At 42.9% G+C, this 211,024-nt stretch overlaps 3 protein-coding genes and 2 long non-coding RNA genes across 12 annotated transcripts; 3 read left to right on the top strand and 2 right to left on the bottom strand.

The window, feature by feature from the left end:
• Positions 1–7,928: 7,928 nt before the first annotated feature.
• LOC129709281 (uncharacterized) lies at positions 7,929–10,291 on the top strand. The gene is made up of 2 exons (XM_055655549.1): positions 7,929–8,467; positions 10,076–10,291. The coding sequence occupies exons 1-2, from the start codon at positions 7,999–8,001 to the stop codon at positions 10,249–10,251; spliced, it is 645 nt and encodes a 214-aa protein (XP_055511524.1). The 5' UTR covers positions 7,929–7,998; the 3' UTR covers positions 10,252–10,291.
• Positions 10,292–12,849: 2,558 nt separating this feature from the next.
• Positions 12,850–35,346, bottom strand: LOC129709527 (uncharacterized). The gene is made up of 2 exons (XR_008725519.1): positions 35,131–35,346; positions 12,850–13,132 (listed from the first exon to the last, which is right to left on the bottom strand). It is a non-coding gene; the product is annotated as an uncharacterized LOC129709527 (long non-coding RNA).
• A 12,305-nt stretch (positions 35,347–47,651) lies between these two features.
• On the top strand, positions 47,652–113,003 carry pisd (phosphatidylserine decarboxylase). Of its 6 annotated transcripts, none has more exons than XM_055655983.1 (7): positions 47,652–47,747; positions 95,589–95,754; positions 102,838–103,074; positions 104,252–104,390; positions 106,400–106,549; positions 109,453–109,613; positions 111,309–113,003. In XM_055655983.1, exons 2-7 carry the CDS (start codon positions 95,641–95,643, stop codon positions 111,531–111,533), a joined length of 1,026 nt encoding a protein of 341 aa, XP_055511958.1. In that variant the 5' UTR covers positions 47,652–47,747; positions 95,589–95,640; the 3' UTR covers positions 111,534–113,003. The 6 variants fall into 6 exon arrangements, with proteins under 6 accessions (XP_055511958.1, XP_055511957.1, XP_055511954.1 ...); XM_055655982.1 differs by lacking the exon at positions 47,652–47,747 and adding an exon at positions 65,913–66,069; XM_055655979.1 differs by lacking the exon at positions 47,652–47,747 and adding an exon at positions 89,239–89,333 and having other exon boundaries at positions 106,403–106,549.
• Positions 66,076–67,662, top strand: LOC129709526 (uncharacterized). Its single transcript, XR_008725518.1, has 2 exons — positions 66,076–66,266; positions 67,493–67,662. It is a non-coding gene; the product is annotated as an uncharacterized LOC129709526 (long non-coding RNA).
• sfi1 (SFI1 centrin binding protein) lies at positions 112,665–210,740 on the bottom strand. 3 transcript variants are annotated; one of them, XM_055655970.1, is made up of 33 exons: positions 210,216–210,740; positions 208,984–209,428; positions 207,364–207,534; positions 203,232–203,303; positions 202,115–202,225; positions 200,093–200,187; positions 197,363–197,480; positions 195,476–195,578; positions 192,684–192,840; positions 191,784–191,945; positions 190,195–190,265; positions 188,610–188,702; positions 185,983–186,080; positions 184,369–184,435; positions 178,530–178,660; positions 177,089–177,170; positions 176,309–176,487; positions 174,614–174,689; positions 173,146–173,241; positions 170,492–170,568; positions 169,657–169,759; positions 168,626–168,722; positions 165,796–165,956; positions 164,458–164,532; positions 162,223–162,297; positions 139,186–139,362; positions 137,215–137,504; positions 135,254–135,349; positions 129,224–129,317; positions 126,519–126,672; positions 122,175–122,277; positions 117,466–117,562; positions 112,665–113,847 (listed from the first exon to the last, which is right to left on the bottom strand). In XM_055655970.1, the coding sequence occupies exons 2-33, from the start codon at positions 209,082–209,084 to the stop codon at positions 113,740–113,742; spliced, it is 3,690 nt and encodes a 1,229-aa protein (XP_055511945.1). In that variant the 5' UTR covers positions 209,085–209,428; positions 210,216–210,740; the 3' UTR covers positions 112,665–113,739. The 3 variants fall into 3 exon arrangements, with proteins under 3 accessions (XP_055511945.1, XP_055511943.1, XP_055511944.1); XM_055655968.1 differs by having other exon boundaries at positions 128,993–129,317; positions 210,216–210,733; XM_055655969.1 differs by lacking the exon at positions 208,984–209,428 and having other exon boundaries at positions 128,993–129,317; positions 210,216–210,733.
• Between the last annotated feature and the right edge of the window lie 284 nt (positions 210,741–211,024).

The raw sequence follows: 211,024 nt of genomic DNA, 5'->3' as shown, positions 1-211,024 counted from the left end.
CTGGAGAGCGTGGACAAGTAAAGTTTTGAGTCACGATGAGCCCGTCAGTTGACCTGCTCGTCTTTCCTTTGAAACTTACTAATCATCATTCAGTATTCGGTGTTCAGTATTTCCTTTATTATCATTTCACTGAGTACTGAGTTGGATGATCAGCCATGATCATATTGAATGGCGGTGCAGGCTCGAAGGGCCGAATGGCCTACTCCTGCACCTAATTTCTGTGTTTTTTTCTATGTCTATGTTTTCTACTTACATGCACAGAAGAAACGAAAAAATGTTTCTCATCAGTTCCTGTCAGTGCAGTTAATAAAAACAGAATAAATACATACAACTTTAAAATTAACATATCTAAAATAGACCTAAAATTTAGCTAAAAACAGACATTCAGACCGAACCGTGACTTTACCTAGACAGGTGTCTAGCTGTCAAAGTTTGGGCGAGGTTAGATGTGTTAGTGTATGTTGTATGGGGAGGGGACACAGTCTGTTAACCAGTCTTATTGCCCGTGGGAAGAAGCTATGTAGCATCCTGCTGGTTCTGCAACAGATACTCCTGTACCTCTTCCCAGATGGCAGAATGGAGAAGATGTGGTGTGATGGGTGATAAGGGTCCTTAATGATGGAGTATGCTCTCAATGGTGCCCCTGTAGAAGGTCATTAGGTGAACAGTAGGGGGACCTGCTTTTCTTAGTCTCTGGAAGGAGTGGAGCCGCTGCTGTGCTCTTTTGATGACTGCTGCGGTGTTGGTCGTTGAGGTCAGGTCGTCCGCCAGGTGAAGTCCCAGGAACTTCACACTGCTGACCCTCTCCACAGCAGCACCATCAATATGCAGCGGTGTGTGATGGTGTTTTGCCAGTCCTCCTGAAATCGATCACCATCTCCTTTTCCACGTTGAGGGTGAGATTGTGAGATCTGCACCATTCTGTAAGCAGCTCCACCTCCATCCTGTATGCCGACTCATTGTTGTCACTGATGAGACCCACCACTGTTGTGTCATCAACTTGCCTGGCAGTCCATTTGCTGACTTGCTGCTCTGCTTCCAATCCCCCTGCCCCCACTGTCAAACCCTCCTGAGTAGCACCAGCAAAACGCCCTGCAGGGATATTTGTTCCTCTCCAGATCAGGTGCAACTCATCCTCCTTTTACACGCCTCACCAACCCTGGAAGAGAACCCAATGATATCCGAGTCTCTCCCTCTTGCACCAGCTTCTTTAGCTACTTAAATTTACATTTAAATTGAATGAAGGGATTTGATCTGCAGTCTGAGAATTGAAAGCCCAAGCCTCTAATTATTTGTCTAGTGATTTAATTGTTTTACTAAAGTAGCCTGTATTGTTAATATTGACAACATCTCTCAACCACAGATTGATATGAATGCATTCCCTGTGACACAAACTGACACAGACACCAAGTCTGTGCTAGCGTCCTGCCAAACTCTGACGATAGATAAAAAAAACATTGTTGGCTTGACAAACATTTGGTCCATATTTACAACGAGAGGGAGTTAAAAACTCAGTTAACTTTAACAGGGTCACAGAACATTGCATGTTGTTAGATTACTTCCTCCAATACAAATCTCACACAAATCAAAATGTAAAGCAATATTGTTATCAGTCCCACCTAACCCAAGTAACAGGGGGACAGAGCGATAAGGAGAGGGGGAATGGGATGGATGGGACTGGACTCCAAGACCGATTGAGCTTCTGTGTTGTACCAAATACGGCTTCTACCGCCCTTTGAAGAAAATAATCCAAGACTCAGAATCCTTTGAAAGAAAAGATACTCACTTCATCTCTGTCTTAAATAAGCAACCCTCATTTTTAAACTGTGGTTCCCTGTTCCTACCACAAGCTGAAATATCCTCTCCAAATCCAACCGATGAAGATGCCTCAGGATTTTGTAGCATTACAAACATTGGTTCCATTTTGTTACTGGTTGGTGTAGATACATATACTCCTCTTGCATCTCACGCTTCAAGCATAGGTGTGATTTTTGGTCCCTACATTGTCTTTTTATACCACCTTTCTATGATTATATATACTATACACATGTATATGCTCTGCTGCTTTCAATCAGCTCTGCGCCCCCTCTGCGTCCACTCCTCTTGATATGGAGGAGATTAGTTCGTGGTTTCATTCCTCCTGCAGAACTATACTGGACTCTGTGGCTCCGTTAAGATCGTTGAAGCCGAGGGCTAAACCCGAACCCTGGTTCAGTGACGTAACTCCCCAATTCAATTCAATTCAATTTAATTTAATTGTCATTTTGACAAAATCTCTCAACCACAGATTAATATGAATGCATTCCCTGTGACATAAACTAACACAGACACCAAGTCTGTGCTAGCGTCCTTATTGTCATTATTGCTCATACAGCTCGACGGGAGTGTCGTAGAGCTGAGCGAAAGTGGAGGAAGGACAGGCTACAGGTTTCACTTCAAATTCTAAGGGACTGTTGGCGTCACTACCAGAACATTGTTAAAAAGGTCAAAAGAGAATACCTGTCTAAAATTATTGTGTCTAAGTGTCACGACCCACGTGTGCTATTTGAAATCATTGACTCTGTTCTAAATGCCCCGCAGCCTGTCTGTCTGGAAGCTTCACCTGAAATGTGTAATGACTTCCTGCACTTTTTTATTAATAAGGTTGTTTCCTTAAGGGCTCTCATTTCAGCTCCTGCCTCTGACCCTTCTGTTTCGGTCCCTTGCCTGGTGGTATTCAACAAGTTTGAGCCTGTGACAATATCGTATTTTAAGGATGTGGTTTCCCATATTAAGCCATCGGGTTCTCCTTGTGATGCGGTCCCTCCTCATCTTTTTAAAGAGGTTTTCCCTAGTATAGGGCAGTCGGTTCTTTCCATTATTAACAGCAGCTTGTGTTCTGGGGTTGTCCCCGTGAGTTTTAAACATGCATTAGTGCAACGACTACTTAAGAAACCTGGCCTGGATCAATCTGTTCTGGCCAATTTTAGACCCATCTCGAAATTGCCTTTTATTTCAAAATTACTGGAGAAAGTTGTTTATGCTCAGCTAAAACTATTCCTGGAGAAGCATGATATTCGGGAGGTCTTCCAGTCTGGATTTAAAACTATGCACAGCACGGAGTCAGCATTGCTAAGGGTTTTTAATGACATCCTCCTAGCTAATGATTCTGGAGATTGTGTGGTTCTTGTCCTGCTGGACTTATCTGCCGCCTTTGATACAGTGGACCATAATATCTTGTTATCTCGGCTACAGCAGTTAGTGGGCATCTGCGGCAGTGCCCTGGGATGGTTCAGGTCCTATCTGGCAGACAGAACCATGTGTGTTAGCCTTGCTGGTTTTGAATCCTCTTCCGCTCCCCTGTCATATGGGGTTCCACAGGGTTCGATTCTGGGGCCCCTGCTTTTCTCGCTGTACATACTTCCTCTGGGTTCCATCCTTAGAAAGCATGGCATCTCTTTCCATTGTTATGCAGATGATACCCAGCTTTATTTGCCGCTGAGGAAGGGAGACGCCTTTTCTGTAAAATCACTTCTGTCTTGTCTTGATGACATTAAGTCCTGGATGGCCCTAAACTTTCTAGGATTTAATGAAAAGAAGACAGAGGTGATTTTATTTGATCCCAATGGCTGCCGTGAACCTCCATTTGTTGATTTAGGTCCATTGTCAAGGTACGTGAAGCCAACAGTTGTGAACCTGGGTTTTAGGATGGACAGTGACTTTAAATTAGATCGCCAAAAATATGCGCGGTGGTTAAGTACACCTTCTTTCACCTAAGGAAGCTGGCGAAGGTGAAGCCCATTCTCGAGCGGCAGCATTTTGAAACAGTAATCCATGCCTTTATTACATCTAGGCTGGATTACTGTAACGCGTTCTATTTTGGAGTTGCTCGTTCTTCACTGGCTCGTCTCCAGTTGGTTCAGAATGCTGCTGCTCGCCTTTTAACAGGGACTCGAAAGAGGGAGCAAATATCGCCAATTCTGGCCTCCCTCCACTGGCTCCCGGTGCACTTTCGAGTTCATTTTAAGATCCTGTTATTTGTTTTCAAATCTCTGAATGGGCTCGCCCCGCCTTACCTCTCTGAGCTGTTCCACCCATACGCTCCTGCCCGGTCCCTCAGGTCAGCTGGTCAGCTGCTCCTGGAGGTACCGAGGTCTAGTCGGAAGCTCAGAGGGGATAGAGCCTTCTCTGTTGCTGCTCCAGCACTCTGGAACACCCTGCCGTTGCACATCAGACAGGCCCCCTCACTGTCCATCTTCAAATCCAGTGTTAAAACACATTTGTACTCCCTGGCTTTTGACCATGCCTGAGACTTTGCTTCTGTTTTTATTGTTTTTAATGTTTCTTTATTTTACATATCTTTTCCTACTATTTCTTTTGATTGTTATTATTGGTGTGTATTAACTATTTTGTCAATGATTAGTGATGTACAGCACTTTGTTGCAACTATGATTGTTTTTAAAGTGCTCTATATAAATAAATTATTATTATTATTATTATTATATACTTTGTTGCAGAAACAAGGAACTGCAGATGCTGGTTTACAAAAATAACAAAGTGCTGAAGTGTCTCAGTGGGTCAGGCAGGATCCATGGAGAACATGGATAAGTGACATTTCTAGTTGAGACCTTTCTTCAGAATAATGGTGGGGGGTGGGGGGGAGGGGCATGAACGAGTATACAGGTATGAGAGGCAGAAATAGGGTAGAGAGTGAGGAAGTTTTGTTCCTTAGTAATGTCTGAAATGAGAGGACCTGGATGTAAAGTAAAGGACAGGAGCTTTGAAGAAGAATTTTTACACCCAGATGTTGGTTGGGATCTGGAATAGACTGCCTGAGGGAGTGATGGAGACGAGTACTCTCACAACATTTAAGGAATGCACAAGCACTGGACTGTTGTACTGAACAGCCAGATTCAGATTCAGATTCAGCCAGCTTCTATGCTGGAAGTTTGTGGCAATTGTATACTGTATTTTTGGGTACTATTCATGGCACCCAAAACAAACTTCACCAAAGGGTCTGGTGAGAGAGTCAAGGCCTTGACCAAACCATTAATTCCTCTGGATCCAAATCTACAAGCAAAATGAATGCGGGTGATCAAATGAAGTCCTTGGTAAAACATTAGGTTTAGTTGGGTACAAAATCTGCAGACTGTGTGGCAATCATTGACTTTAATCCTTCCTTAACTCGCTCTCTCCCTCTCTTCTTCTTCTTCTTCTCGCAAATTAAACATATATAAACCAAAGGAATAGTTAGATCTCAAGCCAGGTGTTGAGCAGCCAAGTTGTTCACATCCCTCGCTGTCAAAACTTGTAATCACCACAAGCTTTAGCACCTGAGTACCCGTGTGCTGGTGTATCATGTGTCTTTTGGTCGATCTGTTGGTCTGACTGTTTGTTTCTTGGTGCTCCTCTGTGCATCCACTTCCAAATCTTTGCAAGCAGACACTGACCCATGGAATCATAAAATATATTGCATGCACAGAAGCTATCATATCTATACCGTTAGTAAAGAACCACCCAGCCCAATCTCATCTTCCAACACCAGGTCCGTAGCTCTTCAGGTCATAATTCTTTGAGTCAACATCCAAGTACTGTTATTTCACTTGGGCAGCTTACAGCCCAGTGGTATGAATATTGATTTCTCTAACTTCAAGTGACCCTGGCATCCCCTCTCTCTCTATCCCTCCCCCACCCAATTCGCACCAGCTTCTTGTTTTCATCCAACAAGCAGCCAACAATGGTCTGTTTCCTTTATCATCGGTACTTTTTTGCATATCTCTCATTTCATTGTTCTTTATCTCTCTACATCATCGACTATATCTCTCATTTCCCTTTTCCCTCACCAGTCTGAAGACGGATCTCGACCCAAAACCTCACCCGTTCCTTCTCTCCAGAGATGCTGCCTGTCCCGCTGAGTTACTCCAGCTTTTTGTGTCTATTACTCTTTAACTGTGATGACGAGGCTTTCTGCCTCTCCCACCCAACTCAGACAGGGGTCACAGGAGCCCCACCATCTAGGCGAAAATATGTTTTTCTCTCTCTCTCTCTTCTAATTTTTCAACCAATTTAAAAATTTAAAAATAGGCCCTTCATGATTGAAATACCCAGACTTACACTAACTCCCATTATTTTATTCATGTTAGTTTGTTCTCCTGCAGCCATGTCTACTTCAAGCCCGAATGAACCAATCTTGACTCACAGCTACAATTTCCCACCCCCGGCAACATTCTCAAATGCATTACTTTGCAAATCTCCGGAGTAAATGCCATGTACTTCCTTTCAACACATCCGATTAGGCGATCTGTATCTTCTTCTGAATTCTAAAGCTTTCCTTCTGTCAACCTCTCAGTCAATTTGTGTATCATCTGCAAACCTCTTTATCAAGTTCCATACATTTAAATCCACATTATTAGCCTATATTACCAAAAGCAAGGGGTCTGAATGGTGACTCTTGAACCCCTGTGGAAACAATTTCCAGTCATAACACCCATTGGCATAACCTCTTGTTCCTTCACTGAGCTAATTTGCCACTCTCTCTTGGTCCCGTGGGTTTGTTTTTAATCAGTCTCTCAGGTGGAACTTTATCAAAAGCCCCGATAAAATCTAAGTACTACATCAATCACCTCAATACTTCCTACTTTGCACTCCTTATCCCACCCATTATTCCACATTCTTCCCTCTTAATGACAATAGAAACAGCACAGGAATAGGCCCTTCAGCCCACTATGTCTGTGCTGACAGACACTATCCCACTCTGTTGTCAAGACAGCTGCAAAATGTCTATTAAGAAACTTGCCCACATCTCTGGTTCCTAACAAGGACCAACGTTTTCTCATTTGCTCTCATAACCCCTCTTCTGAAAAATCCTTGCACTTTACATGATTTTACTCGCCAGTATATCACATCCCCTTTGCTTTAATTATGTCTATTTCAATTCCACTGCTCACTTGCACACATAGACTCTCACCAAACAAGGCTCTCTGGTTAGGAGCTCTGACATTTGTATAGACCCTGACCCTATACGTGTTGTTATGAGGTGAGCTCCAGCCTCCAGGTTAACACGGTGCTGTGAAAGAGAAGCGACTCGCACATCAGTTTCACTCAACCTCAGTGTCTGTCAGAGGTTGTGGGGAGAAGGCAGGAGAATGGGGTTAGGAGGAAGAGATATATCAGCCATAATTGAATGGCAGAGTAGACTTGATGGGCCGAACGGCCTAATTCTGCTATTACTTATGATCTTATGAACCTGACGTTGTGTGGTCTTGGGCTCGAACTCCAATGACAATAGTTGGGTTTTTTTTAGCCCAACATGTCATTCTTCACCACCAATATAAACTGTGGCCAATGGCGCAGCGGGTAAGAGTCGTACTTCGCGGTGCCAGTGAACCGGGGGCGACCCTGACCTCTGGGTGGAGTTTGAACGTTCACCCGGGTGCTTCACCTTCCTACTAAATCCGGAAGCACTTGAAAACATCTGCTGTTCCTGCACAATCCTGCCCATGAATGATCATCCACCCGGACACCACGCAGCCTCGGCTGACTCTGCGTTGCGCCTTCTGCTCAACTTTAGGTGGCTCAGCGTTGCCTTACATCGCCAGAGACCCGGGTTCGATCCCGAACACGGGTGCTGTCGTAACGGAGTTTGTACGTTCTCCCCGTCACCTGCATGGGCTTTCTCCGGGCGCTCCGGTTTCCACCCATGCTCCAAAGACGTACAGGTTTGTAGGTCAATTGGCTTCGGTGAAATTGTAAATTGTCCCCAAGTGTGTGTGACAGTGTTAGTGTGCGGGGATCGCTGGTCAGCGTGGACTCGGTGGGCCGAAGGACCTGTTTCTATGTCCCTTTAAATACCCGGGAGCAATGCAAAGCGCATTCACCACACTGGGGGGACACTCCATGGTCGGGACTGAGAGATGATGTCCAGCGCGTTGTTTCCCTCCTGACATTCGCTGGGCACCGACGCTGGCTCAGCTATCACTGAACATAGAAAATGCAGAGGTTGGAAATCAAAGCTGGAACATGCTGGAAAGACTCAGCGGGACAGGTGCTGGCCGTGTGGAGTTTGCACCTTCTCCCTGTGCCGGCTTTGGTTTTCTCCGAGTGCTCATGTTTCCTCCCCCATCCCAGTTGGTGAGTGAATCGGCTGCTTTAAAAACAATCCAGCATTCAGATTCATGTTTCCGCCATTCAGATTCCAGCTGCAAGGGTTATCATGCAAGAGGCTTCCTTCACCCCTGTACAAGTGCTGCCGATGCCGGGCAGTGTACTGGAGATGGTACAAGAAGCGACCCCTATCACCCAGAACATCTCCGGAGAGCAGCGTCACACCTGCGCCGAGGACATATAAATGCGGCGGTGCCAGCGGAACGCGGACCATTGCCCCGCCGAGCGTCTCCGGAGGAGATGAGGAACGCGCTGTTCATGGCTTTTGGGATATCGATGATCTGCGCGCAAATCCAAAGGAAAACCGATATGGATTTCGCCTCAGGTGCTCGGCGCTGGTCTCAGTCCGGGGGCTGAGCAGGGGCGGGTGTTTGACTCATCAGCGGGTAGCGCGGCGGCGGTAGAGTTGCTGTCTTAAAATGCCAGAGACCCAGGTTTGATCCTGACCGCAGGTGCTGTTTGTACGGAGTTTGCACGTTCTCCCTGCGACCTGCGTGGGTTTTCTCCGGGTTCTTGGGTTTCCTTCCACACTCCCAACACCTACAGGTTTGTCGATTAATTGGCTTCGTTAAAACATCGTAGATTGTCCCTGTGTGTGGGAATGCGCAGATACTGGTTTAAACCCAAGATAGACATAAAAACCTGGAGTAACTCAGCGGGTGAGACAGCGTCTCTGGAGAAAAGGGACTAGGTGACGTTTCGGGTCCCCTTAAAATGCCCCCAGTGTGTGTAGGATAGTCGGACTTTGTGTGCGGACTCATTGGGCCGCTGTTTCGACGCTGAATATCTAAACTAAGCTAAAACTCCAAGCTAGTGGCCGGCTGTGGGACAGGGCGGGATCGCGAACCGACCGATGCGTCAGTGTAACCATCGCGGTGGATGGTGGAACTGGAGCTTCCCGCTCTCTACCACTGTCCGGCCTGAACCACACAAGGAATGATCTCCTCAGGCTGAAGACACCGCAAGGCTCGGCTACCAGCAGCGCCGGAGGGCTGGAAACACTCAGCAGGTCGGGCTGCATCCGCAGAGAGAGACAACTGGTGTTTCAATTAGACGGTCGTGGTGGTTACCTTTGATTCTCTCTCCACGAGTGCTGGCCGACCCGCTGGGTCCTCCCTGTGACATGTCTTTGGTTCTAAAAGGTCAGGTTGTTGTGGATGATCCTTAAAGGAGATGGGACCCACATAGGATTTGTCATCGGAGAGCTGAAGCAACAGCTCGATGTGCGCCTTCCTCTATTCCGCTGCAAGTTTAGTTTGGTTTAGAGATACAGCGCGGAAACAGGCCCTTCGGCCCACGAGTCCGTGCCGACCAGCGATCCCCGCACATTTACGATGCGATATACCTTTGTTTATCCCAGGAGGGAAATTGATCCGCCAACAGTCATAAAAACACAAAATACACGAAACATGAAATTAAGGCGACGAATGGAACGGATTGGGGGATTAGGCAAAGATTGGAGAGGGAAGGGAGTCTGTCTCAGTCCACCCCATGACAGAAGGGGGGGGGGGAGTTGCACAGTTTGATAGCCACAAGGAAGAAGGATCTCCTGTGGCGGTCTGTCCTGCATCTTGGTGGAACCAGTCTGTTGCTGAAGGTGCTCCTCAGGCTGACCAATGGGTCATGGAGGGGGTGAGCTGTATTGTCCAGGAGGCTCCCCAGTTTGAGGAGCATCCTCCCCTCCAAGACTACCTCATATAGACACAATCCTACACACACTAGAGACAATTTACATCTATGCCAAGCCAATTAGCCCACATACCTGCACGTCTTTGGAATGTGGGAGAAACCTGGAGCTTCCCGGAGAAAACCCACGCGGTCACGGGGAAAAGGAACAAACTCCGTAGGGTGGAAAGAGGAGGGGGGTGTGGGGTTGCGGTGCCGGGCAGCTTGCTTCCACATCGACCTGAGCTCCGCTTGTCTCCCCGCACAGACCTGAAGTATACCTGCAGTTGGAACCGCGGAGCCTGCCGTGAATATCAATGCAAGCAACACGAGTTCGCCACGCCAGACTCCTGCCCCCAGGGCATCTTGTGCTGCAGGCGGCGGCAGTGGAAGAACGCGGCAGCCGGTCCCAGCCGGCCTCGCCATAAGCTAAACGTCGGCTGAACCGGTCGTACCCCACGCTCGCAATAAAGCCCGTGCATTGACCGCTCGCTGCGTCCTCTCTTATTTCCCGTGCGGGATCTGTCGGGTTCCGAGACCGAGAGGCTGTGAGCGCCCCGTGGAGAACATCTCGCGTTCTGGGAAGGGAAGCGGGCCCGGCCAATCTCCCCTCAACCTTGTTGCAAAGTATACTATCATGTCTTCCTCTCCTCGTTCTCCGATATTCTCTCTATATCCCTTAATATCCAGAAATCTAACCGGCAGTGTTCTATACGACTGAGGCTCCACAGACGTCTCGGTCGTAGAATTACAGACTCTCACTGCCCGGCGAGTGAAGAAATCACTCCTTACTGCAAAACAAAAAATAGACACAAAATGTTGGAGTAACTCGGCGGGACAGGCAGCATCTATGCAGAGAAGGAATGGGTGACGTTTCGGAACGAGACCCTTTTCAGACGCTGAGTTAGTTACTCCAGCTTTTTGTGTCTATCTTCGGTGTAAACCAGGATCCGCACAGTTTCTTCCGACACATTCCGCCCTCTCCTCGCCACACATCCCACTGGGGTTCCCAGCCTGGGGAATCGCCCTCCCTGGACCCAACCTCTCCACTCCTCTCACAATGTCGGAAGAGTTTCCTTCGAATAAACGCCAGAAAATACAACCCCAGTCTCTCCATATTACGCAAACCCACAACCCTTCTTATCAGACCCGGAGCCTAAATACAGGGTGTTTAAGAAGGAACTGCAGATGCTGGAAAATCGAAGGTACACAAAAATGCTGGAGAAACTCAGCGGGTGCAGCAGCATCTATGGAGCGAAGGAAATAGGCAACGAAACGTTGCCTATTTCCTTCGCTCCATAGATGCTGCTGCACCCGCTGAGTTTCTCCAGCATTTTTGTGTGCCTAAATACAGGGTAATCTTATATCTTCACCTTGTTGTGGGTGAATTCTTATGGAGTTCAAACGACCAAAGATTGTATTTGAGTTTAAGAGAAAAGATCTCAGTCGCCCCGAGGAACTTGCTAATGCCCCTGTCCCACTTAGGAAACCTGATGGGGAAACCTCTGGAGACTTTGCGCCCCACGCAAGGTTTCCATGCGGTTCCCGGAGGTTGCAGGTAGGGAGACTGACAAAAACCTCCGGGAACCGCACGGACACCTTGGGTGGGGCGCAAAGTCTCCAGAGGTTTCCGTTCAGGTTTCCTAAGTGGGACAGGGGCATTAGGTACACACTCTGCAATATCCGTTTACAGCTCTCTCACCTAGCATTATAATAATGCACGGCAGACTCTATACAACCAAACTGTGTAATCCAGATGGGGGTGACCTCAACGCCCCCTTTACTTCCACAGTAACTCAACCAACCTCTGAAACCTTCACCTCCCCCTTGAGAACTAATGAAATAGGCAACATTTGTGGTGGTTGAGCTTCATTCCAGCAAGTATCTGAACGAGCCTCATCGTGGCCATTTTAAGACATTTTAGCCCTAGATATGTGTAGGAAGGAACTGCAGATGCTGGTTTAAACCGATGATAGACACAAAAGGCTGGAATAACTCATCGGGTCAGGCAGCATCTACACTTCTACAGCATCTTAGATTTGTCCCAGTGGCTCAGTCTTCCTTCAACCTGTGACTGGGGAACACAGTTAGCACGGAGGCCCTCCAATTTATCTCCATTCCGCTTTATCTATTTTTTTCTTCCATCCTCTCTTTCGCTTCTGCTTCTTCTCTCACCTTCTCCTTTCTCTCTTCTGCTTCTCTCCTCTGTATGGAATGCTTGCATTTTATAAGGATTAGGCTGACGAGGTTCTGGTGGCTATTTGATGTCAGCTAAAAACGATTATCAGATATATTATCATAGTATGTTTGCGACAATGGTGTCTACATTTTATGGTAAATCCTTTATGCAGTTGTTTATCTGAGGCAATACACTTCTTATTGTTAATTTATGCTATTTTAACATCCCCATGGGGATAGTAATATTGCAACATAATTGAGGTAATGTATTTAAATAAGATAACAGATTACATCTGTCAGTGCAAATTGGAGGAACAGCACTTAGGCAGCTTAGGTATGAATATTAACGTCTCTAACTTCAAGTAACCCTTGCTTTCCCTCTTTCTCCATCCCTCCCTCTTCTTAGTTCTCTGAGCACTCTGACTATCCCCCGATTAAATGTTCTCTCTGCATTCTTATTTTCACCTTCTCCTAGCTAACAATCTATTCTACATTTTCCTTGACTCTCATTTCCTTTGATGTCTTATTTTCACACCTAACCCTTCCTTATCTCTGTGTCTCCCCCTCCCCTAACGCTCAGTCTGAAGGTCTCGACCTGAAACATCACCCATTCTTTCTATCCAGAGATGCTGCATGTCCCACTGAGTTACTCCAGCATTTTGTGACTATCTTTGGTGTAAACTAGCATCTGCAGCTCCTTCCCACACAAGCTGCTCCTTAACTTGGATATTACAGTTCTCAGACTCCTATACCTCCTCAATGGCAGAAGAGGCATGAGAGCATGGCCAGGGTGGGGTGGATGATGCTAGTTGTTTTTTTGAGGCAGAACCTCCCATAGATCTCTTCAATGATGGGGACCTGAGTACCGAGCAAATGTGATGGACCAGGCAGTGTTCACCACTCTTTATAATCTCCTTCATTCCTATATGTTCCAATTGCTGAACCAGACATCAAGCAACCAGTCAATATGCTCTCTGCTGTACAATGTAGATGTTCAAGAGCATATTCGTTGATAATCTTCTTAGGAAGTAGAGGCATTGATGGGCTTTCTTTGTTGATTGCATCAATGTGTGAGTTCCAGGACCGATCTTCAAATATATGCATGCCCAGGAACTTGAAGATTCTCTACCACAAAGACAGGTTTTTTCTGTTAAAAATAAATTCAAATAGTATCAATGATAGAATAATGATTTGCCCTTTATCTAATACAGACCCACTTGTAAAACATTAAATGCTCATTGGCCTGGCAAGAAATAAACCTTCCATAACCTTTATTTTATAGCACATGTCCAATGTGAATTCATATATTTAGCATTGTCGTAATTATCCTAAATTGCTTCAGCAAAGGGCATTTTACTGGAAACAGCAAACATAAACTATCAAGATATGAAGCTGTCAGTTATGTGAACATAACTTTGATCTCTTCTCCACTGCATATCTGGGTCACAATTCAAGGGTGTCTGCAACTCACTGCCCAGAGGTATGAAAGAACCAGAAACTCTTACCGCATTTCAACAAACATGGATTTTGACTTGAAGAGCGGTAAGCTGCAGGGCCTTGGGTCTGGTGTTGATTCAACAGTGAAATTTGTTTTTGAGCAGCACGGATTCTAAGAGGCAAATGTCCTCTTTCTGCGTCACAGATTGATTTATCGCAAATTTAAAGTCCCAATTTTCTTGCTGCAATACTTTGTACTGTTTTAAGGATCGCACTGATTTGAAATGCTGTATTAATTCGAGCCTTTTTACTAAAAAGGTTTCCCTGGTTACATGGGCTTGTGGGAGCTGCGTCTGATAACACTGTATTTAATTTCAACTTGTTTCATTTATTATTAGTTTGAGGTATTTCACAAATCTGTATCAATTACAGCTGCTCTAAAACCACTAATGGTTTAACGTGCTGTAATAATTTGACAGCTTTATTAATTTAGTTCCTAACTCCATCGGGACAATCATACCTCTTCATTAATTAGTTGAACAGCCGCAAATTAGAAAAGACTATTACTTCCCAATGTCCACCAGTCCAGCCCTGAGTTATCACACTAGCGTTAACACAGCACGGGTATTTCCAAAACAAGGCAAGATTATTTGAAGGATTCTATCCTGCTCAAAGGAACAGGGCCATCGTTGGAAGAATATACTTTCTAATTTTCATGAGATCAGAATTGGCCCGTCCATGGAACTTTACAAATCAACATCAGAAATGAAAATTGTCTGTTTTTGTAGGAATTTCTGATGTAATCTGTTTCCTTATTTAAAGACACAACCTCAATTATGTTGCAACCTTAATGCCCCCATGGAGATCTTAAAAGAGTATAAATTAAAAATAGGAAGTGTATTGCCTCAGATTAACAACTGCATAAAAGGTTAACCAGAAAATACAGACACCGCTGTAGCAAAAATCCCTTGGTTAATTATTAGGTAGACAAAAATGCTGGAGAAACTCAGCGGGCGAGGCAGCATCTATGGAGTGAAGGAAATAGGCAATGTTTCGGGTCGAGACCCTTCTTCAGACCTTGGTTAAATACCTTGTTAATTATTGCACAAGGTAAGTGACACTTGCTTTTTTTTAAATTGTTAAAATCAGTATACAAAATAATCTTTAGTTATAGTCTCAGACAGATAATATTACTGATACGGTTCTGGTGGTGACCAAGTGTATTTGATCCATAATTTAAAGATTCTTGCTCAGTTTCTTTGCTTGCAGTTAATTTAATGGTGATTGTGATCTTGTCCTGGGTGGGCTCTTCACCATATCTCTTTTGTTATTGGTGACAGCAGTAGATTTATTAGCCAGTGTCTCTGTGTTCATAACGATATCTATGGGTTATTATTAGTTTTCCGGGTCAGTCCTCCAATCCGCCCCATAAGCTGCCGTCTCTATCATTTTCTATCAACTTGGCTGAATACAAAGTGTTGCAATAAGAAATCTGTGACTTTGTGTGATTTGTGATGAATCAAATTGTGGCGCAGAAGGAAATCATTTGCCCCATAGCACACGTGCTGGTCAAAAACAAGCCATGCAGTCTAATCAGCATCAGATCCGTGGGCCTGCAGGTCATGGCTCTTCAAGTAGACAAGTTCTGTTAAAATGTGCAGAGAGTTTTTTGGTTCTCTCCTCCATCTGAGCAGTGAGTTCAGAGAGATGGGAGAACCAATTCCATCACCATCACCCTTTAGGTAAACAAAAAATCCTCATCTCCCCTCTAATCCATCCTCCAATTACTTTAAAGGTAGACACAAAATGCTGGAGTAACTTAGCGCGTGAGGCATCTTCTCTGGAGAGAAGGAATGGGCGGCGTTTCGGGTCGAGACCCCTCTGCAGACTGATGTCAGGGGAGGGGGCACGCCAAAGATAGAATGTAGGTGGAGTCAGTAAGACTAGTGGGAGAACTGGGAAAGGGAAGGGAATGGAGAGAAAATGGAAGGGCTATCTGAAATCAATGTTCATATCGCTGGGGTGTAAACAACCCAAGCGAAATATGAAGTGCTGCTCCTCCAATTTGTGCTTGGCGTCACTCTGACAATGGAGGAGGCCTAGGACAGAAAAGTCAGATTGGGAATGGGAGGGGGAATTGAAGTGCTGAATCCTGAATGTTGACAAAACAAAGGAGGTCATCGTTGACTTCAGGAGCAACCGGCACAGTCACACACCACTACACATTAATGACATTGATGTGGAGTTGGTCAATAACACTAAGTTCCTGGGGGTGCAGATCACGAACAGTCTGACCTGGTCACAAAACATCACATCACTAGTTAAGAGTGCGCAGCAGCGTTTGCACTTTCTGTGCCGGATGAGAAGAGCTCACCTCCCCCATCCAGTCCTCACCACTTTCTATAGGGGCACCATAGAGAGCATTTTGACCAGCTGCATCTCTGTCTGGTTTGGGGACTGCAAAACCTCCGACTGGAAGTCCGTGCAGAGAGTGGTGAGGACGGCTGAAAATATAATCGGGACTTCTCTTCCATCAATCCGGGACATTGCGTGCAAGCGTTGCTTGTCCAAGGCCAACAGCATTATAAAAGACCCCACACATCTCCATCATGGACTGTTCACTCTGCTGCCCTCGGGCAAAAGGCACTGCAGACGAGAGACGGAGAGAGAAAACACTTTTTCTCACAGATTGTGGTGAGCCTGTGGAATTCTCTGCCTCAGAGGGCAGTGGAGGCGGGTTCTCTGGATGCTTTCAAGGGAGAGCTAGATAGGGCTCTTAAAAATAGCGGAGTCAGGGGATATGGGGAGAAGGCAGGAATGGGGTACTGATTGGGGATGATCAACCATGATCACATTGAATGGGCCGAATGGCCTACTCCTGCACCTATTGTCTATTGTCTATTGTATATGGAGCAGAACAGCCAGGTTTTGCAACAGCTTCTTCCCCCGAGTCATCAGACTCTTGAATTCCATATCATGTGCTGCCACTATTATCTATTTTATCTATTTTATCTTTTTATCTATTTTATCTATTTATCCATTTTATCCTTTTGTTGTTTTATGTTGCACGGTGAGCCGGATACAACAAAATTTCGTTCAGACTTGCATTTGTTGGTGTATTTTTGAATGACAATAAAGTCGTTGATTGATTGAGGAAGAGGATGAAGATGAAGATGACGATGAAGATGACAATGAAGATGAGAAAAAGAGGTGTGCCTCCCTACTATCTGTTTTCCCCTTTCGCAGGTTTCACGAACATTGAGCCACTTGAATAAACCAAAAACCACCAGCGCCACCAGGTGGTCATGAGCAAAGATACTAGAGGAGCTCCTCTAGTATCTTTGGTCATGGGTGAGCTGCCTGGAAGAAGATCAGTTCAGTTTTATTTGTTACTAGACCAAGTGCAGACCCGTTGGGGCTGCTCCCCCAATGCAGCCGTTCCCTACCCGTAGCCTCTATGGGAGACGTGGTCCTCGAACTCAAGCGGCTCAGGAATCAGCAGTGCGGCTGTTTTTAAATTACGTCTTTGAGGCGAGATGCGGGCGGCAGCAGCCGTTATGGTCGCTGGCCAGCAGGAGGCGACAAAATGAGTGAGTTGGTGGGGGGGGGGGGGAGAAGGATTTTATTAAAAATGTGTACATAAACACGACGAAATTTAATGAGGAGTGGATACTTGGAATGAAAAGTGAAATCTCTACCGAAATTGAAAAAATCTCTGCGTTTCTGCGTGTGGTGTTGGCATAGCAACGAATCAAAGGCTAGCACCCACAAGACAGGCAGAAACACACACACTCACACACACATCCAGCCACAGAGTTTTAATATATAGATAGATATAGAAAGATAGATAGATAGATAGATAGATATGTAGGTTAACACAGGTTCAATGGTACAATGAAATGTGTTTGACAAGACAACGGGTCACCTCAGCAATGATATTACAAGGATAAAATACAGAGGCAGCGCGACTCTCGTCAGCAGCGGCCTCTGAAGCCCGTCCGCGTTTTTATTATTTTTTGTCTGTGTTTCTATGTAGTTTTTTGTTATTTTTTGTTGGGGTATGTGTGTGCGTGGGGTGGGGGGGTGGGAGGGAGGGGGTAACTTTTAAATCTCTTCCTGCACGGGAGACCCGACCTTTTCTTGTCGGGTCTCCGTTGTCGTTGGGGCTGCAACGAGGAGCGGCCTCCAACAGGAGAAGACCGGAGACTCTGGTGCCGACGACTCACCTCACCGTCGCGGAGCTGGCCGAGTCCGGAGCGGGTGGAGCGGTGGTGGAGCGCTGCTGCTGCTGCGGCCCGACCTCCGGAGATTCGGAGGCTGCAACTGCGGGTCTGGCGGACGGCGGCACCGGGAGCCCGCGGGTCCCTGGAGGGAGACCGCTTTTCAGGGCTCTCGCAACGGCGACTTCTCCCGCCCGAGTTGCGGGGTCGAAGAGCTCCTGGAGCGGGGCCTGACATCACCGCCCCGGGCGGCTTGGAATGGCCGCGGGACTCTGCGAGCGCACGCCAGGGGCTCTAGCACCAAGACCCGGTGTGCGACCTCGCATAACCCGGCGTGGCTTTAATGGCCGCGGGACAATCGCCATCGCCAGCCGGGGGCTTTGGCTTTGACTCTGACATCGGGGGGGGGGGGGGGGGGGGTAGAGTGCAGTGGAGAGATAAGTTTTTTTGGCCTTCCATCACAGTGATGTGATGGATGTTTATGTAAATTATGTTGTGTCTTGGGTCTATTTGTTTGTAATGTATGGCTGCAGAAACGGCATTTCGTTTGGACCTCAAGGGGTCCAAATGACAATTAAATTGAATCTTGAATCTTGAATCTTGAAAATAAGATACAAAAAGATAAGATAAAAGTGACATTGGGTCTGAAGAAAGGGTTTCGGCCTGAAACGTTGCCTATGTCCTTCGCTCCATAGATGCTGCTGCACCCGCTGAGTTTCTCCAGCATTTTTGTGTACTTGCCAGAAGAGGTAGTTGAGGCAGATATTTCCCAAAGCACAATAAAATAAAAACAGAAAAGTGCAAAATGCTCATCAGTCAGGTGTCAACCGTGGGGAGAGAAATATTACTGATGCCTTGTATGTAAGTCTGTATGTGTGTGCGGTGGGATAAGGGGGGAGATAATGAAGGTAATGTCTGGGCTAGGGTGCAAACTCAACTTTCTGAGAAAGCCTAATGGTTGTTTTTTAAATATAGCTGATGTTACTGGAGGAGGTATAGGTATGGGGAGATAAATAAGGACAGGGGAGGGGGAAAGAGTGCAGGAAATGTGAGGTGCAACACAGCAGTTAGAGAAAATCCTCAGTGAAAGAGAACATTTAAAAACGTTTGTAAGATCTCATCCTCACATTGAACAAATTCTCTTTTAACACCATTTATTGTCTCCAAATGAAAGGGAACAGTCATGGATCCAAGCTCTGCTGTCTCTGTGTGATATGTGAACAGTACTGTTAGTTTGACTGAGACCCTTCCTCAATGTTATTTTCTGTGCCACTGATGACTGTGTTTTGGTATTGCTTCCTGCTTCTGTACAGAACTCGAGTTTCATCGTTGTCGTTGCCAATTCCCACGCTGCCATCGTTTCCATCTGGCCCTCTCCAATCAAACCCCATTATAAGCCCATTGACTTCCACGACAATCTCCACTATACCTCCTTCTCTTTTCTCCATCTTTGTCACATCAGTGGGTTTCCTGTTGTCCTTTCTCCTGCACTCTGCTCTCATCCTCCCTCCTCCCAGCCAGAGCAAGAATAGGGTTTATCTTTTCATCATCTTACACCATGCTGTTGTTCACATTTCCATCTTCTGTAACGTCTGGCGCCTTCAACATGATACCACCAACAACTTTCTTTCTCTTCCTTTCACAATAATCTGAAGGGACCTTTCATTCCACAATTTACCCTTCCTTCACCACCAACATCTACTCTCCTCCAGAACTTGAGCGTTTCCTCAATATTACTGCCAATCTCGCTTCCATTTGGTCACCTCCAACTCTACCCTTACTCGGTATTTCGATCTCCCTCATGGAATAAGAAACATATAACATGAGCAACACCTTCCCATCCCACCACCTGAAAACGTCTTGCAGATAAAGGAGTGGTTTATCTGTACTTCTTCCAAGTTAGTGCATTGCATTCAATATGGTCTTCCCTACAGTGGAGGAATTGAATGCAGATGAGTGATCTCTGGTGAAACACCTCTGTTCAGTCTGCAAGGATGCCCTGAGTTTCTCGTCACATCAATTTAATTTTCCATCCCACTCTCACCCTGACCTCTCCGTCTTTGGCTTCCACTATTCTAACATAGATCGGTGTGACCTTGACGAACGGCACCTCGTCTTTTGCTTATGCACATCGCTGCCCTGGACCCATCATTGATGATCAGTCTTTCCAGACTGTGATGGTACCATCACCCGGTGCCTCCTTCCTTCATGCCAGATTTCTTGGAGATTTCGGGAATGGAACCTGGGTAAGTTCTCTCTTCTCCTGGGAGATTTTCTATACCACATAAACAATCTCTTATGCAACCTGGACTTTGTCGAGTAATGAAGGAGTAGCTGGATATCCGATCCTTGCTGCTCCTCAGTCACTGAAGCAATTGACATACTGGATGGTGGTGGATTGGACAGGGAGTAGGTCTTGCAGGTGGGTTTGTGATACGATGTGGAAAACAGTTGGACTACTTTGGAATGTCTGCGGCAGCCGAGTCCAAGTGTATAGGGTGATTTCACCAAATGTCAAATGAGCGTAGATCCCCCCTCACGTGACCAAAAAATTTAACTGGAGGACATATGTCACTTCGGTACATGTTAGTGAATGGGGAAACACGCACTTTCACACCCGTTAAAACATGGAAAACCGCCGATTTTTGAGCTGAAATTTTCTGTGCTAGTCGGGGTGACCGTGAAGCACAGTGACCTAAATTTTCAGGCAAAAAAAAGATAGAAAGTAAGGTAATTACAAGAGGGAACTGAAGGTGGAAAAACAGCGGAAGTGAACAGCAGACATTTGCCGTGGAGATTTAAAGGTCCAAAATATCGGGAATTATCGCGTTTGATCGCTGAATTTCATCAAAAGTAAGGCATTGTTAACTTACTTTTGATGAAATTCAGCCAGCAAACGCGATAATTCCCGATATTTTGGACCTTTAATTCTCCACGGCAAATGTTTGCTGTTCACTTCCGCTGTTTTTCCACCTTCAGTTCCCTCTTGTAATTACCTTGCTTTCTATCTTTTTTTTTGCCTGAAAATTTAGGTCGCTGTGCTTCACGGTCACCCCGACTAGCACAGATAATTTCAGCTCAAAAATCGGCCGTTTTCCATGTATTTAACGGGTGTGAAAGTGCGTGTTTCCCCATTCACTAACATGTACCGAAGTGACATATGTCCTCCAGTTAAGCTCATTTGACATTTGGTGAAATCACCCTATTGCTGTTCATTTACGTTTTTTCCCAAACAAAAAATACACAAAACAAAAACTGTGGAAAAACTCTTTGGATGTTCTAAACGTGTACACATTCATTAGTCATACTCAGTAGTGTTCGCACCTATATTTCAGCAAAACACCATAATAATAATAATAATAATAATAATAATAATATATTTTATTGCCATGGCACATAAGCGCAACGAGATTTGGTATGCAGCTTCCATCCGATGTCATAACATAAATAACTAATTAAATTTAGATTTAGATACCCCGAGAACATGGTTTGTAAAAGAACAGTGAAATAGTCAAAACCTTGACGCCCATGCGATCCTTGGGGCGATATACCTTCCCTTGTTTAAGGGGATTCCCACCGGACTCTGCCCTTTAATGTCCAGCAGTGGAAGGACCCTACACTGTGTTCCTCCCCCACACAGAACCTTGGTGTTGGCTGCAATAACTTTGCGGATTGACTGTGAAGGCGAACCATGGCTGAAGCTCGGGGACCAATGGCACCAACGGAAATCCATTGTCTGTGTCAATCACTGAGAACTACCGATGTTCAGGCATAAGTGCAGAATAAATTGTGGTGGAATCCACATTTAACGGAGCCTTCTGGTCAATACACTGATTTGTTTTCTGGTAGTCAATGGTCAATTTGCCAGGTGGCATTTGGATTCCGAACTGCCCATACTGGACGGACTTGTTAGAGGAAACATGTATTTTAACAAGAACACGTCTTTCTTCCAACTGCTATACTACAGGCAAGAGGCATGCGATGGCCACAGCACGAATGGATTCTGTATTGTGCTCAAAAGAGGTCTTCCAGGAAACGTTGCTGTTTTCATTTGCAGTAAGTAGTCCTCACTCATTTTTGTCACCAGCCCAAATGGGATGGTCTCGTAATTCCTCCTGCTTTAGCCTCTGGATAGACCAAATCATTTGCCAGTTCTCAAAATACAGGGAGGAATTTAACTGTGAGGAGGTCCATTCTGAGGAGGGGTTGTTGTGCAGGTCCCACTCAAAGTGATGTTAACAATCCACGAGGGCCGAGGCACACGGATACAAGCTTAGTTATAACTAGTCTATTATGTCAGCCCCACGAGAATGTCGACAGTCCTGGTAATAGAGTAAAGCATTTCTATAGTTTAGAGGTAAACATGTTGGGGCGGTACAATGGCAGAGTTGCTTCCTTTACAGTGCCAAAGACCTGGGTTCGACCCTGACTCCAGGTGCTGTCTATACGGAGTTTGTACGTTCTCCACATGAGCGCATGGATTTCGCCAGGGTGCTCCGGTTCCCCCCCCCCCCCCCCCCCCCCACACTCCAAAGTCTTGATCCCCTTGTTTAAGAACGAATATACCAGAGTTGGAAGTAGTGATTAAGAAATAATCAAGCTAATTCTTAAAATTAGTGTATAATTCTATAATGACCACCTAAAAATATTTAACCTGTATTCCTGGGAGCTGAAAAAAATGAGGTATGTTATTTTTGAAAGAGAGAAGATTCCAAGTGGGGATTTCAAGGAACTCTGCACATAGCAACTGACTTGTAAATGGAGCCAAAACATGGCGATTCTTGTTTACTGTCACACTATACTATTCCTATACATTTGTAATTAATCTAAGATTGTACATATGTATGGTAATATCTTTACTAAACTGCATGCAAAAAAAATGAATTTCACTGTACCTTGGTACATGTGACAATTCTTCACCCAGAAGGTTCCAACCTTTTGAATTCTCTGACTTGTTGAAGACATTTGTAGGTTCAGTCACTGAGTAAATAGAAATGGATGGAGTTTCTGAACATTTGGGGCTTGTAACTGGGGCAGGGCACTGGCGCTGACGATAAGATCAGCCATGATCCTGTTGCATGGTGAGCAAACTTGGACTCTAAATGGAGTACAACATCTACCTCTCGTGCCCTGTAGTACCCACTCGGCATCGAGAACATACTGTATATTTATTTAAGATCGCATCATTACATTGTAAATAAAAAAGTTGAGGCATTTAATTAAAGTACAACGACTTGTTGCTTCATTTTTTAAAATGTGACCTGACTTTTTTTTAAAAGAAGCAATTATGTTTTTTAAACTCAATGGGCGTTTTGGAATATCCAGTGCGGCGCATCGCCGAAGTGTTGAGATGGAAAGATTGACCTGTTGGTGACTGAAACACTAACCCAATGCTGGAAAATTGGGCTTTCAGTTTTTACGACCTGCTATGATCGACATTCTTAGTCGTTCGGGTGTCCCACTTTAACCTTGGGACCAAATGTAATCTATCAGCAGGGATTTTCCTCAAATGTCGTAATCCCTTTGTTTGAAGAACAATACAATTGAAGGATATTGCGAGCACATTGTCCCGGTGGAGAGCAGGCAGTATATAAATGGCAAGTAGTGGAAGCGTTTCATCAAAGAGTTTCATTGACAGAATAAACGTGCATCACGAACAGGCAAGTCATCTCGGACAGAAAATGCTTGAAATGTTCAATAGTATCAACGAACAATATCATTTAATTCTTGCCGTACTTGGTGTCCCCGGTAAGTGGCTATACCACTCAAATTGAGTAAATATGTGCTAGTTTATGAAGCTGACTGGTTTTCCCTGGGACTGGCAACATGATGTAAACCGGTACACGGGGGACGAATGTCATAATTGTAAGATCTTACATTGCCTCTAAAGGTTTCACAATTTAAATTACATTCGCATCTTGCAGACTCGCTGGATTATCATTCCTAATGCACATGGCAGAATATCAGGAGCTGCTCAATTAGACTGGATTCAGGAAAGTTCCTGATAGAGCCCTGGTAGCGTCACGGCCAGCACACGGCGTACCACTTCGAAGGAGCTCCTGATGAATTGCAGTGCGTGCTGTTTACTACCAGGATTGGACCGGATGACCCCGGTGTCTATGAATTAAATGGTGTATCTATCTATCACCAACTGGGGTGTATTATTTCAGTTCCACTTGGAAATGATTTTAGGGCACGGGGCATGAACCTACCCTCGTGTTCTGTGTTGGATTAGAAAAGAAGGCTCAAGGAACTTCAATTGCTGGAAGCTTGAGCAAAATACAAAGTGCTGGTGGAACCCGACGGGTCAGGAAGCATGTGTGGGGGAAATGGAAACTCTGTTTCGGGTCGGGACCCTTCTTCGGATTTTAGAAAGGGGCCGGATGTTTTGTAATGGGGTTATAAAGTAAAATGGCTTGAAATTGTTTCGTTGAAAGTCGCCGCTGTGCTTTGGGATGAGGGGACCCAGTCCACTGGGAGATGTCACCTTGTACAACTCGCTGTATTCTGTGCTTACTTACATCAGCCCTCTATCATTCCCTCCCTCAACAACTTACTGGTAATCGAGGGGTCTTAAATGCCGGCCTTCGTATAGCGCAGGATAAATATCGGACCGGATAGTCTAAATCTGAAATTAAATACATTTGGAGGAACCGGGTTTTCTCCACAATCGTAACCTGCGCGGATCCTCGCTTTCAAACCAAGGTCCCAGGCGCGTAAAATTAAAGGCAAACACATTGAGTTTTCAGAATAAGGATCTGCAGATATACGTAGCATTAATAACTTGTTTATGAAGACATCATTGTTCGGTATTTTGATTACGATATTTTTTTGACTGAAATATGGAGGGCAGAATTATATCGAAAACTCACGCGGCTTATAATGGAAGCTCTAAATTGCCAATAAAAATGGAAAGTGCTGGAAACAGGGAGGGTCTGCGGGAAAATAATCCAGTTGCCATTTCAGGTTGACGGTATGACCTGCCGTCAATTTCCAGATTTAATTTCTGTTTTCCCGCTCGTACAGTATTTTAATTTCCATCAGAATCAGAATCAGAATCAGAATGCTTTATTGTCATTGCATGTGTCACATACAAGTTATGAATTAGTTTTTTTTTTACCATCATTAGTCTTTGTGCATTTCATCTCCGCTTTCAGAGAGCGGATGGCCAGTCCACTCACTGGTTACGTTTTCTGACCTTGTTAATCGGCACTTCTACTTTGTGATGAGGGAATTTGAATCTCAAAATATCTCTCAGATTGTAGCGTATTTGCGTCATGTGCAATACACATATGGTTTATCGAAGAGCTCGGTGGTTGGGGAGCGCGTGTGTGTGGTTACATGGAGTAAAGGGTGGGTGGGTGGCGAGAAGCGGGGGTGGGGGGAAGGAATAAACAATACTGCCCCGACACTATTCACTTTGGCCAAACTAATTCAATTAATTACCAAAGGTTCTCCAAAACGTGATTTGTTTGTTCCATTTGTATTACACATTGGAAGCGAGAATGTAGTACTTTGCAGAGCGCCAGCATTACAGCTCCACGGTCTGTATTGCCTCTGTTGGAGGCACGGGGGGGACACTCTCCTCTGCCGTTCATTTTCCGAAATTAATTGTATGGATACTTACTATTCCCCAGATGTATTTTACTCATTTAAAATACTTATATTCCGTGGTTCCAATTAGTAGATAAATTAATACATCTTAATTTTCACCATAAATGTCAGGAAGACATTGTTCAATGTATCCATTGGTTTGCCTGTCCTCTAGACACTTCAAGTTACCTTACCAGATTTTTTATAATTGGATTTCTGCATCAACTATCTATCAATCGCAGAATAAGATGCGAGTCAGACAGCATCTCTGGATAAAGGGAATATTCGACTTTTCGGGTCGAGGCCCTTCTTCAAACTCCTCTCCGCCGGCAGATTTGAATTTATTTTAATGTATTCGGTCAGGATTTGCCATTTATATTTCTCCCCTGTGCAGAACGTTCTTCTACCCGCAAGCCCCCACTCGCTGTACGTTGAACGACAAGGAGCCCATTTGGTCGTTGCAGAGCAACCCCAGTTAACCCAGTTAACTCATTATCCTGCTCCCCACGAGAACTCTGAATATATTTTCCTCAATTGCCTATGCAACATCCTTTCGAAATGTTCCATCTTATCCGCGTCCATTGCCCTTTCAAGTCATTATCACCAGCGGTGCAGAAGGCATGCCGAGCAACCCCTAGTATCAGCAGCTGATGGGATCATCTTTTGTCTCTCTGCCTTGTCAAAACCTATAATGATCCTATAATGATCGGGTTCATCCCTAGCAAAGCTGATGTCAATTCCAGGAAGAACAACGTCAGTTTCGCCAATCTAACCTTGTAGTAAAATCCCTCATCCCTGGAACCATTCTGACAAATTCCCTCGCCACCATCTGAAGGTCCTTCACACCCTTCCTGAACTTAACAAATCCTCGGCATACTTTTTCCAGTCTGGTACCCGGTCTTTGTATTAGTGAAGCATAAGATGTTAGGGCTGCGTGTATTCCCGTACATTCTCTACAGTGTCTTGAAATGTTATTGTTTTCCCTTAACCACTGTGGTTTGCGGACCCGCCTCTGTGTCAATCCTATTCTCCATTCCAAGTTGCCGTATCCACGGGCTTTCCTGCAGAGGCGAAGTGAAAGTTCCATTTGCCTACAGCTTCCACTTTACGAACTACACATTCAATGCCACTGTTTCAGTCCCATCAAGCGAAGAGTTCCTCCAAACTCAGACTCCGCTCCCCTTAAACAATGCTCATCGCTGTTCACTCTTCTTCACGTTTCCGATGCCATCAAGATGATCCCTCGGGGCTCCTGACACTCTTCCGCAGAAAGTCAAACCTTGTTTGACAAATACCAAAAGCGTGCACACGGCGCAAATTATTTACCCGCAAGTCTTGTTTTGGCCTAATTTACTTGAATTATACATTCAATTGTCACACTGTTTTTTGTTTTCGCTCAAACAACCGCCCGCCCCCCATCTCCTTCTCCTGAAATATAAACCAATTAAACAACTGTGTTAAAAAGATGAATAGCTGCTCCCCCCCCCCCCCCCCCCCCCATTCCCATTCATTTGCCGATTGACCCCAAACGGCGTGGGTTGGGTGCGGGTTGAGTTGTGTTTGTAGTGACGGCGATTTTGGTTCAACCCTTTCCCCAACAACAGGACCTGGGCCTCGGGTAATGTTTAATAAATAATTCCCAGTCTCTTTTCCAATGTCTTTCCTTTATTCCAGTTAATTTAGCGGCGATTGTGATCCTTTGCCGGGGCAAGTGCGGCCTCTCCACCTGCACCACTCGCTACCTGGTGGCCATGGCGGCGGCGGACCTCCTGCTCATTATCAGCGAGGTCTTATTGAGACAGATCAGTTATCACTACTTCCCCGAGAGTTTCCTGCACATTACCCCCGTGTGTAGAATCATCTTTGTCCTGGTCCGCACGTCCACGGACTACTCTGTTTGGTTTACTGTCATGTTTACCTTTGACCGGTTTGTCGCCATTTGCTTGCAGAACCTGAGGACAAAGTATTGCACCGAGCAAACTGCAGCCGTGGTTCTGGCCACAACTGGCATTCTGTTGGGTTTAAAAAACATTCCCCACTACTTTACAATTGAACCGTGGGAGATTATTAACAACGTGCCGTGGGACTGTAATACAAAGGCGACAATTTTTACTGATCCCGGGTGGGTGGGGTATGACTGGCTTGATTCAGTTTTAACGCCCTTGATCCCTTTCGCCATAATTCTGTTGCTCAACGTTCTGACAATCAGATACATTTTAGTGGCGAGTCGGATCCGGAAGGCACTGAGGGGCGCTAACAGCGGCGATAACACCAGTGACCCGGAGATGGAAAGCAGAAGGAAGTCGGTGATCCTACTCTTTGCCCTGTCCGCCAACTTCATCTTGCTGTGGACCGTGGCTCTTGCACACTTCCTGTACTATACCATCGCAGGAAAGATTCCCACCCAATACACTGATTCTGAACACAACTTCCACCAGGTCGGATTCATGCTGATAAATTTGAGTTGCTGTACAAACACCTTCATTTATGGGGTGACACAGTCGAAGTTCAGGGAGCAGCTCTTGTACATGGCGAGATATCCCGTGTTGCCGATTATTCTGTTAATTCGTAATTGTCGCAAGTGAGCAGACCGTCTCAATTCCATCAGGCGTCTCGCGGCATTGAATGTAAGGTCAGGAAGTGGCATCGCACGGATTGTACAGTGAATAAATATCACTGAAAGCGGTGCCCAAATAAACAGGCCATTTCTGCAGATTAAACGTACGTTGTCGATGCACGTCCACGATACAAGTGTGCCATATAACTCATGCTGAGTTGGTATAAATCTCACGTTTAAGAAAGAACTGCAGATGCTGGAAAAAATCCAAGGTTGACAAAAATGCTGGAGAAACTCAGTGGATGAGGCAGCATCTATGGAACTCGTGCTGAGTTAAAATAAATGAGTAATAAAACTCTCCAAGTGATACTGAGAGTATTATAGTTTGTTCAACTAGCACTTTCAATTTATCTGATTAATCCTAAACGTCTTAATCCAAATCCATTAACCTTCTACTAATTCAGCATCTTAACGCAATGTAGTGTTTCAACCCAACCTCTACGTAAAAACAAGGAACCGCAGATGCCGGTTTACAAAAAAAAAGACACAAAGTGCTGGAGAAACTCGGCGGGTCCGGCAGTATCTCTTTGGAGATCATGGATTGGGTCGGGACCCCTTTTCAACCTTCGTGTTACGCAGGATCTCAAAACATTACAAACTCTCCGAAAATACCAGCCCTTGAACCATCACATATCATCAGATATAACTAAATAACGCCGGTGTTTCCCTCGAAATATAACCGCGCCAACTACTGCCGACCTTCCATTTAATAAATTCTGTTTATTAAATGAAACCTCTCCTTCAAAATACCTCGGGTTGTAAGCGGTGCTCACTTCTGGGAGCAATGGGCTCGGCTTAAAAACTTCAGCTGTTTCATCAATCGCCTTCCATGCATGAGAAGGTCCCAGGATGTTACCAGGAATGGAGGGTTTCACTTTATAAGAGGGGTTGTAAGGGCTGGGCTTCTTCTCAGTGGAATGCAGAAGGCTAAGGGATTGACCTCATAGAACGTTATAAAACAAGAAGAAATAGATTGGGTATATAGCCAGAATCATAGTCTTAGGGTTAAGGTGGTTAGGGTGGTTGTTTAGAATAAAAGGATGAGGCAGGGGAAGAAATGAAAATATATCTGTGGGGCATGTTTTTCAGGAAGAGTGGTATGGTCATATGTATCAAGTGGGAGAGGCTGCTGCAGTCATAATGTTTCAAAAGGCATTTGGGCAGGTACTTGGATTGGAAAGGAGTAGAGGCATAGGGACCTAATGCAGCCAAATAGGATCTGAGTGGATAGGCATCCTGGTATAGGTGGACTGAAGGGCCCTTTTCTGTGAAATACAACTCTATGACGAGGTTCCATTTGCAACTCCTCAATGCATGAAGCAGCCCATACCAGCATACAGCAAGACCGAGACAACATTCTTGCATGGACTAATGAATGGCAAGTAATATTCACTCTTTAGAAGTGCCAGCTGATTATCTTAGAGCTACAGCTTCATGAAAAGGCAAGCCATTCAGCACATCATGTCCATTCTGGCCACCAAATACCTATTCATTCTGATCCTATTTTTCAGGATCAGGTCCTCTAACCTTTGTCATGGCATTACAACTGCTCATCTAAATATTACTTAAAATTGGTGAAGGTACCTACCTCCACCAATGAACTGCATTCCAGATCCCAACCACCCTCTTCTAGATCTCTTCCCCAAATCCCCTCAAAACCTCTTTCTTCTTGCCTCAAACTTATGCTGTCCATCTCTAACTACAGATAGTTGAACCAGTTACCTTTGACTTTCAACATCATACAGGTCAGAGGATGATGGGAAACTCTCCATTAGACAACTAAACTCGGGAAAGTCACCACCTTCCTGAACAAAGTAGCTGCTTGAATGGCACCATATAAACCTTCATTCATTCATTCCTCCCACCATTGCTGGACAGTGACTGCAGCATGTACCATCCACAGAATGTGTTGCAATTACTCTACCAAACCTACAGCTCTACCACAAGTAGGACAAGGGAAATAAATGTTGGGGAACACCCTGTTAGTAAGTTTCCCTTCTAATCACACACCACCCTGACTTCATCGTCATCATACATACAGGTTATTGATGAAATTGAAATACTTCACTTCTGATTATTTTGTCTAGTTCATTTAATAGAGCATCTCAAATTAATTCACCCAATTCAGCATTTCCATTAAATATGTGCTCTCCAACTACCTCAGCATCTCCTAATGCAATATTAAGTACAACATATATGCCAAAATATCACAGTTTAAGGATAAGAGGAAAGTCTTTTAGGACCGAGATGAGAAAATCATTTTGGTGAATCTGTGGAATTCTCTGCCACAGAAGGTAGTTGAGGCCAGTTCATTGGCTATATTTAAGAGGGAGTTAGATGTGGCCCTTGTGGCTAAAGGGATCAGGGGGTATGGAGAGGAGGCAGGGATGGGATACTGAGTTGGATGATCAGCCATGATCATATCGAATGGCGGTGCAGGCTCGAAGGGCCGAATGGCCTACTCCTGCACCTATTTTCTATGTTTCTATCACCTGCAAATATATTACACCCTCCTTCTAACATAGTACAGGTAGTTTCAACTACTCACCTGGTCTTTCTATAACAACAACTATTGATTTACATTTTCCATCTAAAATAAAAAATATTCCTTCTCGTACAGTACCTTCAAATAATTCCCTCCAATGTAACAACTCGAACTAAAGCACCAACAGCATTTCACTATCTAATACAACTTCAAATAATACACCACATATAAATGAATACACTCACTCTATATGATAACTTCCAACTAATAAACCCAATGTACCTTATACTTAATTCTATATAACAAACACATTTTACCCAGAACAGAACCACTACTTATATGTCTTCTCCTTAAATCCACTGTATCCATCTAGAACAGCACATTCAAATAATACATCCATTTCATCTTAAATACCTTGTTCAACTAATACGCTTACTCAGTCTAACACATCACTTCAAATAATGTAGCTGCCATACAAATAAAACGTTGCAAATATTACATTCCAAGCCAGCTAATGAAGTGCCTCCAAATAATATTCTCATCCATTTAATAAAAACTCCATGCAATTTCACCTCCTCCAACTAATGCAACCATTACATCTCACTCAGCTCTACCCACTACACTTAGCATAACTACTTGAGCTATTACATCCATTGCATTTTACACAGCTTCTTCATATAATACACCCACTTCATACAATACAACACAACTAACACAAACATACTCAATTATTTAACACTTTATTTGGTATACCACCTGAAATTCCTTGTATGTTGCAAAACATACTTGGCTAATAAAGTATGATTATGATTATGATGAATACATCTGCTCTATATAATGCAGCACCTTAACTTGTACACCCAGTCCAACAAATAAAGCTGCTTCTATGAATGTACATATAAAATAGCAGATTCAAATAACACACCAAATAAAAAGGCTCATGGCTTATTGGCCTTTTTGCTAATAGCTTAGAAGTAGGGAAATATTCTTCTTATGGTACAGGGCATTGGCGAGGCCATATCTGGAGTATTCCTAATATATTCATGCAAGCATTATGTGAACATCAAACTTTATTTTTATATTACTTTCCAGCTCTCTCTTATAATCAATTTTCTCCCTCCTCATTACCCTTTTAGTCTCTCGCTGCTGGTTATAAAATAAGCAGTCCTCTGGCCTACCTATAGCTCTTGTCACTTTCTGTGCTCTAGTCGCTGATATAATATTTTCTTTGACCTCCTTTGTTAAGTATCCTGAGTATCCTTTTCTTAATTGGGATGAATTTCAGCTGAGTGCTACGAATCATCTATTTAATTATTTGCCATTGCTCATCCATTGACCTATCCCTTAGCATACTTGACAGTTCACTTCAGGTAACTCTGCCTTCATACAATCGTAATTGCTCTTGTTTAAGTTGATGATATTGGTTATGGACCTCAAGTGTTCACCTTCAATTCATATTAGGAATTCTACTTCACTTGAGATCGCTTGTTCCTAGCAGATTCTTAATTGTAATATTACTAATCCTATCTCATCACAAATCAAATTGTCCAACGCATTCGCCAGAGATTTCCCAGACAACAACACCCAGGAATCTTGGAAAGCATTAAAGTGGAGAATCCCCAGGACATGACGGGATCTATCCAGGATTTCTAAAGAGGCAAGAGAGGAGATTGCAGGGGCCTTGACGAAGATCTCTGTATCCTCTCTAGCCACATGCAAGATCCTGGAGGACTGGAGAGTAGCCAATGTTATTCCTTTGTTTAAGAAGCTAATTAGAGATAATCCAGGGAACTATAGGCCTCAGCCACGCGTCAGTGGTAGGGAAGCTATTGGAGATGATTCTTCGGGATTCGATTTCCTCACATAGATCACAGAACAATATGCACAGGAACGAGCCCTTTGGCCCAGAATGTTTGTGCCAAACATAATGCCAAGTTAAATTCAATTGGAATCATCCTTCATGATAATCCTCAATACTGGTGCCCCACAAGGATGTATTCTCAGCTCCCTACTATAGTCCTGAAATACTCATGACTGTGCAGTTAAGTACCAATACAACTCAATTTACAAGTTCGCAGAAGACACCACCTTAGTGGGACAGATATCAAATAATGACAAGATGGAGTACAGGAAAGATATTGAGAGCCTCAAAACCTGGTGGCAAGACAACAACCTCCTCCCTCAATGTCAGCAAGACAAAGAAGATTACGATTGACCATGAGATGAACAGTACAATCACCCCGGTATACAATGATGGCACCGAAGTGGAGATGTCAAAAACTTCAAGTTCTTAGGAATAAATATCACCAGCAATTTGTCCTGGACCAGCTCTTGTCAAAGCTATGGACAAGAAAGCACATTAACGCCTCTACTTCCTTAGTAGGATGTTCGGCATTCCCCCACAACCCTTATCAACAAGGTGGACAATGGTAGAGTTGCTGCTTACAGCACCAGAGACCCAGGTTTGGCCCTGACCACCGGTGCTGTGTGGACGGAGTTTGTACATTCTCCCTGTGTTTGGGTTTTCTCCGGATGCTCCGGTTTCCACCCACACTCCAATGATGTACAAATATGTAGGTTAATTGTCTTCTGTAAAATTGTAAATTGTCCCTAGTGTGTCGGATATTACTAATATACGGGTGACGTGGACCTGGTGGGCTGAAGGGCCTGTCTTTTCTTTATATATTATAATCAGGTATAATCATTTCTTTGACTGGATAGCACACAACAAAAGCTTTTCGCTGTACCTTGGTACATGTTGACAATAATAAACTAAACTAATCTCAGATGCTTGTACATGATCCATATTCCTCCATTCTCCATACTTTCATGTGCCTATCTACCAGCCTCTTAAATGCCACTAACATATCTGTCTCCACAACCAACCCTGGCAATACGTTCCAGGTCCCCCACTACACTCTTTGTAAAAAACCTGCCCCATACATCTCCATTAAACTTTACCCCTCTTACCTTTTTGCTACAGTATGCCCTCTGGTGTTGGATATTTCCACCCAGGGAAAAAAGGTTCCAATTGTCAATCCTATCTATATACCTCTCAAAATGTTATATTCTTCTCTGATGTTTCCTTCAACCTCCAACTTTCTAGAGAAAACAATCTGAGTTTATGTAACCTCTCCTTGTAGCTGAAACCCTCCAAGCCAGGCAGCAGACTGCTAAAGCTCCTCTGCACCCGCTCCAAAGCCTCTGCATATTTCCTATAACGGGGGGGGCCATAACTGCATGCAATACTCCAAATGCAGCCTATCAAAGTCCTATAGAGCTGCATCATGACTTCCTGACTTTATATTCAATGCCCCGAGCAATAACGGTGAGCATACCTTACGCCTTCTTTACCACCCTATCTATCTGCTGCCACCTTAAATGAGCTATGAACTTGGACTCCAAGATCCCTCTGCTAATCAATGCTGTCACGGGTTTTGATATTAACTTTATACATTCCTCTTACATTCAACCCCCCAAAGTGCAACACCTCACACTTGCTTGGGTTAAACGCCATCTGCCATTTCTCCGCTCATTTCTGCAGCTGACTAATGGCCTTTGTCAATGTCTGCAACTCCTTAACAGCAGAGATCCCAGTACAGTTTCTTGAGGAACTCCACTGGACACAGACCTCTGAAACCTAATATCTAAAACCAGAGGGCAGATTTAAGGTAATGGGTAAGATTTTTAGAGGATCTGAGGAAGAATTGTTTTCACCTAGGCAATGACTGGAATTTGGAACACAATTTGGCGGAGTGTTTCAGTTTCAGTTTAGTTTGTTGTCCTGTGTACTGAGGTACAGTGAAAAGCTTTTGTTGCTTGCTAACCAGTCAGCTGGACAAAATATGATTACAATCAAGCCATTTACAGTGTATAAATACATGATAAGGGAATAACTTTTAGTGCAAAATAAAGTCAATAAAGCCTGATTAAGGAAAGTCCAAGGGCCACCAATAAGGTAGATGGTAGTTCAGCGCTGCTCTCTGGTTATGGTAGGATGAAGGGTGGGTATTGTGAAGAAATCTCATAACATTTAAGATTTAGACAAGCAGTTGAAACACCATGGCATGGAGAGTATGGATTAAGTGCTGTGGTAAATGGGAATAGTGTATATGATTAGTATATCGGATTAAAAAGCCTTGCTGCATGTCTCATTGACTAGAGTCATACAGCATAGAAACACATTCTTCAGCACAACTTGCCCACACCGATCAACATGTCCCATCTACACTGCTACCACCTGTTTGTGTTTGGCCCATGTCCCTCTACCTGTCCTATCCATGTACCAGTCTAAATGTTTCTTAAAAGTTGTGGTACCTGAAGACTAGATCACAAACTCTGCCAGGTAATGTTAATGATTTTGTTTTAAAGTTGTAACCCCTAGAGACTTAGAGAACTTTCTCTGACCTTATAACACCTTGTGATCATCCAACATCCACTTTAATGTTCATCTGGGAAGGACGATGGGGATTCTCCTCTCCGTAAGAAAGTGGGACATTTTCTCAGCAAGGCGCAGAGTCATACAGTGTGGAAACAGGCCCTTTGGCCCAACTTGCCCACATCAACCAACACGTCCAAAACATATTAGTTCCACTTGCCTACGTTTGGACTCACTATATCCCTCTAAACCTGTCCTGTCCATTTGCCTATCTAACTGTTTCTTAAACGTTGCGATACTCCCTGCCTAAACTACCTCCTCTGGCAGCTCGTTCCATACACCGACCACCCTTTGTGTGAAATAATTACCTCTAAAGATTCCTATAAAATCTCTCCCCTTTCCCTCCCTCACTCACCTTAAACCTGTGTCCTCTGGTTCTCGATTTCCCTACTCCTCTGGGCAAGAAACTCTGTGTGTCTACCCGGTCTATTTCTCCCATGATGATGTCGAAAGCTCTCCCCACCTAAGATCATAGAAGGCTTGCTCCAGTATCTTTGCTCCCCACTTATAATATTTGCTCCCCACTGCCAGCGACCACGGGGCCTGCGGTTGTCATGGCGACGCAACGCCAGCGCCCGCGGCTTCCTGGGAAGGTTTTTGGAGCGGAAACTGATTGGTTGACGTCCTGTCGGGCTGCGTAATGGCGGCTTCCAGAGTGTCTGTCATGTCGGCGCGGTTGCGGCTGCGGCTGTCGCCGCCTCGCTCAGGTAGGGCGCGCCATGCGTTCATGGTGATCTAGTGACAGATGGGTTCATGCTGGGCTGAGGTAACTTAAGCGTCGCCCTAATCACGCAATGCTCGGTCAAGGGCCGTTGTCAGGCCACCTTGAATAGAGAGCAAAGGTGGGCGATGGTCTGTTGGACAAATTGATGTGTCTATTTTGTGTTCAAGAAGGAACTGCAGATGCTGGAAAATCGAAGGTGCACAAAAATGCTGGAGAAACTCAGCGGGTGCAGCAGCATCTATGGAGCGAAGGATGCTGCTGCACCCGCTGAGTTACTCCAGCATTTTTGTGTACCTTTGATGTGTCTGTTGTTGGGTTGATATCACTGGCATTTGCAGAAATATTCAACCAAACGAGTGGCTAACTTGTCGGTTGTATATATTTGTGACGGGTGACTTTCTGCGTGTTGGCATTCGTAAATTGCAGGTAGACACATAAAGCTGGAGTAACTCAGCGGGACAGGCAGCATCTTTGGAGAGAAGGAATGGGTGACGCTTCGGGTGGAGACTCTTCTTCAGACTGGTTAAGGATGAGGAATATAGAGGGTGATGTGGAGAGATACAGAACAATGAATGAAAGGTGCAAAAATGGAACGATGTTAAAGGAAACAGGCTATTTGTAGGGTGAAAATGAGAAGGCAGTGGGACTTGGGTGGGGGAGGCATAGGGAGGGAGGGAGAGAGAGAGAGAGAGAGAGGGGTGGGGAGAGAGAGAGAGAGAGGGGGGGGGGGGAGAGAGGGGTGAAACGAAATATGAGATGCTGTTCCTCCAATTGAGATTAGCCTCATTCTGACAATGGAGGAGACCGACGGCAGAAAGGGAAGGAGAATTAAATGTATGGCCGAGTATTGGGAGATGGGCCAACTTTTAATTATCAGAGCAGTCGTTTCCCTTTCCCTAGTTGCCCCCACAGAAACGCCACTTTTCTTTACTTCAGAATGTCTTAAAAGCCTTTATAGTCATAGAGTTTAGATGCCAAATGAAGCGGGCGATTTTAGGACTATGTCTCACAAACAACACTGAATCGTGGAATGCTGCTAAAGCAATTTTAGCTACGCACGTAGCGTGAGACGAGCTGCGCTTTAAATAGGATGCAATAATCTTTAGATAGAAGCTTCCAGAAAGTGTCTCTGGAGTGACTGGGTGCCTATTTTGTAGCAGAGGGAGGATGCATGACACTTGTTTTTATTGAATTAAGTGGATAAAGTAACTTCCCTATTTCCTATTCTTTGATATCGTAGAGTGCTTTTTGATGCAGGACGTCAGGTGTATTTTTTTCTGCAGTGTAGATTCTTGTGCCTTTAAAGTAACACATTGTGTGCTGAGACATGGGGTCATGGATGTCAAGGGAAATATGGCACAGAATAAAGAAACATGGGTTGCTGGATTTCCATCAACTAATCTATCTGAAGAATTGAGAGGCAGATTCTTAATTATATACATTTATGCTGCAGATTGTGCTGGCTATGTAAAATAAACCAGAACACATAAAAATAAAGTTGTTGATATAAGGGCAGATTATTATATAAAATCTGAACATTTCAAAATGAAACCCTGGCAAACACACTAGAATCAGTTCAAGCACATTGCAACCTGCATAAAATAATAAACCTGTCAGTTCCATGCTCACAATCAAGAAAAATGAATAATTTAATACTTTTAGACAAGAGTTTTAGCGATTATACAACTTTGCAGGACTGTCTTGATGGAGATAGAATTCTTTGTGGAATGAGAGAGTTCAGCCAGAAGGAATGGTTATAAATTGCAAAAGAATTCTGCAGGACCGAATGGCCTACTCCTGCACCTATTGTCTATTGTCTATAATTAACTCTGGAAAAATGCAGGCAGACCTGCACAGCTGAATTGTGGAATGCTGTCCAGAGCCAGGCTAGAAATGTGTGTGGTGAAACATGAGACAAAAGGTGGAACAGAAAATAACACCTAAGAGTTACTTAGATTTTGCAAATATTGTGGACAACAACATGAATAATTTAAACAGTATTTAATATGGAAAGGAAAAGCATTTTTATAAAGAGTGCACAATGAAGAGGATGTCAAGTTGGTAGCGAGTTGGATGAACTCAGATTTGGAGTATTAGCTGAATATAATTGACACCAGATGCCGGGCAATGTCATCCTGGTACACCTGCTTGACATCTGTGCCAAGATATTAGGACACAGAAAACCAGTGACATTTTAGTTTAAGTAACGTGCTCCTGAAATAAGCCAGAGTTTCCTGAGGTGATGCAGTTGAATCTAGTGAGTCATATGCTATTGATGTGCAACAACATTGAGCCAGCTGGGAGTTGTTGTTGGATGGTGGTAAACCCTAAGGATTATGGTAAAAACAAGGTGGAGTTTGATGTAGACAGACAAATGCATTCTGAAGTGGTTTACACCTGCAGCTAGTATCGATAAAGATACAGCCCATCAGGATCCTTGAAGTGTCTGAAAAGATATGCAAAATATTACAGTAAGAATGTCCAAGACTTGGAAATTGTGAGGCGTGGATCCCTATTAAGGACAGTAGCATATGACCGGCCACCTTATACATGTTGCAACCAAGGTTGGAGGGGAGCTTCCAGAGGAAGTCTCCAAAGAGCAGCAGAGAAAGGATGTTTTTTCTCTGTTTTGTGTAATAATGCATTTTGTTATCCTGCAGCATAATGGAGAATGATATTGATACTCCTGAGGTTACAGTCTCTGGTTTGAGACCGTGCAGATCCTAAGGCTCTACTGACACAAACAGCCACAGTTACACTGAAGATTTTAGAGAGTTGCAGATGGTGGGGAGGAAGTCCCCATCTACTGTCTGTACTGACATCATGACCTTCTGTTGCTGAAAGACCTCCCTTTCCAATTAAACAAAAACAAATAAGTAAATAATAAATGTTAGCCATATCAAACTGCTGCTAATTAAAAATATAAAACACTCATTGCTGGAGTAACTCAGCGGGTCAGGCAGCATGGAGGACATGGATAGGTGACATTTTGGGTTGGGTCCCTTCGCCAGTGAAATAAAGCAAAATAGACTTTTAAATGGAAGTTGGCAATCCCATTTTAATAAATAGTGCAGTTGAAGGTGCCGGTTATTGCTGGTGAAAACTGAGGTGCCAGATACAAAGTAGATAGCCTTTTAGTGCAGTATATTGGAGAACCACTGGACTTAGGGGGTCTTGAAACAGAAAAAGAAGTCAGATGCATGAGCGCCTGACCTCCAGCATGTTCCCATACATTGCAATGTGGAGGTCTGGAATGTGCTGCCGCGTGGAACACGGCTAACCAGGAGTCCTCTAGAGAATAGCTGATGTCAGTTGTTTGTTCCTGCCCAGTGTTTAGGTTGATTCACTGATATTAGTTGGGAGATACTATTGGTTGCCAGCCATTCTTTGAAATAATGTGATGGGAGATTTTATGCCCATTTGAGAGGATATTCATGGGTCTTGGTTATTGGATCTTTGGGATACAATTTATCCCGAAAATTGTAGCTCCTCCAGTATTTCTTAGATAATTTCAAGTACGTCAGACACAAACAGGAGTATTACTAACTGAGGCTGAGCAAACCAAAGTACATTTAATCCATTGTATTTTGCTTCCAAGGTGGTTGATGCTCATGGTTAGGTTGGGGTGACCTTGGGTATACATCTAGTCAATTGCACCCTTCAGCTTATACTGCATGAGGAAGCCATGAGGAAAGGATGCTTGAATGTTGCTAACGCCCCATTAAGTTTAGAAAGCTTATCTAACCGAGGAATTTAAAATTATAAAGTATTAAATAGTTTCACTGCAAATGTCCAATTTCCACCGCAGGCATTTCAGCCAAAACCAGAGCCAGCTTATTAAAAATACATTTTATTCTTAATTGTATTAATTATTAGTAATTGTTTATTATTGTATTATTATAATAATATAAATTATAAATAATAATTAATTTATTATTATTAATTGTATTATTAAATAATGTATACAATTAAATACATAAACATTATATCACATGCAAATTTAGTAGAAATCTGAAAATCTGTTAGTAGATGGAGCATTCGATGGAAAATTATACACGGGCTCAATTCGTTATAATGCGATTTCGAAAAAGAAACCAAAGGATTGCTTAAATGTTACACTGAAATTTGACAAGGAGAAAAAAAGTTGCCTTGAAATTAAACAATGTAAGACACAGGAAACTTTGTTTCCATGTAACCCCACCCGACAGCTAGAAGTGTCCTGCTGGCATTAAACTTTCGCATAATCACAGCCCAAGGATTTGTTTTTTTCCACTCCAGGAGGTAAAAAATAATTCACAGGTTAGCATGATATCCTCAGACGTGCCTTATGCACAGGTCGATAATCAATTTGAAATCTTAATGTTCAGCACTCCACTCGTTATTGTAATGTTCTTCCTCCCAGGTTGGAGGGAAATCACTAGCAATCTGTGCAGCTGGTCTGAAATGAATGTTAAAACAAGTTTTTTGCAAGTTTGATTTCAGTAAAATGCTTTTTGTGGTGCCCATTGGCTAGGGATGTTTCACAAAGCGTCATTGTCTAATTCAAGTCACCCATGACCAAGAGTAGTCCCAGAGGCAGCTTTGTAAATATTGAATTCCATCAGGGAAACGTTTCATATGGATGATATGGTCTCTTTGCAGCAGGTTTTTCTCTTTGGCTCCAATGTGGTACTAGGCGAACAAGGGATCGTAACAAAACTGAAAAGTAAAGTTTTGCCTCAGTAATAAGGGCTACATTTTTTTTCATTCATGCTATAGCAGATGCTGGGTCTATCATGTAAGCTTCCAACTTGGTTGATTGCTCTGGCTATTTTGGACAAAGTAATGGATTCTGCTACATTTTAACAGTGAACTCTCTTTCTCCCTCCTTCCTAGTTTAAGGCCAATATGGTGTGCGCTTCATTCCTCGCTTGCTCCATGCTGTTTAAGAGTCCCCATTCGAAGATTTTCAAACTGTAAGTATGCAATTGTCTTGGGTATTTTTTTAAGCTGTTTTTTTCAGTGAAGGCCTTAAAAAGCTGAGTGATTTTTAAGTTATGGTTATTGAGGCAATTACTCAAAAACATGGGTGATGGGATTTTAAAATCTATCAAAGCAGCCAATTTTCCCACCACATAATTCCCTTTAAATCAAATTTAAGCAAATGGACAGATAATCCATGTAATACTAATTTCTGAAGGTAGAGCAGGGAGGGAAGGTGGGAGGGAAGTGTTGCTCAAGGCACAGGAAAGGAAAGCACAGGAAAGCTCAAGGCACAAGAAAGCACATACCTTTTATAATAATAACCGGATCTTATGCGCTCAATGAGAAGATGTAGGGGACGATTTAAAGTTGCTTCTCTTTTTCTTCCTTTTTCTGTGCAGCACACTCTCTCTACCCTCTATCAATCTGAGTTGTGTGTTCAAGTTGCGATAGTAGATCTTGCATCTGCAACATTCTCATTGAAAGCTGAAGGTGCTTTCTGCTGATCTTTGGTAGATGCAATCTTTAATTCAAAGTTGCTCTGCTGCAGGGTGTAAAGTGCTCAACCCCCATCAATGTTTGCAACATCAAGGACATATTTTGTGCTGTTGGGGAAGGTTCAGAGGAATTGCTAAAGAACCAGTGGTTGACATGCATGTAGTTACCCAGACAGTTTCGATCCTGCTGAAGAGACTTGAGGAGCAGAGAAACAGTTTTCTCGTTTTTAGATCAAATCTCAAGATTAAGAGCCTCTGACCACTGTCTGAAGATCACCAACAGTGGTGTACTAAATTATAACCATTCAGAATTAGTGCTGCTAGTAGTTTGGATAGTCTGATACCTCTGTAGCAAGGAGTACCTACCAATATTTATTTTCTAGGAAGATATAGGGGTATTTGATTTCCCAACGTAATACAGGGCTGCCAACATTGGGTGAGAGTTGGGAGTGAGAAATTGCGAGAGACCAAGCCCGAGGGAGCATAGCGACCGGGGGAGGAGGAGGGGAGCAGGGTGTCCCCCTCCCATTGGTACGGAACATTTGCATTTTTCAGCTTGAAATTGTGTAATATGGTGCATACTGTAGCGAGTCTTTTAACTTACACTTGAATGCAATATACATGCTTTAAATTGGATTGGAGTGTTTTTGAAAGGGGGGAGGCTGTGCGATCACTGATCACTGGCCTTGGGGGTACCCGGTGAGGGAGTGGAGCAACCGAATGGGGAGAGGGACAGGTTTGGAGGTATGGACCAAAAGCAGGTGGTGTAGCTGGGGGACATGTTGGCGGGTGTGGGCAAGTTGCGCCGAAGGGCCTGTTTTCACACTGTATTGCTCTATGACTACATTATACCTCCACCATGCACGAATACTTCAAAATTAAGTGCTCGAGTTTTATTGCCATATACTCAAGCATAGAAACATAGAAAATAGGTGCAGGAATAGGCCATCGGCCCATCGAGCCAGCACTGCCATTCAATATGATCATGGCTATTCATTTAAAATCAGTACCTCTTTCCTGTTTTTTTCCCCATATCCCTTGATGTCGTTAGCCCCAAGAACTGAATGTAACTCTCTCTTGAAAACATCCAGTGAATTGGCCTGCACTGCCTTCTGTGGCAGAGAATTCCACAGATTCACAACTCTCTGCGTGAAGAAAGTTTGTTCTCATCTCAGTCCTAACTGCCCCCCCCTTTATTCTTAAACTGTGACCCATGGTTCTGAACGCCCCCAACATCGGGAACATTTTTCCTGCAGTTACAGTAAGTGAAAATCTAGCAGGCAAGCAGGATGCTTTCACCAACCACCCCCATTTGAAGTCTACTTTCTTCCACCGTATCTACCCAGTGCTTGGTACTTACTTCCAGCATCCACTGGTTGTCCTCCAGGATGAACCCAGCCGCAGCCTGATCCATGCCGGTCACCTGGGCAAATTCGGCACAGAGACTCACGGCAGCGGCGCAACGCTTCAACGCCTCCGACGGCCCGGGACTCTTGCACTGAGGCTGCTCCATGGCCGGAGCTGCAGTGAGCGACTCGCCAGCCCGGCAAACACTCTCCAGCCCCGCTCCACGTCCGCATCTGTCCCCGCTGCTGCTTCTGCTTCCAACAACCGCAGCCCATGCAGTTTATATGAGTTTTGACATTTTCGTTGATCACAGAATTTCTCACAACAGAGCGAGAGAAATTTGTGATCAGCATGAGAATTTGGTGAAATGCGTGCTTCTCACACTCAATGCATGGGAGTTGGCAGCCCTGCCTCTCTATCCTCTCTCTCCCTCTCCCCATCTCTCCTCTCCCTCTCCCCCCCTCTCTCTCTCTCCTCCCCTCTCTCTCTCCCTCTCTCCTCTCCACCTCTCTTCTCTCCCTCCCCCTCTCCTCCCCTCTCTCTCTCTCTCCCCTCCCCTGTCTCTCCCCCCCTCTCTCTCTCTCTCCCTCCCCTCTCTCTCTCTCCCCTCCTCTCTCTCTCTCCCCTCTCTCCCTCTCTCTCCCTCTCTCTCCCCCTCTCTCTCTCCCTCTCTCTCCCTCTCTCTCTCTCTCTCTCCCTCCTCCCCTCTCTCTCCTTCTCTCTCTCTCCTCTCTCTCTCCCCTTCTCTCTCCCCTTCTCCCTCTCCCCTTCTCTCTCTCCCCTCCCCTTCTCTCTCTCCCCTCCCCTTCTCTCTCTCCCCTCCCCTTCTATCTCTCCCCTCAACTTCTCTCTCTCCCCTCCCCTCTCTCTTTCTCTCCCCTCCTCCTCTCTCCCCTGACCTCTCACCCTCTCTCTCTCCTCCCCTTCCTTCTCTCTCCCCTCTCTCTCCCCCTCGCCCCTCCTCTCTCTCCCCCCTCTCTCTCTCTCTCAAGTACCTTCTAAGTTCCCCCTCTCTCTCCTCTCTCCCTCCTCTCTCCCCCCCCTCTCCCCCTCTCCCCTCTCTCCCCCTCTCCCCCTCTCCCTCTCTTCCCCCCCCTCTCCCCCCCCTCTCTCCCCCCCCTCTCTCTCTCCCCCCCCCTCCCTCTCTCCCCCCCCCTCTCTCGCCCCCCCCCCCCCTCTCTCCCCCCCCCTCTCCCCCCCCCCCTCTCTCTCCCCCCCTCTCTCCCCCCCCCCCTCCCCCCTCTCCCCCCCTCCCTCCCCCTCCCCCCCTCTCTCCTCCCCCCCTCTCTCTCTCTCTCTCCCCCTCCCTCTCTCCCCCCCCCTCTCTCTCCCCCCCTCTCTCTCCCCCCTCCCTCTCCCCCCCTCTCTTCCCCCCCCTCTCTCTCCCTCCCCCCTCTCTCTCCCCCTCTCTCTCCCCCCCTCCCTCTCCCCCCTTCTCTCTCCCTCTCTCTCCCCCCCTCTCCCCCTCCCTCCCCCTCCCTCTCCCTCCTTCCCTCTCCTCTCTCTCCCTCCCTCTCTCTCTCTCCCTCTCTCTCCCTCTCTCTCCCTCCCCTCTCTCCTCTCTCCCTCTCCTCTCTCTCTCTCCTCCTCTCTCTCTCTCTCTCCCCTCTCCCCTCTCCCTCCCTCTCTCTCGCTCTCTCTCTCTCTCCCCCCTCCCTCTCTCCTCCCCCCCCCCCCTCCCTCCTCCCCCTCCTCTCTCTCCCCTCTCCCCCTGATTCCCTCTCCCTCTCCCCCCCTCTCTTCTCCTCTCTCCCTCTCTCTCTTCCCCCCCTCCCTCTCTCTTCCCTCTCTTCCCCTCTCTCCTCCCCCTCTCTCCTCTCTCTTTCGCCCCCTCCTTCCCTCCCTCCCCCTCTCTCTCTCCCTCTCTCTTTCTCCCTCTCTCTCCCTCCCTCTCTCCCTCCCTCCCTCCTCCCTCTCTCTTTCCCCCCCCCTCTCTCCCCCCTCTCTCCCCTCCTCCCTCCCTTCCCCTCCTCCCTCTCCCTCTCTCCTCTCTTGTCTCCTCCTCTTTCTCTCCTCCCACCTCCCCTCCTCCCTCCCCTCTCTCCTCTTCTTCTCTCCTCCCTCCCCCCTCCCTCTTTTCTCTCCCCCCCCTCTCCCCCTCCTCCCGTCTCTCCCCCTTCTCCTCTCTCTCCTCCCTCCCTCTCTCTTTCTCCCTCTCCCTCTCTCCTCTCTCTTCCTCTTCCTCCTCTCCCTCCTCTCCCCCCTTCTCCCTCTCTCCCTTTCCCCCTCTCCCCTCTCTCTTTCTTCCTCTCTCCCTCCCTCCCCTCTTTCCCTCCTTTCTCTCTCTCCTCCCCCTCCCCTCCTCCTCTCTCCCCTCTCTCCCCTCCTCTCTCCCCCTCCCTCTCTCTCTCTTCCCCTCCCTCTTCTCTTCCCCACAGAGACTCTCGCGGCAGCGGCGCAACGCCTCCGACGGCTCCGCGGCCCGGGACACTCGCACTGTCCGGAGTGCTCCATGGCCAGAGCTGCAGCATCACCCGCATTGAAATAAAAGGAAAACACTGGAAGCATTCAGCAGATTGGTACCTTAATTTGTGTGAATGAATTTAATTTGTGAGTTTTTTTTTTTGCTTAAGACTTCATTATATGCAGTCTCTTGCGTTTTCTTTTGTTTCAAAATCTCTTGTGAGTTATTCCTTGATCAGAAGTACCGCAATTATGGGATTAACTATCTGTCACATTGAAAGTACAATACAGCCATACAATTTGTTTTTAAAACAAGACAGTTCCTCTTGAGGGAGCTGTTTGTTGACATGGAATATTAGATGAAGCATGGGTTGGTCATGTGCACCCTAGTGGTGATACTGCACCTTACCCGCAATACCTTTCTCACTGAAGCGGAACTAGTCTTGGTGACAGATGGGAAACAGTTCAATTTATCTCGCCTCCATTCCAGGATCAAGATCACACCACATTTTAAACATCAAGCTGCATTACGCAGGCAGAGTTTGAGCATCTGCATATTTGGAGACCAATTCCAAGTTGTTGATTTGTTCACTGAAGCATTTCAGAGAATAGGCCTTGCATTTAACAGCCCTATTGCATCTGCCATCTGAAAATAAAGATCAATTATGATACCTTGGAAAATATAGACTGCTTACTATATCTTGGAAAGCACCTGTCGATGATAAAATTAATAATTCAGTGGATCAGCATGACTTTGATCATCGAGGGGAAAAAGTGCTTGAATGTCAAAACCTCAAACCTAGTACAATGTTCATGATGTATTAGACAGCAGAATTGCTGTTCTCCTGTATGTTTTGGGGGCATGTACTGGATGGGTACTTCCAATGCTAATTCAGTAAAATCCACAAATCTATGGACGGGATTAATAAAGGAACTCTCCCTGTGCAGCGCCCTCAGCACTGAAGCTCTCATTACATTCAGTTGATACAGTTAGGATTACATTGTTTGCATGGTTGACACCAAACACCATAAATGGACACTATGGAAAAGGTTTGAGGGTGTTGACTTGAAAAATGTGTAACACTGCCACTGATCCCTGAATGTGCTCGGCCCATGAGCGTTCAAAATGGAGAGCAAGCATTTATTGAGAATGTCCATGCATTCAATAGCACACATACACCCCTTGTAAGTGCTGAAAGAGCCCCCTCTTCCCCACCTGTGACAATATCTGCGAGTCCCAACCCTGGCCACAAGGATATAAAGGGATCAATCCGACTATTGGAAACACTTTATTAGCAGAAGTGGAAACAACGTGTAGCATATAATCACCAGAGATTTAAAATAGCCCCAAATAAACTAGTAAAATGAGTCAGGGAAGCGGGGGAAAAGGAATGGGAGTTCACTCATGCAGTGCACAAGAAATTCAAGCAGAGTATCACTGCTGGATTTAGTAATAGAAGTGAACCTTTACCAAGAAATGAAGCAAGTACTGATCGTGTCTGGGAAAAAGTGATTGGAGACTAAAGTTTAAATTAATAATTGAGCAACGTATTAGAGACAGCAAAGTGATGTATTGGTAATATTGTGTCAGCATTGTAGCCAACCTTTGCTCTGCTCGATCTTACGACATTCTACATGTGACTAGCATAGTCATCTTATTATTTTGGCCCCAAGTTCCTCATTCCTATTTTCGCTGGTATTCAAAGATTGAATCATTTCCTCTAACAAAGATATTTTCTGGAAGTAAGTACATAACATGTCATCGTTAAAAACAGTCTATTCTCCTTCCTGAAGCATCTCATCTTGTTTAAGGAACTACCGTATGTAGTCGTCAATGAAATTTGATGAGCAAGAGCAAATTGTGCTTCTCAGCAGAAATAAATATGTGGTCATCTGTCTCTTCACTGGTGCTTTGCAATTCAATGTACTCTACCCAGACCCAATCCAAGTTGGGAAGGTCAAAACTATAATTATTTTGTTGATGGATTTTGTGGGATAGAAGAAACGATGCAAGAGAGTAGCTGCTGCACGGCTGGTAGGTCATTGGTAACTGGGCATTATTAATGTCATTTTTCAGCGGTGTCGTTTGTTTTAATACATTGGGGCACAAAGTTTTGTGCCATTGTGTATCGTGTAACATGTTATGGTAGATGTGCCAGACAGATTAACCACTTCCAACCATATACCTACATCCAATACTTCACAACAAGAGACAAGGCAAGATTCCAGGCACACGGATGTCCTGGACAAACGTCCCCAGCAAACATCAGGTGGGCAGGACATGTCAGAAGAATGTTGGATGACAGAATATCAAAACAACTACTTTCTGAAATATGAACTGAGGACAGAAAATGAGATTGAATGATCCTCTTACAACATTCCCGAAGAGTTTAAACATTGAAACATTGAAAATAACCAACATTGCATTGTCCTTTTTGATGTGCATGCATAAAAAGTGGTGTTTGTTCATCTGAAGCTGAAATTAAAAATAAAAGAGTAAAGAGTCTTGAAACAAGAACTATTGATGTGACAGAATCCTTACATTTACGTGAAAAAAAACGTTCCAGATCAGTCTGATCAGCCATCTCTGTACATATCGCAACAATTTATACCAGACGTCATGGCAACAAGTGGTGGACAAAAATAACGTTCTTTGTATTAGTGATAAAATTGGCTGTAGATCGATTAGACTTAGACTTAGATCCTTTATTTGTCATTCAGACCTTTCGGTCTGAACGAAATGCCGCTGCCTGCAGCCATACATATAATAATAAACAACAAAACACACAATAAACACAAATTAACACAAATTAAGTCTTCCCAACATCCTGCTTATTTTTGTTTTTGATCTACACAGATCACCGGATTTTGCAGACTATCTCTTTTGGAGCCAGGACGCGTATCCGTCCTTTGCACCTGATAGTAGCCACGGGCAGTGGCTATGTGGGATACTGGCAGTACGACAAATACAGGCAACAAGAACTCGAACGTCTTGGGAAAGATGGGCTGAGGCAACAGAGCACAGCTGCTGCGTGGCAGGTAGGTCTGAAATAACTGAGCATCAATGATATTATGTTTTCATCAGCAGTGTCATTTGTTTTAGTACATTACTGAAAGGCATGGGACATTCTACCAATCAGATTCAAATCATGAGGGCACCATGTCATTCTTTATAACACTACTGTGGCAATGCTGGTGTAATGCTGTTGTGAAACTGCTTGCCCCATAGCTGTTGTTCTCTAATAACATTTCTTAGAACTTTCTCATAATTGTTCTTTAGCCTTCAATTTGTTAATGCTGCCCAATAAGATTAGATGAAGTGGGAAGAATGTATTTATTTGTCAAATGTCATTTGACCTTTCCTCTATGTTATCAGTTTAGAAAATGGACTGAAGTAAAACCATAAAGGGCAGGTTGTATTTGCCAATATTAAAATGCATGAGTTTGTGCAGAGCCAGTGATTGTGGTCCATGTGGTAGAGACTGATATAGAAAAGAAACTGAGCTGGTTAAAAAAATTGCCAGTATCCCTATAGAAAAAAGAACAAGAACGTGTGTAGAGCTGGGGTCTGGTAAAGGTAGATTGAAGTAGAGTTATGGAAGTAAATGCACGGTGCAATTCATAGAGCCAGAGTTGTGCAGCACAGAAACAGACCCTTTGGTCCAACTCATTCATGCTGCCAAATGTCTATCTGAACTAGTCCAATTTGCCTGTGTTTGGGCAAACTTACCTGTCCTTTTACACCTTTAAAAAACAAACATCCATATACCCATCCAAATGTCTTTTACACATAGCAATTGTACCCGCTTTGACAGCTTCCTCAGGCAGCTCATCCCATATTCACCCTCTGTGAAAATGTTACCCCTCTAGTCCCTTTTAAATCTTTCCCTCTCCTTAAATCTGTGTCCTTCAGTATTAGACTTCCCTGCCAAGGGAAAAATACTACAGCCAACCACCTTGCTGCTGCTCCTTTTGATTTTGTATACCTCTACAAGATCACCCATCAACCTCCTATGCTCTAAGGAAGCAGCTTCAGGCTATCCAGCCCCTTGTGACTCAAGTCCTCTTGTCGCAGTAACATCTTTGACATCCTCCTTATAGCTGGTGAACTAGAAGTGCACACAATCTTCCAGTAATGCATAGATGCAACATGATGTCCCGACTCCTGCATTTATAGCCCCGATGGATGAAGGCAAGGACCAAACAATTTCTTCACCACCCTGTCCACCTGTATTGACACTTTCAAGGAATAAGACACCTGCACTGCTGCGTTTCTGTTCTTTAATGCTCTCCAGGGCTCTCCCATTTTTGCTGCCCAAGTCCTGTCCTGGTTTAAGTTACTGAAATGCAACACTTCACTCTTGCCCAAATTAAACTCCATTTGCTATTCCTTGGCCCACTTCCCCAGTTCATCTAGATCCCTACTGTTCAATTAAATGGTCTTTTTATAAAATAACAGACTCTTTTTGTATTAACCAAATCCTTACAGGAGATATTTATTACATTATGACAGCAAAGTTAGAGATGCTGACTAACAAAAATTAAACTGAGACTAAAACTGAGGATGATAGAATAAATAATTTGTTTCATTCACTAAAGACCTTGGATCTGTGAGTTAGGAAAAGGGAGGAATGGTTTCTTTCGAAGAATTAAAACATTGGAAGGATTCAATGGGAGTGTGATGTTATAAAGGAATGGGTTTATCCATCTGTGGGTTTTTAATTTCAGGGAAACGTGCTTTAGCGAAAGAGTGAAGACATTGGAAGGCAAACAAACATATTGGTGCAGTACTGGTAGTGAGGTGTAGATTTCTTATCTTTGATATTATGCGTTTGAATGCTGTTCAGACAATTATAGAAATCAAAGCCTGAAGGTTCTGGTTTTCAAAGACCCATCTGGCCTTTTGAAAGAAACAATTCTTGTTAATCCCATGTGTCTGCTTTTTGTCCATAATCTGCAAACTTCTCATCTTGTCCTACACCCTTTCTAAATACGACACGGTAACAGTCTACAGCATACTTGCTTACAGCGTGTTACAGGTACTGTGAACTCCAAGGGGGAATAATCTGTTCATCTCTCACCTCGAGCTTCACCAATAATTTTAACTCTGTCACCTCTCGTGATTAAAATTCCCACTTCCAACAGGTGTAGTTATTTTTTGTCTATGTGCCATTACTTTTTGTTGGTACTAATAAGCCAATATAAAACATAATTGAGTGGGGTTCAAATCATTACTAATTAACTAATTGTGACTAAGATCTAAATTTATCTGGGATCTGTAGTTAATTAACCTACCAGTGCAACCTTTGTGATCATAGCCAACACCATTTCTGACTTGCAGGAAAGGTTACTGACGGTTCTCAGAACCCTTGTGTGACAAGAGGAGTATCGATATTTAACAAGAATAGCTTACTTGCTTGAGGAAAGTGATGGGAGAATATCTGTGGTTCAGATTTTTTTGTGGTCCAGCACCAGTCAGATTGTAAAGGTGCCATTTCAACGTTTAGTAAGATATAAAGCTTTCAAAGGTCGTTTATTGTCACATGTACCAATTAAGGTACAGTGATATGCGAATGAACATACAGCAAAACCAAAAAAAAGCACAGAGACACACAACTACATAACAGTTAACATAAACATCCACCACAGCGGATTCCCCACATTCCTCACTGTGATGGAATGCAATAAAGTCCAATCTTCTTCCCACATTCTTCTCCTGCGGTCGGGACAGTCGAGCCATCCGTCGAGGTGATCGAAGCTCCCACATCGGGGCAGTCGAAGCTCCTGCGGCTTGGAGTTCCCAAAGTCGGTCTCTAACCAGAGACCGCAGGCTCCACGATGTTAAAGTCAGCAGGCTCCCGCGGTAGAGCTCAGAGGTCGATCCCTGTCAAAGGGATCGCGGGCTCCACGATGTTAAGTCCGCCTGCACCCGCAGTGGAGATCTAGAAATCGGTCTTCAGCAGAGGCCGCCAACTCCTTGATGTTAGGCTGCAGTGCAGATGGAGATACGATACCAAAAAAAAAAAATCGCATTTCAGTCGAGGTAAGAGATTAGAGAAAGCTTCCCCCAACCCCCTCCCCCACCCCCACCCCCCCACACAAAACAAGCTAAAGAATACTAAAAACATACATTTAACACATGCTAAAAAAAAGCAGAAGAAAGGGACAGACGGACAATTAAGGAGGCAGCCAATAAGAATGTGGCGACAATTTAATTGTTGAATGTTGGGATTGTTTCATCTATTCAAACTAGAGATAAGCTTTTATTTTTCTCTCCCATTATTTCCTGTCATCTCTGCACTTTGACTTGGAAATCAATAAGTTGTAAACCTTAGCTTCTCTTCTTTTGAGCCTGGGATGCCAATTCTACATCTTACATGCAATTTTCTAACTCTTCAAAGGCATTTAGGCCTGCTTACTTTGATATTACAGCAAGCTGTGCTTTTCCCCTCTGGGCTATTAGTGAGTAAGGTTTAGGAAGATGTATAGGTATCAGGTCAGTGTTTGCAAGTGAAAGATCTTGCTCCTGTCAACACAGAACTGATGGATAAACATTAGACACATGATGTGAGTTTTGTAGGAGTGGAAGGTCATGTTTCAATGTGTGGATTGAGTTTGGAATGAATTACTATGTTGCTGCACCAATTGTTTTCCAACTTCTCCATGTTCTCCAAAGCGCTCTGTCCTGTACATAGAAACATAGAAAATAGGTGCAGGAGGAGGCCATTCGGCCCTTCGAGCCTGCACCGCCATTCAATATAATCATGGCTGATCATCCAACTCCTGTACCTGCCTTCTCTCCATACCCGTACGTATGGCAATACTTTACTGAACTGTATGCAAAAAGAATTTCATTGTATGTCTGCACATGTGATAATAAAGAACCATTGCGCAGTTTTTTTAGTTTAGTGACCCAGCATGGAAACATGCCCTTTGGCCCATTGAGCCCATGCCGACCTTTGATCACCCATTCACATTAGTTTCATGCTTTCCAACTTTCGCATCTACTCCCTACACATTAGGTGGAATTTACAGAGGCCAATTAACCTACAAGTCCATACGCCTTTGGAGGTTGCACCAAATGTTCTGACTGCTCATCGAAAAATCTCAATTTTCAATCTTGCTCAGCATTATGTAACCCAATCTTGTATTCATTATATGTTTGTGTATTGTGATTTGCTTCATTCCGTGAAGGCTTTCCATACTAATTCTGGAATCAAAAGATAGTATTTGATTTGTGTTCCACTGTGCCCTGTAAGACAGTTTAGCCACTAGATATTGGGGTTGCTTAGTGTGTTCAAGCTGAGGATAGATTTTGTTGCCTGGAGCTTGTAAATTAGTTCCAGTCTTTAGGTGCTCCGCTTCACTGACGTTATCACCTAGACCAGGATACATTGAGCATGGGCAACAATGCTGTATAATCATTGTGTTCATTTGGTTCTGAGCCTCTTTAAGGTTATTTTGTTGAAAACTTTCATTCCACACGATCTGACATTAGATAGAAATAAGAGATTTCTGCACGGTTAGAGGTTTACAGACTCCCAATCAGCGTGTTTTTGCAATGAATATATATATATGTGTGTGTGTGTGTGTGTGTGTTGTATCTTATCCATTCCTTCCCTACCATTGTCCGTTCAAGGCGGGTTTTGTACTTTCTCCCATTAGTCTTTCATGTCTCTTATTTGTTCACAAGCAGGTTTACCCGCTACCACAATAAAAGTGTTGAATACAGATGGTCTGGAACTCTTCCCACCTTTGTGTGTGTGTGATACTTATTTGATTAGCTTAGAACAGAGTTGTTGATCTTCACACATTGTGAGCTTCTGAATTAATTACCTGATAATGCTGTAATGGTACTGAGTTGTCCAGTGACTCTATAATTACCTATTTCAAACCTCAAACTGCTTTGACACGTACATTTTTTATGTCATTTTGAACAAAGCTTTGGAATGTACTGTACATGTTCACAGGAAATCTGTCGAAAATCGCCCAGTGGTGAATTTGTGTGAACCTTTGAAGATAATTATCTGTGCCATCAATCGAACTTTGGAATTGATGAGTGTGATGAGAATCTGTGGACGTAATGACCACTGTGCTAGGAGCTGAACGGTACTTTGCTCTTCCTGGAACTTTTGCTTTTCTTCAATATCTCACAGGAAAGAAGCTGTATTTTGCCGTCAAATCTCCGCTGGCTCACAAAGCACATTCATTGCCCTCCTAAATTTCTGCATAGCCTGGAATCCTATCAACTCATCCAAGATTCGGCCACTCACCTATGCCAGGAATAATTTCATCAGGCCAATTAAGCAACTCGCACATTTTTGAGTTTGGGATGAAACTGGAATAACCTATAGATGCTGATAGTCATTGGAAGAACATGCAAACTTCACACAAACCATATTGGAGGACAGGAGGTAGACAAAAATGCTGGAGAAATTCAACGGGTGCGGCAGCATCTATGAAGCGAAGGAAATAGGCCATGTTTCGGGCAGGAACCCTTCCTCAGATCATTTTATACATCAATGCTGTTAAAGGTCTTGCCATTACCCCTTGCATTCAACCTCCCAAAGTGCAAAATCTCACACTTGCTCAGATGAAACTCCACCTGCCATTTGTTTGCCCATTTCTGTAGCTGATCTATATCTCGCTCTATTCTTTGACAACCTTCCTGGTCGCTGGCAACTCCACCAATTTTGGTGTAATCTGCAAACTTATTAACCAACCCATCTAAAGTTACACCAGGTATATATCACACAACAGAGATCCCAACACAGATCCCTCTAGTCAGAAATAACGCCCTTTGTCTTCTATGAATCAGCCACTTCCGAATCCAAATGATTGTCACCAAGGACTCCGTGCATTTTAATTTTCCCTATATGAGGGACTTTATCAAATGCCTTGCTGAAATCCATGTAGACAACACCTTTCCGGAGTTTCCGGAAGTGGTGACGCTGCCCAAGCAGCTGCGGCTCCCCTGCAGTCCGTCCGTCTGTCTCTGTCTTTTTGGACATATGTTTTAGTATATTATTAGTTGTATATGTGTGGGGGGCGGGGAAAACTTGTTTTAGTCTCTTCCTTCTAGGGGATGCAACCTTTTCTTTGTCGTATCTCGGTCTCCGTCTCCATCTGCGCTGAGGCCTAATCGCGGAGGGGCCGACCTCGAGGCTCCGGAGGCAGAGCCAGGACTCACCATCGAGAAGCTGGCCGACTTTGGGGCTGTGGTGGTGGTGCTGCGGCGGCGGCCCGACTTCAGGGCCTCGGAGGCTTCGGCCGCGGGCCCAGTGGACGACAGCATCGGGAGCTCGCAGGTCCTAGGTTGGTGACCGATTCTCCGGAGCTCCCGCAACAACGGCTTCGTCTGTTGGACTGGAGACTGGCAGCTTCGTCCACCCCGGGCTGCGGAGTTTGAACCAGCCCGTTCGCGGAACTCGGATTCGGCTGCGGGACTTACCATCACCCGGCGGGGGGCCCAACATCGAAAGCCTGGATTGCCTCAACGCAAAGGGAGAACGAGGAAGGAAGAGACAAGGACTTTAAGACTTTTGCCTTCCATCACAGTGAGGAGATGCCTGGTAGACTCACTGTGGTCGACGTTAAACTGTGTTCATTGTGTGTTCTGTTATTTTATTCTCTGTCATGACTGCAAGGCATGTAATTTTGTTCAAACCTAAAGTTTGAATGACAATAAAGAATACTTTATACTTTGTCTCCTCCTTAAACTCAATCGAGTTTGCAATAATAATAATAATAATAAATTTTATTTATGGGCGCCTTTCAAGAGTCTCAAGGGCACCTTACAAGAATTTAGCAAGTAGAGGAAAAACATGTAAGTGTATTGAAATAAATAGTAGAGACATGACTAGTACACAAATTAAAGACAGAATTCAATTCAAAACACATTATGAGGCAATTCAAGCACAGATAAAAAGGTAGGGGGACGTGGGGCTAAGGATAGGCAGAAGTGAAGAGATGGGTCTTGAGGCTGGACTGGAAGATGGTGAGGGACACTGAATTGCGGATCAGTTGGGGGAGGGAGTTCCAGAGCCTGGGAGCTGCCCTGGAGAAGGCCCTGTCCCCAAAACTGCAGAGGTTGGATTTGTGGATGGAGAGGAGACCGGCTGGTGTGGATCTGAGGGACCGTGAGGGTTGGTAGGGGGAGAGGAGGTCAGTGAGATATGAGGGGGGGGGGGCAGATGGTGGACGGCTTTGTAGGTGAGGACCAGGATTTTGTAGGTGATCCGGTGGGAGATGGGAAGCCAGTGAAGTTTTTTGAGGACTGGAGTGATTTGGTGCCGAGGTAGATCTGGGTGTCATTGGCGTAACAGTGGACATCTAGGTTGAAGTGGCAGAGTATCTGACCAAGGGGGAGGATGTAGATGATGAAGAGGAGGGGGCCGAGTACGGAGCCTTGGGGAACGCCTTGAGTGACTGTGGCTGTAGCAGAGGTGTGGTTATGGAGATGTGACTTGCCACAGATAAAGCGGAGGTAGATGTGGCCCTTGTGGCTAAAGGGATCAGGGGGTATTGAAAGAAGGCAGGTACAGGATACTGAGTTGGATGATCAGCCATGATTATATTGAATGGCGGTGCAGGCTCGAAGGGCCGAATGGCCTACTCCTGCACCTATTTTCTGTTTCGATGTTTCTAAGTCATGCTGACTGTCTCGAATTAGCCCATTCTGTTTGAAATAGGAGTAAATACTATCTCGAAGAAATCTCTCCAACTGTTTCCCTACCACAGACATGAGGCTCACCGGCCTATAATTTCCTGGATTGTCTCTACTTCCCTACTACAAAGGAATAACATTAGCTGTTCTCCAGTTCTCTGGGACCTCGTCCTGGCTAGAGAAGATACAAAGATCTTCATCAATGTCTCTGCAAACTCCTCTCTTCTGTCACTATCTTGTAATAAATCCCATCAGGCCCTAGGAATGTATCCACCTTAACTTTGCCAATGACGTTCCGTGGCCCCTTTTGGCCCTTCTAATTGCCTGCTTCTATCTTCTATCTAAGTTCTATCTTGGTTGCTTTATATTCCTCAAGGGCCTTGTCTGATTCCACCTTTCTAAACTTTGCATACACTTCCTTTCTCTTTTATTTTTACCAAATTTACAACCTCTTTGATCATCCATGGTTCTCTTAACTTCCCATCCTTATCCTTCCTCTTAGCTGTATCATGCTGGACCCTGATCAGCTGGCCTGATAAAATACATTGGATAATAATTCATTCTATCTGGGCTCAAATTCTGTTATTCCATATTGTATCCACATAAAAGCATCCTTATTTTGCTTAACTTTAAGTCCTTTTGTCCCTATTTTGAATTGCTGTTGGTCAACACTTCCATTTTAACTTCACTGCAATTTTCTTATTTTGCATTCCCTGGATGTGGGTGAAAATAGTCTGACTATATTGGTTTTACTCGGGTAAATAATGCTGGGTCCATTACATGAAATGTGGCTTGTGGCTGTTTGTGATGGCATTGGACAAAGAATCCCGGTATACCAATTTAGTAATAATGAAAGAATGCTAATTTATATCCAGATTGGGTGGTGATTTGGAGATACATTCCTAACAACCATTAGGGAAAGAGTAGCACTTCAACTCCACGGATATCTGTTCCATCTGTTTTACTGTGTTCTTGCACATGGAAAGCAGTAAGCTTGTCTTGGTGTACAAGAATGTGTTAATGTCAGCGTATAAATATGTAACCCAGGTGATCTGCAGTCATACGGTGGATTCTGAAACTTTATGTGGTGTTTTTCTGTAGATTTAAGTTATCATGTGCTCCTGGCAAGCCACCAGATTGGATCAATTCTGCTTGGTGTGGTGGAACTAGCTCCTTTGCGCTGGTGACTTTTGGATTATATGAAAATGTAGCAGTATGACCATTGTGAGAGTCTTTTATTCTGTTCCCACACTGCCACTGGTTTTTGTAAGAGGAATAACTTTATTGCAGCCCTCACTGTGCTTTGCAGAGCTAATGTGATCCGATAGACACAAAATGCTGGAGTAACTCAGCGGGTCAGGCAGCATCTCTGCAGAAAAAGGATTGGTGACGTTTTGGGTCGGAACTCTTCTTCAGACTTCTTCTTCTTCTTCTTGCGTATGGCGTTCACAGCCTAAAGATGTAGGACAACTTGTTCTATTTGATCTTATTTGATTGTGCACGACGGGTTGATTGCATTTGTCGAACCAGGGCGGACCACATGAAGGTTGCAATCTCCCACCCCTTCTTCAGACTGAAAGTCATTTTATCTTATGTCTAATTATGGTTTTGGGACCTTAGCTGGGATAGCTAGTGACTGAAAATAATCTCACCAGGTAAGCAATTTGTGTTTCATAATTGATGTACAGCAGCTGTAATTAAATACTGTAATGAACATTATATTTTCTTAAAAAGATAGATTCAGTCCATAAAGTTAGATTGTCATTCTGCAAACTTCAAGCTGCCTTCTGTTTAAAAAGTACATTACGACATAGTGCCTCTTCAACAGTATACTCTTTGGTCTACTTTTCTGTAATACCTAAAATTGTATTAGCTTGTTGAGATTGTAAGCCTAGTCTTCAATGTTTTTATAATTCCTGATGCTATGTTTAGAATGGTTCTACTGAACATATTCTCTTGATCTAATTGATTTAAAAATGAGTTACCTATTCCAGTCCAGAGGGGTAATACATTTTGGATATGACTTTTGTGGTATTGGGAAACTATAATGAGGTAAATAACTATATGTTCTAGAATCTTAAGCTAAAAGAAAGCCAGTTGTCAGCTAAAGCCCATTGTGGAAGATGTGATTAGTTGCTGTTTAAATCCGAGTCTCTGTTAGGCCGTTCATCACTTCAAGATTCGCAGAATGTTGCAAGTTGGAGAATTTGCTGCAGGCTACAATTCACAGCATGCAATTTAAATCTCTCACAGTGCAGACGTTTTCTGAGCAGCCATTTTAAGTTGTTTAAATACATCTTTGTTTAAAGTTACTAGCTTTTGGGCATATGGATTGGTAACAAATTATTACATGTGATTCAAGGAATACAGGAACACTTTATAAACACACAAGTGCATATTCCTCTGATGTTTAGGCCAGAGTAATTAAAATAAAATCGGTTGTTGACTTTATCTTGTATAAATATAACTGGATCATGCTACCTAGATGCTATAAGATCTACTAGATTGGTTTCCTTGTGAGCATCTACTAGATTGGGGCCCCTTGTGACGGTATAGCTTTTTGAAAGCTATCAATTAGCCTCTGTGCCTCTGGGCTTGCATTTTTCCTTTGTTACATAAATTCACTATAACAAATTGACAGTTTTCCTTCTTTCATTTTGCTCTTGAAGATGACATTTGATACATTCACTGGATTTTGAAGCCCTCCAGGCATTGTACATAAGTAGCTCCACTTGGTGTGTCAGCCACATGATCCATTCTCATTCCTTCTCTTCCAGCGCCTGCTCTTTGATTTACTTTTTAGTCTGTGCATCAGTAATGAAGATCAGCAAAGCAGTCTTTCTGGTTCGTGATTCCTCACACAATGAGTTTGCACCTTTACCTTTATTTGAGTAATGTTGGAGCCAAGTGTCAACTGGACACTGCAAAAGCTCTTTTCATTTAAGTGCATAAAAGCCCTGTCTCATGGTAGGAGCTGACCCATGAGGTACCCCAAGTGAAAGACTCATGGTTGTGTACGAGATCCCAAGTTTATGATCAAGAGTTTAACCGAGTTCCCACGGGTATGACAAGTTTGCCGTTTTCTACGATGTTCCAAGTTCCTCTCCCGAGTTATTCTTGAGTAACTACCAGGGTAGTGGGAGATGGTGGTGGAAATATTGAATGGAACACAAGCCTTGCTGTACTGTAGACTCTGCAGAAACCTGGTGGGTATGAGAGGTTTAGAGGGATAGAGGCCAAATGGGAGACAGGAGTTGCGGGCCAGGCAGCAGCTCTGGAGAGAAGAAGTAGGTGATGTTTTGGGTCGAGACCCTTCTTGTCCTTTTCTCCAGAGATGCTGTCTGTCCCGCTGAGTTACTCCAGCTTTTTCTCTCGCCTCGTGTGTTTAAAACAGCATCTGCAGTTCCTTCCCACACGCTTCAACACTACAGGAGAGCCCGGTGTGGGGACTCGGCCCAGTCGAGGGACGGCCACTTCTTGCTCAGGCTTCAGGAAGCCGGTACAATGGAGAGGTACGAGGCTGCCATGGTCCTTGGAGCACTCGGGAATGCCATGGGCTATTATAACGTTACGGGTCACGGGTGCAACAAAGCTGGATTCAATTGTTTATGTATGACTCCAGTTTGTCCCATGGTATTGTTATCCATCTTGCTTGCCTTTTACACACTGCCCGCCCACCAACACGCTTCATTCACACGAATACATGACACACATAATCCTCGCATGTTGTGAACTTAATCCTGCCTGCCCGCTGAGTTAAAGAGTTCCCACAGTAGACTCACGATACACTAAGGTAAACGTACGGGCCACTACGTTCTTACAACGAGTTAAAATGTTTCAATTCTTAACCACAAGAGTAAATTTGACTTGTGGAAAACTTTAAACATGTTTGATTTTTTTCAAGAGTTGACAAGTTTCACGGGTACCTGCCGTTAGCGCCACGAGTCTCTAAGTTGCGTCCACGAGTTCCGACGTTACAGCTACGTTAATCGTACGTTATTACCACAAGTTTTAACTCGGGGTACCTCGTGTGTCAACTCGCACCATGAGACAGGGGTTTTATAGCTAACAGTGTTGGCTGATTGGCATACTTACATTACAATGTAAATAGAGGAAGGCATACAGGACAATTACCCATTTAAAAAAAAATCTACTTCTTCATTCAATAAGATCGTCTGAACGTTTATCAATGCCACTTTCCGGTAGTAACTCTATATCCCCTGATTATGTCAATATTTTAATATGTATTAATTCCTGGTGTCATTTAGTTTTAGAGATACAGCGTGGATACAGGCCCTTCGGCCCACCGAATCCACATGGACTAGCAATCCCCGCACACTAATGCTACACACACCAGGGACACTTTACGTTTATGCCAAGCCAATTAACCTACAAACCTGTACGTCTTTGGAGTGTGGGAGGAATCCGAAGATCTCAGAGAAAACCTTAATTGGTACACGTTGCAAGAACAGGGAGGCAGATTATTATCTCAATGGTTTCAAGTTAGGAAAAGGGGAAGTACAATGAGAGCTGGGTGTCCTTGTACATCAGTCACTGAAAGTAATTATGCAGGTACTGCAGGCAGTGAAGAAAGTTAATGGCATGTTGGCCTTCATAACAAGAGGAATTGAGTAAAGGAGCAAAGAGGTCATTTTGAAGTTGTACAGGGCCCTGGTGAAATCACACCTGGAGTATTGTGTGCAGTTTTGGTGTCCAGATTTGAGGAAGGACATTCTTGCTATTGAGGGAGTACAGCAAAGGTTCACGAGGTTCATTCCCAGGATGGCGGGACTGTCATATGTTGAAAGAATGGAGCAACTGGGCTTGTATACACTGGAATTTAGAAGGATGAGAGGGAATATTATTGAAACATATAAGATTATTAAGGGATTGGACACACTAGAGGCAGGAAACATGTTCCTGATGTTGGGGGAATGCAGAAACAGGGTCCACAGTTAGAAAATAAGGGGTAGGCCATTTAGAACAGAGATGAGGAAAAACATTTTCACCCAGAGAATTGTGAATCTGTGGAATTCTCTGCCTCAGAAGGCAGTGGAGGCCGATTCTCTGGATGCCTTCAAGAGAGAGTTAGATAGAGCTCTTAAAGATAGCGGAGTCAAGGGATATGGGGAGAAGGCAGGAACGGGGTACTGATTGTGGATGATCAGCCATGATCACGGTGAATGGCGGTGCTGGCTCGAAGGGCCTACTCCTGCACCTATTGTCTATTGTGACAATAAAATACCATTGAACCTTTGAAAACCCCCGCGATCACGGAGAGAACATACAAACTCCGTACAGGCAGCACCTGTTGTCGGGATCGAACTCGGGTCTCTGGTGCTGCTGCGCCCTATTTTCTCACTAAAATGCTTAATCTCTGACCGCATCTAGGTTAATATCCTCTGAACCCTCTCCAATGCAGTCACATCCTTCTGATAGTGTAGCAACTAGAACTCCATACTTCAACTGCGGCCTAATCAATGGTTTATAAAATTATGCTAAGATCTCCTCCCTCTGATATTCTATGCCCAGCTAATGAAGGCAAGCATCCTGTGTAGCTCTTTTGCCACCCGTTCTACTAGTGCTGCTACCCTTGGGAATGTCTGGACATACACCAAGATCTTTTTGTTACACAATCCTCCCTAGAGTCCTACCATTTATAATGTATGTTCTACCCTTATTAGGCCACCAAAACGACCACGTATATTTTATTCAGGTTTAAATTTCATTTGCCATTGCTCTGCCCAACTTGCACACTGATTTAATATTTAATATACTAACTAACCTCACTATCAACTATGCCATAATTTTTTGTCTTCTGTCAAATTTACGAACCATATCTCTTGCATTCATATTTTGGTATGAGTATAATGATCAGCATGGACCTGGTGATCAAAGGGTCTATTTTTGTGCAAGATTATTCTAGATTGTTAATGTATATAATAGAATGGGTCCCAGCAATGCTGACCACATGCTTTCATTTACAAAAGCAACCCTCCATCACCCGCTGTCTCTCCCCACCAGGCTAATTTTGGATCAATTTTGCCAACTGCATCCCTCTGTCTCCCACTTCCCTTTATGCTCCCCCTTTTTCTATTCACCACTTTCCCTCTTTTTAAATCAAAAATATTTATTCAAATATTAAAATAATATATACAGTAAAAAACAAAACAGAACCCACCACCATGGGCTAATAAAAAAAAACAGAACACCACCACCATAATACGCGACAGCAGGACGATTTAAACTGTTATACAAACTGTCTATAATACGATCCTTGTCAAGGATCCATTGGTAGTCCCCCCCGGAGTTTAATGTTATAATAGAGCGATTGTTTCTACTTTCTCCTTCTTTTCTTTCTAGGGTCTATTTTCTCACTTTACTTCCTTCTCTAACTTCTTTCCTTGGTGCCCAGCGGTCCCGGTACTTCTAATAAAAAAAAAAAAAAAAAAAAAAAAAAAAAAGAACCCACCACCATAATACACGACAGAAATCCCACGGAAACCCACAGGGCGCGCCTGTGGACAGCGCGTACTCCCTCTCTAATGCCACCCGGGCAAGGACGTAACCCTGGAAAAGAGACAGGCAGCCGGCTCAGGCAGAGCCCTCTTCTGGATGGCCAGCTTGGCCAGGCCCAGGAACAACCCAACCAGGACATCTTCGGTCCCACATTCCCTCTTAGCATCTTCCCCTTCCTTTCCTTCACAATTCTCCCACTCTTTTCTTCCCCCCAACCCCCAACATGACTCCCTCCACTCTCCAGCAACCAGTTCCTTGCTCTGTGTAGAGCTGCCCAGCAACTACTATCACGTCCTCTTCAGGGTCACACCCTAATTGTCATTAACCCTTCTGCAGTCTTAGTTCCCATGCCACCCTTGAGCTGCAGCCTGCAACCTTGCCCAGAATAACTTTAAAAGCATCAGCTACTGTGCTGGTCGATGTTGGCAGGTTTCGGTCTCCCAGTGTTCTGCGGGTGAGTTGTTGAGTAGGTGATGACTTCACTTTTCAGGAGCAGGCATCTCTCACTTCACCGCCACCGTCATTATTTGATGTATACAGTGATCCTAACCTCTGTCTCCCAGCCACACTTTCTCATTAGCTACTCTTAAATGAAGTGGTTGAACTAATGAGCAAAAGCAGGTTAATCAGATTACTGTGAGCGTCACAGTCCCACATAAAGATAATGTACATTTAAACCCTAATGGAACAATGCAGGACTTTTAAATAGGTGCTTGGGGTGCACACAGGGAAGATAAAATCATAAGAAAAGAGGAGTAGGTGTAGACTACTCTGCCCTGCCATTCAACATAATCATGACTTTTCTACCCTAAGCCTCATCTCATCTCCCTATCCGACTTCCACATAGCCCATTGTTTTCTCTTTACACAACCTCAGTGATCGAGCCTTCACAACCTTTCGCTGTACAGAATTCATCATCCTGTGCAGGAAGTACAGAAAGAGGGTGTTGGCCCATTATGACAGAGCCAGCGTTTGATAGGTGCTTTCCAATTCCACTTTGATACTAATTTATATATTAAAACGTGCTAATGCTGGAAATTTAAAATACAAAGAGAACTTGCTGGAGTTGCTTGAGGGGGAAAAAAATAAAGGAATGACAAAGGGTAAAAAATGGAACAAAAAGCAGTCTCATGTCTGTCAGGTCCATAATTCAGTTGTAGACCAAGTTTAAATATAGGATGCTGAGAAGCTGAAAAGGAAAATGAGATAGGGAGACAGTGTTGGAAGAGGATGTCAGCTAATCTATTATTATTCTCGAAATGGTCAGTCGAAAGAGTGTCACTTTGGGATAAAGAAGGCAATTTATACACAACTCACCTTACTAAGTCTGAAGTCTCGACCAGAAACGTCAACTATTCCTTCGCTCCATAAATGCTGCATCACCCGCTGAGTTTCTCCAGCATTTTTGTCTATCTTCACTCCTTTTCAAGGATAGTTTGCCAAGTTCATTGTATTGGTGCAAGTGGGTTAAAGTGGATTGCAGACTGGACATCACATAGAAGACAGTGTTGGAACAGAATGTTTGCATGCAGTGCAGTAAATAAATACAAGATAAATGTCATATTGGCATTTATTGCAAAGTAGTTGGGGTTTGGAAATTGAAAAAAAAAAAGGTATATTTGAACACTGTTGGTGTGGCCTCATCCTGCAGTATAGTGTACAGTTTTGGTCCCCTTGCATAAGAAATCAACTTTGGATGCAACCCAGAAGAGGTGAACTGGGATAATCCCTGGGATGATAGATGTTTCCACCCAGAGAGTTGTGAATTTGTGGAATTCAATAGACAATAGACATTAGGTGCAGGAGTAGGCCATTTGGCCCTTAGAGCCAGCACCGCCATTCAATGTGATCATGGCTGATCATTCCCAACCAGTACCCCGTTCCTGTCTTCTTCCCATATCCCCTGAATCCGTTATTTTTAAGAGCCCTATCTAGCTCTCTCTTGAAAGCTCCAGAGAACCTGCCTCCACAGGCAGAGAATTCCACAGACTCACCACTGTCTGTGAGAAAAAATGTTTCATCGTCTCCGTTCTAAATGTCTTACTCCTTATTCTTAAACTCTGGCCCCTGGTTCTGGACTCCCCCAACATCGGGAACATGTTACCTGCCTCTAGCGTGTCCAAGCCCTTAACAATCTTATATGTTTCAATGAGATACCCTCTCATCCTTCTAAACTCCAGAGTGTACAAGTCCAGCTGCTCCATTCTCCCAGCATATGACAGTCCCGCCATCCCGGGAATTAACCTTGTAAACCTACTCTGCACTCCCTCAATAGCAAGAATATCCTTCCTCAAATTAGGGAACCAAAACTGCACACAATACTCCAGGTGTGGTCTCACTAGGGCTCTGTACAACTACAGAAGGGCCTCTTTGCTCCTATATTCGATTTCTCTTGTTATAAATGCCATTCGCTCATGACATTCACCCAGAGAGTTGTGAATTTGTGGAATCGCCCAGAGTTGTGAATTTGTCTAATTCAGCCAGTGAGTTGTGAATTTGTGGAATTCTCTGCCACATAGGGCAGTGGAGGCCAAATCACTGGATGGATTTAGATAGAGAGAGTTAGATAGAGCTCTAGGGACTAGTGGAATCAAGGGATATGGGGAGAAGCCAGGCACGGATTATTGATTGGGGACGATCAGCCATGATCACAATGAATGGCAGTGCTGGTTCGAAGAACCGAATGGCTTCCTCCTGGACCTATTTTCTATGTTTCTCCTATCATGAATGATTTTTTTTTTTAAAAGGTAGATCTGTACTCTTTGGAGTTTAGAACATTCAAGGGTGATCTTATGGGATCATATGTGATGTTTCCACTAGTGGGGGAGTATCAAACCAGGAGACCATTTTACAAGAAAGGGATAAAATCATTTGAAGTTGAAGGACAAGGGAATCCCTTTTTGCGGAGGGTGATGAATCTCTGGAATTCTCTACCCATAGAGGGCTGTCGAGGTTATATTGCAGGAGGTTATTTAAAGAGGGTGGTGATGGTCTCAATAGACTCCCGCAGGGAATTTAAGCCAGGAAGTGGCTCGAAGCAGCCCATGATTTGTTTTGAATGGTGGAGCAGGTTGGGGAGGTGACCTCTTCCTGTTGCCTAGGCTCTTGTGACTGGCAATAAATTCAGGCTTTATCAGCAGTGTCCACATGTCCGAGATGAATGTGAGGATTTGCTTTGTGTGAAGGGTGTGAAGGAAAGATCCTATAGAGATCCTATAGCAAGCACCGCTATAGGATCTTTGGTTCGTAGTTCACAAGTGTATGACAACATAATGGGTCTCCATTGAAAAATGCAGTGCAGGAGGAAGCAATGATGGAACCCATTACAGCTGTGAATTAGCTCTCCAATTAAATTTTAATACGAATCTAAAATAAGAAAAACGGAAGTTTTTCAGCACAGAAATCTGAAATGAAAGCAAAATATGGACGAACTGAGGAGGCGAGACAGCAGCTGTGTTGAGAGAAAAAGCGAAACTAAAGATGTTTTTATTCCACTTCGAAACAATTGAAAAGATCATTTTATTTGGTAATGGTCACACAGTAGATGCAATTAATGGGCGCTGGGATCGGTGTTGGGTTGATCTTTCGTGCTGAATTAACATGTTTTAACAGCTCAATAGTTCTCAGTGCGCCGGCTTGGCATGGTGGGTGCAAGGTGGGGGAAAGCGAAACAGACTGGTTCTTTGTGCACGAAGAATGGACGGCTGATGAACACAGCCTGTGGAAGCAAAACCGCACGAATCGTGACTCCACTCCAGAACAGTTATTCAAAAAAACAAAACAAAATGGATACACCGGGCACTTTCCCCCTCGATTTTATTTTACAATCTATAACGACCACTTGGAGTGGACGGCATGGCTGTGATGGGCGGGGGCACTTTAAGAATTCTCCCCAGCTGAAGGATAGGTCAAGATAGGTCCATTGTATAAAAAACGAGGGGTTTCTGACTACCGGCGAAAAAATAAAAAATAAAGGGTTGGCGGTCCGCGCAAGGTACTGTTTTTTTAAACGTGGTCTGCTTTATTGGCGTTTCCTGGACAAAGCCGCGATAGTTTAGATGAGGAGAGGGCTGTGTCTGTTGGAGAGGAGGAGGAGGAAGAGCCTTTGGACTCCTTGCAAGGAGTCTCCCTCTGGTGTTAGCGCTGCACTCGGCTCCCCGGACGCTGCGGAATGAGGTGAGATGAGAACAGCCATCTCTCTTCGGAACATAAAGCCGCGGATCTGTTCGGAATGTAAAGCCGCGGGTGTGATTACTGTGGGTTTATGAATTCCGTTGTGTCTGAATAAGGATTTGAGAAGAAAAGAGTCGGTTACATTGACGAAAACAAAAGGGCGAGCGCTTTCCCGCACGCCTTGAAATATTTTGTTTCACGTGGGTTAGAATCTATTTGTAAAATCACGATTAAACAGCATGATTTTAGTAGCTTTTAATGCTGAATGATGTTTGAAAAAAAAAAAGATTTTAAATGTTGGCAGATAAGGCATCTTATTGTGTTGATCAGTTTACAGTGAACAAAGGGATTTTTTTTTTTAATGATTCATAGTTGAGACCAGGGAGCGATGATGATTCAGAATACCGATTTATTTGGTGGCCTCTTGCACATTTCATTGAAATCGTATTTTCCACATAAAGCGTGTATGGATTATTAGTGGTGAAAAAACGAAGGTTTCTGGACCTGCATTGCCGTGTCCCTTTGTGTAGTAATGTCCCCTCCCCAAAACTCGCTTTATACTGGGATAATTTGGAGTTCATCTTTCCAGAATGCCAACTCGGGGGCTACTTGTTAGTGGTGTGATAGGATGGGGGCAGTGGGTAGGGTTGTGAGATGGTGCACCCCTTTAACCGTTTAAACGGGCTTCCGTGTACCCCCGATATGTAGCCTTGAAATACTGATCTCCCAACTGCTGCTTCTCCATTTTGATCAAGGGCCAGGGATTCCCAGGAATACACCTTGTTCAACATATTTTGAGAACGTCTAGAAGCTTTTCCCATTTCTATTTGGTCATCTCTTGCCACGGCAGGACTTGGATTGAGTGTCTACTTTGCGAGTTCAATGTGAACACCGTGGCCTGCATATTGGAGTCGACTGAATGCGTTTTGTTAAATGTTAAAGATGTTGGACTGTGCTGTGAAGAAAAGTGATGTTGGTTTGCTAGGCTTAACTTGCCAATGGATTTGGAGCATTTGCAAAGATGGTATTCACTGAAAGTGATAATTAATTTGATCGTGGACAGTGCCTTTGTGAGGTGGATCCAGAAATATGGGGAATGGTCCTAAAATTTCAGGTTCCCCCATGAACCCTTTCCCTCCCCCCCCATTCCCGTCTCCTTTCATCCATATCCCTCCACAGGGTTTCACATTTCACTCCTTTTCCTTCCTAATCTGGCATCCTTTAGGGTTTAAACAACCGTGATAATGACATCAATGAAGGAATGAAGCCAACTGAAGACACGCAGGAGCCCAGAAATGGAGGGACTCAATTAATTAGGATCACAAACCCATAAGTGTATCATTCTGGTCACATCACAACAAAATGGGCTGCAATTCAAACAGTTCACTTTGCACCCTGAACATTGACCATTCCTTTCCATCCACAGATGCTGAGTTCCTCCAGCAGATTGTTTGCTGCACCTTTGCTTGTCGACTTTTGGACAAAAAGGTTAAAACGGCTATTGTAAAAGAAACCTGATGCGATGGAAGAATTGTCCCTGTTTTCGTGGCAATTATTTTTTATTCTCAAACCAAAACTAATTAAAATATTTCATCATTATGTTACTCTATGTGGATTCTTGCTACATACAAATTGGTTCTCATCTTTCATGCGGTCAGTCTAAAGAAGGGTCGTGACCGGAAATATCTCCTATCCATGTGCTTCAGGGAAGTTGCCTGACCTGATGAGTTAATCCAGTACTTTGTGTCCTTTCATGCACTGCTGCTGCATTGATTATACCTTGGAAGTCTTTAATTGACTGTAAAGTGCTTTAGGATTTTCTGTACATACAGGATGCTAAAGAATTGAAAGCGAAATATGTTTAGCGCAAAGTTATTGTTGTAAAAACTCCCTTTACCGCAGAATGGTACAGTGGAATCAGTGGTTGGGATGGTCCTGAAGTAGCCACATTGAAAGAAATGATTGCGGCCTTAGTGTTGGTTAGTACTGGGAAACATAAAACCATCGAAAATATGTGCAGGAGTAGGCCATTCGACCCTTTGAGCCAGCACTGCCATTCAATATGATCATGGCTGATCTTCTAAAATCAGTATCCCGTTCCTGCTTGTTCCCCATATCCCTTGATTCCTTTAGCCCTAAGAGCTAAATATAATTATCTCTTGAAAACATCCAGTGAATTGGCCTCAACTACTTTCTGTGACAGAGAATTCCACAGATTCACAACTATCTGGGTGAAGAAGTTTTTCCTCATCTCAGTCCTAAAGGGCCTACCCCTTATTTGTAAGCTGATTGGAAAATCTTTCTGGAGGCAGAGCTCTTATTTTAACCGTCAATTGAAGTATTTTGTTTATTTTGGGTAATTAAGTTGGGAATACTGTTTATTTCAGCTTTTCTTGGCTAGTTCAGTTCACTATCATGGGAACTGTCAGTTGAGACCCGCCTATAATAATGCTCCTATGAATTCTCACCAAGGTGTTGTTCATGAATGAGTTCAATTGTTCACAAATAGAATATTCATGGGTTAGGTGGCAATTTCTGGAACTGGATAACCTGGATGGTCTTCGCATGGTTAGGTCAAGGATATCTCCTGTGGCAGAAAACTCTGTGTTAAAGATTGCTGGATTTCTATTTGTACAAATTACCTTGGATGATCAGATTAGAAATGGCTGTTAGAGGTGAGAATCTCTAACCATAAGGTGCTTGTGCCTGTCCTGGGTAAAGTGATTAGTTGAATTTGGATTTATTTGACCTAAATAGGACTGGGGTCTTTAATTTTGCAAATCAAATAACTAATATGATAGGCAGTAGCTTACACTATAGCATGAGTGAGATAGTTTAGAACAGGGTAAAATGTTCAAAGTAAAGCTGCTTGTAGAACAAGTAGAGAAAGTAAAGCACGTTGTTTAAGGCCAAATTTAAATATTTGAGATGATTCTTGGGGAGTCACTTCTTTCACATTGTGATTAAGTTTTGAAATGTACAGTGCCCTCCATAATGTTTGGGACAAAGACCCATCATTTATTTATTTGCCTCCGTACTCCACAGTTTGAGATTTGTAATTTGCAAGAACCAACTATTTGACTTTGACGCCTGTATGGTCGTGAGTAGTGGCCCAAAGAGTCGTACCTTTCTCTGGTCGCGCTGGATTTTCACCATTTTGAAAAATTTCGGGAACCTGCTGCGACTGACGGGTGCCGGCAAGTCGCCGAAAAACATCGCGTAAGTGGGACAGGGCCTTTAGACTACTGAATGGTCCTCCCAGAAGCTAGTGTTTTGTCCCGGTCTTCCAATCTACCTCATTGCAGACCTTGCAGTTTTCTTTATATCTTCTTTATATCTGCTGTTTCTATGTAACTAATGCTATAATGTTGGACAATGTTTTCTGCACTCTGTTATAATTCTGTTTGCACTACCTGTCATACTTGTGTATGGCTCGATTGTACTCGTGTATAGTATGACTTGACTGAATATCTGCAAACAGAGCCTTTCACTGTATCATTGGATCAAACAAAGTATTTCACATCTCGTGTATATATACACACACGCACACACACACATATATATACACACACACACACACACACACACACACACACACACATATATATATATATATACATATACATTTACATTTACATATACGTGTGTGGCAACAATAAAAAAAAAACAATATCAGTACCAAAGAGCTTCGTACTGAAGGTTAAATACTCAGCCATTAAGGGTGAAATTATTAAAATCACAACACGTGTATATCTTGTCCCTTGCACTAATTTAAATTGTAGCCATTATCGTGGATATCAGTGCTGCAGACAGTGTGCGCCTCAAGGTTCCCCGAAAGGTATTAAGGTAAATGAGAAGACATCTGATCTTGTCTGACGGAGAAATAGTGAGCAATACAAGAGGAGGTCTCTGATTTTCTGCAAATAATACGTATTCAAATGAGTGGCTAAGTGCCGCCTTGGTTTAATGTATAATCCCAGTCAGTATCGCAGCAGTCAATCAACGTCTCTCCATGACACACTATTGGAATGTTCACTGAAGCCGCTTGAAACTGCAATTTTGTGTTGATCTAGTGTGCTAATAATGAACCTCCTGCACATCACCATATCCAAAGCTGCCCCTGCCAGTCATCCTTATTTAGCGTTTACTTATCAATGCTGCATTTGTATTGAGGCCAATCTAAATTCTCCCACGACAAACTTCACATACATAGCACATTTGTAATCTCATCACATTGTAAGTTTCCATTAACTTGGACAAAAGCAGCCTTATTCCTATTCTGCCCATCCAACTCTTCCCTTCTGAGTATTGACACAGTACTTTGCTCATTTTGGAGCATGGCAATAGGAGACCTTGATACCTGTTTATTTTGTGACTAATTATATTTTGACTCGATTTATCCACATTTATTCCATAATCATAAATTTCCTTGTTCAACAAATTTGTAGGTCTCAGTCATGCAATTTTCATTTATGTATCTCCCACTTTCTTCAGTCTTGGGCAGTTAGAGATTTTCACCCAAGTGTTTTCTGATGCCAACCCGACCCCCTGCCACCGTGATCCACCGCAAATAAATGAAAAGTAAAAATAAAATGTTAGAAATGCATTGCAGGTCGGGCAACATTGAAGGGGAGAAACATGCACTCAGTAATACTGAAAGTCTGCTCTGAACTTGCCATGTCCCCAACCAAGCTGTTAGAGTACTGGCAAACTGCCCATGTAAATCTTCATAAGCACAATGCAAGACAAACACAATCCAGCTAGTTCCTGACCAATCAGTCTAATCTCGATCATCAGCAGAGCCACAAGATGTTCTGCATGACCAGTTGGGGTTTGTCAGGATCACTCGAATCCAGGCCTCGTCACAGCCTCAGCCATGTATGGACTAATAAGAGTTAAATTAAAGAGGTGAGGTGAGAGCAAATTCCCTTGACATCAAGAGTAAAACTCTCTGGTCATACTTAGTACAAATGGAGATGATTGTGGTGGTTGGTATTCGGAAATTGCAGTCTCAATATATCACTGTGAGAGTTTCTTATAACATTCTGCTGAACCCAACAACTGCTTCAATATCTGACCTTCCATTGTGTCAGAAGCAAAACTCAGCATGTAGCAAGAATAGGCAATGTTCAGGAAAATCATAAATCATATATATATATAGAGTAAGAGCAAGAGGGCAACCAGGAAAAGAGTGGGTCCATTAGGAAACAAAGGAACTATCTGAACATGAAGGAAATAGTTTAGATCATGTTGGTTTTGCTGTCTACTCCAAAGAAGCAAATGCCTTCATACAAATGTTCAATTTCAATGGACGATGTCTTAAATTAATACTTTTCATGTGTATTCACCAAGGAGAAAGGCATTGTAGTTGGAGATTTATAAGTGATCATAAGGTCATAAGTGATAGGAGCCATTCGGCCCATCAAGTCTACTCTGCCATTCAATCATGGCTGATCTATCTGTTCCTCCTTGCCCCATTCTCCTGCTAGACTTAACACTAGCACTTCCTAATGTTGATGCACCACAGTTACTTGCTTTGGCTATTCCAATAGTAACTTTGAATCTCTACCATTAGGAAGGTTACAGGCAGTAGGTGCAATAGGAACCTTCAGGTTCCACACCAAGCCACACACCATCCTAGGTTAATATATCACTGTTTCTTCACCATCATTGGGTTTAAATTCTGGATCTCTCTATAGACGTGGCACAGTGGTAGAGTTGCTGCCTTACAGCATGAGAGACCCAGGTCGATCCTGACTACGGGCGCTGTCTGTACGGAGTTTGTATATTCTCCCTGTGACTGCATGGTTTTTCTCCGGTTGCTTTGGTTTCCTCCCACATTCCAAAGACGCACAGGATTGTAGGTTAATTGGCTTCGGTAAAGATTGTAAATTGTCCTTAATGTGTAGGATAGTGCTGGTGTACAGGGATCGCTGGTCGGCCCAGACCTGTTTGGACCGAAGGGCCTGTTTCTGCGCTGTATCTCAAAAACCATAAAAGAGCATACTGGAGTATTCAACCCATTTGTAGTAGTTCAAGGAGACAGCTCATTATCCACCATCCATAGGTAATAAATGCTCTCCTTAGTAATAATGCCCAGATGCCAAAAATTGAATAAATAATTGTGTTAAATTCCTATATCCTGAGTACAATACAGTAGAAACTGCTATCACAGTGCAGGATTGCAAACAAATTTGTGAGCTATTGGCCAGCACTTTCCAACAGGACCATCATGAAAGGAGTTTTAGTTTAAACATTTGTATGTAGAAAGTACTTCATTATTTCTCCCTCCCTTTTATTGAGGCCTGAAGTGCTGACCTTATCCATATTACTTTTCTGTGCTGCTATCTTGCATGTAAGAGATCAAATAAAAGAGAATCATCTATCTATACATAACTAAAACTCTGATCTTGTTATCTTCTGGTTTGGCGGTCTTTCTATTTGCGCAAAAACTGCGTGATAGCGCTACGATTTTTTGCTCAGTTCTTGTGCTGCGAGTGCGTCAAGTTTCGTTCTGATCGGTTGAATGTCGTAAAAGTCAGCGAGATTTAGAAATCTTAAAAATCGTGCGTGCGCAGGTCGATCTCTTCTCCTGCCAGTCGGCGCCGTGCGGATTAATCTCTTCCCCTGTCGGTCCGCCCCTTCCTGCGCCATCGCGTCTTTCCTGGAGCTGAGGGTGGCGGAGGTTTCCAACTGGACTTTCGGAGGGACCCGAAGCAGCCCTGCCCCGTCCCAAGCAGTAGCCCAGCCCCAAGCAGCAGCCTAGCGTTGGAGACCCGACCAAGCCCAGCCCAGCATCGGAGACAGAGCCCAGCCCAGAGTCGGGAATGTCGCCAAACGGAGAGCGGAGACTCAGATCCCACTGGAGGAGAACGACCAGCGACCAGCACCTGCTGTGAGTCCCCATCACACCGCCAATTCCAGCCACTATCCCTCTGGTCCCCCTCTCTGGCTCCTCCCCCTCCCCCGTGATGCACCCCTCTCCCCCATGGCTTTTCCCCGTCTTTTCTCTGAGCTCACTCCCGCATGCCCACACACCCCTCTCCCCCCGTTTTGGCTCTAATCCCTTCTTCAGACTGGTTAGGGATAAGGGAAACGAGATCCCGAAACGTCAACCATTCCTTCTCTCCATAGATGCTGCCTGTCCCGCTGAGTTACTCTAGCTTTTTGTCTTTATCTTTGGTTTAAACCAGCATCTGCAGTTCCATCTTACACAATCTTATTGCCATCTTGGTTAGAGATTACAGAAATGTGGAGAGGAAACCCAAAGCCTAGAAACCAGAATGGTTTCAAAACCAGAAGGATAACATTTGTTCAGATAAAATGTTCGGGGAACCATATGAAAATTGATTCCAAATGTGTCAAGTCAGAAACTGAAGTAATTTCAAGAATGCACGCACGGCAACTTTTAGTAGAAAACTGGGAGGACAGATTGTTCCATGTCCTTCGCATGATCAGAAATAAAATTCAAGCCTGGTAACTTGCAGTAGCGATCACGCCTGCTTATCACGTACCTGGGACAGTTTCCAGCTAGAAATGATCATCTCACAGCATCAACCAAAGTAATGCGTGCTACTGTAGTAAAGCACGTTGGAAATAGTGGGCCATAGTTAAACAAATTAGTGCTACACTTGTGATACCAGTGGGCGTCTGAAGCTCAGACCTGTTCATTAGTCCTGTTCAGGCCTGCCATTAGTGTGAAGAATCTCTGCCTAATTTCCAGGAGATACTAGACTAAGTGGGACCCGTTGGGTCCCAGCATCACACGGGAGGGCTGGTCACCAACGCAATATTCCACGTCTCCACCAATTCCAATATTGCTCACCAGTGGGGGTGGGGGGTGGGGTTGTTCTGTTGCATTAGTATTGATGTTGCGGGCTGAAGGTACTGGTTTCCAGAGGGCTGGTATAGACATTGTGGGCCAAATGGATTCTTGGGCTGGCAGCCAACTGTTGCAGCGATTTTAAAAGCCAAGCCAAGGCAAACAATTGGGCAGCAGCCACCTGACAACCAAAATTCATTTTGTGAACACAAACCTTTTAAAAAGGCGAGGCAAACAATTGGGCTGCAGTCCCTTTACAGCCGCATCGAGGGGACTCACCATGGAGTAGACGTGCGTTCAGTGTTATTCGCAGCTCAGAGAGCCGTGACCCTCTCACTTCCTGGGTCTGGCAGAGACTGAGTGAGGCACTACACGTCTGGGTTTTATAGTCCCTCCCCCTGCCGCCAGTGGGGGGCAGCAGAGAGAATGGGGATTTTTTTTTAAAACATTAATATCTCTCTGATTTTTCATCGATGGGAAAAATCCTCCCGTCCCGGAAGGCGGAGGGGGGGCTCTGAGCGAGGTGGCCAATGATGACGGCCGTAGGTGGCGGTGTTCTCTCGGAAATCGCAGCACAGTGGGCCATAAGCGGTCAAGATCAGACTTTTAGTATGGTAGTATTCATTGTAGTGACATTTTTGTGAGGATACTGTAGTGTTTTTAGAATATTTTAAATAAATGTGTTCCGGATGTTATTTAATTGAGGTACTTAGTTTCGTATTTTCAGAATTAGCAAGCAAAAATAGAGTTTTTCAGCTACAAAGTTTTTAGGAATTAAACTGAGTGAGGGTAGACAAATCGTTTCATATAGAATGTTTTACCTTGACAGACTGATCCATTTTTAAAAGCCTTTTAAAATGTTTTGATGTTGGGAATCTAGTACCTGAGATGGCTGCGGCAGAGGAAAGATTTAACTTTTGCAGGCAAAAGTTAATGAAGAATTTTAATGAAGAATGAATGCAGGTTGCACCTAAGGGAAGTTTATTGTGGGGAAAAAATATATGAAAAGTTATAGATTGAATGAATAAAATGGAATACTGCCCAGAAAGGGAGTAAGAAAAATGGATTAACAGAGACATTGGAAAGCAGTTGGAAGACTTTCATGATTAGGCCTCTGAAAAGTAAGGTTCTGAGAGAGTAATGGTGGAGACAGATTGGCGAGGCAAGCTGAGAAACAAATAGTTTGCCCTCTTTCGCCCTCCCCGACTACTGAATGTGCCAACTCATTTTCTGAAATCACCGAAGATTTAGAGAGTTGGTATCTAGCAAATTTCTCAACGAGTATAAGAAGTGTTGGAGTACACTCGAGCAATCAATCAGGGGGGCAAAAAGAGGACATGAAATGGTTCTGGCAGGTAAGGTAAAGGAAAATCCCAATACATTCTACAAGTATATTAAAAGGATTGCAAAGGAAAGAATAGGTCTCCTTAAAGATCAGCATGTCAGTCTTTGTGTAGAGCAATGAAAGATGGGGAGGTATTAAATTAATATTTATCATCTATTTTTACTGTGAAGATCGTGGAAGCTAAGGAATTGAGACATGAGTTGTGATGCCTTAGATCGTATACGAATGACAAAATGGGAGGTATTAACGGTTATAAAGTGCATTAAGATGGATAAATACCCAGGACCGGCCTCTTGCAGAATTTGTGTAAAAAGTTGAGATATGGAATACAATTTGTTCACATTGAATCTGTGGGGGGGGGGGGGGGGAAGATATGTAAATCAATCAACATACATGTTCTCAATGCGGAGATGACATGATGTTTTGAAAAATTGCAATATGGACCGTTTTGTGGGGACTCGACCCCGCCCGTATGCAGGGACTGCCTGTAGCATGTAAAGTTAAAATATTTGATCATTAGTATGTTGCTGTCTCCAGTGCTTGCTGTGCACAGATTTGCTGACCAACAGTGGCTGCATTGCATAAGTAGTTAATTGGCAGTGAAACGGCATGATACAACACAAGATCATGAAAGGTGCTCTGTAAACTGTTCATCATATAAGCTCGACTTCCTCATCAGCAGGTCTCAACCTGTACATATTGGCAAGAACACTTCCTCAATTATAATCAGCATGGGCAACTCAAGAGTCAAGTCAAGAGTGTTTTATTGTCATATGTCCCAGATAGAACAATGAAATTTACTTACTTGCTGCAGCACAACAGAATATGTAATCATAATAAATAATATAACAGAAGCTCAAGGCTGTGTGCACTGTAATTGCTCTACTCTGTATACACATAGCTGTGTAACCATCGCAGCTCCAACACCATCTTTAAATTTCTGGCCATACTGCCATTGTTGGACAAATAATGGGTGAAGAGTCGGAGTATATGAGGGAGATCGATTATTATGATTCAATGGTGCCAGAACAACAATCTAGCTCTTAAGATGGACACAAAATGTTGGGTCTATCTTTGGTATAAACCAGCATCTGCAGTTCCTTTTTAATACGTTTAATCTTGCTCTTAATGTTAGCAAGACGAAGGAGCTGATTGTTGACTTCAGGAAGGGAAAGCAAAGAATCGATGAACCTGTCTTCATCAGTGGAATGATGCTGGAGAAATTCAACAGCCTCAAGTTCCTGCTCATTCGCATCTCTGCAGATCTGTCCTAGGCCCAGCACATTGACGCAATCATAAACAAAACCCCAACTTCCTCAGAGGTTTGAGGTGATTCAGCATATGGCTGAATGTTGAATTCTACAGGAGTACAGTGAGAACATGCTGACAGGTTACATCATGGCCTGGTTTGATGAACATCCAAGAACAAAGGAGACTGGAGAAAGTTGGCTGATCGATCATTGAATGGATCTACAAGAACCGCTGCCTCAAAAAGATAGTTAATATCATTAAGAAGCTCACTAATGCAAGATATAAGTATGCTGTTCGCTTCAACTGTAAAAATGAGCACGCTATGAGGGCTGATTCCATGACTAAAAAGCTGCTAAGTGACAATGATACTGATTTTTGGAAAGAAGTGAGCGCTCATAACAGTTGTAAAACATCTCTACCGTGCACTGTAGATGGAATCTCCAGAACAGCTAATATCGCGGAGTTATGGCGACAACATTAGAGTACTTTATTCAACTGTGTCCAAGGTGATTTGTATAAGGAGGACAATATTGAGAGTAATGACCTAATGGTGATTATGTCACATGAGATGTATCATGCCATGAACAAGCTGTCCAACACCAAAGCAAGTGGCTTGGATCATATTTCTCCTGAACATCTAAAGTATGCGAGTATGAGGATAGCTCCTCTCCTTGCTGTTTGTTTTACTGGCTTTATGATTCATGGCTTGTTACCAGACTCAATGTTGTCTGTTCTGCTAGTGCCTGTCAATAAGGACAACGCTGGTAAAGTAGGCAGCCTAAATAATTACTTTAGCCAGCATATTGTCAAAAGTCCAAGAAAGAATTCTGCTGGATAGAGTAAATGTTAACTCCACAGATAAACAGTTTGGTTTTAAAGCTAAACATGGCACTGACTCGTGTGTGTATATGCCCTAAAGGAGATTGTAAACATATATAGAGGTAAAAACTCTTCAATTCTTATGTGGTTTATTGATGCTTCCAATGCCTTTGATCGTGTTAATCACAAAACGTTGTTTGTTAAATTGAGTCAAAGAGGGGTGCGTAACAAAAATTGTGAGAATTCCAGCTTACTGGTATGCCCACCAGACTATGCAAGTAAAATGGGGCAATAGGGTCCCAGCCACATTTTAGGTTAGCAATGGTGTTAGACAAGGGGGAATTTGATCCCCAGTCCTTTTTAATCTTTATATTAATGATCTGTCCAAGCAATTGAAAGCCTGTAAGACTGGGTGCATGATTGGTAATATTTTAGTGAACTATATTATGTATCCAGATGATCTTGTGGTCTTTAGTCCATCTAGCGCTGGTCTCCAGCAGCTCCTTACTTCATGTTCTGTGTATGGTGTGGAACATGATATTACATATAATGCTTGTAAGACTGCTGTTATGATCTGTAGAACCAAAGAGGATAAACGTCTAAAATGTCATGATTATAAATTGTCTGACAATCTTACTGTCTGTAATAATAAGGTAAAACATCTTGGGCATTTTATTTCAAAAGAAATGACAGATGATGAGGATATTTATAGGCAACGACGTATACTGTATGTACAGGCAAATATTCTCTTGTGTAAGTTTAGTGTGTGTACAGATGTGGTGAAGATGTCTCTGTTTAGAGCATATTGCACACCTGAAAACCCGTGGTCAAACTACGGAAAGACAAGTTTACAGAGACTAAAGGTGGCCTATAATGATGCCATGAGAACACTGCCAAGGAAACCTAGATGGTGTAGTGCTAGTAAAATGTTTGTGGCTGCAGGAGTCAGTACTTTAGAAGCTATTCTAAGAAATCATATGTGTAAATTCATTTGCAGGATAAATGACTCTAAAAATGTAATTATCGTGGCTTTGTCAAACATAAGGTTTAGCACTACAGGCTACGATTCCCAGTTGTGGAGACATTGGTATTGTTGTCTCGTTGTAGGACACTGATCTTTCTTTTTATTCTTGATTTTAAATCCAATATTCTGTATATTCTGTATTGTGTTTTTGTGTATAATTTATGATGCTCTTATAAGTAATATACTAAGCTTTTATATGTATTTTTATGATGTTTTTATATGCAATGTATTATGTAATGTCATCTCTTGTCTGGACCTTGAGTCTGAAATAAAGTTTAATAATAATAATAATTAAAAAAATACCCACACCACCCTGGCCACGCTCTCATCTCGCTGCTACCCTGAGGAATATGGAACAGCAGAATGAGAACTGTTACCTCCAGGTTCAGGAACAGCTTCCCATCAAACATCAGAATATTGAACCACACTATACACCCTTAACCACGGCCCTACCTCAGCAACGGCCTACTATGGACTTTCTGTGTAGGTTGCTTTGGCTTGCACTATTGTGGTCTGGTTACCTACTATAACCGATAATTAGTGACTTTTGTATATTTATTAGTTGTGTTGTTGCGGTAATGTGCCTGTAAAAGCAAGTAAGAATTTTATTGTTCCATTCCTGACGCATGTGACAATTTTCTACTTCCTTGATCAGATGTAAGTGCCTCTGTTTCCCCATATCACGTAAAATTTCTAGTTGTGACAAGAATGCTATAAATGCTTTTGTCATTCTTGAGAGTGTAGATGGTTCCAATAAAGGAAATGGATCTCAGTTTGAATGATTTGACATTTGCTACACTGTAACCCCAAGCAGGCATTAAATAATGTTGCCACTTCCTGGAACTGGCTAATTGTAGTATTTGTCTGCTTTTAACCCATTACCTTCTAGAATTTGAAACAATATAATACTAGTTTCTAAAGAGTCCAAATGGGATTTTGCAAGTGTGAATAAGCGAGTTCGGTATTTTGACCAAAGATTATAGAGGAGCTATAATCTTTGATTTTGACTACACATGCCCAGGTCAAAGGTCACTATGCATAAATATTGCTGGAAAGCAGTGGAGCGCTGTACATATACGCCTTAATTTCTTCTGTTTTTTCCAGCTTTGATTCTTCTATGTAAGAGAATACTGCTTTCCAACGATGAATTAGTTGTATTTTTTGTTCCTTTGATAAAAGCTAAGATTATTTTGTCGTTTTTATTGCTTGATGCTTCGGTGAGTGAGCGCGATCGTACTCGTCCCGGGTCGGGCCGGGATCTCCGGCGCTGTGGGCGCTGTTGAGTTGTTGCTGGGCCGTTCCCATTCCCTCCCGGGTGTCCCATCCCTGTCAGGGGGCGGCAGGCAGCTGAGTTGCTGCAGCGCTTCTCCAGCACCGGGGGGGGGGGGGTTGGCCGGCAGCCGCTAGTCGTCCCTGGCCCACTGGGGAGGAGATTCCTTGGGAGTTGGAGCGGGGTTGGGCTGGAGATGGGGCCACTGGTGTCGTCGGTCCGGTGCTGTCGGTTGGCCCGGTGGGAGAAGCGGATTTGAGCTGGGGTTGGCACTTCTTCTCTGTGCTGGCTGTGGGCCTGGGGCCACGGGTGTCGTCGGTCCAGGACCACCCTGGACGTCTCCGGCCACCCCTGGGCAGGGATGGGACACTCGAGGGGGGGTGGAGGTGGGCCATTGGCGGTTCGGCAGCGCTTGTGGCGCCGGGGACCCGGGTTCGACCCTGGCTGCGGATGAGGCGAGGGTCTGTGTGCATGCTCTCCCATCTCCCACTCGCATCTGCCCCCTCTCTCGCTCTTACACCCCGCTCTCCCGTTACCTGGTCCTTTGGGGGGGGAGGAGTTGACCATTTATAGCGGTCTCTCTGGAATCGAGAATTTCATTGCTCATTCGTATTCATAGATGAGGCTGAAGAATTCCATTGCCTTGAGATTAGCAGACTAGTGAAATTCGACTCGGAAACTATCATCGTTGTGTTCCAGTCTGGAATACATTAATTTTCCTATAATGTGACCACACGGCACACCCGTCTCTCCAATTAAATATATTTTTACACATAAATAATGAATAAAGATAAGAATTTATACACAGTTTCTTCAGCCAGCACTTTGTCTGCTTTTTCTTTATGGTGAATGATCTTTAACAAATCCCATGATTCCTTGCGTTTTTCAGAATACCAAACTCTCTTATGCAGTTTGAAAATGTAGTGTAATGGGGACTTGTCCTGAAATCGTCTAATGAATATCCATCCTTCCGAGTAAAGTTGTAACTGAATGTGCAAAAATTCAAGTAAAATACTGAAGATGCTAACTTAATTTGAAGGAAAATTCAGCAAGTGTTTGGTAGACTTTGACTAATTTGAAAAGTCTTGCCCTTATATTTTGAAAGCGGTTCTTTTCTGCGATATTAATTGTTAGTGAGCAGAATGAAGATACAGGGCCAAGACTGTATATGCTGTCAGGATTATCGGTAAGTTTCCTTTCTGCAGAAGTTATTCAGAAATAGGAAACAAATTCCAGTTGGCAGTAAACTGCAGTTTAATTGGCTGAAATTGATGATTAGTCAATAAAGATTTAATGACAATTCAGGAAAATTTCTAGTTATGTTAAAAATAGTATGTACAAATTAAATACTCCCTATGTAAACACTCTTGTATTTAATTAGACAAGTGTTAGCAAGTGGATGGAGAAGGAGGATTGCAAGTACATAGTAGGGTGAGGGTTGGTTGTGGTGTCTGAAGGGTATACTACACAGTTTCTAAACAAAGCTGAGAAGCCATCTTGTTGGGTTGTGCATTGATAAACATGCAGAATAGATTAGTAAAGGATAATATATTTGCTGGGACTCATGAGACTGCCTTGGGAAAATGTGACTGAATAAAGCAGAGGGCACAAGTATAAAGAAATACTGCCTACATATATAGCAAACTTGACAAGAAATGCAATGATAAATATATGGTTGCATGGTTTAATTAAACTTGAAGTCCAGGGTCGCCTCCTGGTCCCCGCTAAAGGCAATAAGAGACTCTGGATCAAATGTAAAAATATTAGCCGAACTGAGAATTTAGATCCAAGAGGAAATGTTGAGCAGATGGACACATAACATTTTTTGTTTTTTTATAAAGGAAATTATGCAGTAAACTTATATAAGATTTAAAAGAGCGTAAAAAGAGTTTCCTCTATTAGTATAACCTGAGGCCAGAAGATCATATTTAGAACATGGAACTGACCATGGCGACACTTTAAAATAGCCTGCACATGGTCAGTACTCTATTATCCTGCCTCTTCATATGTCTGTTTAAATACCTCTTAAATGCTGCTCTTATATCTACATCTGCTTCCCTTGGTGACGCATTTCAGGCACCTTTCATTCTCGGTTTTAATTAAAACTTGCCTCAAACCTCCTTTAAACATTCCCCCTCTCACTTTAAATTAGTGACATAATTAATAAATCCAATGGAGAATTCAGGAGAAGCTTCAATTGGTGGTAAAGAACACTCGATTCACAACGTTGGGAGTGATTGAGACAAATAACAGTTAAAGGTCTGAAGAAGGGTCTCAACCCAAAATGTCACCCATTCCTTCTCTCCAGAGATGTTGCCTGTCCCGCTGAGTTACTCCAGCATTTTGTCTACCTTTGGTTTAAACCAGCATCTGCAGTTCTTTCCTACACAAACAGATAAAGCTCAATCAATATAAGCGCGAAAGGAAGTTCAAATCAAATTTATTGGTTTATGCACAAGGAGATTGAGTGGTAAAAAAGGTATATTCTTGCCTTCATTGGTCCGAACACTGTATATAAATTCAGAAAGTCATTATGCAGCTTCATAGGAATATCGCATATAATTCTGCTTCCCCAATTACAGGTGGGTTGTGAAAACTTTGAAAAGAGTGCAGAGGAGGTTTCCCATAATTGTGCCTGCATTTAGTGGGTATTAGCTACATAGAGGTTGGACAGACTTGGATTGTTTTCTTTGGGGAGATCTAAAGAAGTGTATAAAATTATGAGAGGCACAGATAGGGTAGATGGTCAGAGCCTTTTTCCCAGGATGGAAATATCCAATACCAGAGGGCATAGCTTTAAGGTGAGAGGGGCAAAGTTTAAAGGAAGATGTATAGGGCAGGTTTTTTACACAGAGGGTCGTATGTCCCAGGAACACACTGCTGGAGGTGCTGGTGGACGCTGATAAGATAGTGGCATTGTGACTTTTGGATAGGTGCATGGATATGCATAGAATGAAGGCATATTGATTATGTGCATGCAGATAAGAGTTGGTCTTGGCATCACGCTTGGCACAGACATTGTGGGCTGAAGGGCCTGTTTCTTTGCTGTACCATTCTATGTTCTAATACAGTGAAGATCAGGTACAATGAATATCTTAATAGCAGCAGCATCACAGGTACAGAGCCAACACACAGAACCGATTCTATAAGACAATGAAAAGGAAAAACCTGTGCAAAAACAGAACATCAGGCTCGCAGTGGCCTTTAGGTGGTAGTGCCTGAACATTTTATGACTCTGGATTGCCAATCCAAAATGCCACAGATCTAACAGATTAAGAACTTTCTGGTTCATCCAACTCTTCTGAGGGAAAGCACAGAATCTTTTAGTTGATAAACACTTGTCCACGCATTCCTTTGTGAATTCGGTGACGACAGTGGCATATTTATTCATGTCCGCTGATAAATTCTGGAACGTGGCCCAGTCCAACGATTCAAAGTAGTCCTGTAACCCTCTTCCGCTTTCCCTGAACAGCTCTGTCTGTAGGCAATAAGAAGGAGCGCGGCCAGGTGGTCAAATTTTCCAATGTGCGGGCGAGAGATGGAGCAGGTAGGCATTCCTGATCGAGTATGTGGCGGTATAGGCTGCAGATACTTCAAGCTGCTGGCACTGTGATGAGAGAGTGATCATGTTGTTTTGTGTTTGTTTGCAGTGAGTGCTCGGACTTCTGCCTGAGCGGGATATAGAGAGAGACGAAGGAAAATGGAAGAATAAGGTTATGCGGCTCATTTGGAGTTGCATAACCTTCCCAATCCATCCGCTCATGAACATCAGCGCCTGTGCGTTAGACTAATCTTGCTGTAAGTGGGGTACCTCCGACCGGCAAATTGCTCCCTCCATTTTGAGATGAGTTCGGGGGAGAGGTGCACAAAATTGAAGCATAAAAAGCAGATGTGAGGAGTCTAAGAAGATCACTAATGGTTGGGATGGGATCAGGGTAGGGTGTTTGCTACCAAGTGCTGAGAAAGAAGGTGTCATGATCATATGCCTGAGTTTGTGTTGATACGTTTGTGTGCTAACTTTGCACGGCAGTCTGGTCTCCAACATGTCAGACCTCATTTGCCGTTAGACCAGGACTGTGCTCTGTCAAAACTGTGTGGGAGTTCAGTTGATGCTCAATAACCATCCGACATTGAAATAATTTATTGAAATAATTTACGTAGAGGCATCTCAAGTCCTCTGCACAATGGAAACGGGTCATCCATTATCCTGAGGGACAGCTTAAATGGTGCTTTATGACACTGCAAACTGCAAAGTGCAAATAGGAATGTGATTTGCAGCTGAGGAAACATTCCTTTCCCTGTAATAATTATCCTTTGAGTTTCTAGCGAAAACACCTTTATATGTTGCTGACTTAATTCAGTATTTATATTTCTACATCTGTTCCCACTGTTTCCTATTTTAAAGTGTTTACTATTTTAAAGTGTGTTTAATAGGCAGAGTAGTCGAGTACGCAGAGGTGAACCAAAGTTTTCATCCATTGTCATTAGGTGAAACGACCATCTTATACCACCAAATCTAAGAATCAAATTCCTTGCAGAAAACATGCCCTCTAAGTATACAGTAACAGAAATACAGTTTGATTAAATATACTTCATGCAAATAAGTTTTGGCTTGATTACAGGGCACAGATAAAGACAGTCAGAAATCACAACCTCTGAATCAATGCGTCTGCCATTTGCAGTCTGGAATACAAGGTCTAAAGTACTGTTTAGTCTGGACCGTGATTTGAAGTGTATGGTATGTGCATTGTCAAACACTAATGAGTACCTTTATGTTGCTCGGAATCCACTGAACATATCTGGAAGTAATTTTTGCTAGTTTTAAAGGGGAGTGAATTGCCCAGTGCACACTAGCCACATCATGAAGCTAAGTCTTACATTTGATTATGGAGTATAACTGGGGCTCTGTAATGAGTGCTGAATTACTCTCTATTTGACCCTACACATGATACTCCTAAGGAGAAATCATTGTTTAATTTGTTGTGCTACACACTGACTTTGGTGAACATGTGTAAGAAGGAACTGCAGATGCTGGTTTAAACCAAAGATAGACACAAAAGCTGTAGTAACTCAGCGGGACAGGCAGCATCTCTGGAGAGAAGGAATTGGTGACGTTGGTGACGTTGAGACCTTTCTTCAACATGTACACAATCGTTGCATCGTGGCTACCCCTCGAGGTTGAGGATGATGGTCTACGTTCTGTTGGTTTTATGGAATCACCACTGCCTTGTACACTAATATTTTGGTGTCTGTTCGGATGTCACGATTTTGAAAGACTATGTAACAAGGCATTCAAAATTTATTCTTCGCAACCCTTGGTTAATCACTCATGAGATTAGGAATGGGAAAATATTTTACGTTTCATACTCCTGGGTTTGGGAAGGATCTTTAACCTAGTCTGATATTTTAGCACACTATTACTGTGTTGCTGCACAGTCTTTTAGATGTAAGTTGAAATGAAACCATCTGAAGACTCCATCTATGATTCGGAGCGGGGCAGTTCTCCTTGTTCTGACTAATATTTATCCTCTGCCAACATCACTGAAACATATTACTGTCTGTAGGACCTTGCACCTTCTTTGCTGAGTGCCTCCACTTCTTATGTTTATAAAAAAAAGACGTTTTATACCTGTATCAAATAGTTCAAAGCTGGAAACTCAGTCATTGATGTAAAGGTGTAAATGTTATTGATAAATAATGAATTTGAATGCCCTGCTATTGCGAAGGTTTCTCTAATGTGCAGTTGAGAGATTGTCACATGGCTATTTGACCATAGCAAAATAATCTGCTGGCCTTCCCACTCAAAAGGAGAGGAAGGAAATGATGGAATGAGCCCAACTAGGGGAAATCTTTCATAACAGGAAATGCACTGAGTGGTGTAATATCGAAACACAAACAAGAAGGTTCAAGCCTGGTGTGTGTGGAATCACTCACTCATTCTCACCAAGCATCAGGGGGTCAATAAGGCTGGATGTTCTTGAGCCATGCGAGAAGCTGTGTTGTGTCTTTTGATCAGACAAGGCCATCTCTGCTGATCAGTGGGATCGACAGTGAAATCGCAGCTCTGATGTATCTCTTGATGGCTACCCGATAATTTGACTACCATTGTTTGCCGCCCATGTCAAAGGGTGCCACTCATGCCAAAGGGTTGTGCTGTGTTGATAGCCACTTCTCGTGTCCCTTGTGCCAACACCCACTCCTCATTTTTATATGTTGTCTGTGCATAATTAACTGTCCAAAGAAACTTTACCAAACAAAATATAATGTTGCAGCTTGTTAAATCAGGCAACCAAAAGCATGGCTCAATAGTATCTTAAATTAGAAAAGACAAATAGAGAGACTGAGGATGTTGGGAGGAAATTCCAGAGCTTCAAGTCTTAGTGGTCATTGGTGGAGTATTTAAAATCATGAATGCTCACGGCCTCATTTAGAGGATTAGATGTCTTGAGGTTGTTCGGCTGAGAAGAACTGGGGAGGTGTCCATAGAGGGATTTGACAGTGGAGATGACGATTCTAAAATCAATGTGGCTTGACCAAGAGACGAGTGAGCACAGGTGTAATGGTTGATAAGCATTGTTTGGATGTTGCATAAACTTAAATTCATTGGAGATATTTGTATTTGGCAATGTATGGAATTAGTTCTATCCAATCCAATTGGAATAATTATCCAGATATAGCAACATCATGCATGACGTATTAAGCAGCAAGTGCTAAGGTAGTTGTACTGAAGAGGTGCGCTTAGTGTGTGGTTTGACACCTCTCCGAGTCAAAAGTGACATCAAGGTTGCAAATATCATGTTCAGTCTAATACATTTGCCAGTGGAATCGATGCCTTGTGAACAAATATTGTGACAGAGACCAGAGAAAATCCCTTTTTTTGGTTCATTTTAATGTCTCGAGTTATATTTTGAATGCTTCCCTGACTGACAGGATGTAGAAGATTGGTGACAATCTTTTAACTGGCCAAAGTGGACATAGTTGAGTAGTTCCCCAGCCAATCATGCCAAGTGCTGCAAATAACATAAATTAATTTGTTGCAAAAATTAATCTATGCTTTGTGTCCTCCATTTCCTTTTTGGAGAAATTACCGCTTTGCGTTGAGAAAGTTGTGATGGTTCAGTCTGCTCTTCAAAAATAATTTATTGGGTCATTTAAACTTGCTTTAATGTATGCCTTGATGTGGCTCCTGTGGTATGTTCCATCTATTGACATGGCATTTGTGGTGAAAAAAGAGTAGTGATGTTCTCTCTGTTATCCTGGCTAATACTTTTTCATCAACATTTCAAAAACAGATAATCGGTTCATTTTCTCGGTGCTACTTGTCTTGGTGCTACTTGCTGCAGGCAAAGTAGCATCTTGAGACATCTTGGAATGCAAGGACCAGTTGGGTTGAAGGGCTTGTTTGTGTGTTGCAGTACTGTGACTATGTTCTGTGCTACTATGGTGATATTATATTCTGATACTATTTCTGATACTGTTGTTCTTTGGTAAATCAAATCGAAATTTTATTGAAAATTACTGAGATTTTTGAAATAAAAACAAAAAATGTTGTATTTATTCAGCAGGTCAGGCCCCATTTGAGGGTTGATACTGTTAAGCTCTGGAACAAATTTACAGTATCTCATTGATTTTTAAGGGGTTTATGATGTATTGCAAGAAATGTGAAGGTGCTGTATAAATGCAAGTCATTCATTTCCCTAATACGGAGTGTTCTGCTATAATGTGGTTGATGCGTCCTGAGAAACCTTGTTATATAGAAAATTGTGTTTTAAGAACAATTGCATCAATGGGGAAGAGAGTTGGAGGGGCAAGAAAGTTTCAGACTTGCAATAACAAAGTTATTTTTCATGCATGATTTTCAAAAACAACGGTCTTTTTATTAGCTATAATTTTATTTTTGTTACTGCAAGCTAAAAATAAAGGCTGTATGTTACATTGCTTAATAGGTTATCATTGCACAAGTGTCAATAGAAGTGTTTCCCTGCAGTGAAACTGTTGGACTTTTTCAATTCAATTCAACTTTAATGTCATCGCACAAATACAAGTATGAGTACAACGAAATGCAGTTTTGCATCAGTCCGTAGTAGTTGTGCATAAAGAAATTAAAAAAAAAAAATAGAAAGAGAGAAGATACAGAATAATCAAAAAATACAGAATAATTAAACAATGGGGACGGAGGGACCGGAGAAATCTATCGGCGGGACTCCGAGTTCAGCAACGTGATTGTATTGTTGTAGAAGCTGTTCCTCATCCTACTAGTACGTGACCTTTTTCATTTTAGCCCCAAGACTGTGCTCTTAAGAGACAATGGTGTTAGGATGTTTAAGAAGGAACTGCAGATGCTAGAAAATCGAAGGTAGACAAAAATGCTGGAGAAACTCAGCGGGTGAAGCAGCATCTATGGAGCGAAGGAAATAGGCAGCATTTCGGGTCGAGACCCTTCTTCAGTCTGATGTGAGGGTGAGTGGGGCGGGAAGAAGAAAGGAAGAGGTAGAGCCAGTGGGCTGAGGGAGAGCTGAGAATGGGAGGTGAAAGTAGGGACTACCTGAAATTAGAGAAGTCGATGTTCATAACGCTCGGGTGCAGACTGCCCAAGCGAAATGTGAGGTGCTGCTCCTCCAATTTACGGTGGTCCTCACTCTGGCCATGGAGGAGGCCCAGGACAGAAAGGTCGGATTCGGAATGGGAGGGGTAGTTGAAGTGCTGAGCCACCGGGAGATCGGGTTGGTTATTGCGAGCCGAGCGGAGGTGTTCGGCGAAGCGATTGCCAAGCCTACGCTTGGTCTCACTGATGTAGAGCAGCTGACATCTATAGCAGCGGATTGGGTATTAGGCAGCAGTATTAGGATTACTGCAGGAAACAACATTTTTCCCCCAAGACTCTTTTTTTCATGGATTCCTTTATCATTTTTCCCATTTTTTCCAAAAAAAAACAATTAAGAATAAATAAAACATTTAGAAAACCAAAAATCTTGAGACCTTCTGAGCATCTACATATTCAGTCGTGTCATACACGATAGTGTTTGCATTCGTCTTTAAACAACACCCTTGCCACTCGTGCTCCCCTGGTGTGATATCTATTCCCTTGCATGAGGGATGTCCGAGCCAGACTCTGCCCCTCCATGTTCAGCAGTGGAGGCCCCTCCCCCACCCTAGTCATCCTGCCAGTTCCACTGTTCGCATCCATATATCCCCTCGTTATCACCACTTCCACAGCTGGACCATCGACCATGGTGGTCTACTCCTTTCCTTGGTCATTGGTGCGGCTCTGATTTGTTCTGAACCTCAAGTAGCCCGAAGGGTTTTGTCCTGAAACGGACCTATTCTTTTTCTCCAGATACGCTGAAGGACTCCAGACTGTTGTCCTCCCCAAGGGATTCACGTCTATCCCTGCAGCCTGTATTTGATCTGTCATTTGTGCTTCCTCTTTCCTCACCAGATCTTCAATATCTCTTTTCAGTCAGGGTTTGCTAATTCTGCCAGCTTTGCCCTTCACTCTAACAGGACTTGGCCTTGAACGCTCGCTGTCTCCATTGTAAAAGCATACTCTGTGCCAGCAGTCCCGTTACCTGCTATTATCATTGCTGCTGCCAGGCGGTGGGAGGAGGGGAGGGGAGGGGCCAGGCGGTGCTTTAGGGGGAGAGCGGGGGCGGGGATCCGGGCTGCTGTCGCCGGTCATGTGCCTGTCGAGCCCGCTGCTGCAGGGGCGGCCTGCGGCGCAGAAGGGAGGGAAATGGTGAGATGTCGCAAACCTTTACCGAATACTGCTGCCTGTTATAACCTGCACGGGGTTGACAAACGCGTCCGGAGGGCCCACCGCACCGATGCAAGGCCGGCAGATCAGCAGCAGGCCGGCGGCTCGCTGGCGTCTAACGGGGCCGCCGCTAGCAGGCAGGCTCGCTTCAGGTACTCGGGAGCAAACCTCCTCATCTCTCTCCCGTCCGCTGATCGGTGGGGCCGGCCCGAGGGACAGTAATCAGCCGGGGATGGGGTGGTGGGAGGCGGAGGCAGAGGCCCAGAGCGGATTATCCGAGCAGGAGGGACGGCCCGCCCCGCGGGGAGAGTTTAGGAAACACCGCGGGCTGCCCGGCGTCCGTGGGGGTCAACTGGGCCAGGCCGGAGGAGGGAGGAGAGGTCAGCCGGGCCGGACAAGGCCGTGGGGGGCTGGTCGTAGTCTAGTGACACCCGGGCAAGAGACAGGGAAGTGGAGGCTGTCGTATGGGTTATCTGGGCAGGAGAGGTGAGCACTCCAGCATCAGCTTAAGTTACTTAGAAGACGGGGTGTGTCTTCGCAGGAGTTGTGAAGGGCAGGTTCCTCTTCGAAGTGGGGGGGGGGGGGGGGGGGGGGGGGGGGGGGGGGGGGGGGGGGGGGGGGGGGGGGGGGGGGGGGGGGGGGGGGGGGGGGGGGGGGGGGGGGGGGGGGAGAGAGATGAGAGGAGGGGGGAAGGAAGAGACTGGCATTGGCAGGAGGCATCTGTGATAGAGGTTGAGCACATTAACCGCAGCTCAGGCCGCTGGGACAAGAGAAGATGCTAGAGGGGTTGGTTACAAGTGACCCAGTTGAAGAAGGGTGAGTTTGGAGAACTTAGTGGAGAATCCTGGAAAGGGAGAGGTACCTACAAGATATTCTGTTTATCTGTGGTGTGAAATGGGGCAAAGTGGGAAGGCAAGATAGCAGCTTTTAATCAATGTTCGAGGTGGGAGGGAGATCCATATTCAGGTATCTCAAAAGGGGAGGGAGGAATGGGGGGGGGGGGGGGGGGGTTGCCATTTGATTGCTGAGGGCGAAGTGCTCTTAGGTTGTTTGGGGGTTGGAGGTGAGGGGGTTAAGGGAGGAAAGGGGAGGGTCTATCAGGTATTGCTGGGATGATGGTGCCGGCAGGAGAGCTGTGATTCATTGCTTGTAAAGCTGTGAGTTTGGATGCTGAGGAGATGCAGGAGCGGGTGATTGGTGTTTTTATGCAGTGATGCTACTTGCTGATGATTGGCCGGGTACTCTCTGCAGTGGAGAGGGGAGGGAGGGAGATGGCTCATGTTTGGGGAAGCGCGGCTAAATCAGAGTGCACGGCAAATGCGCAGTGTGCCAGCCAGGCACAGAGATGGTGCGTTTCTGGTGAGTGATGTTGGCTTTCCTCTCAGTAGTTGAGCAAGGTGTTACAAAGATGGCAGCAGTAATGCAGATGAAGGAAGTTTTATTTTTTTAATTTTTAAATAATTCAGAACAATGTTACTGTATGTACTAATCAAAAATAGGGGAGGAGTAAATACACCCCATCTGTCATGGAAATGTACAGGATGTCACAAAGAAGAATACAGAATTAAATGGGAGAATTAAAGAGCCTGGCTATTGTGTGGGCTAATCAGGGAGATCTGCATACATTTCGCACTCGCGATTCTGGCATGAATGCATCAACATTCTGTTTGAAGAACAATCTTGGTTCCTCTCATTGAGATGCCGTACCCTCCCTGACAAGAAAATCCTCTAAGATGGAGAGTGTGCACTGCCACTGCCCGTTGGTCTGTCCTACAGGTTGTTAGATATTTAAAATGTTCAGACGTTAGACCCAACATGTTACCCCAACTGTGGTTCTTTCATGAAACTTGGCTCCTCAATCAAACTGCATTGCCCCGAGTTCATTTCCCTGGCCACTTCATAATTTAACCATTTGAGGACAAGGCAGGGCATCTCAAACAAAATGCATTCTTCAGATGATGCTTGCAGCTTTTGATTTGGGTGTCCTGGGTTGTACAACACCTAATTTCCTTCCAATCCTCAAGATATTTGATTGAGAGTTGCGTGATATCAGTGCTATGAGTATACAATATCACATGTTTGATACGAAATTATTTGTGATTATTGACCTGTTGTGCACTAGGAAAGATATTCTTGTCTGCAGTTGTGTTTGACACTGGATTTAAAAAATAAATTGTTGAATTGAAACTGAGACAAATTTAACTAAATTGACTTGACTAAAAACTTGGCTATTTCACCCCCCCCCCCCCCCCCTCTTGCTGCATGCCTTGCTCATTTATTCCTGCCCCACCTGTAAAGTTCACACATAAAGTTTGTTCATGCATTTCGTATCCTATAGCACACTGAAGTATATAAAATTTGACTATCTGTCGAGACATCCTGTCCCCCTCTAGCAATGAACATCGTCCAGCTTCCTTTGGGCAATTCTGTTATCATACGGTCAAAATCCTTTTTAGCCTAGCCCAATGTTTCCCTTTCTGGGCTTGTGGATAAGCCTATCTGCTTGTCCAGTGTTTCTCACCATTACTGCTGGTGTCACACCATGCAACATTTACAAACTGCATGCCTTAAATTGACTTAATTATTAAAGTTCCTGCATATTGCAAATGGGACTGCTGTTTCCAAGTGATGTGTGTTGCATTGTTTTTCCCCACTGTCGACCACCTGCTTTCATACAGCAGGAATTCATAGTCTTTAGCCTTTGCTTAAGACATGAGAACATAAGAAGTCACAAAGTGCTGGAGTAACTCATCAGGTCAGGCAGCATCTCTGGAGAACATGGATAGATGAGATTTTGGGTCTGAAGAAGGATCCCGACCCAAAACTAGGAGCAGCAGTCAGCCGCATGGGTAGACTTGAGTCTATTATGATATTCAATAAGATCATGGCTGATATGATTTGGCCTCTGCTCTCCTTCCAGGCCTGATCCCATAAGCCTTTATTTTCCCACTAGTGCAAAAAAAAATCTTTCATCCCTCTACTTAATGACTTGGGGTTAGAGAAGCCTAAAAACTCCCAACTTTCTGAAGGAAGATGTCTCTCCTCATCTCTTCTTTATTCTGTCACTATGGCCCTTTAATTCTAGATCTATTGCACGAGGAATATGTGCCCCTAGCAATCACGTGCTGCCATGTGTTCACCTTTCTCCAGTACCAACACGCAAGCTGCTCTTCATGCACTGACACGCTAGCAGAGATAAGGTCATCCCATTACTTCTCCTGGTAAAAATGTACCTTTAACAACAACAGAGATCAGTTCCGTACTGGGTAGCAATTGGGATGGTACTCCCATAGTTCCTATTCCAATCACCAATGTGCTTCACTGCCAGTCTGCCTGCTAGGTGCTGATTTGTTCCACCTTTTGTGAAGGATTAACCAACCGCTTCTAATTTATCTATGGGCATAGTGTGTTAGTCATTGTAGCCTGAAGGGATCTTACTTGAATTAACACATTGACTACACTAAAGTCTCTGTTTATACAATGGACACATACCACAGAACTCACGAGCTTTGCAATGGATCTAAAATGGCCTGGGGTAAAACTCCTTTCCCCTTTATAATTGGTCATGCCTTTCTAGGCAAGTGGAGGAAGTGTGTTAGGGATCCCAGTCCAAAATGTGTTCCAGTAACGTTTGCTAGAATTTGTAATCATGTGAATGTCATCAAAGATGACTTGGGCTAGGTGGCCAAATGCCTTGCCAAATTTCACTTTCAAGGTTCATGTGGAATTGGGTGGTACTGAAATCTGTAGGACAGCATGGTTATTACCTTCAGTAGAGGAGAAACTGTTTAGGCACCAGTGTTGGTTCTATGAATCTATTTTGTTAATGCTGTTAATTCTGTGGGTCTGGCATCCATTCAGCATTTTCTCTCCACCCCATGGACAGCGTCTGAGACTGGCAACTCTCCACATCCCTTGATAAGCCATTCTCTCATGAGATGTTCGAATTAGCCCAAACTGTTGCCAGCAATGTTAGATAAATTAAATCAACAAATTGGGTGAAGATAGTGACACGCAAAACCAGAAATTAAACAATAACAGTTAGAAAGATGCATCAATCTGAGCAGAATTTCAGGCAAGAGAAAGGTTTAATCTTTCAGATCAAAGACTCTGGGAAGAAATAAATAAACCTTAACTTTAACATAGTGATCGGGGGAAAGAGTTGGAGCAAAGGGACCACTGTGACTGACTTGTAATTAAATATAAAATGGTGTACTACTGAGACTGCTTCACAATACAAAGTGCTTTGGCAACTGTGTAGTACAGCTCCTCTCTGTCCTTTTTCCTGAGTCACTTTAAAAATGTTTTGTTCTATTTGGACAAGATAACTTTTATTGCCAAGTATTTTGCTGCACTTACCAGTGTTGTTGGCATTGCCACATTCTAATTACCTATTTAAAAAATAGAATTAATTTCTCTCAACTCTTCCCTTCATTTTTTTCTAATCGTGAATTTGTCCACTTGCATCTAACTTGTTAACAAGAGAAAAACTGCCTCTTGTGCACTTTAAAATGAACTCTTAACATTCATTGTTCAGAGGTAACGACTCACATTTCCTGGTGAATGTTTCTCAGAAACCCTTAACTGAGGTCAGCCTTTGACATTGCTGAGTATAGTTGGGCACAGTCTCACTCTTTCCATGCTATTGTCGATGGAGGATTTGCTTCAGACCACATGCTGACCTAAATGCGGAAATGCCATTTTGCTGTGTCATTTATAGGGCTGCCTGCTATTTAACAGAGAAAATAGCTCCACATTTTTAATAACTAAACTTAGCTGAAAATTCTGAATAACCCAACTTAGCTCCCACAAAATTGGTTCAAATAGATTAATTTGGGGGTTATTTTTATGGATGCCTGTTTGATTTGTGCTTCTGCTCAATTACCTGATGAAGCGTTCAGCCAGAAATAAACTTATTTTAGTTTAATTGTCCAACCGTGCTGTCTTTAAGAGAATAGAGGCAATATTGTGGAATGGAATCTGTATACAATCTCTGGAATTTCTATTATATTGTAGAGTAAATCTTTTTGAGAACATGATTCACAAAGTTGGCAAGAAGCATTGTGAGCAAAGTCATACATGCTTAGAGTGGAACTAGTTTTGCAAACTCATCCTTTTTTGTTCCAGAGTATAGAAGAATTAGATGAGATCACAAAGATGATTGGGGAAAACAAAATGGACAGTTTAAATGCAGGGAGGAGCGTTCCCCTAACTGAGGATCTGGGACCAGAGGGCACAGTTTCAGAATGAGGGGTGGTTTGTTGAGCAACCAGCAGTTTATTGGAACAACTCAGCAGTTTGGAGGGAAATGGAAAGTCGATGTTTCTGTGGGGGACATATTCATCTGCAATGAGAGTGTAGGGGGGGGAATAGCCAATATAAAGAGGTGAGGAGGGTGGTAAGTGAGAAGAGTTTGGTTGAAGATGGGGTCAGGTGGGGAAGCAACAGGTGGAGATAGTAACAGAGGCTGGGAGATGTTAAGTGGAGGCAACAAAGAGCTGCCGATGATGGAATAGGACAAGGAAAGGAGTAGCATGGAATCAAATAAGGGAGGTAGGCTGAGCAGATGGGACCAACAGGGGAAGGGGGCACAATGGAAGGAAGATCTGGTTGATGGACAAATGTAGATGGGGGGGGGGGGGGGGGGTAAATGTGATCTGGAAGTGAGGATTAAAAAGTAGGATGTGCATGAGATTAGAAGGAGAGAGAGAGGTGGGGATTGGAGTCGCGGCTTAGCTGAAACTAAAGATTTAATTGTTCATGCCGTTGGCTTGTAGATGAGGAGAAATATCTTTACTTGTGGTAATTGTGCTAAGTTTGTGAAAACTAAGCCAGGTTGCTCAAAATTGGGAACACGCTCCTCTGATTAAAAGAAACATGGTTGTAAATATGAACCTCGAAGATCAATAGATGGGTTTTTAGAAGCATCACGATAAGCAATTTTAAACTTTACTGATTTGCAGATCAGTAGGGAGGTTCAGCTGTCACCCTCCTTCATGGCTTCATCAACTGAAGTTCCCCGAGTTGCACATGGTTTTTTTTTTTAATAAGATAAAGTATAGTTGGGTGAAGTGATGACAAGAAACTTCAAAAACATTGTATTTGTCTCACCACTAAAGCAATTGAGTATGAACAAGCTGTGTAGCAGTGTGGTTTGTGTGTGAGGTTCTGTTTAGGCTATAATTTGTGTTTGGGATATCCCCATGCCTGATCAGCTGTGTATGTATGATTCCACAGGTTGCATTTCCCCCAGCTGGCTTTGCGGCGCAGGTTAGGCCAGCTGAGCTGTATGTCCAAGCCCGCACTCAAGCTCCGTACCTGGCCTCTGTCTTTTCTCTATTTCTTCCTGCCATTTAGTGTCCTTAAGCCTCTTGCAAAGGTAGGATGGCGGCCAACAAGCAGGGTAAGTGTGCGTTATTTCTAGGTTTGTGACGGGATGGGGAGTGGGGTTGATGAGAGGGTAAATCCAGCATCCATAGGTTGCTTGGTGATTAAATTAATGTATGCTTCTGCTGTATATTGATGTGCTGTGATACTTGCCATCTTTCTCTGTGCCTAGTGGTGGCATGTAGGTAACAACATGTTAAGATTTGTTTTGATAAAGTGAGCAACTGTCTGTATTTCTACTCTGTTTTTCAATTGTGCATTTATTCAACTCATTGGGTCCCAGTACTGGCCAACACAGGTTGGTGCCTCTGATTTGGCTGGGTTTCAAATAGTAGAAATGCAGTCATTAAAATCTACCTCTGTATTGACCATTTCATATACAGACTTGTTTAATTTTTATCTGATTACACAACTGAGAAACAAGTTGGTAAATTTTACCCATTGGAGGTGCTATATAAATGTGGGTCATTATTATAATTGAGGTTGAAAATCAGCAAACTGCAGATGATGGAAATCTGAAATAAAAACAAAAAATGCTGGAATATTCTAAAGCCGGGCAGCATCTGCGGACAGAAAACGGAGTTGGTGTTTCCCATGTTTGTTGAAAGTTCCTTCATCGAAATCCTAACTATTTCTCTTACTGTAGGTACTGAGCATTTTTAGAGCAGATAACTAAGATGGAAAGGAAAGGTTTGAAGGAATGTGGGATTAGGTTGGTTAGGCAACCTGGCTGGTATGGACCATAGGGCCTGTTTCAATGCTGCATATCTAGCTCTATGATGTAGTCAGCCTGCTATGTTGAAAGGCACTGACATCAAATTGTAGCTGTGGAATTGTGTTCATTAGAAATATACACACAGTAGCATTGGAAGCTTTGTTGGTATTCAGCAGGTAGGACAGTGGGAGGCCAGCTCTGTGGCTACTCAGCAGTTGCGTTGTTCACTTTCACGATACAGATCTATAGAGTTGAGTACAATAATGGCCCAAATAACAAGACTGAGATCATTTGTCAGTGCAGTGGGTGGCTGTAAATTAAGATCAGACCATCTTCTCTTTTCATAGAAACACAAGGTATGGCCCAGAGTGTTGCAATGTGCGGGCATTATGATGCCAGCATTAAAACATTCTTGGCTCAGCTCTACCTTCAAGCACCTACTGCTGTCAGTACTAACAACATAAGCTTGACTAAAATTTAAAAACAGGTCACTGGCCTCCATCCAGTTCTGTTGCTGGGGTATTGCATTTGATTCAAAATATGACCTACGGTGTTTTCCTCTTCTGGAACATCTAAATTTGTATCTGGATCGTTGCATTTGACATTGCAAGAGTGATTGATCATCTAATTTATATATGGTCTTTGTGTTCATTTGATGAAAGATTGCCTGAGAATTTGTGGTATGTAACTGATTGGTTCATGTACCATGTCCTGGATATCATTGTTAGTTTAGGGATCTGGGAATTAAACTTTGATAAACTCTCAACCTCAGAACCTATTGCATTGACTAAGCTCTGGTCATTCTTCCCAATATATCTTCTGGCTCGCTGCTGTGTTCCATTGATTCGAGTCTAAGCATTGAATTGTCCTGAGGTCTTTTCCAAACCTAACGGCTCTAGCAAGCTTTTTGTAATTAAGTGTTTAAGAACTCTGTTTTAAGATATTTTATCAGAGGGATTAACAGCACTGTTTATTGATGATTTAAAAAGAAGCCTCATTCCCCTGTCATTAAAGAAAACAGCACTCAAATCCAATTCTGATGAATAGAGGGCAACATTGTACAGAATGTGACTTGAAATGAAAGCATACGCAGGATTGAGAGACTGGCTTCAGAAGGTAGATTGACGGGTCTTGAGGTAAACCACAGACCCCAGTCTGGAAATTCCCAATTTAGGAACATGGATAGTAATATGAATCTTCCGCATCCCAATATTGGGCATTCCTCTCAAACCTTGAATACTTTCTTGATTCTTGATTAGATACTGTTGTTCCGAGAACTCCATGCCTGAATCGCTCTAATCAGGTTGAATGCTAGACAAATTGCTGTCGTCCATTTTTGAAGAAGTGGTAGATAGAACACTTGTGTAAATCCTAAAAAGATGAAGCAGAATCCAAGTGGTTTGCAAAAGGACAATCATGTTTGACAAATGTAATAGATTTTTGATGATGTAACTAGCAGTGTGGGCAATGAGGAACCAGGGTGCAGTTTATTTGGATTTTTAAAGCAAAGCCTTACACCCTGACCCAAGCTTCTGTTGTGGTTGCCTGAGGCATCAAAATAATATCTCTCGGGTCACAGGATGAGCAGACTGCAAGAACACTCTCATCTTAACAACAGCAGGAGTGCTCGAGATAACTCTGAAGCATTTGTTGATCCAGAAGTAGGTATTCTAGGCATCCTCCCGAGAATCGTACTATCGCAGAACCCAGTCCTCGGCCGATTCTATTCACCACGTTACAACAAGAAACAGTGGAGAGCAATGGACATGCAAAGACGACTGATCTGGTTGTGTTACTGAAACCTGTGCTCTTGAATTGGCCCATTCTCAATCATCAGCCAAGTGATATCATCATCATCAACAAATGCATCATCAACAGCTTACCAAGTTATACTTAATTCCTGCTCATTGATAACCCAGTTTGAGGTTTGGACCAGTTGTCTCCAAAGCTCATGACATGGACCAAAGAGCTGAATTAAGAAGTGAGGCGAGAGTGACTGCCCTTGACATCAAGAAGGCAGTTGGCTGAAAGTGGCATCAGAGATCCCTGGTAAAACTGAAGTAACCAATGGGTAAACACTCTGGTGGGGTCCATTGAGGGATTATTCCTAGGCCCAACCATCTTCAACTGTTTCAGCAAAGACTTTCCTTCCACTTTAAGGTCAGAAGAGATGTTGGCTAAAGATTAAAGTGGTCATTTCCATTCACAACTCTTCAATTAAAGCAACACCTAAATATGATACGGGCATTGTCTAGGAAATGGCAGTAGCATGAGTCGGGCAATGACTACCTTTGGCAAGAGTAACAACCTATCCAATACTTTGTGGTATTATTGTTGCCAAATTACCTCTGCGCTAATTAACTGGACCAGTGCCTTCCCAAGCAGGTCAGAATCTGGGTGTGTTGCAGCAAATAATTCTTCTCTTGACATCCTAAAGCCTTTCATCGTCTACAAGCAGTGCGGTGGAATAGTCTTCACATGTCTGAATGAGTGGATTTCCAACAATACCGAGGAAGCTCTGCACCATCTGGCACAAAGCAGCCCGAGTCAATGAAACCCCAGTTATCACCAGAAATGTTCCTTCCTTTCACAACCAAGGCACAGTGCCTACAGTGTGTACCATATATAAAGTGCACTTATGGAAGTTACTTGCCCTGGCTACTCTGACAGCACCAGTGTGCTGGGCATTCTAAAATCAGCATTCTTTGCCAGCAAGAGGGATAAACATCAGATGCATGAGCTCGCCACCACTTGCAGGTTCCCTCCAAGTCGCGCACCATCCTGCTTTGCAAATCTATCGCCGGCCCTTCATTGTTAAATCCATCCCTGGCCAGCAGCAATGTGTGAGTAACTTCACCAGGGGGAACTGTGGTTAAAGAGTGGTGTTGGAGTACTTAGTGTGGTGCATGCATTCTGATTGTCACACTATAGGAAGGATGTGGTTGCACTGGAGATTCACGGGATATTGCCTGGATTGGAGGACTTTAGACATGGGAGAAATTGGGTAGGCTGGGCTTGTTTTCCCTCATGAAGGAGATGGGGAGAGGGGAGTCGAGGCATATCAAATTATAAGAGATGTAGATAGTGACGATGGTTAGAATATTTTTCTCATTGTGTGGTGTCAAAAGCAAGAGTGTGTGGGTCTACAGTGGGAGGTAGGAGTTTTAAAGGAGATTTGACGAGAGTTTTTTTACACAGTGGTTGACATCTGGAATTTGCTGAGGTCGTGGAGTCGGATCCAATGACTACTTTTCAGACACCGACAGGCATTTAAATAGACATGGCATAAATGATTCGGGATTAGTGTAGATGGGCAAAAAAGTCAGCATGGACGTGTTGTGTTGAAGTACCTGGTACTATGCTGTACACACCTATAACTAATATGGCTCACCATAAATGCTGCAGATCCTGAAAAAGATTCAGGCTGGTTGTGGTCAGGCTGGATTTAGATTGGGTTTTAAACTTTACATCTGAGCAAATCTCTACTTGGATAGAGATCTGGTTTGCTGACAGAAAGCCAAGAAGAGGGAGAATCTCTTTGAGGAAGGACCACAAGTTAGGACCTGGCTATTGCACATAAATTATTTAAAATTTTGCATTAAAACACCATTAAACATTTATGATGTGATGTATTAATGTTGAATAATGGAATAACGTTAGTTGTGAGAATGTAATGTTCTGTACTAATATGTTTTAGAATTTTCTTATGAATTAAATATATTTTCACACTTAAAACGGGTAATTTTAGGCTGGTGAACTTTAATGACTGATGCCGCAGAAATTGCCATTTACAATCTAAATAAAAGTTGTAGACAAAGGCACTGGGTGATGATGGTGTTCAGCTGGGTGGAAAAGCGAGGAGAATGCAGAGTGTGTAAAGGGCTATAAATGGACTGTGTAGATAACGTGCAGAAATACAAAATCATCTACTAGGTGCAGGAGCAGGCCATTTGGCCCTTCGAGCCAGCACCGCCATTCAATATGATCATGGCTAATCATCCAAAATCAGTACCCCGTTCCTACTTATTTCCCCATATCCCTTGTTTCCGTTAACCCCAAGTACAATATCTAACTATCTCTTGCAGGGAATTGGCCTCCTGCCTTCTGTGGCACAGAATTCCAAAGATTCACAACTCTGGCTGAAAAAGTTTTTCCTCATCTCGGTCCTAAATGGCCTGGGAGATATAGAAAAGCAGATTATTTAAATGCAGCGAGACTGTTTAATGCTGGTGTCACCTTGTTACCTTAGAGCCATAAGATTAAATTGGAGGTACAGCATATGAATTGAAAGGCAGATTGGATAAGTAAGAGTTAGATTTAGCTCTCGGGGCTAAAGGAATTAAGGGATATGGAGGGAAAGCAGGAATGGGGTACTGATTTTAAATGATTAGCTATGATCATATTGAATGGTGGTGTTGGCTCGAAGGGCCGAATGGCCTATTCCTGCACCGTTTTCTGCACTTTTTTTCCCATGTTTCTGTCGGCCCTCTGACCTGAAAGGCCCTCAAGATACATCTTTCTTATGTACGTGCAGATAGATAGTTATCAGGTGCACCTTGATAACATCAATCTCACTGTCACTAAGATCTCTCCAAGCGTCCCCCTACCTCCCGAGACTGAATCAACGTGGTAGCAGCATTGGGGTGAACAGATTGGTTCTCCCTGACTATTACTGCTTTGTTCTCCCTTTGTCTCATCACCTCCATCCAGGTTTATTAGCTCCTCAGAAACTTCATTCATGCTTCACTTACATCCAAGATTTCTATGACTGTCCTGGATAGCATGCTTCCTCTGAGCACATCTGCAGCCACTTCCAGCTTGGACCAGGCATTGTCCCATCACCCTAAGCTCCCTGGCTAATGTTGGCTCCTCCCATTCAAATTTCAAAATTTATATCCATGTTTTCAAATTCTTCTGTGGCTTCCCCACTTCCAATCTGCAGCCTCCCACGGCCCGACAAACCTGCAGAACCCAATCTTTCTTTCCAACACTGGCATCTTGTGTGTGGCTTAATTTGTTTGCTTCACCATTCCGGTGTCTGGGTCCCACGCTCTATAATTCTCCCTTTAAACTGGTCTGTCTTTGAGGTACTCCTTGAAACCCATCCAATTCACTGTGCCTTTGTCTAATATCTTATGAGATTAATGAATCTTCTTTAATTACATTTTTGTACAGCAATTTGGGACAGTTTATATTTTAAACGGAACTTTACAAATGAGAAATGTAAATTAATATATCGTGATTGATGAAAGTTTAATTAAAATAAAACTTAAGTATTCAGCAGATCAAGCAGCATCTGTGGAGACCAAATATTTAACTTTCCAGATATCTCTCTCTCTTCCCCCCCCCCTCTTGCCACCCTCGCTTCTCTGCATTGTCTCTGTTCACACTACTGCCTCTACCCCCACCCCCTGCCATAATTAAGCAAAAGGAAAGTTCCAGAACTGCACAGGAGGTCACTTTTTGATGCTGGAAAAGATAAGACAATTCTCCAGTACACCGATTATCCTTGTTCTGGCAATATTCTTCAGATGGAACATTAACTCTACAGATGCTGAATGTCCCCTGTATGTTTCATGTTTTGGATTTATAATGACTGATGTTTGTACACTAAACAGATGCTAACTGAGGCTGCGCTCTGTCAAAGGTGAAGCAAGCAGACAGGGCAGTGCGGCTCCTCTCCCAACCCAGCACATATACACAGGTCCCTGTAGTTGCCATCACTGGAGCATCCAGTAATATTTCCTGTTATTTTTGCACCCATTTGAGAATCACTCAATCAGTTCAGATAAACTGTGTAAAAGCGAGGAATCTCCCTGGGTGCTGCCCATCTCATCCAGGTCCCTGGGAGCACATGACGAAAATGATTTGGTGTGAACTATCAGGGGCAGCCTTGTAACATTTCTGCAGGGGTAGTGCTTTAGAGTTCATATGTGATAGGAGCAGAATTAGTCCATTTGGCCCATCGTCTAATCTGCCATTCAATCATCTATCTTTCCCACTCAACCACGTTCTCCTACTGTCTCCCCTTAACCCATGACACCCTTAATAAATTAATTTTCAAATGCAAAATACCACAGCTGCAGGTAACAACCTTCACTCATTGCTTCAATGCTTGGAAGTACTTCCAAATAAGGAAGATACGATGTACACATTTGGATTTGAAAATTTTCCTCTGGTAGCTTGTGAATCAGTCTCGTATGTAAACCCATTCTCCTAAATGTATGTTTTTACATTTGCTGTCCTCTACAACATAAGAATAGGTGCTGTTTCTCCATGTATGGTGGTGCTGCCTGAGACCTCAGCCATTGCTCACTCTCCCATAGCCAGTGCATCAGTCCCGCTGGTGTCAGGACTTTAATGATACTCGTCTGAATCTTGCAGGTTGGTTTGTATAAAACGATTCCCACCCGGCTGCTGTCTCGGGCGTGGGGCCGGCTCAACCAGGTGGAGTTACCCACCTGGATGCGAAAGCCAGTCTATAATTTGTACATATGGACGTTCGGGGTCAATATGAAGGAAGCTGCAGTAGAAGATTTGCAGCACTACCGAAACCTCAGCGAATTCTTCCGCAGAAAGCTGAAGCCACAGGCACGTCCTGTTTGCGACTCTCACTGTGTGGTAAGTTGCATTAAATCCTTCCAGGTATAACAATGAAATCCTGAAGAAAGTACCAAAACTAAATACAAGGTCACCGGGCCCCCTCTCACATTCTGATTCTACTTCAGATTTATTTCCTTCCAGTGCTTGAATTTTGATTGGGTTGTAATTCCCCGTGTCCATTGGGTTGTAATCCCCCCTGTCCATTGGGATGACTACCTGGGTTTTAGGTATATTCTGTGTGGCATGCCAGAGGAGCTAGTTTCTGGTCTAAAGTGGAGATGGGGGGGAGAAATCAGAAGAGGTTCCTGTTCCCACTTGTTTAGTGACTAGACACGGATAGGTACCCACCCCAACCCCTCTGCGGCCCATGTTCATGGCTGTTGCAGGCAGAGAAGTTGGACTGTCCATGGACAGGAGAATTACAGCCCAGTCTATCCAAACTGCACCAAGATCTTGCACTTGGCGTGAAAGACTTCCAGATGATATCTGATAGCAGTGGAAAGACCTCGGGTCCCCCACTTGGTGAAATCCTGGTTTTATTCTGCCACATTTAGGGAGCACAGTGTTAAAGTTCATTAATCACCTTGCAACAGGAGTAAATCACTTCAACGTGTCCGCAATGCATTTGTTACAAACATCAGAATATGTTTATCACATCAATTTGGTAATTTCTATTCAAGCTGGTTCACTGATTAGAGAGAGATGAGGATAAAGCTCTTTTTGGTTTTTTTTGAATATTATTTATATAGCTTCAGTCACCTCAGGCTATCCAGAACCACTAAATGGCCAATGAAGAATTTTGGACAATGTAGTCACTATTGTAAGGAAACATAGTAAAATATAAAATGTACATAGTGAAGCATTAAAGACTAAGAATAAAGAACCCCTTTTTTCAGCAAAGAGGAAAGCATGTGAATTAATGGGACAACCCCTACAGCACCAAACCATAATCTCTTTAATGTTCAGTGGGATAATTGGGTGATGTGGTATTAGCATGTGGGTGCATTAGATACAGCCCAGGATATCCTCCATATCCAGCCTGTGTCCTAAATCTGAGCACTTGCTTATGTTTTGTCCCGTGCGATGGATGAGAAATTTAACATTAGTTTTGTCGTGGAGAGGTTTCTTGACTATTTTAACTCAACGACGATCGGGTTGTGTGTTGTTGGTCACTGTTCTCATTGTCTTTTCCTAGATCAGTCCTTCTGATGGAAAAATCCTGCACTTTGGGAGGGTGAAGAACTGTCAGGTGGAGCAAGTGAAAGGTGTGACTTACTCATTGGAGACTTTCCTAGGCCCTCAGACCTGGTCAGAGAACCTGGAGATTAGCAACAGTAAGTTCATTTCTCAATACTGGGTTGCACATCTTCTTGGATATTTCCGAATTTTAAGTTATCTCACGAAGCTCTCATTTAGGGGGAAATCCTTTAAAACCGAGATGAGAAGAACTTTTTTCACACAGAGAGTGGTGAATCTCTGGAACTCTCTGCCACAGAGGATAGTTGAGGCCAGTTCATTGGCTATATTTAAGAGGGAGTTAGATGTGGCCCTTGTGGCTAAGGGGATCAGAGGGTATGGAGAGAAGGCCGGTGCGGGATACTGAGTTGGATGATCAGCCATGATCATATTGAATGGCGGTGCAGGCTCGAAGGGCCGAATGGCCTACTCCTGCACCTAATTTCTATGTTTCTATTTACCTTCTCACTTCTATCTCTATCTATCTATCTATTTATCTATTTATCTATCTATCTATCTATCTATCTATCTATCTATCTATCTATCTATCTATCTATCTATCTATCTATCTATCTATCTATCTATCTAAAGGATTGATCTATCTACTTGGTCCAGAAATATATCCTTGAAATCCATTGTGTAGTGTAAAATTGGGCAATGTTTCACTGCAGCTGAATATGGAAGGCAGATGAGGAGGCATTTTTATAGGGCCTTCATAATCTATGTTTGCGAGTGTGATACTGTGATGCAAAATGGAACTAACGATGGATTGACATAAACACTAGTTGAGTGTCAGTGTTACATTGGTGTGCTGAAGGGCTGGTAGCCATACTGCGTCTTTCTACAATTCTCTGCAGTGGGACAAATGTTATTCTCCACACGTGACAGCACAGAGTGAGGGATGTGTGGCAAAAATTGGGAATGCTTTTCAAAGTCATTTGTAAAATGTAATGTCTTTTTGTTTAGAGGTGTTTTCACAGGCAGGTTTCTGCAAGGATTGTATGTTAATGACGGGAAAAATACTGGCATGCTTTTTTTGGCAGTGGCAGTGAGATTGGGAGAGGGAGGCGATTGAGTGTGTTTACCCACACTGAAACGCCAGGTTTAATATAAAGTGTCTCTTTCCAAGGCCCTGTAGTTCGAAGGCTTCTTCAACTAGGCTTAGAAACAGAAGGCAAACCTGCAAAGGATATTTCAGAGAACAACCAATATTTCAGTCAAAGTAATGATTTTTGATAGTGCAGATGGCTAAAAGCTTTACCGCTGAATGGTACCGTTGAAAATGATCGAGTGTGCACCAGAGGCAATCGTTTTTGAAGGGAGGGGTATGTAATGCTGTGTGAGATTGAACAGATAAGATAATGAGGCCATGGTTGGTTTGAGGAAAAAGGGTTTAATTGCTCAGATCTTGGACTGATTTGATAATACCAAGTGGACCTGAAAATGCCTAGGTGTCTTGCAGCTCATGAGGCTATCAGAGACCATGACTTTGATCTTGCCAATAGAGTTGGTGGAATTTTGAAATCCAAGACCCCTGTCAAAATGATTGGGAATGCTAGAGATGTACGGTTCTCATATCTATGTGTGGAGTTGAGTCATGTCAGTGGTTCAGTGTGTCTGAATGGGGTGATCAAAAGAGGAAGAATCTAGTGCATAACATATGGGGTGCTGAGATCTTCAAACCACCTTGTTGAATTTAGGATTGTGTTACCTAAGAATATAGATTGCAAGTAAAATGCAGTCGATTCACTTCCTCCAACCTATTATCAAAAATCATACTCGCTGCACGGTTGCTAGGTTTATGCTGCTGATGTTCTTGTTGGGCAACACTGATTTAGTATAAAGTACAAAACAACGGTGATTTGTAGAATGTGTAAGGAACTGCAGATGCTGGTTTAAACCGAAGATATACACAAAAAGCTTGAGTAACTCAGCGGGACGGGCAGCATCTTTAGAGAGAAGGAATGGGTGACGCTTCTTCACCCATTCTTTCTCTCCAGAGATGCTGCCTGTCCCGTGAGTTACTCCAGCTTTTTGTGTATATCTTCGGTGATTTGTGGAATCCTATTTTGATCTACTGTTTGCTGCATAATTTGTTGTAATCCAGCAGATAACACAGAGACAACGTTCCAGGAGCACCTGGTTACAAAGGAAGGAAATGATCTCTATCACTGTGTTATTTACTTGGCTCCCGGAGATTATCACTGTTTTCATTCACCTACTGATTGGCGAGTCTCACACAGGCGGCATTTTCCAGGTAAGAAGTTTATTGTTTGTTTGGGTTTTACTCTGGAATTGAATTGATATTGTTAAAAGTGACCTTTATCAGATTTGCCCATTAGCAACAGTTAGTTGAAAATCAAGCCAATTCTTTGTATCCTGTTAATGAAAATTAGTGAGAATAAAAAAAATATCAAACAAGAATCAAATTCAGACAATTTGGAAGGCAGAAAAAAGGCAGATGTTGGTATGAAATTAAACAAAGTGCTGGAGATACTTGGGCAGTATATAACCATATAACATAACCATATAACAATTACAGCACGGAAACAGGCCATCTCGGCCCTACAAGTCCGTGCCGAACAACTTTTTTCCCTTAGTCCCACCTGCCTGCACTCATACCATAACCCTCCATTCCCTTCTCATCCATATGCCTATCCAATTTATTTTTAAATGATACCAATGAACCTGCCAACACCACTTCCACTGGAAGCTCATTCCACACCGCTACCACTCTCTGAGTAAAGAAGTTCCCCCTCGTGTTACCCCTAAACTTCTGTCCCTTCATTCTGAAGTCATGTCCTCTTGTTTGAATCTTCCCTATTCTCAAAGGGAAAAGCTTGTCCACATCAACTCTGTCTATCCCTCTCATCAATTTAAAGACCTCTATCAAGTCCCCCCTTAACCTTCTGCGCTCCAGAGAATAAAGACCTAAATATGTCGAGAGAGAAGCAGTTCACAGCCTGACCTGCAAAATGCTCCAAGCCATTCAACCTTGCAAGATCCTCTGTAAACATAAGGACACTGGTGTTTAAATAGGGAGAGGTTCCACAGCTGTTCAGGCAAACTGTGGAGTTAACTTTTAGATTGATGATAAAAGGCTGTCAACCTTAAATGTCCATTCTTCTATCACCATAGCTGCTACATGGAATGTTGAGAATTTCCCGTGCTTTCTGGCGGCGTTTGTTAAGATTTCAAGCATCCACTGCATTTTTCCCTTTTAGTCAGGAAAGTCAGAGGCTGTTAATGATGTGGTGGTAGCTTAGTAGTTGAGTCACTGGACAAGCATCCAATGGGACAGGTGAGTGAATACGGGAATTTGAATCCACCTACAGCAGATAGAAAACTTCAATTAATTAAAATATTCAATTAATTAAATATGGAATGAAAAGTAAGTACAAGTAATAGTGACCTTGGATTGTGTTGAAACCTCCGTCCAGTTAATTTCCTTTGGAACTGAAATATACCCTTGTGACTTACTTTTGACCCACATTAGTGTGGGTTGACCCTAAGCTGCTCACTGAAGGCCACAGAAAGCCAATCAGTTCATCAATACTGGTCACAGCAGCGCTTCTCATGTTCCAGTTGCATCACATATTAACAAAAACAAGCACATTGAGCACCATGGTTGTATAATGGAATGGATATGGAGGCATTGGAGAGAATGCAGAGAAGATTTGCGGGATGGTACATAAATGTGGGTACACATCAATAAAGGACCTGACTTAGTTACTCTGCGTGAGAAGAGAAGCTAGAGGGGTGACATAATGGTATTGGCAGAATGAATACAGATGTTTTCAGTTATGGAGAAGAGGTGAAGAAAGACCGTAAGTATATGACACCAAATGTCCAACAAGGAACTGAAAGGGGACCTCGTGTCCGAAGGAGGTGAGAATGTGTAACTCTGCCACAGAGTGGTTGGAGACAATATTACGACTATTTAAGGGAAGACAGGGCAAGCAGATGAGGGAGAAGGGAATGGATCATTAGTCCATAGACCCTGCGTTCAGTGCCTTTCCACTCGCGGGCAGTTCCACTCTGAGAGGGAAGCAATGGCTGGACTAGACCATGCAGCTACCCTGTGGAAAGTAGCATGTTTGAAACTTTCCCAGCAGCCAGCTCTCGTGTTGTGGGTCAGATACTCTTCACCCAGCTCAATGCTTTGCTGTCAGGTAACATCCAGTGACAGGTAATGGATATAGATGAGCTCTCTGATCTAACATGCTAGTTTCCACGACACAGCCTAGAATCCAGCTACGTGTGCTAGCTTAGTCTGGAAGGGTATGAATGAGATGGATCTAAAAATGACATCAACCAGAGATCACTTTAATATTAATGCCATCTCCTTGACGGTCAAAAGAGATGCATAAATACAACCTCTTTCCCTGAAGATTGACAGCAGGATGGGTCTGTAGGTTAATCTCTAAATGAGATTAATGGAGCCATTGGTAATCAGCTGGGTCCTATATTTAAATCTCATACAGTAAAAGGTGGAAGAGACTATCTTGAATAAAAATGATTTTCAACATTATTCTTGTACAAAAATCAAAAACTCAGCTAAAAATGGAAGGTTTCTTGCTTATCAATTGTAGGATCCATCAACGTGATGCGAGTGAAGAAGTGGATCATACTTCTTGGAGCATAGTGGGTTAAAATGAGCTTTAAAGATCTAACTGATACGGGATTTTGATAAGAGAAAAACCTCTTTCCACGAGCAGGGTATCGGTCACCAAAGAAGACGGTTTTACGATAATTAAAGACAGGATCAATAAGAGGAGGGAATTAGATTTTTTTTTAACACTCTGAGCAACGATCAGGAATTCACTGCCAGAAAGTTGAAAAAAGATTCAATAAACTTTCAAGGAAATCGTCTGATTTTTAAAAAAAATGCTCAGGGAAAAAACAAGGGTGTGATATTAATTTACATCTATTTTAGGATACAGTCCTTCAGATTAAAAATTCTGCAATTACAAAAGATAACAGCGTTGGGCCATTTTGATTTCTACCCAAGCAGGAATCAGGATGACATGCAGTTAGACAAGGGTGTTGAATCATGGTTGGTATTGGCACGTTGCGTTAGCTAACAGTGGTCGTGTATTGGCAGCTGGGAGGATAAACCCAGATTGCATTTTTGAATGGATTGTTCTTGTCTTCCCTCAGGCTCCCTGATGTCGGTTAATCCAGGAGTAGCTCGTTGGATTAAGGAGCTTTTCTGCCACAACGAGCGGGTTGTCCTGGCTGGAGATTGGACTCACGGCTTCTTTTCACTCACAGCCGTTGGTGCCACAAATGTTGGATCCATTCGCATTTACTTTGACAATGTGAGTAGGGTGGATGCCTATGGGAAGGAAACCATGTTTTTTTTATTTTGGATTGTGGTTTCTTGCCTGCAGCTCACCATTTAGGACGAATGGTAATCAAAGAAAGTTGCCTGAAATAAAATCAGAAAATTATGGAAACTTAGCGGATCAATCAGGATCTGTGGAGCCAAAATGAGTTAACATTTCAGGTCATCTATTATGTAGGAGTTTTTTTAGCAATGTGGGTATAGCACTTGATACTGGTAGATGGTAGAGAAGGGCAGAATATACATTTATGCCCTTGATCGAGGGTTATCAGTGAATTAGCAACCAATGGATTGGAAATTCATCTCTCTAAAATTACTGGGTGGACGTTTGTTGTCAGTCTGTTGTTGTACGTATTTCATATCCTGGGAAGCGGGCCAGAGGTTCTCACTCTTACTGTGCCCACTTACATGAATGGACATTTTGTACAAAAATGAAATAGAAATGCCTGAATCACTGTATATCTACAGGTATAATCCTCACAATTGATGTGATAAAGGAACCTGCAGCGTTTCATCAAACTCTTATGAGAAGTGGGGTGGGGAAAGTACTTGCAAGGTATCTGTGGGCACCAGTGATCTTATGGCAGATTGTGGTTTGATGGTTTGAACCGTGAATGGGCAAAGCTTGATGAAGAGCATTACCCGATTCAACATATTTTCTGCGCCTAAGGGGCTGAGCAAGGCTTGGGACAATTTGGCACAGGCTAAAATTCCCCTTTTCACCCAGAAAACCACTGGCACGAAGGCTGGGACATCTACCCTGTGGACCTGCGCTAGGTTAGACCTGGCACTAGGATGGTGGTTCCATCAAAAGCAATGGGAAGAAACAGACTGTTGACAGCATTGCAAAACACTGTCGATATTGGAAATACTGAGCAGGTCCGGCCGGCAGCACCAGTGGAAAGAGAAACAGACTATGGTTCTGGTTGGTAACCAGTTATCAGATTGTGAAAAACAAATTGTTGTTCTGCAGGTCCCTGACTCATCAGTGCAGTGTTACTCTTAGTTTTGGTGCAGCAGCTGTGATATGTGTAAATGACTCAATGATATCTGTGTGGATACGGGTCAAGTCCCTGTGGGAAATAGATTACCGGAAAATCCTTGGCACATGCTTGTTCTCATTTCTGGGCTTTCTGCTTTTCATGTTTTATTATTAATGTTTTATGTGTCATTCCTCACTGTCATTGTATGTCATGTTGTCACTTGTGGGCGAAGCACCAAGGCAAATTCCTTGTATGTGAATACTTGGCCAATAAACTTATTAATTCATTCATAATCTTACATCCATTTTGACGGATTCCCAGATCCTCCTCTTTCCCTTGTTGCATGTTAGGCTATTTCCATTTCCCAATTCACTTACTTTGACCTACTGTTAAAATAAGCAACTCAATTTCCTTTATTGTTTTTCGCATTTCATTTCTTGTTACCATTAAGCTTATTGTGGGACAGGCATCTTATTTTTATTGTTCAATTGGAAGTGAAAGCTGAAGAGCTACGGTACACAATTGCTCCTCAATGGCAGCTTCGTGCTTAGTTGATGAATACCAATGTTAAGCCCTTAAGACTGTCAAATTGTTGAAGCCATTATCCATCAAGACTTTGGTTGACTATGGAATGGGATGGTACTGCAGGAACACGGCATTTTACTGTATTATTTTATTTTGCACAGGATCTGCACACCAACAGCCCTCGCTACATGAAGGGCTCATACAATGACTTCAGTTTTATCACAAACAACAACAAGGGAGGGGTTACGATGCAGAAAGGAGAGCACCTAGGCGAGTTCAACTTGGGCTCCACCATCGTTCTCATCTTCGAGGCACCAAAAGACTTCACCTTTAACCTTAAACCTGGACAGAAGATCAGGTTTGGAGAGGCGCTGGGGTCCATCTAGTAGAATCACTGTCAAAACATCTCAAATTGGAATGGAGTAACGAGGAGGAAGTTCAGACTGGGAAATATGAGAAATTGCCATAACGAAATATGGTTTAAGTTCTGGCTGCTCCTCCTCTCGTTCTAACTGCAGAAGCATTTCCCACAGCCTCCATCTAAGGGAGCAGCTGGACCATGACTGGCGCAACGGTTTCCTTTGAAACATGTACTGACCCTACCCAGTTACTCCTTTAAATAGGAAGCTGATGGGAGGATAGGGTTTGGAACATGTGCAGTGCCATACTTTCCGTGCAAAGAAGAAACCTGGCAGGTCACCAGGATTAAAAGAACTTTGAGAGATGAACTGAGATTTTAGGCCCCAAGTCAAAATGGGCTTAGCAAGGGGATCCCATAGAACATTGCAGGAGTTGGTGATGCAAGAATGTTTGCTGAATAGCTCCATGCAGGTGAACAAGTGGGTCATTCTAACTTAGTTCATGCAGTATTTTTATATCCTTAAGAAAAAAAATTCTCATCCAACTACATTTCAGAGAAAATAAAATAACGACTGTACCAAAACCTACAGCTGCTGAACTCCTTTTGTTTTCTAACGCTGAGGGCAGCAATGCTAAAACTTGAGTGCTGTCTTGTGTTGTAAGTGTTTATTGAGACATCAGTTTTGCGGGTGGGCAGTGAACAAATGAGGGTAGGGTGGAAAAAAAGCAAAATCAGGTGCAATGTGTGAAACAAGTCACAGATTAGGATTTAATATCTAAATAATGGAGATGAATTTATATTTTTATAAATTCATAATTTGGCTTCAGCCGTTTAAGCTGCTGCGTTGGTGATCCATCCTCTATACTGTATCTCAGTCTGAGCCAAGGGGAATGACCAGAGTGACTGACCTTGTTTTGTAGACCTCGATGACAGCATGTAAGAAATAGTGTAACATTGAAGACAATACAACTGGCGTTGTAGGGTCCCAACAATATCCAAGAGACAATTATTTATTGCTCTCTCTCTTACTTTAAATGCATAATCATGTAATTAAACGAGGTTTCAAAACATGGAGGCAAACCACAGGTTGTTGAATTTTCCCAGAGTGTCAGCATGCTTTTATATCAAACCACCACCAAAGAGGTTACGGGCAAGCCCTTGGTTAACAGTGTTGCTAAATTCTGCTAGTACTGGTGAAATCTGCATGTTCTGAAAATCACTATTTCAGTTATTAGCTTCAGCACTAAACAAATGCTATTTTGAAGCTAGAAACACTTCCCTTAGATTCTCTTCCACAGTTTGGTAGCAAACATCTTACCTGCAGCATTAGAAGGAACAGGAGATTTAAGACAATTGTTGGTTAACAGTATTTTTTGTGATGTTTTTATAATTCAGGAGTGTCTGGTTCAAACCTGCTGCTATTGACTGCAGGATTATTTTCATGTGGAATGGTGAACAGTGACCAAGGAATAAAATGAATTAGTATTTCACAAGATTTATTTATTTATTTGAGAATTGCTTTCAATATTCCTTCTTGCTTTGGTATGAAATCTTGAATGCCTGATTGGATTTTGTGCGTGCGTCATTGTCCATCATTTGAGATTGCTGGTGAAAGTTTGGAAATGTCAACGTTCCCTTGGGCAGTTTCTCCATTTGAGCCCTTGTCTTACGCTCATTGGGGATTGAGAATTAATCTTGGTTCGTGTAGTTGCTTCACCACAGGGATCCTCTAGTGAAAGCAAGCAAGAGGGGGGGTTTGGAAACAACGGTGTTATACGCTTTATATTAAAAGTCTTTTATAAATTATAGTAATCAATTTGAGAATTTGGTTAAGTATTATCACTGAAATGCTGCACTGGGCCACTGCAAAAGATGCAGTTGTCACAGCTATGTATTTTGGAGTCCACACAGTTAGACATTTACATGTGCTTTATATTTTTACATGTTATTTTGACATAAACTACAGGCTTTGAAAAAACCCCAACTCCTGCACTCTCGTTCCTTAGATGTCTCATGACCTCACGTAGTCCAGATGATAGACGTAAATCTGTTCATTGCACGATGAAGATTCCAGAAACATTTCACATCATTTGCTGCTTCCACAATTGCATCCCCAAAAACAGGCCCTGAGGTGGGAGGAATTCAAGATGCAAGCAATCTGCTTGTGATTGAAGAGTCAAGTTTCCTTATGCACCAATAAAGATTGCAATTTGCTATGGTGATAGATACCATCACACAGTCAGGATCTCCCGAATCTCCTGCACTCTGGCAACCTGGTGCTGTATATGGGGCGTGTCTCTTTTCAGCTTCATCGAAAGCGTTTTGATGTCTATCTCCAGCTTGAAGTGAACATAAGAATAAAGTGAAAGCCTCTCACCACATCAAGAATCAAAGTTAAGCCCACATGATTACATATCCAGTATTTGAATAGTATTTCTTGGAATAAACATGACATACATGCAAAGATACGGTGCTGAGTGTAATTTAAGCAAATTATGTAAAGTTGAGGCATTATATCAGTGATGCTTTTCCAAGCAATATCAAATAGCAGGAAACAAATAACCTCAGCCAAGGTTCATGCAGGAGGACATGCATGAACAATTCTGTAAACTTAGCAATCAAGTTGGATCCATCTCCAATACCATGCAGGTGTCCGCCGTCAATTTACTATGTGCATATTTTTCCAATATTAGACATCATGCTGAATATAAATTCTAATTAAAAACCATACCAAAGGGCTTTCTCACTGGGGCCGTGTCAGATGCAAGGTGTTCTGTTACACTATGTAATGACACAACCCTCACAGTAACATGACTGCTGAAGTACGCTTGTAATGTTTGGAGCAGTCCATTATGGAAGAGGAAGTAGATGATGCATTATGTACAGTTGTTAGGTCATCTTATGTAAAAGTAGGACTTGCTTGCATTGGAGGCAGTTCAGGAAAAGTCTCCAAGCTTTGTGGTAAAGCAAAAATCAAACTGCGGGTGCTACAAACGTTTAGTTGCTGCATTCCATTTTCTCTCTTCTATTCTTATTGATCTCCCTCTATTTACATCTCCACACAGATCAGCTGTCCCTGACAAGTCTTCACCACCCTCTCTAAACCAGCAACACCACCACTTAAATGTCATTCAATCCCGCCTGGTCTTGACCTTGTCAAACCTTCTGGTCTGTTCTTTCTACCCACCCAATCTATGCTGTTCCTTCACCATTGTTGTGCCAAAATCCAACACTGTGGGTATACCCCACAGCTCCAGTTCTGCGGCAGCTTGCCACCACCTTCGCAAGGGCAACTGGGAATGGGCAATTGAACACTGTCTTGTCTGGTTAAGCCAACATCCCTTGACTATTTTACCCCTCATAATTTTATAAACCTCTGCTATGTCACCTCCAATATTCCAGTGAGAATAAACCCAACCCATCATGTCCACATCGTGTCTTGTTATAACTGCAGCCTATGTTCCAGCAGTGAAATGTTGTAACGATAGTTTCACAGGATGGAAACAGACCCTTCGGCCCAACTCAGCCATGCTGACCAAGGTGCCCCATTTTAACAATTCCGATTTTCAATATCCGATAGCCAGAAAGAGACGGATGAGAAAAATAGTGGTAGGAAATAACAGCTAGGGTGTAATTTTTCTACTGTGGTTTGGGGCCTAACAAGGGAAGTATCACCACCAAGCCCAACCCATTCCCTCCTGCAAAATCTGCTTCCTCCTTACATACAGGAAGCACTGCATTGTATTATCAAAAATTTTAAGCCATCTGAATAGTTCCTGAAATCATCTGTGAGACACGTTTGACCTTTCCAGCACTGATTTTCCCACTCTGAGATTCTGCTGCGTCAGTAACTAAGCCTGCTGAATAGCTTTAGCATTGTGTGGTATCCTTTTGTGTTCCTGCTGTTTTGGAATAAAATCTGCTTGGCAGAGAACTGACTAAGTCTGCTGCTGGCAGTGAAGGGTATGAGGGTTTTGCACTATGTTCATTTGTTTTGTTTGTCTGCCTGATGCAACACAGCTGCAGGGAATGGCACATTGACAATCCATCCCCACAGTCCTTCAATGTCCGATAAGCAGAGTTTTTCTGCTGCAGTGGACTGGAACCAGAGAGTGGACCATAAATCACAGTCCAGCGTTCCTGCTATTGTCTGTAACTCCATCTCCACTGTCAGCACTTAACAGACAGAGATAATGATAAATCCCATCAATTGACAATAGATTAAAACCAAAATACACCACTGCAAAGCATGAACAATCGCAATCAGATGCTCCAGTAAAACAAAAAACCGGTAAGTCTCTACAGAATATACATAACGCACACCAGGAACAACGATGTGCAGAAATAGTTCCCCTATTATAAGCCCTTCCTCCTTCCTACACTGACTTGCATCCCCGTGGCAACTGGTTGCTGACGTTACCCCAACAACAGCTGGATTATGCTGCTGGGATGTGATGACTAGTTTTCTCCTCGAGCACATCCTTATTCTTGGAGGAACAAGAGATTGCAGATGCTACAATCTGGAACAAAAAAAGCAGACCTGCTGGAGGAGCTCAGTGGAGCAGGCAGCATCTTTGTGGGGAAATGGACTGTCAACATTTTGGGACGAGACCTTTCATCTGGACTGAAAGGAAACAGCCAGTATAAAGAGTTGGGGGACAAAGGTCAAGGGATAGATTGGAACAAGTGAGGTGGAAGTTCATTGGCAGATAAGTCAGGTGGGGGAGAGGAGGGTGGAGATAGCAACAGAGACAGAGATACGTGAAGAATAAAAGTGCAAATTCTGGAATCTGATGGGAAAGGAAAGTAAATGGAATCAAATAAGGGTGGCTTGTGGCAGATGGGAAGAACAGAGGGAAGGGGATCCTGTGGGAGGTGTGTGGGTGATGGATAGGTGGGGTTATTCTAGGAAGTAGTGGGCGTGTGATAGGACCAGGCTAGATGAGAAGTGAGAAGGAATTCAATGTTGATGCAATGCCCGACTGGACAGTGTGGGAATGGAGAGGGGAATTAAAATCCAAATAACCAGCAGATACAGAACACAGGCACTTGGTAAATCTGTCTCACCAATGTACAGCGGGCCACATTGAGATGACCAAATGCAACTGATGTTTAGATTGTAGGAAGGACAACTGTTACGCCGTCTACATTTGCAGAAGGGGAAGGGGAGGGATGAGCGAACCAGGGAGTCACAGACTGGGTTATCACTGCGGAAAGCAGGAAGGGATAGGGAAGGGCAGATGTGAATGGTGGTGGGATCAGGTTGTGGCCGGCAGAATTGTTGATGAATGATGTGCTGGGTGCAGAAGCTGGTGGGCTGACAGAAGGACTAAGGAATCTCTGCTCCTATGGGGAGGTGGGGTGAGAGGGTGCAGGACATAAAGGAGGTACAGTAGAGGCGATGGTTAACCACTGGGTGTGGAACAGCATTTCCTGAAATAGCAACACATTTCTGATTTACCGGAGTGAAAAGCCTTATCTTGAGAACTGACGTGGCAAAAGAGAAAGGTATGGCATCCTCAGAAGAGATCAGGAGATGTGGTCTATGTAGCTGTGGGAGATAATTGGTTTGTGCTAGATCCTCATTCTAAATGGCAACTTTCCAGAAAGATTGTGTTGGGACAATGTTGCAAGAAGTCTTCCCAGTTTCTGCATCCTCCAACGCATGACCACAACAAGCTGATCATTGGCCATATCAACCTATTTCTCGTGTTACATTTTTTTCAACATTAGTCCAATTTTTGCTCTCAAGTGACTAAATCTGAACTGGGAACCAGATATTAATGTAGAGACTAGTTCTCTTCCTTCAACAGTTGTCTGCCTCTTACTGGAGGGAATTCAAGGTGGAAAGATATACCTCTACATGATTAAGTAATATCTATAAAACGTTAAATGTTTTAATCCCAGTCTATTCAATGTATGTGAATGGATCTGCTGTTGGACATGCGATGATTTACCTGTTTTAGTTCCTGCCTCATCTGTGGCGCTTCTCCATCTTCTGTTGCATTTACCTGAAGCCAATTCTGTAGCACAGAAGCCTGTTTCTGCCAGATCCTGCAGAGAAACGCAATGGAACATTTCCTTATGATAAAGGAGGCCATTTAGGTCCAGCTCATAAAGCAATCCTGTTACCTCACTAATTTTGCTTGCCCCTATGAGGTAATATTCTTACCCCATTCCCATGGGATATTACTTACTACACACCACAGCATTCAAACGTCCAAAGATTGTCCCTAGTGTGCAGGATAGAACTTGTGCACGGGTGATCGTTGGTCAGCGTGGACTTGGAGGGTCGAAGGGCCTGTTTTCCACATCATATCGCTAAACTAAATGTATAGTGGCCAATTAACTTATCAACCAGTACTTCTTTGGCATGTGGGAGGAAATCACGTGGTCACAAAGAGATCATCAAACTCCAAGCAGACAGCAGCCGTGATCAGAAATAAACCATGAGGCAGCTTCTCCACTGAGCCGCCCGCTGAGCATTCTTTTCAACAATTTCATTTCAGGCAGCATTGTTAAATGCAGATTAATGTTTTATCCACACTGCCAAACCATGGGATGTCCAGAAGGATAAGCATTAAATTGTGTTAATAGGAGAGTTGAAGCAGTCCACCTTGTAATAAGCGATTTTGATCTAGTCTATAATTGATCTCAAAAGCAAGAAGTTGCATCTACACTGGAGTCCTGAGTAGTCATCTCACTGAGTATACGAGTGATACTTGGATACCAGCCAACATAAAACACCAGATTATTTGCCTGAACCAGAAAGTATATTTACAGAGCTGTTCCCCTGAGAAATGTCGTTCATCTGTGTATTGTGAGGCTAAACAATCTATTCGGAGCATAACTGGGGCCAGGTGACACCTTTATATTCACATAAAATAAAAGTATTCAAGTCAAAGTCACCTTCAAAAGTGTGCTGATTTTCTACTAATCTTAATAAAGGGGAAGCTGTCCCTATTTACTCGAGATATTTGAGTATTTTTGACTTATTTTTTTATTGGAATCAACCAACTTATTCTTTTCCAAAATGGGAACCTGGAAAGGATGGATGTGTCCAGAGAAAATTATTAGAAAATCTTGAAATATATTCTTGGCAGAGTCAAATGTTGAGAACAGAGCCTCAAAAAGTGGAAACGTGACCAGAAGTGTCAGAAACAGATGAATGAGGTAATTAAGGCAAGTTAAAAAAAGAACATGACTGAACAATGCTAAAATTATACTGAGAAGATCAAAGGGATTCAATGAACCGACCAAAAGCCTACCACAACTACAAAAGTAGCTGTAGAGGTAGGGACAAGAAGATGCTGAAAACAATATTACACATTTTTCTAAAACTAATAACTCCTGGCTTTGGAAGGAGAGTAATAGAAACTTACAAGACTGATACCCGGATAAAGGTCATCAGTCATTGGAGAAACACCGCAAAATGTCCCCCAGGGAGCAAAGGCATACATTAATAATGAAGCAAATCAAAGGAGGCCGAAACGGAATGGGATTACTGGGGGGTGTACGTGTGGGACAGCTAGTCATTTTGTTTTTAACCAGATAGTTATGATAATCTGAAGTGCGCAGATTGAGACAGTGAAAGAGACTTAATGATGATTTTGTAAATGAGTTTAGACATATCTCCACCATGCAGGGACTCAAAAGGAAGATTTAAGAGTATTTCCTGACCATACAGGTCTGACTGCACGTGACTATGGAAAGGGAAACAGAATTAAGGCCAAAGAATCTGTCAAAATAGTGTTAATGAAAAAAACAAGTTACCTGTGAAAGGGTGAAGGCTGGCATTGCTGTGGGGATCAATGGAGGTTAATTGCAGCAATTAGAGTGATAATACAAAGGGCACACCCACAGTCAGCCAGTGCTAATGAAGAAAAGACAACTAACATCAAGGTTGGATGACTTTCAGTAGAAATGGCCGGTTCTAATACAAACACGGCAAACCAGTTAGCCCAGCTGCAGACTTCGTCATTGAGTCTAGATGGCTGCAACCTGGTCAGATGGAAGATGAGGTGCTGTTCCTTGATCTTGAATTTGGCTTTGGTATAAAGTGCAGGGGGCCAAAGGAAGCATGTGGGAGTGACCACAGTGGACTGAAAACAAGGTTCTCTGGAAATCTTCATTTGGTTGCTGCAATGTTGAGGAGATCACATTGCCAACGCCATATACAGTACCATAGATTAGAAGGGTAAATAAATCACTGCTTCACCCTGGAAGAATTACCTGATTCGCAAGATGGGAAGGAAAGATGTGAAAGGACAAGTGTTGCATAGCTTGCGGTTGCAAGAGAAATTGTCATTAAAAAAAAATAGACGGATGGGTTGGAAAAGAACTGCAGACCATCAAGCAATCATTTTGAAATGTTGAAAAGGAGGAGGAAAGACACCAGAAACTGTTGATACTGGAATCTTGAGTAAAGGTTAAATCGCTGGAGGCAGGTGGCGGGAACGGACCGATGACGCTTCATGGCAGGATTCTTCTTCAGACCGTTTGGACTCAGCAGAGAAAGTTTGAAGAGAGGTGGGGGTGGCGCAAGGCCTGGTAAGTGATAGGTGGATAAAGGTGAGGGGAGTGGGTGATTGGTAGGTGGGTGGAGGAGGTATTAGGTATTCAAAGTGGACAATTCAATGTTCACACTACTGGGTTGTAAGCTACCCAAACAATAGAGCAGGTTGGAAGAGGGGCACATGAGTGTCCGTCTCACTGGAAGGAAGTAGGAGAAGAGGTGCAGGGACAGGCATTACATCTCCAAGTGGTTCTACTGTATTTTATGCTCCCAATGTGGTTTACTTCACATTGGTAAAACAATGGGTAAACAAGGCGACTATTTCGCCAAACACACGCTCTTTCTGCCAAGCCCTGCTGGAGCTTTCACTTGCTAACCATTGCAACTCTCCTTCTTATTTCCATAAAAACCTTTCTGTCCTTGGCCTCCTCGATTGCAAGCGAGAAGACAGCATCTCATATTCCTTTGGGTAGCTTTCAACTCAACGGTATGAACATTAAATTCTCTAATTTCAAGTAATATCCCGGCACATATTTCCACCCCTCCCACCACGTTGCCTTACCACGCATCTTATTTCTCCCACAACCACCGTCACCCTGCACCTTTTCCCACTCCTTCGTACACTCATGTTCCATCCTAGAGTCCCACAGTTCTCTTTTATTGCCTCCGTTTCTCTCCCTGCCCTGCCTGTCGCCTTCAACCCATTTCACTCCTCTTCTCTCATCGTGTGTTTTGTCTTATTTTCATCTCTAGTCTTTGCCACCGTCACTTCAACTATTACTTCCCAGGCTTGTCCCACCACACCTCTCATTTCCAGCTTTCTCCCCCCACTCCCCCACTTCTACCAGAGGAAGTGTCCTAAACTGAAAAAGTAATCCATCCACAGATGCTGCCTGATCTACTTAGTACTTCCAGCACTTTTTTTTGCTTAAAGGGAACCTGGAATATGCGTCTGATCATATTATTTGAGCTGGCAGAAATATGGCAAAAGATGTTCTGATGAATGCAGAAGCTGGTGGGGTGGAAGATGGAGATAAGGGAAACACTATCTTTGCAATGTCCAGGGGGAAAGGGGATGAGAGCAGAGGTGAACAAATAGACGAGACACAGCTGAGGGCTCTATCAACTATGGTACAGATGATGCCACAGTTCAGGAACATAGAAGATATCTCAGAGACTCCTGCATGGAAAGTCTCGTCATCAGAGTGAATACAACAGAGATGAAGGAACTGGGAGATTTTCCTCAGGGCTGGTTCTCAGTAAGTGGAGGGCTGGAAATTCATATGTTAGAGGTTAGAGCAAGCAAGGAAATATCAAGGTGTTCAACGTCACATCAGCAGTTAGCAATGAATAGATCCAGAGAGGTATCCAACTGGATCTGGTGTTTTGGAAATGCAAGAATGAGTCGACAGTCTGGAGTGAAGACTGGCTGCAGAGGCAGGGGAAGGACGTTTGGTGCCATGTTGAGGCGCGACTTCAACGTGGGGGCAAAGCTGAAGCCTCGGATCAATGAGGAGAAAATTTAAAGAAATTGTGACAACACGGCAGTGTAGGCACCTGTAGGGAGAGATAGGGGTCAGAGGAAAGTGGAAAAGGCGAAAGGTCTGGATGGGTAACGGAGTTCAAAAATTGTTGTGAGCATGATGGCTTTGAGATAGAGTCATTTGATGTTAAAGAGAGGCAAAGAACATACATGTTCCAACACCTGGCATCAAGGTTGGATCTGAGAATACCAAGAAGACATGTGATAACTGCTGAATAGTTTAAAGGGAAGAGGAGCAGGAAGGAGATAGCGAAGGGGAGCAAGTGTAGCGAGGGAAGGGGAGTGGGGGGGGGGGGGCAGAGGAAAGGGAAACGGGCAGAATGTGGATGCAGGCAAATCAACATACTGAAGGGATGTCAGCGGTGTCCTTGATCATTTTCTTCCGAATCAATAATTCCTTTGATGACATTCTATGTCTGGGAATAGAGTCTCTTCTCTAGGGCAGAGATGAATTTGAAGGGTGGGGGGTGGGGGAAGACAGGCTTCATTGCACACCCGACCTCCCTAATGTTGGGAGAATTTGACAAGGTTGTCAGCATTTGGCCCACTTGGTTTTGCAGCTGCAGGTATTAGTAAGAGCTAAATACAGTGCCTCCCTGACAACCTACCTGAGCTGCTGCTTGCTGTCATGGAAGCTCTGCATCTGCTGACGTATTCCATGCAGTTCAGCCTTCAGTTTACGTTGCTGATCACATTCAGCAAAGTCGGCATCTGATTTGTGGGAATGGAATAGAAAGGATTAATCAGAGGCAGCCCTTAAACCATCACAGCTGTCTTTCCTCTCAAAAGAATTCTGACCTTCACATTAAGCTGCAGGACACCACAGCAAAAATCTGACACACATCGCAGTCTGCATTCTGTGCAATGAGAGCGATTCGGTGGATGTAATAGATTAAAGATTAGCTTGGCTGGCTTGATGTAACTACATATTTACACCGTTCATAGAAACATGCTCATGATGTCAGATCTACAGTGCCCTCCATAATGTTTGGGACAAAGACCCATCATTTATTTCTTTGCCTCTGTACTCCACAATTTGAGATTTGTAATAGAAAAAAAAAAATCACGTGTGGTTAAAGCGCACATTGTCAGATTTAAATAAAAGCCATTTTTATACGTAGAAATTACAGCAGTGTCTATACATAGTCCCCCCATTTCAGGGCACCATAATGTTTGGGACATAGCAATGTCATGAAAATGAAAGTTGTCATGTTTAGTATTTTGTTGCATATCCTTTGCATGCAATGACTGCTTGAAGTCTGCAATTCATGGACATCACCAGTTGCTGGGTGTCTTCTCTGGTGATGCTCTGCCAGGCCTGTATTGCAGCCATCTTTAGCTTATGCTTGTTTTGGGGGCTACTCCCCTTCATTTTTCTCTTCAGCATATAAAAGGCAAGCTCCATTGGGATCAGATCGCGTGAATGACTTGGCCACTAAAGAATTTACCATTTTTTAGCTTTGAAAACTCCTTTGTTGTTTTAGCAGTATGTTTGGGATCATTGTTTTGCTGTGGAATGAACTGCTGGCCAATGAGTTTTGAGGCATTTGTTTGAACTTGAGCAGATTGGATGTGTCTATACACTTCAGAATTCATTATGCTACTACCATCAGCAGTTGTATCATCAATGAAGATAAGTGAGCCCAGTACCTTCAGCAGCCATTCATGCCCAGGCCATAACACCCCACCACCGTGTTTCACAGATGAGGTGGTATGCTTTGGATCTTGGGCAGTTCCTTCTCTCCTCCATACTTTGCTCTTGCCATCACTCTGATATGTTAATCTTCATCTCATCTGTCCACAAGACCTTATTCCAGAACTGTGGTTGTTCTTTTAAGTAGTTCTCGGCAAACTATAACCTAGCCATCCTATTTTTGGTGCTAACTAGTGGTTTTGCAGTGTAGCCGCCAAATTTCTGTTCATGAAGTCTTCTGCGGACAGTGGTCATTGACAAATCCACACCTGAAGAGTGTTTCTGATCTGTCGGACAAGTGTTTGGAGATTTTTCTTTATTATATAGAGAATTCTTCTGTCATCAGCTGTGGAGGTCTTCCTTGGCCTGCCAGTCCCTTTGCAATTAGTAAGCCCACCAGTGCTCTCATTCTTCTTAATTATGTTCCAAACAGTTGATTTTGGTATGCCTAAGGTTTGGCTGATGTCTCCAACAGTTTTATTCTTGTTTCTCAGTCTCATAATGGTTTCTTTGACTTTAATTGGCACAACTTTGGTCCTCATGTTGATAAACAGCAATAAAAGGGTCCAAAGGTGAAGGAAAGACTGGAGGAATGACAGCTGAGCACAATCCTTACCTGCATTAAGGAGGCAATTAAACACACCTGAGCAATTACAAACATCTGTGAAGCCATGTGACCCAAATGTGTGACCCAAATTGTGGAGTACAGAGGCAAATAAATAAATGATGGGTCTTTGTCCCATTATGGAGGGCACTGTCTGCAGGGTGTTGTGGAAACTGTAAAGCTAAACAGTCCTGGGATATCATTTGATGGGGAAAAGAAACGGTGTGCATCATAATCTGTCTGCAGATTCCGCCAAGTTCTAGAACTGTGAGGGATAGCTGCACCTATTTCCTTATTGTATTTTCAGTTGTGAATGGCTATTTTAACTCCCTGTCAGTCAGGACCGGCAGTGAGACTGGACCTGAAAGTCTACTGTGGAATGGGAGTTGATGCACCTATGAAGGCAGAGCTACAGTTCAAGAAGTCTCTACGCTTCCTTCCAACAAACAATAACCAGCTCCCTGTCCATGACAAATTCGCCCTTAGGTGTCGTGGTGTTAGAAGATTCTAAATAATCCTCACATTATCTGCAAATGGTTTCACCTTCTGTAATCTATCCAACCACCATGTTTTTTATGTGTTGAAAGAAACTGCAGATGCTGGTTTACGCCAAAGATAGACACAAAGTGCTGGAGTAATTCAGTGGGTCGGGCACTGAATGGTCGAGAAACAGGATGGTGACGTTTCAGGCCGGGACCCTCCTTCAGACTAAGATTAGCGGGGAGGGAATTAGAGGTAAGAAAAGTCACAGGTTTTCCACATAAACACAGCTTTCTAACATTCATGGACATGATTCACAATTATCTTGCCTACCCTGAGGCAACGTGGATCTCCCAGTGCTATTGAGATTGCAGTTAGGGAGAGAAGCCAAGGCTATCTTTACCAATGCTAATTATGGTGGAGTTCAGGACAGTATAGGTATTGTAGTTCATTTTGGTTAGGATCAGCAGCTGTCTGAACAAGAACTGCAGGATCTTTGAGATTTTCCAATTAGATTTTCTTGTCCTAAGCAAACATTCAGAGACCAAGCTCCAAGTCAACATCAACTCAAGTGGATCGGACCTGCACTTAATATTTTCAAAATAAAGGTAATTAAACAGCCCACTCCCAAACGTGCAACACCATTCTCTGACAGTAAAGACTGACGTCCATGATGAAATTGCATTCAGTGGGCACAGCCGTAGGAGAAGAGAGCATCTCAAACCCAGTACAATGATTACGGTTTACCAGGTTACAACATTACCTGTGCCCTCCTCCAACCTCATCTACTGTATCCGCTGTTCCAGGTGTCAACTTCGCTACATTGGCGAGACCAAGCGCAGGCCCAGCGATCGTTTCACTGAACACCTCCACTGAGTCCGCCTTAACCTACCCGATCTCCCGGTGGCTCAGCACTTCAACTCCCCCTCCCATTCCCAATCTGACCTTTCTGTCTTGGGTCTCCACCATTGTCAGTTTGAGGCCCAGCACAAATTGGAGGAACAGCACCTCATATTTCGCTTGGGTAGCTTACATTCCAGCAGTATGAACATTGACTTCTCTAACTTCAGATAGCCCTTGACTTCTCTCCATCCCCTTCCCCTTCCCCTTCGCAGTTCTCCCACTCGTCTTACTATCTCCAACTACATTATATCTTTGTCCCGTCCCCTCCCCTGATATCAGTCTGAAGAAAGGTCTTGAACCGAAACGTCACCCATTCCTTCTCTCCAGAGATGTTGCCTCACCCGCTGGGTTATTGTGTGCAGTTTTGGTCTCCAAATTTGAGGAAGGACATTCTTGGTATTGAGGGAGTGCAGTGTAGGTCCTCAAGGTTAATTCCCGGGATGGCGGGACTGTCATATGCTGAGCGAATGGAGTGGCTGGGCTTGTATACTCTGGAATTTAGAAGGATGAGAGGGAATCTTATTGAAACATACAAGATTATTAAGGGTTTGGACACGCTAGAGGCAGGATGCTCCCGATGTTCAGGGAGTCCAGAACAAGGGGCCACAGTTTAAGAATAAGGGGGAAGCCATTTAGGACGGAGATGGGAAATACTTTTTCACACAGAGTTGTGTGTCTGTGGAATTCTCTGCCACAGAGGGCGGTTGAGGCCGGTTCTCTGGATACTTTCAAGAGAGAGCTAGATAGAGTTCTTGGAGATAGCAGAGTCAGGGGATATAGGGAGAAGGCAGGAATGGGGTACTGATTGTGGATGATCAGCCATGATCACATTGAATGGCGGTGCTGGCTTGAAGGGCTGAATGGCCTACTCCTGTATCTATTGTCTATTGTTACTCCAGCATTTTTTGTCTACTTTCGATTTAAACTAGCATCTGCAGTTCTTTCTTACAGATTACCTGTGCCCTTGTGTATTTCCTACAGCAGACACCTCAAAGCACTGGAGAGGAAACCTCCCAGTGGAATTGGTGATAAGCAAACTAACATCAATATCATTTGCGAGAGTCACATCCCCATCATCAAGACGCTGATTACACTTGACTCTGTTCCGTTGACCACATCACTTGCATGATTTGTCAATCATTGTCAAACATTCAAGGATATGCTTAAAGCATCTTTGAAAAAGTGCAACATGTCCAATGGTTCGTTCGAAAACCTGGTCCACGATCACCGCAACTAGGAAAGGTTGATTTGGATCAGCTGTTATTTGTTTACCTTTCTCCTGGAAAGATGGACTGAGGAATTCTGTTCTGTCCCTTAAATGATCTGGAGAAAGCAGCTGTCGAGTTGTGTGTTTAGGCAAAACTCGCTTGTCCTTTTGAACTTGGTGAGCACCAAACCCGTTGTTCCTGTATTCATCCTCATTTGTCTAAAATCAAAATGGGTATAAACAGTTAAATACATTTATTTTCTGTCTCCTGTGATGGTGGCTGGTAGATTAGGGATCCAGTTTGACAGATTCACACCCCCCAGTCAGTAACAACAGCACTTTTAATTGCCTTTTGTTTTAAGATGTTACGGTAATGTAATAAATATACCAGCTAATTCAAGAAATTTAAAAGGTGTGAAAAACGGGGCTTTGGTGAGTTTCAAGGGAGTGTGGGAACTGCAGCTCCTGAATGTTAAAGGGAACGAGAGAACCAGAGCTCTGGTATGTGAAAGGGAGTGTGTGATTCAGGGTCCCTGCATGGTCAAGGGAGCATGGGAACCAGGGTGAGGAGAAGTGTTTGAAGGAGTGAGGGAACCAGGGTTTTTAAAGGGAATGTAGGATCCAGGGCCAGATTACTGAAGGGAGTATGCAAACCAAGGCCATGGTGTGTTAAAGGGAGTGTGGGAATCAGGTCCCTGTATACTGAAGGAAGCTTGGGGACGGGCCTATGGTGTGTTGAAGGAATTGTTGGAACCAGGGCCCAGTGTACTGTAGGAAGTGTGGGAACCAGGGCCACAGTGTGTTGAAGGCAGCATAGGATCCAGGGCGACAGGTTAAAATGTATCGTGGGATTCAGGGGACCAGTGTGTTAAAGGGAGAGTGGGTTCAAGAGCCCCGTGTGTTAAGGGAATGTGGAATCAGGGGCTCAGTATGTTAAAGGGAGTGTGGGAACCACAACTCCTGTATGTTAAAGGAAGCATGGAATGAGAGGGCTGGTGTATTAATGAAAACTTGGGAACTTGGACCACAGTGTGTTGAAGTGAATGTGGGGTCTAGGACCCTGGTGTGTTAAAGGGAGTGCAGGAGTGAGCATATAGTGAGGCAAATGCCAAAACATCAGAATGTCTTAACAACTGGATAGCAGATTAATAAAATGTTATAGTATTGAGGATTGCTAATAATTTGTTTTGAGACAGATAAAATGCAATGTGCAAGAGAGAAGGAAGCATATGTTAATAAGCTCAAGTATTGCTGCACATGTGGTTTACTAGCAAAATAAATACAATTACATTTTTTTTTTTTTACTGATGCACTATCAGATATCATGTTTCCCACAGATTTTCTCACTTCCCATTTTAAAGCAATGTTCTTATCCTATGGAAAGGCAACTCTGTGTGTTCCAAGCCAGCCCTTAAATCATCACCACCCAGCCCTTTCAGCCTTAATATTTTCAGCTGAGAGTGGAATGGGAAGAAAGCCTCTGCAAATCAGCAGGCCCCCATCACAGACTTTGTGAGGGCAAGTGACAAGTTTGAGAGGGAGCAGATGGCCCAGACCTCCTAGCTCTGGCTGGCTCAACAGTTCACTGTAAATGGAAAACTTCACATTTCCATCGCATTATTGGCATCTTAAGCTCAGCCAAACCTGAAACTCAGCTAAACCTCCCAAATACCTGCGTTTTGAATTAGTTTTTGTCACTAAGCTACTCTGAACACAGTTTACGTATTACCAAGACCCAAGGACACGGCAATCAAGTTCTAGAGTAATGATGGAGGCACAGATTTCTGGGTTATGTTGCTATTTACAAGCATGAATGATCGACTATAAGGGCATTCCAATAATTGAGCCATGGTGAAGAGGGTGTGCTTGAGTATTCGAGCAATGTACAATGAGATTCTGGTGAAGTTCATTCAGTGATGAGGTTTAAAGCTCATCCTTTCATACTTAAGGTTATGCCCAAACTACCTTTGGCAAATAGAATCAACATCTGAGGTAAAAATATAATGTTGGGTGTGTGATAACTTGCCTTCAGTCCTGTTGCTACTTAACGGAAGGAGATTTTAACTGATCTAACTTTCAATATTGGGTGGCAAGACAGGTGTAGAATCAAGCAGAGTATAGACAGAAAGAGCTGAATATGAGGAAGCTAATTTCATGCATGTTACCACCTTTCGAGTACAAGTTATTGGATTTAACACATTTACTACACCCTGTTGCAGATGATTATTTTTCAAAATATGGGAGACTATTTTACATTCCTTATACGATACGATATAACTTCATATAAAAGACAAGTAATTCAACCAATAGGCAAAGACAATAGCTTTTCGAATGACACAACAGCTTTTGCACTGCAGTAGATATCAAACCATTTTTGAGCCATTATAATCTGTGAAGAGCGCAGCAGAGGATATGCAGGCATTTAGAATGGAAACCAAGCAAAGGCAACCTGGTGTTAGGCAGTGTGCAAGGATCAGAATCAACATCCTCAGAACAAGCGAGATTAGCAGGAGAGTGCAGCAGAATAATAGTGGCTTACATTCCCTCTCTCCTTCCCCAGTGACAAGAATGCTGAAGGGGGTAGAAGCACATCCTTTCGCACTGGCTGCTCCTGCAGAGTGTCCATGGTGGGCCATGAGGGAACAAAGTGGGTAAAGGGTAAGGTCATCTGTGACTGCACAGCCTGTAAAGTTGCTGCTTGTGGTTGCCAGGTAACATGGTCAACAGTATCCTTCATAGAATTGTTCCTTTGGCTTGTGTGAGTCCTTACTTCATGAACTTTGGACTGTGTTGGAGTCTCCACTTTGTCTTCTGATAGAGAGGTTAGAGTTGACAATGATGAGCCCAGAATCAAAGCATTGTCACTGTAATCAAGATGGGGATAAATCAGAAGCAGAAAAAAACGTCAGATGCTGAAAATTATTAAATAAAAACAGAAAAATGCAGAAACAGTCAGCAGAACCGGAAATACCAGTGGAGAGTAAAAAAGTAATCACCAAAAAGTTGTTCTGTGAAAACTGGAATGGTATACAATTCTCTCCACAATTGCAGCAAATTCTTAGCAGCATTGCCTGAATTTGTAAACCTTACCCAAATCAACATTCGTCCAGATTTGTTGGACCCCAACCCACCAACAGCCCACCTCTGCTGGAGCTCTAACCTACCACTGGTCCATACCCGCTGGATCCCGACCCCTATCAGGTCTGCCTTGATAAAAGAACCTGTTCTCGTTTCGTGTGCTTACTAATTTCAGCAGGGTGAAATTTCTGTCTTTTCTCTCTTCTAATGAAATTTGAAATTTATCTAGCAAATATTTTTGTGTAGGAAGGAACTGCAGACCACATTTTAACCCAGAGTCAATCCTCTGCTTTGATCTGTGTTATTACACCGTACCCCTTCATATCTCGACTCCCTCTCCCCTGAAGTCTCAACCTGAAACGTCACCTGCTCTCCAGAGAAGCTGCATGTTCCACCACTAAGTTACTCCAGTATTTTGTGTCTAGCAAATATTTTTATTTTCCTTTTTTACTCTAAGATTTCATACATAATGCCTCACATGCTGCTCTCTCCAGAGTTTGAACTGTTTTTATTCTTTGACAGAGTGAACGTTTGTATTCCTTGTATTGCTCCCTCAGTATAGTTTCATTTAGTTTATTAATATCACGTGTGCCGGGTACAGTGAAAAGCTTTTTGTAGCGTGCAATCAGTGAAAATATTACGTGATTACAATCAAGCTAGTTTTATGTTCTGCGGTTACTTTCTTGTTACTTTTGCATTCTACTTCCCCTTTCCTTATCACCTATTTTGGTCATGCTATGCTGAATTCTAAAACGTTCCCAATCCACAAGCTTCTTGAAACAGAATAAGCTTTATCCCTTGATCAAATACCATCTTTACCTCGTGAGCCACAGCTGGAGCATTTTTCCAGTTTTTTTTTTGTATTGAAGGGATTTGTATTTATTGTAAACTATACATTAATTCTTTAAATGTTAGTAATTCTTTATTTCCTGCCACAATTTTTCATGCAGTTGTCCAACCTACCATAGTCATCTTGAAAAAAAAATTAAACTCGCCACATCCTCATTTATAAACATAAAATAGTGGTTCCAGCAATAAAATGGATGCTGTGCAGGTTTGTGCTCAGACTCTGCTGTGATATAGATAGATAGATAGATAGATATGCCATTTATTGTCACTATACATGTACAGTGAAACTGAAAGCTGCTCGTACTCAGTGCATACATACAATTTTACACAAAAAACAAGAAACAGAAAAACAAAACAGAAGGGAGATGGGGGGGGGGGGGGGGGAATAGGTGCACACAAATTCTACGGCGCTACATACATATATACATATATACAGATGGAAGTCCGTGTTGGGCGGTGTAGTCAGTGCATGTGTGGATTTGAATTTATGGTAGATATAATTCTCGGGAAGCAGCTATTCCTGAGTCTGTTTGTCCTGGATTTGATGCACCTATAGCGCCTTCCAGAGGGCAGCAGGTCGAACAGTCCAAACGCAGGATGGGAGCTGTCTTTGGTGATCTTCTTTGCCCTGCTAAGGCAGCGGGAGGTGTAGATGTCCATCAGGGAGGGGAGAGGGCAACCAATGGTCAGCTCAAGTTGCTAGCGGCCAGTAGTGGGTATAGGCTATCCCTCTGGACAGGCGTGCCGGGGGGGGGGGGGGGGGGAAGGGCTGCTAATGTTGTACCATTATTTATGAAGGGCAGTAAGGACAAGCCAGGGAATTACAGGCAGATGAGCCTGACATTGGAGGAGATTCTTTGGGACAGGTTCTACCAGCATTTGGAAAGACACGGACTGATTAGGGACAGTCAGCATGGCTTCGTATGTGGGAACTCATCTCACAAATCTCATACAATTTTTTGAAGAGGACACCAAGAGATGATGAAAGCAGAGCAGTGGATGTTATCTACATGGACTTCAACAAAGCCTTTGACAAGATTCCTCATGGTAGGCTAGACTAGAAGGTTAGATCGTATGGAATCCAAGGTGAGCTAGCCACTTAGATTCAAAATTGGTTTGGAGGAAGAAGTCAAAGTGTGGTTATGAAAGATTGATTTTCTGATTTACGATGATGAGCTGCAGGTACTGGGTGCCCTGCTATTTGTTATATACATTAATTATTCGGATAACAGTGTTGTTAAAACTGTTAGTAATTTTGCAGATGACAAACAAAATTTGTGGTATCGTAAACAGTGAGGAAGGATATCTAAGTTTACAACAAGATCTAGATCAGCTGGGAAGGTGAGCCAAGGAATGGCAAATGGAATTTATCTGACAAGTACGAGGTGTTGCACTTTGGAATGTCAAACCAGGACAGAACTTCTACAGTAGGTGGTAGAGCTCTGGAGAGTATTGCAGAGGAGATCTGGGAGTACACATGAATACAAAGTGAAAAAAGAGCATGGGCTTAAAAGTAGAGGGATGATTAAATTTGCTGATGATACCTAAATTAGTAAATGAGGTTAAGAGTGAGGAATTCCGTGCATTCAGTGCTCCCAACATGTAATATCAAGTGTACATTCTGTGACCATTTCACTGAGGACGCACTTTGTCTGCCAAGGCCTGCTGGATCTCACGTTGCCAACCATTTTAATTCCCTTTCCCATTGCGACCTTTCTGCTCTTGGCCTCCATTGCCAGAGTGAGGCCACATATAAACAGGTAGAACAACATCGCATATTCTGCTTGGGTAGCTCACAACCCAAGTATAAACATTGAATTCTCCAATTTTAAGTAATACCCCTCTCTCTTTCCGTGCTCCCTCCCAACCCAGTGCACACCCATTTCTCCCACAATCCTCACTGTTCCTTTCCCTTGCTGTGTGCACTTATCTCCCATCACTGTCCCACATTTCTCTTCTATCTCTGCTCTTTCCTCTCCCACTGTCCCCTTCCACGTACCCCTCCCTTACCCAACACCTTTTGGTCTTCTTTTCATCTCTTACCTTTGTCACTTACACAACCCATCTGCCAATCATACACCCTCCTGTATCCCCCATCACTTGCCAGGTTTTGTCCTGCCCCAACTACCTTTTCCAGCTGTCTCCCCCCTACTGCAATCAATCTGAAGAAGGGTCCCAATTTGAACCATCATCTGTCCATTCCCTGCTGCCTGACCTGCTGAGTTCCTCCAACTATGTTTTGACAGTGAAGATGATGAGTCTCGACTGCAGAAAAACATAAGTGAAGGTGGCTACTGTGGTGGTGAATAGAATTTCTTTGAGAGAAACATGTGAGGTAATACATATTTGGAGAGTAAACAAGACAATAGAATATGTAATAAATTAAAGGATACAAGGAAGCAGAATATTAAAATGCATGTCCATTGATCGAGGAGTGAACTAGTCTCCACAAGACCTCATCCCTTCAAAATGCTGACAAGGAGGTGAGGGGAAGTATTTATTGTTATCATCTTGCTGTAGGTGTCATCATTAACAGAGATTACAAAGAAGACAATATGGTGAAAGACGAGGACAAAGGAAGTAAGAGGGCAGGAAGTGGTATAGTGTGAGAGGAAGTCCTGCTAGAATCGCATTAAACAGTATTTGTCATAGTACAGAAGGATGGTTGTAACACCACGAGAGGGGTGGAGAAAAGATTGCCAGGACTAGTGAATTTAAAGTTATCAGAGACTGAGTAGGCTCAGATTGTTTTATTTGCACAGGACACAGAGAGAACATATAATTAAGGATACAATTGAGAGGCGACGACAAAGTAACTGGCTTTCCCTTAGAGAGAATGATAATTAGAAAAATTAGATTTACGTTAATTAATTGAAGAATTAGAGCAGAGGTGAGGGAAAAACAATTTCAAAGAATGGTAAATATAAATGCTCATCTGGGCAGGTGGCATCTTGCTCGACATAGATGAGTTGGGCCACACGGCTTGTTTCCATGCCGTATGACTATTGCATTGTGCTGTTTGCTGCACATTTCATTTTCAGTGGTGCTGATGCTGGATTGGGAAAGGTAAGGGGAAATTTGTGAGTGAATGAGAAAAGAGAAAGGGGAGAGGAAAAAAGGGAGAACAGGATAGAGGACAAGAAATGCTATACAGAAGTTAAATGGTACACCACCTACTATCATGAAATGTTCATTTCCAGGATGTATTTGGGGATGGATCACATTTTAGAATTTTGTCAGTGTCCTGTGTTGGCAAGAACTACTTAATAATGAGAAAGAGAATACAAGGTAAAGTAGCTTTTGAAATCGGGATAAACATAGAAACATAGAAATTAGGTGCAGGAGTAGGCCATTCGGCCCTTCGAGCCTGCACCGCCATTCAATATGATCATGGCTGATCATCCAACTCAGTATCCCGTACCTGCCTTCTCTCCATACCCCCTGATCCCCTTAGCCACAAGGGTCACATCTAACTCCCTCTTAAATATAGCCAATGAACTGGCCTCAACTACCCTCTGTGGCAGAGAATTCCAGAGATTCACCACTCTCTGCCTGGTTATCTGGCACTGTCCGGCATTCATTTCCTGAATTGCTGTTCCCAATAATACAAAGAACCGTCAAAGACAAGGAGTGTGACTGGAGATCTTGAGCACTCCTTCACAATTCTTGTGACAAGTACAAAAAGAAGAAATAATGGGATAACATTGGTTTTAACCATGTACAAATACAGATACTTCTATTCTAACACATCTTTTCAATAACACAAATGTGATTGAAGAATTAATGAAACACTTGTATTACACGGGCTGACATTGGTTATAACACGCTTTTGATCAGGAACCGGAGAACCACTTAAAAGTTACTTTGCAAATTGACAAGAAGAAAAAAAAGATGTCTGGAAAAAAAAGTCATGGGGAAAAAAAACATCCCCAAGTACCTATTGCATCTGAGAAATTAAAAATCACTGTCAGTTTCGCCTCAGGTGGCTATTGAAAATGACAAGCAGTTACCTCTATTGATACTTGTGCGATGATTCACTTATTAAACAATTTATCATACAGCCTTTGGTATTTTTAGCATGCAAAAATGAAAATAAACATAGCTATTATAAAGAACTTTATTTCTGAAAATCTGGATGAAATATAACTTTGTTATTGTGAGGCTGAAGCTCTTTAGCCACTAGCTCCTTTTTGGACATTGACAATTGTTTTTATAATGCGATTTTCTACAGCATGTTTTTTTCCGAATGCACACTGCTTAGACAACAGGAGTGTCAAGATCTAGATGAAGGCAATAATTATCATATTTGCTAAAAAAAAAAGCAAAGTCTATGGGTCAAATCTGAAATAAAATGGGTACAACAAAATAAGAGAGGGAACACAACAGTTTGTTTAAGAAGGAACTGCAGATGCTGGAAAATCGAAGGTACACAAAAAAGCTGGAGAAACTCAGCGGGTGCAGCAGCATCTATGGAGCGAAGGAAATAGGCAACGTTTCGGGCCGAAACCCTTCTTCAGACTGATCGGGGTTGGCTTGATTGTGTTCATGTATTATCTGATTTGATTGGGTAGTATGTGAAACAAAGCTTTTCACTGTACACGTGACAATAATAAACCTAAATGTACTAAAGCATCAGCAAAAATGCGACAATAGGTAAGGGTCAGAATAAGGATATGAAAGGGAATAAGAATATCGAGGGAGAACAAAATGGAATGATGGAAAATACACTGTAAGATCATGGAATATTTTTTCTCAAAGTGAGTGCAGCTTAGACAGAAAGTCACTGCTCATGTTTAGTTCTTGAATTAGTGACGACCTCTTATCATGGAACAATTAACAATACTGGGCAGTATTTAACAATAGATAGACATACCCATTGTTGCCTCTGTCCAGTAGCTCTTTCTTTTCAGGTGGTTTAAGCAGGAACTTTGGTTTTCTTGGTTGTAATCTCGCCTGACGTGCAAGGTGTCTATTGATACATTGAAGGACTGAATTAATCTTCAAAAGATGGATGCCAAAGTCTTTCCTAAAAATCATTTGCAATTAACTTCCCTCTGACTTTATTCACATAATTCTGCTGTGGAGCTTCAGTTGGTGCTCACAGCCTATTCCAAGCATTCATTACCATTGAAGAACTTGTAATAATACATTTAATTCTAGAATTATGTGCCAACAGTTCTCGCACCACATTGTCCACTCCGCAATGTGCTGCCAACAGCCCTTATCTTTAATCTCTCAACCTTGGCAGAGCAATGGTACATGAAACAAAGTTGTGTTTCTTTTTTCTTTTAATTTGAAAGAGACAACATTCTCTTACAAGTCCCAAAAACCAATTTAAACATGCCTCTTTAGGTGCACCAAGTAAACGTGCAGTATGTCCAATATGACCTGTATTATGTGCTGACAGAAACATTTTAATACAGTGAGCTTATTTGCAAAATTACATTGTTGCCCTGGAGGCCTATCTAATTAACATTAAACTTTCATTGAAGTGTTGATAATTTTGCTCTTCAAAATAAACTCTGTTCATAATCTAAGCATTGTAAGAGCAGAGAAAATTAATTAAGCCCATCCAAAACAATCTCTCTCAACAGGTCCATAAATTCATTTATTCTCCAAAAACATTAGTCATAATTTGAATCCATTCTGCAGCATACACGATCCTGTGCATCTCATTCTCAACATGAGAATGATCCATTTTGGGCCAATTATCTGAAATGTTTAAGTTACTCCAGGCAGGTCCTCACACATAGAAATGTATCAATATCAAAACATGGGGTCTGTTTGCAGTCCTTTCCTATGTTTTTCATATACAGGTAGTTGAGAACAGACAAGCTTCTCAAATAATCTAAAGCAATAATACTGCTGGAAAATTATGGCTTAATAATGATTAGTATCAAATAGCTCTGGGCTTAACTTAAGGGCATAAATAAGTCAAATTTATATTATCATGAGCTGATGGAAGTTCAATTGTTATTTCAGCTCTTGTCCAAGGGTCTGATTTCCCCCTAATTGGAGTGTTCCTGAAATGTCATCTTAAAGTCGGTGATGTTAACGTTCTAAAATAGCAGCTTAAACTGGACCATATACAATCCCACACTGGTAACTCTTTCACGAACGATCTATTTGCCAACCATTTCTAAGGAAGAGTCCCTGGGACATGCAGTGGCACCAATATAAATTAAGCATCACGCTACATCACTCACTAACATTTCACTGCACTAACATATCACCTTCACCTCCAGATTATTAGAACAAAGATCCAATCCAGGAAGAACTTGAAATGGCACTCGGTGAGGCAGCATAGTATGCACTCTTTGCACCACTAAATTCTCACTAGTCAATGCAGCAGTAGATTACTGCAGCGTTAGACTAGGCAGACTGAACGTGGATTTTGTTGATTGGTTATGTAAGAAAAGACCAGGACTCAACTGCTGACGAAGACTGAACAGCTCCTTTTATTCATGCACCTGTGAAATCAGCTCATCCTGAGCAGGGTTTTATCAAAGTATACTTCCTGCATTTTAGGAATTACCTTCATGGGTATTTTCTGCATCACTTGTGGGTGCGAGTAAGCATGCATCATTTGTAAATGTATATAGACTTCAAATTTAGTTATGTAAACAGGCTGTTGGTCAGCAACCAATGTATTTCCATCAGCTTAGTTAGGGTTGCTTTTATTTATCATTTTTACAGAAAGGATTCGCTCTGAAGTTTTGCAGACATTGTGAAATTGACACTGGGGAAAATGAGGTAATCTCTTCATATATTATGTACATATTTTTTTAGTTAATGACTTTGTAGCAAAGGTGAAAGGGTAAAAAGTTCACTTACAAATTGGTGAAGTCCATATCACTACCAGGCAGCACTGCTGAAAAGTTAAGACATTGGACTGGATCTGTTGCGGGTTTTGCAATCATTTTCTGAGATGCACTATTCAAGATCCCAGTCTTTGTACTGGCATCTTTCTCTTTGCAAACATCAGTAACTGGAAACTTGAAAGCCACATTTTTTTTTCGTGTCACAGCAGCAGACCTCTGTTTCAGCTTCTCACTTTTGCAGAGCACTCTTTGCTTCCAAATCATTGCACAGCGATAGACAACCTGGTGAAGGCTATAAGCAGTCTGAGGAGATAGGTTTGGAGTTCAATGAATGCTAAATTAAAAACAAAATATCATGACTAATATATTGCTAAATATACAGAGTTTTTGCAATCAATTTTACTTTGTGGGCATCAGTAAGGGCCAGCACTTCTTGCCATGCCGAACCCCCTTGAAGTGGTTGTCAGCCACCTTCTTGAACTAATTTACTCCCTCTCGAGAAAGTACTCTAACATTGTTTTGTGACAATGTCAGAACATCGACCCATCAACAACCAAAGAAACAATTATACATTTGCAAATCTCCTGATCGATTGTGGTCAATTTCAGCAGACTTTAAGCTGCTTCTCTTTGCTGCACTGGAGTGTCAGTCCAAAAGTTGATGCTCCACAGTACTTGCTGTACCTTCCATCAATGCATGTAAAAAAGTCCCATGTCATCTCCAATGCTCTACTTAATGTTTGTCATTCAACTAACATTGTTTCTTTCTTAAACATGGCCTCCCTTCTACTTATTTGACAGTCCTCAATTGTATCTCAGCCATTTACTGCACCTTCTCTCTCCTCCCAGATAGAGCAAGGATGTTCTCCTGATCCTCTCTCTCCACCCCATCAGGTTCAAGTTTATTGTCACATGCGTGAGTACGGTGAAGCACAGGTATAATGAAACTATCCTTTGCAATTTCTATCTCCTACAATGAAATTCCATTACAATTAGTCTTTTGTGACAATCCTTTCAGCATTCTTAGGAGTCATTCTCTCTACAACTCCCTGGTTTGTTCTTCTATCTCCACAGGCCATTCCCATTCTCTCAGCACTGTCCCATATAATCAGAGGAGATGCAACACCTGATCTTTTACCTAAACAGTCCTTTCAGGCGTATCACTGATTCACTTGCGTTTCTTACAATCTAGCAGACTACATTTGGTCCTCATGGTATTGTCTCTGCATTGGGGAAGCTAAAAGCAGATTGGCTGACCATTTTGCAGACTGTCTATGTTCTGTCCATGAAGGTGATCCTGAACATCCGGTTGCCTGACACTTTCAATTTCCATCCCAGTCTGATGTTCTACATGTGCCTTTTTACAATTTCCATCATGGCACTACATAACCTTGAGGATCAGCATCCTTGAGGATCAGCATCCTATTTTCTGTCTGGGCATCACACAACATTAAAGACTCTGTATCAAATTCAACAATTTCAGATAACTTATTTTTTTGTCTGTACTAGAACTGCTTCTGCTTTAATGTTATCCATGTGCAAGGTTAACTCAGTTGCTTTCTCTCCACAGACACTGGGTAATTCTAATATTTATTTTTGCTTTACACTCTCTGCAACAGTTGCTTTTCATAGTTTTACAAGTCACTTTGTTTGTTTTATTCCCTAACTGTTTTTGGACAGTTCCATAAACAATGATCACCACATTAGATACTTCATTTGACCTGTCCATTCCTCCCCTTTGCTCTCACCAACTTAAAACTAGCTTGCTTTTCACTTCCCAGTTCCAATAAAGGGATTTGACCTGAAACATTTGCTCTTTCGCTTTACACAGATGCTGCCTGCCCTGCTGAGGGTTTCCAAAAAATTATATGTTTTTATCACTACAAATAGATGTTCTGCTCCTTAGAGCACTGTTGCTTGTGAGTGCAACGGTTCAGTGAGATGCACTGATGACAACTTCAAATCAGCCTGTTTCAATCTCTTACCTTCACTTGATGCTCAGCAGCAATTTGGTTGCGAAACTGCATCATGTCAGAGCTATACTGAAGAACTGCAGCAACTCCCATTCGTAAAAGTTGGCCCCGATAGTTGTCCGCTGCTTTTGCAATGCGTAACTTTTTTCTTTGCTGTTCCTGCGCGTGCATTAGCCAACCATCAAATACCTGAAATAGAAATGAGCTAGACTTAACTACAGGAAATGTACAACTTCAGTTTCATAATTCCAATGAGGAAACAGACTCTGTAAAATACAAGAGTTGATGCAGAGATATCACTGCCATCCGTATATTTGATAATTAGTAATAAGATTGTCACAAGAATATATACATTAATAGCACACATGACTGCAACCCTAACAAACTGAAATGTTCATTTCATCCACCACCAGGCCACTGGATCTGCAGTGTGTGCCATTTCCAAAATGTACAGTAGTTACTCTCCTTTCAGTTACTCCAACAACACCCCTCCCCCACCCCCCCAAACTCCTATCACAAAAAAAAAAGTGCACATTAGTCCAACTTGGAAATAGTTTGCCATTCTTTCATCATCCATAGTGGGCCAAGTCCTGTAATTCATTGACCATTAATTACCCTTATAGAATAAGAATTGCAGAATTTAGAAAGGCCCCTGCACCAGAATTATTGCATATTAGCATATATATTGATATAACATATATATCTTAAATATATATTTTATACATCTGTTTGGTTCCATAGTACATTCACTAAACTTCATTTGATAGTGATTAACAGTCTTATGTTTAATTTCAATTGTATTTATTTAATTATTGTATACATATGTATATATATTTAGACTTTAGAGGTACAGCGCAGAATAAGGCCCTTCGGTCCACCAGTGCACACCGACCATTGATCACCCCATACACCAGCATTATCCTGACAATTTTTTACCAAAGCCAATCTATATCTATTAATATATAAAACTCAAACCCATCCATCCGCCTGCAGTACGGATCCCTTCCTGCCTTTTGATTCGTTGACGGCTGCTTCTTCCTATCAGCTTCCAACACACTTCGAAACAAAGTTGCAAGACAGGAACACTGAACTTTTCACTGCTGCAGCAGGCAGGAGAGGTGCAATTGAGGGAGGCATGGCAGTGCTGGAAACTTACATTTGGCAACGGCTTCAGTTCCATTTGAGCAGACGGGTGCATGGTGGAATATTGGGTTGGGGGAATCACACCATTGGGGGAGCAGACCCAACGGGTCTGCACTTGGTCTAGTTAACCTATAAAACTATACATTTTTGGAGTGTGAAAACCCAAGCAGTCACAGGGAGAAAGTACAAACTCCATGCAGTCAGCACCTGGAGTCCGGATCGTACCCAGGTCTCTGACGCTGTAAGGCAGCAGCTCTACAGCTATGCCACTCATAATATCACTTTATATGATATATATTTATAATATCTTTATATATTAAACACCCTTCTGCGCCAAAAGGTATATTCACCAAAGTTTCTTAGGTAGCAGTTGACAATCTTGGCTTTAATTAATGTCCAAATTAATTAAGCAAAACTACCAACTATGTCAAGCCTAACTCAGCCTGATTTTGTTTTGGTCAAAGCACATATCGTTTCCCAAACAATCTGGCAGGAAGGGTGGGGAATAAAGGAACAAATGGCTCTTCTTTTCGAAGTCAGATTTAAGGCTAGTTGTAATGAATGTTTACGTTGTATTGGGAAATAGGTCGCTAATCAAACTATGTGAAGTATAACCAATTTGATTGAATTTGGATGTGGATAAGATATTTCCTCACAGCAGGTGTTTCTACAACTGGATAGCATATGTTTTGGGTTATGGGTAAGTGGTTTAGAACAAATCTTAGGAACATTTTTTACCCACAGAATAGTTGGAATCATAACGCACGGTCAGAGTGGGTTCTGGATGCAGATACTCTCGCAACATTTAATAAGTGTCAAGATGGGAATATAAATCTCTAAGGCACAGAAGGCTATGGACCAAATGCTAGTAAATGGAATGAGTTCAAATAGGGACCTGGTGGTCAGCATGCATATGGTGGGCCGAAGGGCCTGTTTCTGTGCTCTATGTCTTTAGAGTGGTCCAAGTGGTGGCGCCATCGAGTACTTTCATCCTTTTTAAAATTTTTAGTCCGTCAAAACTTTTGTTTTGGAGGTCTTTTAGTCTTTTTACGTGGGGGGGGAAACTGTTTTTCAGTCGCTACCTAGGTCGAGGATGCGTCTTTCCTCCGAGTCGCATCTTCGCCCCCTCCTCGCGGCCTACCATCTGGATTGGCGCGGCCTTTCCCGCCGGAGACCGGCCAGAGCGCAGCACTGAATGACCATCGCGGAACGGCCGATGCCTTACTGAGGTCGCCGTGTTGGAAGCTCTGGAGTGCTGGGACTGCTGTGGAGCTGACTTTAACATCGCTGAGCCCTGGGATTTTTCGTCGAGGTCGCCAGTGTTGGAGCTCTGCCCAGCTCGGCCTGTGGACTTCGGGAGCCGCGGTCTCCAGTAGGAAGCGGCCAATTCGGAACCCCAAGCCGCTGAGAGTGTTCTTCCGATGACGCCATCATCCGGCGAGAGGGCCTGAAACATCGGGCTGCCCGCCGTTGCGGCGACTGCGGAGGCCTCAATAGGCCTCCGACCACGGGTGAACAAGAGGAAGAAGACTGAACTTTGTTGCCTTCCCTCTCAGTTGGAAACGTTGATTCTGCTGTGGGGGATGTTTTATGTTTAATGTTAAATTCTATAGTGTGGTATTTATCTTATTTGTATGCTGCACGGTAAATCAAATTTCACTGCACCAATTGGTGTATGTGACAATAAATGTCCTTTGTCCTTTATGATTCTATTTCACCTGATCAAGATAATAGTTTAACTTTCTTAGATGCAATAAATGCTGCCCTGCCAATAATGCCCACATCTCAAAAAAGCAAATAGGTTTGCCCGTAAATAGGTTGAATGTCATTACTATGAAGTAACATAGATCTGTGCAAGAACACATGAAAATAAGAGCTGGAGTAAACCACCAGGCCCATTAAGCCAATCCCATCATTCAATATATTCATCTTAACTGTCCTCAACTCCTCTTCTGTGCCAGATCCCCCATAACCAATTCAAATAATTTTAAATATAAATGTAAGATCTGGGTGGCAGGGAATTCCAGAGATTCACCACCTTCTGAGAGAAGGAAATTCGACACAACACAGTTCTAAATAATTGGCGGCTTATTTGGCAGATTTGCCATGGATGCCCTCCACCGAAAACGGTGTCTGAGACGGGCCGGGAAAATCATCAAAGACCCCTCTCACCCAAACCATGGAGTGTTTGCCCTCCTCCCATCAGGGAGGTGGTACAGGAGCCTCGGGTCTCGCACAAACAGGCTGAGGAACAGCTTTTTCAACAACACCATTACACTGCTGAACTCGGAGTCCCAACGCTAGCCATCCTTAGACTCTCCCACTTGTATACAGTTATCTGCCTATGTATCAGTTTTAATAGTAAGATTAAACGAGTACTTACCAGTACGAAGTTTGATCTGTATTTTATGAGGAGTTACGATGAGGGATTACGTGAAGAACCCACCCAGCGCGCAGGCGCGGCATACTTCCAAGCAGCGGTGTGGAATCACAGATAGACACTAGTTGAAGTAAAGATAGTAAAGACCAACGAGACATTAGTCCGAATTTGATCTATATAATGAGGGTGGGAGCGGAGGGCACGTAATCCCTCATCGTAACTCCTCATAAAATACAGATCAAACTTCGTACTGGTAAGTACTCGTTTAATCTTACTATTTTACTTCGGAGTCACGTGAGTGACTACGTGAAGACTTCAAAGGTCTGTGATTTCAAACCGTGTAACAGTTATATCACTCACTGCCGAAAGATCATCGAGGGAGGAAGTGGTAGCTAAAGACCAACAAGTTTGTTTAGTTATAAAAGAAATGTTTATTAACTATAACAAAAAGTAGCTCCCATGGGCTTTAAATCATAACTTTGCGGTTTCTAAAATGCTATCCGCAAAGACGTCCTGTTCCATCAGCGGTTTTCTGTAAAATCGTTGGAATGTCGATTCCCTTGACCATCCCGCTGCTCTGAGGATGTGGTCTAGGGGAACCTGCATCCTATCCGCCGCTGAGGTGGACGCTGCCCTGGTTGAATGGGATTTAAAAACATTTGTGTTAATCCCTGCCATGTTGAGGACCTGTTTCAACCATCTGGATAATGTCTGGCTGGTAACCCGTCCAAAAGGCTTTCTGTGGCTAACCCATAAGGCTTTCTCTCTCCCTCTAAGCGTTTGGGTTGTGTCTAGATAATGATGAAGGTGGGTCACCACACACAGCCTAGGTTCTGGAGGGTAAGCCCGGAAGATCAACGGGGAGTTTGATGTACCTGGTCTACTTTGTTTTACCAACCCCGGCATGGTGAAAGTAATGGTATCTGGGGTGGTCACCATGTAGTTCAGATTTAGCTGATGGAGCGACTGAACCCTTTGAGCTGAGACAAGCGCCATGAGCATGAGGGTCTTATAAGTGGACTGTTCCAGGCTCAGGGATCCCACCGGAGGCCAACCTCGAAGGTGTGTCAGAACTACACTCACATCCCACATGTGGGTGTATCTAGGTGTAGGGGGTTTGGTATTAAAGATCCCCTTAAGGAGTCTGATGACCAGAGGGTGGGATCCCACACTATGCTGTCCTATCGGCATGAGGTATGCGGACAGTGCGCTCCGAGCCGTATTGATGGCACTGTAGCTCATCTTGAGATCATGGTGCAGGTGGGCCAGGAACTCCAGCACATCCGAGATCGAAGCCGTCTTGTAGGATGTCCCTGCGTCCAGACAGTACTGTTCCCATTTCCTGATGAAGGTCAGGTACTGTTTTTTGGTGGAAACTCGCAGGGATGCCGACATGGTGGTGATTGTTCTGTCTGATAACCCCAATCCCTGGTAAGGCCTGTTCAAAATCTGGAAACCAGGAGTTTCAATTTTTGGTGGCATGGATGGCTAATGCCAGTTACCGGGTGTGTCAATAATTGGGGGTGGCTAAGAAGGACCATAGGTGTCTCTACCACCATGTCGTGGAACATTGGGAACCATGGTTGGGTAGGCCAGTCAGGCACGACCAGAATGCCAGAGGCTGAGTCTGCCTGAATTTTCTGGAGTACCCGACTGATGAGGCAGAAGGAAGGGAAAGCATAGAAAAAGAAATTTCCCCAATCCAGCGTGAAGGCATCTACCGCTGCTGCCTCTGGGTCTGGTTCCCAAGCCACATACATGGGTAGTTGGTGATTTAACCTAGACGCAAACAAATCTATATCTGGCGTACCATATTGCTTAACAATTTTAGCAAATAATTTTGGGTCCAACATCCATTCGATGTTGTCGTTGAATTTTCGTGACCTGGTGTCCGCCACTAAATTTAGCTTGCCTGGTAAATAGGCAGCTGATAGCCAAATATGTCTCTCGACACACCATTGCCAGATTATAGCAGTTAATTTGTCGCATGATACTGATTTAATGCCACCCATGTGCTGGATATAAGATACTGCCGTAGTGTTGTCGATCATAATCCTAACATGCACGTGCCGCATATCAGATGCATATGCTTTTAGCCCATAAAAGGCGGCGAGCATTTCCAAAAAGTTAATGCCCAGTGATTGTAGTAGCGATGCCTCTGAGTTAGTCCATCTGCCACCTTGCTGTCTATGGAGTTAGTAGCTGCCCAGCCTAAAGCACTGGCATCCGTTGCAATGGTTATGTTAGGATTGGTTACGGCGATAGGACTGTGACTGTGCCAAATATTATCAACCCACCACTGAAGTTCTGATTTGGCTTCAGCGGGAAAATCCATTTTGCGATCATAATGCCCCCTATTAAGGCGTAATGCATGAGTCCTTGCTCTTTGTAGATTTTGATAATGCAAGGGCCCATGTTGGGCAGCCGGAAATGCTGCTACTATAGAGCCAATAACTCTGGCTACATGCCGTATTCTAGGTTGCGGTGTAGCAATTAAATGGCTACAAGCTTCAATGAGTGAAACTGTTTTGTCTCTGGGCAGAGTGACAGTCATGTGAATCGTGTCAATAGTGAAGCCTAGGTAATCCATGTTAGTAGTAGGCTCCAATATTGATTTATCTGGGTGAAGGATAAAACCCAAAGTTTCAAGGAGTTGTTTAGTGGCTAACACTCCTGCGACAGCTTGTTCCCGTGTTCTTCCTAATATGAGAACATCGTCCAGATAGGCCACAACTAAATGTTTTAGTTCTCTCAATTTCTTCATGGCCACTTTAAGAATTTTCGTAAATAGTCTGGGAGCTGTCGTTAAACCATTGGGCAAAGCTCGGTACTGCCATAGCTGGCCCCTCCAGATAAATTTCAGATATTTAAAGTAATCTTTATGAATGGGTACCAAATAGTAAGCATCTTTGATATCTATGCTTCCCATGTAGTATCCCTTGGAGATCAGTTGTCTGGCAGTGACAAATGTCTCCATTTTGAAATGTTGATACTCAACAGACTGATTAAGTGACGTCAGATCAATAATAATGCGACGTCCACCATCTTTTTTGGTTTTGAGAAAAATATTTGATACAAATTCTTGCGGCTCGTGTGTGGTCATTTCTATGATGCCTTTAGCCACGAGCCGATCAAGTTCAGCTTGTCCTTCTACCTTCTCAACTGCCGAGGGAAGGAACACCCTTTGGGGCATGTGCTGAACTGGCGGTTCTACGCCTGGTTTGAACTCAATTTTGTATCCACTAATACTGTTGAGTATAAACTTATTGTTAGTAAGGGAGCACCAAACATGCTTGAAGAACCTCAAACGTCCCCCTGTTAATACTACACCCTTTGTCTGTGTATGTTGACAGGAACCAGACCCACCTACCTCCATGTTCACTTGTGGGGTCGTTTTCGATGGGTCTGGCCCAAGGTTGTCCGTGTTGGTGCTGCGGTGGGGCGGCGCATCTTCCCACGGCTCCGCCCTGGGCCCCGCTCTAAAAAAGAGCTCTGGGGGTAGTGGGAGGCGGTCACCAGGCTTTCACCAGCTCGGTATCTGCTGGTGGCTGCCGAGGCGTGCGGCCAACTGGGTGTCTTCACCCTGCTCGGTCCTGGCCCTGCCCTCATGAGGCCTACTGGTTTTGCCGCCTCTTCCAACTCCTTCAGCCTTTTGGCCAGATCCGCACCAAATAGCAGCGCCTGTCGTTCGGGCGCTGGAGCTTTACAGAGGCCGGCATATGTTGGGTTGAGGGCAGGCCTGATGTTGTCCCGCCGTAGGCTATTTAGCTCATAGGTGGTGCTGCACATCAGTGCGAGGGCATCCTGCTGGGGTATGGTCAGGTCTTCATCCCCTACGGACCGAGCAAAGGCGGTGACGGCTGCTGAGTGGAGCTTCAGGACTCGCTGCATCTTGACTTCCTGAGCCCTGATTTGCTGCCCCAGCTGGTTCCAGATCTGCCCATTGACCGTTTTGACTCTCAGCGCCTCGCAATTTTCTGGCGCTATGTAATTGTCAAGGGCCTGCTGGACAGCCTTGTCCTGCAGCGGGTTGTTGGACAGCCTGTTTATGGTGGCCGCCATTCTGGGTGGCAACACCATCCCAGTTGTTGGGGGCGCTGCATATCGGCCCACTACACCCAGTAGCTCTTCTTCTGGCACGCCCGGCATGCTGATGGTATCCTCCGCCTGCCCTTGGGATAGGCCAGCCCAGTCCTGGCCTCCCTTACTGCCCTCGAACATAGAGGGTACAGAAGGGTGTGGAGAGGAGGAGGCCAAAGCCCGTCCTCCTGGGAGATGCCGCATCTCCTCGTTGATCATTCGCTCTAGGAGCTGCCTCATGCAGCTGATCCGAGCGTCTCCCCTTTTCGGTGGGGGAGAGTGTTCCCGTTCCTCCGATTCATCGGAGGACACCGGCCGGTCGGTCTTATGTGTCGCCTTCCTCCCTGTGCGGGGCGTTGAAATCTGCAGCACTGGGGGCGGCTCGGTGTCGGGTGAGCGGGTGAGCGGGAGCGTTGAAAAGGCTCCTCCGCTGCGAGAGGCTGCCGTCCCGCTATGGACCCGTCCTCGGGTGGAGTTGGGCAGGCAGTCCTCCTGGCTGGTCGCTTGCGAGAGGCCATATTCTCTCTGGAGCGACTCTGTAACAAAAAAGGCACTTACCTGAGGTCTTGTCTTTATGCTGCAGCTGGAGAGCCTGGCTCCAGCTGCTGCCGCTGTTGCACTGCTGACGTAATGCCGCGCCTGCGCGCTGGGTGGGTTCTTCACGTAGTCACTCACGTGACTCCGAAGTAAAATTCATCCACAATCCACACATTGTTAACCAGTATTTTTTTTAACTTTTATTGTATGCCAACTTTGTATTTTTATTTTTACTTCTACTATCTTGCACTACGACTATGACCAGACGCTAAACTGCATTTCGTTGTACCTATACTTGTGCAATGACAATAAAGTTGAATTGAATTGAATTGAATATGTCTCCTTATTTGTGACTACAATATTCCAATCTTTTCTTTAAGAGCCAAAATGAGTAATCATTCAGATTTTGTTTTTAAATCAATTCTTGTATGGAATGGATCGCACAAAATATTGAAAACAGCACTCTTCCCGCTACAAAATCGAAAAACATTTGATCTAACACAAGACCAATGAAATAAACATCTCCCTTTGGTGTGAGAAAAGGTATCAATGTTCTTTAAGTACAGCGAACGGGCTTTCGTCATGCCCACTAATTTTACGCACTCCTCCACCATTTATCATGATCAAATTCCATAACTCTGAATGGATTCAAACGCACTTTAGATTCAGATTGGCTCCTGAATCAACACCTGAGCCAGGGATATTGACAATAACTCTCTTTACTGATGTGCTGGCTTCACACAACAATTTTATATTTATGTTTATCTGTGTTGTGCCTGAATTAGCCTAAGATTTCAATTTCTGAAACAAAAACTGGTACCTTCTCCAAGATGCATTTTTAATTCCTGATGATACAACAGTGAGCACATATTCCACCACGTACACTGTGAGAAATGTTTACATCAGGCTGCAAATGCAAAAATATACAAGAACAATCATCCTCTTTCATGAACAAGATTAATTCAAGGATACAATTTACATTCTGTATTCTACAGTGACCTTCAAGTCTGACTGTCTGTAAAGTTTCAGAACAGTTTTTTTGTTAACTGTCCAGGTTAATATTGAATTATAAAGGAATAAAGTAGACATAGAGGGGATAATCATAAAGATTGGCCGTGTCATTCAATTGTTACAGGTGGGTGGAACATAGCAGGAGACTATGCAGCCGCCACATGTTCATGGGTGGTTGCCGGGGAGTCGCCTTCATGGTCATGAGGAGTTCCTGCATTCTGGGAACTAGTCGCGGCTTCACTATGGTCAACGTAAATTTTTCAACATGTTGAAAAATTAGTGACATCTAGAATGAAGCCGCCATGGAGAGTAGCAATAATTCTCGTGCTGTAGGTGGGTCGCCAGGAGGTCCTTGTGGGTTGCCAGGTGGTTGAAGGTTCTCGTAGGTTCTTGTAGGTTGTAGCCGGTACGGACCGGTGAATTTCATTGGCTCATTGGGGAAAACAAACGTAAGTAGTAGTTTTCAGAACCAAGGATAATCGCCGAACTTCACAACCGTGTATCTGGCTTCTTAAAAGTTGTCTGGCTTCTTAAAAGATGTCTCCACTCGTTTTGCCCCCCTCTCCCCCCCCCTCTTTTAAAGGACTTACCATATACTGTGCTTTAGCCATCTTAATTACAGCGCCAACCTCCCTGTTCATCGCGGTGTGTGTCTGTATCACCTTGGTTTAGCACCATGTGAATTTCAGACAGCGCTCTCCCCGCTTGCCCTGTCCCCCGCTCTGTGTGTGTGTGTGTGTGTGTGTACCACTCTGACAATCGCCGTTCCAGTTGCCGCTTTTTCAGGCAACTGCCGGCAACTTGACAGTCGCCTGAAAATTTGCCTGTGTGGGACAGGCCCATTAGGCAAACATTGGCAATTTGCCAAGGCAACTGTGAATAAGTCTGATTAATGTATACATCTTAAATGGGGTAGGTTGCAGAGCAAAGGGCCTGTCCCACTTTCACAACCTAATTCACGACCTTTTTTACTCATGGACATTTTTCATCACACTAGAAAAACGCCACGAGTACCTACGACTAGCATCACGGCATGCTACGATCTACCAACGACCTCCTAAGACCTTGTGACAACCATGGTGCAAGTATGAGTCAAGGGCAAACTCGGCAGAGGTCGTGAATTAGGTCGTGAACGTGGGACAGGCCCTTTAGGACTGATTATACATATGGGAGTTGAGGTTAAAAGATGTGCAAAATTGTTGAGAACATAAACTGTTGTAATGCATGATAATTTGTTACAATTTGTAGCAGTTGCTATCAGGATCACATGGTATATTATTCTTTTAAAGTTTCCTGTAAAATTACTATTAACAGCATGAGCTTAATTAAAATGTATTAGTTTTAATAAACTTTTAAAGAGAGTTTTGGATTGGGTAGTTTAATTTTTTACCCCACCCAAGCGTGTTTGATCCAAACACAGTAAACACATGTCAAGGAGAACTATCAGAAACTTGAAGTTCTTTTCTTTTTCTTGAAGAGGGGCACAACATATTTAATCTTTGATGCTGTGATGTTGGGGATTACGATGACGCTGGGTCTACAGTCGCAGTAGGGTGAACTTACGTGACGTGATTTATTTATAGTGAAGGGCAATATTGACATGAAGGTTCGTATCCGCGTTAGGGTACAATCCCTCATCATCGGTATGCATGTGAGGAAACGCTGGCGATCTCGGGCTTGTCCCAGCAGAGGGGTCTTGAATTCAAAGGAGGAATGCTGTTGGGCTAGTCGAGGTGGCTAAGCCCTGGCCTTGAAGGAAGAGGTGCAGCAATCTCAGTCTTGACTTTAAAGGAGCCGCTGATTGTCTCGGGCTTGTCTTGAAGGCTCACTCTTGACCTTGAAAAGAATGCGCAGGCGGTCTCAGGCTTGTCCTGACGGCTCAGTATTCCTCCAAGCCTGCAAAAGGAGAACACAGCTAGTAGGGAGGTGCCCCACTTTCTCTCTCTTCCTCTCTTCTTTCTTCCTTTCTCACCTTCTTCCTTTCTCTCGCCCTCTCTCTTTTCCCTGGGTGGAGGGTGCCGAGGTGCAGATGGGCCAATCCAATAACAGCTAATTGGCCATAGCTATTGTTCATTTGGCTGTGGCCTCAACTCAAACCAGAGCTCTGTCCAGGGTCGTTTTTGGCAGCCAAGTGCTGTTCGTGGCACTGCTTGTTGTCTTCTCTTGACCTATCTGCCGGTGACAGGGATCAGAGCGGCACACCAGGAAGGAGGCACTGTCACAATGCAGAGAAATAACAAGATGCTGTTGAGAGGATGAGATTAGAAAAAAAGTAAAGGATTCACATAGGCTGTGAGGAATAAAAATGTCAGTGGACATGGCAACCACTTTGTCCACTGATAGATTCCCCAGCCATGGACCAACTGGAAAAAGTGTTTGTGGACATTTTTAACCTCTCCCTGTTCCACTCTGAGATTCCAACCAGCTTTAAGATGACCAGTATCATGTCGATGCCAGAAAAACAAAGTAGCTTGTCTTAATGACTACCATTCAGTGGCTCTGACATTGCTGCGGTGAAGTGCTTCAAGTGGCAGGTGCACATTAACTCTCCTCCAGCCAGCCTTGACTGCAATTCGCCTACTGTTACAACTGGTCCACATCAGATGCCATCTCATTGGCCCTTCACTCATCCCTGGTACATTTGGATATCAAGGACACGTACATCAGATTCCTGTTTATTGACAATAATAGCTTTGCCTACAACACCATAATCATAACCAAATGCATATTTCCAAAACCCACAACATAGGACTCAGCATCGCTTTTGAAAATGAACCATTGACATTGACCCATAGACCCTAATAAATAAGCCAGGCAACAAATATCCTCTACATTAATTCTCAAAGCAATGATCTGCAAGGATGCTTTCCCCGCCCCTACTATACTCCCTGTACACTCATTACTGCGAGGCCAAATTCTGCTGTAACTCCATTTACACATTTACAGATAACACCATCATAGTGGGTCAGATCTTGAACAATAACTAGAAGTGCAGGAAGGAGATACCGATCTTATGATGCCAAGACTGCAACCTCTCGCTAAATGTCAGCAAGACAAAGGAGCTGGTCACTGACTTCAAGAAGCAGTGTGGTGCACCACCCAAGTCTGCACCAATGTGTGATGAAGTGCAGATAGCTGAGAGCTTTAAGTTCCTGGATATAAATACATCAAGAATTTGTCCTGGTTTAACCACATTTGCGCTATGGCCAAGAAAGCACACAAAATTATACATCCTCAGAAGCTAAGTAGTTTGGCATGTCTTTAACAAGCTTTATCCATTTCTATTGATGCACCATTAAAAGCATCCTACCAGAATGCATCACAACTGTTTGAGTGTAGTTTAGAGATACAACGTGGAAATAGGCCCTTCAGCCCACCGAGTCCATGCCAACCAACGATCACTGGATGCTTTCAAGCGAGAGCTAGATAGGGCTCTGAAAAATAGCGGAGTCAGGGGATATGGGGAGAAGGCAGGAACGGGATACTGATTGGGGATGATCAGCCATGATCACATTGAATGGCGGTGCTGGCACAAAGGGCCAAATGACCTACTCCTGCACCTATTGTCTATTGTCACCCATACACTAGTTCTATCATACACACTAGGGATAATTTACAGAGGCCAATTAAACTACAAACCTGCACGTCTTTGGAATGTGAGAGGAAACCCACACAGTCACTGGGAGAACGTGCAAATTCCATACATACTGTACCCATAGTCAGAATTGAATCCGGGTCTCTGAAGCTGTAAGGCAGCAACTCTACTGCTGTGCCACTGTGCCGCCCAAGACCGCAGAAAGTTGTGGATGCAGACTAATCCATCGTTTGAACCAGTCTCAGACTGGCGTCAGAGCAGCGTCACCCGCTTCTGAAGAAGGGTCTCGACCCGAAACATCGCCTATTCCTTCGCTCCATAGATTCTGCCTCACCCGCTGAGTTTCTCCAGCTTTTTTGTTTACCTTCAATACCGACAGTGAAGCCCAGAAGGTGAACGGCCATGCCGGCGGCTTTGCGCAGGATGTGGTATAGCCAGAGCTCGGCGCTCCTCGCCGCTCGGCCATTGCGGCGAGGAAGGTACCGGAGAAGACGGAAATCTGCGGGCCGGATAATTTCTGGGGAAAGAATATGCCTGTGGGCCGGATGATTTCGGGTTAGGGGTCGCATTCGGCTCGGGGGCCGTGTGTTGCCGACCCCTGCTGTAGCACAATATTCAGCACTCTGGTTATTTTTCTCTTTACGTGACCTGTTGTTCTTGTGTATGGATTTTTAGTACTCATGTTTAGTACGATTTGACTGGTTAGCACGCAAACAATGTTTTTCACTGTATCTCTGTGTACATCATAATAATAAATCAATATCAATCAGACTAAAAACTTTTGCTGCTTGACCAGCTGAGTATTTCCAGCAACTCAAATGTGTGTCAATTCGTCATTTCTGATACTTCTCCAGCATTTTATCGGGATGCATCACACCATGGTTTGGGAACAGCTCCATCCAACACCATAAGAAATTACAGAGAATTGTGGAAGTAGCCCAGACCATCACACAAACTAACCTCCTTTCCATCGACTTCATCTACACATCACGCTGCCTCATGAGAAAAACATTTTTTACAGAGAGTGGTGAATCTGTGGAATTCTCTGCCACAGAATGTAGTTGAGGCCAGTTCATTGGCTATATTTAAGAGGGAGTTAGATGTGGCCCTTGTGGCTAAAGGGATCAGGGGGTATGGAGAGAAAGCAGGTACAGGATACTGAGTTGGATGATCAGCCATGATCATATTGAATGGTGGTGCAGGCTCGAAGGGCCGAATGGCGTACTCCTGCACCTATTTTCTATGTTTCTATGTTTCTCAGCAAGGCCACCAGCATAATCAAGGGCGAGTATCACCCCACACACTCTCTCATCTCCCCTCTCTCATCAGGCCAGAGGTACAGAAGTATGAAAATGCATACTTGCACATTCAGATCCAATTTCTTCCCAGCTGTTATCAAGGCAACTGAAGCATCCTAACATCAACTAGAGAGCAATCCTGACCTACCATCTATTTCAAAGGAAACCCTCGGACCATCTTTAATCACTTTACTGGGTTTTATCTTGCACTAAATATTACTCTCTTTATTCTGTATCTACATACGGTAGACGCCTTGATTGTTATCATATATATTCTTTCCATTGACTAGATAGCATGCAACAAAAAAGCTTTTCACTGTACATCGGTACACATGACAATATACTAAATCAACATTTTATCTGTAATATTTATTTAAATGCTTACAACTTTTTTTTGGTTCTTACTAGATTATTGTTATTATCTATATTCCCTTTGCTTATGAATGTCTTGGTCCCCTTTTGTTTAGTTCTTTTTTTTCCAATCCTCGGGCTTACTGCTAATTTTGGCAACTACAAGCCTTTTCTTTTGATCTAAAGGTATCTTTAACTTGTTAGTTACAGCTGTACCACTTTTCTGCTGGAACGTTGTGCCTTAAAGGGATATATAATTTGCTACATTTTAATTTCTTAAATGTCAGGCATAGTTTCAATACGTTTTACTGACCTACCATTACGTTCAACTGACTTTATATCATCGTTTATAATCCGGGAACAAATCATTTTCCATTTTGTATCAAGATTAATTATCCTGAAATAATGACTATTTTTACAGTAAATGTCACCCATTACTTTTTCCATTGCTGTCATTAATTAATCTGTCTTGTTATGAACATTGCAAGCATTCAGAGAAAAATCCTTCAGTTCTGCCTTGCAACTATTTTTCCATGCAACGACTTTAACTGTAAATATACGAGCACTTGTATGCTCTGGCTCTTCCTGATGATTGGCTGCCATTACCCTTTCTGTCAGCCACAAAGTGCATTGTGTTTTCTCTAACTTACTAAATTTCTATTCACTTGAACCCAGTCCTCAGTTTCAGCTGTATCTGCAACCATAGTTATTCAGTTTTGGTTTAGTTTTAGAGATACAGCGTGGAAACAGGTCATTTGGCCCACAGAGACCACGGCAACCGTGATCACCCGCACACTTGTTCTATCCTACACATTAGGGACAATTTACAGGAGCCAATTAACCTCCGAAAAATGCATGTCTTTCGAATGTGGGAGGAAACCGGAGCACCCGGAGGAAACCCACGCCGTCACAGGGAGAATGTACAAACTCTGCTCAGACAGCACCCGTGGTCAGGATCGAACCCTGGTCTCTGGCGCTGCAAGCAGCAGCTCTACGGCTGCGCTCCTGCACTTTAGCTCAATAGTTCTAGATCAATACAAGTAACGTCCATCGCAATAGAACATTTTCCTTTTTGTACGGTGTCAGTGCTCCATAAAGTGACATCCATTTCTCCCACCCAATTTTTCAGCCACACATTCAACTCAAGTCCTGTGGCCTTTCTTGTCTTCTGCACTCTCAGAATGTTCTTGACATCATGTGGAATTACATGAATTGGGATTGTTTTCTGTGATGGGGTTCATGGGAGGAAGATGAGATGGATCATCCACTTCGCAACTGACTTATTGTGGGTGTAAATGCTTCAGGCGTGACTTTAGCACTTACAAACTGGATCTTCGCACTTACAAACTGGATATAAGAATGGCAATATTCTTGAAGCTTCCTGCTCCATGTGGTTTAATTATCTACCACTGCTCTTGATTAAACGTGTTAGGAAGTAGAGTTTTGATGCGATCCGGCAGTTTAATTTATTTTGTTTATTATTTACAATTTATTTGAATACTTGAAGCAACAGTTCATCTATCTAAATAATAAACAAAATCTAAACTGGACTGATTCAGTAGCCATCGGAGAGACAGGGTGACTAAGGCTGGCATACAAAAGGATATGGAGAATGGGAATGAAACTGGAGCAGCTCTGCCAATAAGAACCATATTAGAACTTTTGGGAAAAATTGTCTTCAAACAAAAATTGGCCGGGTCCACAACAACTACATTGACACACTCGCTGTAGGGTAAACTCACGCGATAATGTTTGTTTATAGGGAATGACGTCAGTGGCAAGAAGGTCCAGGACCACTTGAGGGTGCAGTCCCTCGTCGTTTGTAGGCAAGCAAGGAGGAGCTGGCAATCTCAATCTTGTCCCTGTAGTGCACTCTTGCCTTGAGAAAAGGTGCCGGCAGTTTCATGCTTGTCCTGGTGGCAATGTCTTGGCATTGAAGAGGAGACGCTGGAGGTCTCAGGCTTGTCCTTGAAGCTCAGCCTTGGCCTCAAAGCAGGTGCTTGCAGTCTTGGGCTTACCACAGCACCTCAATCTTGGCTGTCGAAGGCTCGTCCCTGTCTTCCTCCAAGCCCGTAAAAGGGAAACAAAGCTAATAGGAAGGCACCCCACTCTCTCCCTTCCTCTTTCTTCCTTTGTCTCCAGCTTCCTCTTTCTTGCTTGTTTCCTCTCTCCTGCTTCCTCTCTCCCTCCTGCTGTCTGAAACTGCCTTGACTTTTAGGGAAGGGGGTGAAGAAGAGCAGATGAGCCAATCCAATAACAGCTAATTGGAAACAGCTGTGCTCCTTTGGCTGTGGCCGCAACTCAGTCCAGACCGCTATCCAGGGAGCCTGATGTTTTCCAGCAGCCATGCACTGTCCAATGTGCTGGTTTGCGGCTCCTCATAGCCCATCTGCCATTTACGGGGATTAGAGCAGCACACAATGGATGATGCGCCATCACACACAGAAATCAAACTAGCAAAGATGCACTGGAGGACAAGTTCAGGGGATGTATTTGAGTCCAATTCGTAGAAAAATACTGAGTGGACCAAACTTTGGAGGAAGCTATTTTCCAACTCATCATGTGGGATTAATAGTAAGATTAAACGAGTACTTACCAGTATGAAGTTTGATCTGTATTTTATGAGGAGTTACGGTGAGGTATTACGTGAAGAACCCAGCCCAGTGCGCAGGTGCGGCATACTTCGAAGCAGCGGTGTGAAATCACAGGATAGACCCAATATTTGAAGTAAGATAGTAAAGATCATGAGACATCAGTTTATTAGTTTGATCTATATATTGAGGGTGGGAGCGGAGGGCACGTAATACCTCACCGTAACTCCTCATAAAATACAGATCAAACTTCATACTGGTAAGTACTCGTTTAATCTTACTATTTTACTTCAGAGTCACGTGAGTGATTCCGTGAAGACTTCAAAGGTCTGTGATTTCAAACCGTGTAACAGTTTTTATTTCACTCACTGCCGAAGTTTTTGAGGGAGGAAGTGTTATCGTAATCAACCAGTGGATCTGCTTTCACAAGAAACAGAAAGGTATTTGTTAACAATAACAACATAAAGAGCTCCCCTGAGCTTAAATAAATATTGCAGTTTGTAATATTCTTTCTGCAATTAAATCAGGTTTATCAACGGTTTATAATAAAAAATGATCTGAACGTCGTTCCCTTGACCATTCTGCCGTATTGAGAATGTGGTCAACCGGGATGTCCATTCGTTCAGCCGCTGATATCAATGTTGCCCTAGTGGAATAGGATTAAAATGTATTATTATCTATTCCGGCAGCTTTCAGTACCTGTTTGAGCCACCTTGGAGTGGTTTGGCTCGTACCCCGTCTTGGGGTTTCTGTGGTTGACCCATAGGCTTTCCTCTCCCTCTATGATTGTGGGTTGTGTCTATATATTGTAGTAGATGGGTCACCACACTCAACCTGGACTCTGGTGGGTAGGCCCGGAATCCCACCAGTGAATTGGGCGTTCCTGGTCCATATAACCATATAACGATTACAGCATGGAATACACAGGCCATCTCGACCCTACGAGTCCGTGCCGAACTCATAATCTCGCCTAGTCCCATATACCTGCGAGTTAGGTTTTTACCAGACCTAGAATATGAACGTGATGCGTCTGGGGTAATCACCATGTTATCCAGTCTAGTTTTATGGAGTGACTGGACTCTGTGAGCGTATACGAGAGCCATAAGCATGAGCGTTTTTAACATAGATTGAGCAAGCTGAGGGATCTGGCTGGTGCCATTCTCTGAGATATGTCAATATCACACCGATATCCCATACATGGGTATACCTGCATGCTCTGCTGTCCTGCTGTTTTGGATAAGCAGACAAGGTGCTCCATGCTGTATTTACGGCACTGTAACTCACCTTTTGTTCATGGTGTAGATGTTCCAGGAACTCCAATACGTCAGTGGTTGAATAGTTTGGTATGTTGTCCCTGCGTCGTGGCAGTATTTTACCCATGTTAGCTCTTGGTGACTGTTCGCAGGGATGCCGACATGGTGGTAATGGTTCCTTTGGATAATCCCAGTCCCTGGTAAGGTCTATTCTAACCCTGCACCCAGGAGTTTGATGTTTTTCTGGCATGGGTGGCTTATGCCTGATACTGGGTTGAGTCAGCAACCATGGTCCACTAGGGAAATCCATAGGTGACTCGCCCACCATGTCGTGATGAACTGGGAACCATGGCTGTGTAGGCCGGTCGGGCACGTTCAATATCTCGGAGACAGATTCCATCTGTATTGCGAAGTGCCCGACTGATGAGGCAGAAGGGAGGAAGGCAAAGCAGAAATTCCCCCTTCCAGCGTGTAGGCATCTATCGCTGCTGCCTCTGATCTGGTTCCTAAGTCACATACATAGGTTACTGGTGATTCCGTCTTGTGCAACCAAATTGATATCTGGCTTTCAAACTGCTTAATACCTTTAGCAGATATCTTGGGTTTGACATCTATTCAATGTTATCATACATTTTTACCCGTGACATGGTGTCTCCCACTGTGTTCTAGCTTCCTAGGACATAGGCAGCTGATAGTTAAAATGTCTTTTGACACACCATTGCCAGATTTGTTTGACCAATTTGTTACACAATAATGATTTTTATGCTCCCCATATGGTTGATATAAGCCACCACCATAGTATTATCAATCCGTAACCACATATGTACGTGCTGCATTTGAAATGCATACGCTTTTTAGCCCAATAGGCGATCACCAATCCCAAGTAGTTGATGCCCGGTGTGTGTAGTAACGATGTTTGTGAATTGGTCCATCTGTTACCTGTGCTGGATATGGAGTTTAGTTGCTCCCCAGCCTAAAGTACTGGCATCGGTTTTTAATAACCAAGTTGGGATTGGTGATGATAATAGGGCTGATAAACTATGCCAAATATATGTCTGCCCACCACCGTAATTGTGATATAGCTTCAGTGGGTACATTCATGATTTGATTATAGTGACCCAAGTACCTTGGCAAAGCAACAGTCATATGGATGGAATTGTTATTGAAGCCCAGATAATCCATGGTAGTTAACGCTTCAATTCTGGTTTATCTGGGCGTGGGATGAACCTCAGAGCTTTAGGGAGCTGTTTCGTAGCTAGAACTGCTGCCACAGCTAATTCCTTTGTTTCCCCTAATATGAGGATATCATCCAATATATGCCATGATTATGCTTGTTTTCTTAATATTTTCATGGCCATTTAATATTTATAATAGTTTAGGGCTGAGGTTAGACCATTGGGAATGCTCTATACTCCCATGGTTGCCCTAACTGGGATATCCATTATCCAGGTAAAAATTTTTTAGGTATCTATAATGATCCTAGTGTATGGGTATAAGATAGTTAGCATCTTCCATATCAATGCTCCCCATAGGTATCCTTTGGAGATCAGATGTCTGGCAGTGACAAAAACCCGTCTCCATCTTAAAGTGTATATACTCAACAGATTTATTTAGTGATATTAGATCAATGATGATGCTACATTCACCATCTTTTGTAGTTTTGGTGAATATATTCGATACAAATTCCAATGGTTCATGTTTACTCCCATGATCCGTTTAGTAATGAGCCTTTCTAGTTCAGCTTGACCTTCTCACTTCTCTTTCTTAGAGGGAGAAAATGCCCTTTGGGCGCATTGCTGAACTGGCGGTAATATGCCCAATTTGAATTCGTTTTTATCCACTAATACTGTTGAGTATATTTTAGTTATTTGTGACAGCATCCCATGCTTTATCAACAAGTGTAAATGCCCCCCCCCCCCCCCTGCAGTTAGTAGAACACCCTTATTTAGTGTAAACTGGGAGGAACCAGACTACCTACCTCCATGTTTATTGTTTTTTCATGAAGGCTTAGTTTTGCTGGTATGCTGGTGCTGTCGGTGGGGCGGCGCATTTTCCCACGGCTCCGCTCTGGGCCCCTGTCTAAAAAGAACTTTGGGGGTAATGTGAAGCGGTCGCCAGGCTTTCACCAGTCCTTGTTCGATATTGCTGGTGGATGCCGAGGGGTGCTGCCAGCTGGGTGTTGGATGCGATGTCCTGCTCGTTCCATGGCCTGCCCTCATGAGGCGCACAGGTTTAGCTGCCTCTCTTCCCGCAGCAGCGGTTTGCATAGCCCCGTATATTTGGGGTTGCGGGCAGGTCTTATATGCACCAATGTCAGTCGAGTATCCCAAATTTGGGAACATCTTAGGCGTCAGTACCCTCGTAGTGCAACGGGATAGTCTCATCCTGGGAGAACCACCTTGGTGATCATGGCGTCTCGCCTGCCAGGTGAGTATGATCCGTGGAAAACGAGCAAAGGCGGTGACATCTTGACCCTTCTGTTAGGAGCTTCAGAATTTGCTGCTTTTAGCTCTTGTCTGCGAGTCTGCTGACCCAGCTGCCTGCGGATTTGCCTCTAGAAAGGCCTGCTCCTGCAGGGCTTTGTTGGGAAGATGGTCGCGTGGAGGAGCCATGTAGTGGCTCACGACACCCAGTAGCTCTTCCTGATCCTGCTCCCCTGGCATACTGCTGTTCTCGTCCGCCTGCCCAGCGTTTAAGCCAGCCCAGCCCTGGCCTCCTTAGCTAGCCTCAAAAGAGGGAGCAAAAGGGTGTGCTATAAATTGGAGGAGGCATAGCTCAAACTCCGCTGTTGCATCAATCCCTCGACAAGGGAGATGGCTAGTGCAATAGCACTGGGGTAGGAGTGTCAGCTCCCTTGGCATTCAGCCAGTGCCACTTTTTTCCTGGAGGTTTTGAACTCCATGACCTCCTCTGGCTTGGGGAGACAGACATACTTATTTTCCTATAGAACCTGTATTTTGGTAAGATTTTTGTCTTACCTGTATTTAGAGGCTGCCTGCCGTTTTTCAGGCGGCATTGTAGCGGTTCCCGGGCGGCGATTCTCCTTGTCAGGAGTCTGCAGGGCTGCCGGTCGGGTTTTTAAATTTCCCACCGGTCCGCTGCTGTTAACCAAACAGCTGTTCAGCGGACCGGCATAGCGCAGCTCCCTGTCAGCGGTCCGCAGCGTGTGCGGTCGCGTTTGCGCCTTTCCCCCTCCACTGTCGACTCCCTCGCTGGAGTCGAACGGGGGCCGCTTCCTCTGCTGCTTTGCTCCCCCTGTCCTTGGTTACCTCACGTCCTTGGTTGCGGGAGCGCCCGACTCCCGCTGGCCGCGTTGCACAGCTGTGCGATAATGGCCGCACCTGCGCACTGGGCTGGGTTCTTCACGGAATCACTCACGTGACTCCGAAGTAAAATTACTGATCTCATAATGAAACATCGTTCACGTAAAAGGAAAGAATCTCACACTAATTAGTGACAGCAAGATTCCAAAACTAGGTCTTTAACTTAAATAAAGATAAACATAAATTGGGAAACGGAATTCAAAGGTCTAGAGGTATTTTATTGTCATGTGTACTAATTAAAAACCATGACAGTAGATAAACTGGGGCAGACATTTAAATAAATAACGCTCAGAGGAGTAAATACTGCAAGAATCACGACATTGCACACAATGTTAAGTATGAGAACTGGATGAATGTTAGCGGGGAGAAAAAAGTGTTGTAAGCTACTAAGGGAAATATGAGGTGCTGTTCCTCCAGTTTGCGTATGGCCTCACTCTGGCAATTGAGGGGGCCCAGGACAGAAAGTTCAATAGGGGAATGGGAAGGGGAGCTAAAATGTTCAGCAACCAGAAAATCCAGCAGGTCTTGATGGACCAAATGCAAGTGTTTGGCGAGAAGGTCGCATAGTTTTTGCTTGGTCTCATAAGAATATGTCTTTGTAAAGAAGGTCACATGGGCACCAAATGCAGATGAGGTTAGACAAATTTGAATCTATGTGGAGACCAGTCATTGTGTACACGTATTTGGACCATTGGCCTTTTTTATTTTTATTAACGACTTAAGAGATTGCAATATGAGAGTCAGCTGATGATTGCAAGGGTAGGACAAATTTTAAGAGTATAGATAAGGAGGTGTGTTGGGTGATTGACTCAGCACTAGCAAATGATCTCTAACTCTGATAGGCTGAACAACTGTGTGTGAGAGGAGTATAAATGCACAAAATCGCCACCCCACCAATCACTAAAGCATTAAAGGATAAACAAAAATATATACACAAACATTTGATGCACTGATAGAAAAACAGTGAAGCAAACCAGTGATATACCTAGTTCTGGCTGCCAAAGTAATACATCTGAAAAGAACTATCGGCATCCAATATTAAAGTACATCTAACCACATCTCAGTCCTAAGTAACACAATGTGGATTTTATCCTTAAACAACAGTAGCTAGAACAGGCGGTCATCTCACTCACTGAATGCCAACTAGCATCAGTTTCTGGTTTGGGCAGACATCACCTCATTGACAAAAGGTGCATATTGCACAAATCCACGACTAAATTGATCTCCACAATTAGTTAGGATTGTTTACACCAGTTCACCCACATTAAATCCACCTGCCTAACAGGGCACTGTCCAAATTCTTCACTCACTACACACTAAATTTGCAGATCATGAAGCCTTGTTGAAAGCCTGATACAAGCTTGCATCATTTCCCATTAACATTCTGATAGCAACTAATATTTCAAGTGTCGTAGATAAGAATGACCTTCAGAAGCCTAATTAAGATTTAGCTGGGAACTGAAAATTTGATTTACGTGGTCTTTTACCTTTCCCTGAAGTAAGAGAGACCAGTGCCATAAAGCTGTTGCTGTCTGCTTGTCCTCTTGACGTTTTTCCAACAGCTGCATAAGTCACAAAATAAAGAAGGTTACATTCTGAATTAAATCCAAAGGCACTGAGAAATAACTACAAAGCACAAATGTAGATCCAATGCATTCCCTACTTTACTATTTTATAACATAATTATGTTCTGGGATTCAAGATGAAGAAATCAAAATCCTTATCCAAGGTTAAATATTTCTGCTCCTTTTACAAAGGCAGTTAATGCCCTAGGACTGAAACTGAATGGCCACCCTTTCCATGCATGCTTTGACAAATGCTGGCAATCTATACAGTCAAGGGATTAAAAAAAACATTGTAGCCATATCCATTTTTAATTTTTAATTTTCTGATATTCCTACTTGGAATAGAATAGAATAGTTTCTTTATTGTCATTGTAACATGAACCATGTACAACGAAATTTAAAATGTCAGCCAGTCAGTGCAGCATTCAAACATTTCTAAAAGCTAACGATACATACAAGGTAAAATATTAAAGATAAACAACTAAATAAATATCACGGACAAAGCACGCATACACACCCAACCCTCCATCCTTCTGTCGATTCCACAGTTACCACAGTCCCTTAGTCTGTATCGCCCCTGCGTTCCTTGGCGGCTACATTTAGTGCTTTTATAGCAGTGGGGTAAAAACTGTTTTTTAGTCTATTTGTCCTTGTCCTTGTAGATCTGTACCGTCTGCCTGACGGCAACAGTTCAAACAGGGAGTGTCCGGGGTGGGAAATGTCCTTTATGATATTCTGGGATTTTTTGGTGCAGCGGGAACTGTGTAAGTCCTCCAAGGTACGGAGAGGGCAGCCGACAATCCTCTGGGCGTTGTCAATGGCCCTCTGGAGCGCTTTCCTCTGAGCCGCTGTGCAGCTGGTGTACCACACGCATACACAGTATGTTAGTATGCTCTCAATGGAGCACCGATAAAAGGACAGCAGCAGTCTCTGAGTGATGTTATTCTTCCTGAGAACCCTCAGGAAGTGCAGTCTCTGCTGGACCTTTTTCAGCAGCGCAGTGGTGTTCACGCTCCACGTCAGGTCCTCCTCAATATGGATTCCCAGGAAGCGGAAATCCGCCACCCTCTCTACACAGTCCCCTCTGATAGTCAATGGTACCATGTCCGTTTTGTTCTTCCTGAAGTCTATTATTACTTCCTTTGTCTTTAAGGTGTTGAGGAGCAGGTTATTCTCTCCACACCACACTGTCAGCTGCTCCACCTCATCCCTGTAGGCGTACTCGTCCCCCCCGGAGATGAGTCCCACCACCGTAGTGTCATCCGCAAATTTGACAATGGTGTTGCTGTGGTGGGCGGGGGTGCAGTCATGTGTGTAGATGGTGTAGAGCAGGGGGCTCAGTACGCAGCCCTGTGGGGAGCCGGTACTGAGGCTGAGGGCCGTGGATGTATGATGGCCCACTCTGACTCTCTGGCTGCGACCCGACAGGAAGCTATTTATCCACGTACAGGTGGAGTGTGGAAGTCCCAAGTCCCCCAGTTTGTCCACCAGTTTGTGGGGAAGGATGGTATTAAAAGCAGAGCTGTAGTCCACAAAGAGCATCCGCACGTAGCTCCCCCGCTGCTCCAGGTGAGACAGTGCAGCATGGAGAGCTGTGGCTACAGCGTCCTCTGTAGATCTATTTGCTCTGTACGCAAACTGGTGGGGGTCAAAGCTTCGGGGCAGGAGTGATATGATATGACCCCGGACCAGTTTTTCAAAACACTTCATCACCACTGGTGTGAGTGCGACTGGCCGGTAGTCGTTGAGGCTGGAGATGTGGGGTTTTTTGGGCAAGGGGACTGGCAGACCTAACCTAAGATTTGAAAATCAGAAACAGGTATGGCGGTGGGGCCTATTTAATTAATATATCAGCCTAATTAATTCTTCAAACTCAGTTTCAGCAGAAACACTAGGGTATATTTTCTTTAAAAAATAGCAACCAATCCTCCACACGGCTAACATGTATCGGAATCAACCATACCCGTGGAGGACCTGTGGTAACGTAGTCTCACTGACAGTAATTAAATGTAGACAAAACAGGGACAGAGAAGGACAAAGAAACAAAACATCAACTCACTGGAACTTATAGAGAAAAGTGCTCAGAGAGCACACTGCTCAAATTAAACATGAACAAGCATAAGGGATGAATGAAATTCTACCATAATTACTACTTACTTTAGCCTTCCAGTCTGTGAAGTGGAATCGACAAAGTCGATACGATTGAAACCACTGTTCCTGTCGGTGTAACAACTGGAACACAATCAAATGCAAAGGTTCTCACTTTATATTTTTAAAAAATCAGAGTGCAGTCATGCACAATGAAAGCGGCTCATCTAAGAAAGTAAATCAAAACCATCTCCTTCCTTTCTTTTTTCCGAATTGAAGTATAATTCCACGGATGGCACACGGAGGTAGTTCATACACGTTGCACATGTGGTCCTTCATTGTTAAACTCACAAAGTGTCAGCGAGCTGACTATGGCGTGTCTCTAAGACATTACCACACCAATTTTCACAGGAATCCATACAGATGCAGTTCCAAACAAGTCAACAACATATCAGCATACACAGAGTGTTTCCAACTATCTCAGAAACATTTATCCCTCATCCATTGGCAGCTTTAATAGATTAAATTGTTATCATGTGCATTTCAGGCACAAATAATTATCTAGGAAAATACTTTCTTCTTTCTGCATTGCGACAGGATAATGATCAAAATAAGCAATTATAAAACTGTGAAAAGGTCAGGGCTAATTTAAAATGCTGCAAATGCAGGCAGGGTCTATGTTGTGTGTAGAAGATCTGAATAAATCCACAGACTTTAGGAGCTCCAAAGCTGGCACTAGAAGCTTCTATACAACGTACCAGTTCAGAGAACATGAAATAGCACAGTCCTTACAGAGACAGCAGCTTTAAATGCATAGTTCTTTAACATACTATCCAATAAAAACATTATTTTCAAAAAATGATTTTTTTTTTTTGCATTATACATCACAATATTAGATTTATCAGGGGACTTCTCATTGTTTCAGGCTTCTCTATCATTGCTCATGTATCCTAAATTATACTCCTTTCACTTGCAAAATCAACTGGTCCAGTTCTTTCAAGTTTTAGCAGAATTTCTAAGGCTCTGTTGCCAGATTCCCTGTAATGTCATCATGTTTGACAATATTCAGGTGCACAGCCAGGACCATGATTTGTCTTTCTTCTCCTTTGGTACTCATTGCCTTTGTTTGTGCTTTGGCTGAAGTTCATGTTCATATGGTCCATAGTATTCAACATCTTCATCATTGAGGAGATGAAAGTTCAGTCAACAAATTAAAAATATATGTTGAAATTAATCCATAAAATAACCCCAATCGTAAATGTTTAAACTGACTAACCCTGATGCTGAAAATTTTAACGCCGAAATTCTGATTTTATGTCATATAGTTTCAAGGTCCTTTTTATAATGTAATTTCTCTCTAATCAGAAGCGAATCTGTTGTACAAATCAGAATTTTGTTTGTACTCACCATCACTCTTAAACAATGGTCACGATATTGTTTCCATGACAGCAGATATTTTTTTGCGATTTGTCGTGTATAGTGTTGAGAAGCAGCCTCCAATTTGCCTCGCTGAGTCATTGCTCCTTGACTGAGCCGTTTCCAGTGAGAAAACACATGCTGTAAATGAACTGGTAGAGACAAAAATAAAACTGTCATCTCGGCTTGATTGGGTAAACCTATAGATTATGAAGATGCTCAGTGTTGGGGGAAATTGTGGAGATGATGTGGTAAATATCTCAATTCATTTTGCTCAAGTTTCATTAAACTGGTTGTGAAAACTTTTACCCATCTCTCCAAAGTCACAATCACAATAATATTTTATTAGCCAAGTATGTTTTGCAACATTATCTGAATGGTGGCCGATTAGGAAAAGGTAAGATGCAACGAGACCTGGGTGTCATGGTACACCAGTCATTGAAAGTAGGCATGCAGGTGCAGCAGGCAGTGGAGAAAGCGAATGGTATGTTAGCATTCATAGCAAAAGGATTTGAGTATAAGAGCAGGGAGGTTTTACTGCAGTTGTACAGGGTCTTGGTGAGACCACACCTGGAGTATTGCATACAGTTTTGGTCTCCTAATCTGAGGAAATACATTCTTGCCATAGAGGGAGTACAGAGAAGGTTCAACAGACTGATTCCTGAGATGGCAGGACTTTCATATGAAGAAAGACTGGATAGACTCGGCTTGTACTCGCTAGAATTTAGAAACGTACAAAATTCTTAAGGGGTTGGACAGGCTAGATGCAGGAAGTTATTCCCAATGTTGGGGAAGTCCAGAACAAGGGATCACAGTTTAAGGATAAGGGGGAAGTCTTTTAGGACCGAGATGAGAAAATCATTTTTTACGCAGAGAGTGGTGAATCTGTGGAATTCTCTGCCACAGAAGGTAGTTGAGGCCAGTTCATTGGCTATATTTAAGAGGGAGTTAGATGTGGCCCTTGTGGCTAAAGGGATCAGGTGGTATGGAGAGAAGGCAGGTACAGGATACTGAGTTGGATGATCAGCCATGATCATATTGAATGGTGGTGCAGGCTCGAAGGGCCGAATGGCCTACTCCTGCACCTATTTTCTATGTTTCTATGTTTCTATGTTTCTATGGAGGAACATCACATCATCTGTGGAGAGAATGGACAGACAACATTTTGGGACCGGATCCAAAGATTAATTGGTCCATTCCCTGCACAATGCTGCCTTCTTCCGACATATAACCTCCCCATTCTCCCGCCCCATCTCTATTCTGTAGGGAAGGGATTGAAAGGCAATGAAAGGAATAAATCTTTCAAACACAGAATAACTGGAGCTGGAATTCACTGCCTGAGTAGGTGGTGAAGGTAAAGACTCTCACAACGTTTAAGAATTTGGACAAGCACTTGAATTAGAAGTGCACAACCGAGTGCTGATAACTGGGTTAAGTATGGATGGGGTACCTGATGGTCAGCATGGACAAGGTGGGCCAAATGGCCTATTTCGGCATTGTATTGTTACAATCTTCTGCATCTTCAGACAAGCAATGATAAAGTAGATATCAGCTAATATTGAACAAAAATGCTCTGATGGATCCCTTTTCCAAGTCTCAATGGAGACAAGTGAAACGGGTGTAAAATTGAGTAAATAGTCACACTGCCATGCCAATATTGGCAGAAACAAGTTGCACTGAACATTTTCTGATACATTTTATACACACATGAATTGCGCTTTAGACTTAGACTTAGATCATTTATTTGTCATTCAGACCTTTCGGTTTGAACGAAATGTCGTTGCCTGCAGCCATACATGTAATAATAAACATCAAAACCTACAATAAACACAAATTAACATCCACCACAGTGAATTCACCAGGTACCTCCTCACTGTGATGGAGGCAAAAATCTTAGGGTTACTGTCTCTTCCCTCATCTTCTCCCTCTGCGCTGAGGCGATACCCCACCGGGCGATGGTAAGTCAGTCCCGCGGCTCACCGAGTTCCGCGAACGGGCCGGTTCAAGCTCCGCAGCCCGGGGTGGTTGAAGGTGCCGCCCTCCAGTCCAGCGGACGCAGATGTTGCCGCAGGAGCTCCGGAAAACAGGCACCAGCCTGTGACCTGCGAGCTCCCGACGATGTCGTCCACTGGCCCGCGGCCGAGCCCCGGATTCAGGTCGCCGACGCCAGAACGCCGCCTCAGCTACCGGAGCACCGTCTCAGCCCCGCGCCGGGCCGCCTCAGCCACCGGAGCGCCGTCCCAGCCCCGAGCCGGGCCGCCCTCATGGGAGCACCGTCCCAGCCTCGAGTTGTGCCGCTGCCACCTGAGCGTCTCAGCCAGCATCGTCCCAGCCCCGCGCCGCCCTCACCGAAGCGCCGAGTTGTGCCACTGCCACCGCAGCGTCTCAGTCAGCACCGTCCCAGCCCCGCGCCGGGCCGCCCTCACCGGAGCGCCGAGTCGTGCCGCTGCCACTGGAGCGCCCGAACGTCGCCACAGCTCGAAGACGGCCAGCCTCGCGTTGGTGAGTCTACCTCCGGAGCCTCGAGGTCGGTCGCAGGTTGGAGGCCGCCAGCTCCGCCATTAGGCCTCAGCACAGGCGGAGGCAGAGAAGGGGGATATGACAAGAAAATGTTGCATTCCCCCGAAGGGAGAGACAGAAAGCCCTGTTTCAGCCCCCCCGCCCCCCCCCCCCCCACACACATAACACAACCTAATAACCAAAAATTTAACTAAACAAGACAAAAAAAAAACAACACAAAAAAGTAAAAACAGACGGACTGCAGGTGAGCCACAGCCGTTCAACAGCGCCGCCTCTTCCAGATGTCACTTTTGTCACTTACCTAAACTAATATGTTGTTTTGCTTCCAGCACAACTTTATCCTTCTGTTGTCGGTGATACACTTGAATTGAGATCCTGGCTCTCCAATACCCAAGGACCTTCATAAAGGTAAAGCCACATAACCATCACCATGTACGCTTCCCACAGCTGCTTAGAGCCAACTAATCAGAAAAGTTATAAAACATTACTGCACACACTGAAAAGTTAAAACCTAGCTTTAATCTGATGTTTACAAGACGGAGTGAAAATCTGTGACCGAAGTCATCGCCTACAGATAAAAAGTTAAAGGCTTCTGAACATCAGATTGTTGCTAGGTTTTTAACTACTCAGTGTTTGCAAATATACGAAGCCCTCCACAGGGAGAAAGGGATCATCTATTCTGTTCATGTCCATGCACGCTCCTTTTCTAAAGATACTAACATCTGTTAAGTTTCCATGAGTGCTGACAACTTTCCTCCAATTCATGTTTATGTCCAGACAATAAATGACTGCAGATGAGTCGGTCTCTGCTGTATCTGGTCGATGGGTTGGCTGTAGGACAGGTGGCCATCTTCTGGCCCATTATCAAAGTCTACATAAATGCATCAGACTTTGGGAGTGGTGCCAAGGCCATTTGAAATATCAACATTTCCAGCTGAATCAAATGACAGCACAGATGGAATAATTCTAGTGTCACCCAGTCCCACACTCTGCAATAAAGATCACCCACTTGCTAAGAAAAAGCTATTTGCTAATAACTATGAGGCCATGGAACGACGCAGGAAATAAGTTGATTTTGTTCTCCTCCTAACAATCTGACAATAGAGTAGCACAAGCAGAAGGAAGTTAGTAGAATTAATGTTGTGTGTTGTTTTCATGTAGAGGAGAAAACAGATTACCACAAATAATTATAATGAAACAAAAAAAATACTGAAATGAGAAATACAAGTTAAAATCTGATGGAATGAACACTATAAAGAAAATGCGGATCTCTATCCTGTTATTCAACTCAAATTTCTTGTAGCCTTTTTTTGAATTGAAACAGAACCATACCTTAGTTAAAAGTACATGGTGATAATGATAATCTGCTCCAACTGTTTTCCTTGCTTCATCAGCCAGTACACGTGTATTTTGTAACCAGGTGGAAAAATAAATTCTAGGTAAGAAAGGCGAAGTCAATGAAAGAGCAAAACTACATTCTACCACATGTAAATAATAAAATGGGTACATCACTCTCTCACAAGCCAGCCCCACCATTCTATATAACCATGCTTGGTCTTCCCCAGGCTTCTTATAAATCTCTTGGTTCCTGTAGTCCAGTTCCCTATTTCTCAACAATTCAAAAATGAGCTTCTACTTCTTTAATATATAGTCCTAATAATCTAGTAGAGAATTCTAGAAATGTACCACCCCCTCTATGAGTAGCAAGAAAAATGAAGATTAAACATCAAGTGATGGTGAGGTCAACAGTACGAGGGACTGATATGGATGTTAAACCACACTAATGTTCAGAAATTACAGATCATTATCAAAATATCAAAGTGGTTGAAACAAAAATGCTTGATGGAATTTAAAATAGACCAAATGTAAAGCACACCACATCAGACAGGACAATGGGAATCAAATAGAATGCATGCATGGTTCTTTAATAATTAACAATGAGGTTAAAATAACCATGGTTTAAATATTCAGTGAACTGGAACATGGCAACATTTTAGAGGTCATGTGTAGAAATATATATTTTTAACAATTCAATCATTAAAACATAGAACTCCTGACATGATTTAGTTCTGTCATGTGAAATTTAATCCATGCCAATGTGCTCAGATTGTAATTTATAATATAAAATTTCCAAATACAGAAACAAAGCATTGCAACATTGTATTACCTCAAGAGATTGAATTTCCATTTCTTTTCCTTCTCATCCACCTTATACAAAATCTGCCGCGTGATTTGATGATAAACCTAAATGAGAGAAACAGTCGCAATAGAGGGAATGTGTGGGATAGAACTGCAAATGCTGGTTTAAATCAAAGATAGACACAAAATGCTGGAATAACTCAGCGGGACAGGTAGCATCTCTGAAGAGAAGGAATGGGTGACGTTTTGGACCGAAACACCACCCCGTTCCTCTCCATAGATGCTGCCTGTCCAGCTGAGTTACTCCAGCATTTTGTTTCTATGTTCACAATAGAATAAATTCCTGGTTCACATCATGCCTCAAACATTTGAGACAAACAAGTATTGATGCATTTGCAACAAGATAGAGGAGTCAATAGCATAGATAGCAATATAAGAGTATGATAATAACAGCTTTTCCAGGAACATGGCTTGCAAGGTGACCAGGACTGGGTGCTCAATATTCCAGGTTATATACTGTTCCAAGAGAACAGGCCAAAGGGCAAAAGAGGTGAGGTAATGTTGTTCATCATGCAAGGTATTAGGGCAGTACTGAATTGTGAATCAAAGGCAGTGGATAGTCATGTGGAATTGGTTTGAGATTAAATGAATAGCAGGGGAAGGAACAGGACGGCACAATGGCGCAGAGGTACGGTTGCTGCCTTACAGCGCCAGGGACCCAGGTTCCTTCCTGACCACGAGTGTTGTCTCTACAGAGTTTGTACGTTCCCCCTGTGAATGTGTGAGCTTTCTACAGGTGCACCGGTTTCCTCCCACACTCTAAAGACATCCAGGTTTGTAGGTTAATTGTCTGCTGTAAATTGTCCTTAGTGTGTAGGATAGAGTTAGTGTATGGGATGATCGCTGGACGGTATGGACTCAGTCGGTTGAAGGACCTGGTTCCACGCTATATCTCGCTAAAGTAAAAGTAAAGACGACACAGGTGGCAGTCTATCAACCCCCAAAATATGAACTCAGTAGGTCAGAGCATTAATGGAAAAATATCAAGGGTACGTTTCAAGGTAACTTTTAATCTAGATATTGATTGGATGAATCAAACTGGACATTCATGAAGAATTTGTGGAATGCGCCAGGGGTTGCTTTTTAGAGCGGTACATTGCAGCGTATACTCAGGAACAGGCTATTTTAGATTTGGTTTTATGCATTGAGGGATTAATGAGGCGTCTTGAGGCTAAAGATCCCTTGGAGGATAATGACCACAATATAACAGAATTATAATGCTACGAAGGAGAAATTGTCCAAGGTAGGCTGGGTAAATAAGCTAAGTCAGCCGAAGAACTTTCTTCTCATCACCTCAATTAGGCAGTAAGCAAACTTAGTTTTACTCATCATTTAAAGTGTTTTGGGGTACATGCATGTTCCCAGCAGAACAATTGATTAGTCCCACTTTCCTTCTTTTTATCACTCTCTAGCCCTGCAACTTGTTAGTACAGTACCATAATGGGAGAATATTTTGGAATACGAGATACAGATGATCCACTCCTGTGAGACAACAGCTCCACCACCAGCTCCAACACCTGTGTCACCGTTCAGAACACTACTTTCAAAATATTCCCCAATGAAAACTCAAAAAGGAGCCTCTATATTATTCCTAAAAAAAAAAATCAAAGCGGAACAAATAAAAAGTATTCCCAAATTTGATCCAAACTGTGCCACAGTACAAAAGTCAATGTAAAGTCACCTCCTCAATCTACAGACATCCAATGCAGGTCATCCCCAGGTTACAACATAGTTCCGTTCCTGAAAATTGTTTGCAACCAGAATAGTCTGCAAGTCGGTATGTGGCTGCCAATCAAGACGTTCTTGGCAAACCAAAGGCAACATGTAGGTAAACCAGGGCATTTAACTCAAACATTCAGATTTCTTTGCAAGATTTAAGTACATTGCTGCAAACCAAGTTTCCTCATAGAATATGATGTCTGCAGCAACTGACAACTTTATACATCTGGTCTCGCAAATGCTTGCTTGTATTAATGGGCTGTCCAAAAGTTGGGTATTCGTAACCGGGGAGGACCTGTACCAATGTGTAGTATTCAAAATCCTGAAGTTTTCTTGATATTATAAGGAGTTCAATTCCAGATTATAACCATATAACCATATAACAATTACAGCACGGAAACAGGCCATCTCGACCCTTCTAGTCCGTGCCGAACACGTATTCTCCCCTAGTCCCATACACTAGCGTTCAGACCATAACCCTCCATTCCTTTCCCGTCCATATAACTACCCAATTTATTTTTAAATGATAAAAACGAACCTGCCTCCACCACCTTCACTGGAAGCTCATTCCACACAGCCACCACTTTCTGAGTAAAAAAGTTCCCCCTCATGTTACCCCTAAACTTCTGTCCCTTAATTCTCAAGTCATGTCCCCTTGTTTGAATCTTCCCTACTCTCAGTGGGAAAAGCTTATCCACGTCAACTCTGTCTATCCCTCTCATCATTTTAAAGACCTCTATCAAGTCCCCCCTTAACCTTCTGCGCTCCAAAGAATAAAGCCCTAACTTGTTCAACCTTTCTCTGTAGATTAAACTGTGTTTTTACACCTCAACAGTAAAACTTGCCCTCATTCAGCATCTATTATTGAAATTCTGCAGTGAGGTTGCAGTAACTGTCACTCACTTTCCATCCATTTAAAGCTTTGCACAGCAATACCCGATGAAAATGGACATCAGCACACAGCTGCTTCTTCCAGTTCTCCTGCTTTTTCTGCACATACTGGAAAAATGGAAATTGCAGAAATATTTGATACACTAATTCATCAAGTTCATTACTGACATTTTTTGATGGCCAATAACATAGAGTCCTGGTTTCCCTACCTAATTTACACAGCTCAATAATAACAGAAAGTGCTGGACTTACTCAACATAGCATACAGCTTTTGGGCAATAATATACAGTTAACATTTCAAACTGATAACGTTCCATTAAAACTAAAAAAAGTTTTATCTTTAATTGTAGCAATAAACATTGAACAGGGCGAAGGGAAAGAACAAAAGGGAATGTCAGCAATGTCAGCAGAGACTGGTTGTGGAATTCAATAAATCCAGTCTCCCAAGCAACCGCCATCCACTGCAGTTTGCCTACCACCACCACAGCTGATGCCAATTTCCCTGGCCCCTACACTAATCCCTGGGTAAGAGACACACCTACATCAGACTTCTATTCATAGTCTGCCTTTAGTACCATTATCCCATCCAAACTCATCACCAAACTTGTGGAACTTGGAGTCGGCACTCATCTCTATAACTGGATCCTCGACTTCCTGACCAACAGACCCCAATCAGTGAGGATAGGGGACAAATCATCCTCGACAATAATCCTCAATGCTGCTGCTCCACAAGGATGAGTTCTCAGCCCCCTTCCTTACTCCTTATACACCCACTCCGGTGCAGCCTTTTACAAATCCAGTCCAATTTACAAATTCGCATTTCGGCACTATCGTAGTGGACCGGATAGCAAATATTGATGAGACGGAGTACAAGGAAGGAGACTGAGAACCTGGTGACCTGGTGCCAAGGCAACAATCTATCTCTCCATGCCAGCAAGACAAAGGAGATCCTTGACTATCGTCCTCATTGATCTGTGTTTTCACACCTTACCCTTCCATATCTCTGTCTCCCTCTCCCGACTCTCAGTCTGAAGAAGGGTCTCGAACCAAAACGACACCCACTCCTTCTCTCCAGAGATACTGCCTGTCCCGCTGAGTTACTCCTGCATTTTGGGTCTATCTTCGTCTATAAACCAGCATCTGCAGTTCCTTACTACACTATTGCATATTAGTCATTCAAAACTTGTTTTACGTAATTAGTTCTGTTTTTTTTGACAAATAATTTATTTTCAATTTAAAGTTGGAGACAATTTGGTAAATTCTGGCTGTGTATGTAACTAAACTTTGGTTAAAAATAAAAAGTAAATTTATCAGAAGAAACCAACAAACAAAAATAAATGGGCTCTCATCTTTCTATAATCAAATGATGTTTAGCATACCAAAGTACAGCTCATTGAGACTCAGATCAATTTGGTTTTATTTCATTCGTTGAATTGCTACTTCATATCATAGAACCACTTGAGTAAATCTAATTTCTTACCTGCTGCCAAGCACTCCAGGTCCTAAGCAAACAAAACTTGTACCGGTGCCTTATAGCTTGTATTTCTTTGTCTCGTCTGAAGCAAAAATAAAAAAAAACACGAAGAATTAAAATTACACCAATTTCTGGTCTCCAACAAATTATATTTATATATGAACTCATTCGAAACTTGCATGTAAGGCTTCACCAATGTATGCTTGCCATCTTAGGTTAGGCAAAGAATATAAGAGTTGGGTCAATAGGTTGCAACTTTATAAAACACTGGCTTGACTGTAGTTGACCTAGTCTGTGCAGTTCGGGTCGCCATACTACAGGATGTAGTTATACTGTAGAGGGCAGAGAAGATTCATCAGAATGTTGTCTGGATTAGAGGGTTTTAGTTGAGAGATTGAATGGGCTGTGTTTGTTTTCCCTGGAGAAAAAGGCAGCTACGAGTGGCCTGATGGAAGCATTTCAGATTATGAGAGGCATAGATAGGGCAGATGGTCAAAATCTTTTCACCAAGAAAGAGAGAAAGAAGTTTTGAAGAGGATCCGAGGACTAAGCTTTTTTTTTTGACCAAAAGTAGTTGATATAAGGAACATGCTGTCAAAGAAGGTGGTGTATTAGATACAGTTACTATGTCTATTTAGACAAACATTTAAAGAGGCAAGGCATAGAAAGAGTGTCAAAGGTTACAGGGTAAAGGCAGGAGAATGGCGATGAGAGGGAAAAATAGATCAGCCATGATCCGTGTCGGAGCAGACTCGACGTTCCAAATGGCCTAATTCTGCTCCTATGTCTATGGCCTTATAGAAAATTACAGTTTTAATGCGAGGAAATGAAATTTGTGTAGATGAGCAAATAGGTCAGCATGACATGGGGATTTAAAAACTTGTTTCTGTGCTGTATGACCGAATGGCTATGAGTCAATTATAACATTATTTACCATATTGGTACCAACTCAGCATAGTGTTATAATTTAAATTTTGTGAAAGTACTTCAAATAATTTTGATCAGTACTACTTCTGGTGATAAACTAGTAGACTTGAACTCTTGAGCATGTCAATCTAGTTCTGAAGATGAAAGAGTTCTGAGATGAAAGAGTGAAGTTCCACTGTTAACGATCAAAGCAAACAGCACGACATTGTTTATAAATATTTTGATAGGTAAGGATAAATGACATGAGCAACACTGGGATAATGAAACAAGCAGGCACATGGCGTGACAGTTTTTGTGAAAGATAAATTTTAACACTGATCACGCAAGATCAACAACCTGTTTCTTGCACATTTGTCTTCACTGCAAATACAAACCAAATTTCAAGGGATTTACTTTGCAATTATTCTGCTGAGTGTGCAGTCCTGAGGGATTTACGATTCTGTTACTCACATTTGCTTGGTTTTAATTTTTGTTTATTAATGTTCCTGTGTAGGTTAATTGGATTCTCCAAAATTGCTGCTGGTGTGTAGGACATGGAACTAATGTATAGGTGATCAGTGGTCGGCGTGGACTCGATGGCTGTTTCCACGCTGGATCTCTAAACTAAACTAAATATCAATCCTACCATCAGCTCAGATAATTCCACGTTGGATAATAACATTCAAGTTATTTTGCGCGTCCGCATTATACCACAATATTATTTTACACAGACAGTCATTATGGCCCAAATATTTACTTGGTTCAACTATGGAAACATTAAATAAAGTTTCATACCCTGCTTTTTGGTCTGCTGCAGACTTCCTCCAAAACCGAATAAATTTAAGCAGCAACTGATGCCTAAAAAAATCTTCAGCAGTAGCCTCTTGCTCTCTCTCCTCCAGGCAGTCAGTGGTCCGGACATGCCAGCAACACCAGTAATGAAGTAACATGCGTTGATCAGAATGAATCACTGCCTGTGGTAATGGAAGTGTGTCCATTAATGATATTTTAATAAAACGCAATGAAGTAAACCCAGTGCAGGAGCAACAATTATATTGCCATCAAAATAAAACTCCAGTCTTTTAACAAATTTAATTTCACAGCAAAATGAAACTATTTCTGAACTGATCATTGTGGCAATGCAGGGAAACATAGCAACTACTGGCAGACAGCGAGAACCCAAAAATATAAATTCAATCAGTTAGAGTAACTTTTACTGTTATTACTGGAATAAATATTAGTTAGGACACAATTTCTTAAATACCATGCAAGACCTTTAAAGTCACTTCAAGAGGCCTCATTTTAACACTTCATTGAAAAGTCAGTATCTCACAATCTCTTGAAATTTCATTCAAATGTCAATATAACCCATGTGTGGTAAATGTATGGTCTGTGGCTATAACTTCCAACAACCTTTTAACACAGTCAGTTACAATCTATGTTTAATTACAGCCAACAGATAAGCTATTTCCTCCGGTGGAACTAAGAAAAGACATTTTGAGAAAACAGGATTGTTCAAATTTATTTTATTATCAGTAGTTATGATTAACCAGTCCACGAATCTGTTATATTCACCAGTCTCTCTGCTAGTCGATTCTCACGATGATGATCCATCATTCTCCACCATAAATAAAAAGACAATCTCTGCAATTTCTCCCTGCAAAGAAATATTATTAATTGATAAAGAATATGTTAACAGAGAGTCTCACAGATTTTATTTGTAAGTTATTTATTTTTGCTTCTGCATATCATTTGGCAAGACCAGCATTTATTGCCCATTCCTTATTGCTTGTAGAGGTGATGGGAGTTTCTGAAAAACCGCAGTCTTCCTGGTGCAATTTCAGGCACAGCGCTGTTCTTGGGGTTTGGACCCAGCGACAATGAATGGCTGTGAAATTCTTAAAAATCAGGAAGCTGTCCAATTTAAAGGAAACTTGCTGGTGATGTGGTGTTGCTTGGCATTGCTGCTTGCTGTTTTTGTCCTTATTGGTGATAGAAGTTGCAGCTTTGAACATGCTATTGAGGAGCCCAGGCAAGTAACTGCAGTGCATTTTGTAGCTGCTGCACATGACACATTGTGCACACCAGTTGTGCAGGAAATAAATGTTGAAAATGGTGTATGGGTGACAGTAGAGCTGATGCTTTGCCCTGGATTGTGTTAAGTTCCTGCAAACTGTTGGAGCTGTCCCATGCAGGCAAATGCAATGTATTCCATTATACTCCTGACATACCTTATAGATAGTAAAAAGGTTTGAAAGTATCAGGGGGCAAATTACTCACTGCATCTCACCTGTTTTTGTGACACATGGCTGATCAAGTTAATGTTGCCCCAAGGATATTGGTGGTGGGCGACTCAGTAACACCAGTGATTGTCAAGGACAAGCCATTTGATGTCTCTCTTGCGTCTCTTGCACCAGTGAGCAGATTATTGTCAGTACCACGTGATGGCATGATCAATGACACCTTCATCATTTTGCAGAAATCTGAGTAATTTGATTGGATGGTAATTAGTGAGATTGGATTTTTGAAGAGGATACACCTGGACTACTATATTTACAGGATAGATGCCAATGTGTTAACTGTATTGAACAGATTGGCCAACAGTGCAGCTCTGGAATGAGCTAATTTTATGTCACAGCTATCTTTGTATATCAAGTGGTCTCAATTTTCGAATGAAGTAAATGGAACTGGCTGATAAGCAGTTCTATGAAGGTGGTGACCCCAGGTGAAAGCCAAGATTAATTATTTGCTTTCCACATCTGGCTGAACATGGCTGAGAATGTTTCATCCTTGCCTTTATGACAGTCACATACTGGGCCCCACATCATTGAGAATGTGAATGTTTAGATCTCACCCTTCTTTAGCTGTTCAATCACAATTATTTGTGGTAGGGGTGTAGAGCTTTGATCGGATACATTGACTATGATAATGCTAACCACCACCCAGAACATTCAAAAGCGGAAAGGGTAAACATGGAAAACAAAGTCATTCTTCGCACCCAGTGTTTGGACAGTACCTGTGAAATAGCCATGCCGTCTCCTTCATTTGATTCAGCTGTTTCTTCTCACTCACATACAACTTCCATCTTTCCAGATAAAAAGGCAACAGCATCCTACTGCAGTGAGCTTTAGCCTTTTTATCTTGAATCTAAAACAATAAAGTAACTGCATTAAACATAGAGGTCACAAACAATCAGTAACATTATCTACTCAGCCCCCCCGATCTCCAATTGGGCATCAGTGGCTTCAAAACAAGTAACAACAGGACATAAATAAAATTTCACAATGACAATATTCTATCCGTATTTGAATGAAGCACATGTGAAGGGCATCTCAATTCTCCCATCATTAAAATAGCATTTGGAAAGTTTTGCCGAGCATGTTTAGTTTCTGATGAACATGTATGTACAGCACAACCAAACCAACAATCCAACTCTAACTGGAAGCTTAACTCGAAGGATAGTAATGTATGCATATCAATAGAGACTATACTGAAGGAGCTGATAGTAACAGAGCAGCAGATGCCTAATAATAGCAAGCTCCAAAACAATTAGGTCCTCTGAGGGAGCGCTGTATGTATATATTTATGTATGTATTTTTAGATCTATGTACCACTGTTTGTAGAACGTCAGTACCTGCACTGATGTAAAGCACTTTGGTCAACGAGAGTTGTTTTTAAATGTGCTGTAGAAATAATTGACTTGACTTGAATCTATAAAAAGGCCCATACTGGCATCAAGGGAAAACATGAGCGATCAAAAATGTTGTATTTCAACAGAAAAATGAAAAGCAGTCACTTTAAAAAATAGATACAAGGAACTACAGATGCTGATTTACAAAAATAGACACAAAGTGCTGGAGGCAGAGTTCTCCAGAGATGTCTGACCCGCTAAGTTACACCAGCACTTTGTGTCAGATTAAAGCATAATTATTAGAAAGAGTAAAGAACCCAACCCTTCAGGTCTGCTCCACCATTCATCAAAATCATGACTTCTCTTCAGTCAGCTCAATTTTCCTGCATTATCCTCATATCCCTTAACTTTCTCAAAATCCTGAAATCTGTTGATCTCAATGACTCAGCCTCCACAGGCTTCCAGGATTGAAACCAAAAAGTTCACCACCCTTTAAATGAAAAAAAATCTTAATCTCATTCCAAAGTGGTGTACCACTTGAGACCGTGTATCCTTAACTAGGGAAACCCCTTTTCTGCATTTATCCTGTGCCCTGTTGGAATATTTTTACTTTTACAAAGATCACTTCTCATCCTTCTAATTTCAAGACAATAAGGGCCTAGCCTACTTAGTCTCACCTCATGTAACAAACATGTCAAAGTGGGTACAAGAATAAAAACACGTTAATGTTTTCCAGTCCCTAGGTTTTTATCAGATGTATAAATGACGGAGAAATGTGGTCCATAATTAAGATGATCACCAATGATGTCAAAATTGGCCATGTGACTGACAGTGAATAACAAGGTGGGGATAAGAGTGGCAAATTAAATTCAGTCTGAACAAATATTTGGAGAGAAAAAACAGGATTAGATAATTGGAGGTGATAGAAATGTTAGGGGATGATGTGCTGGATGCAGAGGCTGGGGGGTTGAGAAGTGAGGACCAAAGGAACTCTGTCCTTGTTGCATCATAGGGGAGGGAGCAAGAACAGAACTGTGGGACGCAGTAGAGATGCAGGTGAGGGCTCCACCTCTGACAGCTGGGGGGAAACCGCATTCACTAAAGAGCAAGGACATCAGGACACAGGTTACCTGCTTTTATTTGCATGATGTAGAAGACAAGGGCAAAGTGATCACAAGAGAAGTATGTAAAACTAAAGTGAAAGTACTGTGCAAAGATCTGGGCAGCACACAGCATAGAGGATGATAAGGACATCATCAGGATTGCATTATTAGCCTTGGAAGAAAATAATGTAGGATGCGAAAGTGGGATAACGTAGTATATATTGATGGTTGGCGTGGACAAGATAGGCTAAAGGGCCTGTTTCCGCGCTGTACCTCTAAACTAAACAAGTAGATAGAATGGTAAAAAATACGTATGGCATGCTTGATTGGATTAAGCGCCACTCCAAGAGGCCGAGTGCACAGATTGGACAGCCTGCAGTGGCACGGAACAGCGGTAGAGGACATTGACAACATCGCCAGGCCAGGTTGGCTCGTTCAACTCCAACCTAGTGCTGCCTCCAGGACAACGGGGCTCTATGGGAAATAATGACTAAACTTTTAACAACTTTGAACTTGAATGGTATAAGATGGCACCGGAAATGGAGCAACTCATGCATATTGCCCACGTGCATTCTTAACTTATCCAGCATTTTGTGTCTATCTTCAGTTTAAACCAGCATCAGAGTTACTTCCTACACATGTATTCTTAGATTCCTTTAATTTAGGATGATTGTGCCAATGTATAGTAAGATTTTTACTGAACTGTATACAAAAAATGAATGTTACTGTACCTAGGTAAATGTGACAATAATGTACCATTGAACTATTGATTGCCTTCAAGTGACAGGGAGTCCTGCTGCAGTTTTATGGAAGGTTGATTAGCCTGCATTTGGAGAACTACAGCATTTGCAGTTCTGGTCGCCCCATTACAGGAAAGATGTGGAAGTTCTGGGGGGTGTAGAAGAGGTTTACCCGAATGCTGACTAAATTAGAGGATAATAGCTATAAGAAGACGTTGGACAAGCCTGGATTGCTTTCTCTTTAATGTATGAAGTTGAGGGGAGACCTAATAGAAGCAGAGCTTTAAGTTGAGAAGGGCAAAGTTTAAAGGAGATGTGCAAGGCAAGTTATTCTTTTTATATAGAGAATTCTGGGTACATGGAATATACTGCCAGGAGTGGTTTCGGTGGCAGATAAGATATGGGCATTTAAAAGCCATTTATATAGGCACATATATATGCAGGGAATGGAGTCATATGGATTTTGTGCAGGCAGAGTTTAGCTTTGCATCATGTTCAGCACAGACATTGTGGGCTGAAGAGTCTATTATGTTTTTTACATAGGCCCAAAACAGTGTGAAGCAAGCCGATTGTAATCCATCTCTGCTTCTACCATTCCGCTGACAAAGCAGGTATGTTGCAAAGCATGCACAAAGTATAGTCTCCTAAGACATCTTTTTCTGTACTATTATTAAACAATGAAACAATGTTGAACCATTCATGTCATGTGATCAGCAACTTAATCAGGCAATTAGAAACCACAGGAGTACTTTTAAATATCAGCGTGCAACTATGAATAAAGAAACACTTTAGCAGCATAATTCAGTTGAGACACTTTCACAAGCTGAATATTAATTACTTTTCACAACAGTTCATTTCACTGCACTTTATTGTGCACGTGATGAATAAATCTGAATTGACTTGACTTGTTACTTCCAAAGTTGTCAAATTGCAGTCAAGAAGAGTAACAATGAATGAAATGGTCTCTTTCAAACACGTTACCACTGGATCTGGTTAATCCAATGCATTTCTGAGCTGGCCTCCCTCATCCTGTTCTCCATAAACTAAAGGTCATCATTAATTTGTTATTCTTGAACAAATTTGCACTAAGTACTATGCATACCTCACATCACGTGTCTACTAACTCTTGGTTAAGCAAAATTTCAAATTGAAAAATCTTATTCCTCATGGTCTTGACCGTACTGAACTTACTAATCTCCCCAAGCCCTGAAGACTGCAGAATAAACTATATTCCTCCAATTCCAGTCCCCTGCTCAGCTCTGACGTTAACTGCAGCATGTGACTATGCCTTCAGCTGCTAAGACCCGAAGCACTAGAATTCCTTTCCAATCCTCAGTTTCTAATTGAAAAGCAAAACCTAGATTGACCCTGAAAATCTGAAAGATCAACATAACATACTGTAAATACTCAGCAGGTCAGACAGTAACAGTTGTGAATAATAAGAGATAACCTTGCTGCATCTGCACTGCTGGTCAACCTCTTTGCTCCCTCACTGCTCGACACCTCGCTGCACCCGCTCTGCTGGACAACGTCTCTGCTCCCTCACCGCTGGATACTCTCTCCACCTGCACCTGCACCGCTGGACACCTCTCTGCACCCTCACCATCACGCTCAAATATTCAACTCTACAAATGACTGGTTTCTTCAACAACCACATCCCATCCTGCATCCAAGTCATTAAACAGCTTAGACTTCTACGTCGACCCCGTTTCATCCAGAGGCTCTCAGCGCAAGCTTGTTTACTTCAACCACGGACATTCCATTCCATCCATCTGCTCACTACCACGCACTACCCCACCTCAACTGCGTCACCCCCCCATCCCAGCTGACCGCACGCATTGTCAACCGGGACATTTTCTGCTATTACCAAAATCTCTCCTCCTTTAAGATAACCCTCAAAACCTACGTTTGATTATGTCTTTGGCCACACTCCCTTTTGTAGCTTGTTTGATTATCTTGAAACATACACATTTTGTTCACTATATGCTTGAAGCAGTATAGAAGTGCTAGATAATGCAGAGGTAGCACAATGGCATAGCTAAATGAGCTCCTGCCTCACAGCTCCAGCAACCACTGTCTGCGTGGTTTACATATTCTCTCCGAGACTGCTTGGGTTTCGTCTATGCACTCTGGTTTTCTTGCACATCATAAAGGCCTACAGGTTGGTGGGTGGATTGGCCACTGTAAATTGCTCCTGGCACGTGAGTCAGTGGTAGAATATGAGTTGAAGAGAACGTGAGAAAATTAAAATTGGATTGAAGGGCGACACAGTAGCGCAGCAGTAGAGTTGCTGCCTTACAGCGCCAGACACCCGAGTTCGATACTGACTATGGTGCTGTCTGTACGGAGCTTGTACGTTCTCCCTGTGACTGCGTAGGTTTTCTCCAGGTGTTCCAGTTTCCTCCCGCACTTCAAAGACGTGTACGTTTGTAGGTTAAATGGCCTCTGTAAATTGTCCTTAATGTGTGTAGGGTAGTGTTAGTGTACGGGATGATCGATGGTCGATGCGGACTGGTTGGGTCAAAGGCCCTATTTCTGCGCTGTATCTCTAAAGTCTAATAGTCCAAAGATTAGAGCGGGATTGGTTTAAAATAGGCGTGATCACGGAAGGCTGAGGTGTATGACGCTATGACACTAAATAGAAATATATTAAAGATCAGGATAGATTTGTCTAGTCACTTCTTTTTTTCACTTTAAGAAAATACCAACTGTCCTGTAGTGGCATAGCAACAGAGAACTAGGAATTGGCCAGAGGTAGGAATTGGCCCAGGTAGAATGGAGGAAGTAGGTTAAAGGAATTGGTCAGAAGTAAAGATAAAGGAAAATACATCTCCAGGGACCCCATGTGACCATGGCAAGCCCAGGGATTGATGCAATGAAGGGCTTGGACCCCAAGGACTTCAATCAAAACTGGCCTATATTGTGGCCGAGAATGTGGCTATAATAGAGAAATGGGTGTTGGGGGGGGGGGGGGAGAGGAGGATGGTACAAGGGTCAGAAAGTGAGAGAGACGTCCAATAAATTTATATCAGACAGCAAGGAATATGAAAGATGCAGAGCGCAACCTAGTGTGGAGCAGAAGGAGATCCATGCTCACAAAAATAGTTCTCTTTTGAATTATATTAAATTGTTTAAATCTTCATGTTAAAAAAACTTAAAATATCATAAATCTGGGTTTTGGCTGAAAATAATGTTCATGTGGTAGGGCTTAAATGTCCGATTATATTTTATAGCTTAAATTTAACTGAGAGCTGGATATTCAACCCAACCTCTACAATATCATTGCCTCAAAACCTGACAGGGTAGTGCTTCAATGTGCTGGGCTACTGGAAACACTTGCTCTCAACATTCTTGATCACAATGACATCCTTAATTCCTCACCTGATAGTATTTCGTCTCTTGGCTGTGTTTTATCCAGTAGTGTAGAGATTTCTTCAACAATACTTTCCTAGCACAAACAGATGTAATTGTTTCAGTAAAATTAGTTTTATGAAACAGGTTTGAAGACACAAGTCTTATCATCATTTTTGAAAAATTTAAAACATGTCGTAAGCTAATCCTGATCTCCCAATCTACCTCATTGCAGCCCTTGCACAGTTTTTATCTGCGCTTTCTCTGTCGCTGCAACACTAAAGTTTCCTTTCTCTTTTTACCACAACCTGTTGTCCTCGTGTATACTTTGAATGTACTCATATATGGCATGATTGGCAAAATGTTTTTTCAGTGTATCTTCATATACATGACAACAATAAACCAGAAATCAGAAAATTAAGATATCATATTTGGTAATCTGTTACAAAGATGACACTTGCCTTAGCTTCAGAGCCTTTTTTTTATTTTTAGTTAGTTAAAGTGTTTTGTTTTTGGAGCTCTAGTCTTTTTTATGTGGGGGGTGGGGGGGTGGAAGGAGGAAATTGCTTTTCAGGGTCCCTACCTGGTCGGAGAGGCGGCTTTTCTCCGAGCAGCACCTTCGACCCGTCCTCGCGGCCTACCAGCAGGCCTGGAGCGGCGTTTCCTGAGGGGACCGGCCAGAACCTCGGTTTTGGCGGCAGCTGGAGCGCTATCGTGGAGCGGGCGATGCCTTGCCCGGGTCGCCGCACTGGAACTCCGGAATGCTGAGTCCGCCGATAAAAACAGGCGGTGGCGCTGACTTTAACAACGGGAGCCTGGGATCTCTCGCCGAGATCGCCAGTGGTGGAGCTCCATCCAGCGCGGCCTGTTGGCTTCGGAAGCTGCAATCTCCGGTAAGGAAGTAGCCATTCCAGGTGTCCCATGCAGCTGAGAGGGTTCTCCCGACGCCGGAGCACCATCAACCGGCGAGAAGGGCCTGAAACATCGGGCCTCCGTAAAGGCGACTGCGGAGGCCTCAATAGGCTCAACTATGGGTGGACATGGGGGTGGGGACTGGACTTTGTGCCTTCCCTCACAGTGGGAACCATTGTGGGGGGATGTTTTTTATGTTTACATTTCTTTATTATTGTTATGTCTGTATTCGTTTTTTATGTGCTGCATTGGCAATACGCATTTCACTACACCAATTGGTGTATGTGACTAATAAAGAACCTTGAACCTTGAGCCTCCATGTATTTATCTGGCATGAAATTACACTATTAATCAGAACAGACTGCATTTCTAAGCTTCAGCTCAACCTTGTTTACAGTGACTTAACCGGCAATGTGCAATCATAAACAGAAGTCAATGAAGATCAGATGGAGTAGTCACAAATATTAATCAGTTGCAAAAGTGACATCATTTCACATGGTTTGAATGCGATGAACAGTGCTCCTTGGTATGATGTCTAGGTCTCGGTGTACATCTGAGAATCAAGATTTCATAAAATATTCATTGTACCGTTATAAGGATGACAAAGTGAGGGTACTCAAGAGAAGTACAAAGCTTTTGGAATACAAATTACATTTTCACCTTCTCACAACATCTGCAGATACTTCTGGCATGGAAAGTAAAACATTTATAATTCAATGGACATTAGAATACCTGAAGTGATTTTGGGCTTCTCTAGATAGTGCCTGAAGCTCAAACTCCTCTTGCTTCTCCAAGCGTAGCTTCCACTGATTCCAGCACCGTTGCAGCATCTGTTCAAACAAGGCAAGATGTGAGAACAGAAACGCAAACTCAGCTCCCAATACAGATTTATAGAATGGGTCCAGGTACCACAGGTACCACATAGCAAATCTAGTCACAAACATATTTATTAACTTGTTTAATCACAGGTGGACACAAATACAATTCCCATTACTTCCTATACCCACCCATAGCTGCTGCTCATGGCATTAAAGAACTCACTTAATTTAGGAGTTGGAGAATAATACTGGTAGCAGATTTTGATGGGCATAATAACATTGCTTCTCTTTCGCAAGGCCATGGGTTGAATAGTTGTGTTCCCGCCCTGCCCCGCTTTATGAAGTAACATCTCTTCACATGTCAAGGGGACAAACAATGTTTTAAATTGCACTCAATATATGTTCCAGAATTTGGTTGCAGTATATAATTCAGCTGCCTAAGCCAAGAGGATGCATCAAATATAAAGTTTGTTTGATGGTTTTGCCTGCTTTACATCCAATTTGTAGAATGGGCAGATACTGTATACCAGGGTGTGTATTACAACTGTAGAACATGGGACTGCTGGAAATAATTAGGATCCAAGAGAACATCGGCAGCTCAGGGAAGAAGTTCAAAGTTGATGAACTGGTTAGTAATTTGAATGCTGCGGGCAAAAGTTACCTGGATACTTTATTCCAGGAGACAGACGCTCTCCTTACACTAAAGGGCCTGTCCCACTTTCACGACCTAATTCACGACCTTTTTTACTCATGGACATTTTTCATCATGCTAGAAAAACGCCCCGACCTACTTGATGCCACGAGTACCTACGATTAGCATCACGACCTACCTACGACCTCATGAGTCAAGGGCAAACTCGGCAGAGGTCGTGAAAGTGGGACAGGCCCTTAAGTGTTATGGATCAGTCACGGACAGACAAATGAGATGAGTGAAGCAAGTAGGGAATCCAAAAGCGAGCTTTAGAGGAGCCTCAGTCCATACATTTATTCAACATTGAGGGTCAAGAAGCAAAGAATGAGCAAAGGTTGTAGACCAAATGAACCAACTAACACCAGTGCCATGGCAGAAGCATCACTCAAGTTGAAAAATAACTGATATGGTAAAGAGAACAGAAGGTAGGAGTAGCGGATAATTATGCTCTAAAGCTATGTGAAAATCCTGAATATTCTGCTACCTGCCCAGTGGAGAGGAATGTAGTGTTTGGCAGATTGACCTTTGCCTGTCAGTGCAGTGAGTATCGGAGTTAGGATGTTGTGTTGCAGCTGTACAAAACATTGCTGCAGTCATGTACAGTCTTTGTAACCTTGCTACAGAAAATATATCATTAACTTGGAAAGAGAGGAATAGATCAGGTAAGATGCACAGAGTCTCTTGCCCAGAGTAGGTGAATCGAGGACCAGAGGACATAGGTTTAAAGTGAAGGGGAAAAGATTTAATTGGAATCTGAGGGGTACATTTTTCACACAAAGAGTGGTGGGTGAATGGAACAAACTGCCAAAGGAGGTAGTTGAGGCTGGGACTATCCCAACATTTAAGAAATAGTTAGACAGGTACATGGATAGGACAGTTTTGGAGGTATATAGACCAAACACAGGCAGGTGGGGCTGGAGGGATGTATGTAGCTGGGACATGTTGGACAAGTTGAGCCGAAGGGCCTGTTCGAGAATGTCACCAGGACGAGGGTACGTAGTTCCCTGAAAGTAGACAGAGTGGTTAAGATAATGCCTGGCACATTTGCCTTCATCAGTAAGGATGTTGAATATAAGAGTTCAGGCGTCATGCCACAACTGTGTAATTTGTTGGTGTGACTACACTTGGATTATTGTCTGCAGTACTGACTGCCCAAATACAAGAAGGATGTCAATAAACTGCGAAGAGTGCGAAAAAGATTCAGGAGGATGGTACAGGAGCTTGGGGGGGGGGGGGGTTAGTTATTAAGAGAGATTGAATAAATAGGCTGGAATTACCTAAACCTGATGAATTAGGTTATATTTTGGCTTCCGACAATATTTCACTCGACTACCACTATTAACATGAATAAAGTACAGCCACTTAGACAATATAACCTTGGAATTATTTTTCCAAAATAAAGATAGTAAATTATAGAAATATCTTTTTTTGAAAAATATTCAGATTTTTTAAAAATTGTATTTACAGGGCTCAAGGTCTCACACTCTCCTTGATTATTACAGACTTTGCACCCCAACATAAAGCTGGTATTTTCTCCAAATTAGTCCAGAATTTCTTTAACTTTTATCATACTCAATCATTTTGGATTTAAAAACTTCAAGCTGTTTGGTTACATTGCTTGCTACAAGTTTCTAACTGTCAGATTTATATAGCCTCAAGAAGCCTGCATAGAAACTTGAGAATTATCGCAATACCACTCATTGATCACATTGTAAGGGAGATATTCCCTGATAAAATAATATGCTACAACATCTATGGAATGAGGGAGTTAGTCATCCAATAATCTTTCACTAGCTTTCTTACATTCTTCAAAGTCCAGAATATGAAGCAAATAAAAACAAAACTCTTACCCAAATAACTGATTGCTGGTGTGCCAAGTTGTTCTGCATTTGTTTCAGACGAACATTTCCCACATTGTTTTTCAGAGCAACAATGCTTGATTGCTGGTAAATGAGAATAAAATGGTTTTAATCAAAGTATGGTCTAACATTGGCTCAACTCCCACCATGGATGTCTGAGCCTGACAATCACATTGGAAAAGTACTTGGATTAATAGTTGAAGTATTGTAGCCTACAAGCTGAGAGCTATAATTAGTCTGAGTATTTGGCTGGTATGGACCAATAGGCCACTGGATTCATTCCCTATTTAAGTGTGCACGATTCTTCTTTGATTCTATGTTCTGTAACTACTCACTATCCAAAATAGTTTACCTCGAATGACACCATCAAACCATTTAAAATACACAAATTAACTCATGCTTCTACGCTTTTATGCAGACATTGCCTCAACTGTCTTTTCTAATTCATTTGCAGTATGTGAATGTCTCTCGTAATATTGGCATTCACTGCCCTTCCCTAAATGCTCCTGAAGTGGGAACTGTTAACATTGAAGGGTGTGGATCACATACCCAAAAGACTGTGGAAGGACAGCAGGTTTCAATACATGAAGGGCATTACTGAATCGGATGGGTTTATGCAACACTCCCATTGTGCTAACTGTTACTGATAAACATTCCATATTTATTTTATTTCTCGACTTTAAATTTCCCAGCAGCCATAACATGAATTGGCTTCATGTCTGTGGATCAATGGTTCTAGTCTAATCTTAATATAACTGAGCTTCCATGAAGAAACTCAGAGAGTGAATACAAAAGCAGAATTTCTAATCAGTGCCTAAATATTTCAGCAGTAGCTAAACTCAGCAGCAATGCAGTACACAATTCTCTGTAGGAGACACATCAAAGCTATTGTCAAGAAAGCATACCAACACCTCTACGTCCTTAGAATGCTTAGGAAGTTCTGCATATCCCCAACAACCCTCACCAAATTCTACAGATGTGCCATAGAAAGCATTTTGAAGGGATACATTAATCCCTATTTGGGAACAGCTCCTTCCAAGACCTCAAGAAATTGCAGAGTTGTGGACGTAGCCCAGACACAAAACAACCTTTCTTCACAAGTTCACAAGTTATAGGAGTAGAATCACTGCCATTCGGCCCATCGAGTCTATTCCACCATTCAATCATGGCTGATCTCTGCTTCCTAATCCCATTTTCCTGCCTTCTCCCCATAACCCTTGACACCCGTTCTAATCAAGAATTTGTCTATCTGCCTTAAAAATATCCCCTCTGTGGCAATGTTCCACAGATTAACTACCCTCTGACTAAATAAGTTCATCCTCACCTCTATTAAAGGAGCACCCTTTAATTCTGATGCTATGGCCTCTGGTCCTAGACTCTCCCACCAATGGAAACATCCTTTCCACATCCACTCTATCTATGCCTTGCAATGTTCTGTAAGTTTCAATTAGGTCCTTCCTCAACCTTCTAAACTCCAGCTAGTAGAGGCCCAGTGCTGTCTGGATAGCATGCAGACAAAAGCATTTCACTGCACCCCGGTACACGTGACAATAAACTAAACTAAACTAATTCGTACCGCCAGGTAGCAGCGGTAATGACCATCTGCTAATTTGCAGAGTCCAGTCTTTTCAGCCCTCAGAACAATATCTGCATTGAGGTTAATGAAATTATCAGCTGATACACAATTAAACAAATAGATTAAATAATATGGGATGCAGAGACAGATTGTAAGATTGAATACACCTCTGATTGTAAGAATACCCGGGGACAGGTAGGGGGTGGGTGGTGAAGGATGCACAGACCAGGGGACCTGGAGATCACTCCCTGTAGAACCTGAATAAGTTTGGAACAATGACTTTTTCCACATACCCCTAGCTTTTTCTCTGGTACATCCACAACTGCATCAATAACGACTCTGCACTCATCACTTCACCATCAACTTTCACCCAGTCTCAAATTCACCTGAATGACTTTGACACTTCTATTCCTTTTCTGCATCTTTTTGTCTCCATCTCAGGAGATAGGCTTGACACTGTCATCTTCTATAAACCGATCAACTCCCATAGCTTCAACTATATTTCCTCCCACCCTGCCTTCTGAAAGGATGCCATCATTTTTCCTCAATTTCTCACATTGTGGCCTCTTCTACATTGGTGACAATAAGCGGAAGCATAAAAGACAGAACAGTACAAGGCAGGAACAGTCTCCACTGCCCATGATGTCTGTGCCAACCATGATGCCAATTGGAACTAATCCTATCTGCCTGTACGTAGTCTATATCCCTCTTTCCCCTGCCTGCTCATGTGTCCTTTAAACATCTCTTAAATATTACTATTGAATCTGCTTCCATAACCTCGTCCTCTGGCAGCACATTCTAGGCATTAACCACCCGTTTAAAAATATTGCCTCACAAATCTTTTCACAATTTTTTCTCCTCTATTGTTTAAAATTTCTACCCTCCATTATCTCATTGCCATCTGGTTCCAAATATCACCGACCAGACTCTATCACACCCCGTATGCACTTCTATATATTGGTAATCATTTCTGTTCCCAAAGCACTAACTTATACCTATTGCCTCCAAAGCTGCTGCTTGACCCGCTGAATTCTTCAACGTTCTGTCCGTTCTAAATTCAAGCATCTGCATTATTTTTTCTTCACGTAAAAGCACATTTGCTGTCTCCACAATATCCTCCAACTCCATTGGCAGTTTGAGAAAACCAATGTGTGCATCTTTACCGGGACATTATTAATTGCATCAAGGTTCTGATTATGTTAAAGCAGTTCCGGAACACATGCCACGTCATCGCATGCTTGACACCAGCCTCCAGAAACATATTTTACCCCAAAATCTGTTATGGCAAGAGCTTACCAGAGAAAATGTGTTAATGGTGTTCTTAAAATTTAATTGATAACATGTCCATTGCAACTCATGGTAATCCCTGACCCGTAATTGCTCAAAACCGAGGATAATCGTTTTCCCCACGATATTGTTTTATTCCATCACTTTGTCACAGAGCTGATGTATATTTTGAACATCTTTTAGCTACACTAAATTATTCAACTGACCTGATGTTGTCAGGAATGGTCATTGTGGTTTACCTTCCCCCCTGTAATGCTGCAACCACAACAGTTTGAAATCAGGAAATCAAGATGAAAAGATACAGTGACTCCAGTGTTGAAAACTCCTCCGCAGTTTGCACCTCCGGCTCAGTTCGCTGATGCGAGTCTCAAGGATATGGATGTTCTTTTGATGATGCCAGGACAAGAACCATGAAGCAAAGTATTGTGATAAAACGGTGTTTGTGTACATTTGATCAGCTACACCTGTAGAAAGATATTGGGAGGACAGCAATAATAAACAGAGGATCAAACCATTCTTGTTCAACAACCACCTCTGTTCCAGATCCCAACAATTTAAAATTATTTCCTTCAAATCACTTGTATCATGCTCCAAACCACTTTCTCAGTGTCCACTAGCTTTTGTCCCTTACTCCACAATTATCCATTCTCAGATTCCAGTATTCCATTCATTCTGCAATGAATTCTCCCCACAAAATATACTCATGCCTTCAGCCTTCTTGATATTCTCTCCATTAAAAAACTACTGCAATTGGTATTATAAAGATCCCTTCAAAATAATCTGTGCAGCCAAGCTCACATCACAGGAAGGACTTCAATGTATCTTATGCGTCATGAATGGGTATTTAAATTTCAGACTCTAAAAAACAGTACTTATTTGTTCATCCACTGTGTTGTGTAATATTGATCTGTATAGATCCAAGGCCAGAATTACCACTATCGGTGGGGAACCATAGGAGTGTGGTCTTCAGAGATCAGAAGTGAGGAAAATAATGAAACGGCATTCATATTTAAAACCAGCCAATACAATCTAATTGTAACACAGCCTAACCTCTAGTCAGTTCACTAGAATTGAAGAATCCAATTGAGACCATGATTGACACCATTGAGCGGATGGACAAAAGCTCAAATGATACCCAAGTACCTCTAAAGGCAACATTTATATAATAACAAAGATTTTAAGTCTTCACTCCAGAAACCTACTGTGCTGAGATTTCTTCTCCCTTCGAACCTGGACATAAACCAGCCAGGCCAGGAATGAATGGCTCAGGCACCGGCGTTGATATGTTTGCTGAGCTTCGGCAACCCGTTCCTGCACATTTATCGACTGATGTAACATTACTTTCCACTGAAGCCAAGCCTGCGCTCAAAGCAGAGATGCTACTGGTTAGCTAACAGTGCCCACACCCTAAAACAATAAATTCTCCATGCTTTTATCACAATATTCAGCACTATTGAAATATGTTAAACTGCGCTGCTATTGAAAAATATTGTAAAATACATAGAAATAAAAACTGTAAATCTGCAACAGAAAATGCTGAGAACACAAAATTTAGTCAGTACCTGTACTTTAAAACTAAAAACTGTTTTATTTAAGAATCTTACTTAGAACTCCCCTGATGATATTTTCGAGATACAGGTCCACCACTGATTTTCCGGCATCCTTGGATCCAGTACCTTTCTGGATTATTCATTTTGCCAGACCAACAGTGGAGTGCTTCCACTGAGAGGAGTGCATCAGTAGCAGAACGGTCAGCCTAGGCAGCTGAGATATCGGCCCGCAGTTGGCCTCGGAAGTCGGCTATAGGAATGGATCTGCAGCTCCAGCCCAGCCAGAGTTTCAGAGCCCGAGACAAATTTGACCCGCGGATCAGCCTCGGATGTCCCTATGAGGTCGAGATTGGCTGCCTCGCCCAGCCTAGGTGCCACATTTTCAGGGAGACATCCAGGGGAGATTTCAAGTGCTCTCTCGTAATTTTGTCCAGATGATAGGAGGGACCACCGGACCATCAGTTGCCCGAAAATCAGTGGTGGACCTGTATAAGCTAATCTCAGGCAGAACCTAAGAACTGGAAGCAGGAATAGCCACCACTCTGTACTTCTTCCATCATTCAATGAGAGCATGCATGCCTTTTTTATTCGGTACCACATTTTTGCATGAATCTTTTATATCCACAAATATATTGAATATACTCTGACTGAACCAAACATTTCTCGGTATAGAATTACAAAAACTCACTACAAAGAAATGGAAAATACAGGAATCTCTAAATCTAGAAACTAGTATGATGCACAACAGACAACGTTAAGGAGGGATGTGGGGGGGGGGTGCTGGTGAGGAAGAAATGTAAATAAAACAAACCAGTTAATACAAAGAAAAGCACCCCTATCTCACTTAAAGCTTCCAGAATGTTCCATACTGTATATCTGATAACACATTATTTGGCAAGTATCATCCAGCTGTTCTATGGACTGCAAATCAAAGCTCATGTCACAAACAAGGCTGCCATCTGCTGGCTAAAAACATTAATACAGAGTGTGTGAAGTAATACAACTCCGTCACTCATTGCCCTGTGGAGAGAAACCATTAAAATGGCTGAGGGATAAGAACTAAATCTTGGTCTCAATCACTGTTTAAATCTACGTTTATATAATTAAAAAAACAATCAACTTCTAGACAAAGCCACGAAGTTTTGATTCTATTTGATTGATTCCATTTTGATTTCATCTTTTCACCAATGCCCTGTGTCTTGCTGGGCATAGTTATGGAGGGTCATGTTGGCTTGTCACCTTGCCCGAGCTGGACATGCAAAATCAACAAGATTTCAAACAAGGATTCATGCTACAGATGATACAATTGAAAATTAAATAGGTTGCTGAAATGGTTAAACAAAGCATCCAGAGCTGTAAAATGCAGGTTAAAATTCAGACAACGCCAGACAGATCATGAGATTAGGTTTCAAGATAGAAGGACACCTCGATCTATTGAGAAAAGGGTGCTTATTTTCATGTGTCTGGCATCACTTGTCTGATGACAGTATCATGGAATATGGGTTGGATGACTTTTCAGGATGACAAAGTAGTATTTGGTCATGTAGAAATAAGAAACTGCAGCTGCTGGTTTACAAAAAAAGACACAAAGTGCTGTAGTAACTCGGCAGGTCAGGCAGCATCTCGGAGGGCATGGATAGGTGACATTTCGGGTCGGGGCCCTTCTGTCAGACTTGTATTACCTTGCCTGTGCATATTCAAGAGTCGAGAAAAAGTAAAATTCATGTTGAACTTTTAACCGGAGACAACATGACAAAGAAGCTTGGAAACTCAAATTTAAATATGCTCCCCAATACTAATGCATGAAAATGTACTTCAACCATTTTCTGCGTTGAAGCACTGTGTTTCAATAATATCAGGCAAGCAAATAAAATAAATGAATACTGTAGTTAGCAGTCATCAATCAATCTTTCTTATTAAAACGCTTTGCTTTGTAAACTAAGTAATATATTGGTATGACACCAATAAAGCTTTTAGTTTATAACTTTTTTAAGTTGCTAGTCCATAAATTTATTTCATGACACAAAATAAGAGATATATACCACATAAATTGCAGTTGGTGTGCTTTCACTGACCTTCAGGCAATTGATTATCAATCAATGTCTCCAGGATGAAAACTCCTGGAAAGTGAGCAACAACCAAAATAGGATTCTGTTACTCTCTGCTTACACTTACTGTCAAGGTTCATTTTATGAACACTGAATAAGATCTCAAGGCACCTTTGGAAACTACCATACAAAAGAGTTGGGAATAACATATATTGTACAAATGCCACACAACTGAGCAATTTTGAACCTTCAACATTGTATGTACGGGAGAAAAGTCAATAGATAATCATTGTGAACACATTGTGAACACAACGATGTCACGTATATAAAAATCAGAAACTTCAAAGTTACACGATGCAAATCATCAAAAGGTTAAATATTTGTGCTCATACCTACCCTGTGTTGCAAGGTTTCTGCCCAGTACTGCATTGCTAAGCCGTCCATTGCACGATTTCTTTCCTTCCTCACCAACTGTTTGGTCCAAATAGACCACACATTCCTAGCAAGAAACAGTACTTATTAACATGAGCTAATTCATTAATACCTGATTATTGATGGTTCATCATATATTGACAAAGATATATTAAATAGGATCTACTGAAAAAGTAGAGATCTGTGGAATAAAATAATCGATGGAACAATGGGGTAAAGAGCTCTAATTATGCAGAAGTAGCCTGGGGTAATGTTAATTCTGACAGACACTAAAAAATCCTCATCCAGCTTCTGTACTTACAGACTACACTGTACTAAAGCCCTTCTTGCCAAACTCTCCTTCCACTTTCCATGGACCAAATCACCCCCATTATCTGGAATTAAGTTTTCAAATGTTTTTTAGAAGAATAATCCCACCATTCCAATTCCCCACTGTTTCCACATATCACAACCACATTTTCTCCAATTATTTATTCAAACTACTTTTGAAGAATGCTACTGAATCTCAATAGACCAATACATTCCAAATACAAATCACTTGTGGCATTAACAATTTCCATACCTATTTCCATTTGCTCCCATCTGAGTCTAGATTCACAACCCTCTAAAAACATTGCATTTGTCCAACTCTGGTCATATACTTTTGCAAATTTAGTTTACAACTGGCCACTATGACCAGTTGGCTCAACCACAAAATTGTGAAATTCCCTCTGTTAACTTCTCTGCCTCTTTTCTGTTAATAAGTTGACTTAAAAATGCAATTTGGCTATGTGTCGGCTACCTGCACCTCATCTCTTCTTAGACACAAACGCAGCGGGACAGGCAGCATCTCTGGAGAGAAGGAATGGGTGACGTTTTGGGTCGAGACTCTTCTTCAGACTCCACCTCTTCTTTGTCTTTGTCACTTTTTGTCTGATATAGCTTCTGCAAATATCTTGCGATATTTTACTACACTAAAAACATTATACAAATGCTGTTGAAAACAATAAATTATCCAGAAAAAAAATCAATATAAAAAAGAAAATCGATTGGACTGAAATGTAAGCAGTGTGAGCAATATTGAAATCACAATATTGTTTTAAGGAAAAAGTACAGACCGAGAATCTCCTGAATAGTGCAATAATACTGCCAAATTTATAGACACAATGAACTGCAGATGATGGTTTATTAAAAAAAAAGGACACAAAGTGCTGCAGTAACTCAGTGGGTCAGGCAGCATCTCTAGAGGACATGGATAGGCTACGTTTAAGAAGGATCCCGACACGAGCCGTCACCCATTCATGTTCTCCAAAGACGCTGCCCCATCCACTTTGTATCTTTTGTACTGCAAAGATTGCTATTTTTCAGAAGAAACTATTAAAACTAAACAATGTGCCAGTGATTTGGTTCCAGTAACAGATGTTGATGGTGACACAGGAGATCGCAGATGCTGGAATAAGTAAAATACAAAGTACTGGAGCAACTCAGCAAGCCAGGCAGCATACATTTCGGATAAAGGACCCTTCTTCAGACTAATGGAATAGAGCAGAAAAAGCAGATAAAGAGTGATGAGGAGTGGGGATGGGGCAAGAAATGACATGTAATTAATAGATTCAGGTGTGACAGGTAATTGGCAGATGGTGAGAAATAGTTACAGAGGCTGACAATGAAATTGAGAGAAAAATGTGGTGAAATTTGATAAGGAAGATCAGTGAAAGTGAAAAATGGGGAATGAAAAAATGGAGAGTGACGGATGCTGATGCATTTGACCTGGTCTCAAGTATCTGAAGATTTTGACACAAGGTTCCCAAACAGTTCTGTTTTTTTTGTAACAGCCAGAATAAAAGTAATTAAAAAGCAGTTTACACTCACCGAGTTATAGTTTTTATATGGAAGACTTTCGCCTCAATCTGCATCAAATGTTTGGTATTGCGAATTTTTATGTACAAGGACCAGTGGGTCCAGATCATATGCAACGTCTGTAAATGAGCTGAAGAAAATAGAAATGAAGGTGATCAAATGCAACCAGAATAAATACAGCTAACATGACATGATGTAAGTTTCATGTAAGTGATACATCATTTAGGTACAGCCAGTAGTATTAGGTGGTGACAATATTACCGCAACAACCTCAATTTGGATCAAGTTGCTCCTTGTGCAAAGAACACAACTTACTTCAAACTCACTGGTGGAACACAAAAAGTGACCACTGTGGAAATGGAACTACTGAAGGAGTTCATCAATTGGTTAATTTTATGACGGTAGACACAAAATGCTGGAGTAATTCTGTGGAACAGGCAGCATCTCTGGAGAGAAGGAATGGGTGACTTTTTGGCTCATGCCCCTTGTTCAGACTGATCTATTAATTTGATGAACACACTAGTTAAAAATAAATGTGACATTGCAACTTTTTGTCCCAATAGTCTTTTTCCTTACATTTCAGTTAGTGCCTACTGAATGGTCTTGGTTGAGTAAATAAAGAAACTGGCAGGAGAGTTGGTAGCCAGCAGCGTAATGAGAATTTATTTCTAATCTACTGTCTTAAAGAATGGCAAAAGCATATTCTACAGGAAAATGAATATAAATAGGCCCATGAGACAAGAGCAGGGAAATGAGCACTAGGACATGTATAGATTGATAGGAAAAGAGTAGAAGGCCAAATAAGAAAGCATTTTCAAAGAGTCAACACAAGCATAATGGTTAAAAAATATGATTGTATATGTATAGCAATGCTTATTAAAGAACAGTAAACAAAAGAAATTAGATTACACAAATTGGTATCAACTAAAAGAGTGTGTGAAAGATTGTTAATGACAGCTAATCTTTCTGCAGTTGTAAATAGAAAAGATAGGCAGTCAAAATACAGCTTGTTTAAAAGAAAAACCTCCCAGCAATAATTTATTTTGACCCCATTTTTATTCAAATTAAAATTTTAAATTACTGCTTTTCTTGTTTTGCCTTTGGTTAGCTTTTTTAAGGTCTTAGCATTGTTTTTTTGCTTGCTACGGCTTTTCCCTGCAGACAATCAGTATGGATTGCCAAGAACACATTTTCATCATTGACCATCAGCACAGGGGTACCTCCTATGAGGTCAGTCTACTGCTTTATTCTCTCTTCTCTCTCTCTCTCTCTCTCTCTCTCTCTATAACAACAACTGTGTAGGCAGACACAGCTCCAACAACATCTTTAAATTTGGCCTTGATAACATCGTTGTTGGACAAATAACATGTAACAACAAAACAGATTACAGGAGGGAAATCAATAAACAGCTTCAAATTCCTGGATATACACATCACTCATGATCTGTCCTCAGCCAGCACCTTGACGCAATCAGCTCATCAATGCCTCTAATTCTGCAGAAGTTTAAGGAGATTCAGCAAATCGCCAAATATTACAGTATATCGATCTTCTACAAAAGTATAGAGGAGAGCACATTGAATGGTTTGATTCAGAAATTCAAACACTCAAAAATGAAGGAGGCTGCAGAATGTGGTGGACATTTCCCAGGTTCTGACCACAGGATCTGACCTTCCCACAATCGAAGGGATCTACAGGATGCGCTGCCTCAAGAAGGCAGCTAATATATTATATCTATACCATCCTGGGTACAATCTCATCTCGCTGTTACCATCAAGACGAAGGTACAGGAGCCCAAGAATCATTACCTCCGGGTTCAGGATTAGCTCTTCTTCCCATCGATCACCAGGCTCTCGAAACTCTGCACAACCCTAACCACAGCCCTACTTCAACAACAAATTACTACAGTCCTTGCACTGTCATGATTGCTCTATATTCTTTGGTCTATGCACCATCATGGTCTAGTTCACTTCAAATAACTGATATTTTTTCTATATTTATTATTGTTGTTGCTGCATCTCATGTGCCTGTAACAGGTAAGAATTTCATTGTTCAGGTTTATATCTGGTGCATATATCAAATAAATACTTTTTTATGATTAACAATTTATATTTTATCCAACATTGAAAGTGGTTAACTGGTAGAAATTAACACATTTATATCTGTGAAAGAATTGTGAAGCATATTTAGAATTAAATGAACAACTTTAACTTTCTACAATAAGATGAGGTCATTTCCTGTGTTAATACATCTCTTCACAAGCCATTCAATAAATTTCAATGAAGACGACAGGGAAATCCTGTTTTTAGTAAGTTAATTGCAGACCAGGGCAACTTGAAAATCATCATCTAGTTTGCTATTGAGATACTCTTATTGCAGAAATAACAATACAACATGAGAATCACCATTATTTAAACAGAAAACTACAGTATATTATTCCATTAAAGCATGCTTTTAACAGGCATATCTTGTCATGTATACCAATCACTGCAAGTTAACATAACTCAAGAAAATGAAGAGCTACCTGACAAGAGATTGGAGATTGGAATAAAAACTGCTGTAAATACTGTTTCTGTCTCAAGCTCCCTTTTGACTTGCTATTTCCCAAATGTTCTACTTTTATTTCGAAATACCAGAAAATTATTTTTTTGCTTTACAATTCAGACTAAAATAGTCTAAATTCCCTTCACATTATTTTGCCTCTAAAATGGGTTAACATCCACTGTCAGCAACTCAACCTCATACCATGTGAAGCTGCAATCCTATACTTTGATTTCTTCTTCTGTTGTTGAAGAATGTACTTCTGCCACGCTCTCCATGTCTGATTGTACATGTAATACCTGGCATGGATGAAAATTAGGTAGATTTAAGTAGGAGATTGTCATTCAAAGGCTTTCTACATTAGATTACAAAGGGCAGGAATAAATGTTTAAGAAGGAACTGCAGATGCTGGAAAATCGAAGGTAGACAAAAATGCTGGAGAAGCTCAGTGGGTGAGGCAGCATCTATGGAGCGAAGGAAATAGGCGACGTTTCGGGTCGAGACCCTTCTTCAGCCATAAATGTGGAATAAATGTGTCATTTTCAAACTGGCATGTTGTAACCTTAGGGACTAAGGGGCCTTGGTCCTCAAGGCAGTCAAATATATAGTGGTCAGCCCTTTTTCTTCCATTGTTAAATTCTTTGGAAATAGGTAGGGAACACATCTTATTCAATTCTGTTTCTTAAGTTATGAGTTTCATGAGAGATTTGCTGCTGGCAGCCTCAATAATTCTGGGCCAATAGCATAAGATAGGACATCTGAATTTATTTCATTTTTGATCAACAGCTAGGAAAGGCTGCTGGAAAGTACAAGCATGAGACAAGAAGATCTAGTATGGCTGTGATCATTCCATTGTCCAAGCAATTTGTTCAATTTCAAACTGGGCTTGCAAATGGGATAGCAACACCTGGAAGAATTAGCCAAACACCCTACGCATTATGTGGAACTGCACCTTTGGACCTCTACAAAAGAGATGAGCGAAAACTCAAAAAGAAATCAACAAAATAAAGAGGTGAAGCAATCATTTTCAATCATTGCTCACTTTGCACAAATTGATTAAACTCACATATCAAGGGAACTGGTACTCCAGTTTTAAATAGTTTTAAATATACGTCTATAGTTAGACATTCTCAGAGGACAGCAATTAAGGTTTGTAATTGTAATCAGCTACAGTTCCTATTCTCTTTCTAGCTAAAGAGTGATGCACCCGTTACGATTAGCAATATTGCAGACACCTTTCTGGATGAAATATAGCAACATAGAAGGATGCACCCTAACCTGTGACACAAGTAAGTGGCGACGCTGGTGAACGGCTGTGGCTCGCCTGCAGTCCGTTTGTCTTTACTTTTTTGTGTTGTTTTTTTTTTTTGTTTTGTCTAGTTACGTTTTTGGTTTTTAGGTTGTGTTTATGTGGGGGTGGGGGGTTGAAACGGGGCGCTGTCTCTCCCTTCGGGGGAATGCAACTTTTTTGTCGTATCCCCCTTCTCTGCCTCCGTCTGCGCTGAGGCCTAATGGTGGAGCTGGCAACCTCGAGACTCCAGAGGCAGCCAGTCAGGACTCACCCTGAGCTCGATCCCGTGAGGGCGGCCCAGCTCAAGGCTGGAACTGCGCTCCCGTGAGGGGCTGTGACGCTCCCGTGAGGGCGGCCTGGCGCGGGGCTGAGACTCTCCCGTGAGGGGCTGTGGCGCTCCCGTCGGGGCGGCCCAGCTCGAGGTGGAACGGCGCTCCCGTCGGAGTGGCCCAGCCGGAGGTGGAACGGCACTCACGTGAGGGCGATCCGGCTCGGGGCTGGAACGGTGCTCCGGTGGCTGGGACGGCGTTCTGGCGGCGGTGACCTGAGTCCTGGGTTCCGCTGGACTGGAGGGCGGCAGCTTCAACCACCCCAGGCCGCGGTGTTTGAGCCGGCCCGTTTGCGGGGTTCGGTGAGCCGCGGGACTGTTTGTACCATCGCCCGGTGGCGAATCGCCTCAGCGCAGAGGGAGAAGAGGAGGGAAGAGACGGCAGCCCTAAGATTTTTGCCTCCACCACAGTGAGGAGGTGCTTGGAGGATACACTGTGGTGGATGTTAATTTGTGTTTATTGTTGTTTATTATTGTATGATTGTATGTATGACTGCAGGCACGAAATTTCGTTCAGACCGTAAGGTCTGAATGACAATAAAGGTATTCAATTCAATTCAATTCAATTCAATTCAAGTACAGCAAAGAAAAGTAAAAGAACTCATACCTGCAATGACAATCTGCTCGAACCGTCAGCTTCCATTCAATTCGTGCACACCACCACTGTTCCTTCCATTCATTAAATACTTTATTCAGCAATGCACAACGATAATGGGATCTGACAAAAGGAAAAGGTGGCATCACTTAAATTTCATTCTGAAAATGTTCATTAAATAACTAAATAACAATTTTACAGCACAGATACAATACAGTCGTTCCCTGATGTACGTAAGGATTATGTCCTGTAAACACAAAATGCTCGAGAAACTGGGAAGGGTGAGGGAATGGAGAGAGAGGGAAAGAAAGGGCTATTTGGAGTTAGAAAAGTCAATGTTCATACCGCTGGGGTGTAAGCTAACCAAGCGAAATATGAGGTGCTGTTCCACCAATTTGCACTGGGCCTCACTCTGACAATGGAGGAGGACCAGGACAGAAAGGTCAGATTGGGGATGGGAGGGGGAGTTGAAGTGGTGAGCAACCGGGAGATCAGGTAGGTTAAGGCGGACTGAGCGGAGGTGTTCAGCGAAACGATCGCCGAGCCTGCGCTTGGTCTTGCCGATGTACAGAAGTTGACACCTGGAACAGCGGATACAGTAGATGAGGTTGGAGGAGGTGCAAGTGAACACCTCCACTCAGTCCGCCTTAACCAACCTGATCTCCCGATTGCTCAGCACTTCAAATCAGGGAGTTGAAGTCAGGGAGTGCCTGTGTAGCCCATTTGGCCTGAATTGAATTTCTATATTGCCATCTATTAAAGATCTTTCAAATTTTGTTGTGATAGTACCTGCCTCCACTAACGCCTCTGGCAGCTTGTTCAACCTGTGCCCTCTCGTTATGGACTCTCCTGCCCAGGGGCAAAGATTTTGACTATCCATCCTCATAATTTTATAAACCTTCGTAAGGTCACCCTTCAGCCTTCTATGTTCCATTGAGAATAAACCCAGTCTATCCAATCCAATCCAAATATTTTCACCATGGAAATTGAGGCTTTCAATCATCTCCACTTCTATACCATTGATGCAGACTGGAGCATGTACTCCACCCAGCTTCCTGAAGTGCCCTGGAAATCTTTATACACTTTTCATCTGTCTAAACAAATTAAAGGAAAGCAAATAGAATCTTACCTGGCTTTGGATGGAAGGACTCTGCCAAATGCCTCACACATCCATAAGTGCAGAAACTTCCTCGCAAGGTGCCTGGGAAGACAGGGCTGCATTGTAATTTGATATTATTTCTTTTTTGGTTCAAACACATTAAATCCTTATATCAGACAAAATATTGATGATTATCATCACTTGACTCATTACCTGTAGCACTGTCTGAAAACGAGTTTTAAATTTTATCTCAAAAATTAAACCAATAGGTTTTACCCTCACTCAAAAACTGCAATTTCTTCCAACTCTCCTTGGCGAGACTGCAGTAGTAAATGTAATTATTTGGTATATTTTATTAAGTCATTCTTAAAAGATAACAATGCACACCACATTTGAAGCAAGCTTCATGTAACCTCCTGCATTCATCAACTGTCTGTGGCCAGTAGAAGCAAATCAAACACTACAATTAATGTCTACAATTCATAGATGACATATAATGTATTTAGACTGAGAATGTAACTTGAGGGCCTGAGCTACAAGGATAGGTTGGGCAGGCTATGATTTTATTTCTTCGAGCACAGAAGGCTGATCTTATGGAGGTGTATAAGATCCTCATGAGAATTAACAGGGTGAATGCACAATCTTTTCCCCAGAGTAGGGGAATCAAAATCCAGAGGACATACATTTAAGGTGAGAAGGGAAAGATTTAACCTGAGGGGCAACTTTTTTCACAGAGAGTGTGTATCTAGGTTAACCTTTCTAATTTCATGCTGCATTCTATGTACAAGGGCACTAAGCTCCCTTTGTATGGCAACATTTTGTTCATTGCTTTTTTAACAATATTTTGCTTTTCTAATCTTTCGAGAAGTGTGCAACATTACAATGTCGTCCATCTGCCAATGTTTTGTCTGCTTAATAAGCCTATCCTTTGTAAACTGCAAAAAAAACTTACAATCACAGTGCCCTCCATAATGTTTGGGACAAAGACCCATAATTTATTTATTTGCCTCTGTACTCCACAATTTGAGACTTGTAATAGAAAAAAATCACATGTGGTTAAAGAGGACATTTTCAGATTTTAACAAAGGCCATTTTTATACATTTTGGTTTCACCATGTAGAAATTACAGCAGTCCCCCCATTACTATGTATTACAAATACATAGTCCCCCCATTACTGGGCATCATAAAGTTTGGGATACAGCAATGTCATGTAAATGAAAGTAGTCATGTTTAGTATTTTGTTGCATATCCTTTGCATGCAATGACTGCTTTAAGTTTGTGATTCATGGACATCACTAGTTGCTGGGTGTCCTCTCTGGTGATGCTCTACCAGGCCTGTATTACAGCCAACTTTAGTTTGTGCTTGTTTTGGGAGCTAGTCCCCTTCTGTTTTCTCTTCAGCATATAAAAAGGCATGCTCAATTGAGTTCAGATCAGCTTTGCCACTCAATAATTGACCATTTTTCAGCTTTAAAAAATTCCTTTGTTGCTTTAGCAGTATGTTTGGGATCATTGTCTTACTGTAGAATGAACCGTCGGCCAATGAGTTTTGAGGCATTTGTTTGAACTTGAGCAGATAGGATGTGTCTATACACATCAGAATTCATTATGCTACCACCCTCAGCAGTTGTATCATCAATGAAGATAAGTGAGCCAGTATCTTCAGCAGCCATACATGCCCAGGCCATAGCACCCCCACCATCGTCTTTCTCCTGAAGAGTGTTTCTGATATGTCGGACAGGTGTTTGGGGGGGTTTTCTTTATTATAGAGAGAATTCTTCTGTCATAAGCTGTTTTGCGAAAACCGTCTAGCAGTACGACAGATGCGCGCCAAATGCTCTTGAGGGCCCTGCTTCTTTTGGGAGCCATTTGCGATGTCGTTCGTACTTAGTCCGATCTCCATGGCAAGGATTTTCCCAGTGAAAATCAAAGATACCATGGTGACAATTTTTCAAAACTACGCGCACTTTATACCCGGGTGGTAACATGGTGCGGCGCTCAAATGACTCGCAAATGGCGCATGGTTATGGACGTTGATGCACGGTGACGCATAATAAATTAGCATAGGCAATGTTCGTGCATCATCGTGCGTAACCATGTGTCACCACGCACTGCACGTACGGCGTCAGTACGTCTGCGTACGCCATCAGTACGTCAGCGTGCGCAAGGGATACGTCATGCAGGTGGCGCGCGAGGATTTTGAGCACTGCAAAATCCTGGGGTGCCGCGCGTTACCGCGCGTCACTGCATACACCACCACACCTCACCACGCTCCAACCAATTTTTAGGATGTCGCGTAAATGACGCACAAATGATGACCAAGCGGGACAAGCCCTTCACCGGTGCTCTCTTTCCTCTTACTGAAGTTCCAAACAGTTGATTTTGGTAAGCTTAAGGTTTGGCTGATGTCTTTAACAGTTTTATTCTTGTTACTCAGTCTCATTATGGCTTCTTTGCCTTTCATTGGCACAACTTTGGTCCTCAATGTGAGAAACAGCTATAAAAGTTTCCAAAGGTGATGGAAAGAATGGAGGAAAGCTGGGTATTGAAAGCTCTCTTATACCTGCATTCAGGAGGCAATTAAACACACCTGAGCAATTACAAATGCCTGTGAAGCCATGTGTCGCAAACATTATGGTGCCCTGAAATGGGGGAACTATGTATAAACGCCGTTGTAATTTCAACATGGTGAAACCAATATGTATAAAAATGGCCTTTAATAAAATCTGACAATGTGCACATTAACCACATGTGATTTTTTTCTATTACAAATCTCAAACTTTGGAGTACAGAGGCAAATAATTAAATTATGGGTTTTTGCCCCCCAAAATTATGGAGGGCACTGTATTTTTAACAGTATTAATTTTCAAGAATGTCCTGCTTCTTCAGTCAATTCTCAATCTGACGTGTTATTTACTATCGGGTACTATACATATCAAACTGTCATCTACTTTTTATTTTGACCTCTGCAACATTTTTCTTTTCTTTTCTCTTATATTTATGGCCTTGAATTGTCAGAGTGTCTCTTCATTCTGAGAAATAAAGAGGAAGAAGATTGGACTTTTTTGCCTTCCATCGCAGTGAGGAATGTGGGGAATCCGCTGTTGTGGATGCTTATGTAAACTTTTATGTATTTGTGTGTCTTGTTGCTTTTCTTTTCATATGGCTGTATGGTAATTCACATATCACTGTACCTTAATTGGTACATGTGACAATAAAAGACCTTTGAAACCTTTGAATATTAAGAATCGTAGGAAATTGGCAGAACAATCCAAATGGCCTCCTCCTGTCCAATTCTGGACTCCCCACATCTCCGAGTTCTCTTTGTGAATTCATACCAACTCCATTCAAACATGGTTAACATCTTAATTAGCTCAGCCCTTAGCTCTTCTGGAGTCTATCTGAACAGTAGTAGTTCTTGCTGAGGATCTGGCTTTACACCGCTTTATAATAAAATTAAATAATCCAATATATTCAATAATTGAAATATATACAAGGTGTAGCGGATGTATTGGATTAATAAGAACTTAATAACAGATGCCGACATATTGCAAATGGTGGATGTCAGCACAAAGGGTCCATTACTTCCTGCTTGGTTTCTCCCTTTTCTTTAACTATTGTATTATATTTGTAATTTACCAATCTGCTACAACCTTTCCAGAATCCAAAGAACACCCTTAGATGGAGGTAATTAAATCCAGGGGAGTTTAGTCACTTCCCCGTCATAAAATATTACCACGTGATTTTAAAGGGAGCATGGGAAACAGCCCTAGTGAGCTTGAAGGGAGGCTGGATAACCTAATAATCACCATCTCTTTAGGATGTGGGAGGAAACTAGAGCACCTAAGAGAAACATGGTCACGGAGAGTATGTGCAAACTGCAAAAAAGACAGCACAGGTTAGAATTGAATGCAAGTCATTAGAGCTGTGAGGCAGCTGCACTACAAGTAGCGCCACTGTACTGCACTATCTTAATATTTTATCCCAACACTTCATAACATCCTCCCGTCTCTGTCACCATGCCCATGGAAAGGAAGATTTGAAAGTTATCAATGATTCCTTAGCTTCAGCCCTAACATTTATCATCAACCCAGGTTGATTCCTAAATGGACTTCATGAGTGAAATAGCAGCATTTTAAGTGCACAATGCAACTAATTTACCTGATGCGAAGTTCCTTTAATCGCCCACCTCTGTTCCAATTATAATTCACTCTATACGGAATGAAGCTTTTTTTTACATGATGTACATTATACCCATCATGCTTTTTGGAATGTTCCTGCGAGGTACTTCTAGGAAGCTGGGTCTCCGCCATTAGGCCCGCTGTCACATTACTGGGGAAAGGAAAAAAATAGATGAACGTCTACCCTTACAGGAAAGATGTAACTTCACACCTAATACCCGGTAGTATGATAAATAATGAATAAGAAGCCGAATGGCATCCTTTAACTAATTTCTTCACTAAGAAACTTATCATCACTAATCACCCCGACGTGTTTAATGCAAATACAGTAATTTGCACTAATATCACTAACGCTTACACGCCAAAATAGCCACACTTATAATTAGCAAACGCAATGGACTCAATGAAATCCTCCGCCATAAATTTTCACAACTAACTTCCATTTTTTTCATCATGAATCATTTCATTTATGTTTTCAGATAGACCAGCTGAGACTAGAAATTAATTATGCATGGAATCAAAGGCATTAGTTGTACTAAATCAAACAATGGTTTAGCACACAGCACACCAATATCCCATGCCATTATTTTTCATTCTAAGTATGGCCACCTTGTGGCAAAATTCTACTTAGCACCTTCAGCCATTTAATCTAATCCTGATTATAATGCTACCAACCTGTTGATTTGGTAATTGTTTATGCCAATAAATAAAGATTTGAGGGAGGCTGGATATAATGGCTTTTAGTTTAGTTTAGAGATACGTGGTGGAAACAGGCCCGTTAGCCCAGAGTCTCAGCTGACTGTTAATCAATGATCACCTATACACTAGTTCTGCCATAAATTGTATACACAATTTATAGAAGCCAATTAAGCTGCAAACATTTGGAATGTGGGAGGAAACCTAAACATCTGGAGAAAGCCCACATGGTCACAAGGAGGATATACTAACTCCATGCAGGCAGTACCCATAGTCACGATTGAGCCTGGGTCTCTGGCGCTGTAAGGCAGCAATGTCATCGCTGCGCCACTGTAACCCATATTGGGTCATCCTAATATTTAATTACAATGAACATAATGGAGAGCAGCTGGAGAAACTCATTGGAGAGAAATGAACAGTCAATTTCAGGTAGACAAAAAATGCTGGAGTAACACAGCGGGTGAAGCAGCATCTATGGAGGAAGGAATGGGCGACGTTTCGGGTCGACACCCTTGTTCAGGAATGGGCGACGTTTCGGGTTGAGACCCTTCTTCAAGACTGAATGAGTAGAAGGGATACAGCCAGTGGAGAGAGGTAGGGAGAGGGATGGTGCAAGATGTCACAAGCAATAGGTGGATGCAGGTGAGGGGGGGGATGAATGGCAGATAATGTGGTCGAAGAGTCAGAAATCAGTGGAAGTCGCAGATGGAGAGCAATGAGAAAGAGTTTCACAGAACTCCTGGCAAAGAGAGAAGGAAATGGTCATGGAAAGCATACCTTGAAGAGGCTTCCCAGCGGAGCAGTAAATTAGAGACACAGATTAGAATCTGTAGCCATAAAATGAGAGAAGCTGGAGGAACACAATCATTTTTTTCTAAACTTAACTATTTGTTTCCAAACTTACCTTTGAGCTTTTTTTGAGAAATTAAAATTCCTCTTCTGTAGGTTCTTTTTAATTGGGGGCTTTGTAGGATTTAAAGCAGTTCTATTTAGTTTTGGATCCATTTGCAAATGCAAGTGAAATTAGCGCTGAAGTTAACACCAACTGTTCTTGAATAAAATTTGTGAATACGATTCTTTAAAATAACAAAAAAAATGGATTTACCAAACAGTCCTCACAATCAAATTCAACAGTTCACATGATCATTCAAAAGCCATGTGACTGATCATTATATATTCTTCAAAGAAACAGTATTAATGATGTCCCAGTTCGAGATAGCTGACAGCGTTCAACAGACGTGAATGTTGAGAGAGATTAAACAAATGTAAATATTCAGGAGAGTAATTCATCTGTCATTCACATGCTGCTTGTCCAGCAGGTCACTAAGTTCTCAATGCTCACTGGGTATCTGTATAAAACAAAAACAATTATAAAGAGTCCTATATGTCCAAAATATGTTATTATAGTATTAAACTTTAAGATATTCAATATGATCATGGCCATTCAATATGATCATGGCTGATCATCCAACTCAGTATCCTGTACCTGCCTTCTCTCCATACCCCCTGATCCCATTAGATGTGGCCCTTGTGGCTAAAGAGATCAAGGGGTATGGAGAGAAGGCAGGTACAGGATACTGAGTTGGATGATCAGCCATGATCATATTGAATGGCGGTGCAGGCTCGAAGGGCCGAATGGCCTACTCCTGCACCTATTTTCTATGTTTCTATCGATCTCAATGTCTAAATTGTTTCCTCAAGGAATGAATTTATGTAACAGAAACACTAATGTCATGTTGATGTAATGTAAAAATTGCAAATAAAGATGTTGCTTATGCTGAGAATGGTGACGTAATATTACTGTATATATTATGAATAAAGTATTAGAGGGGAAAAGATTAATCACACTTTTACTCAAGGACGAGACATTACCATGACAACAATAATCTTCAGGCTCTTATCACTCCAAACATTTACGCAGAAAGACAACATCCCTTTTTGAAGTTGGTTCAAACGGTGTTTGTGTACAGTAATTCAGATTCTATTGTTGGTTTAATAAGCCAAAACGCTTATGAAATTGTAACTTGAGAGCTAGGATCACCATAGCATGCAATTAACGCTTCTACATTAAATGCAGTTATAACACACTCCGATTTGGCCCGCTAAACCCGAGTGACACTTAGCGAGTGACATTACCTCTAAACTTCAACGTTTGGATCAATGGGTGGGCTTAGCCGTCACGCCTCCACATCTGTAGACCTGCCCATGCCGGTACCGGCATAGATGCTGCTGCATAATCTCCAGCATTTTTGTGTACCGGCCGATCAGGTCCGTGGCTACTACAGGCCGTACAGAAAGAAACAAACTGCACCTCTCACCCTAGTCCGCTGCCCCCGGGCCGACGCAAACACAAAACTGTCGAGCAAACAGAACATGCTCAACGTGAGCGATTGTGTACATCTCACTATGAACTGGTCGGTGCTCTCTCACTGTCGGCAGTAAACTTATGTTTTCTAGTGATCCGCGCCATTTCTCCCGCCCGCGGACTCAACTCCCAGCCTGCATCACCCGCTTGCATCACCATGGCAACCACAGCCACCGGGTGGCGAGAGTGGCCCAACCAGTCCCTGCATGGGCCGAGCGGCCGTCCTTGTCGGTTTGGAACAGTCCGGGCGTTTGATGTATTTTTTCTTTCAAGAGTAAAAATATTAAAGTAAATGCGACACACAATGGAAGCCTTGAAATAAAACTAGAACATGCTGGAAGCATTCAGGTCTGGGAGCATTTCTTTCGAAACCACTGCAAAACACTAAGTTAGCCTTTCACATCAGACTGAAGAAGGGTCTCGATCCGAAACGTCGCCTATTTCCTTCGCTCCATAGATGCTGCCTCGCCCGCTGAGTTTCTCCAGCATTTTTGTCTACCTTCCATTTTCCCGCATCTGCAGTTCTTTCTTAAAAGTTAACCTTTCAGGTCTTTTAACTTTTATTAGATCTGGCAGGTTG

The sequence above is a fragment of the Leucoraja erinacea genome, chromosome 25 (assembly GCF_028641065.1).
Source record: "Leucoraja erinacea ecotype New England chromosome 25, Leri_hhj_1, whole genome shotgun sequence".
NCBI lineage: Eukaryota > Metazoa > Chordata > Chondrichthyes > Rajiformes > Rajidae > Leucoraja > Leucoraja erinaceus.
The sequence above is the reverse complement of the archived record's forward strand: the minus strand, read 5'-3'. Positions and strand labels throughout refer to the sequence as shown.

Bases quoted from the DNA above. Each gene is read 5' to 3' on its own strand.
- LOC129709281 (XM_055655549.1), top strand. From the start codon at position 7,999: ATGCTGGAAAGACTCAGCGGGACAGGTGCTGGCCGTGTGGAGTTTGCA. The intron at 8,468-10,075 runs GTGCTCGGCGCT...CTCCCCGCACAG, and splicing joins CGATATGGATTTCGCCTCAG to ACCTGAAGTATACCTGCAGT.
- sfi1 (XM_055655968.1), bottom strand. From the start codon at position 209,084: ATGGATCCAAAACTAAATAGAACTGCTTTAAATCCTACAAAGCCCCCA. The intron at 170,569-173,145 runs GTGAGTGACAGT...TCTCTCATTTAG, and splicing joins AAGCTTTAAATGGATGGAAA to GTTTATCATCAAATCACGCG. The intron at 169,760-170,491 runs GTAATACAATGT...TTTCTTACCTAG, and splicing joins TGGAAATTCAATCTCTTGAG to AATTTATTTTTCCACCTGGT.
- pisd (XM_055655977.1), top strand. From the start codon at position 89,331: ATGGTGAGATGTCGCAAACCTTTACCGAATACTGCTGCCTGTTATAAC. The intron at 89,504-95,588 runs GTACTCGGGAGC...ATGATTCCACAG, and splicing joins AGCAGGCAGGCTCGCTTCAG to GTTGCATTTCCCCCAGCTGG. The intron at 104,391-106,399 runs GTAAGTTCATTT...GTTGTAATCCAG, and splicing joins GAACCTGGAGATTAGCAACA to CAGATAACACAGAGACAACG.